Source organism: Ambystoma mexicanum, chromosome 7p (assembly GCF_040938575.1).
Source record: "Ambystoma mexicanum isolate Mex_15411 chromosome 7p, UKY_AmexF1_1, whole genome shotgun sequence".
In the NCBI taxonomy this organism is placed as follows: Eukaryota; Metazoa; Chordata; class Amphibia; order Caudata; family Ambystomatidae; genus Ambystoma; species Ambystoma mexicanum.
The window spans coordinates 645,902,874-646,177,890 of NC_090939.1; the positions used below are offsets into that span (position 1 = coordinate 645,902,874).

Consider the following 275,017-nt stretch of genomic DNA (forward strand, 5'->3'; position numbering starts at 1 on the left):
CAGGTAATCCGCCGCGGGCTGCAGAGATTTCGGGCTCACGCTGCAAAAAGCGTAGAGTGGCTGTAAATAGGCTTATGGCCTACCTTGAATCAGGCAAGGCTGGAGTAGCATGTTGGGCTGCTTGCTGCTCCTGTAGTAGGTGGAGGGAGCTCCTGCTCCTCCTGGCTGAGGGATACAAGTGTATCTTCTGGAGTGCTCACAGTTGGGCATAAACCATCAGGCTGTTTTTTTTTTGTCTGAGGGGTTGAATTATTTCATTAGAGCTAGTGTGTCTAGTGTTCTGATAGTCCATTTGTGAAGGAAGCAAGCTTCTGTCGCTGAGTGTCTGTGACCTAGGACTGCTGAGTCTTGTTTGGAGCCCTCCATTAATGTGGGTCGAGTTGTGAGGTGTAACCATCCCACTCAGTGTCTGGTAAAGGACTTTTGAGTGATCGTGGCCTTATGTACCAGACTGATTCGGAATCCTCTAGTCTGTGATACTTTGTGTTGCACTTAATGATAATTAAGAACACTGATTAGGGAATAATAATGGTCACAGTATATGTATGGGATATTATGAAATAGATGACATTGAGTGTAAACAAGAATTACACGATGTTTATACATTTGTTTTTACAGACCTAATGCAAGTATGGTTAGTAAGGTTGATGCCTGGAGGGATTTTGGTCCACACCTTTTGCTAATTTGCAGTTTAGTATTATCTGCTAATACTGGTATTTTAAACATAGGAACCCCAAAGTATGATAAAATATAGGGACCTCATAATGATGAACAGTACCAAGAGTGGTTGAATGTAGGCAGAAACAGGACCCTGATAGAAAACATACTATTGCTTGTCTGGTAACTAATTTAGGAGGCATCTATGCTATAACACACAGATTATACATTTAAGGCAATCTTTAGTTTGCTATTGCATGTCTTAGATGACATCGCTTACAACACTGGTGATGTTGGAGGTCAAAAGATATTTTTTATTTTTAATGAATGGATGCACATGAACTGTTAGGGGTGCGGTGTTATTGAGCAGTATCAGAGACCCAATCTTAGGGGAAATCCTTTAACAAGTTGAATAATGAGTTCTGAGCCACATAAAAGGGAAATATAGTGCAGTGAGTTGTGTGACTGTTTTATATTTTATATGTCAGTATGTTTATTGGAATTTGTGTGTAGCCGATATAGCCCACATTGTACCCTTTTTGCAAAAGAGAATAATATTGTTTTCATTAACTTTTTTCAATTAATATTCCTCATCTGTTGACAGGTTGATTTACTTTGTGGGTTGGGTTTGTCATGAGTCAGATTTATTGGAGAAGGAGAGAGCACTAATTAGGCTCTTCTGTGATAACAGATGGTTTAAAACTGGCAACATAACATGAGAATGAATATACGAGGCCTGATACAGCAAACATCCTTGCAAGCTTTATAAAGACAGTGAAAAAGACTAAATGGGCAGCAATACAACAAGTTTCCCCTATCCAATGAGGATCAGGCAAAACACAAGCGGGGCAGGTGTAGATTGGCCACATATTGACAAAGGGTAAATCACGGCCAGGGATAGTGTATTATCTTCTCACGTTCTGCTGAACAGCTAGAGCCCGATAGTTGAGGTCTGATCTCCACTCAAAACAAAGCTTCCACGGATGAAACATTGGCACAGGTTCAAGTACATACATTCCTCCTATGAAGAAAAGCAGGTCGGTTTTGAAATGAAGAGCAGTCATTTGGTAGTGGCCTCATCTGGCAATGAACAATTAGAGACTGGTTTCAAGCAAAGGCAGTATTGGAGACTAAACTTTGAAATAAGAGACAGGGCTAGAAACAAATGAGGATTAAGTGGGGGCAGAAACATATTTTGCCATTTAATTTTAATGTCTATTTGATATGATGACATGTTTTAGATGTTTTTCCCAGATACTCACTGACCATGGGATGAAAGGAAATCCAGTGTTTCATGGCACAATGATTCATCTATAAGTAAGGTAAATAACTTAACTTTAATACCATAACATTTGATTTAAATGTAATATATGTTTAATTGTATTGGTAATATATGTTTATTTTACCTTTCTGTTATGATTTCTTCTGTTTGTAGACTTTAAGGTTTGGTTGGTTTAACCTTAACTCTTAACTCTTTTGTAAATTATTTTTTTCCAATAATTTCCTGTATGTTTTTAAGGTTATGGAATTGTTTGTAAAAATGTTTTTAAGTACTACTTCATTTTATTATTATATATTGAATTGAAATATATAAATATGATGTTTGTTATCATTGTGTTATTTGGATGTAGATGTGGACCATTTAAAACATTATATTTGTGAAAATTAAAATGTTCTTGTGACAGCCTCCACATCACACCTTAAAGCCCCATGTACCTCCAATGTTGATAGGAACCTTTGAAAAAGTATCTAATCCAAAATGCCAAGATTTTAAATAAAGGTCAAAATCATTGGAAACTAACTGAGAGAAGTACACATTCAATAGAAGCGAGTAAACATTGTGGTGCCCACCTCTCCGGTATTTTTTCAAGATTTTAAATAAAGAAATTCCAATGACACTTCATTTATGTATAATAGCTTTTAGAGAAATACCAATTAAAGGTTTCTTAAGTTATAATATGAATACTTTTATGTACTTGTTCAATTTATGAAAATTGCTAGAAATTAAGGAATTAGGCTTTCATGGTATTAATATTAAAATAATATATGTTGTGAACTTGTATGTAAAATGTTTTAAAGTATTATTTTATTTTGAAAAGTATTATACTATAACATATTGAGTTGAAATATATGAAATTTAGTTGTATTTGTGTTTTTTTGATGTGGTTGTATAAAAATGAAATTATTTATATGTGTGAAAATGGAAATATAATTTCTGACGGACTCCACATCACCCCTTAAAGAGGTCCCCAACCTCCAATTTGAATAAGAACCTTTGCAAAGAAAAAGAGTCCAATTGAAAATACAAAATTAAAAATTTTAAAAATTCCAATTACACTTTATTTATGTATAATAGCTTTGAGAAAAATACCAATTATTATTATTATTGTTATTAAAAAATATACATTTGTTTGACTTTTATTTTGTTTTATTTATGTTGGTACTTTTACATGTTTTCAATTAGTAAAAACTTGTTAATAGTGTTAATATGTTTGGTATAGCATGAAGCAAAATTGAAAATTATATTATGTTTTGTGGACATATTTAATACTAATCGATTGATTATTAAATTGGTAGAAAATATATTTGTGTTGTGTTTTTATGGCTGGATTTAAAATTAGTTTTTCAAGATGCAATGTTCTTTTAATTTGAAAATATACAAATATTTTATTGCACTACATTTTTTATTGTTTATATACTCACATTGCAGTGTAATACATTAATTATTAAATAGAAACATCCCATATTTATAAATACACACGAAAATACAAATTAACATTTTTAATTAATGACTTTAATGTATATTATTTTACAAAAAAAGATCTTGTTTAATAAATATCCACTTTTTAATTTTTGCAGACAACTAGCTGCATTTGATTCTCCTACTGCAATTATTTTCCACATTTTAAGCAGCCTAAAAAAGAACAAGTATGCTCTGGATCAATACTTGGTCAATTTAGAAGTTACACACAATCACCAACTTGCTGTGTTTTAGGAACCTTAGAAGGTAGAGGTTAATATCCTTTTTCTACAGTTAAAGATTCGATATTTTTTTTTCAGTATATTGTTTTTTAGTTGTACTAACTATTGATGTTTTTCAGTAGTTTGATTTTTATAAACATTTCTAAAAAATATCTGCTCATGGTTATTTCGCATATGTGCTAACATTGCTGAATTTTCTAAATTATATTTTTGAGGGTTAGCCTTTTTTTATTTTGATTTCTAGATGGTGGACATTACTTCTGTTACATTTTACACATCATCTGGTGCATGAGTTTCAAAGTAGTCCCAAATCCAAGATCTTTTTTTGCTAAATGGAATTGTTCCAGAGGTAGTTATATTTTTAGGATGTTGCTATTTGTTTTTGCTAGTGCTAGCGCTTGAAATGCTTTGACTACTGTCAGTACTACAAACATTTGGTTTGTTCAGTTGTTGAACTTTGTGATCTATAGGTTAAAGAGTAGTAGAATATTTAAATTATCTTTTTTTGTGGGCCACGCTAGTTTTCGTTTTTTAAAACACTACTACTTAAATGTAATGGGGTATTTAGTTGCTTTTCTGGTGATATTATAGGATTTGCTATTGGGACATTAATTGTTTTACTTTTAGTTATATCAGAGGTTTTATTTTTAGAAATAGAAGTAGTGAAAGTGCGACAATGTAGGTTTTCGTGGGTTCAAGGAAAGTACTTTGCACCATTGAAATAGTACTAGCAGTACTAGTAGTATTCATTGGGAATGTACTTGTGTTATTTGTGGACTTTGAACTCTTGGTGAGGTATATTTTGTTTTTTGTGTGCCCTTTCAATTATTAAAGCAGTTCGACAACTAGTAATAGGCATTTATATAGGTGAAGTGTGTACTGTAGGAATACTTTGAATTTATTTTGAGTTGTTTTTACTAATTGGAATTTGTTAACTTTAAGTATCTCACATGGGTAATTTAATTCATATGGTGTGGTACAGGTAGCCTCAGTGGCAGAATTGAGAGTGCATGACTATTTTCTGTGGTTTCCTTTAGATTTTTTAAAGTACCTTTGGATACAGATAGTAACATGTCAATGGTGCTATAAATGTTGTTGTTTGTATTGTAAACTGTTCTTTTAAAAATACATTTCTGAATCCTTCATCTGAGATATTACCAATACTTTGTATACTAGTAATGGCCGGAATGGGAATGTTTGTTTGAACATCCTGTTGGCTAGTTATATGAATGCTTGTATCCTGTTTGTTTTGTTTGTGTTCTTTTTTTGAGGAATGTTTGCAGTGTATCTCTTTATGTTTAATATTTTATTTTGGTTTGTGGCTTTCTTTTCATGCTGTGTTGTGTTGCTGCAATAAAATAACAATGTACAAATAAATTAGTGCAAGCTATTTCTTTAAATCATGTTTACATTTTTAGGTTTAAAATACGTGTTGTGTTGTTTGAGAAAAAGTTACATTTTGTGCATGTTTCTATGTGTTTTTATAATAAATTATACTTGCAAGATTTATGATGTTTGTGTTTTTTCTCTCTTCTTTTTCTCTTCTTTGAATGTTAATATTTCACCTGCACAAAAAAGACATGTTAAAATATTCAATGTTGTACTGGTGTTATGTATGGCACGCCAGTGCCTACAGTAATTTGGACATTTTGAATATTGTGCTATTAACAGTACAATGGTGGCTTTGTACGTATTAACATTCATTTAGTATTAGAAACATGTGAATGTTGTGTACACATTTATTGAAGCTATGCAGCCTAAGAAGTGTATTGACACATCCAAATGTTTACTGTACACACCTTTATGTTATAATTATAAGGAGATTACATGCTACTGCTTACATTTGTGTTCACATTTTTTTGTTGTATTTATAGTATGATAGCACCTACATTAGTATTTATCTTTGCAATCATCTCTTAATGTTAAAAGACATTTTACAAAGTAAAATGTTGTACTACATTCACCTATATGTTTTAATTTTGAGGACATGTAATGCTACTGCTTACATTTGTATTAACATTTTGCACATATTGATATGTATGGTATGCTATTTACATATTAGGTATAGTCCTATTAATAGTAAGCTAGTAGCTAGCTGCATTTCTTTAATTACTTTTTAGTAGCATTGTATGTACCTTTCTCATCTTCTATTAATGTTGATGTTTCACCTATCAGAAAGACGACATGTTACAATATGTTTTATTATGTACACCTGTATGTTTTACTTGTGAGGATATTCAATGCTACTGCTTACATTAATAGTAATATTTTCTATATATTGGTATGTATACTATGCTAGTGTCTTGAGTGATATTTATATGTTAGGTATAGTTCTATTAATGATATGCCAGTAGCTGCCTGCGTATTATTATTTATTACATAGTGCTATTCATAATACGCTATCAGCTACATTTATATTGACATTTGGTATGTCGGTTTATTATTAGTACGCAATTGGCTACATTGGTATGGATAATATTAGATGCTGCTGCTTACATTTGTATTAATATTTTGTATATAGTAGCATATGCCTACATTTAGTATATTGTGCTATTAGCAGTAAGTGGCTACATTCATATTACTTGTTACTGCTTACATCTGTATTCATATGTTCTATCTAGTAACATTTAAAGAGTGATAGTGCCTACATGTGTATTAACATTTTGTATATTGTGCTCTTATCTGTACGCAAGTGGGTATATTTGTATGGCTGACATTACATGTTACTGCTAAGATTTGTATTAATATTGTCTATCTTGGAATATTTATAGTATGGTAGTGTCTACATTTGTATTCCCATTTAGTGTATAATGCTGTTAAGATTAAAATCCTTAGAAATAGCATGAACACCTGCCCCATTGATACTGACAGTGTACCAGAAACAACTGTCAATCTGACCATGGCAGTGCCATGCCCTAAATTTGCTTTCTCTCCTGTAGGAACTGATCAAATCAGTGGTCTTCTGGGGAAACTGAAACCCACTAACCTGAAATATGATCCGATCCCAGCCTATCCGCCAAAGCAGCATGCTGCTGCCCTTAGCACGGCTATACAAATAATGGTTAATGCTGCATTATCTCTCGGCTCTGTTCCCCAAGACCTGAAGACATCCTACCTCATGCCTCTGTTAAGAAAATGGACACTGGCTCATAACGTTGTATCCAACTATCGCTCAATAGCCAGCCTGTCATGCTGGACCTGTCGGCTGCCTTTGACACAGTCAACTTTGAGATACTCCTTGCCAGACTGTCCTCGTAGCGCGGTCTTGGATGAAGCTCTAAGATGGTTTGTATCTTTCTTGACCAACTGTACTAAGCAGGTGAACATGGAGGCATATTTATCCAATGCCATCCCTGTGGAATGTGGGGTGCCACAGGGGTCCTCATTGTCACCAGTGTTGTTTAATATCTACATCTGCAATTTGTTGAACATCTTCTCTGAGTTTGGTCTGTCGTACCATTCACACGCTGAGGACACACAGATCTGCGTAAGACTCAAGCAACCTCTGGAAGCAATAGAACGCGTCTTGGCATGCTCAATAAAATCATAGATTGGATGCTGGCAAATAAACTTCAGTTAAATCCCTCAAAGACAGAGGTCATTGTACTTGGCCCCAAGAGACAGGTAAAAATACTATGCGGTGCACTCTCTGCCCCTCACTGTTTGGTGTCCTTACCAAATCTTCGGATACAGTGAGGAACTTGGACTGCATCTGGCAGTTGAATATAGACTGTAACTCCCTGATTAGCCAGACAGTCAAATCTATATATTATCAATTCAGACTTATTAAACCTGTCATAGCACTAATTGCTGAGAAGGATCACTCAATGGTAATAGGTGTACTCACCAATGTTGAGGTTTAACTGTTGCAACGCTCTTCTTATGAGGGCTGTGATATTTCAAATCAAAAGTCTACAAGTTGCGTAAAACTCTGCTGTTAGATTAATTTTCTCATTACCTAGAAAGACAGCTATCTCAAAATATTGGAGGAATCTCCATTGGCTTCCAGTTCAGTAGAGAATTCTGTTTAAAGTATTTTGTCTGGTTTTCAAATGCATCCATGGGCTGGCACGATTGGAAAAAGCCAGGTGTACTGTCCTCAATGACAACTTCGCTCTAAGGACCAGTACCTTCTGCAAGTCCCATGGACAAGAATAACTACTTGGGGTGGCAGGCGGTTCTCCTCTTTTAACCCACGGTTCTGGAACTCTCTCCCATTGGAACTCCGGGAGATCAACTCATTGACTCTTTTCAGGAAACAATTAAAAACACATCTCTTTCTGTAAAATGTTTCAATCACCTGACAGGTCTACGAGTGCAGTGCTGTATCCACTGAATCAGTTATTACATCAGCACCTAGGTGCAGTCAATGCCTGGTCCCTTCGGGGTATGCGCCATACAAATACCTACATCAATCAAATACTTCGATAGTGCTTACATTTGTATTGACATCTTGTATAAAGTGCTACCATCAGTACACAAGTGGCTAAATTCGAATTGTTCACATTAGATGCCACTGATTACATTTGTATTAACATTTTCTATCTAGTACTATTTATAGAATGGTAGTGCCTATATTTGTATTGTACGTTATTAGATGGTGATATGAATTCTATGCTTGTGCCTTATTTTCATATTGTATTATGAAATATGTAAGTAAAAGTGTATGATTTTTATTGACAATGTTCATTTTTAAACAATACTTTCATTCAGTAGTAAAAGCTGAATTTGCAAATAATTAATTACTAATTGCCTCCATTGAAGGCTCGAAAAGAGTGGTTGTTGACATTGTCAAATATGCTACAATGAGATAGTTATACATCATTTTAAAGTATGCAATTATAAAACTACAAGTTTTACATTATTTAAAAAGTATTATGTTTGTAAAGGATACTTACTTTGCATCCACACTGGTGACTGTCTTCAATTGTAGTGATCTATCTTCTTAACAGGCGTGGTAGAATAAGTTGCAGGTTTGGGTGAAATGCAACGTTCATCTGTTGTAATTGAAGTACGGTGGAATGCTTCTGTATGTTGATTTGTTGATGTACATTACACAGGCGCAGTTGGTTATTTGCACATGCTGTTTGTTCAAGAAAGTATTGTGTTTTTATTGACGAATTTCACTTTGTATTTTTCCAAAAATGGAAGTCCAGGTAAGTTTGTAAGCAAAAGTGTTCTGTCTGTATAATGTGTATTTGGTCATGTCCGTTTGCAAAAGTTTGACACGTTAATATTTGTGAACATCTGCAATTTAAGTGTATTTTGCATTATGCATGCGTCCATATTTATCATATTGCTGCATTATGAAAGTCACATGGTGGTAAGTTTAGGTCCTCTTCATTGTATTTTGAAGTATTGCGCTTCTTTCGTTGTTTAGTCCTCCAGCTGCTGGTGGTGGTGGTGGTGGTGGCAGCTCTTGGGGAGGAGAGATGGCAATAGCTGATGTTAAAGGGACGCTATGGTTATGAGTAAAACCAAAACCCCCCAGAAATGTGGCAGTTATGGTAAGCTAAACAACCATAACTCACGCCACCACTGTGCACTGCTAAGATTAACACCCAGGACATGAAAGAAGGCATCACAAATGTCATTGATGACATGACATATTAAATTAATTGTAATAAACAGTCCCTACAAGGGGTTGCATTTATAATGCTTGTATTAAGATGTTTCGGGTGATTGGGAGATGTATCATTAACTACCTAATGTATTAAAGAATGTACTCATGTAAAGAGAACATTATATTTGAGTGTTGTTGTTAATGGAGGAACCTAATCATACATACATATGGGCAATGGTTGCAGGATGTACCAGAGAAGTACAATATTTTTAATCTGGTAATTTCCGATAGTAAAATAATAAATGCTACCTTATGAGTTATTAGTAATGTTAAACATAGAATAAATAGGTATCAATTGAAAACTTACCACACACTTGTGTTTGTAGAACAAATACATATAAAAACCCACAATGCATGCAAATTAGAGGCACATACAGGGAAACTAAAGTAAGGAAGAAAGAAACAGCAGCAGAAAAAAATTACAATAACATTACAGTTAATCATCATGTACACAAATTAATTGTGTGTTTGAGGCCTGCTTATTGCCCAATGTATGTGCACTATGAGCACAGATTAAACTCTAAGGAAAGTACTTTAAGAAATATGAATAGGTTAATGTGTAGATATATAGCACCTTTTACATTTTGGAAATTCTCATTGTCAGTAAAAACAAAACAACTAGCCTAATCATGTCAGTAAACAGAAAAAAGTGGACCTAATATGTGATGTCATCAGCAATGAATTTGGCTGATGTTTTGCAGACATCTTTGTACGCATGAATCCCCCCAACTCCCCAAACCTGGAAATGTTGAGAAAGATTCATTAAAAATAAAAAAGTTTGTTAGAAAACAAAAAAAAGTTTTGTCCTAGTCCCCATTCATTTTCGGATAGACAAAAAAGATACATTTTTGACAGACCGCACAGCGAAAACAGCTGGATGGAATTGGACAAAGTCCTAAACAACGAAGTGCTGACTCGCGATCCTTTTGGGGTCTGTGGTTATGGCGTCAAGTATTTATTTAAATATTTGACAGAGAAGGATTGCCACCTTTCTCCAAACAATTTGTGATACCTTTCCATGGTACATTGCAGCAGACAGGCTTTTCAGGAAATCTTTTTTTTTTCATTGCGAGAGATAACTATGGTTATAGCTGCAACTACCCAAAAACAAAAAGGCAGCAGAACGTCATTTTGAGGAGGAAAAACTGTGAAATGGCATCAGGCTAGAGACGGGGGGTGGGAGGAGAGGTCTCCATGCGAAATCTGGGAGTTGGAGGTGGACTAAGGACCAAGTTAAGAGCACAAACGATTTCCCGTAGCCACGGTTATACAGAAGGATAACCGCAGCTACATAAGAAAACACAAGCGGGAATGAAAGTGCGTCACATGGAAACGAGTATTGGGGGGAGGGAGGAGGCCTTGAGGTCAGTCGGGTGAGCAGGCACATATTGGGGGTGATTTGGCGAGTGCCTGGGAGGGCAGGGAAGGATTGTTTTCATTGTTTTTCCCGATAACTGCAGGTAACAACTACAAATGACCACGGCGATCTGTATTACATTGTGATTATATCCGCTGTTATGGGAAAAAAGCAAAAAGAAACAAATATTTGTACAGCTACAGTGAGGTAGGGGTTGTAAAATCCCTTCCCATGCCCAAAAGCCTCCCCTCCTTCCCATCGGGCCGCCGTCGTAGAAATAGAAAAGGGACTTTAAAAATAATAATAGTAACTATTAGCACCCCGAATGGAACCCCAGGCTGTGAGTAGCTATCATGCTTTTGTCGGGGGGTGGGGGAGGTTTACAGGGCTGGTAACAACCTTGAGCACTCGCCGAGGCCCTTGCTTTGCTTAGGGTGCCTAAGCTCGAGGCTAGCGGGTCATTAACAGCCATGTACACCCCTTGACACAGGGTGACTGCTACATTATGAATCCCTTATTATAGTGCACATTTTTCATTTTATTTTTTGGGAACATTTTTGTTTTATATTTATCAATTGCTTGGATGCTAATATTTATTCTTTGGGTTCCCAAGACAAGCGAACCAGGAAGAGTGCATATGGGAAAAAGTAACTTGCCCGTGGACAATGGTCACTTTTTCCGACAAATACTTCCCCTCGAAATATTAATTCTGACAATTACAAAAATGTGGGGTTTGGCACTGAGTAGGCTCATCGGATGGTAAAATAGATTTACTTGGCCCTCCGAAATTGAGAACCAGAGATAAAGTATGTCAGTGGATTTCATATGTGACCACTGCATGATTTCATCGCAATGACCCATGTGTTCATAGTGACTGTGTCAATAGGATGGCGATCAAAAGTATGGTGGATGAGGTTGGAGGTGCTGGTCAGAGACAGAACGGGTAAAGATGAACCATTGAGGTGCAAATGTGTCCATGCTTATGTACCCCCTGGCTCAAAGGAGCCCTCCCCCTGCGAGGGTGGGGGTTGCTGATGCTTCGAGTTAAGTGTCAATTGAGAAAAGTAAAACGAGAAAAGCAAAAACAAGCATTCAGGATTATAATTTAACGTATGTAATAATTGTATACATCAGTATGGGGGGTGGGGAGGGTGGGTGGGGGGGAAAGGGTGTGTGTGTGTGTGTGTGTGTGTGTGTGTGTGTGTGTGTGTATGTGTGTGTGTGTGTGTGTGTGTGTGTGTGTGTGTGTGTGTGTGTGTGTGTGTGTGTGTGTGTGTGTGTGTGTGTGTGTGTGTGTGAATGATGCATGGGCGGGTGCTGGATACACGTGTGAAGGAGTGGGTGTATGGGTGCATCAGTGAATGGTTTGTGAATGGACGAGTGAATGAGGGAGTAAATGTTGTATGGATGAGTGGTGGTGTGTGTTTGTGCCAGGCTGCTGATTTGGGCACAGGAGGACACCAGCAAAATAAAAGATACCCAGTAAAACAATGATGCTGTGACTCCATAATGTTTTACTGCTCATCTTGAATAAAGCAAGCATGATAAGTGTTATTACATGGCTAGACTGTCATTTTGGTGCAGCCAGTCTAGCCATTTTATGTTGTGGAATTACATTATTACTGGACATCTCTGATAAAGTAGACATAATAAGTGTTGAAGCAGGCATTATACGTGTTACTAAGTGGCTAGCCTGGCATTTTTGTGCAGCCTAGCTGTTCTTTACTGTGGCATGACCATTTTGACTGGGCATCTCTAATAAGGCAAGCAAGATAAGTGTTATTATGTGGCTAGACTGTCATTGTCGTGCAGCCAGTCTTGCCATTTCTTACTGTGGCATGACATTTTTTTAAAGGGCTTCTTTGATAAAGCAGACATAATACGTGGTATTAACTGGCTAGATTGGCATTTTGGTGCAGCCATTCTAGCTATTTCTGTAGCATGACATTTTGTACTGAACATCTATGATCAAACAAGCATTATGTGTTATTACATGGCTAAATTGCTATTTGGGTTCAGCCAGTGTGGCCATTTTTTACTGAGCATCTATGATAAAGCAAGCATGATTTGATATTACGTGGCTAGACTTGTATTTCGGTGCGGCCAGTTTGGACATGTACTCATACTGTGGGATGGCATTTTTAATGCCAACTGGAAAATGTTCTTACATGGGGGTACAACCATATATTAGCAGAACCAGTGTGGACATGTTTTCCTAAACTATTATTACTGGCATTATGTGAAAATCAAACAGGAGTGTGTTCTTATATAGGAGTACTGGCATGTATTGGTGCAGCCAGCGTAAAAGTGTTTTTATATTGGCATATATTGTGGGCAAAGGCATAATGAAAATACATTGGGAAATGCTCATGTGAATTGTTGGTGACTTACAGCATTGGATTTTTCATAAATTATCCTACAAAACCAATTGGAAACTGTATGGCTTTTTACACAATGTTCAACTTCAAGTGTGCCTAAAGTGTGCTCTAAAATGCACAATTTTAACCCATCATACAAAAAGGACATCCCTGAGTTCAGTTGTTTGGTTTGGCTCCCTCCCTATGCTCGGTGGCTCCAGCATAATGGTCCAATGGTGGCTGAAGCTCACAGAGGACCATTGGGTCTTCTGGGTATCAAGACAAATGTTGGGGCAGAGAAACCACATGCACAAGTATGGTCTTAGTTTGAATACACCAACCACACAATCAGCATCAGCCATACATTAAAAAAGAATTCAGACACAGTGTAAGGAAGGACAACATTGAAAAACACATCAACTTTGCTCAACTCACGCCTACAAAATTGCTGCTGATGTAATAGAGTTTTACTAGCATTCACTCATTCTAAATAAGGGAGCATAAAACTAGCTATGAAGACCCTCTCTGATATGCATCTTCAAGAGTACTGTCGGAGAGCTAATGCTTTCTCTTTTGATACCTAGAAAGACTGAATTAGTATGCTTCCCTGCCATTAATGTGTATTGTGTAGATTTTGCTTGAATTGTGCTTGTCCTGAGAAAACCTTACACTACCGTGCCTGCTCAGTTCATATCAGAAAGAACTAACTAAATTAATGCACATATTGGCAGGCAAAAAATGATTGTATAATGTGGACCTTAATTAAAAGTGACCCCCCTTATTTATTTGTGCATTTGCAATACTGGCGGCAAACATGTGCCTTATCCATATTGTTATCAAATGCCATTGCAATCTATTTCATTTGTAAAGGGTAGTCAATGTGAACTGTATTTACCTCCGTTAGATATCATTGTAAGTCTGGTTCAAAAAGAACACCGTGTAATATAATATCAATACCAGTTAAGTGTGTTACTGTGTATCCCCAGAGATATGAAAGAGTAAACGATTGGAAACAACAGGTTGCTGGTATCGTGAAGTGTGTTCATTTGATTACAATTAAACCTCTTTTATCTAAACGCGATATTGCAATATTCTGCACACCAGTAATTTCGAGATTTCAAATCATTATGCTTTTTTGTTCATTAAATGTGACAGTAAACAACAGTTTACGTTGCATGTTGTAGCAAGCAAAGACACACCACATACTAGCAAACAAGTCTCAAGGGCTAATGGTTATGTTGGCAATGGTGAAACAATGCCACTGTAAATACCACCGTTTTTTAAAGTATGAAATGTTTAAACTGGGAGTTTTACACCCAGATAAATAGCTATTCTCATCACTCCTCCATGCCTCTAACAGCATAGGCGGTAACAATGAAAATATATGGGAGCCAATTTTCTAAAAATATGTAATTTGGCAGCAGAGAGCTGTTACGTTTGCTCAGAAACGTAAACGGCTCCCCACCACCAAATGTTTGTCATTTGCACTGAGGGGTGCAAATGTAAAGGGCAAAAGGTGTATACGGCGACTTTGTCCTTCCTTCACATTTGCACTTCCCAGTGCAGCATTTACTTTTCATTGTGAGCACTGCTTGCCATGCTTGCAAGGCAAGAGGCACTCACAGTTACAATGAAATCCCCCCCAACATGTGAATTTCAATTGTGAACACTGCTGGCCATGCGCTTGGTAAGCAGTGTTCACAAATGCAATTAAAACCTGCCTGACATCGGTGTCCAGTCAAAGTATCGAAATAAAAGGATCGAATGACCGTTTTTCGAATCCAAAAGGATCGGGAAAAAAAGGGTTGAATGCTTATTTATTTATTTATTTATATATTTTGTTAGTTTTGTATGTAAAAAAAAGTTTGTTTAAAAGAGAAAACAGGGGTTTGGGTGGAACCCCCCACCCCCATAAAAATCTTTAAAAAATAAATAAATAAAAAATTCGACCCTTTTTTTCGATCCTTTTGGCGTTGTAAAAAAGGCATTCGATCCTTTTGTTTTCGAATATTTGACCTAGAACCCCTGACATCCATGCTGGGGATGCTTTAATTGTAATTGTACATGCTCCCTGCAGTGTATGATGGATCCCTATGGGGTCCACCTTCTTTATGCTGGTGTATGAAGAAAGCAGACAACATGGGAATCTCCAGCATTTGAGCCAGCACGAAAATCCGTGCCAGTGCAGGTGCTGGATCATTTGTATGGCCGAAAGGAAGGGAGTAGAGGAAACGCGAGTTGCGTGCAGCCCCTCCTCTTTGCCATACAAATCCTGGAAAATGAAAAATGGCGTGAATGCAAGATATGAAAGCATTACTGAAGGCTTTTGCACCTTGCATTATTGTTACGGCAATATTGAGCATGCGCCCCATGGTGTTTTAAATACCTCCTGCTTTAAAATAACACCTAATGAGAAGTTGGAATTAGTGGTGGGCAAAATGGGTCAATTTCAACGGACAACATTTCAAACTGAAATCCCTGAAATGTTGCTTTGTGCCACTGTTCCGCTACGTGCCCATTGCTGATACATTGTGAAAGAAAAGACAGAGCAGAGCCATGACAAACACAGCTTGCGAAATTCCATCCAACACACGCAATAACGCCATAAATCGATTTTTGTCACAGTGCTTCTCCTTCATCACAATCCTTGTATGTCACAGACATCCTTCATCACAGTCCATCTTCTTCAGCACAGTCCTTCTCCTTTGTCAAAATTCTTTGTTACGGCCCTTCTTCTTCATCACAGCCCTTCATCATCAGTCCTTCTTCCATGTTACATATTTCTCCTTTTCATTCGTCCTTACCCTTGTCTCAGTCCTTCATGACAGGAATTCTTTGTCACATTCCATTATCAGAGTACTTCTGCATCACACACCCTTTTCCTCACAGTCCCTCATCTCAATCTTTTTTATTTATCACAGTACATCTTCATCACAGTCTTTTATCACAATCCTTTTTTCTTATGTTCCTTTGTCACTGCCCTATTTCCTCACAGTCCTTCGCCAGTTCTTCTCCTTCTGCATATTCCTTCATCACAGACCTTCTGTCTCATCACAATCCTTCTCATTGGTCAAAGCTTTTTTCTTTCATCATAGTCTTTTGTCACTGTCCTTCTCCTTCATGACAGTCTTTCTCCTTCACCAAAACCAATAATCACAGTCCTTCTTTTACACTGACTGAGACTTTTACCTTCTTCATCATATATTGTCTACTTAATTACAGTCCTTCTTCTTCATAACATTCTGTCTCCTTCATCACTGTCCTTCCCCTATGTCACAGACATCCCTTATAACAGTCCTTCTCCTTTGTCATAACCATTTGCCATAGCTCTTCTCCTTCATCACCGTCATCATCACTGTCATTTATCACAGTCATTTGCCTTCATTGGAGTCCTTCCCCTGTGTCACAGTCCTTCATGACAGGAATTCTTGTTACATCCTATCATCAACTTCCTTCTGTATCACAGCCAATGTTTCCTTACAGTCCTTCATCACTGTCCTCTTCCTTTCCACAGTCATTCACCTCCTTCACTGTCCTCTTCTTTCATCACAAGCCTTCCCTCATCACAATCCTCATTTATCTAGCTGACTTCTTCATCACAGTCGTTTGCCACAGTCCTTCTTTCTTACGCTCCTTTGTCAGAGCCCTTCTTTCTCACAGTCCTTCATTCCCATTCTTCTCCCAGCACAATGCTTCTGTCACATCACAATCTTTCTTTTTTGTCTCTTAATTGAAGTCTGTCATCTATGACCTTCTCCTTCATCACAGTTCTTCTCCTTCATCAAAGTCCTTTTCCTATGTCACATTCCTTCTCCTTTATGCCACAATTCTTTGTCACAGCCCATCTCCTTCCTCGGAGCCCTTCATTACAGTCCTTCTCCTTGGTCATCACAGTCCTCCATCATAGTCATTTTCCTTCATTGGAGTCCTTCTCCTACACCACAGTCCTCCTCCCTCACCAGACCTTCTCTTTCATCTATGTCTTTTGTCAGAACCCTTCTCCTTCACCTCTGTCTTTTGTCAAAGTCATTCTCCTTTGCCCCAGACCTTCCACGTGGTTCTCCTTTGACAGTCCTTCTCTGTCATCCTTATCTTTCTCCTTTGTCCTAGCCCCTCACCTTTGGTAAAGAACCTCTTCTTTTGACACAGCTCTTTTTAACAGGCCTTCTCCTTCATCATCAAAGTCCTACTCTTTCATCATCATAGTCTTTACTCCCTCACTGTCATTTCCTTCATTGCAGTCCTCGACCACAGTCCTCTTCCCTCACCAGACCTTCTCGTTCATCTCTGTCTTTTGTCAGAAACCTTCTCCTTCATCTCTGTCCTTTGTCAAAGTCCTTCTCCTTTGTCATCACAGACACTCTTATTACCTTACATCTCTTCTCCTTCATAAACGTTCTTCTTCATCACAGTTCTCCTTTTTCAGAATCATTTTCCTTTATCACAATCATTCTCACTTGTTACAGTATTTCTGCTTTCAGTCTTGCCTCACTGTCCTCCTCCATCATCACATTTCTTCATCACAGCCCTTCTCCTTCATCACAGTCCTTCTCCTTCGTTACAATCCTTTTCCTTCTTTGCAGCCCTTCTCGTTTGTCACAATCCTTCTAACTGCACCACAGTCCTATTCGCTCATCCGAAGTTCTCCTTCATAACAGTGCTTTGTCAGGGTCCTTCTCTTTTGCCACAGACCTTCCTCATTTGACAGTCCTTCTGTTTCATTCTAATTCTTCTCCTAGTCCCTCATCCGCATCATAGCCCCTCTTCTTTTGTCACAGTTCTTTTTTGCAGTCCTTCTTCTTCATTAAAGTCCTACTCCTTTATTGGCACAGTGCTTACTCCCCCACAGTCCTTCTCCTTCATTGTCAAAATCCTTCTCCTATGTCATCACAGTCATTCTCCTTAACTCACGGTTCTTCTCCTTCCTTCATAACATCTTTCTTCAGCGAAGGCCGTCTCCTTCATCACTGTCCTCCTTCATAACAGTCTTTCAGTTTCGTTGCAGTCCTTTGTCACTTTCCTCCATCATCATGGTCCTTTGACAAAGTCCTTCTCTATCATCACAGACCTTCTCCTTCATCATCCTAATCCTTCTTTGTCACTGTCCTTCTCTTTTGTCAAAATCCTTCTCCTTCATTCCAGTCCTTTGTCACAGTACTTCTCCTTCATCACAGTCTCCTCCTCTGTCTATGTCCTTCACCTTCATCATAATTCCTCCTCCTTAGTCTCAGTCCTTGTCTATGTGACTATCTTTCTCCTTTATCAGTCCTTCATCTGTTGTTTTCCTTTGTAACAGTCCATCCATCTCCTTTATCACTGTCCTTCTCCTTCATCAATCCTTTGTCACAGTTCATCTCCTTCCCCACAGGCGCTCTCCTTCAAAACAATCCTACCTCACAGTCCTTCTCCATCATCACAGCCCATCCCCTTTGTTTAAGTCCTTCTCCCTTATCACACTCCTTCATTAGTCCTTCTCCTTCATTGCAGTCCATTGTCATGATTCTTCACCTTTATCACAGTCCTTCATCACAGTCCTTTTCCATCATCACAGTGTTTCTCATTTGCCACAGCCCTTCTGCTTCATCAAAGTCCTCTGCAGTTCTTCTCCTTCACCGTTCCTGCTCCTTCATTTTAGTCCCTCACCTTCATGCCAGTCCTTCTCTTGTGTCATAATGCTTCAATTCTGCCTAATTCTGTCAAATGCAGCATAGACCCTCATCTATTGCCACAGGCCTTTTCCGTTGTGACGGTAATGCTAATGATGTGTTATTTATATAGCGGTTTCGCCAAAGTTCCTCAAATAGGACATATTTACATACAATATCAACCAACAGGAGTTGTTACTCATTTGTCGACATTGGAAGGAGAAAAGGCTGAGTTGACCTTGCCGGGATTTAAACCTGGGACCTGCAGCTCACACACAGATCTCAGCAGCGAGTGCTCATCTTGCTTAGCTGTTTTACCAGCTCATTCTTCTTTGCCAGTCTTTTATCATAGGCCTTCAACTTCATCACAGTCCTTCCTCTATGTGAGTTCCTTCTCACAATTCATCTTCTTCATCACAGCCTTTTTCCTTTGCCACAGTCCTTCCTATTCTTTACAGTCCATATCCTTTGTAATAGGGCTTCATCCTAATCAGACTGTTTCAGGCCCAGCCACTCAAGACAGTCACAGCCATCTATCACTTCAGCTATATTTTCTTCTTTTCCCCTCCATGTGTTCTTCGTTGTCATTCTCTGTCTCTGTCTCTGCCTCTGTCTGTCTCTCTCTCTCTCTCTCTCTCTCTCTCTCTCTCTCTTTCTCTCTCTTTCTCTCTTTGTCGGTGTCTCACTTTATTTCTTGTCTGCTATTGTACTCTCACAGAAGTGTGTAGGACCTATTGGAGTGGAGATGGCACAAGAGCAGGCTCAAAAGAATTAAAGACTGCGTAGAGAGCTTCTAAGTGAAACAATGATAAAAGCACAACACCTGATGTAATGTACGAACGTTTGCCCTGTTATGCTGAAACAGTTCCCCCAAGCCTGCATATGGATCTGCTTGTGGTATTTTAGCATTATGCAAACCGGGGCCTTGCTTGGTTGCATGGTTCAAGGTATGCATGAAACGTAAACTCTATAATACATCATGAAACCTGCAGGCATGTACTCAGTGGAGCAGCTCCTTCAGGTGCCCAGAGATCCATGGTACCACATCATGAATGCTCCTCAAATATTTTGAAGATGGAAATGGGCACACTGCCTTCGCTCTGTCGGACTTCCTTCCATCAATTATTACTAGCCTGTTTGCACGCATTTTGATATCCTCTTTGTATGATCATGAACTGTGAACCTCTCAGTTCAGCAGAATCCCAATGAAAGTTATCAAGCAGTACAGGCCTTCATACTCATAGTCTCATATATCATGTATGCCTGTATTCTATTTTGGAGTGGTACATTCCTACTGGTCGGCTCTGTACCACGGGGCTGTTAGGGCTTACATCCTTCTGTTGGACATTGTGTATGGTTTTGAGTAACTGAGACTTGCAGGTGTGTTTGAACATTTTTGATGATGCCCTGTCCTGGGCCTGTTGAAGCAGGCTGTGTAAGGGGAAAGCGTTGGACCTCAGCTGCTGTTGCTGATTTAAAATGTTAGGTGCATTTAATGAGCCAGCAGAGACGAACAGCTCACATAATTATGGTCAGGGGATGGTAGGCCATTCAGCTTGCATGTTGGACTTGTTCTTTATGGTGCCAACACAAATGTATACCTCTAAAAGTAAAATGCAAGCAACTGCAAAAGCCAAACCTACTGACTTTTCCAAAGCTTGTCATAATACATTTAATTTAACGTAGTTTATATTTTGTGCAGTTTTTACTCACTAGACGGTCCATCCTCAGGAAAAATAGAGCAGTTAGCAGTATTTCAGGTTTCTCTTTCGCTGTTATTCTGTGGGTAGACGGTGCCACTCCCCCACTGTATGTTTCTTCCGAACGTTCATTACCTATTCCTATGAACCCTGTGTGTGACCAGGGTGTTACACCAGCCTCTACTGCAAAAGCTACCACACAACTATTGCTACAAACAGAATCAACGCCCCTATGTGCACCTGTGCTACTGTGGCAAATAGAAAAAGAACATTGTCACTGCATACCGATGGATAACCTGTCATTGTTCATTTATAGGTAACCCGTGATTGTTCATTGGTATGAGCCTCTCTAAGTGGTCCACCATGTTGTTTCACATACCCCTGGAGGGCTTAGTTGGAAGTCATGATTTTGCAGACAAAGAGCCTCATCACGAGTTGGGCGGTAACGCCGGCGTTATTAGTGCCGGTGTTAATAGCCCTACCGCCAAACCCCCCGGCGCTAATAGCACCGGATCATGGGTTTGGCGTAACAGGTATTGCCCATTCCCCACTGAGCCCATTCGGGAATTCCCCATTCCCCATTGGGCTCAATGGGGAATTTTCACGCTCTTACCGCTGGCGGTTTTCCCTCCAGGGGTAAGAGCGCAAAATTTCGGCGGATTTCCCGCCAGCTCAGAGCTGGGGTGAAATCTGCCAAACACTTGATTTGGCGGACCCTTAAATGCAGCGGTAATAGCGCTACCGCCACATTTGTGGGTTACCGTCAAACTCGTGATGAGGCCCAAAGAGTCAAGTACAGAATTTAAGACCACTAATTAATGTTCATCTTCGCTGAGATTATTGCAAGTGAGTGCTACAGAAATGCCCTGTTACTGGGAGCCTCAATTAAGGAGCTAGCTAAATGCCAAGTCATGCAAAACGATGCAGTTCGCATCATAAAAAAGAAAAAACAAAGGGACCATATATCAGATGGTAGGAGGGATCTCCACTGGCTTAGAATAGAGGACAGAGTCAGGTTCAAAGCACTGACGATTGTCCATAGATGCCTCTTTGGAAAGGCGCCAGCCTACTTCAAAAAGCACTTCCCCTGGTATGCCCCCCAAAGAGGCTTAAGATCAGCAGATAAGGGCCTTCTAAACATCCTCCGAAGCCAAACGGGCAACGGGAAGGGGCAAATCTTTCCCGTTCAAGGCAACTAAATATTGGAACAAGCTCCCTGTTAACTTAAGACATCAAGAAAACTACTCCACTTTCAGAAAAGCCTTGAAAACCTGACTTTTCCAATAATTGAGTCATCTGGTTCTTTAGCCCAGCGCAGTCCTACACCAAGTAAACTACTGAGAGTTATAAACTGCAAGTGGTTCTCTTTGCACTCCGCCGCGCCCTGATGCCTGCGGGCTTTCGGCGCGTAACAAGCATAAAGTAAAGTAAAGTAAAATAAAAGTGGGGAGTTGGTTCAAGGCTCGACTCTCAGCTGGACAATTGATAGAAAGTTTGTATCTTGCTTTAGACTCTTGTGTTTTGATCCAGTCATTCCATTGGATTATTTTCTTGATCAAAGTAGGATTGGACTTCATGAGTTCTAATGAACATCCAAGGGCTTCCAACCATTCAATACATTTAGATTTCCAGGAACATGATCTTCTACAATAGTCTTAGGATAGAAATCCATCCATTTCCACAATCTTTACGAAGCTATATGAATGCTATTACTCTCAATATAATTCCCAACCTTTTACAAAAGTGACACCCTCTTACTAAATAACATTCCACAGTCTAGCACCTACCTATTGACTCAGCAAAGCACAATAACACAAGTATGCTAGAACCAAAGGAGTGAATGAATATACATACAGGGGCAGAAGAGCAATTCTAACCAGGGTCGAACTGGGGCATCAAATTGTGGTGGGCAAAAGGAAAAAGTGGCCCAGAGTTAAAAATGGCAATTCATTCCTTTTGTAACAGACTCTTTGAATAGTACCCAACGGGGAGTTTTTGGATAAAATGAAATACAAATTGTGAAATGTAAAGAATAGTTATTCAGCAACAATGGTCAAAACGACTAGCTACATTGTCAAGTAAATCATCAAAGTGGCCCACATTGGACAAAAAAGTGTCCCACTTTGACCAAACAAACGGGCCCACACTAGCATTTTGGGTTTTTTGTTTCGAGCATTGCACTATTGCCTTATAAGCCAGTCTGAGCCTGGTAATGACAGAGAAAGTGTAAAGCTGGACCCAGCACAGCAACTGCATTATAATAGGAAGCTAATTGTGCAGCTGTAATAGCACAACCCTACTTCTTGGTATCTCAGTTGGAAAGGGTATTCTTGCATCCTGTGACCCAGAACCTAGCATAGGAGCTTTTTAGTTAGGGATCGCTCTGCATCTCAAAGCGATATTTTTGGCAAAACAAAATCCACACATGTAATTGAAGCTATAGGAGTACTTGTTTGACATTGTATTGTCCAAAAGATCTCTAAAGTGATAAGTGGCCATCCTGGCTGCATGGGAAGGTCAGCAAAAAAACTCAATGAATGAATGTACAGACCCGAAATTTGACAATCTGAGTAGTAGAGTGGGATCCCTTTCATCAAGAGTTTCAAGTGACAGGTGGACCATCCCGTTTACCATGCCCCTGAAATCCTACACATTTAATTGCACCCCTATAAATGTAATGCCTCACAAAAATGTATATACGTTTTATCTAAACCCGATAAGAACCCCGCTGTAGTGTATATAATATTTGATAGAGATGTATTCTAACCCCTACCCATTTCATTGAACTCAAATAAATTTGATAACCCCCCAAAAATGTTATATACATTTTATATGAATTTCACATACATTTGTTAAGAACTCCAATTAATTTTCTATAAAATGTGATATAGATTTACCCCTATAAATGTGAGTAAACCCCAATAAATGTGACAACATCAACATTATTTATATAAATATTATATAAAATTGATAAGAACGCCAATGGATGTTATATGAAAATACAACTTTGATAGCACCCTACAGTTTGAATGGATCTGTGTGCTAAAAAGGCATATGTCTATGGGTGGTTCTAAGGCTATTATGCTATTCGGGATGGGTTATCACAATACAGATATAAAAGCTGTTATTGTAGGCCTCAGAAACATGTGTGGTTCTCAGACTGATCAGGGCTATCCTGTGTGGTGTCAAGGAAACTGTAATTATGAACAGTAACAGTTACGACAAGGAAAAAACAGCCCCCAGAAGCCACAGCGATCCCTATGATAGTTATTTACCTTATTGCCTTAGGAGAAGATACAACAGTCATGATGCAATGGACGACTCACAGTCAGCCGACTTTCATTGCCACTGTCATGGGGCGGTCTGTTGGAGATGTCATTCAAAATGAGCAGGCGAGTGCAGCTGAAGATATGCCTAAATTTCAAATCACTAACAGTGCTGGCACAGTGGTTCTCAAACAGCCTATGAGGCTATAGACCGCACTATCATGTTTAGATATGCAACATGGTGAAATGGAGTCTGAAGTCAATGGATACAAGTCTATGATCATACATAATGATGGAGTTGAGGTGGGGAAGAGTGACCCTGACCCCCTCAACATTTGGGGAATGCAGAAAGACATGGATTGTTGATATATATCGGATGTCGTGCCAGCCAGTGCGTATATTTTTAAAGCAAACGTTTGAACCTTTCTAGGGGTGTGAAACCTAACCTGGAGTTAAAACCATGTGTTTCTGTTTTTGTCTACAGCATCTAGCTGATAAAATGGATGGCAATGAGGAGAGCCAAGCTATACCAGACACTGTCAATATTTACTTTGTTTGCTGCTCAAATCAAATTTAAAACCAGGGAATCTCAATAATAGACTGTCTAAGCAATGTATGTCGAAAATGGAGACCAATAGTGTTAAGGACGATGCAGTCACAACAGTTGAGACATCGGCTGATATCCTAGCCAATAAGGGCTTAACACCCATAGTAGTGAAAACGTGTTTAAAACAACAATTTCACAAATGGTGCACCATCATAAAATTGCTGATCTGCTGCAGGAGGCTCATGGATGTTTGCAAATATCCAATACAGATAAAATGTTGCATAAACTAATCTATACTTTGAGCCTTAAACATCTTGTAAAAACAATGCTTGTCTAAAACGTTTTGAGCTATACAAGTGGTGTATAAGCCCCTTTTGAATAAGAAGCAGTTTAGACGGGGTGTCCGATGTGTGTTAGAAGTATAATTGAGAAAAATGTTCACAAGTAGGGGATAAGATATATTTAAGCCATTACAACAGAGATATGTGCATGGTGTCTTGTAAATTGACCTATGAAGATTGGAAATGTAGCTAATGTATATGTATTTATGCTTATTTGCAGGAAATAAAAAAATAACACATGTTGGGAAGCTGCCAATTTAATATGAAACCCACCAGTGGATGTGTACAGCAATTAATGTTGGCTTTAAGAGCTTCTAGGCAGTATATCCCCAATGTTGTTGTGTTGTCTGCAATCACAACCGTCGGCATACAAACGTCAATGTAACAATGTTCTATTTATTGCAAACATATGTTTCGACAGTTGCCACTCTACAATGGACATCTACTGGCAAAATCGCTACAAAGGCGGTTTCGCCGATTTAAGGCTGCATGTGGATTTTTCACTGAAGCTGGCTGTGCATGACATGCAACATCATTTCCTAACCATTATATGACATTGGCTGTTTGATATGGAGCTTTAGGAATTTCCATCAGCCATCGCTATACTGTTTATGTGTGCTTATCGACGCAGGGAACGGTAGAGTGTCTATGAAGCAATTGAGCATGCTATAAAATTTGTAGCCCGATTAATAACTGTACAGCAACAAACAACCTCAGATATTTAATGTGAATACAAATCCAATGGTGTAAATGCCAATAAAAATCTGTTTTTTGAAAAATGTTATTGTGTCATTATGTCAAACGGCTATGGGGTGAACATGTCCCATGTAAAGCTGTCCAAAATATATTACGATGAAGCAGTGTTGGTAGTTATGGAGGTGTTGAGGGATTGTATCGTAAATTGAGAACTGATGGTGAAAATGTGTCAAGGAGCGCTGTCAAGAAGTGGCTTTCAGATCAGGAGTCCTATGCGCTTCACCAGACGGTCCAAAAATGTTTTCAATGATGAATGACCGTGGTATCTGATATTGATCAACAAAGGCAGTCTGATTTTATGGATATGAGCCAGTTCCAGATAGACAATGATGGCTTCTGATATAGTGTAGCCATCATCGATGTCCTGTCAAAATACGCCTATGATGAGGCTTTAAAAGACAAGTCGGTACCCAGTGTAGTGGTGGCTTTTAAACGCATATTTAACAGCAGGCAAGCGCCAGCTAAACTGCATACAGATGCCGGTAAGGAGTTTCTAAATAAACTACTACAGATCATTGTAAAACAACATGGGTGCACCATTTCATAACACACTCCAAAGTTAAAGCCTCTATTGTAGATAATTTTATACAAACATTTAAAACATGGATCTAGCATTTCTTCATAGTTTAAAACACCTCTAGATATGTGGACATGTTACCCACATTTATAAATGTGTATAACAATATACATCATAGATCTATTCAAACCAACTCTGTAGCTGTAACACCCAGAATTCCTTGGAGGTCGGGAAAAACCTGTATGTCAAAAAAAGTTTTGAAAAGGTGGCAAGAACTCCCCTTAAAAAGGGTGATCAGGTGTGGATGTTGAAGCATAGGGGCATGAGCAGAACTACACCGATTCGATCTTTAACATAGATGGAGTGGCTCTCAAGGAAGGTCTTTATGTATACAGACTAAGCGATTTTTTAGGGGAAGCTGGAAAAGGTGTTTTTTATAGGGAGGGGATCCAAAAAGTCAGCAAAGACAAACACAGAGTTTATAGAATAGAAAAAGTCATAACTAATAAAGGATGAGGCGCTAGGAAACAATATCTAGTGAAATGAATGGGGTGGCCTGTGAAATTCAACAGTTGGGTGGACGGCAGATCTCTAAAGGCCACAGGTGTATAGAGGGAAAGCCATGGAGCCTACACTTTTTTTACATTGTGCTCCCCAGCAATGCCTCAGCAGATACAATGCCAGAGAACAACATATCGAACTTTACTGTGAAGCTGGCCAAACCCATACATCTGCATGGGCAGTGGACTTGGCACTCACAGGAGTTCAATAAGTCCTTTCGTGGGATACTTTAGGCAGCAAAGAGGCAACATTTATAAAAAAACTAACAAACCCTCTGAGGCTTTCGCCACAACGGTTTGCAGAAGGGTACTACCTAAATGTAGAGTTTCTTGTCAGAGTCATCAATAAAAGCATATCAACCATACCAGAGTTTGGTGGCATGGTATTACATCTAGACACACACCAGAGAAAAGTTTTTCCTCGAGGGGCCGGGCACGTCTATCAGGTTTTTAACAACAGGGAGACTGCGTTAACACAGGGAATCGTGCAACATGTTGGAAGAAGAAAACCATGGGACAATACCTGAGCTGATATTAATGGGGGTTTTACAGTTTACTGATTTACAGCAATATAGTGGAGTATCTAAGGGTGGGGGAAAGCTATGCACCATTACTTAGAACCGTGGAGATCATAGGTAGCAACAACAATATTGTGAACATTAAATACAGCAAACACAATTAAGTCCTTGTGTGAAAAAAACATTTGGACACCATCAACATTCAGATAAGAGACGATCAAGGGCTGTTTACATAATTTAAATCCAGAAAAATCGGGCTGTGGTTGCACTTCTGACAACTGCGCTAAAAGACTAATAAAACAATGTTACAATGGCCGTGGTGAAGAACTATGGTGGCCACAGGCTTTATATAGAATATTACAGGACCCAGGCTGGCTACGGAGATCAGCCATACATTAGTGCGAGCCCTGTAATGTATGGAGCGGGGCTTCGCAGTATCTTTAGAAGTCCCTTTAGATGTTCAATACCATTCTTACGGTGCAGCTTTGAATTAGCTAAACCATACGTGAAAATCTCTGACACCAGAATTGCAAAAGACATCATGGGAAGTGTGCCGACAGCAGTTGCCAACCATCCCACCAAACAGAAAATGGAGGAGCAGGACATTTCAGGCTTCATTTATGAACCTCTTGGGAGTGTTAAGAAGAAGAGGTCCACATCACATTTATGCAGCCCTCCAAAACCCATCGAGAAAAGAAGCTCAACGCAGATATCAAAAATAGAAGAAGCGTGTAGCCCTAAAACACACAAGGGCGGTGATAGCTTCCAAAGAGCAAGGACCTTCTTACCTGGTTCCTCCGGGGAGTGTGTGAAACTGGGGCTTGATCTCTTCAGCACTGACCTAACCCAGCATCGAGAACAGTTATTTCATGGAGGTGTCACCCCTGGCAGTGCTATTGCCTCTAGCCCCCGCAGAATTATGTGTATCAGTGTCGACCAACATGTGTCTGGATTTGAACGGCATATTACTGCATCTAACTTATAAAATCAGAAAGTTGCTGGCTCACGAATGGCTACGATCGCATACCCCATAGTCACAATGTTCAGCCAGGTGGACCTAACACTGGGCAATCAAATGACAACAAAAAGTGACAATATGTATGCCTATTGGGCCTATATAGAGAGCATATTAAATGATGGCCCAGATGCCTTGGAAAATCAGCTATCGGCTGGTCTCTTTCACCAAGACACTGCAGGGCCTTTGAATGCCACTACTCTGGATTTCCTTGAATGTCAAATGTGTTGTTACAATGTATTGCTTGCCTTAACATCCCAGCAACTAATGCCTTTTCCTTGAATTTCAAGGGTTTTGTTTTGTTATTCCATAGATGTTTTCCACATATGGCCAGTGGCCACAGCCTACAGCCATGCCCACTGTATATTTTTGAACACTACCAGACCACTAGCCATGGCCTTCGGCTATGGCCAGTAGGCACAGCATACAGTGATTCCCACTGTCCATTTTAAAACACTACCAGACCACCGTTGTGCACAGTCACTCTATATTTTAAAACACTTGCACCCCATCACTCAAAGACTTTCATCTATCACAAACTGATTTCGACTTGTTTTGTCATTGGTATTGTTAGGTATAAAAGATTGTAGGCTTTGAGAACTCACAACATTTTCTTAGGCAATATGCAGTGAGATGAAATTATTTGTCGAGTTTCACACACTTTTGTTAAGCAGCGTGATACAAGCCCTTTGTTTTATGACCGGTCTCTTGGTGACTTTTGTGATACATTGCACAACCCCAACTAACTGCATTTAATCAGCATGGAAAAGCTAAAAGAATGACCAGCTGCAAGAATATGCCCACGTTTTTCGGCCACCATTGTAAAAAGCAAAAGCTGGCACCCATGAATATACACACATTAATTGAACATATTACTTAAAGTGAAATATACAATGGTAGTTCAATTGACCTTCTGCTAAGAAGAAAGTGTGCAAGACAAAATAGCATTGGACTTTAAATAAAGAAATGAACACCAGAAAAATAACCTGTGAGAGGAAATGTTCCAATAACTATGCTGGCAAAATAAAAGAAGGTGCTCACCTTTTAAACCCAGCAATCTGTTGTGAAATATTCCCTGGAAAACAAAATCCCAAATCAATTTTTTTTTTGTGGTCATATGGGTAAATATCTGCACTGGGAACATGACAACCTGAGTAAAATCCTGGTAGTCGAATACTTGAGCAAGCTCGCCAACCTCATAAAAACAGAAGGTGTTGCGTCCGCTCTCTGAAAACAGTTACGCTGTCCGTCCTCTACTTTTTCCCTACAAAGCAGCCTCAATCAAGGGAAAATAACTGCACCAGTGTCCAGGATTGCAACCTCTCTTGCCACATCCTTGACAAATGAACATGACTTACTTACCCTCTCATCATTTCCCCTCATCACCTCCATGTCTGGCTTTCAACAATACTTTGCTTTATGAAGATAACTTGAAAAGTGCACATGCCATAGTTTCACTTAAATATATAAATCCTTATTGAACTATGCTAGCCAAAAAGTGTACAATTGTGGAATTATTCCCCCCATCTTGACTGGGAGACTACAAATGCCAGAATGTAATTCTGCAAAAGGCAACAAAGGGTCTGTCAGCGCAAAATGTTCAAGGACTGCCAGTAGAACGGTTTAAAAAAATAAATGTGGATCCAATGTATTATGAGATATATAAAACTAAGAAAACATATGCATTTGGGAATGTGGACTGTATCCCATCTATGCAGTAACCAGGACCGACCCAGTTTAGGTTCAAAGCAAGGAAGTGGCTGGCCCCCTTAGGCCATGTTTCTCTTGTAATTTGGGCACATTTAATAGGCAGCGTGGCCTGAGGTGGGATGGCCCCTTCCGGTCCCGGTTACTGCATGGATGGGAGAGCCACTGAAGCTGTAAAAATATCTTTTAAAAAAATTATGTATATAACATTGCACGCTTGGAGATCTCACAATATTTTTAGGCACTGCACAGTGAGATTACATTATCTGCAGAGGATCACACTCTTTGGTTAAGCAGTATGCTACAGGCTCCTTGTTTTATGGCCAGTCTCTTGGTGACTGTTGTGATGCATCACATTACCCCAACTAATCGCATTTAAGCAGCACAGAAAAGGGGAAAATTACCGGCTGCAAGAATAACATATGCCCAGGTACTTTTGCCCCATAGCAAAAATTGAAAGATGGCACCCATGAATATATGCACAGTAAATATACATTTAATTTATTTTAATTGGTTATTTTTAACACCCTTAATACCAGAGGTTTCTCAGTGCAGACCCAGGGATCGAACCTGTATTGCCTCACATTGTCTTGCTTCCAAGGCGAGCACGTTGCCTCTGAGCTATCCCCTGAGACTATCCTGAAATATGCACAGTAAATGTACATGTATCTTAAAGTAAAATATACAAATGTAGTTCAATTGACCTTCTACTTAGAAGAAAGTGTCCAAGCCAAACAGAATTGGACTTATAAAAAAGTAACAAACAACTGAAAAATAACCTGAGAGGAAATGTTTAAATAAATATGCTGGCAAAATATAAAAGGTGCTCATCTTTTAAACCCAGCAATCTTACATGGAATATACTCTGGAAAACAAAATCCCAATACGAAGCAGATGCTCGCAGTCTTGTCGGTAAGCGTCTGCACTGGCAACATGATAAACTGAGTAAAATGCTGATAGCCAAATACTTGACCATCCTTGCCAACCTCACAAAAACCCATGGGTTGTGTCCGCCCTATTTAAAAAAGATGTCCAACCATGTGTCCTTTACTTGTGCCCTGAAAAGCAGCCTCAATCAAGGGAAAATAACCGCACCAGTGTCCAGAATTGCAAGCTCTCTTGCCACATCATGGGCAACTACTCAAGATTTACTTGCCCTCTTATCATTTCCCCTCCTCGCCCCCATGTCTGGCTTTCAACAATACTCTGCTTTTTAAAGATAACTTGAATAGCACACATACCATAGTGTCATTCAAAAATATAAATCCTTATAGAACTATGTTAGGCAAAAAGTGTACAATTGTGGCATTAGCCGCCCATCTTGACTGGGTTGACTACAAATACCAGAACGCAATTCAGCATGAGCCCAAAGAATTGTCTCTGAGTGGAAACCTTTCAAGGACTAACATGCCGTGTGTTTACTTAGTGTTTTATGAGCTATTTAAAACTAAGAAAAGACACAACATCCGGGACTATGGACTGTCGCCCATCCATTCAGTAACTGAGACACACCCTGCTTTGCTTCAAAGTGATAAAGGGGCTGTACCCATCAGGCCATGAGGGGGCTTGCCCCTTCCTCACTTTGAAGCTAACTAGGGTTGGTCCCAGTCATTGCATGGATGGGAGAGTTGGATGGTTATTGTGACACTGGCCATGATTCTTCACCCCTGATGTCACTGTAGCTGTCAAAAATATCTATTTTATTTCTATAGGTGTGGGTACAGAAATAGTCATTTTATGCATGAACTACAGATAACCATGGTTTTCTGTAGTTTTATAGCCACGAATATTGTGAAAAAACAGCCAGATAAAAAATATTTCTTGTCCCCCTGACCCTCACCAAGTGCCCTCCTCATCTGTGCCAGCTCCCCCCACTCCCCAGATGGCCTCCTCACTTCCCCTGCCCTCTCCCTTTCGTCCCAGAGCACACGCTGTTTCTGTGACGCAGTTTGCTTTCAGATGTTGGCTATTCACGTCTATAGCCGAGGTTACAGAAAAACTTTGTGTTGCAAACTCAGTCCCTAGACCCCCTCCAACCCCTATATTTCACTTGGAGCCCTTTAGCCCCCACCTCGAGACATACGGCATTTGCATGTTTTTTTTACCTGAAAATTGCTTTTTTCCTGCGTTTTATTTTCTGATATACTCGGCTATAGCCGCAGCTATCTCTCACATCGAGGGAAAAACAAGATGGTGGTTGTTTCATTTCTAAAAACATCCAGTTTTGGCAATTTGCCAAAGATATAGGTATCTATTTTTGAGAAGATGGCACCCCCTTTTTACCATCAAATATTTAAAAAACAATTGCACAGAATAACCCCAAACCACAAAAAGTCCTCTTTTAAACGCTTCGTGCCCAAGTTGTTTTAGACCTGGTCTGAAACCGACCAGCGGACGGGCAAAAAATTGACTTTGTTTGTCTATGGGAAAATGAATGGGCCTCGACTTTTTTTTAATTGTCTTCTTAATAACTTTTTCATTTGTTAACAAATCTTTACAAAACTTTGCAGTTCAGAAGGGCATACACATCCCTAACGGACTTCATGTTTCCAGCTAAATATGTCACACATGTCAAAAGTTATTAACAATAGAATGCTTTGATGTTCCAATTGGAGTCGGACTCACCCTAACTTTAGGGTGTGACCGCTGCCCTATTATATACATATATATATATATATATTCACTGAAATAACATTGTTAAAGGGTTGTTATGGTTAAGTTGCACTAATAAAAACTATGAAATTGAATAAAAATATTTGTTAAAGGGAAGAGTTAGGGTTACAAGTAAAACCAAAAAAATACAGAAATTCGCCAGTTATGTTAAGCTAAGCAACCATAACTCACGCCACCAACATGCCCTGCTAAGACTAACACCCATTGCATCAAAGATGACATCACAAATGTCATCAGTGATGTCATCAATAACATCACATATAACCACAGCGTCCCTTTAACAACGTTTTTTTATTCCATTTTACAGGTTTTTGTTAGTGCAACTTAACCATAACTTCCCTTTTACAACATTTTTGAGTCAATTTCATAGGTTTTAATTAGTGCAACTTAACCATAACGTCCCCTTAACAACATTTTTTCAGTGAATTTCATGGGTTTTTACCAGTGTACGCTAATTTCCTACAATTTACTTACCCCAATATAGCAACATCTTTGTCCAATTTACAAAGTTTCACCTTAAAATCCTGCCATTTTCCAACTTCTACCATCATTTTTAACACTTCTATACACCTTTTGAAACTTTTTCTACTGTTTTTGAGGTTTTTTTCGACGTTCGCAAACTTTGACATCATCACAGACTTTTCAGACAGTGTCACGTGATCACACGCTTGTCCGCGGCATGATGACGTGTCCGCAAATGTGTCTGCACTTCTCGAATAGTGCATTGCTTCGCGAACAGTTTGGAACTGCATTTTCATTTGATTTAGCAACTTTGAAGCTAAAATGTACCCTTGCACAGCTCCTACACCTATTCTTACTCATTATCCATTAACAATCTACCACACAGCAGATACTTGGACGAATATTAGCAAAACTGCTATGTATCTTAAAAAGGGCATCAGCTATTGCCATCCCTCCTCGCCAAGAGCCACCAGCTGGAGGACCTACGCAACAAAAAAAGTGCAGTACTTTAAAAGGCAATGAAGAGGACCAAGAAGATGAAGTAGAGGAAGTGCCTACCTCTAGCACCAGAGAGAATTATGGGTGTGGCAGTTCTTTACCACGGTTGGGAATGTACCAAAGGTTAAAGCTACCAAATTGAAATGCACTGAGTGCAACTTTGTACCCAGTCATGGACTACCTGGACAGTACTCCCACGGGATCAACTCAATGCACCACCACATCAAATCCAAACACTGCAATGCTCTCAGAAAGTGTGTTCCTTTCTTGGCAAGTATTAGGCTGCCTTCCTCCACATTGTCTTCCTCAACCAATACTCTACCCACACAGCCTACTTCTGTGGGACAGAAAATCCCACCAGCTACCTTGCAAGTGATAAAAGAGGCTGTGGATCCATATCTTTCGAAGACAACAGTACTCTGTATATACTGCAACACACCACTCTGCAGGGGGGAGCAAGTTCACATGCAAACTCTTCCCCTGTTCACCTGCCCCTCCATATTTGTGGTTGGTGAATCTTCCCTCATTTCCCTCCCCAACTTACTTCATGACCTCTCCTGCAAAAACATAACAAAACAAAAAAAACACCAAAAAAGCTACCTTTATGAACCACCTTTCGCAAAATAGAACTAATAAAAATAATCTTATAAACTCCATCTACTTTACATTTCTCAGTAAAGTAGATAGACTCAATAAGATTCTCCAACATTACCATTACCATTTTGTGTTATACTAATGGGAATAATGCACAATTGTATACTGGAGAAAAATATAAAAGGATAGAAACTATTTTCTGTCCCAAATACCTTTCTCTAGCCTACAATAAGGGCCATAATCAATGGACCTTTATAACTCTCCACAATCTCCACAGTGCCCTTCCCAGGCATTGGTTCATTAAAAGACCAGGATGGCACGTGCCCAACATTGCACAGGACAGCCCTTATACCCTTTTTAATTTTATATTTGTAACATTCCCTCAATGCCCTCTTTCAAACAGTCACCCATCCATCCACCAATCACTTCCAAAAACTGTACATATAACCCTATGACCATATTAAGCTTCCACACACCAACTGCCACTTAACAATCTTCTACAAATGTTTAGCATCTTCATTTCCCTTACTTATACAAACATATTGTACAAAGTGTTCCTACAAATGCACATATGCATTGTGCAGTGAGAAAAGTACATATATAGAAGGAGCAGTACGGATGGGCAAGTGTTCATGAGAACCAAGGAGGGAAATGCCAAGGGATGCCAAGGTGCGACACCACTGGCTAACTACTGGAGCAGATGAGTCCCAAGGATGGGATGCATCTTAGCCATAACAACCCTTTAACAATGATTTTTTCAGTCAATTTAATAGGTTTTTATAAGTGAAAATGTTTCCTTGTGTTACATCACTGTATATAAGTTATTAATAATTCCTCTCTTCATATATATGAAAGAACTATAAACCTCCTTTAAGAAACATATTTTTTGAAACACATACTGTCTGTCATTATCAGCAGCATATGCTGGGGATGCAAATCATCGTTCAATTGCCTATGGCATAAGGCTCAACCATGACCCCAGTCGAGCCAAACCACCCCTATCATACGCTTCAGTGTCCACTATACCCCAATAATCGAACCAATGGCCTGTGTTCTTGCAGCCTTGGCCAGTCGCCAAATCCATGGGGCATGAGCTTCGGCCATGCTGCATTCCCCAATAAGCCAATCAGAGTACACATTTGCATTTGCCGAGGGCCAGACCCACTACCCAGTCATTTTTGGTTGTTTTAAAAAAAACAACAGGACGGATTTACACCAAAATTTAAAAAGCATGTTTTCGAGGACAAAACCGCTGCTCCTGCCGCAAATTTGGTCAAAATGCATCCAGCCATTTGGGCAATAGGAATGAGCAAATTGTTTTTTGCCATTGCGTCTATGGGAAAAACCACAACTGTTGGGACCCCCTCATAACGCTGCAAGTGATAATAGACAAATGGGAACAAAATGCTGACTTAACAATTTCACTGGTCCTCTAACAATTCCAAAATGGCATGGGTATCCTATTTCAATCTACGCCATTACTCGCAGTCCAGTCCTAGTAGCCTCTGTGGGCCAGCTTGTGTTGCACCAGTAGCCAGTGGCGCAACACAGAAAATGGGGACCTTCCTGAGGGCCCCACAAAAGGCCCTCTGCCCAGCTCTTAAAATAGCCCTGGTCAAGCCACAGATTACCGGGCTGTCCTGGTCCACCACTCATGCAGAATGCACATGATGATCATATTGCTGCTAGGGCACGCAGGGCACTGAGCTAGGTGAACGATGCAAGTGTGTTTTTAATCAAACCTTATATCTTACACCTATAATATGAACAAGGGCAAAAGCACCTGGCCATGGTCCCCAAATGTACCTGCTTAAACTGTATGTAGCCAGTGATATCATTATGCACATGCCAGTGGAGGGGGCACTGGAATAGTAAAAGACAAAACTGTAGTGATGGCAGGTGGACATTCTTAGTGGAGGGACATGAAAATCTCCCATGAATTAGTGCAAGTGACCAAACACAGTGAGATATGCCTTTGTAATGTGGACGTTTCAGGGGTTTCCCATCTGAGACATTTTTTTAAATGATCTGTAGCAATGGCACATTTTACAGAACAATCCTTTAGAAAATGGGGTAAAGCCAACACATTTAAAATAGATTCCTCTAGTGTAAATCATGTACAAATATACAGTAAATTCCAAGTCACCAACAGTACACGAAAGAATTTTGCAACATTTTCCCTATGCCTGTGTCCACAACATATGCCATATTTTCAATTGTAAGTCACTTACATGCAACTGTACCCAGGATACATGCCAGTATTGCCACTGTGTATGACTTAATGGAGCCATGGCCACACAATATGCAATTATGGTGACTGTATATCACGATCATGAAGATGCAAGCACAATCTATGCCAGTTATGGTAATTGTCGATCACTTTCATAAAGCCATGGCATGAGGGTCCGAATGTATACGAGTATGGCAACTTTAAATCACTTTCATGGAACTGTGGCCACAAGTTATGCTAGTATAGTCACTAGTATAGGCAGGAGTGGCAGAGAGTGGTCTGCCTGTGGTCAAGTGTGGAGCAGTGCTGCAGATCCAGTGTTTGTTGCTACTACTTTTGGCGGACCGAGAAGGAAGCAGAGCTTTATAAACTGCTATTCTGCACAGAGTGTGGCACGAGAGTGGCAGAGAGTGGTCTGCCTGTGGTCAGCCGAGGTCATGAGGCGCGAGATACGGGAATTACTTTTGGCCTGGGCCTCAAACTGCAGCCAGCAGCCTGAACTAGCGTTTCTACCAACGGTTGAGTGCAGTGAGTGCAGCTTTATATTATTATACTTTCATTCAGCAGCACCCACATCCAGCGGTTCTTATCTCGTCATTTCATTTCTGTACAGCTATAGGCCCATCCCCTCCCAGTGTAGCTGCCCTCAGCTGAGTAGAAGGTGCGTGTAACGCACACTGTAACCATTATAGCCCACGTGGGAGATAGGGAGACGGAGGACGACTGAGACCAATCTGAGACATGGTGAGAGCCGATTGGACTATTGCTCTGCTTAAAGACCCATATCTTAAAGCCAGAATTCTGAAATACCTGAGAAGAGGAACTACAAGAGTACTAAACCCTCCCACCGCCAAAATTGATCAGGGGATGCATACGGTAGGGAATGAAAGGGAAGAAAGCTTTCCTGCACCATCAGCCCCACGACACCAATCCAATTCACCCGTCGTTGAAACTACGAAAATTACCAGATATTTCAAAGCAACAGAAAAGAGCACCCCTGCAGTGGAAGATGTGTTAATTGTATCTGATCAGGCATACAAGTGGAAACCGGAAATGCTTCCACTTAAATAGATAGTAACAATTATTTGTTAAATATATGCGCCTCATTCTGAGGTCGGCGGTAACCCGCTGGTGCCACCAGTGGGTTGCTGCCAACCCGGAAGCACCGAATCTGCCACCTGACTTCCCGGTGCCACCGGGACATTACAAGTCCCGGCAGAGCGGGAAGTCAGGCGGCAGATTCGGTAACTCCCCATTCCCGTGGATTCCCGTACGACTCCATGAGAGTGAGGAGACAGAAGCAACAGCACTAATGCTTATGGTGACAGTGCTTCCATGGCGACTGTGCCCACCGGGGCTGATGCGCCTAGCAGGGTCAGACCTGACGGGTGATACAACCCCTCCAAGCAGACTCGTAGTGTGGTGGTCCGGAAACAAGGGTGCTGGTAAGCTTACTGGCACTCTTGTTTCTGGACCGCCACACTCGGAATGAGGCCCAATGTCTCTCGCTTCAGGCCGAAGTGTCTCAACTGCCTAGCACTAATAGCCCCAACTCCTTAGTGGGTCGGAATGTGTATAATACCAACATAAGGGATGATGTGGCAAGGACGTTTCCCAGTGAAAGGCTTTCAGGCTCATCACGTGTAACAGGGCTAATTGAAGATTCTATTCATGAAGCGGGGAGTTGGAGCCTCCATGTGGAGAGCCAGAGGATCCAACCAAGTTCAGTTCACCTAAAGTGAATAATGACCCCAATTTGCAAAATGAGGCCATTAACTTTGCTCTAAAAATCTTACTGAAACTATCTAATTTAATTTCTAGTGAAACTCAACGACAAACATCCATGTTAAAACAGATGTCGCTGAGATCAAATTCCAACCCGGTAGGTGTTTAAATCAGGAATGGTGGAAAAATGAAAGCAGGGCCAAATTTACCCGAACCAGATATATTGGTAGAATAACCCTCAACTGTTGGAGAATGATGATCCAATGTAGTCAACTCTGGTTGAGAATTCTGGAAGGCCATAGGAACCAGGGAGGGATTACAAATTACCCTAACTATGATTCCATCTTCCCTGATGGCTTGGAGGCTCCTGATAGCAGAATTATTTGGGTCAATACAAGACCCATCGGATCCCACGGGTAGAAATACCCCATCACAAGATGCAGAAACAGAACATTAGCAGAAGTAGGCTCGTAGCGGGGGGTGGGATAAGGGATGCAGTGAGCGCGATTTGAAAATGTACAATTGAAAAGTTCTTGTATACACTGCAAGTTTGGTTTGTATTGTTGGTTTAAATATTCAATACAATTTTCAAAAAAATAAAAACTATGATTCCATCTTGTCTAGAAGAAAAGAAGGAAAAGACAGAAGGAACACAAGGAAACAGATTAAAAACAGACCAATAAAAAATCCAATACAAAATCCTGGCACAAAGGATTTGCTAGAGCAACTGTCGAAAGTTGTCCCAGGTTGAAAGAAGGCATGCAAGACAGCGGCCAGAAGACAGAAAAGAACCCCAAATAGAATGGGTAATTTAAAATCCTGGTTAATGACCTGTGAGGGGGTAACAAACCCCAGAAGACCGTTTGCGAGAAGGTGGTGGACGGATCCCCAAGGTGATATCTCTTGATCAGAACAGATGAAGGAGGACTCTAACAATTGTTTAACTGAGGATTGTTCTAAGGTGGTAAAACTTAATTTGAAGGAAAAGAAACCTTGCTTATCCTCACTATATTTACTATCCCCCGTCTATTTTAGGATGGTCAAGCCCCTATAAATTGGTGTACCTTAGTAGTACTATTTAATCAGTTACCATCTTTGCGAGTTATACAAAGTAGTGATTTGGAACATGTTGAACAGTTGGACAGTTAAAACTCTGCTATAAGAAGAGTCCACTGCTTGGACATAGAAATGGTTACACTGATTAGAAGTAATGCTGTAGCACTCTTAAAATGGGGCTACAATATTAATCAAGTGCCAGATTCAAGGGAGAGACAAGTAGTAAGGAATACAACTGTGGGCACCACTGAATCTAGGGTCAAACACTCAGGCAAATCCACAGTGCCCTTGGTAAAGAGGCCAGTAATAACACCAGTAGATGATCTAATGGCAAGATCGTATTGGGAGTGGCTCTTGTTTTTCCTACCTGTTTCCAATAAGTGTACCTAAGAGGGTAGTGAGAATTTCCTCTTGCAACACGCAAGGTCATACCCATATGTTTGCAGAAGGGGGGTGATTTAACACACTGCATGATTCAGATATAATATTGATACAATAATAACGGTTGATGGGTAATGTGTTGTTTGATGGCTATATATGCTTTAACAACCGTGCCAGAAGAGGAAATAGGGGTCGCCCATTTGGGGGGTTGTTGACTCTATGCTCTAATACTCCAGAGACAAGATAAATCATCCCATTGTAAGGCAACCCCTAATCTTTCGATGGTTGAGGTTATTTTATGTGATGGATATTGTATGCTGGTAACAAGTCTCAAGTACTCCTGTACCATGTTGCGCCCAGTTAACCACGGGTTCGGTGCGCCCTACACATAAATAAATAAACAAACAAACAATATATATGATCCACATGGGGGTAATAGCACCAACGATCTGCAGCTGTCAATATATGAAACCATTTGCTCATATACGAACCACTGCCAAGATTTTGATTTGTTTATTGCAGGTGATTTTAACTCCCCTTGTATTGAGTGCTGTGTAACAGAAAAAGGTGCAGTTCCACACCCCTCGGCACGAAAAAAGGCATGCGAGAGCAATGCACACCGCCTGCCTAAGGTCTGAATTTTTCTTTGATCTGGAGGTACAGAGGATCAATGGTGCCACTAATGGTGATGTACCCGCTGCCATGACATGGAAAAATGGGGGAAAACAATCTACCATTAACTACTTATTTGGAAGTAACACCTTTTGGAGTAAGGTGGAAGAGATGTCAGTGGTATTTAATGACTTTAGCAACCATACCATTTTAAATATCAAAGTAGTTTTGCAACAGGTTGGGAGGGTAGACCAAGATACGGCAGGGAAAATTAATTTGAACAATGGGCATAACCAAGTCCGCTCATCAGCTAGAAATTTGGAGGCAATTACGGTGTGCATGGGCCAGCTCGACAAGGTTTATGAAAACTCACCTGTCCCAACGAAATAATAAATTCGATTAGCTCAATTACTACATGATTCCTGTCGAGGGGTCACAGTTTGGGGAGAAAATTGGAGCGTAAACATCCCCACCCATATGACAAAGGTATTACCCAGACAAGACGGTCTGTGAGACAACGATACTGTATATTTCACCAAATACAATTTCATCTAATCCAAAATCTTCAAATGAGACAAGACATTAGGAAAGTGAGACAAAATGCCACAGACAACCAGAACATGCATGTTGCAGTAAGGAAGCTAAAGAACAAATTCCACAATTGGTTGAAGTGGTATCACTTGTCCTTTTGTAATGCTGCCTGGAGAACCTTATTTGAGACGATTAGAAAGAGTGATACGAAACAGATGTGGCATATATTTAACAGCATAGGAAAAGAGAAGTCCATGGCTATGGCCAACCCTATTGCCACTAAAGTTTAGGAAACATACCTGGGAGTTAACTTCAGTGCAATAACATCTTCCAGTCTGAATCACCATCCCATGATCAACCAGAGTTTTGATAGGGAGAGCTTGGTAGCTATTATTAAGAAATTTAAGAAATCTAGAGCTCCTGTGCCAGATGGGATCTCAAACATGGTGATGGGAGAAAACCATGAGCTCTGGGCAAATATATTCCTGACTCTCTTAAATCAGATCATGGGGACTGGTTGCATTCCTGATTCATGACAACAATCCAATTTCATCCCAATATTTAAGTGTGGCAAAACAGATGATCCATCTAACTACAGAACTGTATAATTATTTGACGGTTCCAGTAACATTTTTGCAACATGATTCTCCAAAATATCCAGTCCTAAGCTGTTTTCATATGGGATTTAGGAAGGGACTTTCCTCCAATTACAATATTTCTTTTGTTAATTCCCTGATTCGCCAGGCAAAATACAAATCGGCCCTGCCACTCTACACTCTATTTGTGAATTTTGCATCTGCATTTGATACTATCAATCATGCCAGGTTATGGGATAAATTAACCAATTTAAATATGTCCACTATCCTCCTCTATGCTTGTCATTTGCTGTATGAGGATAATATAGCCCGTTTTACAGCATGGGTGAATTATCAGCCCCTATAGCGATCAGTAAGGGAGTAAAGCAGGGGTGCATTTTGGCCACTGCTTCATTTAACCTCTTTATATCAGATATAGGAGAAAGTTTACTGAGAATTCATAATTTTCCCCCCAAGTTTAGTGCATCTAAAATCCTGTACCTGATTTACGCAGATAATCTGGCCATATTCATTACCATATATGTTGGAATTTGTAGAAGTGCAAGAGCAGTGATGTGATATGCAAGGGAAAATAATCTGGTGACCAATATGGAGAAATCTAAATGTATGCGCATTGGGAAGGTTATGAAAGATAAATCAAGAATTGTGATCCTGGGTGGTGTTATGAATAAAGTATGTAGTTATGGTTACTCAGGCTATGAGTCCCATTCCAAGGAATTATTGGTCTTTAAGAAACGACACTCTATGGCTGTAATGACCATGATGTCCACAAGGACATTTGTTAGTACTGATGCAGAGTACAGCCTGATTAGTATCACTCGGAATAGAATGAAATTACTGAGTTGTAAAAGTCCAACCCACAAAAGTCCGGCCCCATTTATTCGCATATGTATATGTGGGGGGGTAAAGTTAATAGAAAATGTATAGGTGTAAGGTGGGGTGGCTATATATATATATGCGAAAAAATGAGGGGGACAAAAACTGACTTTTGGTGGTCGGCCCTTTCGACTCAGTAATTTCACACAGATCCTTGTCACTCTATATCATCAGAAATTGAAGACTAGCATTGCTTACGCCCTGCAGTGTTCTTAGTAAGGTTATGAAAAGTGGGCCAATATCTTCCAAGGACACATTTGGCGTCACATGTTTGGTCTCATGAATGTGACCCCAATTCAAGCCATTAGAGTTGAACTTGGCTTAACCTCGTTTAGCACGATTGTGAAAATAAATAGAGGTCATCTGTTCATTAAAATAATGTGTGCAGATACGTAGTTGGTGCTCTTGTTGCTCAAGGGTGAATTGTTAAAGGAGGCCTGCCGAGCATAAACAGAATTCTGAACTTGCAATGAGAATTTCTTTCAGAAATTGAATAGGTGCCCTGCCTGGTCTGAAGGTTTGGGTGTCCTTCTTGGATCATTTAAAAAGAAAGCTTTGGAGTGGGACTGGACTCGGAACCATGACTATTCTGGACTCAGAACCATGACTATATAGGGAGGTTGTCACCATTGCGTTCCTTCCCTAAACTATACTTCCCCTATAGAAAAGCCCAGAAATATACGCACCAGTTCCCAAGCCTGTCATTGAGACACACTTTTGTGTTAATGCGAGTAAATAAACTACTGGTGATGGAAGTCAAGTGTGCATGGATGCACTTACCTCTTGAACAGCAGATATGTGGTGAACAGGGTACAATCGAATCATTAAGACACATGCTCACTTCCTGCAATTTTATGGTAAAGCATTATATCAGATACTGTCTGCATTTTGCAGATGGTCTAGCTGACCTACGAAATGAACCGTTTTGGCTAAACAGCCTTTCCGGGTGCAGATTGACTAGATCAATTGCCCTGATAAAGGTATGGCAGCCATTTGTTTATGAAATTACAAAGGCGTGTGGACCCTGTACCTGATTTTGATATGTATTGATAGTACAGAGTTTTGACCTCGATTTAAAAAACAATATGTTTCTTTTTCTTGTATGGATTTTATACATTTGTTTTAATAATATTGAAATGTATTATTATTTATTTCATGTATGTATATAATTGGGGTGTTTTATTTATTTTTGGAATAGTTCATAATGCCCTGAAACACAATAAAAATTATTTTAAAGTATAGTCACTAAAAACCACTCATGAAGCAGCTGCCTCAATCTATGCAAGAAATGGACACTGTATATCACTTTCATGAAGTGCAGCCAAAGTCTTTGTCACTAATGACGACTGTTAATCACTTTCTCATAAAACTGAGGCCACATTCAATGTTGTTTATTTCACTATAAATACTTTCATGAAGCTGCGACCGCAAACTGGATCAGTGGAGGTTATTGTATATCACTTCCACACCCACCCCATCTCTGCCACTCAGCAGTCTATTAATGCCCTAAACAGCCAACACCTTTGCAGGCCTTCTAGATCACTAATTGTGTCAACACCAAGAATGAGCATTTCAAGGTCATATTCAAGTTTATGGCTAAGCACCTCATTCATCATTTCAGTTACCTATCTCCATATGTTCTGGGCTGTAGCTTTGCTGTTCACAGCCCTAGCGGATATCATGCTTGCATAAGCCTCTTTTCCATATTATCTCCAGTGTCCAGTACAGTTCATGGATGTCTTTTAATACTTCTGCAACAGTTGGGCCACATATCAGACTCCATGTATTCTCCAAGGGCTTGTGCTCATTCCGCCAGAATGTGGTTTTGAGCATAACTCAATTATGTTAGACAGTAGAGTGCTCCCCCTCTACTTCCCTTCTGGTGTACCAGGTATCCTTTCTAGTGCCTCACACAGACTAAACAACCGACTGTATGTGAGCCCCATGCCTATTGCCTCTCGCAGTGTTTTAAATGATATCCACCTTCCTCTGACCAGAATATTCAATATCCACCTGATCCTGTTAAGGTTCTAAATCAGCCAGAATATTGGCATCCTGTTGGCCTTCACTGCAGAGTTTTGCCAGATTGAGGACTCTCAAAAGACACTTGGACCTTGCCCCATTATTTTGCTGGCACCCACTAGCATTCCTATCGATTTGTGTCACCCGGTGGATACTCTGCTTCTTCCTCTCAGTTGTTGACAGCAGGGCCATCAGTTCCAGTGTGGTCAGTTCATTACATTTGCTGCTTGCCCATTCATTTTGAATTAATACACAATGTAGTATACAGGTGCACTCCAATGTATATAAAGAAAACTGCTCAATTATATATATAGTAAGTCAGAGGGTGCAGGGGAGAAAATAGCAGTCCTGGCACTGGGCCATAGGCTAACAGAATAAAGGAAACTGGTATCCACAATCTGTTGAACACTTGCATCCCATGCACTCCTTGTTTGAATGTATAACAATCTATTTTTATGGGTCTCTACTTTTTTGTAGATATTCAATCACACACATTATTTTGTAAAACAAATTATTAGAAAACCAATTTTTCAAAAAGAAATCTTTTGTAACAATCAATAATCTACATATAAACCACAAACAATGTAATGAAATCTAATAAATCCAATAAATCTGTGCTATATGCATTTCAGGACCAATGTCCCTTCCCCACAAGCTCAATTTAGCCACATGTAGTGTCCTTCAGCCTCTACAGCATTCAACTGAATCTAGTAAAGAATGATAGAGAGAACAGCTTTTTCAGTATGCTCAATTGTTGCACTTGTGCACACTCATAACAGTTTTAATCATGTAATTCTGCCTGTCATGGCCCATCATTCATCATTCACCGGGTGTGGGTCCAGAGATTTGTATACTAGTAGCTGGTATTGACGTGTCAACCTTCTTAGTGAAATGCCATAAACTAAATTTGGTGATACACCCTTCTTAGTGTACCTAAGAGAGTAAAGATATCCCTTGTCAAGGTGAATGCTGGTGAGGACCTATACTTTTCTGACTGAGTGAATGAGAGACCCCACCAGCACTCACCTCTGTAGCACGTATCTCTGACATGTAGCACCTATCGGTTTATGGCGGATTGCAGACCAGAGAACTTTCACGAGCTGCCATAAACCGCTAGTTCATGGCATTTCACTAAGAAGGTTGACACGTCAATACCAGCTACTAGGATACAAATCTCTGGATCCACACCAGGTGAAAGATGAATGATGGGCATGACAGCCAGAATTAAATGGAGAAAATATTGTTTGCAGGGAACCTGGTTGGTATAAATTAGCATTGATAACCCACACACTGGGAAAACTGTTTTCGACTGCCGCTGCAGAGATAGAGATAGATACATTTCCTTTTGTTGTCAGCCAGTTGGACACTCAGGTCATTGAGGACACTGTTGTTTTGACCTCTGATGGTGTAGATAAGAATTAACCTACAGGTGTAACTCATGGTTTTGCTAAACTTGGTAAAAATGGTAATATGTATTTTGAAGGTCAAAAACAGAGTGTGGTTGAGAGAGGGGATTGCTATGAAGATAAGTCTCAAGGGTGTACTAAAACCCTTCTGTGTAATGAGTGTCCTGAGGGGTACCTGTCGCATTGGGACCTTCAACCAGGAAAGGGACGGGAAGCAAATAGTAGTCTCTTCAACCTATGGTAAAAGTAGTAAACTAATACCCTATAACAAGTCATGTTCACACCAACATCGACTATTGGTGGAGAGTCTTTTTCTGGAATATAGGTTTATATTGAAAAGGTTAAACATTTTGGCTTTATTTGCAGCAGTCCCTAATCCTCCAGTAATATCTACTCGAGATGTTGATAGAGTGGCATTTATTGATCCCTATAGAATAGATCTGGTTACCCTGGACATAGGCTCCAAAATTGTTTATGACACTATACTCAAAGAGTGTTTCCCCCTTAGACAGTTAGGTTATGATATTACTGCGTATAAATCTATGAGTGACTGTGAGAAAATGAGTAAAGTTGGGTCATCTTTGATGAATGAGGTCAAGTACATTATGGTCTCTGTTAAAGAGGTAGGCCGTGGCAATACAGAAGTACATATGGTGCATGGGGTAAATTCTGCAAAACCCGATCTGGATGACTGGTCATGGCTTGTGGGTGCATTGCATGTCTCTGGCAAAATGAGAACCAAGCCAATGCAGTATAGTCTTTAGTAATATTGATTCTCTGAGAATGGTGTCATGGAACACCTGTGGAAATGTTCATCTTTTTATGCACTTATTTAAAAAAGCACAAGATAATTTTGCTCCAAGACACATGGCTGACTCAGCACCCTTCCCTGGATGGTTACTCTATTACTTTTCAATCTGCCTTAAAAGGTAATCGGGGGGAGATGCGCAAAATGGCCGCCGGGGCAGGGAGACGCGCGTAAAGCTCTCTCCTCCCGGGCCGCCACTAAGAAGCACCAAAAATATGCCCAGATGATCCACGGAACAAGAGAAAGGGCCCCACCTCCCTCGTAACCTCCGGCGCAGGTAGCTGAAGGACTCCGATCCGCGGAACCGATCAGAATTAGGTATCAGAGCAGAGATGCAGAGAAGCGGACCGCCTCTCCCCCACCGAAGAACGTAGGGAGTGTATGCCGGAGGTGGAATGGAGCGGGCGAGTGGGGAAACGGCCGCTCCCATTCGCATACACAGAGGAGCACGGCGGCAGCACTCGGGAGAAGTGGTGGACCTCCGCCCCTCCTCCCCTTAACCTCGGCAGCTAACGGATCTCCAGGCAGAGACTCCGGCGGTGAGGGTGTCATCCCTCCACCCCCCTGCCCTGAGCAGCTCACCGATGTGGGGAAAGAGGAACAGATGCCCGCGGCCCCAGGGTGAAACCTGAAGCGAGGCCCAGACTGGGAGGGAGGACGGTGGCAGACGCCGGGAAGCACAAAAGGTGACACCTCCTCCCTTGCAGCATGCCGCATACCTCCCCCCTCCAGAACAGACACCAGGGGCTGGGAAGCCGAGCCTCCACCCAGCAACCCAGCACCTCGGCGCAGGAGCAGGGTGAAGGGGGCCAAGAAGTGAGGTCCCCCCATACAAACCTCACTGGGGAGTCAAGGAAAGTGACAGCTCACCCACGAAAGCAGGAGGAGAGAAACAACCGGGACAGCAGGTGCTGCTGCTAAAGGACATTTCAAAACAGAGCATCCGCCCTCAGTCTTAAACCCTCCCCCCACCCCACGCCACCTATCGGAGGGTATGTAGTGAAGGGCAGAGATGCGACGAGACTCCCCCCGGCTCCACTATAGATAGCACCACAAGCACAAGGAGAACATGTCAAAGGCAAAGGGGAAGGGGACCTCGTCCCAATCGAACTCCCAGACCACCAAGCAGGATGCCAACCTAATACAAATGTGGTCAACAGACACCCCAGTACAATCTAGAGGAAGGGCACAGGAAGATCAACCAGGTGAAAGCAACCCCCCCGTCTCCCACCAACAGCTGCCCTCAAGGGATGAAATGCATGATGGTTCATGGAACTTCAGGAGAAGTTCATGTCAACAGTACAAGATCAGTTTGCCACGATTAGGAATGACATGAAGCAGGTGGTCCACGAGCTGAAGCTGCTTGTGGCCAAACCGGAGGAGCGAACTGACACACTTGAGAGAATACTCCAAAATACAGAAGAAGAAGCACAACAAATCAGCGAGACGCAGGAACACCTAGTGAGGCTAACCCACAATCTAGAGATACAATGTGAGGACTTGGAGAGCCGCTCACGAAGATCCAACATTCGCATTAGAAATAAGACGGAATCGGTACTTGACAAGGACCTCAAAGTGGCAGTAGGGCAGGTGTTCAGAGACATCCTTGAGGCACAAGAGACAGACGAAATTGGGATTGACAGAGTGCATAGGGTGGGCCCGAAGAGAACTGGAGCACCAGGGGAGAGACCACGAGACGTGCTAGTGGCCCTCTCCTCATACCCACAAAAAGAACAAATCCTGAAGAGGGCGAGAGGAATGGACCACATAAGAATAAATGGGGAGGACATCCAGCTGTACCAGGATCTGCCCTTGTACCGCTACAAAAAAGAAGAGAGATGGCCCCATAGGTCAAGGAATTGCGGGCTAGGCAAATTCGCTACAATTGGACGTTCCCACTTTGGGTTGCTGTTCACATGGGAGGGCAAACAAAAAAGAGCGACCACCTGGGAGGAAGGCCTCAAAATGATGGGGGTACAAGCAGACGGAGCAGAGAAAAGAGACATTAAAGCTAGGGGTGAGCGCCAAAGAAGACAGAGGGGATGGGAAATGGTGCAGCAAAGAAAGAAGAATACTGGCAAAGAGAATCGCAAGACATCCCTGGTGGAGTAATGTGGGTAAGGACAGCCCTAGTCATTCTGCGGGAACAGAGAGGTGTGAGCAAATAACAGCATCCGGAGAAACATCATAACGGCGGTCTGGGGCAAGCCCCCCAGAATTGGAGCCTGGTAAGGACAGTTGCAAATGCGGGATTTAGGATCCCCCGCAAAGTTCATCCCGGGTCCAAGGAGGGCAGGGGGCGATAGGCGCAACGCCCTAGCATCCTTAGGAACCCGAGCCCTACTCGGGATAAAAATGTTTGGTTCAAACTTCAATGTTCGGGAGGGAGTTATCATGATTGGAGGGATGTGGGGGGGCCCAGAAGACGGAAAGGAACACGAGAATGGGGAACACATGACAAGGGCTAGATGACATGTGGAATCTTCGAATTCTAACATACAACCTAAGGAGCCTTAATTCCCGGTGAAGAGGAAAAAGCTAGAGAGCATGCTTAAGAGAGACAAGGCGGACGTTCTGCTACTCTAAGAGACACATATAAGAGCCCAGGATATACAGAAAGGGATACAAGATCTGGGCCCAGTCCAACGCAACAGACAAGAGAGCCGGGGTGTTGCTAGTGCTAAAAGAAGGAGGGGACTCCCTGCTCATAGACAAACTCATAGACAAGAACGGGAGGTTTGCATTTGTTAACACCATGATAGAGGGATGCCGCCTCACCTTGGCCTCAATCTATGCTCCCAACGCGGGCAAGATGGCTTTCTGTGGGACACACTGGGGAAGCTTGAGGTTTTTGAAAAACGAGAGGTGATACTGGGGGGAGACCTTAACCTGGCATGGCACCCACAAACAGATAGAAGCAAGGGTGGATACTAAGGCCAAGGGGCACCATCCAAGCATCTCAGGCAAAAGATGGAAGAACTGGCTCTATGCGACGTATGGAGGGAACTGAAGAGGGACCAGAGGGGGTACATGTACTTCTCGCATGTACACAACACTATATCGAGAATTTACTATTTCTGGGTATCAGTGGGACTTGTGGGCAAAATACAGGGAATGGAAATCGGGTCAATCTCATTGTCGGCCCACGCTCCGCTATGGATGGGGGTGAAAACCCTGGGAAAGTGTGGAGGGCTTTGGCGGTGGAGGCTCCCCCAGGACCTTCTTCAGGACCCTGTAGTGGGAGAGACGATAAGGGATATGGTAATCGAATATTTTGCCCAAAACAACACAGGAGACGTCCCACAGGGAACGGTCTAGGAGGTTTTCAAGGCAGTGATCCGTGGAAAACTGATAGCTCTGAAGGTCTCCAGGGATAAACAGAGGTACAGTTGGGAGAGAGAACTGGAAAGTAAAATAGCAGACACCCAGGAGAAACTTCTGACACACCCCACCCGTAGCTTACAAAAGGCACTGAGACACACACAAGAGCAACTAGAATTGCTTTGCACCAAAAAGCTGAGAGATCACTTTTATATCTCAAACAACGCTACTATATTAGGACCAACAAGGCCGATAGATACTTAGCTCGACAACTCTGCGAAAAACAGAAGGCAATGACGATTAACAACATCCAAAACTCACACGGTGAGATATTAACGCGCACCCATGACATGGGAGAGGCATTTAGGGAGTTCTATCAAATGCTGTGTACCACGGAATTTCCGGATAGTAGTGCCCAAGACGCGTACTTACAGTCCCTCCCCATCCCACAAATAACCGAAGAAGATAGAGCTGCACTTGAGAGCCCGATAGGGGAAGAGGAAGTGAAAAAGGCAATAGTAGACCTCCCAAACAACAAGGCTCCCGGCCCAGATGGCTTTACAGCCCCATTTTATAAAAAATATGCGGACATTTTAGCCCCATTCCTAACCAGACTCCTAAATTCATTTAAAGAAAGCGGGAATGTGACCCAGAAAATGAATGAAGCAAAGGTACTAGTCTTCCATAAAACAGGAAAAGACCCCTCAAACACTGCTTCCTACCGCCCCATAGCCCTGATAGATTTGGGCTCCAAGATCTACACAAAAATCCTGGCAGCAAGATTGGCCCCACTCCTGCCCAACCTGATTAACCTAGACCAATCAGGTTTTATACTGGATTGACAAACGCACGATAACCTTAGACGGCTTATACACCTAGTGGAAAAGACGGGCATCACTTACACTCCAGCATTTCTACTTTCAGTAGACGCCGAGAAAGCATTCGACCGGGAGGAGTGGTCACTTCTTTTCAAAACGCTAAAACGTATGGGATTTGGGGATCAATATATAGCCATGATTAGAGCCAACTATAACACTCCATCAATTAGGATAGCCATCAACGGGGAGGTCTCAGAAAGTATAGACATCTCAAGGGGTACTAAACAGGGATGCCCACTTTCCCCCCTCCCATATGGCATTTTTCTGGAACCATTCCTAATTAAAATCAGAGAATCCATACACATTAAGGGGATAGAAATGGCAGGCAGACAACACAAAGTGATAGCATACGCAGATGACATGCTGATTGCCCTAGAAGACCCGGGGAGGACACTGGCGGCAATAGTTAGAGAGCTAGAGTCATTCAGGGCTATCTCTGGCCTTAAAATAAATAAGAGAAAATCGGAGATATTGATCCTGGCAGGCGAACGAGAGGAGGTAGAAAGGGAAGCAGCAGCATTAGACCTCAAAGTAGCAGAAAAGGTGATCAAGCACCTTAGAATAACACTGACACACAGGGTAGGGCAACTTTACAAAGGCAACTATCCCCCACTCCTAGAACACATAAGAAGGGATCTGGAGCACTGGAACCCCCTGACGGTCTCATGGTGGGGCAGAATACAGTCAGTTAAGATGAACATCCTCCCTAGGCTATTATACTACTTCCAGGCACTCCCAATCAAGGTTCCCAGATCGTTATTCAAGGCGCTTTCAAAGGCAATCTCGTCTTACATCTGGAAAAGGAAGCCCCCGAGGGTCGCTAGGGCGGTCCTCACAGCACCTACTCGAATGGGTGGATGGCCTCCCCACTTTCAAAAATACTTCGAGGTGGCGCAACTAAGGGTACTGCGGGAATTGCTGGGAGAAGACCCACAAATAATCTGGGTGACACTGGACAGGGCAGTAGCCAGATCCCCTTTGAGGGAACTCCTGTGGAAAGCAAAACAACAAAGGCACCCCAACCTCCACATCAGCGTAGTCACGAGGAACACTCTGGAGGCCTGGGATGATCAAACGCGAAGGGGTGTCATGACCACGGTGGAAGCCCCCTTCAGACCCATTTGTCGGAACCCCCAATTCCCGCCAGGTATGGAGCGGGGGGCATGCGAGAAATGGGAAGCCGCAGGGTGTACACAAATTGGGGAAATGTACCAGGACAAAGAAATCAGAACGTTCGAGGCCTGTAAATCCCTAATGAACCTCACAGAGGGAGAGAGATATAAGTAAGACCAGCTCAAGCACTGGCTGGCAACACCAGAAATCAAAAGGGCGGCAACAAGAGACCTCACTCTGTTCGAACAATATGTTATAACCAACTCGGGGACTAGGAAGCTAGTCTCGACACTATACACCTTTATAAACTCCCAAGAAGCGGAAGTTAAGTGGGCTTACATGGTCAAGTGGGGGAAGACACTGGGGAGGATATCCCAAAACATCAATGGTTGGACCTGTGGATAAACTTTCCAAAACTGACCCGATCTGCTCAAACAAGGGAGATATGGGTAAAAGTAGTAACTCAATGGCATTACATGCCTGAGAGACTTCACACAATGTACCCTCAATCATCTAACCTATGCTGGAGAGGTTGCACCGAGGTGGGAACGTGGAAACACATATGGTGGGAATGCAAGGGGATCAAGGGCTTTTGGTCTGTGGTAAAGACTGAGATGGGAAAAATGTTTCCAGAAGCAGAACAGTTGGGGGAAAAGGTGTGGCTATGATGAATGATAGACAAGGCAGCCAGGAAATACACAAAGTCACATTGGAGGAGCTTCATGGGACTGGTTATAGCGGCATGGGCAGCAATAGCCCAAAATTGGAAAAAGCGGAACCCTCCACTGGTCTACACTTGGCTCCAGAAGGTCTGGTCACAAACGGCAATGGAAAAGTTAACGCATACAATTCAAAGGACGGGAGGAGCTTTCACAAAGGAATGGGGATCGGTCCAAGACTATTTGCAGTCAGACTATATGGAACAACGATGCCCCCATAAAATAAAAATAACAGATATTTTCAGTGCATAAGACTTACCCATACAGAAAGACTGCAAGAAGTTCTTCCGGGGATGGGAGAGGGGAAGTTGGGGGGGGACATTGTTTAATTCCAAGTTTTATGTTTGTATTCGAAAACAATAAATACAATTTTCAACAAATAAAAAAAGGTAATCGGGGCACTCCCTCCTGTGGTTTAATGATTCTGATCACAGAGTCCAACACGTCTGGAACTCGCCCAAAATCTTCAAACCAGTGAAGCAACTGGGATTCTACGCGCCCCTGCGCTCGGTGCAGGATGGAGAGCTCATCTTTACAAACAATAAGGTGAGACAACAAAAGGGGAATATCGGGGTGCTTATAGGGAACGAATTAAACAAGTGCTTCCTTGCATCCACTGGGTGGCTAATTCCCTTCCTCCTGCTTTTAGGAAACTACTTTTACGAATCAAGCAGACAAAGCTAGGAAGGCCGGTCCAGTCAGCCGTCTCTGCACTACAAATAATGCTGGTGGAGACCTTAGCAGTTCAGTTCCGATCGACGCCCCCGTGGGAATCAGGTGAGCGATACACCAGCACACTTTCCGTACTGGCTCACTTCAAGTCTGATAGTAGGAGCACTGAACAACCGGCACGCCTGACCTGCCTGAGTTCAGGCTCCTACCGACAGGTTATTCACTGAAGCACTCGCACTGTTACTTACGGTCCCGGTACTTCAGGGTTCCCATTCCCATGGAGTCCCATAGGACTTAGCTTACCGTACCGCCTCCACCTGTGATATCCCGGTAGCACCAGGATGTCAGGCAGTGGTAACGGTAATACAGGGTTACCGGCAACATCGTAAAGAGGCCCATTGGGGATATTCTGAGTCAGCCAACATGGAATAGTGGGAAAAGCGTATCAGTGTTGGATTATATCTTTGTTGACCATTTCCTGTATAACTGTTGTAAGATTAGGAAGTTTGGAAAAACAACGTGGACTGATCATTATATGTTGGAGGGAGTATTTGATGTTGAGGTCAGAAGGGGGATGGATAGTAGGCCTACTAATTTGAGCATCAATCCTGGTAACAAAATGGTATCCTGGAATGTAGTATCTGTTAATCGGTTTAATAAGAGCATGGCAACTATTCTGCAGGAAGCCATGTATGACTGGAAGCTGATGACTTTCAATTGAGATAATTATGAGAACTTTGTGACGGATACCTTAAATGAGGCCTTCGTGAAGAAGAAATGGATAGTTCAGAAATCAGGGGTGGTTAAAAAACATACTCATGTCTAATAGCGTAATGTAGTAGAAAAGAAAAGGGAGCTGAGGTCCACAATAAGACAAATGTATAAGTTTGACCAAGAACTAGACAGTAGAATATGTCAAATTAAAAAAGCAAAACAAAGCTATACAAATTGGCTGAAACAATGATGGACATGTCTGATACAAATAAATACTGAATTTATGTTACAAATACTTAGAAATAAGAACACTGTCAGCTTTTGGAGTATAATTAATGCGTTGGGTTGCAGTCAGGCTAACAGGCGAAATAATTCAACAGCAGAGGCAGATAGGTTAATACATTTTGAAAATGTGTACTCAAATGAAACTGACTTATCCCCACCCATTGGTAAGACCTTGGAATACTGTTCTGATTGTTGGAAATTAGAGCCCGACCAGGAAGTTACCCAAAATATTATTATGCAGGTGAGCAACTCGAGGGCCCCCAGCCAGAACAGACTGTCCAACAGTCTATTTAAGGGTGACCAGTTGTCTGGTCAAATATAATAACTACATTGTTTAAGCAAATTGTTAGCACGGAGTGCTTCTCCTACTACTGGTGTACTTCATTTTTGTGTACTCGTCTTTAAACGGGGTGTGAAAACAGACCCAAACAACTATCGCCTGATTATCATCCTGGATGCTGATAGTAAGGTCTTTGCATCCATACTGTTAATTCATTTTAAGAGGTGGGCAGAGAGTGCGGGTAGGTTTAAAACAACACAAATTGGTTTCAGAAAACAACATGGTACAAATTTAAACGGATTTGTCTTTATGTGTTTGCAGGAGTTGGCATGGACAAAGAAATATGACTATGTTATGTTATGTTGATTTATACCGGGCACTGATACCACCCAAGGGCAGTCTCCAGGTGCTCAAGTGGCTCTGCAAGAGAAGGGGGCTGGGAGTGTTAGTGATGATAGGATGATAGGATAGGTTCTGAACCTGGAGGAACTGGTGTCAGTGAGCTTTGTTTTGCACATGGGAGTTGGTTCGGGAGGCCCTGTGTGTTGTAACCATAAGTGTGCATTGGATGTGTGCTAAGATTTGTGTTGGTGTGTCTGTTGTGTGATGTTAAGGTGGATTGTGGTTGTGCGTACTGGTTAGATGTATCGATAAGGAGCTAGTTTAATGTGGCTTCCATGTCTTCGGCCTTCCACTTGGTTAACCAAATTGATTTATAGACAAAGTTGAATAAATGGGGAATCCGTCGGCCTCTTCAGACTAATTACAGGCTTACATGAGCATTCCAAAATACAGGTTAGACTTAACAATGAGGGATCTTCCTCCATGAAAATTGACACAAGAACGGGGTTGAGGCAGGGTTGCATATTGGCTCCCTGCCTCTTTAACTTGTATGTTTCAGATATTGAAGAGTATGTAAATCCACTGGCATTCGTCCCTGCGAAATTGGGCACCCATGACTTTATTTGTCCTGCCTATGCAGACAATCTTTTATTATTCAATTGCACTCCTGTTGGGTTGCAAAGGCCGATTACTGCATTTTCTGCCTATTCTAAAACTAACTTGTTAAAAATAAACATAGGTAAAACAAAAATTATGCATTTTACCTCCAGGAATAACATTTCTGCTTTTAGATGGGAGTTTGAGAAAGATAAGTTGGAAAGGGTTAATATTATTTACCTCGGCTTCCCTATTATCACTAAGCCTCGGAAAGCGCATATTAGTGAATATTTGAGACATAATGCAGTGGGGTCTGGCAGGTCAAATGTGCCGGATCAATGCTAAATATGGAGAGTTTTCTTATTTCTATGCTAGAATTCTACGAAAGTAAAGTGATTCCCAAGCTAATCTATGGGACTGAAGTATTGAAAATCTGGGTCTTGGATAGCTTTCAAAAACTAGAAAGCATAATATGGCATCGGTGTTGCCCGTACCAAATACAGTTCTGATAGCCGCAATTAGGTATGAACTTGGGCTTCAATCCCTACAAGTGAGAGCAAAGGCAAGATATTTACTGCTCTATTATAACATGCTTAAACCCTTGGAAAATACTTTATGAGGAATTGGAAGGTATAATAAGTGCAAAAAAGAAAAAAGGTTATGAATGCGTTCTGTGATATCTGCAATAACATGCGGCAGAAATAGGAATGAGTCTTAGTGAAGTGGTTGCTAATCCTTACAAAGTTAAACTGGTATTATACCAAATTGATTGGTGCAGAACCTTAGATACATTTCACAGTTATGAGTCTAGGGCCTCATTACGGGTCCGGCGGTAGCCGTGCCGGTAAAACCGGCAGGTAGCCACCGGACCCGTAATGAATTACCAGTGACTTCCCGGTGCCACCAGGCTATTCCATGTCCGGTGGCCAGGAAGTCATGTGCCAGTAATTTTGTTAGTCAGCATTCCCCTTTAGGTCCCATAGGACTGTATGGGAATGGAGACACAGGAGCACCGACACCATTAACAACAGTGCCGGTGCTCCCGTGAGAACTCTGCGAGCGGGTGCCGTCCCTCCCGACAGGTCTGACTTTGGCGGGCGGGACGGCACCCGCCCACAGAGTTGTACTGTGCCGGTCTGGTAACAACGGTGCTGGTAGGGTTACCGGCACTGTTGTTACCAGACCGGCACAGTTATAATGAGGCCCTATGTCTCATCCATCCCGTGAACATAAATAACTATGAATTGTTGCACCCTATTTGAATATATTCCCTAGCCTGTATGCATGTACTGAATTCCTAATATTTATATCCCACTAGGGACATCTTAAGTAGAATTAACTTGATTGCCCAGGATCAGTAATTTTGTCGATTCTGTAAAGATATTAATGAGGTACTCTGAAACATCTGTTGATCTTTGGCACATCACTGAAAGCTCTCTGCACTTTAAAGTTGAAAGATTGTGTCTATAGTTTCAATTTTATAGATTGTGAGAAATTATGGTTGCATTGTCTTGCTAATCACCCAACTTCAGTTGCCCTCGGTGTTATAGCATTTTTGAATAGCCTAATGCTGGGTGACTGTCAGGTCTGATAGACTGAATAATTGTTTTTAATTGTGATTACCTTTCTAGTTTTAACTTTATATGTAGGGATTTATGATATATGTAATCTGTTTAGGAATAATGAAGTCGATAAATCATTTTTACAATGTGGAATTTTCTTTTTTTCTTTTGTATTGTATGTTTATGGAATTTGTGATATAGTGTGGAAATATGAATTGTGTTTTACATTGTCAAAGGTTGAAATTCGTTTTCACCGAATACAATTAAAAGAAATATGTAATGCAAGCTTTTTTGATTGGGCTTGATGGCACTTGGGAGAAAAATGTTCAGAGTCACTGGATTTGAAGGAGCTTTCTTTATATATCAGCTAAGGAGACTTTTGTTACTGAGGTGGAAAAGACCCTTTCTTCGAGAAATGAAAGAGTTTGCTACTCTGCAGGTCTTGTTTGCCCAAGAAGACATCACGTCACCCATTATTGCCAAGCATGTGACGTTCTTGGAAAGGGTACAAAAAGCATCATCTTTACATCTAGATGAATTCTACCAATGGAATTCTTACCATTCAGGTAAAGGGGCTGACTATATGTTAGGGCAGAATGAAGGTCTTCAGCAGCAGAAAACATGCGTTCTCCAGAGTGCCACCTGAGTTTGAGAACTCTGGGCAGGCATACACAGAGACTAAAGTAAACATTGCAGTACCCATTCAAACATAAATTTACAAATGTGCATACATCAAGAGCAAACAGCCTCACCCAGAGCAGTTTGGCACTTTACAAATGACCTAGTAATATACCATTTGATGAATCCTAACATTTAAAAGGAGACTTTACTGAGTCAGACAACTTTAAAAGGGTTTTAATTTTGTATGAAGACATTTTTTTTAAATTCACTTTTTTGGTAGTGAAATTAAAGTACAACAATGATTGTATCAGTTGAATTAATTTTATTCGTGAATTTCTTCATCTATCTTTCAGGAGTGTGGATGATACTCTTTGCTGCTATTTTTCATGCATTTTCTGGACACAAAGTTGTTCAAAGACATCTTACTTGAAGCACTGACAGTTTACACTTTTCGAATGTAATTCTTTATTGGATATTAGCCTGTCAAAAGGAAATATTTGTGTACTCTATGTTTAACTGTGCCCAATTCCAGCTCTCAGTATTCATAGACTTTGTTAATGATTCCAGTTTAGATAGATTGTAAGTAAACATATCTCATGTGGATATCGTGAAAGGCCACTACAATTACAGCCCATTTAGATGAGAGTTAGACATACCATGTAGGAGTAGAATACCCCTACTGTTGACGACTTTTCAGATTATGGATTTCTTACAGTTTGTTCACAACAGGCACCTCTGAATGTATTAATTTCACACACTACCATATCTTTGGAATTTCATATTCTACCTACTAACATTAAAATGACTGTTTTTCGTGGCAATGAGTTTACATTAAAATCAATTCATGTCACTCTAGGCCCAATTGCCCCCTCTCTACCTTCATTTCCGGTCTTGTGACAACACTATAACCAATTAAATGTCTCCAGTTTGTCAGCACTACAGGGGATTACTTAGCAAATACAGTAAGAACATGAATCACTTTAAATGAGCCCAACTCAGAGGAAATGTTTATTATCAGCACATATATCCATTCCTCCTATAGAAGACAGCTCTGGCAACAACGTCATTGGAGTAGTCACCCGCAAATGTGCCACTGTCCACGTTCTCGTAGCTCCAAACACTTCCAGGTCCAGCGTTGTAGGCAGCCGTCCCACCTGGAAGGAAAACAAAGCATCACAATCAAGGAGAGGTGTTGCACTGAAAGGAACTCATGGAAACAATGTAAAGCTTCAATTGCTAATGTTGCAAATTTCTCATCCAAGAATTTGATGATTACTTTTCTTTCTGATCCAAAATTCAATGGTTTTGAACCCGTTTGAGATACTGTGAAGGCTTGTTTAAAAGCTATTAAATAACTATTAGAAATTACAGATATTTTCAACCACCATGTTCATTAAGTTGGTTTACACCATTCCTTGGCATGTCCCATCCAGCAAACATGCAGAATTCCCCACAATGTTACCTCTTGTGACATATATAATGTAGGACATACTGGCTGATGTCAAAACAGGGTTTAACACACATGCAGAATAACTAATTTGCACCTCAGATGCAATGGGCAAGTATGCATCAATCCTTCATGCCTCAAAACAATGTGTCACATTATTCAAATCTGGATGAATCTTGGAGAACACATTTGCTAATGTCTCATAAATTGATTGAAATGATAAACTGGCCCATAAGTAACTTATCCTTGATAATTTGCACATTTGTATCATTCAGAAAGGAAAGACAACCATTTCTATGTTAATAAGCAGAAGCTTGGCTGTCAGGGTGTTGTGTGAAGTGGGACCAATTTTTCAATGAAGTATTGTGTGGTGGGTGATGGTCCTCTATGGGCTATGGACAATGTTTATGTGTAATGTGTTGCTGCAGTTATTGCATGCAAGTATTCTGGGAGAGAATGGTTGTTACAGGGGAATGGTTTCAATGGTATTAGGATGGGTTGTTGCCTAGTTCTGAAGATGTCCAGTGTGATGATCTTCTTTATGTCATGGACTATGTCGTTGCATACCATGTTGCAGCTACTACTGAGTGCATGTGTAGTAGAATAATATGCAATATGCTTGCCACAGAATATGGAGCAATTGCTGACATTGGCTGTTTCCTAGTTGCCTGGTGTCATGCATTATGGTCCGCAACGGGTCAAGGACTGTGTTTCTGGGTACGGTATCCCTCTGGCAGTTGTGTGCATAATTTGGCAGGCTGATTGTTTTAGAGACACTAGCCCACATTAAGAATATAGAGATGCCTCAGAGAGTTGGAGGGTGGGGAAGGCCCATTGAAGAGAGCGTCATCATAAGCGCTGTCACTGGTAGGTTTCTAATGCAGAGTCGGATAGCATGAGAAGACAACATTTCAAACATAGCTGTTAGCTTCTGGGGAGGACAAGGGAAGAGCCAACCCTTTTGTGCGATCCTGAAAACAAGCTGAGTTTATATGCAGTGGGTGTGCTTTGGCAGAGAATCTCAAAGGTTAGAGATCTTTAGAGAGAAGGACAACCCTTGCAGGGGTGCCACAATGAAAGAGGTTGCCGCAAAGCAGACAGAGCCTTTTGGCCAATATGTTTAGCCAGTGTGAATTCAGGGCCATTGCAGTGGTGCAGGACCTTAACTCGAGCCATGGTTGTATTGCTTCTGTGACTCCTGTCCTTGAACAGATGAGGCAGGCCGTAACATTGGGAGGAAGAGGTGGCGGTGCCAGAGAGGAGATTGTGAAGGTTCAATTGGTACCTGCAGTATCCACTCTGGTGGAGTCAGGTTACCGCAGCAGAGAGGAACTGCGAGACCATGGGATTGAGTGCTGTAGATCAACGCTGTAAGTCTACTTTGCTTTAATCAAGGGGCATTGAGGCAATTGATGCAGTTGATAGAACAGTAGTTGATAGAATGTTGGAGATCATGCTTGGTCAAACAGAGTTTCACCTAGTTGATGCAAAATATTAGCTAGAATATTTGAATCCCTTACCTGCAGTGTGTGCTTACAACACGGCAGATGCATTCATCATGTCTATTCCTGTGGCATCAGGAGGATCCTAGGTTGGAATGTGAAGTTGTAGCATGATGTTTACTTACCATCCCTATGCCTCATGTACAGAGAACTGTCTCTGCTGGGAGAGTTAGGCAAAGGTCAATAAGGATCCCTTCTCTTGACCTGGACCCTGGATGGGTATGAATTCAGTAGGAGGAGAGAGTAAAGAAGCCTATTTAGGTGATGTGAACCTGTTCTGTTTACAGTGGCAGGTCTATTATTCCTGTTCACTTCCTGTCAAAAATGACTTTATGATTTTCTACACACGTATGAGGGAGCAGAAGTTGGTAATTTACCACAGCCCTCCCAACAGAAATAGCTTAATGAGTTCTAGGTCACTTACGCAGCAGTAGTAGTGTGACTAAGCCATGACAGGATTAGTTTGTGTTACCATTGGTCTGTATTAGTTAGTATTGCCCAAAACAAAATTTCTGTGACACAGAGGACACCCACATTTTACTGAACGAGGTGACATCCAGCAAATAGTACTGTAGTAAAAGGCTCATCGATTGAAATGATACGAATTGAAGAAGCATACCTTAGACAGCATTGTAGTGTATCAATTTGTTCTCTGGGCAGATGGTGAAACCACGCAAGTGTTGTTTGATGATAGTGGCTGTCCAACAAGTGATGGGGTGGTTGTTGTATGGTGTGACAGAGGCAGAGGGTTTTGTTCCAGCAGTGTTTCCGTCTGAGGTAAGACAATTGGCATTTGTCTTGTCTCTGGGATTAAAAAGGGGGCCTAAGCATCTGTGTTGTCCTTTGTCTGGGCACATTTATGATAGTAGATTGCATTGTTCTGGTTTGGTTAGCCTGGAGAGGTGAGGGTTTCTATGGCAATGTTGTAAGTAGATTTCTGCTGATGTGCTGAATTAGTGGTTGGATTGGTTGTCAATGTTTTGTGTTGGATTAATAGCTTTCCTGAAGTGAAAGCGCTCCTCTAAGAAGCAGGTGTTGATGTTATGTTATGTTGTGTTTCTGGGTTTTATACCATGCTGTGCTGCCATATGTAAGATCTCCAGGTGCCCAGGCAGTTCTGTGAGCGATGGTGGGTTAGGTTAGAGGAGAGAATGAGAAAATGCTAAATAGCTTTACTATTGTGTTGATGTCTTCAGTCTGGAAGAACCCTTACCTCTGCAGGTGGTCACTTTCTAGGTGTTCTGTGTTGAGAGCATAAGGACATGCATGTCCAGGGTAGAGCCTGGTTTACCCATGGCACTATGATGCATTGGCCTGGAATGTAGTATGTGAATTGGTTGCAGAGGTGTAAGGTTCTGTTGTTTGATGTATGTTGTTAGGGATATCTAATCGCTATGTGCAAGTGGCTTAGTTGGTCTGTCTATAATGCGTTTGCATAGATGTTGAGTATGTGAGTGTGAGGAGGCATCCGTAGGCCACTTTAAAGTTCCATCCAATGTGTTTCTGGCGATGTCTCAATGCAGTACACAATGAATGATATCTCGGCAGTGAGGTAAGTTACTTGTGAGGAGACACCCTCAGGTACCCTGGTGTTAGCTGTTATCTGTGGTAGGTACTGGACCCGGGCGAGCTTGTGGGGGAACACAGGGAGAAGTGGAAAACAAAGTGGGCATTCAGAAGCGGGTACCAAGTTGAAACCAAGTAGACCATGCATGGGAATAATTCTCTGGGCAGAAATGGGGCAGAATTACTTTGGGACAACATGGAGCAAATCAAAAGAAGCCACAAATTACAGTGGGGCACCAGGGCCAAGATCACAGTATGGTGGCAGTACCTGACTAATTTGCATATGGCTGGACCTCTTTTGCAATGGTGCAGATGGGCTAAAATACTGTGATGTGGAAGGTTGCCCAGAGCATTGCCAGTGGTTCAAATGTATTCAAAATCTTCCACCCATCACTTTTTTGGTTATAGTTTGTCTCCCTGTGTGAGAGAGGGTATGCCCAGACGTGGGTCCCTTGCTTGCTGCGCGATAGGGAACCAAGCTGCACCTCACTTAGGAGGCCCAACAAGACCGAAACATGCCTGGGGTTGCTTGTGTTTCCATACAGAGGGGATCTGGCCTAGCAGTTCTGGGTGGGCTGCACCCCTTTTGCAATGGCGCAGACGGGCTAAAAAGCGGTGGTGTGGAAGGTTGCCCAGAGAACTGCCAGTGGTTCAGATGGGTTATAGGTCAAATGGTCGAATCTAAAAGGTCGACAGGTCAAATGGTCGACACCAAAGGGTCGACAGGTCAAATGATGGAATTTTTTTTTTGTTTTTTCACTTTTTTTTTTTTTGTTGGGAGGGATCCCCCCACAACCTTTTTTTTGCTAAAACCCACTTTTTTTCCTAAACAAAATCCAAAATAAAAATATATAATATAAAAAAATGTGATCATTTGACCTGTCGACCAAATTGAGTCGACCATTTGACCTGTCGACCTTTTACATTCGACCATTTGACTAGACACCGTTCAGATGTATTCAAAATCTTCCACCCATCACTTTTTTGGTTATAGCAAAACAAAAGAAGCCACAAATTACAGTGGGACACCAGGGCCAAAATCACAGTATAGCAGAAAATTCTATAGGACAACAGAAGGCAGAGTTACACCAAAAAGCTAAATCTTACTATGGCACACATTGCACCAGGGAGCACATCACAGTATGGCACAAGTTATGGTGAGACACTAGGGGGCAGAATCCCCCCATGAAACCACAGAGCAATATCACAGTTTAGCATAAAGTACACTGGGACAAGTGGGGGCAAAAACAGTATAGACTAATTGTGATGGGGCACCAGGGTGTAGAATTACTGTCTGACAACAAAGAGTAAAATCAGAGAATAGCAAAAATTACATGCGGGAAACCAGGGGCCGGAACTACTGTGAGTGACCAAGGAGAAAACAATAAAGCATAATTTACAGTGGGACAGATTCAAATTATCAGTAAAACAGAAATTATATTGGGACAACAGGGAACACAATTACTGTGGGACACCGGGGAGAAAAATCACTGTATAGACCAAAATGAGATGGTAAACCAGGGTTGTGAGCCAATCGCTATAAATCAGAAGTTATGGTAGGAAGCCAGGAGGCAGAATTACTGTGGCACATCAGAGAGAAAAAGTGCAGTATTTACTGCTGGACACATGGGAGCACAATATTAGTATAGTGCAAATGATTGTGAGACATCAGGGAGAACATCAGAGTAGGGTACACATTACAGTGGGATATTACAAAGCAGAATTACAGTATAACATGAATAACACTGTAACACCATGGCCGCAATTATTGTAAGATATCTCTTGATCATGGAGTAGTCTCGGTCTGGCCCAGAAAGCGTCAGGAAAAGGCAGGAGTGACATAGTGAACAAGCAAACAGCCATTGACCTTTGCCCCTTTCTAGCTGCCCGGACAAGGGTGCACTTCTGCCCTTGGGATGTAGTGCTCTGAGTAGGTCACAAGGCACTGAGGTAGATATGGACCTCCAGAGTCACTGGGGATGCCGGTGATAGGTAGGAGGGGCCTTGAGTGCAGGTGAGATGGAAGGTGGTGTGAAAGTATGCCAAATATTTTAAAATGCCAAGCTGGGGCCTGCTTTAACTGCTCATCTGCTAAATGAGAGCTTTGGAGGTGTCTGCATGGAGGTAAATAAAGAAGCCTCAGACTCCAATCAGGTCACATGACCCTTTGGTCCAATCAGAGCATTTAGAGTTGCCATGAATTCTCTAGACGATAGTGCGTCTTGACTGCAGATAGGAGGGGTATAGATGGAAAATTCCAGCAAATGTTTAAGAGGCCTGCTTTTTCTTTCCACTTGCTCTCTTATGTGAATGGAGAGTGCACAGGTCATCTGCAGAGAGGGAGAATGAAGTGGCCTCAGACTTGGAAGTGTGTCTTTTGATGTTAAGGTCCAATCGGCCTCTATAGTTGGGGATATGTGGTGCTAGCTAATGAGAAGTGGGGAAGTAGAAGCCCCTGCAGATCCCAGTAGAAGAAGGGATGTGGTGGGGAGGAAAAGGGGGCATGAGCACTATTTGTGATCTGTTGGAGAGGAAGGAGGAAATCCAATGCAAGGCAGGTTCCAGAACATCCAATTTATGTAGTATAGTGGTGGGGGTGGAGGGGTGGGGGTGGGGGTGGAGTGGTGGGGGTGGGTCTACGTTATCAACAGCTGCAGAGAAATTGTGAAGGGTGTGAGCAAATGTTCCTTTTGAGCTGCTTGGTGTTTGAGATCATCCCAGATGGACACCAAGGCAGATTCGGTTTCTCTGTGAGGTCTAAACCCAATTTGAGCATAAACCTTGATGTCGCATGATTCCATGAAGTGCCACAGTTAGTAGTATGTGGCTGTGTTAGCCTGGATGGCTATAAAGCAGCTCTTGGTCATTGGTTTGCAGCTGTGAACTTTAAGTGGATCAGGGGTTATTTTTCACATAGGAAAATGTGAAGGGTTTAAGATTGAGATGACAGGTCTGCTGCACGGTTCATTGAAACTATTTCCTCAAATAGTGTGGGAGTTAGGAGAGTGGCTAGCTGCTAAGAAGGGCAGGTGTGCTCTTGTCTCAGCTACCCTATGACATCCCTGTTAGGCACCTACTCATGCACACCTGCAGGCAGCCTAGGGAGATCACAAGACTCAGAGCACACCCACTGCCTCAAGATGCTTGCTGAACAAGGTGCCAAAAATGTATTCAGCAGGTTCTCTCTTAGAGGCAATAGTGGAACTCCAATGGGTTCACTTGCCCACAAGCTCCACACGGAAGAGGAGAGATCCATAGGCACCCCCAGTGAAGCTGGAGGAGAGGGGAGAGAGAACAGTGTTTCACTGTAACCATGCATGAGCTGACCACAAGTGAGAAGCAACATTAAAGGGTGCAGGAAGAACCTATGGAGTTACCCCGCTCTAGTGAGCCCTGAGACAAACATCGGGACAGTGAAGGCTCCAGTGAACCATACACCCAGCAGGTTGGACCATGGGAGCTGGGAGTGGCGTGAGGAACTGAGTGCTTTAAGGTCCCCCACCTTCATGCCTGCCTCTGTTTTGCATCCCAATCGGTCAAGGGAGAGGGCCTGGGATAGGCATGACCATCACAGAAGGGATAGATGACAGTAGTGAACCCTTTGTACTCCCAGTGATTCCTGCCCCCACCCAAGACCCGGGTGCTGGCATCCCATCCTCCCCTGTCAACTTTGTGCTAAGTCCCCAAAAAAACAATCGGGTCTGGCTGCAGAATGGGACATACCACAGGGAAAACAAAAATAACAAGGCCTCAGCGGAACAAATATCTCAGAGCTTAACTGGAAGCGAGTGACACTGCAACAGGCTCTAATGGAAGGGGCAAGATAGGCATGCCAAACCAAAAAAGGGCTCAGCTTTTTGAGGGCTTGGGAATGTACTAAGGACAGGTGCAGGGGGGGAGGGGTGGGAGGGGGTGTTGGGATAGTGTATCAAGACCAAATCCTAGGGTGAGGGTGCAATAACAATATATTTTCAACGCAAAGTATATAACTGGAAAGCTAGTGTAAAAACAGACAGAATGAAATTAAAATGATGTTGATCCGAATATAGTAATAGAGTTGAACAGTGCTTTATAATAAAGTAAAGTCAATGCCTTCCCCTCTTAGCTTCATTTGGGCCCCCCCATTCGTGACCTCTTATCCAGGGTGCATCAGTTCCAACCATGGTACGAAGCGGGACTCAAAAGAGCAGGACAGATGTGGGAAAAGGGTACATACATTACATACAAGGAAGCCCGGGAACCCTTACAAGGCGACAAGGTTACCCCTATGTTATACTTACAGCTACGAAGTGTCCTAAGTGATGTTAAGTGGGGCACCTCATTAAAGCACCCCCTCACCCCATTTGAGCAGATATTAAGTACCCCCCAGACGACGAAGGGTCTCATTGCACGTATGTACAAAGCCCTGCTCATGAGAGGGCACCTGAAACGTCCCCAGTCCGAAATCAAGTGGGAGACAGAGCTGGGCCTTGTGGATCAGCCGGAGATCTGGGAAGCCGTCCACAGGGCAGTGTGGGTGTCATCTATTTCCATATAATATAAAATGCACAATGCACATCTGCTGGTTAGGTGGCACTACACTCCCCAAAGGCTATCTTAAATGTTCCCCGGCACATCTCCCCTTTGCTGGAGAGGTTGTGGCGTTATAAGTGATTACTGGCACCAATGGTAGGACTGTCAAAAATTACAGACGTATTGGAAAGAAGTCCTGGGGTGGATCCAAGCCATAGACGGGATACCCAGAAACTTAACCCCAGTTATGGTCCTGTTTGGAGTCGAATCAGATGAAGAAGATTCCTACGTTACTCTCACACACATGCCCCGCAACTTGCTGCTAGCGGCAAGGGTCTGTTTAACGATAAAGTGGAAATCCCTCTCCCTTCCCACAAAGAGGGAATGGCTGACTAAAGCGCACGCCATCTATGAAATGGAAAGCCTCACAGCAGCAGTCCAAGAGTCTAAAAAAACATAAATATGATATGGTTGCCCTTCCTAGAATTTTACTCGGCATACTGGGATACTGTAAGACCAACTGATTACGCTCACTAATGTGAATAACAAAGAGAGTCATGAAAAATTGCCCCAGACAGTCCACTGGCCCACATTTGTGAGTTGAAAATTGTGATAAAATGATCCAATTTCTTTTTGCTTAAACATTCAATCTGAACGGTGCAGAGTGAAGCACCTATTGTTCTGTTCGACTGTTCCTCTGTTATTGTTCGCTCGAAGTTGTACTATGCGAGGGAGGGGGGAGGGAAGGGAGGGGGAGGGGGTCAAAGGACAAGTGACAGCCAATTATACACGAATCTGTTATCCTTTTTTCTTTTCTTTGTCTCGTTATTTCATGATTACCTTTGGTCATCACTTGCAATTAATCAGAAATGTGGAATTAACATGTACTGAGTGTCACTTGTTGGGAAAAAAATCAATAAAGATACAATTTTAAAAAAAAGCCACATATACCAGGGGCACAACTAGGGCAGAATCAGCTATCTTCCAGGAGCCAGGAAGTCTGAAAAACCTCATTGTTAAGTATTAGTGCACAACAAGTGGCAGGAAGAATGATTTGCAAACCAAGTATTCCATTTGAGCTGGCAAACAAGCAGCACAGAGCAAAGGCAGGGACCAAGGAGGCTTATTGGCTCCAAAGAATGTTGGCGCTCTGAGCAGAGTAGAGTTTAGTCATTATCCATTGAAACCCCTTGCTGTCCATATAGTTCAATGTACATTTAAAGCACATCATTTATCATCATTCTTCTAAAGTGAAAACACAGCTATTACTGCTCACATAAATGGTCCCTTGTCACCTGCCCTGAAGGCAGGCCTTGCGTGACGGAAGTTCCAGACTCTGTGTGGCAGACGTACTGTGTGTACCACCTGTATTTCACAGGGGGCTACATAGATGTAATAGAATAAGAAGAGAAATTGTCCACCAGGACCGTAAAATCAAATGAGGCACCTAATCCAGACGAGTATACTAGAACATTTACAAACACTTTACCCAGTTGATCCATAAACTGGTGAATCTATTTAATTCCTTCACAAAATTGGGAAACATTGAAAATTATGTTAATAGTTAAAATGGGCAAAGATCCAGCAGACTATACATACTCTAGAACCATCACTCTTTTTAATTTAGATGTGGGAATGTGTACCAAAATACTGCACTCGAGCCTTAGGGGTTGCATGACAAAATTGGTCAACCCTGACCAGTGTGGATTTTTTCAAGGTCACCAACCCTTCGACAGTATCAGACGGGTAGCTGATATAATTGGGAAATGATGGAGGAAGATAATGGCAGTTATTCTTGTATTACTTACTGCCAAAAAGTCCCTTGATCGTGTCAAATAGGGTTCACAGAAAAAGGCTTTGGCAATGGAATTATCACTATGTTCAAGACCTGCTGTCAAATGTCAAGCCAGGCTGGAAGTGAACAGTCTCAATCCCCCCTATTGCCTTAACCAGAGGTATCAAGCATGGTTGCCCCTTGTACACCCCTTCTCTTTCCACATTCGTTTGGAACTCTTAGCATCTAGGGTCAAGCACAATGAGATTATGGGTACACCTTTTGCAAGGCAACAACACAAATGAGCCGCTTTACAGAGGATATCCTGCTCCCCCATGACATCGACTTCACTATCTACCACTTTTATTACATGGAGTAGTTCAGAACCAGGGCGTTCCCGGGTTTACCATAAAGGTAATAAAATCAGATATGCTAAACTTCACATTAGGGATCTCTCGGTTCAAGTCAAGTGGGTCACCCCATTTATTGGGTCAATGTCAAGCTCACCTGCGATCGGGATTCCATTTACGAGGCAACTTTTCCACCCTTTTAACTCAAATACAGGTAGAGTTAAGTCATTTGACTCAAATCAATTAACATTTAAACACATGCTGTTGCCTAGATGTATTGTGGTAGGCCAAAGAAGCCATAACATTAATATTCTCCTCAGACTACCTTATTACTTTCAAGTGCTCCCACTCGGGTGCATAGATCTTTATATTCGCAACTCGATAATATAAATTTCCATTTTGTTTTGGGTCGAAAAAACAAAGACTCTCAAACAACTAGCAAAGGCAGGAGATACAAGTAGAGCATTTCCTTCCCTGCTTTTTGGATTCACTGTGATGCTGCACAGATTGGAATCATCTTTGAAGGATCAAGAGCCGGTAAAACAGAGAACATCTGAGTAGCTGCGGCTCATGCAATGGTCCAACCTCGCCTTAAGAGCATCTATGGCGAGATAAGGCACACAGGCCCAGGAACCCGAGCACATGGCAGTAATGGCCAAAGCCTGGGATCATTTATCATCCATGTACTGTTTTATCTCAATTAATTCACTGTTCACATCAATGAATTGCAAACCTGCTTTCACACCAGCACTATGGGGACACACATTTGATCAATGTAAACAGAAAGGCAGTAGGGAGATATGAGGCAAGTTCTATGTAGTAAAGCCTATGACTTTCATGTAATATAAGAGCAACGTTTATCTCTCTGAACCATACCACCTGTCTTATATGACTCTAAAACCATCGGTGATAAACCGTGCAATCGAGGCGGCTGTAAAAGGAGACTTCAGTGATTTCAAGAAAATCTCACAATCGCACTCAGGAACTTTACATCTAAAAGCCCAATTGTATAAATTTTTGAAGGGGTTGGAAAAGCAGCATTTTGGAGGGTTTTACCATGGAGAAAACAACTCTAGACGAATATCACTCAAAACACGGTCCTAGTGTTATGGAGGGATGCACTCAAATTCACTAAATCTGTGCTCTATAGAGAAGCTTTGGATCATGATGATATTAGGCTGGCATTTAACTGCTACCAAGTAACATGTCATGTTTTCTGAGAGGCAGTGGTCAAAACATGATGCACTTCACGTATCACTTCGCATATGCCAATCTTGCCCATTCTTGGCAAAATATTGGAAAGAAATGCTTAACACATTGAGGATGAGTAGTTGTTTTCCTGCCCCGAATGACCTGGTGATAATGGTTCGGGACTCAGATATAAGACTTTGGACAATAGGCCTCATGCAGAGTTTAAGATTGTGACCACATGGGTACTATACCGTGACCGGTTTTTTATGCATGGTAGAGGGAAAGAGTCACCACCACACATGACGTGGATTTAGAAATTGTGGTAGATGTTGGTGGTTGAAGGCATACATATGGGATACTGTTTTGGAAAGGGTTTGGGGGGGCTTTCCTTTCTGATTTCTTATGACAGTTTAATTTGTCGATGATTGCTGCTATTTCCTTACTTTTCGTGTATTTGCACTTTTCTGTATATTTTAGGTATATGATAATGCTATGTTAACCAGATACACAAGGAATGAGTATTTTTTTTTCTGTAACAATATGTTTCAAATACCAATAAAAAGTTTTTTTAAAAAAAGAGTATGGCAGCTGTGGGACACAAATCGCTAATTGGTCTACTTCTTTCTGAAACCTTTTGTCAACCGGCCAAGAAGCAGGCTCCCCCAACCGTCAGCGCTAACATGATGATACAGAACTTGAACCCTGTCGTAGCTCTCTACCCTCAATGGTTTTATGGCTATTCGACGGTCAACAAATATCGGGAAAATCTAGACTGTATCCATTCAAGGTAGACGTATCATCTGTAAAAGGTGCCGTCCATGGTGCATCATCATGTAACTGATGAAGATTGTCTGTGAGTCCATAACATATTACCTACGTCAGGGATAGACTACCTGTTGCTCTCCAGATGTTTTGGCCTACAAACCGCATCAGCCCGAACCAGTATTGCTATTGGTGAGGGATCATGGGAGTCGCAGTCCAGAACATTCAAAGAGCTACAGCTTGCCCTCCGCCAAACTAGATCTCTACATACCTTTGAGGTGTTGATTCATGGTCCAAGATGGGAACTTCTTCCGGATTTCTCCAATCATGTAAATTAGAATATCAGTTGCCTGGGTCAGGTGCTCCTCACTGTCCCAGTCTCCAACGATAGTGTGCCAATTTTTATCAACCTAGAGTTTCAGACAAAAAACAACAATGCTGCTCAACAAAAAATGGAATTACCCTAGAGCAACATTTTAGTCAAGTTGATATACATAGATATCCTTGCTATCAAATTATGTCACACAAAAATTGGCTAAGCTAGCTCTGTTTACATGCTTTTTACTTTGTGCTTTGGTGAGGCAATGAGTGAGGCAATGAGTTAGCTTTTTTGTAACCTTAAGGGGAAAGGCAAAAATGGATGCTTGCTGTAGATGGCAAACAGTCATGCCTGCTCTCTGTGCTCAGAAGGATTCCATTATCGGAATTAGATTTAGTACATTTTTAAAACAATGGAAATACACATGTTGCGGAATTGAACTCTAGAAATCTCAATAAATCGGTATACATACATTCCAATTCCCAGATCCTTTTCGCAATGCAAAACTTTCCTCTGATGAAATATGTCCTTTCTGCATACTGATTTAAAGTGGCAACAAAAATTGGTAGTTCGCACTTTGCATTATTTGCATATGAATTAATAACATAGTTTTGTTCGAATTAATTGTGAATATTACTAACAAGCGTCCCGCTGAGAAAGTTCACGGTGTGCCTCTTTTGCAGGTGATCAAATGGATCATTTGGGTGTGGAAGTATTTTCTGAAAATAGCATCGCCTCTTTTTACTGAGCACGCTCATTATGATTACCTAGGTATGGATCTCCTGCATGTCACGGGGAGGATCCAATTTTTTAAATGGTTGAAATCCTGAATATAGTTTATTTCAGAAAAACTGCATGCTGTATTTTTTAAATGCTGCATGTCCGCAGGTGTTTTTCCGCCCTAGTTGTGCTAAATGCATATTAGTACCGAGCAATCTGATTGGCCCTCATCAGGTCCTTACCCAGGTGACAAAGACTTACCTGATGAGTGACGTGCGCACTGGACCGCGCAGTTCCTTTTCTTTCTCCCGTCAGGCTGCCATGGAAAGGGAGAAGGGACTATTTGCAGTCCCTTCTCCCTGTTCCATGGTGACCATTTTGTTTGTTTACTTTTTTTCATTTATTGTAATGGCCGCCATAGAAAGGGCGAAAGGGACCATGTGTAGTCCCTTCTCCCTGACAGCCATTTCTTTTTCTTTTTTTCTCAAGTCGAGAAACGGTTGCACCGATGTTTCTCGAATCGAGAAAAATTGCTATTAATACCCTGGTACGACGTACCAGGGTACTAATAGCAATAGAACCTTCGGAAGGGGGGCATTACCAGTTGGGTAATGCTCCAGGGCTATGCTAAAGCCCTCCCTTAGCTCGGGCTTCTAACTATTGCCCCTGCAAGGGTTCTATTGCTTAAATGGGTTACAACCTGTAGCAACAGTGAAGAATGCAAGGAACAGCACAATATCCACAAAACCACCCCCAAAGTGTTAGATTTGGATTGCAATATGTTGTAAAAGAGCTGGCACATTTCCCTGTATACTGGTGGCAAACATCAAGACACTACTCTTGGGGTATTGTGCAGATTCTCTGAATGCTTACAACATAGCTCCTCTCTGTATTGCCTTTTTAAGCACTGTATCAAGTAACTGGTTCTGCAACAGCACCCTTGTGCCTCAGGATTCAGGCACTTTACAAATGTAAAAAATAAATAATGTGTGTATGCAGGGCTAGGGCTCAGGCAAAGGGGCATTGAAGCATGGATGTTTTCTTCCAAGTTTCACTAGTACCTTTCGGCAAAGGCAACGTGATGAATGTTATTACATAAAGGAGGGTTTGGGGTGATGGATTTATTGCACAACGGGGCAGACACACTGCACATTTTCTTTTTGTGGCATGGCATGTTTTACTCACATAAGGGGCAAGGCCAGTATGATGTGTATTTTGACATGGAGAGGGTGGGGCACTTGTGCAGTAAGCAAGTAAATGTTTTCTTATGGATATTGCATGTTTTAATAGTGTTAAGGGCAAAGCCAACATGATGAGTGTTTCTGACATGTTGAGGGGAGGTATTTGTGCCGCCAAACAATGAAACGGTTCCTTACTGTAGCATTGCATGTTTTACTGGCGTTGAGGGCCAAGTCAACATGAAGAGTAGTCTTGTTTTTCTTCCTTTGTTAGGAGATTGTTACACACAAAGTTGGCAGATACATTTGGGTGTCAGGACTCAGCAGCCACGCACACCCCCTTGTTTCTATGTTAGGTAAATGATTTAAGGTTTGATTAAAACACACACCTACATCTTTCACCTAGTACAGTGTGCGGTGTGATATGATATGATATTGCATTTATAACGCGTCTATACACAAGTGTTTCAAGGCACGACGAGGCAAGGGAGGGGAGACATAGGGAGGACAAAAAACGATCTTACTAGGCCTAGTGACATTGAGATTGCGCAAGTGCAGGGGAGGGGGAGGGGAAAAGTATTTGGGGGTGGAGTATGGGTAAGTGCAGGGCATTGGATCAACAGCAAGTAGTGCAGCCAACAGGTGGCTAGTGCAAGTGATACAAGTGCAGACAGCAAGTATCTAATAAGTGCAGTAAAGGGGACTGTAGGGTTACAGATACAGACCACAAGTGCAAGGGATGCCAGGTGACAGTGCAGGTGTGCAACTGGACGAATTGTTGAATTTAGTGGTATGGTTAACACCCTGAAGAAGGAGATTCGCTCCAAAATGCATTGGCATTAAAACAACCATACGAAAAACCAAATAAGTCTGCTTCTTGCTTGAAGATATCTAGCGGTTCATAAGCTATAAATCAAGAATTGTGTTTGAAATAACTTTTAGAATTTCATTTGAACATCAACCATTGCATCCATATATAAAGTTTAAGTTTGATAAAAACTTTGAGTAAATTTGCACAAATTTGCACCATAATTAATGAGAAAGCTCCACGAGAGCTCTCGGGGAGAGCGCCAGACTTAGTTGGATGAGTCCATCCAACTTTTTTTTTGCATGGGTTACAGATACAGCCCACAAGTGCAAGGGATGCCACGTGGCAGTGCAGGTGTGCAACTGGATGGGCAGGGACCTGGACCCAAATTCAGCGGTTTACGTGCTTCTGGCTTCTCTGAAGCTAGACTGATGATCATGCAGACAACCAACAGATTCAGTGTGAAGATTAAGCTGGGAGATGGCCAGATTTTCCGAGAGTTTTCCTAGGAAAGGAGTAATGGAGATCGGGCGATAGTTAGCCGGACAGGAAGGGGCAGCTGAGTGTTTCTTAAGAAGAGGGTGCACAAGAGAGTGCTTCATGGGGAAGAGAAGGTTCCAGTGGTGAAAGAGTGGTTGCAAAAGTCGGCCAAGGCTGGAGCGAGGGTGTCAATGTGGTCATTGATGGTTTTGGATGAACAGGGAAGAAACTGTCTTGACAAGACTTTCATAGATCAGACTTGTCTAGAAACCTCATCAGGGGTAAAAAGAGGAAAGGCAAAGAAGGGAGGAGGAGAGGTGGCCGCAGGGAGGCCAGAGGTAGAGGGGAAAGTAGAGGGAGAAGGACGGGAGGGTGGACAGGATGTCCTGGGTTTTAGAGATAGATGAAATGAGAAGCCAAGGCTGTGCAGATGGCCTGGGAGGGGAAAGAAGAGGTAGAGACTGCAGCAGGATTGGCCAGCTCCTTGCAGATTTTAAAGAGTTCGGCCGAGTTGTTAGGTGCTGCAGAGACGCAAGCTTGGATGTAGGCTCTATTCTTAGTGTGAACAGAGAGTCTGTATTGCCTTTGGAGCAGGAAGCAGGCCAGTTTGTCAGAGGATGCACAGGATGGCAGCCATTTCCTCTCAGCCACCCTGCACTTGCGTTTAAGGGTGACAAGGTCTGAGTCGTACCAAGAGTTGCACTTGGCTTTGGCCTTGGCCTTCAAACGGATCTTCATGACAGGGACAAGTACATCAAGAGTGGCAGAGATAGAAGAAAGAAAAGGTTGGAAAGGGATGTGTCAGGGTGTGAGTCGAGTCAGCCATAGGTGTAGGAGGGGGAGAGAGAGTGGCAACGAAAGCCTCAACTGGTACACGCTTCATGGGTTGGATGACTGAGAAGGTGGGTGGCAGTGTAGGGGTTGGCTCGGCCTGAGGGGTAGAGAGAGAGAGAGGAGAGGAGAGGAGAGGAGAGGAGAGGAGAGGAGAGGAGAGGAGAGGAGAGGAGAGGAGAGGAGAGGAGAGGAGAGGAGAGGAGAGGAGAAAGTGGTCACTCCAGGAGAGAGGAGTGGCGAGAGGATTAGAGAGGGGGAGGTCTGAGGAGATCAGAACATCCAGGGCGTGCCCTGCAGAGTGAGTCAGGCCAGAAGGGAGAAAAGAGAGAGAGAATCGCAGAGGTTGCGAGTCCAGGAGAGGGACAGGAAGCATCCAGGTAAATTTTGAGGTCTCTGAGGTGGAGGAGTTGAGTGGTCGAGGCCAGGAGAGATCAAGAGAGGTCCACCCTCTCCGAGAGGAAGGAGGTTACCTGACCAGGTAGCAGGTATATAGAGCGGCCAGGAGAGAGAGCCTGCAGACCAGGCATTCAAAGGAGGAGTAGGAATGCATAGGAATGATAGAGGCAGGGATCCACTCTGGGAAGGTCAAAGGCTACACCCCCACTGGGGCGGTTGGGTCTGGGCGCACAGAGGATCTTGCAACCATCAGGGAGGAGTGTGCCTCTGCAGCAGCATGATCATAATGCGCATTGCATATGACTGTGGTCCAGGCCAGCCCAGAGTGTAGCACGGCCCATGCTTTGTTGTCAAGCTTAGGAGCGGACGCTCAGGATGGCTCGCAGGGGACCCCCTCAGTATGTATTACGCCACTGTATGAGACTTACATGAATAACATTAAAATAATGGTTAATTCTATTTGAATTTATTTGGAATACAATATATTACTGCAAATTAACAAGGGGGGTCCTGGGTGTCCCTCTGTCAGACATTAGTCCTGGTTAAGAGACACTTACCCAGAGTCTTTAGCTCACTATCTTTCACAGAGCAGAAATATCCCAAACATTTTTGTCCTGGGGCAGTCCAGCACCGAAATGCTAGGCAATTCTCCTCTGAACAAGAGTACCAACAGCAACCCCAGACACGTGTTTCCGTCTGGTTGGGCCTCATCAGTAGGGTGGAGCTGTGCCTCTCTAAGAATAGTGAGCAAGGGGTCCACGTCTGGATTCCCCTAGTAACTTAGGGTGAGACCCTAAGTTACTTAAATATGCAAATTAACAAGGGGGGTCCTGGGAGTCCCTCTGCCAGACATTAGTCCTGGTTAAGAGACACTTACCCAGAGTCTTTAGCTCACTATCTTTCACAGAGAAGAATTATCCCAAACATATCAGTCTTTGTGTCATGATCTCTGCTTCCAAGAGGTCAGGACTTACCCAACTCCCTTGGAAGCAGACCCATAACCCAGGTTCCGAGTGCCAACCAGTCCCAATTGGGACCTTTTGGACCCTGTCCTGGCGCCAGTGGCACCAGGCTCATAAATATGCCCAGTCCCAGCGCTGGAAGCGCCGGGCTCATAATGCTTGGGTGGACTTACCTGCAGCAGACCATGCTGCTTACTTAACTGCCAGTTGAGCCTCTAATCCTCTTCTGTTTGGGACTACTTTTCCTGTTGGGTGGGGAAGGAGCCACTCCCTAGGTTCAGAACACTGGAACTCTTCTGGAAAGCAGGAACTCTTTTCTTACCTAGGCGAGGCTGTGGAAGGAGACACCTAAGCACTACAGGAGGCTATTTAAACCACACCCGATGGATGAATCTTGCTTTGCGTTATTCTGCATCCTCTGCAGCAGAACGCTCATCGTGTCTTCTGCATCTGATCCTGGGCCTAAGGGAAAAAGGCTTACCATCCTGAATCCAGTCTTCAGAAACACCTATAAAGACAAGAAAGAACAGGTTAGCATTACGGTCTTCAGTGACAGCGCTTCTCTTACCTGGTCCATCGGCTGTCACCAAGCCTCGCGCTGCATTCCGGCATCTGAAAGACAAAGGCTTACCTACTCTTCACGTGCTCCGGAGGTCTTCGCACTACATTCCGGCATCTGAAAGACAAAAGCTTACCAACTCTGCGCACGCTCCGGAGGCCTTCGGCGCTGCATCCCGCATCTGAAAGACAAAAGAAGGTGCGTTTAAAGACATTGGGTAACTTTATTACTCACGTGCCAGTACTCCTTCCCACGCCGAACCCAGTGGGTATTCCGGCACCCTTCAGCAGCCCCGAACTTGTACCTGCAAGATAAAAGGACAGTTAGTGCGCATCGTGAAGCAGGCAACAAGTGCTTACTTACGTGCTTCCAGGCGCTTCTTTTCCTCACACGGGTTCCATCCTCAACTCACTTCAGCCCGTCATCCGCCATCGCCGGAACCCTGCAAAACAAGAGACATCATTACAAAAGACTTTTAAAGACATTTGAAATACTCGGAACTTACCGTTCGTGCAGTAAACGACGGACAGCAGTCCTCTGAGGTCAAGAGGCCTGCACCCTTATCCAGTGAAGAAACTGGTTACGGCACCCTGCCCCGAGGCAGATGGAGAGCTCGGCGTTCACTTACCTAAGGTGAGAGCGTTAACCTTTGGGGTTCTACAGGAGAAGAGAAGGGGAAGAAGAGAGAGACACCCAATAACCCCAGTTCATTGATCCCATATTTTCTATCTGCAGACATCTTACTCTTCGAGTCAGACATACAGTGCACAGAGGTCCAGCCCAAAGAGCCAACCGTGTGTTACACATCACCTTTGAAGATACGGTATTCGCCCAGTCAAGACCGGCGCCTCTGCGGGAATCAGGTGAGCGTTACAGAACGCAAAGCCTACCGCAAAACTCCCGCCCAGGCGCTATGGAAACCTCGGATACCGACCAGCTAGCCCAGTTACTTGGGGAACTAAGAGCAGAAGTGCATGCAGCCCGTCAGGAAACGAACGCTCTAAGAAGGGAACTGATTATTTCCAAGGAGCGAACAGACGATCTCGCTAGACAATTGCTACAGTCACAAGCCGGACAGACCCCATTACCCGCATCAGGGGCAAATCTTCCTTCAACATCCTCTATGAATCCAGTGCAAATCAACCTACCTGGGAATGTACCTCTGGCTCCGCCCGAACGAATTTCTGGTGACCCAAAGAGGTTTGCAGTATTTATTAATCAGTGCCGGTTGCATTTCTTATGCCGGCCAGCAGCCTTTCCAACTGATCAAGCTAAAGTAGCTTTCGTGCTTTCGTACCTTAGTGACAATGCGGCAGACTGGTCGATCCCTCTAGATAATCAAGATGATCCGGTTCTCCATGATTTTCTAGCTTTTCAGCTCAGTATGGAAAAACTGTTCGCAAGACATTCACAGGGGCAGGCCTTGGACAATGAGCTTCTTTCGTTGCGACAGGGTAATCAAGACCTTTTGGCTTATATTGCGTCTTTCAACAGACTGATAGTGGAAACTCAATGGCCTGAGGACAAAAGGATTACGCTGTTTTATAGAGGTCTACGTGGAGAGCTCAAAGATGTGTTAGCCCAAGTAGTGAATCCCCCGCAAGACTGTTCGGACTATATAGACTTAGTCGTTCAAATAGATCACAGACTGCAGAACAGGAAGGCCGATCATTCCAATTTTGATGCTCGAGTATTTTCCAAACCACCAACTCCTTCCAAAGGAGTAGACTCCGGGGAACCCATGCAAATAGGGGGCCTGAAAGGACCACTAACACAAAAGGAGCGGGAAAGGAGAAAACAGTTGCAATTATGCCTCTACTGCGGAAACTCAGGGCACTTTCTTCGAGACTGTCCGGTGAAACCAGCCAAGAAGGCAGTAGGAGCTGCAGTTACCAAGGTCACAAACTCTGAGCAGGGAAACGACCTCGCCCGACAAGAATAGAGGTCCTCTTGCCGAGCGTTAAAACCAGTTCCGTGACCTCGCATTTCGTGATACCTATGGTCCTCATTAACCCTGATCATCCGGATCGATTACATGCGATTGAAGCTTACGTCGACCGCGGTGCCATCGGCAATTATGTGGATCATGAAATGGTTTTGAGGATGAATCTAACTCTTTGTCCCAAGGCTGTAAAGGACGTCATTACTACGGTGGATGGTACGGAGATAGCCTCCGGACCAGTAACGCATACCACTCAAGAAGTGACGCTAGTAAGTCAAGATGGACACCATGAGAAGATCGTGTTCGATGTGATCAAGGCCCCTCAGTTCAAGATTATTCTAGGAATACCTTGGTTAGAGAAACACAATCCTCAGATCGATTGGCGAGCAAGAACGGTTCAGTTTCCAGAATGTGTCTCTACTTGTCACCCTCCACCTGGTGTTGCACTGGCAGCAATTTCTTCGGAGACTCCCCAGTTACCTCCCGAATACCTAGAATTCCAAGATGTTTTCCGGAAGGATCAGGCTAACTCTCTGCCTCCTCATAGGTCTTATGACTGCCAGATAGACCTGATACCTGGATCTACTCCTCCTTGTAGTAGAATTTATGCCCTCACCGAGCCTGAGAACCTTCACCTCCGACAATACCTGGATCAATATCTAGCGAATGGGTTTATTCGTCCTTCCAAGTCCCCTGCTTCTTCAGCTTTGTTCTTCGTTCCAAAAAAAGAAGGGAACCTTAGAACTTGTATAGATTATCGTGCCCTGAACCAGATCACCGTTAAGAATAGATATCCGTTACCTTTGATCCCTGAACTCCTGGACCAAGTCAGAAAAGCATGCATATATACAAAGCTGGATCTTAGAGGAGCCTACCACTTGGTACGAGTAAAAGAGGGCGATGAATGGAAGACGGCCTTCCGCACCAAGTATGGGCTATTTGAATATCAGGTCATGCCCTTCGGACTTTGCAATGCCCCGGCCGCCTTTCAATATTTTATGAACGATGTCCTCAGAGAGCTCATAGATGTGTGTGTTGTTGTTTACATTGACGACATCCTCGTTTATTCTTCATCGGAATCTGAACATCGGAAACACGTGAAAATGGTCCTCGAGAGATTGCGTCAACACAAACTTTTCGCCAAGTTGGAAAAATGTGTTTTCAACGTGACTGAAGTTGAGTTCTTGGGAATCACATTATCACCTAGCGGAGTGCGTATGGATTCAAAGAAGGTCGATGCAATTCTCAAATGGCCATCACCATCCTCCGTAAAAGGTGTTCAAAGCATGTTAGGCTTCGCTAACTTTTACCGCAGGTTTATCCCCGAATTCTCTCGGATAGTCCAGCCCATCACCGCCTTGTTAAAGAAAAACAAACGTATTGAATGGTCTACCGAGGCGGAGCAAGCTTTCCAGAATTTGAAGGCTAAATTTATCTCTGCACCAATTGTAAAACATCCTCCCCCCGAACTCCCCTACATCGTTGAAACTGATACTTCGAGCCTTGCCATGGGGGCAGTTCTATCACAAAAGGACCCAGTAACCAATCAGTTGCATCCCGTGGCATTTTGGTCCCGCAAATTCTCGCCTCCTGAAATCAATTACGCTATTACTGATAAGGAACTTCTGGCTATCAAGTCTGCCTTTAAGGCTTGGCGGCATTATCTTCTGGGGGCCTGACACACCGTTACTGTGATTACGGATCACCGAAACCTGCAATATTTGAAAACCGCAAAAGCCCAATCCTCTAGACAACTCCGTTGGGCACTATTCTTTGCCGAGTTTGACTTCATAATTACCTATCGACCTGGTACAAAAAACGGTAAAGCTGATGCCCTTTCTCGGATGGGAGTGGAAGAACACTTGATCAACCCTAAACCTGTACCTATCATTCCCGAACAAAGAATTCTGGGTGTAATCGCCACACAATCCATGGAGGAAGTTAAGGATAAAGTCAGGCAACTTGTAACTCCAGCAGACATACAGAATTGCATCTGCAGGGAAAGGACTTTGCAGTGAAGGACAACTTATTGTATTTCCAAGAACGATTATACCTGCCCAGCACCGATTTACAGAAAAGGGTAATCTCTTGTTATCACGATTCCTTAATGGAAGGACATCCCGGTATGGCCAAAACCTCAGAAAAGATCAAGCGCTACTTCTGGTGGCCGTCCTGGAAAAAAGATATCAGAGACTTTATAATGTCCTGTGGAGTATGCGCCCAAAACAAGAATCAAAAGGAAAAACCAGCCGGCCTCTTACGCCCTATTGACATCCCACCTCGCCCTTGGCATACGCTTTCTATGGACTTCATCACCGATCTACCTCCATGCTCCGGATACAATACGATCCTAGTAATCGTGGACTTATTCTCCAAGATGGCGCATTTCATTCCACTCAAAGGCTTGCCAACAGCAACAACTCTGGCCCGAGAATTTCTCGAAAACATCGTCCGACTGCACGGTTTTCCTTCAGTTCTAATTTCGGATCGAGGTAGTCAATTCATTTCTCATTTTTGGCGAAGTTGCTGTCGGTCGGCTCAAATTGATGTGAGACTATCGACCAGTCACCACCCTCAAACCGACGGACAAACCGAGAGGACCAATCAAACTCTGGAACAGTATTTACGCTGCATGCTGCAACAAACTGAAAACTCTTGGAAAGGTATCCTTTGGATAGCCGAATATGCCTACAATAACTTTGTCCACTCGGGAACTGGGAAAACCCCGTTTTTTCTTCTATACGGCAGTCACCCTCGAACCTCGGAGTTGGATCCACTCCAAGATCTTGGAACACCAGCAGTAGACTACCTGCATTCTACAATCACCCAAGCCTTTAAGGAAGCCGTTTCTCACCTTCAAAGGGCTAAGGAACAATACAAGAAAGGAGCACATCAACATCGGAAGGAAGCCCCCCAATATCAAGTAGGAGATCAAGTCTGGTTATCCACCAAATATCTACCTCTAAAAGGATCACGCACATTCAACCCAAGATACCTTGGTCCCTATTCCATCACTACCATAGTAAACCCAGTAGCGGTCAAGTTGGACTTGCCCCCTCACATGAAGATACATCCGGTCTTCCACGTCTCTCTATTGAAACCCGTGCAACCTCAAACCCGACTAACTAAATCTCCAAAACCTATCCTAGTTGATGGAGAACTCGAGTTTGAAGTCAAAAGCATCCTGGACTCCAAGATCTCCAAATCTAAACTATTTTACCTAATTGACTGGAAAGGCTACGGCCCCCAAGAAAGATCCTGGGAACCTGCAGAATATGTCCACGCTCCTCGTCTAATCAAAAGATTCCATCGAACATTTCCTGACAAACCCAAACCCCCGGAGAAGCCCGGTTTGGGAGGGGCCTTGAGGGGGGGTGCTGTCATGATCTCTGCTTCCAAGAGGTCAGGACTTACCCAACTCCCTTGGAAGTAGACCCATAACCCAGGTTCCGAGTGCCAACCAGTCCCAATTGGGACCTTTTGGACCCTGTCCTGGCGCCAGTGGCACCAGGCTCATAAATATGCCCAGTCCCAGCGCTGGAAGCGCCGGGCTCATAATGCTTGGGTGGACTTACCTGCAGCAGACCATGCTGCTTACTTAACTGCCAGTTGAGCCTCTAATCCTCTTCTGTTTGGGACAACTTTTCCTGTTGGGTGGGGCAGGAGCCACTCCCTAGGTTCAGAACACTGGAACTCTTCTGGAAAGCAGGAACTCTTTTCTTACCTAGGCGAGGCTGTGGAAGGAGAAACCTAAGCACTACAGGAGGCTATTTAAACCACACCCGATGGATGAATCTTGCTTTGCGTTATTCTGCATCCTCTGCAGCAGAACGCTCACTGTGTCTTCTGCATCTGATCCTGGGCCTAAGGGAAAAAGGCTTACCATCCTGAATCCAGTCTTCAGCAACACCTATAAAGACAAGAAAGAACAGGTTAGCATTACGGTCTTCAGTGACAGCGCTTCTCTTACCTGGTCCATCGGCTGTCACCAACACCTCGCGCTGCATTCCGGCATCTGAAAGACAAAGGCTTACCTACTCTTCACGTGCTCCGGAGGTCTTCGCACTACATTCCGGCATCTGAAAGACAAAAGCTTACCAACTCTGCGCACGCTCCGGAGGCCTTCGGCGCTGCATCCCGCATCTGAAAGACAAAAGACGGTGCGTTTAAAGACATTGGGTAACTTTATTACTCACGTGCCAGTACTCCTTCCCACGCCGAACCCAGTGGGTATTCCGGCACCCTTCAGCAGCCCCGAACTTGTACCTGCAAGATAAAAGGACAGTTAGTGCGCATCGTGAAGCAGGCAACAAGCGCTTATTTACGTGCTTCCAGGCGCTTCTTTTCCTCACACGGGTTCCATCCTCAACTCACTTCAGCCCGTCATCCGCCATCGCCGGAACCCTGCAAAACAAGAGACATCATTACAAAAGTCTTTTAAAGACATTGGAAATACTCGGAACTTACCGTTCGTGCAGTAAACGACGGACAGCAGTCCTCTGAGGTCAAGAGGCCTGCACCCTTATCCAGTGAAGAAACTGGTTCTGGCACCCTGCCCCGAGGCAGATGGAGAGCTCGGCGTTCACTTACCTAAGGTGAGAGCGTTAACCTTTGGGGTTCTACAGGAGAAGAGAAGGGGAAGAAGAGAGAGACACCCAATAACCCCAGTTCATTGATCCCATATTTTCTATCTGCAGACATCTTACTCTTCGAGTCAGACATACAGTGCACAGAGGTCCAGCCCAAAGAGCCAACCGTGTGTTACACATCACCTTTGAAGATACGATATTCGCCCAGTCAAGACCGGCGCCTCTGCGGGAATCAGGTGAGCGTTACACTTTGTCCTGCCCTGGGGCAGGCCAGCACCGAAATGCTAGGCAATTCTCCTCTGAACAAGAGTACCAACAGCAACCCCAGACACGTGTTTCCGTCTGGTTGGACCTCATCATTAGGGTGGAGCTGTGCCTCTCTAAGAAAAGTGAGCAAGGGGTCCACGTCTGGATTCCCCTAGTAACTTAGGGTGAGACACAAAGTTACTTAAATATGCACATTAACGACTCCCAGGACCCCCCTTGTTAATTTGCATACAATATGTTACTGACAAATGAACAGCTACGCTCAAATATTCCAACATTTATTAAATTTCCTGTGCCCAAATATAGTTGATGTCGTAATTGACTTAAGTGAGTTGGGCAATTGACAAACCCATAAACTATAGGATTGAGATGTTTCTAATCGAGGACCACTAGATGGCGCTGTCACACTAGCAAATTACGAATATGAGACAGCGACTTTACGGATAAGCTCGACGTGACATATACTTAATATGATAACCATGATGTATGCACAAAATAGTTATTGAACAGCGGCTCAGCAAGGGCGAAACTGAATGTATTCATTTATCATCGATTTATATTAGGTCATAAGACACTTACAGACACTTCAAGGCTGTTTGTTATTTTTTCCTTCATTTGTAGCAGAGGTACAAGGGACGTCAGAACAACAGCATTCGATCAATTTATTATCTTCGGGCCATCTTTCCTTTGCTAATCATGTAAAGTGCACAGCAGTTCATAATATAGGAGTACATGGTGGGGTAATTTGTAATCCTTGTATCTCCCCCAAATACCTTCAAAAACCTCTTTGGGATTCGGGAGGGTAGCTCAAGGTCAACGTGCTCGCCTTGGAGCAACACAGGTTCGATCCTCTGGTCCTGTTGAATTCCGACAGCGTTCGGAACCAGGAATCATGAGCAATTACAGCATAGACAATGAGACTAATCAATGAGATGCGGGAGCAGAGTCGGTGCTTCTGAACTCCTTTATTAATGCCATACAGACTCTTCGTAGAGTGTCATCATGACTTTCTTGTGAGGTACCGAAGATGAGAATATCGTCGCTATAGTTCAGGCAGTGAGGGATGTGTTTGACTATTTGATGTATTTTGTTCTGGAAAGTTTCGGCAGCTGACGACATTCCAAAGCTTAACCTCTTGTATCTGAAAAGTCCCAGATGAGTTGAGAATGTGGTGATGTACCTGGATGAAGGATGGAGTTCAAGTTGATGATAACCTTTGTTTAGGTCAATTAGGGGGGGCGTGGCTAACCGCCATGTAGGAAGGACGTGTTCGGCGCAGCTCCGCTCGATACGATTATGGATCCGCCACCAACTACCGCTTAAACTTGACTGCAGCCACTTGAAAACAGAATATAGGTCGTGTGAAGGAGTGTTCCGCCTGTTGACGAAGTTTGGGAGCCTCACGACCCTCTGAGGGCCCGCACCATCGAAAAGAAACGGAACGTCGTACGAGGACAGAAAATGGCGGCCATGATGATGCCCAGCCTGACGCTGTAGCGGAGCCCTGTGACCGACCGGGAGGAACCCGCAAGGGGCCAGCCTTTATGGGACTCGATCTGAAGTGGCAGAGATTGCCTAAGCTGAGACTGGTGCTCCTGTGTCCCGAAGAAGAGCAGCGAGGAGACGGAGGGGGGAGCGCCTGATGCGGCCTTAACTACACCCTCACCGGGCCCTGCTGAGCGGCCCACTGGCGTAGCCCGGCGGGCGGCCGACGCACAACCCCCCCCCCACGAAGTATCCCCAGCACGGCGCCATCGGACACAGACTGTGTAGTGCCTGCCGAGGCCTGACGGACCACGAAGATAGGACATGACCACTAAGGGCGCCCGAAGCAGACACCGCCAAACTACCATGGAGTCCTTCGCGGCCGCTGGAGCGATCGGACCCGCGGAGGCTTCTGCCCCTGTGGAGGTGCCGGGCGCCGCGAGACCCGAGCCAGCTAACTCCCAACTGCTAGAGGCCATCAAGACACTCCAGAAAACCATGGAGGACAAGATTGATGCGGTTGCGATCGACCTGAATTTACTGAGGCAGGATGTGCGCTCTATCACCGGCAGAACGGACGCTCTCGAGATCCAAGTCCGAGACAATACCGATGCCAAAACTCAACTTTTAAAGGATGTAGACATTTTGGCGCAGAAAGTGAAGAACCTAGAGGACAGGGCTGAGGAGGCCGAAGGAAGGGCCCGCAGAAACAATATCAGAATTATCGGCCTGCCCGAGGGCATCGAGGGCAACGACCCTACCAACTACGTCGAGAACCTGCTCATACAGGAAATTGGGGCCGGGAAACTGTCGCAGGGCTTCACTATTGAAAGAGCCCATCGCTCCTTAGCCAGGAGGCCCCCACCGGGGACCCCACCAAGACCCATAATAGCCAAAGTCCTCAACTATAGGGACAGGGAATCCATTTTGGCCTTCACCAGGATGGGCGGATCCATACAGAGGGACGTCGCAAAGATAGCAATCTACCCTGACTACACCCTGCAGGTTCAAAGGAGCAGGGCCCAGTTCCACCACACCAAGGCGAGACTCAAGGAAGCAGGCCTGCGCTATCTACTCCTCTACCCGGCTAGACTCAAGGTCCTGCGCAACAACAAGGCCCACCTATTTGATAACCCAGCAGAGGCCTGCGAATGGATGGACAGAGAACAGATCCCGGACATCGAACGGAAGCAGCGCGGGCCCTAGCCGCCCGCAACAAAGGAACTTCTCCACTCATTGACTGCAGTCGCCGATCGTATATTCACATGACAATAGTCGTTGCGACACTGATGGAACCGGAGCCGCGCCGGTCGTGGCGCACCTCCTGACAACACCTTCGGAGGCAGCCCCTTTCCTAACCCCAGGATACTTTGGGTGAGTTCACCCGCCCGTAGGGCACCGGAAGACCCTGGTCTGATGGGGCAGAAACGGGGATGTCAGAGCAAGGGCAACCTCGCTAGACGTGTTATGTTTGAAGTTGTGTTTTTTGTTAAGTTAGACGTTGTTGTTTGTGGGGGTTCGAACCCCAAGTTGGGATCGCAGTTTGAATTGGACACAAACCTGACCGGGACCAAGCGCAGCGGAATTGCAACCAGGACGACCAAGTTCGTCAAACCCCTCAACCTCACGCTTCCCACAGCCGCACGACCACACACAGACCATGGCTGAGAGGATTAGAGTCATGTCCTGGAACGTCAGGGGGCTAAACAGCTATATCAAACAGCGCCGCATCCACGCCTACATGAAACGCCACAGGGTCGGAATCGCCCTCCTTCAAGAGACCCACTTATGTGGCCCTAAGCTTGCAGCGTTGGCCAAGGTCTGGCGGGGCACCCTAGTGGGCTCCCCCTACTCCCCCTACGCCAGAGGCGTCTTGATATGGATCGCCCCCTCTGTCCCAGTCAAGCTGATCCACACCAAAACGGACAATGAAGGTAGGATGGCCCTGGCATCATGATTCGGGACGTCCGCCTGATTTGCACCTATGCCCCGAATCATGATGCCACTGTTTTCTTTCGCTCGCTGTACGCTCGGCTGACCCCGAGTAATGAATGCATAACGATATGGGGAGGTGACAACAACTGTACCCTGAACCCTCGCATAGACAGGTCGGATGGTAAACATGGGGACCCCTCCCCACCCGCCAAGATATTGAACGCCCTCACGCAGCAATATGCCCTGAAAGACCTGTGGAGAGTGCAAAACCCCGAAACCAGAGGCTACTCCTTTTACTCCCCCCCACATAAGGTCCATACCAGGATAGACTGCCTGTTCATTAGCGAAGAGCACGTGGCGGGATTTGAGGACACGCAGTACCTAGCCAGGGTACTTTCAGACCACTCCCCTTTGATGACCCCCCATCCCCACGTGGAAATTGAGAAGCGAAGCGCTGTTGGACAAAGCCTTCAGCGAACAAATCAGGGAGGGTTCCACACATTACTGGCAGACCAACATTGATAGCGTCAGATACTTAGGCACAGCCTGGGAAGCCTACAAGGTGGTAACTAGGGGGGAAATGATAGCCGCGGCTGGAGGGGCCCTAAAATCCGTCACGTCCCTGTTAGCGCACGCTGAGACTGAACTCCAAGATCTCGAAGCCACCCCGTCCCCTGATCCCGCCCACCTGCAAAAGATGATTGATCTTAAACAAACATGCCTAACACACTGGGAGACGCTGGGGAAGTTGAGCTATACAAAATTCACGGAGAGGAATCATGTCCTGGGCGATAAACCCGGGAAGCTTCTTGCATGGCTTTATAAACGAGAAACCCCCAGATACCCCATTTGCTCCATTCGTAACACAGACGGCCTGACCCTCCACACGCAAGTGGGTATCAACGCAGCGTTCAAACAATATTACCAAACCCTGTACTCCGATCCAGCCCCGCCCCCTGACCACGCGATCGAAGACGCCCTAGACGCCATCTGGCTCCCACGCCTGGAGGACCACTTGGCAGATCCCCTCGGAGCCCCCGTCACCCCCGACGAGGTCACAGCCACCATTAGGTCATTGCCCTCGGGTAAAACGCCGGGACCGGACGGTCTCCCGAGCGAATTTTATAAGGCCTATGAGGACATACTGGCCCCCCTGTTGTCCAAAGTATATAACGAGGCGTATGACATAGGCCACCTCCCCGACACCATGATTGAAGCCACCATCATCCCCCTACTTAAGCCCGACAAGGACAGCTCTGACTGCGGCTCATACCGCCCACTATCCATGTTGAATGTAGACAACAAAATCCTCACCGCATTACTGGCCAGAAGGCTTCGTGCAGCCGTCCCGTACCTCATACACCAGGATCAGACGGGCTACATGCAGGGTCGCTCTATGTCCGAGAACCTGCGAAGGCTGCACCACGTGATACACAGCACAAACGGCATGCCCGGTAAATATGCAGTTGTGTCCCTCGACGCCTCTAAGGCCTTTGATTCGGTCCGATGGACATGGCTTTATGCCACCTTAGCAAAGATGGGGATCGGAACGGCTTTTTTGAACTGGGTAAAACTCATTTACACCAACCCCACCGCCAGAGTGCGTACCAACAACACCTTTTCTGAAAAATGGAGCCTGGCCAGGGGCACTCGGCAAGGGTGCCCCCTATCCCCTCTACTTTACATCTTAGCGATTGAACCAGTGGCAGCATACCTTAGGCAGGAATACGGTGACGGGGGAATAACGATAAATGGTGTGAACCACCTTGTCTCCATGTATGCGGATGACATGCTCCTCTACCTGAGGGATCCCGAACATCTTCTCCCCTACATCCTGGAAACCCTAGACGGGTTCCACAGATGTACAGGGGTCCAGATTAACCATAGCAAGTCTTGCTTATTCCCCCTGGCTGCACTTAGTGGAACCAAGGAAGAACACCTCCCCCCTCTGGCCCTTAAATGGGAACCCACTACGTTCAAATATCTGGGCGTCGTGATCCACCGGGACCCTGAGACCGAACATGTTCTGAACACGGGCAGGGCTAAGGAGGGACTGGCTAAATCAATCGACCTATGGTGCAAATTGCCCCTTTCGATGGCTGGTAGGGCGGGACTCCTTAAAATGGTAGCACTCCCCCGTCTCCTACACTTCTTCACCAACGTCCCCTACAACATCCCCCAGCGTTTTTTCAAAGACCTGGCCATGCTATGTAGGAAACTCTTATGGCGGGAGGGGAGGCACAGAGTTGCCCTAGACATTACTCAAAGACCGTACGAGAGGGGTGGCCTGAACACCCCTAACTTTGAGCTCTACTACATAGCGGCCCAGCTTAAGCACGTGATCCAGTGGATGGCTGATGATGCCATGACGGATACACGCCTATTGCAGCCCCCCGACGCACCATGGCTGCTCAGGGACCTCCTCTGGATCGGACCAATGCCCAAAACGCTGGACGCGCACCTCATCCGCCTAGGCACTCAAATTTGGAGTCGGGCCTGCAAGTTGGTCAAGCTGTCCGACCCCTACTCCCCACAGATCCCTATAGCCGCCATCATGTTCACTAGGCCGGAAGACCGGAAGGCGATCCGGAACATATGGGAACCCTCCGGCGTCGCCACTCTGGGCGATCTGGTGGACGACCAGGGCATCCACACATTTCCCGAGCTGCACGAATTGACTGGGGTCCCACTGGGTCAGTTCCTCCTATACGGGGCGGTGCTGGACAGACTTAGGAGGCGATGGCCGGATGCAGAATCCCAATGCGCCGGACATGAGGCCATAGAGAACCTGATAGGTGTGGCAGAAGGGGGACACGAAACCTCTAGGCTTTATGAGATCCTAATTGACAACACCACACATAGCGAACTCACATGCAAGAGCAAATGGGAGGCCGAGCTGAACACACTATTCGGTGACACGGAGTGGGAAACAATAACACACTATCACAAAAAGGTTTCTAGGAATGCCCGATTCCAACTTATCCAATTTTACATCATCCATAGGGCCTACCTTACCCCAGCTGTCATCTCGAGATTCAATGGCGCTGGTGTGGTGCGGTGCCCCAAGTGCCAAGAACCTGCGGCCTCCCTGACCCACATGTTCTGGGCCTGCCCGAACATACGAACCTTCTGGTCGCAAATTCAGACCAAGGTAGCAGAGGAGGACATAACGCTAGACGTGCAATCCCCCAAGGCATGTCTATTGGGCTCGTACCCACGAGGGAAAAAAAACAAACCTCTCAACAGGCTCAAAGACTTGATGTACATCCTCACAAAAAGGCGCATCGCAATGGCCTGGAAGTGTCCCAGGGCCCCTAAACTTGTAACATGGTGGGAGGACCTTCGCAGATGGACTGTGGCTGAAACCGGGGCCTGGGAGCTGGCGCAAAGACAGCAAAAAATAAATGACTCGGAGGACCTCCTGCAGTGGATTGCCCTCACAACGGCCCTGTTCAGCCCTAAGGAAGCCAGCACCTCAGGCGAGGACCCGGACAGCCCGGGCTCACCCTAATGCCAGCAGCAGACTGCGTGACCCCGGTCCGGGTTCACTTGGGGAGGGAGGGAATGGGAAATTATTGTGGATATTTAATTGATTGTCGTGTTGATGATACTGGTTGTATGTTTTCTTGGAAAAAACAATAAAAATATATTTAAAAAAAAAAAACCTTTGTTTAGGTCAAGCTTCGAGAAGATTGTGGCTCCATGTAGAAGGTGCATCATGTCTGTCATGCGTGGTGCTAAGTGTCGTTCCCTTTCAATGGCCACATTTGGGGCACGCATGTCTACATAGAAGCGTATGCTCGACGTGCTGTCTTTCTTTGGTACGGGTACTATTGGCGAGACCCATGGCGTTGGGCCAGACGCTGGCTCGATGATGTCCTGTTGTAGCAGCAAATGTATTTCATCTTCCACTTGTCGTTGTATATTGAGGGGAATGCCCCGATAGATTTGAGCTATGGGGGGTGTGTCTGGGTTGATGTGTAGCTTGATTTGTCTGTCTTTTAGATGGCCTAGCCCTTTGAATAAAGATGGGAACATCTTTTGAATCATGTCTTTCGCGCTGGAGGTGTAGGCAGACATGATTTGGTACATGATGCTGATTAGTCCCATTTGTATGGCCTTACGGAAACTTAGAATGCTTCCTCCGGGTACCTCTCCTTTGATTACATACATTTGCACTTTCTGGCTTTGTTCTTTGTATTGGCACTTAGCGGTAAACATCCCTTTGCAGTTTAGCGGTTTATTGGACCCATAAGGGTATATCAATGTGTCAGCCTTCCGTAATTCTTTCTTTGTTTCGAGAGCTTTGTATACTATGTCACTTATAACATTGACTGTGGCACCTGTATCAATCAGGAATTCCAGACTTTGCCCATTCAGTTGAAGCAACAGCGTCGGACTGTATTCTGCCGCTGTTTCGTTGCCAAAGGCGTGCACATATGCTTGTTTTCTCTCCCCGCTGGATGATGATGATCTGGCCATTCTTCTTTCTTGCGGTGAATCATCCAGGTATCTGATGCTTTGTCTTGATTTGCGGTGTGGGGAGTTGTGTCGGCTCATGCGATGACTGGAGGTGCCCCTCCTTTCTTCCCGCCGCCGGGCAGATGGCAGGTGTTCCCTGGACGAGCTGGGTGAGCACCTCCTGCTGGGCGCGGTGAAATGACTCGAGTGTTTGCGTGGGTTTTCCCGCCTTGAGTTTCGGCCATCTTGTTTCCAGGACTCTCTGTTGGTTTCTGCACTTCGGAAGAAATGTATGTTTTTGCACACGGATTGGAAGTGGTTTACTCCCAGCATCTGTCGCAATGATGGCCTATCGCAGGGCATGGTCCTACGTGAGGAAATCGGAATCCACATCGGTAGCATTTTTTTTATCTGAAGTGTCAGCAGGAGTGTGGATGGGGCATACTGTTGCTGTTTTGGCGTTCTGTGTAATGGTAATATTTCCGAGCGACTCAGTTTGTAGCGTTAGTGCTGCATCAGCCCTCGCTATTTGAAGGATTTCTTCCAGTATCCTGCTTTTTTGTAACAGCTTTTGTGAAATTCAGGGGACCCACATCCTGCAATAGCTTGTGATTTAAGAGCTTTGTCAGTGGAATATTTGTCGAAATCACAGTACTTGGCTCTTTTTCTTAGTCTCATGACAAAATTGTCCATGCTTTCTTCTTTGTCCTGCGTAGTTGTGTGAAAGACACGCCTCTCGTAATCGACATTCCGCAGTGGTGCAAAATATGTGTTCAATGAGTCAATTATACCTTGAAATGAGTCTATGTTGGAATCAGTCATTTCAAAAACGATATCACGTACCGTGGGGCCCAGAGAATGAAGCAGATACCTCTCAGGCGGCGTTCCTCTCTGACTCCAGAGGCGTCAATGTAGATATGTAGTTCTTTTAGCCATCGAGCCCACCTGGGTGCCAAACTATTTGTGTCCGTCATGTCAAAATGAGGCACTGCTTGCAGTTGTAGCAACTCTGAGGAGCCTTCCTCTCTGCTGCTTGCCGATCTGGGGGTGGAACTCGCTTGGGGGCTTTGGAGGCAGCTGTCCGTGTTGTCTTCTGACATGATGGCAGGCACGAGTGATGTGCTTTTCATGCTACGTGCTCTAGCCAATTTTACCTTGTAATTTCACGTGGCCAGGGCTGTTTAAATAGACTTTATGAATTTGAGGGCCCACGTGACTCGTGTGCGCGTTTGTGTCCTGGGCTGTAGTTACCTCCGTGCCGGCGTCTTGAATGAAGGGTGTGCAGGCGAGCGGGAGCTGTCGCCTTTCAGTAGCTCGCATGCGCAATGTCACGGTGGTTAGACAGCAGTTTCCTCCGTGGTGGTGCCTTGATTGGTGTATGCGCAGGAGAGCGGGAGCAGTCTCTCCACCGCCGCCTGAGCGCAGAATGACACAGTAAGTAGGAAGCGGCAATGACCTCTTGGGCCTGCGGCCACGGTCTGCGCGCTGTGCTGCAGCTTCGGTCGGGTGGGTTCAACCGGGTTGGGTGACCCAGTCAGAATGTCCTCGTCACCATTGTTGAATTCCGACAGCGTTCGGAACCAGGAATCATGAGCAATTACAGCATAGACAATGAGACTAATCAATGAGACGCGGGAGCGGAGTCGGTGCTTCTGAACTCCTTTATTAACAGCCGAAAACTGGCACACGAGGCGGTAACCCCGCCTCTTCCCCCCGGCGTGGGGCGCAGCCCACTACAAATATGCAACTATAGAAATGGGACTTAATTCCCAAACAAACAATGTCATTGACATAGAAAAGGGGACGCAACAGGTCCGCGCTTAGAAACCTCTGGGCATTAAGCGCGTTATAAATAACCTATCATATCATTCCTCAGTTTCCAAATAATTTCAACACGTGATGGTAATTTAGTCATATCTATTTGCCATGTTTTGGACGTTGTTTTGATTACCACAGTCTCAGTATTGGTTGCTGGGGAAAAGTGGTACTTGGATGTGAGTGTGCTTGCAAGGAGCTAGAGTGACACTAGTAGAGTAGGGGGTAAATGAGAAAATGATTGGGAGCATGAAGGGGGACTGTGGGAGAAGGTTTGGGGGCTTTGTAGTGTAGCAGTAGTTTGGAGAGGAGGTGAGTAGCGGTCGTGTGGAGAAGAGAGTAGTAGTTTTAGTGTGCAGAGAGGAGAGTAGTAGTAGTATTGATGAGAGGAGATTAGTAAAAGTACAGGGATGCAACAGTGGTAGTGGTGTGGAGAGACAAGAGCAGTAGTAGTGTGGAGAGGGGAGAGTAGTAGTAGCCAGGTGAAGGGAGAGTATTGGTAAAAAGGTTATGTGAGTAGGAGTAAGGAGATAACATCAGAGGAACAGAAGGGAAGAGGTAGAGACCAAGGAGAGTGAAAGAAAGAAGGGGAGGGGAGTAGAACGAGAGAAAGGATGGAACATCAGGTCGAGGAGTACCAGGGCATGAAAGGAAAATACCAAGTGGGACATGCATGTCTGAAAGGCAGCTGTTCTTGTATTAATTTGTACTGTGGGACCTAGCTTAAGATTCTCCTTGATTGTTCCCAGAGGGAGACAGATGGAAAGGATGTTTGCCATCACAAAGAGGCAGGCCAAAGTATTGACAGTAGGGGGTTACCAATCTCCAGAAACCATCCTGAGTTTGAGCGGGCCTGGGCTTAAGGAGATAATCGCCTGCACTAGAAGGGAGAGAAGGATGGCCCTTAGTGAGCCCCTTTTCAAGTTATTTATAAAACACTTGAACTGTCTTCGAGAGATGGTGTGTTCTTGAGGCAATCTATGCCGTTGGGCAAGATGAAGCCTTCGGACTTGAAGATGTAGATAAAGTGGTGAGTCCCCCTGTTGAACTTTAGATATGATGTTATTGGCTCAGCAGATTTGTCTCATCCAAGACAAAACTGAGTTACGGGAAAGCCGCAATTGGTCGACTCCCATGATCCCTCTGAATCATCCATAAGGCTGTCTGGGACAGGGGACCACACTATCTGCAACTCTCTATTACTAAATATTCGCCCTCTAGAACTCTGCACTCCTCTGGCACCAACTTTATGTGTAAAGCGTTTGGCTAAACAGAGGGCAGTAGGTTGATCGGTTTCGTCAGCTGGCTCCCTTCTTTGGAACAGACACCCCCTCTTTGTCTTGAGCAGGACTTTCTTAAATTCTGAAATCTCCGCAAGACTTTCCTCTTTACCTCCTCCTTCCTTACTTCTCTCCTATGCTAATCTCACAGCTGCTTGTTTGGTGTCCAGGGCCCTTATGCATCCTCAGGGCCCTGGCCTCCCACACCGAATCGCCGCCCGGGTTCTGTATACACTCAGACTTGTCTCGGCACACCCTCCATCATGGAGGCTCACACTTACCAGACCTTGCACTTCAACTGTTGCTCAACAACGAACACCCCAGCAACTACCCCCATTCCTCCTCCCTTCTGTACTTGCACGTTCTGAACACTCACAAGGCATAGTAGGTTTGTCCTTTTCCCTCCCCACTCTATTTAATATTTGGTGGTATTTGAATGTTTCTCACCCACATGTTCCCTCCTGGTTGTCCTGTGGACGCTTTGAAACAGAATGTATTTGCTGTATAAGCGCCTAACAAGCCAACAATAAATAAATAAATCCTTTTGGGTGTCAATCGCGGCCAGGAAGACTGATTTCTGACTCTGGTTAACCAGGAATTTGCTGTGGAGCAACTGTCGGAACAGTGCCAAAGAGCATGCAACTGCCTCTGGAATGAAGATAATGATGATGACGTGCCTTCAGAAACTTAGTGGTGGGGAAAATGATATATGGGTTACCTGTGGGTTACCTGTGATCCCCTATTACAGTTATTGACAATTAACAGCAAGACCAGCCTGGCACAGACTGACAGGGAATGGTGGCAAATACTGAATGGCAAGAACTCTGGCTTCAGTAACACATTCCAGGAAAATCAAAGTGAATGCAGAAAGGAATACTGGACTCCAGAAAGAAGAAACATGACACTTGAATAGAAATCGACACACCTTTTAGGGACGGGTTCACACAAAATAGCACAAGGGATAACGCTGGTCACATTTTTCACTTCTACTTTACAGTGCAATGTCTATTTTACAACACACAATGAACACTCTGGGTTTTTTCAATAGGGTTGGGGTCAGTGACTGGCTCGATCACCTGCTGTTGCAGGAGTTTGTCTATCTCCTCCTCCACTTGCTGCTGTATATTGATGGGTATGCCCCGTAGTGTTGGGCCACTGGACGAATCTCGGGGTTGATGTGCAGTTGTATCTTCCTGTGTTTCAGTTTTCTCTGTCCTTTGATCAAATTCGGGAACGCTGCCTCTACGTCTTGCGGAATGGCAAAGTACTTGTGGGCCATTAGCTGGTATAAGATGTGTACCAGCCCCATGTCAACCGCCATCCTGAAACTGAGTATGCAGCTGCTGTTGACGTCCGTCTTTAGTACATGTAGCAGGATCTTCACTGTGTGAGTCTTCTGGGTGGTCCAGGGTGTTATGATGCCCTTGCATGGTAGGGGCGTGGTCGACCCATACGGGTAAATGTCAACTGTCAACTTCCTGAGGTTCGGAGGTAGGCCGAAGGCGTTGTAGGCCTCTTCACTAATTATATTAACAGTTGCCCCTGTGCCAATGAGAAGCTCTAGCAGGGTATCATTTACGTGAAGTGTGAGGACTGGGGTGTGTTGAGTGGCTGTACTATTGTTGAAAGTGAAGCAACGACTTGACCTAGTGTTTAGGGTCATTAATTGCCTGCAATGCACTGCCTTGCTATTAAGATTATCTTCAAAACTCTAGCCATCACCCACAAAAGCCTTTCGAACACTGCCCCTAAGTACCACTCGCAAAAGTTCAAAAAAGCGATTTCAACAAGACCCACCCGCTAATCCCACACCTTCTGTCTTCTCACCCCTATCTTTAGACTGAAGTGATCGAGGGGGGGGGACTTCCCTGTCATTGCCTCAAAGAACTGGAATGTGCTACCACCGGATCTAAGAGCGGAACAATCATACTGGGTCTTTCCGCAAACAACTTAAGAGTCTGCTGTACGCCTAATACGTGTCCCTTGCTGGACTGAGGTTCTAACTTCCCTGTTATTTCCTGTACAATGTTTCGCATGCTGGTAACTCATGTAACAGCGCCTTGATGCCTCTGGGTTTAGTGCGCTTTAGAAAAGCAAAAATAAACAAATAAATAAATAAATAAAGGCGATTTACACACAGTCCAAAAAACTGGGGTGGTAATGGACTTTTTTGAGGGTAAACTGCCCTTGCACATGTTGTGCGAGCCAATTTACCTTAAAAGAAATCTACAAAGATAGCTGCTGCTGGAAATAGTAAAGGGAGCTTGCAGGCAAGTACCTCTACTATTGCAAAGAGCCACTGACATGTTTTGTTACGGGACTGCAAAGTCAAACCTGGCAGTGAGCCAAACAAAATCTCTCTCTATCATGGCAGTAATACCCACAGATTGCAAATATGGATGAGGACATTTCAGTCAGTGTAACCTCATAGTCTGAGGTGCATGTGACTGGCAATCTGCTAAAGAATCCCCTTTTGGGCAGAGGTCAGAAGTACTTGGAGAGGCAACACTTAGCCATTGCTTTGGCTATGGATCTGCAGTGTGGGGTAGTGCATTTAAATGACATCTGTACACACCCACCATGCAAGCTCCTCCAAAATTAATCTCTTCTCTCATTTATGAAACCAAAAAAGCATCGTTTACAACAGTTTCAATAAAGTGCATCATGTTCTTTACAGTTTATTCATAAGTTTTGGTTTTGGACTTGGCTTTTTGTGTAGTAAAACTATGACGCAGTGTTCTTTAAAAATCAAATCTAAAATTGTTTTGATTTGGTTTCCTTTTTATTATGACTTGGATACTGTAAAGGTGTGGAAGGAGGAGACTGGCACAGAGGTGGCATGCTTTTGGGCAAAGACTTTCATTTATTGTCAAAAAGAAGAAGAAAACCTGCCAACCCAACCCTAAATCTAAGAGGTGGTTCCCTGCCTCAAAAAAATACTAAGGAGCTGTCAGAATATCCAAAACTAAAAAGTGCACTGTCCCATGCTATCCCTTACACCTATAACCAAACTAAAGTGAACTTTTCTCTTCTGGGTCCAGAAGAATGACTCCCTTCTTCTAGACGGGTATAGTTCACAAAGTCAGGGGAATGTCTCCCTTCCCCTGGTCTTTCTCAGGCTGGTATTTGTAGTTCCAGAAGGTAAGGGGGATCTCTCCCTTCCCCTGGCCTCTCTTAGGCTGGTTTTCACAGTTCCACAAAGTAAGGGGGAATGTCTCCCTTCGCCTGACCTTTCTCAGGCTTGTTTTCACAGTTCCATAAAGTAGGGGGAATGTCTCCCATGCCCTGTCCTTTCTCAGGCCGTTGATGTGTAAATACAGTGGTCCAGTTAGGCAGATCTGGTATACTTCCCTGCAAGATACTGCCACAAAGAATATATATGCCTGAGGAACTGCTCTGCAGTCACTGCAAGGTTCTTGACCCTGTATTTCTTCAACTGGTTATCCTCCAGTATCCCTGGTACACTGCCAGATATACCGGTTGTCCACTCGAGGGTCCTTGACCCCGTTACAATGGCTTCTTGTTCTCGGGTCCCAGACCCCTTCACAAAGGCTTTTCGTTCTCGGGTCCCAGACCCGTCACATTGGCTTTTAGGCCTTTCTCATAATATTCACAATGCAAGGGCGAATGTTTACCTTGCCCTGGCCTCTCTCTACTGTTTGCACAGTTTATCAACATCAGGGGGTATGCCCCCCTTCCCCTTGCTTAGCTCTATAATTCACACAGTTCTGTGGGTGAGGGTCCCAGAGCCAGATATTTCTCTTCTTTTGACCAGTGTTGTGAGGGACTCTCACTCTCTCTTCCCACTGATTATTCCTCCCATCTTGTCCCTGCCGGCACTCGTGTGCCTGCTGTTACCTCTGTGAATATTGTGGCACACCTCCGGTCTTCCACTGGATTTAGATCGGGTGTGTCTCTGGGTCGGTGTATCTTTCTGTTGCCCTCTGGACTTCGCTGTGCCATTGCAGGTCACCAGCTTCTAAGAACTTGGGGGCTGTCGTGAACCAGCCGTTCCGCCTCCAACCGGGCATGTCAGCATTTTGCACAGCAGGGCCCTTCTCTCTCGGGCTGAACGGTCGGTTCAGCAGCACGTCCAACGGCTCTGTTGACAGATGTGCTGCTGTCTCTTCCATTTTAGGTTTCCCCGCAGCTTCATGTTCGCCCCTGAGTTCTCTTTCATTCACCGTTCTCCTCAGTCTGCTCCATCTGCTTCCTAGAGCTCTGCCCACCAGCGACCTCTCTCCAGTAGACTGTCTTGTCAGTGCTTCTACCAACGGGTACCTCTTTGGGAGACAGCTACACACGTTTTCTTCTTCCTTGAACCTGCTGCAGCTGTTCTGCCTCCATTACCGAGGTTTGAGTTTCCCGGACTCTCTGCTTGGTTCAGTCCTTCCTTGATTTTTATGTTGTCATACTGAACACTCCTTCATGGAAGGCTAGAGAGTTGTTCCCAGTTCTCCTTGTGCCAGTGCTTGACTCCCATGCAATCTTCCTGCTCTTCTTCGTCACAGTATTTAGTGGTGAAGTCCTGGTTAGGTCAGCACTACTCTTCCTTGTCTCAGTGACTGCTGCACAACCCAGATGACAAACATACAGGGCAGAGTGTGACAAGGGGGCAGATAATATGGAATGTGGGGGTGTATCAAAGGTGTGAGTGGGGCTGAAATACTGCGTTCTCCTGTGTGGCCTCCTGTATCCCAGAGGGGGAATCCTTCCCCCATGAGATCCTCCTGCAGAGTACCAACCCCAAGGGGACAATCAGGTACCAGCCTCACCTCCCTGGCCTCATGAGACGGGTCTCCCCCTCAGGGAAAAGGGATGACAACGCAGGATTCTCACACTACCCTCAAAGGGATACAAATATTTGAGGGACATTTTGAAAAACATGCAAATAGTAGCTCTACTTAATTCTATCTCGGCAAAGATCAAATGCAATAGAAGAATCCCAATATTAATGTGACTAAAGCAATACCTGCATTAAACCCCATGCATTTCCACCGTCACCCCATCCATTGATGAGCCCTGTTCCTGCACGCGTCTCCCGAGAAATTATGCCAGCGATCAACGCTGGGTCCACGCAAAGCTTCCGGCCAACGTTGTGAATCTTGGTTTTATATTTCTCCATATGCACCAAGTCTGTATTGGACATTGTTTCTGATGCTCGAACACCTGCAGGGTAGGTAAATGAGTAATAAGAGAAATGTATGTTATTTTAGGACAATATTATATGTGCATTTTCCAACAAATCCTGACCAAAAAATCTACTCGTAACATATTTGATCTGCAATAATGGGACTAGATAAGCAACAACAGGAGGCAGATGAGATTTCAAAACAACTAAAACAGAAAGCAAGTAAGATCACATGAGGGGACAAACCCTGAAGCTTTGCTTGAGAAGCTCTGACCCTTCATAACCAAGTCACTCAACAAAGTTGGCCACCTTATCCTGATTGGTCAAAATGACCAACAAATGGTTACAAATGAGAGGAACTGTCTAGAATATGGAATATTTCCACCAGCAACGAAGATAAGCCGTAGTGCAAAATACTCATGATATGGAACACAGCCATCAAAAGAGCAGGGTACCCTTTCTAGGAAAGAAAACAAGCCATCAGACAAAATAATTAGTCAAGATTGTGTTCAAGAAGACAAACCTACAATATTCCTAGTGGATTCTCCCTCTACTTCAACCAAACCAAACCAATGACTAGAACTTAGCAGGGCACTGGAACTCTTCCACCTGGACTACTGTAAACCAGTATATGTGGGAGTCCTGTAGAAAGAAATCCTAAATCTTCAAAGAATACAAAATCACCCATCCATACTCTGCTTGAACTTCAGAAAAACAAACCGCATGAGTACGACCTTGAAAGTTCCCCACTCGGTTCCATTGAAGAAAATAACTCAACCCAGTGCCTTTGCTGAGAATGGACAGGACTTTCTGCATAAACCGTGTCACTGCTGAGAATACAAAGCCACATTCTGCAGGCAAGCAAGACACAACAGTCCATCCAATAAAAATTCAATTGCTAGAAATATGAGCATGGAAGAAAAACAATTAGGGTTAACTGATCTCTCCTTTGGAACACATTGGTCTCCCATATCAGGTCCTTGAGTAACTTCTCGGATTTCAAAAAAACACTGAAAACCAATCTTATTAAGGAGGCATTTACTTACTGAGTTGACTGTATACAGAACCACCATAACCTCTGGCAAAATGGGTCTTTGTCCTGCATACAGAAGATACATTACCACCAACATTGTCCTCTGCATTGAAAAACATGTTAAAGGACAATTGGCCTGGAGGGTCACTATTTGATTCCATTAGATTTGTTAGGCATCCTTTAGTGACATGCCTGTGCTCTATAAAACAACTTCAACAAATAAGAATATAAATAATAAAAATAGAGAACTACTGCAATACATTTCTGTGTTTTTTTCAATTTGAAAGTAGCAATCTATTATGTCTATCTCAACCGTAACCCCTTGAAGACCGAATTTGTCCTCACCGGTCCCCTGCTAAACAACAACTCATCCGACAATGGCTCAATGGTATGCGCCTATAAAGATTTTATCCACAACTCTCAGATTCAGCCAAATCCTTACGCATCACCATAGCCAACAGCCTGTCTGTCCATTTACACAAAGCCAAGAAGGCCCAACTGGTGGTCACCACATTTACACTCTTTGCAAAAACCAACCCTTTAGCCTGCTGCAGAACCTCTGGACCATAGCGCAGGCCCTTTTGCTCTCGATGGGGGAAAAACCCTCCTGATAAGGCTTACAGCTGCTCACTTTGCACCACTAAAAGCATTCCACCACGCTGCAACACGCCTTATTATGGTTGCACAGAAATGTTCCTGAATATCCCCGTCCTATAAGAACTACATTGGTTTCCTCTTCAGGTCAGGATACTGTTCAAGACTGCATGTAGCATCTACACAGTAGTCAGAAGTAGCACACAATTGTACCTGGCAGCTTAGCTTCACACTCCTCATGCAGCAAATAGACCGTTCGGCTCCAATCACGACTCACCTGCAATCCTTTTCTTGTAATGCAGTCACCGTTTAGAACTCAATCCCAGTATTGGCTCAGAATGCACACACAATTCCCCAATTTGGCAACTCTCTCAAAACGTGGATATTTCAACAACACCTGAACAAGGACTAATCCCAATGGATGCATAGACTGACGCACAGACCACAATTCACAGTACTGCACTACAGTTAAAAGACAACAGCCCAAATGCTGGCTACCCACACCCTGAACAGCGCTCTGCTGCTCTCGAGCTTTATCCTCTCTTTAAACAATAAAATAAATAAAAATAAGATGAACAGCCTCACATCCTGACCATGCTTCCCCACATGTCCATCCTTCTACACAAGAGGAATCTTTCCATTATGTAAAACCCATGATGCGAATGAGGTGGATAAATTAGCCAGCAAGATCAAGGTCTTCAGCCATTTGGCAAAAACGTGTCCACCGTCATGTATCAAGTAATTGTTCAAAGCTCTTCTATCGAACATTATGAAACTCAATAACCCTTCCATAGTGTGTAGTCTTAACCCCCATGAGCCTGCAGTTAACACACACTTTGAAAGAGCCAACTACTAAGACCTATTATGTTCTGCAAAATACTACACAGAGAAGCAAGCAGGCCACTAGAGGACTAGAACTTCATACTCTTCTACAGGACTACCAGTCGCCTTTGAAACCTGAAGCAAGAGGCTCAAGCATCTTTGATGCAGCTGAAATGTGCATATGGAATACATATGGTTTATCCCAGAAATCTCACCTACAGGTTGTGGTGAGCCAAAAAGCAGGCAGAGAAGCACTCTATTGGCTCTCCATGGCAGACAGGGTCACATTCAAAGTCATGTGTACTATGTATACGGCTTTCAAGAGGAAGGACCCATCACATCTCCAGAAGCTCTGACAAATCCCCACGATTCATCAACTGGCAACCTTAAATCAATCAACAGGATGTAATTGTGCCAACCAAAACCAAAAAAAGCGAGAATATGATGGAGCAAATCCCTCAGCCTGCAGGGACCAAAGCTCTGGGAAGTGCTCAGTCCACATTGGACAGAACAACCAAATCACATGTTCTCCCGAACATTCTTCAAACCAAGCAAACAAGACGTTCACTGTTTATCCAAAACTAAGAAATCATTGTTTGAATAAAGCCAGGTGGAGGCCCCACCTCTTCCTCTGAATGGACTCACACTTCCCAAACCACTAATCACCTGCTAATGACTACCCTCACTGAAACCTATGACCCTACTATTGCTCATGTGTTGTATTCCTCATCTATCACACAAGGGCATCTCTGATTTAATGACTGCTGACGTTCAATCCCACCCCACAATTCTGGGGACAAGAAACAAAACCGTCTAATTTAGAAATCAATATTTTGTTTTATTAAAGTAAGATCAATGCAAAGGTGATCCCTAAGCTTTATGGAGGGGTACTCACTACAATACTACAAAATTTCAAGCAGCTTGTCTTCAGAAACGAAAACAACCTGCCTATATACATCTCACTGTAGCTCACACACAACCATCAATGTATATAGTCAATTAAATATATGTATTAAGGTCTGAATAACAAAACGCCTTCTAATTTCTCTTCTGCCACTTGTCAGTTAATATATCAACACGTCCTTTGCATCAAAACATTGCCAGATTACACATAAATTGCATTTGCAAATGATACATAGAGACTTGCGTGACCCAATATTACCAAAAAGTGCTGTTATAAGAGAACTGTTCATGTGTCACATTTCCAATGTAAATATGGTACTGTAGGCTGTTAGTATTTGTGTGCAATTACATTTGCATCACAATTCTGCAGGTTTTGGTTTATGGATGCAGTGTTATCGATTCAGAACACAGGGAATTTCGAATCACCCACCCAACTTGCACAAATGTTTTTTAAAGATTTTAGTATGAGTATAAGTGACCCTCCCTTTTCTCCTCACAAATAAAGTCCCACAGTGCAGTTTCAAGAATGAAGGGTACATGGGATTCACATGATCATCCTTTTCTATGCGAGTAGACATGCACAATTAAACTGTCCCCCTTTTCCTTATCCCTATTAAATAGCTTACCAGAACAAAAATGATCAAGCAAATCATCATTAGACTATGGTATGGGTGTCTTCATATCACAACTTAATATTATCTATTTCTGTGAAAGCACTTTGGGTACAAGTTAAGGAGATTATTATTTACAAAGACTTGCGCTTAGCCTGCACAGATGCTCTATCTGTATCACTACACACATACCTCAGAAATGTATTCTGGGTTGGACTGAAATTACATCTCAAATTGACTTTAACTTCCCATTTAAAATCAATGTATTTTGGTAACACCTTCCTAGACCAGGCCCCTTTTGAACTTAAGCAGAAGAATAGTTGTAGAGCACACATGTAATGTCTTATGGGGAATTCTCATGCTCCCTTTGAGATGGTCTTTAAAGCCCCAGAGCCAGCACAGACCCTCTAAGATTAGAAATCTCCCAGTCAGTAAGGCACCTTCAGATCTGCTGCCATGAAGTTAGGACTGCCTCTGATTACTTTTATGCAGGTTCCCTTGTTGACAGGACTCATTTCCCCCAGTGTTCATTGGATGTTCATTCTTCTATATGTCTTTAATATGAGCAATGGTGTATGCTGTTTCACTCCTACACTTTTAAATACAAAATTGTTTGAATTACATATTTCAAGGTAGAAACCAGACATGTTAATAAAACATGTCACTCTATAATCCTCTGGCCCACACGCATGTCTAGATATGTGGGAGGAATGTGTAGCATATTTATTTGTAATGTTATGAACATTGATAGTTTTCTTAACTTATCCTCAGCATAGACAATTTGGATTGATTATATAGAGGAGATCCCCACGCTAACAACACACTCTTCAGTGTGTCTCTAATTCATATGGTTACAAAACTATGAGCAGAAATGGTTTCTGTACATAAAATGTAATGGTGAGTAATGGATGCATTTAAACCTGGCAAATAGAACTTGTGCTTCAGCACAATGACACGTGAGCGAGTTTTGATAATTGCTTCATGCAATGATTGATTGAAGTGAGATGACAGGTCCTGTTTGGTCTTATGAAGTAGTGACAGCAGATGGTTGGCATAATTGCGAGGCACAGTCCAAAGGCACCGTTTTAATAGAAGAAATACCTTTTGAGGGTTAGCAATAAAAAACAAACAGTCTTCAGCTAGCAAATGCTAATAATCTCCACTGACACTGAAAATCTCAAGTTACTGGTATGTGAATTTATTTGTTTTAGAATTCTCTTAAAAGTTGTTCCCAAGGGTGGGGGCTTGTTGGCTCTGTGGTGAAACTTTGGTCAACTGAATTCAGCACTAGTTGGGCTGAGATGGAGAGCAAGTGCTATTCAAGTCATTACAAAAATAAAACATTGCCTTTCCCTTCATTTAAAGTATAAGATATGATTTAAACTCCACCATATTGTTATAACTTTGTACGATGAGTCAAAAGGGGCTGGAGAAAGAAATAAAATGCTACAGTAAAGAAAACTTTCAATAGAGTGATCTTCCCTCTTGGCTTGCCTTCATGTAATAAGCGTGCCATTTAGAATATTTATCAACATCCTGTCACTTGACATTTGCCATTTTGAAATGGATGTCTCTGTAGCACCATGTGTTTCCTCTTACTAGCTTGATCATATTTCCAACCTACTCTGGCCAATTCGCACTTTTAGAGATGGAGTTCCATTTTCACCTAGTGCTTTCTGCATCTACTGTTTTTACTTTACATTAGTTAAAATCAGGCTTTGAGTGAAATTTGCTCAAAGGACAATATGGTTCGTGGAATTGTTTAATTTGTAGTAAAATCCACACCATGTGTCAGGTGTGTCTCTTAGGTGGGCAGGTCACACAGGTGCTCCCTATTTGTAGAAATGGAAACATAATACATAAGGGAAAGGCATTATACCGGTACCTCTCACTTCGATTAAACACTGTCTACATTTTCCTTTCGTATTCTCCTAGAAATTGTCTCTGCATTACTTTGTATGGAAGATCCCTTTAGTGTTCAAACAGTGCCATGCTTGCCCTGTTTGAAACAAAATTAATAAATGCATATTTATTGGAAAATGTGTATTGTAGGTATTGAACAGGGCAATGAGTGCTTTGCGCAGAAACACTGCACATGGTAACGAAAACAGAACACAGTTCAATCCCTAAGAAGGGTGTTTCACAGGGGATAATACTTGTAGGTAGGTAAACATCCAGGTTGTGGAGGGGAGCAAAAATAACAATGAGGTCATATATTAGGGATTGCACAGACTCATGAAATAAATAATGCATTTCATGACCATATGGTCACATCAAAGTTTACAGTACAATAAATTAATAAAACAATGAAGAAAGGCACGAGAGCAAGTTGGGGAAGCAGTGTGGTTTGTTTGGGCAGGGCCCCCTTGCAGTGAGAGAAGATGGAGTTTAAGGGCAGATTATGAAAGCAGGGATAAAGGTAGTATTTTTTATATCAGGGAGGGTATTACAGTTATGAATTGCAAGGAGAGAAAAATAGCACTAGCGAGAGGTGGCACAGAGGAGGGGACTGTGAGTTTCAGCATGGCACTGGAGCATAGAATGCAAAGTGAGAAGTAATGGGAGATTAAGTGAGGAAGTATGGAGCTGAGGCCATGCATAGATTTAAAGGCAAGAAGTTTTTGTATTTGTTTATTTGTAACGCACACCATCCAGCCCGGGGGCATCAGGGTGCAGGAAGTAGGAATTTAAAGAGTGGAAGGTGATATATGGACACCAAACCGGCATGGAGTGATGGGCCTACTTGGTAGAGGAGTAGAGATATGAGAGGAGATGTCAGAGACAAAGGTAGGAAAGGACAAGATGATCTTGTGTCATCAGCAAATAGGTGGTAGGAGATGCTAATAGAGGAGATTAATTTTCCCAATGAAGAGGTCCAGAGAGAGTATTGCAAATAACACAGAAGAGTTAATGTACAAAGTGTAAATAATTAAATTGACAATGAATAGAAGGAGTTTTAGTGTGGTTGCAAATTGTGTACTCCCATTTAAATTCCTGGTAGATAAGTATGGCAAATCATCTTGAATGAAAATATTTTACTACATGTTAGAGGCCTGCTCTAAGAGTAGTATAACAACGTGTTCTTAGGTGTGTTCATTCATAGTTTACATAGTATATGAAGTTAAAAAGTCACTTGTCATAAGTAGTGAGATCAATCGATTACCACCACCCCCAGACTCTCAAACCTCTGCACAACAGAGGTTGCCACGTACCTAAGAGAGCCCCTTTCTTGAGCTACACCACCCTTAACATCCTGAGCACTCTCATCATCCTCCTATACAGAACCACATCCCATCAAATCATGCCCACTAACACCTCCACTCCTAAATCTGCCACCACTAACTGTGCTCTCCAAACACACACCCTTTTTCACAACAAAACCTGTTCCAAAAGTGCATTCATATATTACAAGACAGGCCTGACTCGGCTCCATTGCCTTAGACATCACCATCTGCCTTGTCCCACGCCCTTCCTCCCCAAACAACCAGCATTTCTGATCACACATCAACCCCTTGTCAAAACTCGACCTATACTAGGCTGCACCCGCTGCACATGCCTATCTTCAAGAACCACACACACTGTCTGCCAAACTAGATCCACCACTGCTGCCAAAAGAAACTCTAGACTCACAGGACGCACCCATCTCCAGCACCACCCGCTCAATAACCTTCACCCCCCTCGCTATCTCAATACCATTATGGCACCCAAAATCCATGAAACCCAGGAAAATACTGTCACCACTCATCAACAAACTATGACCCCAAACGAAACCTCCCCCAACCAGGCCAACAGCAAAGCAACCATCACCCAAGCTCATCTGATCCAACCCCCTATCACTACCAACATTAGACAGACCCTACTAAGAGCCTTACTAAATGTCAGATCCCTTGGAGCACATGCAATCGAGATACACAACTGCATATTAGAGTTCAAACTTGACTTCCTGGTGCTTACTGACCGTCCCCATTGACTACACCCTCCTCAGAGCAGACCGTTCTGACACCACAGGTGGTGGAGTGGCCATCCTCCACAAAACCTCACTACATTTTAGAGAATGTAAAATGGAAGCACTCAGTGGCTACGAAACCTTCCCCCTTAAATTAGCAGTTAACCATCAAGAAACCATCAACTTCCTAATAATCTACAGAACACCCAGCGCTCCAAGTAAGCCAGACTTAGACCTACCACTACTAATCACAACACTACTTAAACCCAAAACAAAATACATCCTCCTAGGAGACTTCAACTTAGGCTATGATGACCCTGCAGACACCAAAGCTGCAGCCTGCCAAAAGGCATTCCAGGAGATGCAATTCTGCCAAATAGTGAACACCCCTACTCATTCAAAAGGCAGAATCCTCGACTGGATACTCACCCTTAATACTACAGTAACCACAACAGACGTCCTCCAATTACAATGGACCGACAACTGCCTAATTAAATTCAAAATAAAGCTAGACACTGACCACAAAACTACTATTTGCAAACCACTACCCATCCAGGTCAGAAATGTGCGTAAGCTCACCCCGGAAAACTTAAACCCAGTTCTCAACAAATTACTCAACTCCAAACCACTGGATAGAACTAGTTCAGAAAGCATTGCAAAGCATTACCACCATTGTCTAAAATCAGCGGTTGATTAAGTAGCCCCCCTCAAAACCAAAGTGCCCAAAACTAAATGCAGCACCCCCTAGTTCAACAATGAATTTATAGAACTTAGAAGAGAAAAAAGAGCGTTAGAACACCTAACCAGGAAAAACAATTCCCCAGAACTTCTAACCAAACTACAACAATTATCTAAAGCCTACAAACACAGTGTACTCTCTTATAAAGTGGAATTTCTCAATGACTGCATAGCCGCCGCAGCCTCTAGCACCAAAGAACTATTCACCATCATCAGAGAACTAGAATCACCCATTCTCCCCATCAGCCCTATAGTTCCTAGCAAAGCCTGGTGTACCACCATTCAGGATGCCCTATCCTCCAAAGTGACCACACTCCAAAACAAAATAGCCTCTCAAAAGAAACTACTAGATCTTACTACCACGCCTCCCCGCCCTTTGACTATTACCACCAGTTCTGACATACCTGAATTCCACTTCACACAAGTCACCACTGATCAGGTCCTCAAAACAATAGCGTCACTCAAGCCCTCTAATTGCAAAGGTGATAGCACCCCAGCTTAAGTAATCAAAGCCTGTGCTACCATACTAGCACCCACCATTACCAAGTTTGTGAATTAATCCTTCAATTCCAGCGAAATACCAGTTTACATGAAAGCAGCTTGGGTCACACCACTACTCAAAAAACCCTCACTAGACCCTACAATCCCCACCAACTATAGGCCAATAACAATAGTACCTTTCCTCCTCACAATCATCGACAAAATAGCCTATACCCAAGAACAATCCGATCTTGAACATAATCACCTACTAGGGGAAAGACAATCAGGCTTTCGCCCCAACCACAGTACAGAGACTGCCCGACTGGACCTAAAAAACCAGATGGATGCTATTAGGGACTCTGGCAAACTGTGCATCGTACTACTCCTAGATCTGTCAGCGGTGTTTGACTTGGTCGACCGTGACAAACTATGCCAAACCTTATCCACCAACTTCCACTTCTCACTAAAGGCCACCGCATGGATAAAATCCTTCCTCTCCGATCGCACTTCAAGAGTTTCCCTAGGGGAATAGGGGTAGTTGCAGCAGACCCCATCCCGGTACCACTAGGTGTACCACAAGGTTCTTGCCTCTCTCCTACCCTCTACAACGCCTACACTAAGTTACTTTTCGCAGCACTAGATGCCATGCGAGTAATCTACACAAACTTTGCTGACGACACACAGGTCCTTATTCCCATCACAGGCAACTTGGATCAAGACACGGCCACCATCAACACTATATACTCTCACATCCAAAACTGGATGGCATATAACAGCCTCTGTCTTAATGGAGATAAAACTGAGATTCTCATAGTTGGCTCCCCAAACAGACTCAGCAAACTCCACCCAGACTACACCTCCATAGGAATTGATGGCACACCCATCAACATATATCCCATAAAGTCAAAACACTAGGAGTACACCTTTATTCTAATCTCATCATGAACAGCCACATCAGCGCCCTCACCTCTTCAACGGCCTATACTGCTAAACTCATCACACTAAGCAGGCCTCTCCTATCATCTGTCAATTGCTTGACACTTTCTAGAGCCCTCATCCTAACAAAAATAGAATACTGCAACATCTTACTGCTAGGTACCTAAACATCTTTTAACTAAACTCCAACTCCTACAAAACAAAGCCCTCAGAGCAGCTTTGGGCAATAAGAGAAGAGAACACATCACACAACACAGAAGAGATGAACACTGGCTCCCAGTTCAGGCTAGAATCCTCCATAAAACACTCACCACCACCCACAAATGTCTATCTGACACTGCTCCTACCTACCTCAACAGATGCATTTCACGCAAAGCATCACTTAGATCTCTCAGATCCAATGCTAATACCCAGCTGCACATCCCCCGCTTCACTACCACAAGAGCAGGCAATGCCAGCTTTGCCATTGCAGCCCCCCGCATCTGGAACTCTCTTCCACCCCATCTGTCCAATGAAACCTCGCTACCAAAGTTAAACAAAACAACTAAAAACCTGGTTGTTCAACAAGTACTAAAACACCTTCACAAGCGTCTCCCTCCAAGCCTGTAACCTCCTAGTATCACTAGATCACTGCTACGCCATATGATAGCCTATATGTATATATGACTGTTTTGTTTCAACAAATTAAAATGTATGTAACATTGATATGAAAACGAAGACATATGTAAATTATGCCGTGATACCCAAGGGTTTGGGCATATAACCAAATGCAATAAATAAATAAATAAATAAATAAATAAATAAATAAATGCAATCTTTTTGGAGTGATTTTTCTTTTCACTAGTAGTCTTGTTCAATTTGGAAACTGTTTTTGACATAGGTAAACACTGTCAGGTGGACGTATTGGTTTGTTCATGTTATGTTTCTTTTTTTTTATAAAACTTCATTGATTGCAGTTACAACCTGGCCAATATAACTTTAAACTGAGAGATTTTGAATCCTGGTGCATTTTTCTTGGAAAGACATGAGTGTGAAATGAATGTGTATAGATTCTCCAATGATGAACTATTTTATTTTAATTGGGGACCTTCGTAGGGCTCTCTAGGTCAAACTTTGCTCACTGTCAGAGCTAACAAAGAAACATACAAGAGAGGAGCCCCGGTTGTCAGGCATTTGTGCCATTGTAGTATTCTGATAAAAGCACTGGCACAGCAGTAGCCATTTTGAAGGCGGAAGTGAAGCTGTATATGTTGGGGAGATAATTGCAGAATGAAGCTTTTAAGTGCTTGTTTGATTCCCTGCTACTTAAAAGGTGTATGTGTTGTTTCACTTTTCTGCTACATTACATTGTTACTGTTATATTTGTTGTGTTTACTGCACATACTCCGAGATCAGAAGGGTACACTCCTCGGTGACTGATATTAATGCATCCCTGCCATTTTCTATGTGCATGGAACACCCTCCCTTTTTGTATGACTCAGAGCTGGCCCTTGAATGTGCCATCAATGAGGTATTTTGGATATTGGCATAGGTCAAATTGTTATATCCTTTGCAAGATTCCACAACACCAATGTGGTTAAAAGTGTTTAAAAAAAAAGAAGTGCTGCAGCAAACATGAATCGATAACAAGGGATAAACATCGAGATTAATGTATCTCAATTCCATTTTCTATGTACATGGAATGCCCTGCATGTTTGTTCATATCACTCAGAGCTGAGCACTGAGCGTGCCATCAGAAAAGGCTGCTGATTTGAACACAAGTTAAACATAGATAATTGCAAGGATGCAACTATCATAACTCTAGTTCGCTGCCATTGCAGGGGGAGAATCAAGCCGAGCATTGTATGCACTGCTTTGGACCAAATGGAGACTCAGGGCCTCCAGGTAAGTTACCTCCTTTATTAACTATGAACAGAGCGGGGGACAGAGGTGGCCAGCATCTACAGTGAAAGCGTTATACTGCCTGCTCTCCAACTATCATCGTCAGAACGTTTGATGTTCATGCAGATCTCACACTCAGGAGGACATGCCTGACCGATCGATGCTATACATCCCACATTTCCATTCGATGCAACTTTAAAGAAGACAGTTCTTTAATACAGTACATAATCTTTGTATCTCATTGGTGGACCCCTCCACACAGACCTTGTTCTTCCTCTGGACTGAGTTCTCCATTCTGAATCATCATTATCGTGTACATCCCCAGCACACAGTTCCTCAACCTGTTTCTCGTCACTAACTTGGATGGTAATCTGTTAAATTACTTCTTGCTCTTCCAATAGATCCTAACAAGGGCCACTCATTCTGTGCTCATCCACAGCCTTTCTCCCCTGACATATAGTAATCCGGTTCATATTCCATCTATCTCCATTTTCTAAATGGCCACACCTTCCCTTGCATTCCCTCACCATTTTGGGACTGGAAAATCTTGACAATTGCTTCACTACTTTTCCAGGCAACTTGACTCATACCCAATCACCTCCTTGTATACCAAGCATTCTTACTCCTCATCTGTTGTCTGTATACGTTTTCTGCTGACCTTGTTTTTCTCATACTCTAACTTGCAAATCTCTCTGCATATCCTCATTCCACTTGTATTGTCTACCTTCATCTCTCACCCATCCCAGACATTGACTATTGCATGGCAACCTCCCACAAATTAGCTGGAAAGTGGTCACATCAGTCACACTGTGGGGCATGGTATGATAAGAGGGAATAAACTTCCCCAACTCCCTCTGGAAATTCCACTTATTCTGCAAACACATCTGTACGAGCTCTTTCAGTCTCCTATTGAATCTTTCAATTATTCTGTTGCATTGCAGATGATATAAGAAAATACATAAATGTATGATGTTCTCTGAAAAATGCCACCATTTCTCTTGATTTAAATTGCGCTCCATTGTCCGACATCATTTTCTCTGGTGCTCCTGCATTAGCAAATACTTTTTCTGAGAACGTTATTATGCTCATGCTATGCACCTCTCTCAAGGGTTGTTCAACTAGCCACTTAGAGTAATAATCCATTATGCTCAGCAAATACCGACAATCTTCAGGTAGCACTAGGAATGGCCCTACTATGTCTATAGCAATTTTCTTCCATGCACTTACTGGTATGTCAACCAGAATCATAAGACTCATCCATGTTCTCAATGCCTTGCCACTATTTTGGCAAGGGACACATAATTTCACTACGTTCTCTATTACGGAATCCATACTGGGCCAACGGAAATTCGCTCTTATTTTCCTTGTCATAGCCGTTATACCTAAAAGCCCTTCATGCGCAGCTCTAATCAATCTTGTTCTTAATAACCTTGGAGGAATCACCACCTCACCTCTTATTACACATACACCTTGAATGCCAAGTTCGTCCTAAATCTTCCACATGGAACTCAATTCTCCTCCCAATCCTCTTTCATGTGGCCATCCATTAATTCAATACTCCATTACTCGCGTTAACTCCACGTCCTTCTTTCCTGCCACACACCATTCATTATATTATTATTAATCGTTATAAAGCGCAACATGCCCACATGCCTCAGTGCACAGCGGGAGCAAAAAGTCAGGTATGGGGAACACTGATGAGACACAAGGAAATCACAAAAAAGGTCTGATAAGAACCAAACAAAGGTCCCAAGAGTATCTGAGGTCAGCCCACGAGGACGACATTCCAGGACTCGGGCAGACCCAGATTAATCATTAGTATTAAACAAAAGAGTCTTCAAAGATTTCTTAAAGTGGATGAGGTCTGAGCAGTTGCGAAGTTCACTAGGAATAACATTCCACAACTCTCTTGAAATCGCTTTTTCTCCCAGCCATCCAATTTCTGTACTTATGTGATCCTCGCTCTCTATCGAAACAACTTCACATTCAGAATAACTGATATAATATGTTCCACTCATTGATAGCCTTCACAAGCAATCCACCTGTATATTTTCTCTACCAGGTATGTACCTCATTTTAAACTTGTACCCTTGTAGATTAGTTACTAGACTTTGCGATGTTGCTGTTAAATTCTTCCCTCCACCTAGTGTCAAAACATGATTCAACGGCTTGTGGTAAAGTTTTATCGTAAATTACATTCCCCACAAGAACATTTAGAAATGCTCCACTGCCAAGAGCCTCTTTCTCTTTCAGAGAATACTTCAGTTCACTTCCTGTTAGAGTCTTAGATGCATGATCCACTAGTCTCAACTGACCCTTACCCTTGTGTGAAAAAGTGGCTCCCAACCCATAACTGCTTGCATCCACTGCTAACACACAAACCTTTAATTGGTAATGCTACTTTCCCTAAAACCTTTTTCTTCTATTTTTGTCCATTCAAATGCATTACCTTTTCTTAGTAACCTCTCTTTTATTTGCAAGTAATTCCACAAATCTCGAAAAAAATGTGGTCATCCCAAGAAATGATCTTAACTGTTCTACATTTACAGGAGCTTGTGCTCCCTGAAAAGTGTCTAAGTGATTTTGTTTGGGTTTTGTGCCCTCTCCCGAGATGCTGTGTCCCAAATACTCGACCTCCTTCACTCCGAACATACATTGCTCCACTTTTAAAGTATTCTTGCTATACTTCCTTCAGAATTCTGTCAGGTTCTTCCTTGTTTTTCCCATAGATTAATATATCATTTTGGAATGCCACCACTCCATCTATACTCTGAACAAATTATGCGTAATTCTCTGGCACACAGAGCAGGCACTTGCCAGACAAAATGGCATCCACCTAAACTGAAACAACCCATTTGGTGTTATAAAAGCTGTCAGTTGTTTTGAATTCTGATGAAGTCTTACTTGATGATATGCACTTGTCATATCCAAAGTGTTAAATATCTTTGCTTCACCTAACATGTTTTGAAAATTCAGCAATGGGTGACAATCAGCCACCACAAATTAATTCACATTCCTTAAATGTACACACATTCTTATCTTGGCATCTGAGTTTTTTGTCGAAACAACGGAGGAAACCCATTCCACACTCTATAGATTAAAAAAACTAATTCTTCACTCTCTCATGTAATAGTTGATCCAATTCCCTTCAAACTGTAATTGGTACCTTGTGCACCTTGCTTCTCACCAGTACTACTCTATCTTTCAGTATTATCTCATACCCAAATCTACCAAACACACCCAACTCTTTCCTATACAATTTGGGATAACCATTGATTACTTCTTGTGTTACTTGATCTCCTACAGACAGCACCTTTTCTTCCTCTCCAGGCTATAATTTCATATTCAATTCACCCTGCTGAATCCATCCCAGTATAGGTGCTACCTTACTTGCCACGGACAGGTTAGCCTTTTCTGCCTCTGTATTCTATATCACAAAACACATACCCTAAAATATCATCCTTTCCACCTCCATATTCCCTGGGTTGAATATCAGGCTTGTACATTTTGCATTCCCCAAATACATCTCTAAAGTCCTCTAAACCTAATATGGTGTACTTAGAACACAAATCTGACATTACTCTCTTCTTGAGTCCATTAAAATGCACAGTGCACAATGGACTATCCCTCTCATCCAATTCTAGTCCTTCGTTGAACATAAAAACAAAATCTGCTGCACTGTCATCCCTCCAGTCCATGTTGCTTTCTATATAATGTGCTCTGCTCTTATTCCTCACATAGCGCATCTGTGAAAAATGTCCCCTTACTTCACAATTTGAACATTTTTTTTTTACTTCTGGACAATCTGGTCTTCCTTGCCACATCTGAAACAATGTCTCTTGTCACTTCTAGGCTGATGCATGCATCACCCTTATATTTCTCTTCTTCCTCTTTGCATTTCCTTTTTAACTGACCCATGAATTTCACCTTTTTTTCTCCTTCAAGTTCCTTGATGCTTCATTCTGATGCTTCAATACTCCTAGTAGTCTCAATTTGCGAACGTAAATCCAATCCGTAGTCTTTCTCGTATCTTCTTGTAAAATGCAATGATTAGTACCCGATCTCGCAACACATGGTCAGGTGTTGTCTTTCCAAAATCGGATTTAACCACCAGACTTCTTAGTGCTCCCATGTAATCAACAATGCCCTCTGCTGGTATTTGTTTCCTGGAATAGAAATTGAATCGTTCCAATGCAATATTTGTCTTTTCCCCAAATCTCTCCTCCAATCATGTCATCTATATCATGAATATCATGAATAGATCTTTGTCTTCCTCATCATGGCCTGGAAGAAGATATTTCATAAGACTTGCCGCCTCCACCGCTATGGCAGTCTTCAATAATGACAACTTTTTAGATGCCCTCAATTCTTCGCCATCTTCTGCATCTAAGTACGCCTCGAATAGTTCTCTCCATAACTCCCATTTCATGCTAGGGTTTCCTGGAGAGGATACAAATGGAACTTGTGGTTGCACTGACAAACTGAAATGTTTCCTTACACACACACTCTATTCTCATTTTCCTCCTCCATATTGTATTTCAAGTACTCCTGGTATCCTTAAATATCTGTCTCCTTTTTCCTTTCTTTTCCTTTATTTCTCCTTTAATTTCCTGTCAATTTAAGCATGTATTCTTTAAACGTTTAACTCAACTGCTACGCCCTCACTTCCTTCTGCCCTACTCTCTCCCCACAAAATGCTACTTAGCAACCTTCTTTCAGATAATCCTGGCTCACAGGCCCCATGGGGTTAATCTTCTTTTATCGCTTTTCATGTTAATTTCAACTCCTTGTGGGGGCAGAGTTTCAACACGCCTGAAGTACAGCTCCATTTCCTCCTCCGGTGTGTTGCCACGTGTTGTAATGAAGACTCATGGCCTACAGGTAAGTTAACTCCTTTAATAAGTACGAACAGGAGCGGGGGAGAGAGGCTGCCGGCATCTACAGTGAAGCCGTTGTACTGCCTGCTCTCCAACCATGATCCTCAGAACATTCGACATTGCCGCAGGTCTCATGAGCAGGGGGACCCCGTGAACGATTAATGCTACGCGACTATCATAATTCTGGGTTGCTGTCACTGCAGTGGATGGATCAGGCAGAGCATTGTATTTAGGGTCGCCGCCTGCCTGGATTTCGTTTGGACCGACCATATTTTTCAAGCTCTGTCCAGTTAACTGGTTTACAGACAATAAATCCAGATTGTATAGGTCTCTTGGGACAGCAGTCTGAGTTTCAAGACTCAGAAGCCAGGGATGTTGTGGGTCAGACAGAGCTGAATGGGCTTCCTGCAGTGTACCCTGGAGCTGTGGTTTACAGCTCCATTGTCGGATAAAGGGTGGCCAGTAGGCCGGAATGAATGGAAAATGGGTCAGTGGTGCAAGTTCGCCTTCAGTGGCCCTTTCATGTGCAAAATAGCAACTCTTCTTGCAAAGTGCTAATGTTGGGGCTATTACTTTTGATGGCCCACATTAATTTCAAAAGGCAAGTCCAGATGACAGGTCTCCCACGCTATTTAGTTTATTTGTGAAAGAATATGTCAATTGTTCATTTATAGGAGTGTACAAGCCTGCCTGCTTGTTTGAAAGCACACAACATCACTATTTTTTAAAAATCCACATTTTAGTTGCACTTTTGCAAAACTGTTTGCTGTATGCCCGTTTTGACAAACGAAATAAGCAAGCAACGTTGATTAAAAATACGACCAATGCACATCAGACTTCCGACACCTTCTTGTTGCAGCGTCACATGAGAATTGGGCATCCAGGCCTGGCTCCTTTTTTCCATTCCATCACTTACAGCCCTGCAGTGAGGAATGAAAGGCAAAACCACGAATACCAGAATGCAAAGAAACACCCAGCACTGGATGAACCACTCAGACCTGACTGACATGGCGTGAGGGAATAAACATCTCTGCTTCACAACGACCATTTAGAGTAAGGAAGCAGTGCTGGGAAAGAAGCTGACTAGTGGTCAGTGTTTACTTTTCAGCCAATGCCACTTTGATTTGCAGTAATTTGGGAAAAGCTAAACTGCAAGCCCCAGAGTGCAAGCCACTGTTGATGGAACAGGCAGAGCTGCATAGGAGATGTCAGACATGTTATGGGACTGCCTCTCAATACTTAAAGCTTCTTTCAATGCAGTCACCTCTCTGTGGGGTCTATCACGCTAAGCACTTTCTGGTGCGAGTTACATCATTCATGACCTCCAGGCTCACACCAGCCTTCAAGCCTGTTAATTGCAGATTTGCATTTGCTTTGGGAAATGTGAACTTCAGTTTTGTGTAAGGGAGCACGTTTTCTATAGTATTGCTGTGTGATATGCTTACCAAGTACAAAAAAAAGTTATAAAGTGGGGATTTAATAACAGGGCTTTTTCTGTGTACGACTAGGAGGAACAGGGACAAGTCATTCTCAAGTCAGTGCACACGGCTGAGCCCCTTACTTCACCTCACAACATGAATACAATTCTGGTGGAAAACATTATCTGGCAGGACTTCATGACCAGCCATGTTGGTAGGGATTGGGAAGAGTCTGCTTAATGTTATATGTGCCTAAAGCAGCTTTGACACTTTCTTGCTCCCAAACAAATTAATTTGGTTGGTGAGCATTGGCAATATGTTCTTAAACACATTCAACAGACCATTTTGTTATTGGTGTGAGCTTTATAAAAATGGTCGAAGAAATCACTTGCACCTTTTCTCTCTGTGCATTTCTTTTGGAATGTTCGCTTGGTGGGTTAACATACCCACTGAGTTGATTTATGTGATCCATGCAGCCAGATCTGTGCTGCAGCTTCTTAACCCACTGAGCTACTGTTAGGATTTACTGACTTTCAAAGCTCATAAAACAGCTTCTAGGGCTGATCTTACAGCTGCTTTTAAAACCAATAACATTTTTGAGAAAGTAAATGAACAGTGTCAGCTATTGCTCTCGCAAGAGAGACAAGTGGCTTAATGCACATCTTGGTCACATCTGAAAAGATTGATACAGACTTGCTTATCCTCAGGGATTGTCCCAAAGACTCAGAGTTTGAGACTTTCTCCGGAGATGGAGGGATACCGTCCAGATTTCTGGTGCTCACAGCCATCTCAGTAGGGACGCGGGAGTAAAACTATAAGGCTTGGATCCCCAACCGGGAATCAAACCTATGCAATGCACAGTGTCGTCACCTCAATGAGATGAATGATCGAATCTCACACGTACAATAAGTGGTGGACTGGATTCAAATCCTAGATTCATCTTTTAACTAAAGTGTGTGATCCTGGGCAAATCAGTTCATCCTTCTGTGGCTTATCTGTGGCACATCTAATGTGAACTACATAATCTACATTTTGCATCAAATAGACGAAGATTGAATATATATATATATATATATATATATATATATATATATATATATATATATAGTTCCCTAGTTAAAATTAATGAAAAGTGATGATTATTCATAACATTTGTTACATTTTCTAGATAGTTAAAAAGGTTGGCATGAGTGAGTGTGTACCCACCCTTTTTTAAGACAATGACAGACTTTCGAATAGCCTGGAGGGGTGATAGGCCTGCAATGCCAATAGCAGAAATATCAGTTGTTTATTTCAAAAGGAGGCAGATCTGGCTTGACATTACTGGATACATTTTTTTCAGTTTTACATAATTATTATTTATTTTAACAATGTAGATTGCTTTTTTAAAATAAATATAGGTCTGTTGAGAAATTAACTGCAAGCATGATTTTTTCTGTCCCCTTGATATTGTACTAAAGTTGTTCAATCTATGAAATGTGAGTATTAAGGGAGCGGGTCTTCTAAAATGTGGGTGGAGCTTCAAGTCTGGGTTTTACATCTAACAAAGGTGGCAATCCTAATTGTATGCACTGTTTTGGACCAAATTTAACCCAAAAGACTCAGTTTGCCTGACCTAAAACGGGTGACATTGTGCTTTGGTCCAATCCTAGGGGATTTGTGTTCTTATCTCTGACTTCCGAGCCATTAGTTTATTCCAATAGCAGGACACCCGTATGTGCTTGGTTTTCTTCTGTATGGGGTTGTGTTATTAGAACTCGTCTAATATGTTATTAAAACTACTAAGTGTGTTCCAGGTAACAACATTATTCTGAGATGACCCATGACCGCAAAGATTATCTAGTGTCCTACTTCTGTGTCTATGACTGTTTCTAGACCAACTCGATGTGCTACTTCAGCCACACGCTCAGGTCAGCCGAATGTGACCAAATGTAGGACTGGCTGCACATTCACAAGGTGATTGATAACGATGTGCTCGGAACGTCCCATGCAAGTTTAGGCCGATATTCTGTTGGCAATCTCCATAATTTGAGTGTCTGAGTCGAGAGTACTAATTGCTGACAACAAAAGTGTGACAAAGTGAGTTGTGAAACATTATCTACTTGGAAGTGCCTTCTCTCCTCAAGGTAAGCATCAAGTTGTGACATGTTTCTTTCCTCATATAAAGAGTCATTAAATTAGTACAAAACAGGACAGACTTCCAAAGAGCCAAGCCCTAGAATGATCCTGCAGGGATGTGGCGTCCTGGAATGCCTTGCTGTCACCAAAAGGATTAGTAATGTTGGCCTTACTGGCAAAAGACGTACCGGTAAAAAAAGCATTGTATAATGAAACCCTATTCTTCCAGTTGGTGAGTCACACGTCTTCTCCAGGCGTTCACTAGGCATGTGCTACATTCATATAGTACACTGCATGGGTCATCCTGTCACACCCCGAGACACCATAGACATATACAGAGTGGATCGGTCAAAGACATCTTCAATTCACAATCGCGACACTTCTTGAACCCGGTCTTCGGGGTAGTTGGTGTCGACGAAGAAGACATGCGCCGTATTTCTCAAAGCGATAGCATTCGCGGAAAAACGGAACTGAAGCCAACGGGCACGGCGCATGTTATATGTACCTTTGATCACATCATCCTTGAGACGGAGGCCCTTGTATAATGAAACCCTAGTTTTCCAGTCTGAGTCACACTTCGTCTCCAGGCGTTCACTAGGCATGTGCTACATCCATATAGTGCACTGCATTGGTCATCCTGTCACACTGGAAAAAACTGGAAAAAACCATCCCCCAGCCTTGCCTTCACATAGATGACAGACTGTCATTCTTACTGTAAGGCTTTGCCTTAGACATATGATTCAGTCTGCCTCTGTTGTGGGAGACCTCCCTTTACATATGAAAGTGATAAACTGCTATTATTGAGGGTGCATAGCTTTTCCAGGCAACTACTTTTCCAGATTGACTTTATCGTGGGTCAAAAGCTTACCCTTGCAGTCACATAACACCCTGGTATTGTTGCTGTTAATGGCACATATTTTAAGATAGCTGAAATTAAGCTTGCCCTTTTGTGTTTGAAGGTTCTCTCCTGCAGCTATAATACAGTCTGTCATTGTAGGGGCGAGCATTTTTTCTTAGAGTTGAGAACCACACACTGCCACAATTGTGGTTATTTACTCATAGGCAATGGACTTCCATCATAGCCTGTGCTGAGATTCTACATGCGAACAGGTAACTGATTGAAATTATTCTATACAAAACATCGGACTTAAGTTAAAAATGTTTTTTTTAAACGATTAAAAAAACTATTTAAAAAGACTTATGTGATCGCACAGAGCAGTCTTTCTAAATCAGACTGTCACGCCCCTGCCACACACGAGTGCGCGCAAGGGCTGACAGGCACATCAGGACCCGGAAGCACCATCGGGGGAGAATGGGCAAGTGTTTGTGTGTTGCTTGTTCGTGTTTGTGTGCATTTTCATTTACAGGGGAGTCTTGGGTGGGGAGGGAGGTGGCGGGGGCTGAGGGAGGAGGGCTCAGGTGCAGTGGTGTAACACAAGATCTGGGGCCACTCCTGTGAGCCATGCTGAGGGGGACCCCCCCCCACCCAACTCGGCAACAAATCACAAGTCGCGCCACGCTCTGGGCGACCTAGATTACCATGCTTGCGCAGTACGCACAAACGTGTTGCTGAAGGGGTATGCCACACATTGCACTAGGAGAAAGATATAAATGTGTGTTTTAATGCAATATACAGCACACTTTCTGAGAAAAATTGGCTAAAAAGCCACAGTGCTTGCTATGTAGGATAACACCAATCCAATACATGCAAGACACCAACAGTACACATGAACATGAATGCTTTGCTATTAAAAATGCCATGCCACAATGAAAACATGTCCAACTGGCTGCACATAGTAGACCAGTGTAGACACATAACAACATTACAGTAAAGCATGCAAGGCCACATTAAGACATACCTAGACTGGTTGCACCAAAATGCCAGTCGAAGCAATAAGACTCATCAAGAAGAAAGCACACATTCAAGCCTGTGTCTCTGCAGCCTCTAACAACCTGGCCAAACTCTTTAAAATCTGAAAGGAGCTGCCCAATCCTGTTGCAGTCTCTACCTCTCCTGTTCCCTCAACAGGCTCACCTCCTTCCTCTTGGACTGCCCCTTCCTGGTGTCATCTTCAACTCCACTCTCTCTTTCTCTCATCACATCTGGGACGTCGAAAAGATGTCTCACTATCAGCTGCACCTCCTCAAAGGGACTCTTCCTTTTCTCACTTTCCCCCAGAAGCTCACTATCTCCACTGCTCTGGTTCTCTCTAGGCTGGACTACTGCAACAGCCACTTCTTCAATATGCCTTCCTCTACTCTCCACCCTCTGCAACTAATCCAGAAAAGGACTGCGAGACATATCCTTGGCCTCAAGCCTAGGGACTGTATCTCTCCAGCCATGAAATCTCTCCACTGGCTCCTGGTGGCTGCAAAGATCAAGTTGAAGACCCTTTGCATTGTCCACAATGCTTTGTGGGGCTGCCATCTGCACTACATCCAATGCTCTTTTCCAAAGTATCTTCCTTCTTGAGCCCTAAGGGTCAGATGCTTTTCCAGGATGAGAGAGGAGGGGTTGATCCCATTCCCCTGCAGGTGCATCCCTCTGGAATGGCCTCCCTGCCCCTCCCAAACTTGAGCTGAACCACCTGAAGTTCCGGAAGCAGCTCAAAATGTTCCTCTTCTCCTCTGCTTTCTCTCTCTCCCTCCCCTGCTGACCTACCTGACCTACCTGTCTGCTGTACCAACTGGTTGCTTGGCTACCCTCAGTCTCACTGAGTCCAGGCTCTTTCTTGATCAGTCACTCTTGCACTGCCTCCGGGCCTACCATGCAGTTAGGGGCTATAACTGAAACCCTACAGTCCCTTGTTCTCCTTGCACTACCCAGAGCCACGCTGCCTGGCTGCACTTACTCAGAGCATTTCTGCCCTGTTTTCCCCTCCCCTCTCCCTTGCACTTCCCCCCTCCCTTTCCCCTTGCACTTCTCGCACTTGTACAGTCTGAATGACACAAGGCTTAGTAAGATCATTTGTCTTGTCCTCCCTCTGTTTTCCTTCCCTTGTCTTGTCATGCCTAAAAACACTTGTGTACATGTGTGTTATATATGACTTATCATATCATATAATTTGATCACAGATGCCCAGAAAAATATACAGTGCCGCAGTAAGAAACGGCTAGACTGGCAGAACCCAAATGATAGTCTAGCCATGTAATAACACTTACCAGGACTGATTTATCAGAAATGCCCAGTTAAAAAAAAGTCATACCAAAATGAGGAATGACTAGACTGGCTGCACCAAAATGCCTCTCTAGCCACTAATACCACATATTATGCCTGCTTAGCATGGACATGGACAAACATTATGATTTATTGCACAATCCCATCCCCTCCTCACACATCTCCTCTCCCTCCCATCCCCTACCCAAATCTCCAAAATAAGCTCATTGGCCCAAAATTACTTCCACGTCCCTCTTCCTTCTCCCAGTGCTTATGTATGAGGCTCCTTGCCTCATTGGGAAGCACTGGGATTAGGAAGAGTGGGACAGGAGTAATGAAGATTACAGGTAGCTAAGTCAGGCATTACCTTCATGTACCTCTACCTCATCCCAGTACTTGTGTATGAGGCATACTGCCACATACACAAGTACTGCCTCATACACAAGTACTGGGATGAGGAAGAATAGGGCTAGGAGCAATGAAGATTACAATAAGTAATCAAGGCATCAAACACAAGTAGTGGTGCAACACCATTGAGCTGACTGGGCTTCAGCACTCCTCCCCCCTGAAATTGTGGGCTATGTTGACTTGACCTGGATGACCTACTGAGCAGTTGCTGGACAGAAAAGGACACAGATGTTAAACGGCACCTGGGTTTAGCTGTTAACAAGGGCCCGGCCCAGCAATTACTAATGTACAACATTTCACTGTTAGTACCTGCATTCAAATGCCACATTTTTTAAGCAATTGAAATTGTGATGTGGGTTTAGTACTTGCATGCCAGGGGAGTGATTGGAAGGGTAGAAAGGGAACAGCAGACCAGTCATTCTCACAGCAGTCCATACGTGGGTGCTTTCAGACTTAAAGGAGTGAGTTAACTGCTTGTAACATTGAAGCTGCACTAGAATAGTGTCATTAAAATGCATAAAGAAGTTAGATGGCCCCACACAGATAAGTTTGCTCTTCCCCACCACACGCCTCTCCCAACATTTGAAGGGTTAGCCCCCCTGAAATGTAGGTTTTGTTGCGCTCCTGATCACAAGCACACACACCATTCACCATATATACACACGAACACCCAGCCATCCATATATTTAAGTGTGCACTCTTTCACCATACAGGTACCCCCAGGCAGCCACCCATACATTTAAGGGTGCACCCTTTCACCATACAGGCACACCAAGGCAGGCACCCGTAAATATAAGTGTCCAACCTTTCACCATACAGGTACACACACCCAGGCACCTACCCATACATTTAATTGTGCACCCTTTCACCATACAGGCACACCCAGGCAGCCACCCATACATTTAAGTGTGCATCCTTTCACCGTACACGCACACCCAGCCACCCATACAGTTGTGTGCACCCTTTCACCATACACTCACACAGTCAGCTGTACATTTAAGTGTGGATGCTTTCACCATACAGGAACACCCAGGCAGCCACCCATACATTTATGTGTGCATCCTTTCACTGAACACGCACACACGTGTACCCATCCACCCATACATTTGTGTACACCCTTTCACCATACGCTCACACACGCACACATCATGGGATTGAGGGGAGCCATAATACTTCAAAAATAAATTGTTTCTTTTTGAAGTCACTCTGACATCATAAAGAAATTATATCCGTTAAGGACTGAACCATAACGGAAATTATTTCTTTATGAAAGCAGAGTGACTTCAAAAATAAACTAATTATTTTTGAAGCCATTGGGCTTCCCCAACCGCATGACATGGAGAACTCCAGCCTAGGGTCTTCATGTCATGGGGTGGGGGTAGCTCCTAGACTTCAAAAAGAAAGTTTCTTTTTGTATTCATTGTGCCTTCATAAAGACATTATTTCTGTTACAGAAATCATTTCTTTATAAATGCAGAGTGAATTCAAAAAGAAAATGTAAAAAAGAAAGAAAATCGAAAAAAGAAAATGTTTTCTTTTTTTTTTTTTACTCACAGTGGGGCCCCCTCCCAGAACATGTGGTTGCAGGGCCCCCCGCACTGCAGGGGCTGTGGGGGGCCCAGTTATGCCAGTGCTCGGGTGGTGAAACCCCCGATTTCGATCATATTCTGCAAGAGAGGGTTTGGGTGGGGGGAGAAGCAATGTCTTTTTTTTGCTTTTTGTAGGCCACCTAAAATCGGCTGTAAAAAAAACTGTCTTTTTGTTAGGCGACCTACACAAATTGAAAAAATGACAGAACCAAACAGTCAGTGCTGGAAATTGACAAAATCTACTGGGGGACGCTACCCTCCTCCACTTTGTGGGAGGGGGCGGATTGTCAGTGGCACTGGTGAAATTGGGGCTGGAATTTGTCAGTGCTATGGGCGGGACTGGGGAGGGGGAAGCTAAGCTGGCTGCTTTGCATAAAAACAAAGTGTATTTTGGGAACATAATTCATGAAACATGTCTGTGCTAGTAATGCACACATTCATTCCTTCTTAGCCTGCAATGCACAGTTGATATGGGGCTCACTTCCTCTGTCAGAATAGTCACCCTGACAATGTGAAAATGTGTGCAAAGCATGAGGCACCTATACAGCTTTGGGCGGTTTCATTGTTTAAGCTTGGGCTGTTGAGCAAAGGATGCCTTTCAGAGGCAATTTGTGAAGTTGTTGCATATGGCAGTGCAACTACATGCATAGAAATGCTGTGTTACAATGCGTGCGGCAAAAGAGACTTACGTCAGTCAGGGTCAGAGAGGGTCCTCAACTTGGCCACGTGTCTACACAGAACGCCACTCTGACAAGACAATCTTTGCTGGAGCGCAGCTCCGTCTTGTTCCGTCCCAATGCCTCCCCTGCATAAAATAATGCGTATTCTCATACAGCACTTCATGCCAGATTCCCTGCTTCTGAGAGCTGCAACAACAAGTGCTTTAATGGTGCTCTAAGTATGTACCTCGGAAAAGTGAAGGGTTGAGTCAGCCCGCAACAGGGTTCAAACATTTCTCAGCACGTGCTGCCTGATAGGTGGGCATTTAAAATGTGAGATAGCAACCCTGACATTCGCATATAGATGGATCGTAGACCACCAATATTGCAAAGTAGGGGCTTCTTATTATAGATGGAAGACAGACTGCAAGGACTGGGGCCTCTGCTGTACAGGCAGATGTTGTGCAGATGTTGTTGCTGAGGTTGTTCTTCTCAAAGATAGATGATGAGCAGCCATTATTTAGAATGAGATGATGTTGCTTGTTTTACACACATGGAAGGCTGCCATGGATCTAAGGGGACTGCCACACTACAGGGAAAACTATTTGTGGCGTTATTGTGGATGTCGCCCACCATAAATCAATATCAAGATAACCAAGAGGGACATGTCACAGTATTTTAAAAGAAAACTCCTAAGATAAGCTACCCCTTGCCCTCGGGAAGGACTGAGCTATCCCTGTGCAGGGTCTGCCCGGGGGGTCGGTGTTGTGCTGCCTATCTAAAAAGGGGCAGAAAGAGGTTTGTCCCTCTGCTAAACTACACCTAGTAAAAAGCAGTTCCCTTAATGCTGCATATTGCAATGGTTGGACATAATGTTAGATCAAATGTAAGTAGGTTCTAGCACTGTTCATTGCTGACCACTCACCTCTACTCCAAATGCCACCCCTAATTGGAGGGAGACCCTGCAGAGGGAAGGCTCAGTCCTTCCTGAGGGCAAGCGTTACCTTATGTTAGGAGTTTTCTTTTAAAAGGGATGTAATGAAGACGCTTCTCCTGACCAAGAAATAACATATTTTAAAGGTTGAATTGGCACAGGCATAAGGTTTGTGGGCTGCAAAGCCGCAGCACTGCTTCAACAATATCAGAGACACATTTGGGCTATGATCTTAAGGGCCATTATGCAGAATGTTCAAAAAAAGAGCTAACAGTTACAATATAACACAGACAGGAATTTCTATGTAGTGATACTTACTTCTGTGCTGGCTCCAGTCTGAGGGGTTGCAAAGTAAGTACAACTGTGCTTGGGGAAAGGTCCGAAGTGGGGAAAGGTCCAACAGGAATGAAAGGTAAGTTTAAGGGAAGCCTTGGGTCCCTTAATGGGTTGCATCACAACGTGGCGGCATCACATTCTCACACACGTCACCTTCTGTTCCACACACAGCATGTTACATCTGAAACAAATGTGCAATTTTGGGGGTGTAGACTTTTAAAATGCCAGCTGGATGTAAAAGTACAGGGCTTGAACATATGGGGTGTCCATTTTCCAACACAGTGTCCGCTCACGGTCATTCGCCTGTATTTAGAATTTAAAGGCGCACATGTGACAGGGTGCATTTAAAACCTACTTGATTTGTAAACACATCTTGAATGCATGAACTGAGCATTTAGACATTTTAAAGTTTTAATTGGTATAGACCTAAGATCTGTGGGCTGCAACACTAGGCTTCTACGAAAAACAGAAAACGTTTACTGTGTGTGACTGTTTATAACTAAAGGTAGATGGCACAAGTCATCATTGTGGCAGATATTACTTGCTACAGCTTGTTGTTTTTTGCAGGGGAAGGGTCTTCCGCATTCAGGTAGGTAACATGCTGCAATTGTTGTCATTGAGAGGCTACTCTTCAGATAAGTAACATAGAGCCAATATGGATGTCAGGGTCTTTCCGTTCTTAGGCCTTGTGACATTCGGATCCTGCAAGTGCAGAATAATGAGTGCTGGTGGGGAGGGGGGTGCCGGTCTGCACAAAACACAGTGCTAAAATGCGAAGGGAAAAGGGTGAAGAGGCAAGGTGAAGTGCTAAGGGGAGGCCAGAGGGCAAGTGCAAGGGAATTCAAGTAAGGTAAGGGAAAGGGGGGCGGACTGGGAGGGGGAGCCTGGAGCCCTGTAGTACTCAGTGGGAGCCAAGCAGCCAGTCACTGATGCAAAAGAAGTTGTTAGCAGGGGAGAGGGAAAGTGAAGGAGGAGAAAAGGAGGGTCTTCCGGAACTTAAGGAAATCTGCGGAAGCCTGAGAGGGGCAGGGAGACCATTCCAGAGGGAGGATCCTGCAGAGGAGAGAGATCTACCCCCCACTCTTTGCTTAGAGAAGCGTCTGGTTTGCAGGATAGTTGGAGCTAGCAGGCCAAAGGGCTGTAGCAGGGAGGTATTTAGAGAGAGAGAGTTGGATGTTGTGGGGACCCAAGCCCCATAAAGCATTATGGATGATGCAGAGGTGATCCTAGCAGCAACTGGGAGCCACTGGAGAGAAATTAGGGCTGGAGAGATGCCGTCCCTGGGCTTGAGGCCAAGGATAAGTCTTGCAGTCCTATTGTGGATTAGGTGGAGGGGCCGAAGGGAGGATGAAGGAAGATTGAGGAAGAGGCTGTTGCAGTAGTCAAGCATAGAGAGGACCAGAGCTCTGAAGACGTTGAGCTTCTGAGGGAAGGTGAGCAAAGGAAGAATACCTCTGAGGAGGTGCAGCTGATAGTGGGCCTTCTTGACAAAGTCTGCGATGTGAGGAGAGAAGGGAAGAGAGGAATCAGAGATAACACCAAGGATTTTTGTCTTACAAGAGGGTGAGGGGAGGGGACCCATAGAGGGGGGCCAGAGGGAGGAGGGAAGGAGAAAGCTGGGGTCCCAATCAAAAGGATCTCAGTCTTACTGGTGGCAGAGACCATTGGCAGCGCACCATGACTGACCATGCAGTCAGACAGTCCGGGATGAGAGAGGAGGCAGAGGAGGGAAGCTTTAAGGAGAGCTACATGTCGTCTGCGTAACACTGGAGGTGAGGAGAGAAGGAAGAGATCAAGTGGGCCAAAGGGGCAAGGCAAATGTTGAAAAGCCACAGCAAGAGTATAGAGCCTTGAGGGTTGCCGCAAGTGGAGAATGTGATAGGGAAGAGAAAAGGGCCCAGTTGGAGGGTCATTTGGAGAGGAAGGAGGTTAATTTAGTAGAGCAACTGGAGCTGTGTGAGTTTGGGAGAGATTTGATAACACTGCTTTTAAAAGTACATTTTGTTAGCCCGCCCTCTGTGCTTGGTGCATTGATATGCAATTCAGGTAATGTGGCATTAGATTGTTAGGGTTCTTTTTGTTCTTTTTCTAAAGACTACCCTTCAACAACAAAATAAAGAAAATCTACTTGTACAAAGCCAGAGATCAGTTGACTTTGCCAATGCTTGTTTGATCTGTATGCAAATGTAGAGTAACACAGCAATGGCAAACATGAAATGGTAGTCCGTGTCAATTCACCACTCTAGATTTTCCATACTGAAATTGCTGGAGCAGACTTTGAAACTGATGTTTTTCAGGTTATGCAGATGGTTCACTCACACCCATTAAGTGAAATGATTTCCTGTGGCCACTGACCAATCAGCACCAGGGATAACCCCCCCCACCCCCCCGCCTACCTCAGTGGGGGCACAGTATGTACTGCACTGTTCTGAAACACAATCCTAAATTACTTTTTGGTTATTTATGGCTTGATGAGTGATGGGACAGAAATGTTTTTAGGGGGTTGCGGTTAGACCCTTGGCGCTTGTTGTGGTGATGGGTGGAGAGGAGGGACTGAGATTTGTGCTTTCACGTTTGACCACATTTCTCATTAGACCGCCTGTGACTGGCCAAATTAACATTATTTTTAGAGTCTTGTTTTTGTAACGAGCTGAGCATGTACGTTGGCACAAACATGACCAGTGGCACTTTGGCCTGGATATGGCCAGAAGACAGTTTAATTGGACACTAGCCATGTCCAGCAGCCATGGCCATTAGGTACTTTATCCGGGATGTGCCCTTCAGCCATGCTCTGTGCCACCCCAGCCACACAGAGTGGCTACAGACCATGCTCAGTGCCAATTTTGCTTCTGCCTCCCTAAAGCGCACAGCGTGGCCACATTAATTATTAGTCAGGGGAAACCAGGTCTGTGGATTGTTAACAATCCTTGGAAAAATGTCTGCCCGCCATCCAACAAATAGGTTTTGTACAATGAAGACAGTAAGATCCTCTCCTTATCACGCCTCTTTATGATTCCCACCGCTACCTTTCCAGCCCCACGGTGGCCATCATGTTGACATGGGCCCTCTATTCACCTTTAGCCAGCCCTGCATTCACCATGAGTCCTCTCCAGTCAGGAGATCTCTGACGGTGCACACCTCATTACATAATCTATTCCTCACTTGCCTTTCGTCTTAAAAGGGGGAAGGTTTCATGTATGTTTACATGCTATGGAGCTCGTTTAAGTTCAGTAATGTTTTAGCTTGGATTGCGATTGCTGGGAAACACTTCTCTTTTTGCTATAATGATTCACTGGAGAATATGCTTCTGACACCGGGTAGAAGTTGGTAATGTGGCACAGGAGCACACATTATGGATCTGTTATGAACAAGATAGGCATCGGTCTCTTTTTGGATTACCCACCTCCTTGGGCAGTTGGGATTGGGTGATCAGCAACCTCTTCGCGAAAAAAAGAGGTAACTCTTTGTTTGACTGCTATATCTCAAAAAGCCCTTGAACTGCTTTGGAGTCTTATCTGGATTTTATGGATCCCGTCAGTGGCAAAAACCTTATTCTTAGGTTTTCTTTAGGAAATGTAACTTTGTTGTGTTTTGTGGCCAGATGTTCCTTGGGTCATTCAAATGGTGCTCCCAGTGTTAGTGGATAAAGGAAGACAAAATCAATGTTTTTGTCCATTTGGCCAGTTTTACCGAGATTAAGAAAAGCTGATTAATTGGAGTAGAGTACACGTGCTGAATGGAGTACTTTCTTTATGTACTTTAATTGAAAGCATATCTGTGGTCGTTGCTGTAGTAAACTATACAGAAATAGCATGGAAGAGGCCCCATAATTCATTTTAATGCCTTCTCTATGCCTATTGTCATGATTTTACCTTATGAAGCAGGCATGTTCTATGAATTTGTTCGTAATTTTTTTGCTCTGATGAGGACTCTTTTCACCCTATGGTCCATATGATGATTGGTGTACTAATGGATTTAATGGTTAAATATGGCTTTGTACCTGTTTGTTATTGCTTTTTTTAAATATTGCTTGTATATATATATATATATATATATATATCAATGAAAAAACGTTGTTAAAGCGACGTTATGGTTAAATTGCACTACCAAAAACCTATGAAATTCAATGGGAAAACGTTGTTACAGGGACGCTATGGTTACAGGTAAAACCGGAAAGAAATCAAAATTTGACAGTTATGGTAAGCTAAGCAACCATAACTCATGCCACCAGCGTGCACTCCAGGGACTAACACCCATGACATCAAAGATGCCATCACAAATTCATTAATGACATTACTGATGACATCCCATGTGCATTTAGTTTTAAAAGGAAGCCTCCACAAGGGATTGTTATTGTAATGGTGGCAGAAAACTATCAAAGATTATTGGAAGAACTATCATGAGAGAAGTAGGTCATGGAGGAATGCATTGCTATACACACCATTGTATTAGACACTTCTTCACTGTACTTGAAGGAACGCATGTGCAAACGTAGCCATTGTCTGCACCATGCCTCATTGAAGTGTAACCTTCAAAATCTTTCCATGTTACATAGTGAAATCTTGAATGCATTTGTTTTAGAGTGTTAGGTACTGTGAAACATGTAAGAAGTAGCTACCATTGTCTTTATAACTACATAATTGCACTACTGCACAGAAACCATAAAGACACCACAATGCATACAAACATGATCATATACAAGGGAATTAAAGTAAGCTAAAAGGGAGCAGTACTTCTAGAAACTGTTCATAACATAACTGATTATCTTCATGCACAGAACCGAGTGCTGTGTTTTACGCTTTCCTCTTCCCCTATATGTATATGTATCATATCATGTGAGTGAACCGTAAGGAAAGTAGTGTAAGAACATATGAGAAGGATGCCAGACACAAATATAGAACCTTTTGAATTGTTTGTTCCTGACTGTTAGTGAAGAAAATCACCTGCCCTACTTATGGTAGTGAACAAAACAGAGGGAGCCACACATGTGATGTCATCAGTGATGTCATGAATGAGATTTGTGATGGCATCTTTGATGTCATGGGTGTTATTCTTAGCAGTGCACACTGGTGGCACGAGTTATGGTTGCTTAGCTTACCATAACTGTCGAATTTCGGGGGGTTTTCGGTTTTACCAGTAACAGCTTCCTGCTCTTTCTTCCCGGCTCTTCGGGGTTCGCCCGAGGTCTGGTGAGACTTCCGCATCACGTGAGATCCCAACAGAATGATGTCAATCTTGCAGAAAAACATTGCAGCATTGTACAAAAATATAGACATGCTTCCATTGCTGATACATCTCCCGCCCTATCGCAGGGAACAAACTGCATTAGAACAGGTGCATAGTCTTGTTAGTGGTATGGATAATACAAAGGATTTGTGGTTTTTATACAGATTTTTCTTTTCCTGTATTCCGCGCATTCTTAAAGTCAGGTTTTCAATGCATCTTGTAAATGCTGCAACAAAATACCATTGCCAATGTTCGAAAAAGACATGCCATTGTCATGGAAGAAAACTGCATTTATACACCCAATTATGTCGTTGTTGCAGAAGAACATTCCAGCTCTGCTCAAAAAAGTAGCAATTTTTCCATTAATGGTACACCTTTCGCCCTCTGGGTGGGAAGAAACTCCATTCCAACAGGCTGGCATTCTTCTTGACGGTATAGATGAGAAAAGAATTTTCGCAGTGGGAAAGAAACGCCTCACTTCTGTCAACAATCTCTTCAGTTGATGCACCACATATGAAGAAGAGGCGCGACCCACATGCTGAGCTCCATAGTGTAGCACGACAACAAGAAAAGGCCCGAAAGTGACCACTTCTTTGCAAAGGTCTATGACAATGCCGAAATTGCAGACATCGACAGCGCACCCCAATGCCTCCACTCCTTCCAACCCGAAATTGCCATCCAAGTCTTTTTCCTCGGCATACCCCAGCAAATCTACCACAAAGCCATCGCCCAGTAACAGCACTCTGTGTCTCTCCATTTCTACCAGTCTGAGTGCACGAAGTACAGTAGCAATTTGTTACTGCCCCTTCCAGTGAGGTGGAACCTAAGAAGCTAATTGGATAATTCCGACAGGCACATTCCCATTGCCCAGCATGCTTACAAGGGCACAATGTGGCACGTGCGCTTTCCGAACTAGCGCAAGGACGGCCCCCCAGTGAAGCAGGAGGAGTCCTTCTTCCTATTGGTGCTCTTTCCTGTCATGTACACCCTGAACACCTGATTGGTCAAATGCCATAATCCCATTTCCATTGTCCACCATGGTGAGAAGGGCAGAATGTGACACGTGTCTTCCCCCAAGTAGCCCCAGTAAAGCAGGAGGAGTCCCTCTTTTCTGCAGCACTACCTAATTGGCTTATGCGTTAGTAGGCACACACGCATCCACCAATTGCATCAAAGCCGCCATCATCCAACACTGTCACTCCTGTACAACACTTCAAATGTACCGTTACACATTTACAGTACAAGTGTCGTGCCATTCCAAAGCACGTCCACTACAAAGTTGTGTAAAAATATGTACGCTTTCTTCATCCGCATATATCCACATGGCCACCTAGGATGTGGCACGTGTAATCCTAAAAGTACTGCACAATTCGCAACCTTTTCGTGGTAGTGAGGGTGCAGGGGGGTGGGTGGGGTATGTAATATGAACCTCACAATGGGATTGGATCTTCCGTTGTAGATGTATAAAGGTTTGTTTTTATTTATTTTTTGTTTTTGACAGGTGTGCAAGCAACTTTTTTAGTTTTTCCTCTTTATATGCATTTTTGTTTGCCTCTCCTCACTTTTTTACCACATTCTGATCAATGTTTCTTGCACAGTGTAAAAGAAAATGGCATGTTGCCAATGGCGCTCAAATAAATGCCATTTCTGTGGAACCACTGCATATTGTGCAACCTCATAACCTCATAATGGGTGGAGAACATGCCAACAGTCTGCATAAAATCACGCATAATGCTGTTTATAACACTCCTTCCGACCTCTGGCTGGGAACGAATTACACCGTCATGGGCCCATACTCCTCTTGGTGTTATGCATGAGAAAACGACCTTAGCAGTAGAAAAAATCTGCGTCACTACATTCAGCAACCTCTTCAGGTGGCGGATTAAACATCCACACGATATATAACCCAAATATACTTCCATAGAGCATGACAAAAAAGTCAACGATTGTGACGGAGGCCACATACCTGCAAAGTTGAACCATTACGCCAAAACTGCAGTCACCCTGACAGCCCTAGAAAATGTCCACTCCTTCCAACCCTAAATTACCAGCAACGCCTCTTTGCACACAACACCTGTGCAGAAGGCGCACAAAGGTGTCACCGACGATAAGCACTGTGCGTCTCTCCATCTCCACCAACCTCACGAGACAGTATTGGGACGATTTGGTACCGCCCCTTCCTGGCAACTACACCCTAAACACCTAATTGCCTATTTCCCAGAATTCCATTTCCATTTCCACCATGCTCATAATGGCAGAATGTGGCACGTGTGCTTTCCCATCTACAGTTAGGGCCACGGGCCAGTAACGCACACACAATACTTCTTCCCTTTGCACAAGCATTTTTGCTCCACTACCCCATTGGGTGCTGGAATATTTTCAAACACGCATGCAGCAATCACATACAAAACCTCTGCATAGCACACTATCATTTCTGCACACCACTCCATATTTACTGTTACACACTCTCAGTACACGTCCTGTTTCATTCCAAAGCCCCTCCACCAGAAACCTGTGCTAAAGAATGCACAATTGCAGCATCCACAATTATCCATAGGCGCACCCACCACACATTTGGCCATGCACAAAACAGTGCAGCACTTTCCACACCCATGACAACACTATGGACCCATGCATACCACCATTTTGCCACCTAACATAATGCACCAACATAACATACGTAGCGCCACTTCTACCCAACTCCCCCACACCAAATAACACCCATTCACGGAAAAGTGTCCCCATTAGCAGAATCCACAAACATACCACAGCCCGCACCACCCCTACCCACTGCCAATCACAAAGTATTGTGTCACTGGCAACCTATTCACAACAGCTGCACAACATTGGGCCTACTTCAATAAATGTGCACACATCACAGTAACCAAGCACATGTAAGCTGCACTTCAACCATACCCTCTTCTATACTTACATTACATAAACACTACACCCTGTGGCCACACTACACAACTTCGCACTGCACCATCTCCTACCGTACATGCACCCAAGAGTCCAATCCTTCAACACACCCACTGCAAAGAAATCTACACACAGCACAGTAACCAAGCACATGTAAGCGTCACTTCAACCATACCCTCTTCCATACTCACATTACATAAACACTGCACCCTGTGGCCACACTACACAACTTCTCAGTACACCATCTTCTGCCGTACACCAAATACTGTACCATGGTGTAACTATCACCACAACCATGGAACGCACAATACACCCTTTGGAACTCACTTGTGCTGCTGTATCATGTGTACAATGTGCTCCACACACATTCTCCAAACATCACCACCTTGTGCCAAATGTACTGTCAAACCTGCAAGCCTGCAGTGGGTGTGCTTCTTGCACACATTCCCCGCACCGTAACTCTACCAATCATGTCAGCATTTGTCCACATACCACTATGCACATATGCACCACTGGCATCAGCTCTCCTACCCAACGTCCACACCGCAATGCATATGCACAGCGTTAAATGCAACAGTCAAGATAATGTACTCACATTACACTGTCTCCGGCACCCCTACGCCCTTTCATTCACATACTATTGTCTTACCCACTTCCACTCAGAAAGTATTGTGTCACTGCCAACCTAACCACAAACTACTCACAACATTGCCCATACTGCAAGCAGTCTGCACATAGCACACTATCCAAGCACATATAAGCTGCCCTTCAACCATACCCTCTACCATATTGACAGGATGCAGAGTCAACAATATATTAGTGCTGTCATTCTGCTCAACGCCTAAGCTCTTGAGTGCATGGCTTCCGGCCGACAGCCTTCGGCCATGCACCCAATGGTCTAGGCCTTGCACACACCCACCCACCATAATGCCACCATACATGTCACCATGTCACCAACTAACACAATCCACATACACAACACTCCCACCAGCACTCCTACCAAACCTCCACAGCACCATTCTTCAGCTATCCAGTACTAAATTGCACCATTTACCATATTGTAAAAATAAAACACTGTCTCCGGCACCCCTATGCCCTTTCATTCACATACTATTGTCTTACCCACTTCCACTCAGAAAGTATTGCGTCACTGCCAACCTAACCACAAACTACTCACAACATTGCCCATTCTGCAAGCAGTCTGCACATAGCACACTATCCAAGCACATATAAGCTGCCATTCAACCATACCCTCTACCATACTGACAGGATGCAGAGTCAACAATACATTAGTGCCGTCATTCTGCTCAACGCCTAGGCTCTTGAGTGCATGGCTTCCGGCCTACGGCCTTCGGCCTTGCACCCAATGGTCTAGGCCTTGCACACACCCACCCCAACATAATGCCACCATACATGTCACCATGTCACCAACTAACACAATCCACATACACAACACTCCCACCAGCACTCCTACCCAACCTCCACACCGCCATTCTTTGGCTATCCAGTACTAAATTGCACCATTTACCATATTGTAAAAATAAAACACTGTTGTCTGCACCCCTGCGCACTGTCATTCACATACTATGGATGTACCAACTTCCATTCACTAACTATTGTGTCACTGCCAACCTACCGACATACCTTTTGCAACAGTAAACCTACTCCAAACAATCTGCACACACCACACTATGCATGCACCCACCTCTACCAGACACAGAGTCTGACATGCATTGCTACGGTGGGTGAGCTCAAGCCCTAGGCTCTTCAGTGCATGGTCGCCGGCCTACGGCCTTCGGCCATGCACCCAATAGTATAATCATTCAAGAGACCCACCCATACATCATGCACCCATTCATGCCATCATGTGCCCAACTACCGCTATCGATCCACATAGCACAGGCATCTGCGCTCCCACCCAGCCTATGCCATGTGCAATTCACTCCCCGTCTGAAATTCACGTGCACCCCTCACCACGGAAAGTGGTTGCTGCAAACACGTCACTGCACAAGCTATCGGGACGTTACGACTGCTGTCTACAATCAATACACAAATTGATGCAATATGTACTAATACTGCAGCCACTCCTCCGTCTTCTTCCCCCTATTTACATATGTCACATTAACCACTTCTCACTCCCACACCCTTTCCCTCCCTTTCCCTCCCTTCTTGCGGCCAACACATGGCGTCCGGTATATTTTGCAGATCCTTCCACCTGTACACTGTCCTCCGATACACCAATGGTGACGTTTCCCATAAACTTTGACGCACAGCGCGCTTCTCTCCAGCCAACCACAGGCCGCGTCCAAGGTTCAGCGACATCACAGGGTGCCGCAGGCCAATGAGACTTCGGTCTGCGGAGCGAACAGGGAAATGGGTCCGTGGAGCGGACCCAGATATCACACATTTTTTGAGACATGCATTTCAGTAATTTGCAACAAATGTACTGGTCGGATTTCCACCAAACACAGAAAAGCACCTGCTGCAGATTTGGTGAAAATCCATCCAGCCGTTCGGGCTGTAGCCGTGCGCAAACTTTTTCTCCATTCAGTCTACAGCCCTTGCACTTACCCATATATGTATCCACCAAACTGCCCCAGCCTACCTCTCTCAAAAGATACAGCTTACTGCTTCCAAAAGACCGACCAGAAGGCCCTTCACAAACTTGGTGTCAGTACCCAAAATCAAGAGAGTGAGAGCAGGAGGTGCTAGCGTTCCCTACCTTGCAGCCATGCAATGGAATGCCCTGCCTCCACCCCTACGAACGGAAAACTCTTATATGGCATTCCGAAAGCAGTGAAAACGCTGCTCTTCACCCGATCACCACATCCTCCACATCCAGTAATCTTGTTACATATACCGGTAGGATAATCAGCCTGTTTACCTAGAATGTATAAATGTATACATCCAACCTATGCTGTTGTCCATTTCCCATGTAACTAAGTTCCTCACAAGTAACAGCGCCTCTATGCCCAAGGGCTGTTTGCGTGCAATACAAATGTTAAATATATATATATATATAGAGCTGCACTCTCCACAATCCCATACTCGCCCAAATTTTTGCAAAAAAAGGGGGGTTTGGAGTCCACACCAACGTTTTCTCGTTTTTCTTTTTTTCTTCCTTTATTAGTTTACACAGGGGAAAAAATGCATCGCATTTCAAAAACAATGGAAATTCGTTTCCAAAAATAGAAAATGACCCCAGAGTGGGTCCTCCCAAGTGCAACACTCCTCCTAATTCGAGGCGTTAACGCGTTTCGCGGCTGACTCGCCGCTTGCTCACAACTATACATATATTGCAGTCACTGATTTACATATATTTGATGGATGTGACCGTACTATGTGTTTTGTTTTTTTTTTGTTGCTTTGACGAAAAGCTCTGAAATACATTCAGTTGCTGTACCTGGACATGTCCAACAGAACTTTGAGAGAGAAGACCTGGTAAACAGCTTGGCACCAGCATGGCCGAATCATTCCACACTTCTCAGCATCCGTTCCTAAATTAGTGTTTCTGCTATTGCAGGGCCCTAAGCACCCTGGGGCCCTATATGCCCATTGGTTCCGTGCACCTATCTTCCAAGTTGAGTTGAGCAGTTTCATGCGGTTGCTCGATTCCTCCAGTCAGCATTGTATTTATGGTCACTTGTCCATGTATAAAGGTTTCCTGTATACCTCCAGAGGCCAACGTAATGGCAACGATGTGTCAGCTTAGGCTGTGTTTGGTAAGTATGGGACCAGTGGATTTTGATTGTGAGGACCACTGCCGCTGTATGACATGTGCTGATGGGCAAGGAGGGGCATGTACCTGTGCATTAGTACAAAAACAAATGCATCACCTCTGCATTTCAAAATAGGCCTTAAGTGCAGTACATTTATTCCATTGCATAATAGCACACATATCAAGTTTGTTACTTTTATCTTGTTCAATATTTTGTGTTAATCATGATATCAAAGAAATACAGAACAATCCATAAAGTATATAAGAAAGCATCAATTGTAGAGTCAGTCTCTGTCCATCACAATAAATACGACATCTTGAGTCTTAGACATCAGGGACGACCTAAAATAATTGGTATGGGGATATAATTGAAAGGAACTAAATTGCATTACTCCATTGTCACAAATTAACAAAATGTTTGCTCTAATGCCCTGTTTTTGGAGCCAGTTGTATGTAGTGGCAGCATGCAAGGTCTCTGCCTGGTAATAGAGCTACTACAAAGCAGCATCCCTTTCTCAACCCATGGTGATAAATGAAGCAACAGAATGCCAGCTCTGGACTGTCAGAGTCACCGCTGGAAAACCGTCCCTTTGACTTGGTTCAGAAGATGATCTCCATCAAACCTTCCCCTTACTCATAAGATAAATTGCTCCTCCACAACAGCCTGGCTACCTTTCAAGTCCCACCTATATCTCAACTAACGTGCCAAAGCTTTGAGAAAGTGGTGAAGTTAGCACGAAACACATGTCAGAAATATAAAACTAAACACTCTGTTGATCCAGTGAATTAATATGCTTGGTACTACATTAGAACCTAGGCCAGGAATTTGCATATTATTCAATGTGTCAATACAGAAAGTATCCACTTATATGAATATGATGGCCATAGAACCAATATCTAGCATCTTGGGAGAAATCAAGGGAGACTTGGTCAGAAGATTTAGGCCTGGAGATAACTGCTAAAGAATGGAATCATTTGTTCAGGGTTGGGTCTACTCTAAAGCTAAGATGGATACATGTTTGAGGCTAATACGGCAAAAAATTATACGACGCCTCTATTGGACCCTCTGAGAATGCAAAAATATAACTTATTTGATAATGATTTATGTTGGGGGTGTGGACATGATAGAGGAACTCTACTACATCAGATATGGAGCTGGTCATGAGTACGTGCATTTTGGAAGGAGGTTTTGGATAGAGTAGATATGATTCTAAATATAACATTCCCTAGATAACCTGCACAAGTGATTTTAATATCAAATAATGGAAGGTGTAAGATTGCGAGAGATTATGGTGAATAGATAGATAAGGCTCCAGTTGGAAAAGCCCACTATAGAGAATTCGCTGGGAGAGAAATGCGAGTCCTATCTAATTATGAAAAAGGGTCAATGTCAAATAGGGATTGTGAAGATGTATACCTCATGCTATGGAGTCTGTTTAACAGTCTATATGAATGATCTGCTTTTCTCTATGTTGTGGCAGGTTTATTTGATGTTCTCATTGTATAAGTGAATGCTTTAGTGTAGATATGTAATTGATGTTGATACTCATATGTACTGGATGGATAATCTATTATAAATAAAAAAATTAAAACAAAAAAAAGAAATTTGGTCTGATATCATTAAAAAATTGTCTGCGCAAACACTTTTTATAGGCTCTTTTCCTTCAACAAAGCATTTAATTCTCAGCCCATTGCGTTACTGGTGGCGGTAAGATGCCAGCTCGGGTCTATTGGCTTCACGTATAAGCACTGCAGTGAAATTTGCATTAAGCAGTTCTGGAATTTATACATCACACAAAAGTTATGGAATGCTGATCTGGGATTTTATGAAGTTGATAACAAAAGGACACATCTCACCACTGGTGCTTACCACAGTAGTCTAACCGATCACCGGAGGCAGTGTAGCATGAAGCACCAGTGGTGTCAATCGCTCCGATATCTCCATAGCATCCACATGCACTTAACGGATCTGGTACAAAGAAAAGAGAGATTACCTGTTAGGTGGAACTATGCAGGACTATATTTTTTCACTGACACATGAATGCTACCTCTCTTTGACAATATTGCTGTCACTTTAGTACATTGTACAGTACTGGTGCAGGTTAACCATAAAAATATTAATGGCGAAAGGTTAATGCTTTTGAAAATCCGACAGGTATGGATCATTGAAAAGAGCATTGGTGATCTATCCACACCTCACATTTTTGAGTGCAACAATGAGGAATATACAATAGGTGTATCTACTTTTCAGCATGCTTTAGTGTATAGGCTCACATGGTTTGCCTTCTTTCGCCCCATGGCATCAAACAAATGTCATAACTTATACAAATTGAAACAAAGGTAATTATACAAACATCAAAAAGGTCTCCAAGTGTTCCTATTTCTGAAATGTATGATTATAAAAAAGGTGTTCGTTCTATTAATCAGTTCCATGTCCTGGGGTCCAAAAGTCTTATGCACTGTTTAGTATTTGCACCCAAAACATTGTGTCTTCGTTCACAAAGGCCTACCTTAACTATATATCTGCATATATTCAGCAAAAACCGTTGTTAAAGAGACGTTATGGTTACAAGTAAAATTGAAAAACCTGAGAAATTCGCCAGTTATGGTAAGCTATGCAACCATAACTCATGGCGCCACCATGCACTGCTAAGACTTACACCCAGAACATCAAAGATGTCATCAATAATGACATCACTGCTGACATCACATATGCCACCAATTCTGCTGAAAAGTCTCTACAAAGGGTTTTGTTCAGAATGTTGCTAGCAACGTATGAAGAGTGATTGGGAGACCTTTCATGAACTACTGCATGTATCACAAAACACATGGCAGCCCTTCTACCCTATTTACCTTCATCTCTGTAACACTCCCTGATTGGCAACTTTTGAACAGTCACAAATCCACCGATCAATCACATCCAGGATCTCTACATATAACCCTGTTATTCAGTTCAATAATTCCGATGTATCTTTCATCTCTGAGAGAGTGCATTTGTTCTGCAATTCAGAACCTGCTCTATCACAAACTACTGTTCACACTCTTACAGATTTCTATTTGCAGATTCAAGAAGATCTACATCAACTAAGAAAATGCTACATGTATTCTTTCATTTTCAAAGTATTTTTTCACCACCTATATAAATATGATATATATAAGCATCTCCCTAAGGATATGCTATTTTTTAACCACTGCTATCAGATGCCATGTATTGCCAACATTTTCCACCTGCTCACATCAATTGGCAGTTCATTATACCGTACAAGTGTTCAGAAGGTGCACTTTTCTTAACTTTACAGAATTAGAAAAATGTTAGTGCTGCTCACACATCAATGCATTGTGCACTGTAAGTGTTTTTCTAATATGCTATTAAAAATAGTCATGCATAAAATGCAGCGGGTTTGCCTACATATAAGGCTACACTATTTTACAGTCATTGCTGCCAGATTACATGTAGTGCCAACATATTGTACCTGTTCACACCAAGTGCCAGTTGGCAGTATTGTAGAAATCTTTTGCAAATGCATTTTTCTTACTTGTAAAAAAGGTACAAATGGTGGGGCCCTAATGTACCTATGCATTTTCTACTTCAAATAAGTGCTACTAAAAAGATACATTTTTAAAAGAACTGCATTTTTCCTTGCATATAAATGTCTGTTTTCCAACCATTGCAATACAATGCCTTATAATACCACCATTCTCCACCTTCTCACATCAACTGACACTTAATACTACCATACCAGTGTTTAGCAAGTGTATTCCCCTTTCCTTTAGAGAAATGTCAAAAGTTTGGTGCTGCTGATGCAATGTAAACTGTATGTTTTTCACTAAAATACTTGTAAAAATAGGCATTCCTGAAACACATAAGCTTTCCCTACACATAAAGGTACTGGCCCTCATTACAAGTTATGCCGGTAGCCATGCCGCAATTTGCGGCATGGCTGCCGGCAAAACCGCATCCGTGTCCGTGTCCTCGGAATGAGGACTTACCGGACCATTCCGAGTCTGGATGGCCTGGTAATTCCTCACTCGAGGACACGGACACGGTTCTTCCCCATTCCCATTTCAGCCCCCATAGGGCTGAATGGGGATGGGAGAGGGAGTAAAAAACGGGCCATTATGAGATGGCCGGTTGTTTGCTCCCTCTTCCCCTCGCGGGACCCGGTATGCACGCCTGGTTTTCCCAGGCGTGCTTAACGTGTCCCGCGAGGGGAACTTGTAATGTGGCGGAACGGGTTAAACGGCGTCGCAGCCTTTTACGGCGCCGTTTGATCCGTTCCGCCAGGGTCATAATGAGGCCCACTGTGTTTTAAAGCCAGTGCTACAACATTCGATATAGTGGCACCACATTATACCTCATTACTACAAGTGCCATTTAAAACAGTTGCTGAAATATTTGGCACATGCATGTTCCTTACTTCAGAAACACAGGGAGATGGTGCAAGTCCTAATGCACCTATGCATCCCTTGCCTTTCAATACGTTGCTGCTCAAAAGAGGCAATCCTAAAGGCAACACTTTTCTGTACATTTGAAGGATTAGTGCTTTCCAACCAGTGATATGTGATACCATATAGTGACAACATAGTTTATATACTTCAGTACCTCACACATAACAGAACTTTATTCACTCCTTTTTCCAATGACTGCTCCTACCATAATAAATGACTAGCTGTGGTACTAAAACTATTTGAACAATTACACATATACCAACTAACTTTCTTTTACAATTACAGCAAAAAGATTGACAAAAACAGCTACCGAACAAAGAAAACTCTTTCATGTGCTACAAAGTACATCAATATTTCATGGATGTCTCTCTAATTGAAATAACGTACTTTAACTATTTATTAGCCCATAGCATTCTTTTCCACTCAACAGTATTGTATGTCACTCTTACTCATTCCATTGCAGCAGTCACACTATTTCCAATCGCATCTCAAAATTCTTCCTTATTCAATATACCACCAGTCACTTATTGACTGCAAAGACCTAATCTCATCCATTGCTGAAATCAAATACAAGAACTTTCACACTCATTGCATTCCAAACTACTAACACATATTACCACACATACACCCTCCTCCTCACCCCTTTACAATTACACCCAGACAGCCGTCATATCTCTACAGTAAATCACACCATTATAGCAACTGCTGTGTTTCTCATCACAGCACAATATTCCCCTTTATTCAATAACACTACCACTCCCTTATTCACTAACACCGCTACTGTGCAACACTTAGTACTAAAACACGTTATCACCCATTCCCCATCGCAAACACATACTTATTCCACACAACACTTCCCAATTTCAATGTCATATCTACCCAAACCAACCCCACCTAAACAACCTCTCACTCTTACAACCTTCCCAACCACACCTATCATCTCACTACACAGACAGCAGTCTTTCTCAACCCTCTACCATGACACGCACACATCCATCATCTCAATAAAACACGCATAAATGTTACACAACTTTAAAACACACACTTTCTTTTTTTTCCAAAAGATACAAAAGAATGCCTACTAAAAAGCAACTCTTAGAACACAAAGATAAGATTGGGCAGGTAAAAAGAAAGATAAGCCATATTATCACCTGCCACTAAAACAAATCATAGAAAACATTCAAACAGAAGAGCTAGTAACCTTGCTCAAGCGAACTACACCAGTCAGCACTAAAAACAAGTAAGCCCCCTCTTTCAAAAACTAAAACTAAAAAAATATAGCAATGTTAATGTAGCCACAGTAAAACATTCTAAACAGTACATTTTGCAGATTTATTTCCAGTGTAGAGTTCTTAGCAATCTCATAAAAAATCTGAGAAGTCACGTTCTGCACTTAAAAACGACCACAGAAAACTGATTCTTTAAGCTCTGATTGACAGCGCATTTAAACTAAATAGAACGCTTTCATATTGATTTTAAACAGAATGAAACCACTAATTAAATTAATCAGTAAACTACAAAGGCTACCTGTAAACATGTGCAATGTCAATTTAGATACCTTTTCCAACTTCTGTGCAGGTGAATGGTTTCACACCAGAAGCACAGAGCCATACTTCAATGAAGAGGCTTACAAACAAGAACACACAAACCCAATTGCCGTAGACAGTATTGCGTGAGGCTAGGAAGTGCTAGCAGACACCATTGTGGTAAAAGAAACCCTAATAAAAAAAAATCTTCCTCAACAAACTTTCAACCAAATGTTCCTGTTGTCCAAACAAGTTGTCTAATGTACAAATGGTTGTGCACATCAATATGTAATGTGCGCCAACAGTAGTTCAAATATTTACAACAATTCCTCAATCACTATGTTAAACTAAAAGCTAAAAGTAGAATTAAATCTTTACAAACCATGGACTCCGGCCACACTGGACTAGAAGGAAATCCATTAGCCTGAATTTCAGGAACTGCTTGTAAAAGCACCTACCATCACATCAAAATGTTCACACACAACATTCTGCTATTCAAAACCTTGTCCATAGATTGTACTATGCAAAATGTCCTGCTCTAGAACTCCAAAAATGAAATATGATATGATATATTATAATGTGGCATTTATAATGCACCTGTACACAAGTGTTTCTATTCGCGACAAGACAAGGAGGTGGAAACTGAGGGAGGACAAAATAACAATCTTACTAGGCCTTGTGTCATTCAGATCACGCAAGTGAGGGGAAGATGGAAGAGGAAAAGTGCCAAGGGGGAGGTAAAGGGAGAAGTGCAGTTAACTCTCAAGTGCAGAGAGAAGGGACTTTAGGGTTCCAGTGTGTGCAGTAGTCAGGTGCATCAGCAGGGGAGAGGAAGAGAGAAAGCAGAAGTGAAAAGGAAGGTCTTGAGTTTCTTGTGGAATCGTAGGTGGTTCTGCTCAATTTTGAGAGAGGGAGGGAGGCACACTCCAGAGACAGGCCCCAGCAAAAAATAACACTCTCTTAAATGGAACAGCTGAATAACTCCTTCCACAAATAAATATTTTGGTACTAAAGTTGAACTCCTTACAAACGCATACAAGAATGAAATTGCAAACTTTCAGAACACATTTGCTGAAATACCAGATAAAGTATGTGTTTGTTGTCGCAGAACTTTTTATAAAAAGAGTACAAAAATAGTTGACAATGAGGAATCTCAATGGTTTCAATTAGCTTTATATCTAACATCAGAAAATAAATACAAAATAACTGACCACTCAATAGTTTGCACATACTGCACTACAGAGCTTGACAATAACCAAATTCCATCATGGGCTATCACTAATAAGAGCATCATAATTCAAACATTACACCCATTCAAGCTATATTATACGTCTTGAACCCAAAACTGCCAAATTCCCTCCATCCGAGTTTCTGAAATGCATTTGTGGCAAAGTAAAATATTTGCCATTAGATCTTAATGAAAATGTAGAGACTCTAGGAGTAGACCAACCAATACATCAGTCTGTGATCGTACTAATTAATGGTGTATCAACAAAAGAAAAAAAAATTGCCAACAACTAATTGACTTAAACAAAGATAGAGAAGCCCGAGAATATCTTAAACAAAACAATGAATACTGATAGATTTAACATAGAAGAAAACGTAAACAAAAGCACCCAAATAATTGAGGATGCACCACAAACTGGCCAATTTAAACATGTGGATCCTGTTACTGCAGCCAACATGTATGACCAGAATACAATGCACCCACTACATTTCAAAAGCACCATTGAAGATGCATTAAAAACATATCAAATGTGTCATGCCAAAGGATCTCTAATGAGCATAGGGGAGAAAAGTGTACAAGCACGCTGTTTTCCTCTACTCTTTCCTACAGGAAAACGAAGAAGATATGATGAAATAGCTACACAAATTAGTGCATCAGAAAATTGTTCTTTACAAATGTATTCTGAAGACCCAAGATTCATACAAAATGTAGAATACATTTTCCAACTCTTGTTTAAAAGCAAACTAGCAGCTCTATGTTACGGAGTTGCACACACACTAAAAGAAGGCTCTCATTTCTTAAACAAGTCAGCTACACAACTCCTTCAAAAGAAGAAATACAAAAAATAAGCTTTGCAGTAATGTATCGCAAAATTCTCTTGGCAAACATGCATGGTAAACCAGAATACTGATTCTGGCATCAAGCTGATATATGTTGTATGCTAAGGATCCTAGGCCGGCCCATATGTTTTATTACTTTAAGTTGTGCATAATATGCATGGGATGACTTGCATGACTTCCTATGCACCCCAAACTAAAATAAAGAGGGAATAAAAATCCAGGAGAACAAATGATTTAAAAATACATTGCCTTACAAAAACACATGGTGACCTACGTACACACATCCTATGCTTGCAAAAACATAAGTGTGGCAAATACTGCCAACATCGATATAAAAACAAAGGTAAATACTACACCAAATGTCGCTTTAGCTTCCCTAGACCAGTTTGCGCCAAAGGACAAGTAAATAGTTAGGCACAGTGTAAAAGGCAAACACCCTAAAAACACATACAACATTGAAAGAGATGAGGCATTCAAGTACCTCTTGTGGAATGCAAACATAGGCATTCAATACATTGCAGACAATTTGAATGCAGTTACAAGATATGTCAGAGCCTATCTGACCCAAGCTGCGAAGACTGAGCTAAAAGAGCTTTGGGATTACATTTCATCTGAAAAAAGCCTGTCACAAAAATTGTACAGCTTTGGTATCAAAATTCTTTCACATAGAGAATATGATCCTATGAAGCTGCAGAACATTTAACAGGTAAAGCCTTATATGGGAAATCTGAAAACATTCCCTGGCTAAACCTTGGTCCAGCTTCAACATGGAAAAGGGTGCTAAAATCCCATCAAGAAATAGAAACCATAGCCACAAATGATCCCAACAGCCAGGATATTTTAAAAACCAATTTAATTAACACATACTATCCAAACAGAAGTACTGCTTTGGAAAGCATGTGCCTGTATGACATAGCCCAGAACTACTCCTACAAAAATAATGTTATGCCAGATGAGACAACTGGCAAATAATCAGTCTCAACTTTTGAAAGGAGCCTAGTAAAACTGACCAAGCCGGCCTAATTAATGATGTAAAGTTATCCTTTACATTTCTACAGGATAGAGAACTTTATTTCATGGCCCTACTGCAACTATTCAAATCTTGAAGAAAAGAGGAAACTCTGTTAGATGACCATGACACATTTGAAGCTGCATTCAAGGCAAATGAAAGCAGTATAACAAATGTCAATTTCCAAGAGTTGGACAATGAATGCCATCAAGAGGAAGACTTTGAAACTCTACTAGATAAAGACACTCCTGAAGGCAGTCAATCTTCTCTTAAGGAGGCCAAGAACCACTTGGAGAAACACGCATTCAACATGAAGCAAAAATAGCCATGACCGGGGTTGAGAACACCATGTATCAATCATACGGGAAGTTAAGAACCACTTGGAAAACCACTCATTCAACATGAAGCAGAAATAGCCATTGCCGAGGTTGAAAACACCATATATCAATCTAAACAATGTGAAGAAGATTTGTCAGTTCTCAAATCACAGATAAATCATGAACAGCTCACCATTTACCTAGAAATCACTAAAGAAATTGAACCTTACTAAAACATGAAAGTAAAACTTGTAGTTGTAAAAATGATAAACCTCTGCTCTTGTATGTAGTTGGTGAAGCTGGTTCTGGCAAAACCTTCCTAATTAAAATAATCAGGAAATGTGTAGAAGAGTTAACAGCTAACAACCTTTCAGTGGTTGTAACAGCCCCCAACATAGGAGGAGTAACGTTACACTGACTACTTCACCTCCCAGTAGAACATCAAAACAAACTAGAATACTACAAATTGTAGGCAGAGGCTGCAGCTGAAGTACCCAGAATTCTGCAACAAATGAAAGTCCTCCTGGTTGATGCAGTGAGCATGGTGTCCAACCTGATGCTCGCTTTAATTCATCTAGGAACTCAGGAAGTCCTTAACACTAACTACAAAGAACTGTTTGGAGAAAAACCCGCTATTGTTTTCAGAGACCTTCTACAGTTAACACCAGTGAAAAGCCAACCCCTGTTCAAAACATTAGGACATAAAGAATGCCATAATACACTCAGCAACATTGGGAACGTACATCTTTGATGGCATTTCGCAAAAGAGAACTAACTCAAAACATGTGTCAGTGTGCAGATCAGACCTATGCTAACATTTTAAAAGCATTAGACCTGGTCTGCTTACTGAAGATTCAGAATCCACCTGAAAAACTATACTTATCCATGAGATGTATGGACAAAAGACATCTACCCCCGATGTCATGGAACAAGTAACTCAGCAAAATCTAAAATGCATGTGCTTAATGCCAACCCTTGCAAGCTGTATCCAATTCAATGATACAATGTTAAATAAAAAAATGCAACTCATAGTGCCTATCAGCTCCACAGACAAACTAGAAGTGCATGGCATGACACTCCCTATGTGTCAACAAGCAACAGCATGACTACATAGCTTAGGAAAATGCATTTCCAACAAAGCTGGATTAAAAAAACTGTTAAATCTGTGTCTAATCTGCAGAGTAATACTGAAACATAACTTTGATGTAGAACAAGTTTTACGCAATCGAGCAATTGGTACAGTTGTTCGCTTACAAACATATGCATACAAGAACAATATTCAGTTTGTCATCATCCTCTTTGACAAACTTGCAGATGTTAAAAAATAGGCTGCAAAACAGCACTTTTCCTTCTTTTGAAACACGTGTATCTACTGTGAGAAACCCAAGGGAATTCTCACTCCTACTCCCCTTGGATCCTCTGAGCAGGTGGCCTGGGAAAGGCCATCGCTCTTGGATCCTGACCCTGGGGGTGGGAAAGAGAGGGAGGATCACCTGGGTGGAGGGTCCTTGAGAACTGGGAGTGGGGAACCCTTGGGCGAGACATGTATCCCCCGTTTCCCATTGATGACAAACCTGAAGCAGCTGAGTGTCAGATGAGTGTGAAGTGGGAGCGGGAGCTCTGTGGTGCAGAGGCGAGGAAAAGGAAGAAGACCAGATGAGGGGTTGTCCTTCATTCCATTTAAAGGACTGTTCATTTTCTTGTGATGCTACAAGAACACAAGAGTGTCTGAGGGGCAGCAAAAGACCCCCTGGAAGGAAACTGCCATGTTTGTGGACTGCGCATAATATAGAAGAGGACTTCAAAGTGAGCCAGTGAATTTTTCAGAGCGAGAAACCTGGTATTACTCTAACCGGGGGTTTCATGAAGTGAACCTCTATTGTCAATGAGGCCCGAGACTGGTACAATGTAGCAGAGTGGTCACGTGTCTTATTAAAGGAACAAACATGTTCTCAAAAGTCTCAGAACGTTATGAATCCTTCCTTTTTTAACTAATTAAGTTTGTTGAACTGGTCGCAAGCCTTAAAGGAACGTTTTCGAAAGTCATCAACAAAGGAATGAAAGTATTGAAAAACAATGCATATTGAATACTGGACTAAAGGAACATTTAAAGGAACTGAATAAAATATTTAATACCTGTTAGGAACCGCTGTTTATATCGTTTTCCTACCTACTACTCCAGTGCGCACCGCCTTCCCTGGCAAGTGCGATCACAGCGCCGGCCAACTCGGCAAACTTGTCCTTCCTCCATTAACTGATTGCAATCTCGCGATGAGCATGACATGCTCAGACCATTTCACATTCACTTCCTCCTTCTGACTCATGCGCACATGACGGCATAGGGTCCTTTCCTCATAAAACACCAACGGTCACATGATTCAATGTACAACCCAGCAAGACTAATTAAAGCATTATGAAACGCAGTACTCGTGTACTCACAATGGTTCCGGAAACCTGTGGACCCAGGACCTTGCATTGTAAAGTATCTTTCATGATTACTTTTCAGTTACTTAGGTATTTAGTTAGTTCCTTCATTTCAAGACATTGTTATATGAATTTCTATTTTGAGAAACTGGCACCTTTTCTTCAGAGCTCTTCATTACAAATTGCCAGGTATTGTTCTTTCCTCTATTCTTTTGTATTACCTGCTACACTACTACCTTTACTGCTATCCTTGTATTTACCCCTTTGCATTGTCCCCTTCTGCAGCTCCTGTCTCCCAAACTCCCCACCAAGATACCAATAGGAGGTATGTCACATAGCACTTCCACCAGGGGGAAGCCACTACATTGTGTAGTAGAAAACCTAGCAGTGGATTGTGTCCCTACTGGTGGACAGTGTACTTGTTCATGCTCCAGAGAGACCCTCGGCTCACCGTGATCCTTGACAATACTGAACTCAAAGGGAAGTTTGACATTAAAAAAGACCAATGAAACGCTGAATGCTGAATGCATGTAGCACACCAACTGAACTCAGAAGTGAATGCATATTGAATACCGAACTAAAAGTGAAATTTAACATTGAAGTAAAACAGTTAAACGCTGAATACTGGATGCATGTTGCACAACGAACAAACATATCTTGAAGCTGAATATAACTAAGCAACAATAGTAGTCTGCGCCACATTGTAATAGAACTGTGAATATTATTCTGTGCCCCATTTTAATAGAAATGTGAATATTAGCCTGCGTCACACTGAGAGAGAACTGTAAATATTAGTCTGCGCCACATTGTAATCGAACTGTGACTATTAGCCTATTCCACATTGAAATAGAACTGTGAATATTAGCCTGCGTCGCACTCGGAGAGAACTGTGAATATTAGTCTGCGCCACATTCTAATAGAACTGTGAATATTAGCCGGCGCCGCATTAGATAGATCAGTGAATATTAGCCTGCGTCATACTCAGAGAGAACTGTGAATATTAGCATGCGCCAGATTGAAATAGAACTGTGAATATTAGCCTATGCCACACTGAGATAGAACTGTCAATACTAGCCTATGCCATGCTGAGGTAGAACTATGAATATCGATCTAATTACATCATCAACACAACATGCTTGAAAAAAACCTTTCTCACTGTGAAACCTAGGCCCCTCTTCCACTATACAGGACTCTCAAATCTAGGTATATACTCATATCTGCCTATTATATTGTAAAACCTATTGTATTGTGAAACCTAAGCCTTGTTCCTACTATACAGGACTCTCAAAGCTAGGCGTGTCTCCCATACCCAACTGTACTGTGAAACCTAGGCCTCTCTCCCTCTGGACAGGACTCTCAATTCTAGATGTGTTCCCCAGTACCCAAATTGTATCGGAAACTGAGGCCTCTCTCCTACCAAACAGGGTTCTCAAATCTAGGTGTATCCACCCTATCTGCAAACTATACTGTAGTGTGAACACTAGGCCTCTCTCCCACTATACAGGACTCTCTAACCTATGTGTGCCTCCCATACCCATATGGGACTGGAAAACCTAGTCCTCTCACGTGCCATACGGGGTTCTCTGAAACTTTGGCCATTTCTGCCTACTATATTGTGAAACCAACTGTATTTGAAACCTAGACCTCTCTCCCATTGAACAGGACCCTCAATCCTACTATACAGGGTTAACCAATCTAGGTGTATCCATCTCTTTCTGCCTATTACATTGAGTAAGCTAGTGTATTGTAAAACCTAAGCCATATATGGCCATATCACTCGCCCTCACTGCTCAGACTCTCGCACCAGACAGACCACGAATAATGAGACCATGCCGCCTGCACTGCAGCCGAACAACATCTAAGCATACGGTACGTATACCTCACACCACGTCTGTGGACACAGGCCATAGGCTCGGCCAAGCATCCATGCACTGTAGAATGCAGGTATGGCTATGCTCATCCGTTCTAGCAGCGCATATAGCTCTCCGCACTGTAACGCCTGACGTACCTCAAGACCTCTGCCACTAGCATACATCGACTACCAATAAAAAGAAATTTGGTACAGCTGGCCACACATCGACCCTTTTTCAACAATAGCACTCTATCGCAAATCACCGACAGTGCCCACCCATGTGCCTGACCTATTTTGGGCTGCTTAGTCGAGCCTAGCCAGCCACCTAATTCCTAGACCGGCAAAAATGCACACATGCATCTATCTCCTAATCTAAAACTCTTAGAACCTCCAGCATATTCACTACGGTCACCGAGGGCGTTCCAACCACAAAGCACATTGAGGCCTTGCAAATGGGGAAATCGCACTATATAAATAAAGATATACAATACAATACTACTAGCTTATGGGCCTTGTTATGTTGGTTGTTAGATTTGCACTATACACCCCAACTCCCAAGGTGCCTTTTAAGCAGTAAATAATCCACCACTACCTATACTTGATCAATCGGGTCGTCTGGGTTTGCCGTCACCAAATGCAGTAGACACCTGACAACATGTCAGGCGATTGTGTACTTGGCAGCTCAGTCTCACCACAGAAGCGCCTCTTCTATCCTCAGTTTATCTTCATGAGTTCCTTTTTCTCTAGTCAAGAACGAGCGTGCATTGAGCGCTTTTAACGTTCTTAAAACATTTGATATATATTTTATTTGAATAAGCTTATGAAAATTGTATTAAAGTACAGAACGATGCTGCTTTTTGGTGCTTGCAGTCATCAACTGTGTGCTGAACTAAAATAATATGCAAATGATAATGCAGTCAGGCTTTGTTCGGGCTCTTGTTATAGGTCTGCCCACGCTGCGGACCACAACCTTCCTGTGATTCTCTGTTATTTCAAAGCCCAGTTGTGTAATACATGCCCACAGGCAAACCCTTTCAACTTAAGAAAACAGGAACTATATTCTAATTGTGGGGTTGTTTTCTCGATGTCTTAAGTACGACGATTTTTCGAATTATTATGCGAGTTACCTTTCTTTCACTCTGCCTACCCAGTCACAGCAAACCCTCACACACTTGTTCAACTAAGCGGATCAGAATGGTGCACGTTCAATAAAATCAAGTTAACACCTTCTCGGGGGAACTCTTTGAGCTCACTTTAATCAAACATTGCACTTCCTGCCAGTGTTGTTTCAAAGCATTCTGAGAGTTAAATACTTAACTGGAGTTGTAAACTCACTACTGGTGTAATAAAAATGTTTTACACATCTGCCTTATGAGCACTCTGTGTGCCCTTCACTGACGTCCTAGTAAAAACAAGCATTGGCAAAAACAACCGTTTTGTCAAAGGCCCAAACTGCTGGGATTGCCAATGCTTGTTTTGTTGGGAAGTGGAAGGAGTAAAGCTTGGGGAAGGGACACCCAGGTGAACCAGAGACATTGGCCTCCTTACAAGTTTGGTGGTAGCCTTGCCGGTAAAATTGGCAGGCTGCTGCCAAACTTGCAATTTTTTCTGGCGCCTGCAAATGGGCAATTACCGGGTCATTACGGCATTGCCGGACCCCGTAATTGCCCATTTGGGGGCGCCGGAAAAAAGAGATTTCGGATGCTCCAGCACCGTTTGTAACTGTGCCGGTGCATGCGAACATGCTTTACTCGCGGGTGCCTTTCTGCCCGCCAGGTCTGACCTGGCGGCAGAAAGGCATCCGTTAGCACAACTCGTAGTTTGCCGGTCCGGGAACTACAGTACCGACATGCTTACCGCTACTGCAGTTCCTGGACCGGCAAACTTTTATGAGGCCCAATTGTGAACTTAATTCGCTGCAAGAGCCCTACGTGGAAGGTTCTGAGGGCAACCCTTTTTGTCTTGAACTAACTTTTTGAAACTGGCAGAACTAGACCTGATGGTAAGGCCAACTAAAACCAGTTTTGGCTTACATTTTTCTTTAAGAAGACCCCAGAGCACATGTTGTCTAAGAGTGAGGGCAAGCATAGGTTTTGACACAGACTTTGATTTTGGACTTACGGACTCCAGTCGAGGGAACAACCCCTTTAGAGTTAGGGCCAGTTAGGTAATACACCAACCCAAGAAAGTTTGACAATAAAGGTTTTCAAACTGTTGCTTTTGAGTTTTTGGTGTCCCTCGATACCATGCATGTCTCACACTGGCCAGAGTCTTTGGTCATGGCCACTATACGTGTTTTTTGGGCCCTCTAGTCAGGGCCTTATGCCATGCCCACTGTATATTGTAAAACACTACCAGGTCACAAACCATGGTCTTCAACCATTAAAACACAACCAAGCCACTAGCGTGACCTTCGGCCATGTCCACTGTACATGTTCCACTAGGTGGCTACGGCTTTTGGCCAGGGCCACCTTACGTACCTTTCAGGCACACTAGCCAGGGCCTTCGGCCCTGACCACTATATATTTTAAAACACTACCGAGCCACTAGCCATGGCTTACTAGCTATGACCACGAAAGACAACACATGTGGTTAAAGTGCCCATGCCCACCTGGGACTGGCTTTGTGGTAAAGTTATTCGAATTTGGGAAAGGTTTGAAACGGAAGAAAAATTTGCTCGTGGTAATATGGTCATAGGGTTCTCTTTTCGCCTTCTGCAGGTTGCCATGGAAAGCGAAGAGGGGCCATGTATGGAACCCCGCCTTCCCTTTCCATGGTGGTCATATTGGAAAAGGATTTTCCTTCCTACACCGGGACGCCGCAGGCATCCCGGTGTAGGAAGAAAAATCCTTTTTTTAGCACCCCGGGTTCCCGCTTTCGGAACCTGGGCTGCTAATGGCCTTCATCCCACATTACAGGGACTGGAATGGAGGGATAATGGTCCGGATACGTTGTTATCCACCCTCGCTTAGCTTGGGCTGATAACTTGCCTGATAACTGATTAACAATAACACTCCAATACAATGATTTTAGATGAGTACATTCTTTAATAGATTAAGTAGTTCATGATAGGTCTCCCGATCACCCCTGACATCTTGTTACCACCAATATAAACAAACTCCTTGTAGGGACTTTTCAGCAAAATGTATTTCACATGTGATGTCATCAGTGATGTCATCAATGACATTTGTGATGTCATCTTTGATGTCCTGGGTGTTTGTCTTAGCAGTGCACGGTGGTGGCGCGAGTTATGGTTGCTTAGCTTAGCATAACCAGCAAATTTCTATGGGGTTTCGGTTTTACTTGTGACCATAACGCCCCTTTCAATTAAAGTTTTTTCATTGAATTTCATAGGTTGTTATTAGTGCAACTTAACCATAACGTCCCTTTAACAAAGTTTTTCATTGAATATATATATATATATATATATGTACACATTCCCTCAGCGTATATTTAGAATATGTTAGCCTTTAAACCAAACATAAATCCCAATAATCCATTCTATTGGATGGTGCCCATCTAGAGTACTTCCCTGTGCCGTACAAGGGTATAAATACCCACTCCCATGCCAGTTAAATCCCATGCACAAGGACAGTCCTGCACCGAAATGCCAGGCCCATATAGAGAAAAATCCACATCTGGATTACTCTTGGAAAAGTAGGGAGGAAACCCAAGCATTTTAACATTTGCCTAAAGTGTGACTAATAGTGAGCAAATCCTAACGACATGTTCTGTGGGATACTGTCTAGTCATTAAAGTCTACAAGAATATTTTAGTTCCCAGTACAATGCAATATGAGAAACATCTGTTTGCATATCCAGCCCACAAAGACAGACCAGCACTGAACTACCTGGCAATTGTCCTAGTATCCATTACAATTTATGTTTCCAGCAAAAATGTAGTTAGTGAAAATATTGTGGAGAAAATAACTCTTAGAGCAAACATTTTGGTTAAGATTAAGGAAAGGGTTAGGGTCAGGGTGGATGTGGGAGGGCTGGTAATAGTAGGGTTTGGTTAGTGCTTAGGGTATATTAAGCATCAGGGTAAGTGTTAGGATAGGCGTTATGTAAGGCAGGGGCTAATAGAGTTATGGTTTGGGTAACTGTCAAAGAAAGGCATATGAAGGTTGAATATGGCTGGTGATGTTGCATAGGACAGGGGTTAAGATAACCCTAGGGTTTAGGGAATCATACGGTTTAGGGTAAGTGTTAGAGTTGTGGTTAGAGTAAAGCTACAACTAGGATTAGAGAAAGAGTTTGGGTTAAGGTAAGGGCTATGGACTTTGTGGCAAACTGGTGATGGGGTTGCAGTTAGGTCTTCTGTTCGTTTTCTATTTATTTGATGAGTCACATACAAATAAAATGCTTTACCGTTAGACAAGAATCCAGCGTAGAACAAGGGCTACAATTACAGTTATGGCAAGTGTTGTTAGGAATGTAACTAAGGGGATTGCGGATGTTTCATTGGAGGTTTGGGTCATTGAACCTTGCCCTTTTGTGTATTTAAAAATAGCTTTTTTGTCGAACTTATTATGGGCAACATTTCCATTAGATGAGGTCACTTTTTAAAATTACTTTTCCACATGACTATATTTTCCTAGGGACATTTTCACATAGATCCATTCTCTTCTGGACAAGAATATTGACAGCAACTGCATAATAATCTTGTGATGGTGTTCTGTATGAAAGCACACAGTGACCTAATAAGGCTTAGGCGCACTGTGCACTTTTCATGTGTATGAAGTGCTGTTACAAGCTCTATGTTGTATTTTACTTACTTCGAAAAATTACTTTGTGCTTTTTTTAATTTTTCCTATTTTTTAAGGGTGTTTCTTCCCCTTTCACTCTCCCACCTCTGCCGCACCTCTGCCACTCCCCCTACAACCCTACCCCCTAATACATACATAAGTAATTACTTTCCCACTAAGTTGTTTTATCACAGTAAAGTACAATTAAGTATTTTACTTCGGCAAAACAACGATATGCGATTCATGGTTAGTTGGTTCACACTTGACAAACCCCCTTCAGAGGTGACCTTTCTACAGGCCTAGCATGTAGATGTGAGTTCCACATAGACTTTACCCAATGGCCAGGAATGAAACCTTGTACGTTTTCCATGAGAATATCCTAACTTATAGGGAAACAGCTCTTTACTAGGATCCACAGACTAGTGGACCTAGTGTTGCAGTGACGCCCCACAACCCCGGCCCCCAGCCCCCGCGGCTAGGTTGAATTGCATCCTACTGCAATGTTAACTCTGAAATGTTTTATTGTGATGGGTTTGTGTATAGGTAAACCTCACCCTTTGGTTATTATTACACTTAATGTAAATGGGGTGTGTGTGTGTGTGTGTGTGTTACAACATGTGATGAAGGGCCGGTAACAAGACACAACACCATAAATTTGTATGGCAGAAGAGTGTTAAGTGCCCTCCCCAATATTGTACAAGATGGGCTCTTCTTGGGTCCAAAAGTGGACTCTCGTGATTCACACAAAGTCTTGGGATTTCAACATAAAAGTCTCTGGGTCTGGTTGTGAGTTTGGCGGTAGTGGTAAAATATTCAGTATTTACTATTCCTGGATGTTTCATCACTCCGCCAATATTTGAGTTTCATTTTTCCAAACTCTTATTTCAGTCCGGCTTTTGTGTGGATGTAATTACTGCCATACATTAGCTGTACTGAAAACAGTAATTACCACATTCAGTAATTACTGAACCCCATGGAGTCTTCTGGGAACTCAAAATGGGGATTAGCGTAAAGGTCTGCATTACTTGGAATTATGCAGACATATGCGGGCAGAGCACCCGGTAATTGTTGCATGCATTAACAGCAAATGTGTTTGACACTTTTACTGGACGTAATTTCACCAAACTCAAAATCAGGCCAAGATGTGTTCAAACATAGGAGTTTAGATTCAAGCAAGTGCTCCTTCTGGAAATGCACGCCATTTGCTTCTCTTCCACGCATCCCGGGAAGTTCCTTCTCCTGGATCTCGTGGTGCTACATGCGCCTGCACATTTGACCAAGGCAGCAGCAAGAGATAGGGTTGGCTGAGGTGAATGTCACCTTCAGAGCTTCCACAAAAAGGCTGACTAGCTGAGGTTTTTCTGTAATATGAACAAAATGTCCTGTCTCCCCATCTTGAGGATCTGATTTGAGTCCCCAACAAGTGTATCCCCCTTGATGAGGCACAACTCCTCTCATGCCTAGTGGGACCTTTCCTGCACATCCTATCCTCGCTTCTCTCTTTTTCATTTCCACCTCCTATGTGCTCCATTATGTGCTTGTACCTCCACCACACCTCCACTCACACTCAGCCTTATGGATTGTCTGATGCTCTCCCACTCTCCTCTGTTCTTCTCCAACCTCTTCTCTTAGACTTGTGCTTAATTTTGTCCTCGCTTCACCACCACTCTCTCTTTCCTGCACCCATCCCAGGGTCACCCTTTTTGGTCTTAGAGGTTGCCGTGCGGCTCTCTACTACCTTGGTCCTCAAGGGGCCAGCTGTGCCCAGATCTCAAACTCCTTCCTGAATGCACTCCCCCTCCCTACCTCCTCAACTATCTCCACAAACTCCTCTTCACTCATGTTATCTTCCTGCTCTTTCCACCTGATGTTCCTCATCTCACCCTCACCACTCCTTTCACTCCTCTCTCCTTTACTGTTCTTCCACCTCTCCTCATCAGCACTCCTTAGAACTTACTGCTCACCTTTACTGGCCCTTTTCTTCTTCTCTGCATCACTTCACTCTCCTCTCATTTACTCAACTTCCTCCTTACCACATCCTTAGTCTTCATTGCCTGCAACCTCTTCTCCTACCCCCTGGCCACATCTCTCCCCGCCTTCAGCTTCTGCAGCTCTATTGCATTTTTTGTATTTGTATTTATTTCTACAGCACTGAACGCCTAAGCGCTTCACATAGGTCAAAACAGTACAATAGGATATGCCAGTAAAATCATTTAGCAAGAAAATGTTCTTTTAATCGAGTTTTAAACGGAAAGAATTAAGTCAGAGATCGAATCGAAAGAGGGAGAGCATTCCGGTGCTTAGGGGCGAAAAGGGAGAAAGAGCGGGAATGAGATGAGGTGCAGGGAGGAAGGGGGACAACCACAAGAAAGAGAAACTGGAAGTGAAGGGGCCGAGAAGGATAGTAAAAGGAGACTAAGGAAGAGAGATAGAGGGGGGGGCAAGACCATAGAGACATTCAAATACTAAACAGAGAAATGAAAAAAGAAGTTGGGCTTTAAAGGTCAGCGTCCAAAGAGAATGACAAACAGAGGAAAAAGAATGATAAGGAGAAAAAGTGCAAAGAATGCAGATCAAAGGATGATAAATAGAGAGGAGTGGAGCAAGATGGTAGGCAGGAAGACCTAGTAATACGCAAGAACAATAGAATAATCCTTAGAAGACTAAGGACAAAATGATTCTTTTGGAAGCATGAGATGTTAAGCACGTTTGGGATTTATGGATATTGAAAAGTTGAAATCGGCGAGAGATAGAAAAAATATGAGATGAGAATAAAAAGGAGGAGTTAGAAATAACTCCAAGATTACAAGCCGAGGTACAGATAGGGAGTAAAGAAGGGGGAAAAGAGACAGAAGATGGAGGAAGAGTGGGAGGAATGGTGAAAGCGGGAAAGAAAAGCACTTCCATTTTTGATGGATTAAGGTGTAAATAGTGAGAAGACATCCAAGAGTGGATAGCTAGCAGACGGGCTGAGAGGAATGAATGATTAGAGTGGGAGGAAGACGAAAAGGAAAGAAAGCTCTGTGAATCATCCATGGAGGTGATAAGAAAAGCCAAAGGAAGTAATGATGGAAACAATAGGGGAAAAAAGAGAGAGAACAGAAGAGCACTGAGGACCTTGGGGCACACCATAAGAAAGAGGGAGGACATCAGAGGAAAGACCAGCCCAAGCGATAAAGAAGGTGCAGTTAGTGAGATAAGATTGAAACCAGTCCAATACAGAGCCCTGTAGACCAAGATAAGAAAGATGAGAGAGTAGAATAGAGTGGTCACCAGTATTAAAAGCCTCAGACAGATCAAGGAGTACCAAGAGAGATGATTGTTTAGCATAGCATGAAGAGAGGAGAGACTCAGAGTCTGCCAACAGAGCAGTCTTGGTAGAATGACGGGGACGAAACTCAAATTGAACAAGAGGAAGAAGAGAGTGTTTATCGACAAAGGAGGAGATTGGGGAATAGATGACATGTTCCCATAGTTTAGATAGGAATGGCAAAAGAGAAATGGGGCAAAAATTAGAGGGAAGAGATGGATCAAGAGTGAATTTTTTAAGGATGGAAAGGAGTGAAGCATGCTTAACCGAAGCAAAAAAGGTAGCAGAGGAGAGTGACAAATTGAAGAGGGCAGTAAGGTAGGGAAGAAAGAAAGAGCAAACAGGTGGGTTTAAAGAAGAAGGTAGAGGGTAACCGGGGGGCAGCAAGTGGGATGAGCCTTAGGAAGGAAGGTGGAGATATCATAATTAGAAAGTTGACAAAAAGTGGTCATCACTTCGGCAAAAGAAGAAGGTGGAGGTGGGAAAAACGGTTCTTTGTCACTTTTCCGCTTTTTGAAGGGCACATATATAAAGAACGATTTATTTTGGTCAATTTTGTAAGGGCCTCAAAAAGCTGGAAAAGCACATGGCAGGGGTTTTTTGTTTGTTTTTTAGATTCTGGGTTTTCCAAACCCGATCCCCGCTTTCCTCCTTGGCACCTTGCTCCTCCACCCCCATCACATACACACTAACACACAAACACTTTTGTTCCCCCCACCCTTCCCCTTCACAAACATGCATTTTCTCACACTTAAAAGCACATAGAGACAAACACTCACCTGGAATGCTGCCAGTCCTTTTCTGTGTCTTGCCGTGCCTGTCAGCCCCTGCGTGAACTTGTGTGCATCGCAGGGGCTAACAGTCCGATATAGAAAGACCGATCTGTGTGGTCACAGAGCAGTCTTTCTAAATCCATCTTTTTTGTGTCGATCTTTCTAAAACAATTTTTACCTAGTACCGGAAAAACAGATGAAGTGTTGTGGAAGATGAAATTGAAGACCGCAGAAGGGACATTTTTGATGACTTATAGCTAGCAAAGTCTGGGGCTGAGAGTGAACTAATAGAAGCAGGATCCGGGGGCAAGAAACAAGAATGTGTCTAAGATTTAGAAAAATATGCTGGGATGAGAAGAAAGAGAATCAAAGGGAGTGTTAAAATACTGTTGTTAAGCATAGAGAGTTAGGGAGTTGTAGGTTGAATGAAGAGTAGACATGGAATCCAGGCAGTTCTTGACTTAAGCCAACGTCGCTCAGCACGCCAAAGAAGTCGATGAGCTGAACAGCAAGAAGGAGTCATCTAGGGCTGTGAGTGATGGTTTACGGGAAGGACAACTAAGGATAAAGGAGATCAAGGGTGTTCATCAGGCAAGTGGGCAGAAGAAGTGAAACTGTGTAAACTGACAATGAAGCAAATGCATCAAGAGAAGGAAGAAGAGAAGTGAGGGCAGAAGAGAAAGAGGAGATACTTTTTAAAACATTTTTTATTTAAGGTCGATCATATTAGTTATACATTTTGACAACCTTTGACCACCATAGTCTCCATGATAAAAACAGAAAAAGCATATATCGAGTAAAGAGAAATAAAAGAAAGAATGAATGAATGAGTCAGGAGAGAAACGAATCGTCTGACTTTGTACACCATGTGCAGACCAAGGGAAGGCCACTTTCCTAGTTCTTCCTTTGCTCTTCAAGTTGCTTTTTCATCACTATTAAAAATGTAACCAAAGTCAAAGTTATAGATGTCTTCTCTACTGCTACCAGAATTTTCCACCAAACATCTCTTGTTCTCTGACCGTATTTGGTGATCACCTCCTGCATTAATTTTCTTTTTTGTTGGTCCAGGGTTTTGCAGTCCATTACGAGATGTTCAGTAGATTCCTGTGAATCTTCAGCCTTGCACAATCGACATATTAGTGAATTGCCCTTAGTGAGGTGAGACCGAGTTCCATCCTTACCGCCTGGATCGGAGTGCTTGCGGGTATGTTCAATGCCCTTTTCCAAAAGGCACCTTCTATTTTTGCCCAATTGCCAGGGTTGAAGTTAAAGTAACCTTCCGCTCCATAGGTTAGAATAGCCGACACTTTGGAGCGGTAACATTTAATCAATGGAAGCATCAAGTAGCCACCATACTTTTTCAGTAAGATCTTTGCTTGGTCTGCCAGAGTCCGTGCTTTCCTTATAAGACTCTCCTGCCTCCGTGTTTCGATGGTACTGGTTTTTAGACAGACTCCCAAATAGGTAATAGAGGCCACCGCTGGGATCTTTGTTCCCTTCATGTTCCAAGCGTAATATTTTTATTTCCCTTGCCGGCGTCCTAATGGTAGGACAAATGATTTTATTGGGTTGATGATTAGGCCATTTTTTTCAATGTATGACTGTAAGGCAACCAATTGTCTCTGTAACCCAATCGGGGTTTGATCAATAAACACCACGTCATCAGCATATAACAATCTCCCTATTTCCATATTGGCTATTTTTGGAGGAAAGCAAATAATTTCATTGAACGCAGAGTCGATGTCCGAGATGAAGTGTTTGAATAGGTCGGGGGCCAAAGTGCACCCCTGCTTCAGACCCATATTTGTTGTAATTGCTTTGGTTAATAGCCCCGCTGCATTCAGTCTAACTTTGATCAATGTCTCGCTGTGCAGATCTTTAATTGGGGTCAACAGCGAGTGCGGGCAGCTCCACTGATGTAGCTTGGGCCAAAGTAACTGGCGGCTCACCAGGTCAACTGCCTGCGTTAAATCTATAAAAACGATATACAATTTCTTGGCACTGCTGTTTTCAATACAGGCTTTTAACACATGTATTAGGAAGATGTTAATACTTGTGCCCATACCCTTTTCAAAGCCGGACTGCCAGACGTCAATGTGTCCCGAGGTGATGGCCCATCTTCCCAAAGGCTTCTATATTAAGGAGGCAAAGATTTTCCCGGGACATCTATCATGGCAATAGGGCGATAGTTAATGGGGTCTGCTCTTGCTCCCTTCTTGTGGATTTGGATGATGATTATGTATTTGAACAGTATTGACAGGAAAATCGCCCATTGGTCTATGTCTTGTTTTAAAATGATGTTACTCAAACCATCTGGGCACGGAGCTCTTGAGTTGGAGGATTTGAAAATGATTTCCGCGATTGCATCTGGAGCAGATTCAATCATATCCCATTGCTCATTTGTTGGTACACTGCAGTGCGTTCTGTCCAGGTTGATCTCAAAGAATGATCTGAAGTGATTCTCCCAGGTTGCTGCTGGGATTGGATTTAGAATTGCAGCTTCCTATGGGGAATCCTGTTGATTTATCACTCTCCACATTTCAGATGTGTTCTTTGTGCTGAGCAAGGTTAACATTTTCTCTGCATCATTCCTCATGATTACTTTTTTATAACGATTTAGCCAGTTATGGTTATGTTGTCCTATCTTTTTACGCTGGATATCTGCTATCAGCGGACTGACCTTTTTTTAAGGAATCAATGTTTTTCCTCATATTCTTTTTCTCTTTGGCAACCGTTGCGTCATAGGCATGCCGATGTTAAATCCCTTCTTTGGTGCATCTCCCTAATTTAACCTCGAACAGGTTAAATAGGCCCAGATAGTTTATGGGTCTTAATTCTTCATTAGATTGGGCACAATTGATCGCGTTTCTCAGTTGGTCAATTAGCACTGGGATTTTTTCCGGGGCGATTTTGACTCCCGCTGGTTACTTCTACATCCATGTGGTATGAGGTCCCCTGATTATAGTGAACAGGAATCAACTTCGTAGACAGTAAGTTGTGGTCACTTTCCTCCGTATGAACCAACCTCAATCTGTTTGCGTCGTCCACCATCTCTCCAGAGATGCATATATAATTAAGCACCTTACCCCCACTTCTTCCCTTTCTTGTAATCTTTGCCAGGACATCCCCAACGGTGTTCCCGTTCAACACTACAACGTCTAGGGATTCAATAGTTTCTTTCCACAGGATCCCTCTTTTTTCCGCTGCTGTAATTTTTATCAGCTGATGTAAAATTGGAGATCCAAAGTTATCCACACAGACTGCATTCAGGTCCCCACTGATCACATACCAGGGATCTTTCCATTTAAGCCTACATTTTTCTATCCAATTTGCCACTTGAGTTGGGAAATTCATACTTGCTATACTTGCCGGATTCCAAAACAAGTTAAGCACAATTAGAAATTTTCCTTCTTTGTGAGTTTTCCAGTTTATTTTTCCCACCAATATTTGTATTAGTGGTGTCAGTAACAGCTCTTCAAGTACCGTAAATTGGAGTTAATTCTGAATCAATATAAGTAGACCTGACAAAGGCCCGCTTTTTTCTCCTTTGATCGCTGGGTTAAGATGCGACGAATAGCCTTCTATCAATTGCAGTGATCTTAACCATGTTTCCTGCAGACAGAATATATCATGTTCTTCAATCTTGTCACCCCTGGTGGTTAACAGGGGCATGAAGCCCCTAGTGTTCCAACTGGCCACAGTAAGGGGTTGCGAGTCAATACTCTGTTGAATCTATGGCTTTTTTATCTTGTCTGCAACCATATTCATCAACCAATATGCACTTTTTTCCGGATCCGTGTACTCTTCCCCTCTTTTCTTCTTTTCTTGAGGTCGTCCTTTCTGGGTCATTTCTCCTATTATAGGGGGACCGTCTTTTGCTGTGCCTGCGATCCCGATTATCCTCTCTCTGCAGGGTTTGTGGTTTTTGATCTTGCCGTCTACTTGGCGATCTTTCTTGTCGATACCTTTCCGGGGTCCTCCCTTGGTTTTCACCACCCCTTCTTGATGTCTCGGATCTCCAATCATCTTTTCGTCGTAACTGCGGCACTTTCGATGGTTTAAGTATAATTTTTTGCTCAGTCAGATCAAACCCTAGCGGTCTTAATAGGGGTGTTCCTTGTTTCAACAATTGCGTTATGAGTGGAGTAGTAGGGTATATAATTACCCTATCTGTCCGCTCATCATCCAAAAACTCCACTATTGCCAGGTCGTCAGATGTCAGGGGTCTTAGGGACGGAAAATGATGTAATAATCTTAAAACATTTGCTCTTTTGAGAATGAATCTGTCTGATTCCCTGGTCATTCTTTCTAAGAGTAGTCCATCTTGATAACCCTATAGTCTATTTGCCTCTGATCCTCCTTGATTTTTCTCCAATTCTCGGTCCTGGGAGTTCGATCTTCCCTCTCTTCCAGCAAAAGAACGAGGGAGTTTCAGAGGTGATAATTTGTAGGGTCTAACATCTTTATTCTGGTTATCTTGTACAGCTGAAACAAAGAGGTGATGGCTGGAAGGTTTAGAATTAATCTTAACCACTGGCAACGCTCTGGGCAACCCTCCAGACCACCATTCTTCGCCTGCCAAGCCATTACAGAAGGGAAAGACCATATGCAAATCAGGCTTGGCCCCACCCCAAAAGGGGCAGTCCAGCCCGAACTGCTAGGCCACATCCCCTCTGCACGAGACCACAAGCATCCCCAAACATGTTTCGCCCTTGTTGGGGCTCATCAGTGAGGAGTAGCTTGGGTCTCTAGGCCCAGCAGGCACGGGACCCACGTCTGGGCATACCCGTCCCACTCGGGGTGACATAGCAAAAACAAAGAGGTGATGGCTGGAAGGTTTAGAATTAATCTTAACCACTGGCAACGCTCTGGGCAACCCTCCAGACCACCATTCTTCGCCTGCCAAGCCATTACAGAAGGGAAAGACCATATGCAAATCAGGCTTGGCCCCACCCCAAAAGGGGCAGTCCAGCCCGAACTGCTAGGCCACATCCCCTCTGCACGAGACCACAAGCATCCCCAAACATGTTTCGCCCTTGTTGGGGCTCATCAGTGAGGAGTAGCTTGGGTCTCTAGGCCCAGCAGGCACGGGACCCACGTCTGGGCATACCCGTCCCACTCGGGGTGACATAGCAAAAACAAAGAGGTGATGGCTGGAAGGTTTAGAATTAATCTTAACCACTGGCAACGCTCTGGGCAACCCTCCAGACCACCATTCTTCGCCTGCCAAGCCATTACAGAAGGGAAAGACCATATGCAAATCAGGCTTGGCCCCACCCCAAAGGGGCAGTCCAGCCCGAACTGCTAGGCCACATCCCCTCTGCACGAGACCACAAGCATCCCCAAACATGTTTCGCCCTTGTTGGGGCTCATCAGTGAGGAGTAGCTTGGGTCTCTAGGCCCAGCAGGCACGGGACCCACGTCTGGGCATACCCGTCCCACTCGGGGTGACATAGCAAAAACAAAGAGGTGATGGCTGGAAGGTTTAGAATTAATCTTAACCACTGGCAACGCTCTGGGCAACCCTCCAGACCACCATTCTTCGCCTGCCAAGCCATTACAGAAGGGAAAGACCATATGCAAATCAGGCTTGGCCCCACCCCAAAAGGGGCAGTCCAGCCCGAACTGCTAGGCCACATCCCCTCTGCACGAGACCACAAGCATCCCCAAACATGTTTCGCCCTTGTTGGGGCTCATCAGTGAGGAGTAGCTTGGGTCTCTAGGCCCAGCAGGCACGGGACCCACGTCTGGGCATACCCGTCCCACTCGGGGTGACATAGCAAAAACAAAGAGGTGATGGCTGGAAGGTTTAGAATTAATCTTAACCACTGGCAACGCTCTGGGCAACCCTCCAGACCACCATTCTTCGCCTGCCAAGCCATTACAGAAGGGAAAGACCATATGCAAATCAGGCTTGGCCCCACCCCAAAAGGGGCAGTCCAGCCCGAACTGCTAGGCCACATCCCCTCTGCACGAGACCACAAGCATCCCCAAACATGTTTCGCCCTTGTTGGGGCTCATCAGTGAGGAGTAGCTTGGGTCTCTAGGCCCAGCAGGCACGGGACCCACGTCTGGGCATACCCGTCCCACTCGGGGTGACATAGCAAAAACAAAGAGGTGATGGCTGGAAGGTTTAGAATTAATCTTAACCACTGGCAACGCTCTGGGCAACCCTCCAGACCACCATTCTTCGCCTGCCAAGCCATTACAGAAGGGAAAGACCATATGCAAATCAGGCTTGGCCCCACCCCAAAAGGGGCAGTCCAGCCCGAACTGCTAGGCCACATCCCCTCTGCACGAGACCACAAGCATCCCCAAACATGTTTCGCCCTTGTTGGGGCTCATCAGTGAGGAGTAGCTTGGGTCTCTAGGCCCAGCAGGCACGGGACCCACGTCTGGGCATACCCGTCCCACTCGGGGTGACATAGCAAAAACAAAGAGGTGATGGCTGGAAGGTTTAGAATTAATCTTAACCACTGGCAACGCTCTGGGCAACCCTCCAGACCACCATTCTTCGCCTGCCAAGCCATTACAGAAGGGAAAGACCATATGCAAATCAGGCTTGGCCCCACCCCAAAGGGGCAGTCCAGCCCGAACTGCTAGGCCACATCCCCTCTGCACGAGACCACAAGCATCCCCAAACATGTTTCGCCCTTGTTGGGGCTCATCAGTGAGGAGTAGCTTGGGTCTCTAGGCCCAGCAGGCACGGGACCCACGTCTGGGCATACCCGTCCCACTCGGGGTGACATAGCAAAAACAAAGAGGTGATGGCTGGAAGGTTTAGAATTAATCTTAACCACTGGCAACGCTCTGGGCAACCCTCCAGACCACCATTCTTCGCCTGCCAAGCCATTACAGAAGGGAAAGACCATATGCAAATCAGGCTTGGCCCCACCCCAAAGGGGCAGTCCAGCCCGAACTGCTAGGCCACATCCCCTCTGCACGAGACCACAAGCATCCCCAAACATGTTTCGCCCTTGTTGGGGCTCATCAGTGAGGAGTAGCTTGGGTCTCTAGGCCCAGCAGGCACGGGACCCACGTCTGGGCATACCCGTCCCACTCGGGGTGACATAGCAAAAACAAAGAGGTGATGGCTGGAAGGTTTAGAATTAATCTTAACCACTGGCAACGCTCTGGGCAACCCTCCAGACCACCATTCTTCGCCTGCCAAGCCATTACAGAAGGGAAAGACCATATGCAAATCAGGCTTGGCCCCACCCCAAAAGGGGCAGTCCAGCCCGAACTGCTAGGCCACATCCCCTCTGCACGAGACCACAAGCATCCCCAAACATGTTTCGCCCTTGTTGGGGCTCATCAGTGAGGAGTAGCTTGGGTCTCTAGGCCCAGCAGGCACGGGACCCACGTCTGGGCATACCCGTCCCACTCGGGGTGACATAGCAAAAACAAAGAGGTGATGGCTGGAAGGTTTAGAATTAATCTTAACCACTGGCAACGCTCTGGGCAACCCTCCAGACCACCATTCTTCGCCTGCCAAGCCATTACAGAAGGGAAAGACCATATGCAAATCAGGCTTGGCCCCACCCCAAAGGGGCAGTCCAGCCCAAACTGCTAGGCCACATCCCCTCTGCACGAGACCACAAGCATCCCCAAACATGTTTCGCCCTTGTTGGGGCTCATCAGTGAGGAGTAGCTTGGGTCTCTAGGCCCAGCAGGCACGGGACCCACGTCTGGGCATACCCGTCCCACTCGGGGTGACATAGCAAAAACAAAGAGGTGATGGCTGGAAGGTTTAGAATTAATCTTAACCACTGGCAACGCTCTGGGCAACCCTCCAGACCACCATTCTTCGCCTGCCAAGCCATTACAGAAGGGAAAGACCATATGCAAATCAGGCTTGGCCCCACCCCAAGGAGGGTTGCCCAGAGCGTTGCCAGTGGTTAAGATTAAGTCTAAACCTTCCAGCCATCACCTCTTTGTTTTTGCTATGTCACCCCGAGTGGGACGGGTATGCCCAGACGTGGGTCCCGTGCCTGCTGGGCCTAGAGACCCAAGCTACTCCTCACTGATGAGCCCCAACAAGGGCGAAACATGTTTGGGGATGCTTGTGGTCTCGGGCAGAAGGGATGTGGCCTAGCAGTTCGGGCTGGACTGCCCCTTTTGGGGTGGGGCCAAGCCTGATTTGCATATGGTTTTTCCCTTCTGTAATGGCTTGGCAGGCGAAGAACGGTGGTCTGGAGGGTTGCCCAGAGCGTTGCCAGTGGTTAAGATTAAGTCTAAACCTTCCAGCCATCACCTCTTTGTTTTTGCTATGTCACCCCGAGTGGGACGGGTATGCCCAGACGTGGGTCCCGTGCCTGCTGGGCCTAGAGACCCAAGCTACTCCTCACTGATGAGCCCCAACAAGGGCGAAACATGTTTGGGGATGCTTGTGGTCTCGTGCAGAAGGGATGTGGCCTAGCAGTTCGGGCTGGACTGCCCCTTTTGGGGTGGGGCCAAGCCTGATTTGCATATGGTTTTTCCCTTCTGTAATGGCTTGGCAGGCGAAGAACGGTGGTCTGGAGGGTTGCCCAGAGCATTGCCAGTGGTTAAGATTAAGTCTAAACCTTCCAGCCATCACCTCTTTGTTTTTGCTATGTCACCCCGAGTGGGACGGGTATGCCCAGACGTGGGTCCCGTGCCTGCTGGGCCTAGAGACCCAAGCTACTCCTCACTGATGAGCCCCAACAAGGGCGAAACATGTTTGGGGATGCTTGTGGTCTCGTGCAGAAGGGATGTGGCCTAGCAGTTCGGGCTGGACTGCCCCTTTTGGGGTGGGGCCAAGCCTGATTTGCATATGGTTTTTCCCTTCTGTAATGGCTTGGCAGGCGAAGAACGGTGGTCTGGAGGGTTGCCCAGAGCATTGCCAGTGGTTAAGATTAAGTCTAAACCTTCCAGCCATCACCTCTTTGTTTTTGCTATATCTTGTACAGCTGAACATTCACTCGAATTTGCCATAGGCGGATTGGGAATGTCTAAAGGGTCCTTGTCCTTTATTAATTCAGCTGGATTTGTTGTTCTTCCCATTTTTGTGGTAACATCTTGCTGAGAAGTCCCCACTAACAGCTGGCTTTTTGGTTTCTCTATTTGCAGACATATTGGTTCTTTGGGGACCTCAGACTCCTCTGATGAGTCGTCCCTATTGGTTTTTTCTGATGTTTCATCCACGATATTTTCTTCGTCCCTCTCTGACTCATCATCCGTGGCGTAGTCTGAAATCGAGTAGGTTGTCATGTTCATTAAATCTATTTCTGGAGTTCTGTCTTCCTCTATAGTTTCACTCCCGTTTTCTTTGCTGACTTGCACACCATCTTGGTGTAGATTTGGAGCTTGAATTTCCAGCTGCAGGAGTTTTCTGATTTTTTCTGGAAAGAATATAGTTTTGGTGGTTGGTACTGTTATGTTGTTTATACATTTTTTGACCACCATCCCTCTCTGCTTAGCCAGGATCTTCTGATTTTTTGATTTAGGGATTGCCTGCAATTTCTTGTTTTCCCTTTGAGGCAGGGGCCCCTTTTCACTTGTAGCAGATTTTGGTGGCCCCCTTTCTTTCTGGTGAGTTGCCCATTGACTCCCCTGATTTTTCATAAAGATTTGGCATACTTGTTTCGACAAGGTATGTGAGGGAACCAAGTTCTTCCCTTGGACTGGTTGCTTCTCGAGCGCTATAATGGCATCTGGTGCATTTTTTGCATTGATGTTTTTTTCCCCAGTCGTATTTGCTATACGCTCTTGGGTTGGATCTTTTGGCTCTAATCTCATCTCTTGATGGTATCACAGTTGGTTGGTTAGAGCTACAAGCTTCTATTCCTCCAGACCCCTCTCTCATGGGGGGGCTAGTTTCTTTCTTCAAATGGGTCATTAGATCCCTCAATTATTTTTTCGTTGTAGATGTTTATTTCCAAGGGATCAAAGGTTCTTGACATCCGACACATTTCCTTCACCTTAATTAAGGGATCTAGGATTGTCTGAAGTAAGCCGGTGACATTTGCCATGCTTGAATCCATGGGCCTCATTACACGGATGGTGGTAACCATGGCGCTATTAGCGCCATGGTTGCCGCCGGTATTTTACCGATTCCGCCTTGGTGAATGGGGGAATTACCGCCCCATTCCAAGGTGGGCAGTAATTCCCCATTCACCAAGGCCCTTCCCCATTCCCATTTGAGCCCCCATAGGGCTGAATGAGAATGGGGAAGGAGCAAATAACGGTACCGCTATTAGCGGTACCGTTATTTGCCCTGAAGTCCCTTAGCGGGTCCCTTCCTTAACGTGTGGTCTGGCCACACGTTAAGGACGGGACCCGCTGAGGGACCTCGTAGTATGGCGCTAAGGGATTACCGGCAACGGTGCGCTTACCAGTGCCGGTAATCCCTTAGCGCCATCCATGTAATGAGGCCCCATGTCTTTTTGTATTGCAGTTATAAAGGCTTCCACGAAAATCATTTTCAATGTCAGTATGGCCAGCATTGTCATTTGGTCCTTCAGTTGGTCCCCTACCTGTTCATACATCTTCATGAAAGGTGCCATGATAGCTGTTAATGTCCTTATTGTTGATGCCTCAGTGCCTTTTTCTGTTTTTTCAAGATTATCCCTCTTCTCGTTCACATCTGTCTTATCTTGAGTTGTTTGGCATTCAACTTCAACTCCCACTTTGTTGGATTTGTGCGGTTTTGCGAGTTCCGATTTTTCCCCTAGGCAATTCTCCTTTGTGCCCACCTTATTCAAAGACGTAGACTTATTTGATTTTTGGGGGTAAGGATTGCTCGTACCCGCATTGACCTCGTCCCCTTTAGCTGGGAATGACAGATGTTGGGTTGGAGGCTGCTTGGGGTTGTACATCACGTATCACTCTCCAGTGTTGATGCAGATTCCAGCAAGAGTTGATTGTGAATCTCTAATCCCAAATTCCCTCTGAATTGTACCATCCCCTGTCTAGAGGACATCAGCTCCGGGTAAAAAAAGTATTTCCTGACAGTAAGATCGAATTTGGACAGACCTCTTGGCTTCCATATATTTCTTTCAGGATGTTGGTAGGGCGGTGCTGCGTGGTTCCTGATAGGGGTAGGTCGGATCTTTGTTTTTGGAAACAGATTGACAACAAGGATCAGTTGCCAGGACCCCCGTATTGAATACAGATGGTACACACTGGCCAACCCCAGCCCCTGCCGTCTGGTTTTCCCCTCTGAGATGTAAGTCAATGGGGCTCAGTATTTCCTTCTGAGGGATTACCGTATCGATGACACCCGCCCCCTCACTAACTAGTGGTGCGGTTAGATTACCCGCTTCAACCAGTGGTGCTTCAGATGGATTAGTTGTCATCGGTGCAATCGGGGGGAATTTGGGACGGCTAATGATAGTTCTTGAGGAAGCGTTGCCGTTTTCCCCCCACTATCTTCAATGACCTCATTAGTAGGGGACTCTTGGTTCACAGGTTTTGGTTAGACCGATTCAACTATTTCAAATTCAACTGGAGCCAGCTCCCCAGCTGGTTCAATAGTCATACATTCTGCCGTGTGGCAAGCCGTACTCGCTACGACTACCACGTTCACAGTGTTTATAGGGCATGGTAGGGATTTGCTCTTCTCACTCACTCCATCCGCCACTTCCATGGCGCTGCTGTATTTTCCAGAGGGTCTCACACAGGTGTCTCTCGTGTTGAACAAGCTTTCCCGCTTCAGAGGTTTCCAGGTAGCTCCTCGTCGTTAGTTAGTTAATTCCTTTGGTATGCCAGATGAAAAATAAGGTGTTGCGAGGGCTAGACAGCAGCGGCAAATACTGTCACCGGGTCACTCTTCACCAAACTCCTCGAGCCGAACACTCCGCCAAACACTCCGCCATGCTCTGCTTGTGACGAGTGTTTTGTGCTGCAGGCTCCTCCTCCTCAGGCTCAATGGACAGAGCCAACAGACTGCAGGAATTGCAAAAATAAACGTAGTGGCCACTCTCGGCCAAACATTTACAAAGACATGTTTTAGAGTAACTTGTGAAACTACTCGCCCCAACATTGAAATGAGCGTTTACTAAAAAATAAAGTATAACTGTAAGCTTAGTGGCATATGGGCCAGTAGGTAAAGTCAATAAGCTTGCGCAAGTACTGAGCGAAGATGTCAGTGTCTAGAAGAGGAGATACTGAATGTTCCAAGGTCTCGATGGAGTAGGTCCATGTGAAAAGGAGGAGATGAAGGGGCACAGTGAGGGAGAGGAAAAGAAAAAGATAAAAGAAAATGGTCAGAGAAAGAGGTAGAGCAGAGACTAAAGAGAGAACATGGGTTGTTGAAAAAATTTGATCCAAAGAGGAGCCAGAGATATGCGAGGGGGGCGTGGTAATTTGCGACATGCTGTAAGATTCAAGAATTGGAACTAAGGGAACAGAAGCATGGGTAGAAGTGAGGTGAAGTTTAAAATCACCTACAAGAAATAAATGATGGTCAAAAGGCCAAAGGCAGGAAAGGAGTGAGTCAAGACCATCACAAAAGGAGGTGCCAGGACCGGGAGGGTGGTAAATCACCAGAAAAACAAAGGGGGATGGAGAAGAATAAGTAGTCTTGTGGTATTTGAAGGACAGAAGAATAGGTAAGTACAAGCTTGGCAGAAGAGACGATGAGAAACAGAAGATAGGATGCCAACACCTCCACTGTGGCCAGAAGAGCAGGGGGTGGGAGGAAAAAAGTGTGGTGCGAAAGCAGCAGGAATTACAGTACTCTGAATCTTCCCCTGCTCTTCTCCACTTTGGCTTGTGGACATCTCTGCTGATTAAAGCCAGCATCTGCATGCGTTTTTTTTCCAAAGTCCATAGTTAGAGATGTCTCATCTTTTCTGGAATGGGAAATGGGACATCTGCTTCCCGGGGTTATAGGCTCAGTCTGTTATAGCCTGAAACAGACGCTCTCACAGAACTGGGCAATAGCATCTCTTCTGCTTATCTGTAGAGGTTGGTCTGAGAAATTCAACAATAATACAACCAGGCTCCCAAGCTGTCCAAGGGATAACATGTGCAGGTAATTTTAATTGGGGTCCAAACTTGGTGAGTAGAGATCGGGCCAGGATTCAACAGCATCTGTGCAGAATCTCCACATGCACGTCCCTCTCAAACAGAACTCTTACTTGTCCAGGATCAAGTAAGTGCAGAAAATATTTCATAGGCTGTTTCATGTCAGAAGGAGGAGGCGGACAAGGGAGTGGCATCTTACTTGCATTTCATTAAAATAAAGAAGCAAAAAGGCCTACCTTTCCCTATAACTAAATGGTTTGCCCTACCTAACAGAACTCTAAGGTGCTCATCGTAAAGGTGGTTGTCCAAAGTATCAACTCTGTCCCCTGTCCAGAACTATCCTAATCTGACCCTACCATGACTCAAAAAGGATTTGGCAAATAGAAAAGGGGCCCAGGAGAATTACTCCATGCCCCGGGCCAGATTTACACAGTCTTAGTGGATAGCCTTCTTATAATATCTTGCAACAGTTCTGATCAACCCCTGTAGCTCCTATTAGGGGCCTTTCCAATCTCTCTCAAATGTCCAAGGATTCTTCTGTGTAAGTGTCTCTTTCTCAAAATAGGACTCTGTCTCCCAGTATGATGCCTTATCTCTTTGTCTTGGATTCACAACGTGGCTTTCATGAACACTGTAAATGAGGGAGATTGCTCTCAATTGATTCTTCTCTTCTGATATATTTCTTAGTCGCACTGGGACTAGAGAGATTAGTCCTGATTGACTGTTCAGTTAGGGTATGCTTCTTGCAATCACTGTGACGAGAAAGATTACTCCTGCTTGGCTCTTCACTTATGATATTTTTCTTATGTTCAGTGTGATGAGGGAGATTACTCCCGCTTGACTCTTCACTTATGATATGTTTCTTATGTTCACTGCGACGAGGGAGATTGCTCCAGAGTGACTCTTCACTTATGATATACTTCTTGTGTTTACTGTGACGAGGGAGATTACTCCCAAGTAACTCTTCACTTATGATATAGCTTTCTTGAACCCCCGGACCCCACCCGGGTCTCACGCGGCTCCCGTTACCTTGTTTCTGGTGGGGAAACGTCACTGGTTCTTCCCAGGGCCTCCGGCTGCCTGCTTTTCACTCAACGCTGGGTTCTCCTTCGACTGCGCGGCTCTGCAGCGGCCTGGGTCTGACGGTTCTGGTGAAGTTGTCGGACCACATGGTCCACCTTCTAGAGGTCACACCAATGCCTGGGCTTCCCCAGTTGTTGAGTGAGTTGGCCTCCTGCCAGCTCACAGAGTGCTTCCTCTGTTGCTTTCTGCTTCTTGTCGTCCTCTCCTCTGAGGACCACATTCTCCCCATGACTGTCAATTTCCCAGGTTTTAATTTACCAGGCTCTGCTGGCTTAATGCCGGCTTCCTCCTCTAGCAAGTCCTTTCTCTATGTTTATCCTCTGTGACTGGTTCCTCTCTAGCAGAGAGTCATAGACCTTCCTTTGTTTCTGTGATATATTCGTTCTACTTCTTGAAGCCAACTCACCCCAGTACTATTGAGTATAAACACATTGTCACTCTTTATGTTTCTTTTAACTCCTCTTCTTCATCTCAGTAATTTCAGATCTTAATTGAGTAAAAGGAGAGACACTACAATAACAGACAGTAGTCTTTTAAGGTTGGACTTTTCGTTAACTGAAGTATTTAGAGCCTCATAGCAAAGAGGATTAGGGAGTTCCTTCAAGAAGGGAGTCTCTCCCTTTGGAGGTCCCTCTTACCACCATCCCTAAGGGGAATACTGCACAGCTGGCTCACCTCCTAGGCCTCACAGGGAAGGGCTCCTCTGTGAGGAGAATTGACAATATCCTGTGAATTGTCACAAGGCATTACATCTGGGGATGGATAGGTAGGTTTTTGGGATTCCCATCAGTTTCTTTCTCAGGTTGACCCCACAGACCTTATAGCCTGTGTTTGCCTCATCTCTGGTTGACTAGTAGGCAGTTTGGTTGTTGCTGATTCCTGGAATGCCATAGATTTCTGAGCCCTGGGAGGAGGTCTTCAAAAAGGGCAGTCAACATCTTGAATCTCATTCCAGAATGTTCTCTATGCTGGCTGGGTGGCAAATGTTGTTGATTCTCCTTGTCAGATCTGCTACTGGAAGGCCCTTTCTGTCTGAAGTTTGTTTTGTGTTGCTTCTGTTTTTACCAGGTTAGTTTGTAAGTTGGGAGCTCTTTTGGGGTGTGTTGGAGGAGCTGGAAAAAAGTTACATCTGAATGTCTGGTTGTTGCATGGGTGTGGGCTGCACTTCCCACTGCTACAATGGATATTAAATAGGCGAAGAAATGCAGGTTTACCATAACTGTCATCTTTGTGGATGCAGGTGTGGGGTAACCTTCCTTCATCAAATTCCCTTGAGTCTCTCAGAGTTTGTTTGAGTGCTTAGATCTTCCCCATAGTCTTCCTGGTCCCAAATATGTAAATGTGCTACTCTACTGGGGCTGTTGGCAGTATCTGGGTTACCCTGGTCAAGGACTTGTTCCCTGGAATACCTCTTGGTTTTGGGGACTCCTTTTGGTTTTCCCCCATGGTCTCATGTCGAGCACAAAGTGGAATTCCTGGATCTGGTCTAAGCTTTCCCTTTGACCAAAGGGGAAATTCAGGGAGTCATAGTTCTTGACTACTGGCCTTTCAGAAATGGCCTCTGAAACTTGGCTTGGAGATATTTCTGGTCCAGGGTACCTGGGCTGGTCATTTCTAGGTCCATGTGACAATGACCGCAAAGTAATTTCATCACAAGTCCCTGAAATTCCATTCACACAGACAAATACACAGGTTGTGGGCCAATCTGAGAGGCTTGAATAAGTGGGGTCACCCCTGGACTAAAGGGATGTCCTTCATTCCCCTTGTTCCATTAACACAAACTGTTGATTTAACCTACCTTGTTTTTGTATATGAAACTTTAGTAATGTGAGCACGAAAAGACAGTTCTACCTTGGGAACAATTTAAACTGGCTTTGTGCATGTCCCTGTGAAAGGTTCCCCCTACTTTCCCCTTGAATTATGTAACCACACAATGGTGCGATTGTAGACCTAAAGAACAACTTGGTCTCTGAAATGGCTGTAGAGGGGAGGTCTGTAGATGAAGAGGAAGCTTAATGTAACTGTGGGAGACATGGAGCAGGTCAGACTAAATGATCACAGTCTGGGATGATGTCAATGGAGGGTGCTGAGCCCACGTGTCCCTGTGCGCTAGAGAAATACCACCTCCTCTCCTATTGTGGTGATTAGGACAGATGATCTTGAAGCCTGATGGATAATGAGGACTGATCATATGAGAGCTGTTCCTGTGATGAAGAGTATGTCTATCTGCTTTTAGGAGAGAAGGTCAATAATGTCCTAGGAGTGCTTGGAGAGAAAACCAGCATTGATCAGGAGGCATCTTCTGCCTGTCATTTCTAGTGGGTTTGGCTGCTTGGTCCAGTGAAGTTGGGTTGTTCAGGGTTGGTTTAGCTTGTTGCCTAGGGCTACACAATAAGGCTTTCCGATTCAAAGAGGCTTAGCAGGTTCATGTAACATGTATTGTTTCTTGCAGGTCCCACCTTATGATTGGTTGAAAATCTGTTGGGGTAAATGCAGGCAAGGATGTGAGGTCATTGGTGAGTCCTGTTTCTTGATTCAATGTTAGGTCATAGTAATGTAGTTTAGCTGGATGTTAGAGTGGGTATCTGGAGATGACAGCTGTAAATGGTCTCTTGGGGTGGGGTACTGGGAAGCCTGTAGAGTCTTGAGATGCCTGATCAGAAGGGGTAGTGAGGGCTGCTTCCAGTTCTCTCCTTGTTCTTCCTTGCTTTCTGATGCTGCTATCTTTGCGGTTTCTAGCATCTTTTCATTCTTTAGTTGTTGACAATCAGGAGGCGGGGGCAATGGTGTAGGGAGAGATGGGAGGGGTGATATTTACCTTTACATTTTCTTGGGGCATGCATTTGTGGTGGGCTCTTTTAAGGATTTTCTTAAGGATGGTTAGCTGGGAAATTATGGAACTGTTCCGAGCTTGTTATAAGCCAATTGGCTTGAAAACTATACAGATGGGATCAATGTCCAGGAGTCAGGCTATGGAAAGGGTTCCTTCTGTGTATCTGGGTATGCGACTATGGAAATAAAGATTCCAGAATGTATGAGGAATGGTTTGTGCCTGGTACTCTACCTGTTAGGGGCCTATTTTTAGTGAGATAGCATTGATTACGACTGAATACGTATAATACGGGTGTTGATTTAACTTGGTGCTAGTTGTTTCAGTAGATATGGTGGGTCGAACCAGTTATGAGTTGGCGGTGTAGTTGAAATACCACAAGCCACATACCTATTATAGGGATATTACAGTGAGTTAAGGTATGTAGGTGATTGGTATGCAAAGTCTGTATGTATTTGGTGCGTAAGCAAAACTAAAAGTAAACTAGTTAAATTCTAGGTAAATAGGTTCACAACATAAGTGAGACTACAGGGTAGTTTTACAACCTAAGGGAATAATCCCCGTAAACACACAAATATTCCTTAAGTTGAATATTGTAGATTCATTTGACTCCGGAACTGGGCTAGTCAATGGTACAAATCACTTTGTGTACATCTTTCTTATTAAACCATGTACCATTCCTATAAGGAGAAGACGATAAATTGGTCTTTGTCAATGCATATAGTAATGTTTCTAACAGCATTCAAAAGGTCATACATCGGAATTGGAAAATATTAGAAATAGGCAAACATCCCTTAACAAGACCACTGATAGCCTTTAAAAGGAGTAAAAATATTCGAGATCAAATCATGAGGAACAACATAGTGCAGAAACCAGCCTAACAACAAATCCTAACTGAAAGCACAGGCATGACTAAAACTGCAGGACATGTCCCTTGCGGACAATGCTCCAGCTGCCCCCAAACTAAGAGAACGACTGAAATCGACCTGGGCTTACAAAAACCATGGATCCAACGTACATTGACGAATTGTAATTCATCAATGGTGATATACGCGATCTGGTGCCCCTCTTGCAAACTATATGTGGGCAAAACAGAGAGGAAAATTAGAACTAGAACCACTGAGCACAAATTTGCATAAGAAATCGAGTACAAGGAGCGTTGTTGGTAGATCATTTTATTGAATACATTCATAAAGCAGAAGAATTACGATGGACCTTAATATATCAAATAACATCAGGAGAAGACCTCAATATGAAGAAAAAAAGATTCCTTGCAAAGGAAAGTGAATTGATTTATCTAACCAAAAGTGCCGTAAATGGGTTAAACGAACGTACAGAAGAAGCATGATGAAAAATGGTATGTGTTTGATGCCCAGAGATCGATGCACTAGTAAGAGTGGCATTGTGTAGACAATATGGACAAACATGTGAGAGGGGATGTTGTTCCTAATGACTCATGCACTCTCATGTATATACTCACTAGCATCTAGGAGGTAGAGATAGCAGGTATAGCTGTAATTGACGTGCACCAGATGTGAGGTTTGTAACTCTGGCAAATAATATAATACAGCTAAGCATTTTATAGAACCCATAGATGGGATAATAGAGCTATACCGTGCTCGACATTAGGTGTTTAGAGTAAGACAATTGAATCAGAAAGGAAGTAACTAATACGTAATATAGTACACTCCCCATATTTTGATAGCGTTTGACTCACATACAGGTGAACCATAAGAGGCGAAATGAGTATGAACCGCCGCAACAATGTGGATAAGTATGGCAATATTAAATGCGAATATGTATGAGAATATATATTTTGAAGGGTGCACAAGAAATACTACGTTGGAAGTATGAGACTACAGCGCCCAGAAGTACGAGCAGTAAGCAAGACACTAGAGTAAAGGACCCAGGTATGACACGTGGATTTAACTGGAGGTTTCCTTGGCAACCAAATGAATGCCAGGAAGACACCAAGACATCGGTATTGAGATAAGCGGGTTTTCCAGTATTTTGCAGAACAAAGGTTAGCACTATTTCAATATGTGCAGCGTGCGTGTATATAAGCTATTGTGGTAGGAGAACGCTATGTTTACTCGTGCCGACTCTCACAGGTATTTTTTCATAGATAAATAAACGCGCAAGTGGATGATGCAGAGTGGAGACAGCCATCATACCCATTGTGTAAAGAGAGAGAGCTAGTCCGACATAAGGTAAGCAAATTAATATTGAAAGAGGCATTAGAATGAGTAATGCTCGAGTGACCGTGTGGGAGTATAGTACGTTGGTTTTGATCTATTCTTCCTGTTATAGGGTGGAAGCCAAAAGAGGAGAAGGAAACAACACGCGTAATTCGCACGTTCATAGAATCAGCGGTGTGATTTAACTCAAGGAGGCAAGATACTGTACGTTTTGAAGCAAGTAAGCTGATGCCTGAATTATTTTCACCCGTTGCGAGTATGTGCAACGATAGCTAGTTCAGACAGTCAGCTGACACAGGGTAGTTACCCTGTGATCTTATAGAACGTGGGACAACAGTACAGGAAAATATATTTTCGAGAGTAAGCTAGGAACAACGTTGAGTTTAAAGACACCATGCTAGGTATAAGATGACGTTAGTACATCTATTAGACCGTTCTCCCACATGCATGAATATAATTAGATTGAGTGATGCACTATGTGGTAGAATCGTAAGGAATGCTGCACTAAGATAAGATTGAGTTTAGATAATAGAACACTCAAATGCAAATATTTTCTATTCGTACTATAGAGGGTGCAGACAATAGAGAACCTTTAACAAGCTACAGCGACAAATATAAATACTCAGTGAGAAGAGAGACCCGAGAAAGAAAGCCACGTTTATCTCACAGCTGAAACTTGTTAGTCGGGTAAGTGGGAAGGGGAGTCAAGGTGCTGAGTTGTATCACAATAGTTGAGATTCAGACTCTTTAAGTAATTGTATAAAATGTGGAGATTAAATACCACGTAAATGAGGGAATTTATCCCCCATTCTGTTTATATTGTAGATCTACATTTGGAAATTCGGTGATGGGAGCTAGAAATTGAGCTACAAGAATAATGAGAATTCTACAGCCCCTTTAAGAAGAAAAGGCATTTTGACATTGGGTATGCGATAGTTTAGATTGCAAACTTGTTAGTGAAAAGTGGAAACAAATATTAGTGTACCCCTGAAGAAACTCCAGGATAACTGATCTTAAAGTGTGTGAATGAGGAGCGAAACATGTTGGGTGATGAATGAAGATTGAGAGAGAATGATGACTTTTAGAATTGTGAATAGTTATTTTAATGAGAAACTAGAAAATACTAGCAAACAAGGCGAATATCTGAAGCACATGAATGTTTGTAGAATCCACAATTTATCGTACAATTAAGGTTGAAGCTTGATTGTCATCTGTTTTTAAGTAAAACTTGTATAACTTTGAATAAAATATTTTTGTAAAATAAAAGTAGAATGGTACATGGTTTAATAAGAATGATGTACACAAAGTGATTTGCACCATTGACTAGCCCAGTCCCGGAGCCAAATGGATCTACAATATTCAACCTAAGGAATATTTGTGTGTTTAGGTCTAGGTAAACATGCAGCAGTAATAAGTCTGCGGTTGTTGTGGAGGCACAGACACTGATTCAACCTCCCTAATTACTAGGGATGCAGGCTATAGGATGGAGCTATGCAGTAGTTAAGCAGGTGTAGAGGTGATGTAATCTATCATGCAGGTGTTATGATCAAAGCACTACAAGAAAAGTTCCTAACGTGTTTAGTATTCAGGTAAGTAAAAAGAATGAAAACTGTCTGTGCGTTAGCTAATCATGTATTGTTATTAAGTTAAACAGTTGTTATTGACACCTGTATAAATACAATCAAGTTAATCACAACATTGAGTCCAGCACGCATTAGTGGTCAAATAAAATGAATGGGCGTCATTACAATTCCGGCGGTAGCCGTGCCGGTAAAAACGGCAGGCTGCCGCCGAAGTTGTACATTTGTCTGGCGCCTGGCAATGGGGAATCACTGGGGCATTACAGCCCCAGTGGTCCCTGATGCCAGGCGACGGGAAAAATTACTCCTCATTACTCCCCATTCCCATTGAGTCCCATAGGACTTAATGGGAATGGGGAGGACGGTTGCACGGGCACTGTGTGCAACAGTGCCGGTGCATCCGTCAAAGTCTGCGGGCGGGTCTGTTCCATCCGCCAGGTCAGACATGGCGGGCGGGAGGGCATCTGACCGCAGAACTCAGAGTGTGCCAGTCCCGTAACAACAGTGCCAGTACCTTACTGACACCGTTGTTACTGGACTGGCACATTTGTAATGAGGCCCAATGTATATGCTAGATATGCATGGTTGTAGTTTAAAAGCCATAAAAGTGTGGGGTCAACCAATGTCTCAATCTTTCTCTGTGTTGTGTGTATTTGCACACCAACAGACTCTACGCAGCTATGTGTTTGGTACGCCGGCACATGCAAAATAAAGAAATTCAGCTATGTGTTAGGTATGCAGTTAGCAGTATGGTGAAATTGTCGTGATAACTAACTCAATAATTAGCTGCGTATGTGTTGGTTATGCATGCAGCAATTTAGTTAGCCGTGCAGATGTAATGGAAGGTAAACACAGATTCAGTCTAGACAATTGCTAGCCATGCAGTCTAATACTGAGCCGAAGCAATTTCTCAATATATCATGTATGCATTTCAGAATGCTGTGTATGAGTTAATAGAATGTAGCATGCATATCTCACTATATAATATACACAGGTTGGTATTCAATGTACATTATATGCATTTCAATATATAATGTTTGCATTTCAATACATTGTATAAACATCTCAGTATACAATTCATATATTTCAGTATATACAGTGTAATCTGTCAATATAAAATGTATGCATCTCAATATACAGTTAATTCATCTCAATGTAGAATTAATGTATCTTAGTGTACAGTGTATGTGTTTCTATATAAAATGCATGCATCTTAAAATACAGTAGAAACCGTTCTGTATAAAATGTATGTATCTCAGTGTACAGTGTGTGTATCTAAGTATATAATATGTGCATATCAATGTATAATACATACATTTCAGAATATAATGTACACATTTTAGTATGCAGAATATACATTTATGAACCTTGAATTATGTCTCAAATGACCCGCAATGGAAGCTTCAGGCTCCGCTCGTCCTATAGAAGCTCCTGCTGTTTGTTCCCCTAGAACCTAAGGGTTGTGTTGCTCCTGCAGATGCTCATCTCATTTACAGTTTGTAGGGCCACCCTGTGACTGTCACATGCCCAAGTGCAAGGGACTTCATCACAAGTGGTATTTTTGTATTTCTGTCTGGTTAGGTTAAGGATATTGTATATAGTTTATGGATGATGGTGTGTTAAACAGAATAAACTCAAACTTGACTTTTCAAAACATGTTTGGCACCAAATACCCCGTTCTGTGCCCTTCTCTGAGATAAGGGGATGTATGCTATTTTGAGGAGCAGCAACATGGACAACCTTGAATTTCCAAGGCTGCAGAAACTGATTACAACATTGACTATTCACGTGTGACTCTGAGATAGCACTTGATAAACGAAAACCCCAGTAGCCTCACTTCAGGTTGGCTGGAAAGGTAGGGTGCAAAGCATCCAGTACCTAAACCGCTGGCATCTCTGCTTACAGTACTGTAGGGATGTCGTTTGAGAATTGGTAGAACCTCTTCTACCATAGCACTGTACACTTCTCTGTTGGCAGAAGTAGACCCTCTCTTAGCCAGGCAGAGCTCCTGTAAGGCCACCTAAATACGTAGGGACCCTCTGAGACAAAAGCAAATAATAGCAGTATTTTTGCTTTGTCATTTGTTGCTCGTTTGTTGCCCTCACTACTAAATTTAAGAGACACTTCTGCCTGTATACAGTAAAGTGGCTGTAGAAATGGTGCAGCTTTTGCTACTCACCCTCTTTTTCTTGCTGCAGAACGCCCTTTAATTCTAATGCCAGTGGCATTGTTGTGGATGCCACTGCAGCACTGAAGAATGGAGAGCAGGAAGCTGTGGTGCAGAAGAGAAGAGGAGAGGAGCCACCTCACACCCATCTCCTGCTCCATGAACTATTCCAGCTATGCCAATGCCCCCTTAGGCCAACGTATCTCCCTCGCCAACTTTTTGCTCTCCCTAGGCTTCTGTCATCGAATGAACAACCTCACACACATCAAAGGACGCACGCTTGACTGGATAGTCAGCCTCAATTGCAATATTACCATACAAAATAACTATGCATGCCCGTGGTCCGACCGCCATATAATCACCTTTGCCATCCAGGCAACAAAACCCCTCAAACCTCTTGGCCAGCGATTATCACCCTCCATGGCCCGTAACTCAAAAAAACCTACCAAAGAAAACATTCTTCCCTTCCTGGACCCACTCACATTGGAATCCACTTGCACATCAGATCCTCCAGTGTTAGCTCAGCTCTACATCAACACACTTACTGATGCAGTTAATACCAATGCCCCACTTACCCACAAGAGAGCCAGACCCTCCACGCACGTTAACGCCTGGTACTCCCAAGAGCTCAACGACCTCAGGTCCAAGAAAAGAACAGCAGAAACATGCTGGAAAAACTCCCCCACAGACACCCTCAAACAGGAATTTAACACCCTGGCTAAACAATACAAACAGGCCATCACCGTAGCCAAAGCCTCCATGCAAGCTATTCGCCATCCTCACAGAATTAGAATCTCCAATCCCTCAAGCCTCATCTGAGAACAAAGACCTCGCCTGGTGCACCAATATACAAAACACCATGTTGCAAAAAATTGAAATGCTACCGAAGAAAATAGCCATCAAACAAACCCATACAAAACTCATTCCACAAAACACCACTTATAACCTAAGTATCATTAGTGAGACATCTGGCACCCCTCAGTTCACATTTAAGAATATAACCACCGTAGACACATTGAACATCCTGAAAAGCCTTAAGCCTTCACGATGCAAAGGAGACGTGTGCCCAATCCCACTGATCAAAGACTGCGTGAAAGTATTGGCTCCGTTCGTCACTACTTTCATCAATGCCTCATTTTCAACAGGGGTATTCCCATCCCTGTTGAAAGAACCTTGGGTCCTACCGCTAGTAAAAAAACCTTTCCTAGACCCTGTCATCCCAAATAACTATAGACCCATAACTACCGTCCCATTCCTCCACAAAATTTTGGACAGATCGGCCTATATCCAGATACAACGCCATCTAGAATTTAAAAAAAACCTAGATGTCAGACAATCAAGATTACGCCCGGGCCACGGCCCGAGTCAGCACAATTGGATCTGAAAAATCAAATGGATGACATTAGAGACAAGGGCTCTGCTTCTCCTCTTAGACCAGCCTTCGACTTGGTTGATCACAGCATCTTATGTCACCATCTCACCTCTGCAGCCGCCTTCTCATACAAAGCAGCAGCATGGATCACCTCCTTACTGGAAGGGCGCGTAATGAAGGTATTCACAGACAAGCTAGCGCAGCACCCGCTCCCATCAACTGTGGAGTACCCCAAGGCTCTTGTGTCTCTCCCACCTTGTATAATATCTTTACTAAGCCTCTCTTTGACCTCCTAGACACTCAGGGCATCATCTACACTAACTATGCAGATGATACACAAATCCTCCTCCCACTATCAGGTATCTACACTCTACACGTGGCCATGCTAAACACCACATACACTACCATGCAGGCATGGATGTGAACCCACGGCCTTTGCCTTATCGATGAAAAGACTATACTACTTCTGGTCGGTCCACTCTATGTCCTAAACAAACTGAACGCAGAATACACTGCATTCAATATAGACGGCACTATGATCACAGTATCACCGGATGTGAAGAACTTTGGGGTTTACCTAGACGCTAACGTCTCCCTCTCCCATCAAGTCAATGCCATATCCTCATCTGCAGCATATGCCACTTAACTTCTCATTGCAGCCAGACGATATCTATCTAAAGATAACTGCCTAACCATAGCACGAGCAGGTGCTAAACTGGACTATTGCAATGTCCTTTTCGCAGGCACATCCTCTCACAACATACAGAAGCTCCAGACAATTCAAAATAATGCCCTGTGAGCGGCATTTAACTTACCTAAACATCACCATATATCTGAGGTCAGGAAAGCAGCACACTGGCTTCCGATACGTCAAAGAATCCTCTTCAAGACACTCAACATTACCTGCAGGTGTATATCTAAAGTGGCCCCACGATACCTAGCTCAAAATATTGTTCCCCATCAAACCGGTAGGCCCACTAGGACTCCCTACACCCATAGATTGGTCCAACCCAAATTCAAACGGACCAGAGCAGGGGGAGCAAGCTTTCCCGTCATTGCTGCAAAACAGTGGAACGCCCGCCCTCATCCCCTAAGGGCCGAAAACTCTTACTGGGCCTGTTGAAAAGCCCTAAAAACCTGAACTATTTAACTATAGCCTGAACTATTTTACTACAGACATCACCACCCACGCCAGCAGTTTTGACATGCCAACTGTACTGTCTCAGCAGTTTATGGATACCACTGCCATATCTGTACCATTATGCTTAAACACTACTCGTTGTACCTGTCAATACCTATGTACCACTGTCTGATCTTGCTCTAAGAACTTTCCTAGCCAATGGGCCTCGTGCAACTGGATTTTAGAGCCCTGATGCCCGAGGGCTTGTGTGTGCTGTATAAATGCAAACAAATAAATAAAATTAAAAAGTATCTGTTTGGGCCAAGTGTCACTAGCCTTCACCAGAGGGTCAGGCTGCATGTGCAGCCTACTCTGTATACTGTCTGAAGCTCCAGGTTCTAATATTCTGGAAGGAATCTAGGCAAGGCATTGGTTGGCAGGGGGTGAAAAAGCTGGCCTGAAGAAGGCTTGAAGTAGGTCTGGAGAATGATTGGTGCAGGTCAAATGCCACCCACAATCCACCAGTTTGCAAATACAGTTATGAGTTGGTGTTCCAACACTATCAATGCCAAACATAGGATCTGCACATCATTATACTGAGGGGACTTCTGTTCCAGGCCTTTTGGCAGGCATTTCCACCTGGAATGTTTGCCATTTGTACCATGGCAAAACAAAAGAGGTAATGGCTGGAAGGTTAAGAATTAGTCTTAACCTCCAGCATTGCTGTGGGAAACCCTCCAGACCATCCTTCTTTGCCTGCCAGGCTCCCCCATCCCTTGAGACTTCCTAAAACATGACGGCTACATTTTCAAAGACGCATCATAGGCTAGATGTTCCTCAGCCCGATTGATAATTTCACGCAGTAAACCACTTGAGAAACACTCATGAGAAGTTCATACACTCCTTGAATTCAATATGGCCACACTAAGAGGCTTCCAGCACAATAAATGGATCGGCAAATCTGTGGGCACTTTACAAGAGATTAAGGGGCTCATTATGGGGGTCATTACGAGCAACCCAGTCTGGGAAAAATGACGGTAAAACGGCCGGTAATACCGGATCCGGCATTTTTCCCAGACCGGCATACTCCGAGTTTGCCGATAGGGACACTGAACTCCCAGCAGGCCTGACCTGCCGGGAGTTCAGGCCCCTACAGGCAAAGAAAAACCCCTATCACCGGCACTGTTACTACCGGTGCTGGTGATAGGGGCAAGCCCATTCCATAGAGTCCTATGGGACTCTATGGAATGGGAACTTACTGCCGTTGCCGGCACCCATAATATCCCGTTAACACTGGGATATCGGGTGCCGGTAACGGTAAGGTGAGTTTTCCAGTACCAGTGCTACCGGCGAGTTACCGGCAAACTCGTAATGAGGGCCTATGAGTTGGCCGTTGTGGAAATAACATGCTGGTATTAACATATAACGGCATGTTACTGCACCGGCCAAGTACGAGTTAGCCGATGATGTGGACTCTATGGGAATAGGGAGTTACAAAATCCAGCACCTGATTTCCCACGCCGCCAGAGCCTGTAATGCCCTGGTGGCACCGTGAAGTCAAGCGCCGGATTCCGTGTTATGGGTTTGGCGGCAACCCGCTGGTCGCACCAGTGTGTTACCGCCAACCTCGTAATGAGGCCCACTGTGTTGAATCCCAACCTGTAGCATCCTCAGAGATAATCCTGCTCTTGAGTGCCTTTCACCCTACATGTAAAGCCGGAGACTACCATGCAGCAATGACTGGGCCACGCATTGTGAGATTCTAAAAAACTGCACTCAGAGAATGGGGTAGTCCCATTCACTTTGGGAAAATCTTTTCTCCCTCATACCCCCATATAAAGAGCCAGCTTTTGACCTCCCTGTGCCAAAAAAGGGGTGGACTGGCCTGGATGGAATTCTGGAGATTTCCTGGTGAACCTCTGCACCAATAGCCTCTTTTGAGTGGAATGCAGTAATGAATTTGTTACAAAGCTTCCAGCATATGTTAATATGGGGCACCTTTGAAAAACATTTTCAGGGCAACTTTAGGTATCCAGACCAGCCATGGTGGCCAATAATTATCGCCTTCTAGCAGATCTTCCTTGGCCATCCAAAATATTGGAAAAAAGTATCTTGTTACAGCTCCATGCATCTGTGGACAAATAGGAGATATTGGATATATTCCACTCAGGTTTCCATCCCATCCGTGGAGTAGGGACAGCACTAGAGCCACAGTGGGGTCATATTCTGGCCTAGGATGTCGCCCTTTCTCTGCTGATTATACTCGACCTTTCAGATGCGTTCAATACTGTGGATCATGAGCTACTTTTGTCTGGTTTAATCTCTGTTGCACATGTTACGAAACCAGCTTTGTGATGTTTTCAAACATTTTACATTTATTGAAGGCAGAGGATTAAACTGGGAAATATGTTTCCACCTCCATTTTGTTCAATCGATTATTATTATTATTGTATTTATTGAGCGCAGACCTAGCTTCGAGAAGCAACACAGCTCTTTACATGGATATACAACAGTACAGATGCATAACGGAGCGCTTTTCAGAGGTTACAACAGAACAGAGATACATCGGGGGTAGGATACGGAGGGGCACAGAGGAGGGGTAAAGCTGTACAGGGTGGCAGGGAGGAGAGGTGCGGACGGCGTCTATAGAATCAGGTGGCATGGGAGGCAACATGATGGACTACTTGTTGTGGTATGCCCCAGGGGTCACCCTTGTCACCATGCTTTTAAAACTCAATTGTATGCTTGTTGTTGAACAGCCTAAAAACCAAAGACTGCGTCACCATACATATGCTAGGTGGTATGCAGATGTATCTATGTGTTTGTGACCCTCAGCTTTTCTGTGGTGTCAAACTACTCTCCAATGTAGCAGAATGGATACAAAATGCAATGCGTCAAAAGCAGAGGCAATACTTTCGGCCCTCGTCACCTCCTTGAGAGCAAAATGCTGTTCCACCACACCCTTGGTTGTTTGGCAGCATAGGCCCATGTTACATAATAGGGCAGCATTGAAGAGTGCTTCTTCCCCCAAAATAAAATCACGCAAGAGTTGATGGCCCACTAGTTAACTCCTAATTGGACTATGTGAATCCCCTCTATGTTGGACTACTGGACTACCAGCTCCAATGGTTTTAGGTAGCCCAAAATGTGACGGTGCATCTTGCTTCTGGTCTACAAAAAAGGAAGCAAGTCCTTTCCTCTCCACTCTCCACTGGCCCTTCACTAGCTCCCAGTTCATTTTAAAGCGGTGATCAAACTCCTCCTTACTTTTAAGTGGGGCCATAGTTTCTGTATCTTTCCTTCAAAACAAGATGTTTCCATATTCGACTTCTGGATATCTTCGAACTGCAAGTCAGCAGCTCCTGATAGTGCCACAATCTTTATATGGCCTGGGAGATTGTAGATTTGCCCTATAAACTGACCCGACTCCACTCAATGGAGTGCCTTTCTCCTTGAAATTGAGGGTTAAACCAATTTCCAACCTTTCGCAAGTCACCAAAACGTTTCTTTTTCACTGAGCCCGTTCTCTGTTTATTGCCAGCGAGAAGCAGCTTTTTCGCACATAGATACATTTATGAATACAGTTTTGTTGGTTACAAATCATATAGACATCAAACTATCCTTATGCTAAAGAAAACCGTGCAAAAACAAGTCGGTGTAAATGTGCCCTCTTTGTGTATTAGCATGCTTCAGTACAAAAGTACAAAAGTTCATCTCGCACTGAACTTTCTGTTGAAACGACTACTGGGCACATTTGTTAAAACTAAAGGCTGAAGGCTGCCTTTGCTGCACTCTAGTTCCCATGCATCACTACACAGATGAGTCCCGAAGTCTGTTCAGCTATTCTGGGCTGCCACCCCTGCTAGAGGCCCACAGTTTGACCGTTCTGGAGGTGACGGAAAAGTTGGACGAGGTGCCCGGATAACATGGGCAGGATCCTCCTCCCTCCCCCCTGTGTACGGGGGAGGGTTGTGGCAAGCGCGCCAAACGCAGGCAAAAGTCCGCGAAGGGCAACAAAAGAAGGGGGCGTGCCTATCGGCATATAATCTGGCGGGCCTCCTGCTGCAGAAGTTTCCAGTCTGGAGCAGAAGGATGCCCACCGCACCGGAGGACTTGTTTCCATTTTCCACCCGCCCACCCTACATAAGGAACAGCGGTATGGCAAAGCCTGGCCGTTGATGTCGCAAACGGCGAGGAAGTGTTTTGGTGACCAATGGCAAGATACAGACACCGAATGAGCCGTAGGAAAGCCGGAAGGGTCTTCGCTCTTCTCGGGACCAGCGCCTTTTGGGGGTCTAAGCGGCGGGGGCGTCTGATGGTCGCAATGAGAGCTCAGCTTCCCCGACTAAAGAGCACCCCCCTTGCCCAGGAGACCTGCAAGGGCAGGCGGGGCTCAGACACAAAGGGTTGGGGGAGCTGGGCCTACTGTGGACTTCATTCAGAAAACGGGGAAGCAGGTTTTGGACAGGGAGCAGTCGCTGCACCTTCGAACTATGTTCACAAAGTTGTTTGCAGTGTTTTGAATTTATTATGTTGTGAAAATAAATATGCGGCCTTTTTATTCCACAAAGAAGACATGTCTCATTCTGCACCTTACTGAGTGGGTTATGAAAGGGGCAAAGAGAATGAGCAAATATGATGGTACAAAGATGGACAAATGCCCAGGTTATCTCCCTGAGCGTGGCCAAGTGGAGCTGTTGGGGAGGCAGCAAAAGCACACCTGTGGCCTTTGGTATGCCTTCTCAAGTCCCATCTCTCTCGCCACTGTATAGAAATAATTTCCCCTAACCTATGGGCCACAAGTCTCAATCATTGTCAAGAGAAGATAACTAGGCACAACGTGGTATGAGCAGCACTCACCAATGAAGGCTGTTACAAGCACAGTCATCAAAACGGCAGCCATGTTGATGTGTTTCATCCCGTCAGCCCTACACAGATTATAAATAGAAAGATCAAATGCGTTAACACAATGCGTACCATTTTACATATAAACTAGTGGCCACACGCGTTACTCATTGGCAACGAAAACATAGCAGGAGAGAAGCATGATTTAGGTAGTCACTCGCGCTCGACCTTCATGTCTGTATCCACTGAATGACCAATCAGTGGGCTTTATTGCCTACAGGTTTTGCGCTTTTTACATAAAACTGCAAGTGCTGGATGGGGACATGGTGCCATCTGGTAAGCTTGTCTAGCAATCACAGATCAAGGCAGCCGGGCGGGATACTGCAGAGGCGCGAGGATGCATAGCTCATTGGCAGCCAGGGCGGGGACTCCATTTCTAGCACCAAGCAATAGGATACCTGGGGGGAAGATGGGCTGCTCTGAAGGGCTCCGCAGTGATACATTGTGGGTTGGAGAAAGGGAGACACATTCTAGGATTACTCCCAGGGGTCCAGTCCTAAAGAAAAGGGGGGGGGGCATTAACATACCAATTAAATGTGCATATCAAGGTGCCCTCTGGAAACAAGTGGGAGGACTCTGTCCACCCACGTGTACCCTCGACTTGAGCCCTGATTACTCTGGCACTATAAGCCGGTAAAAATGTCACTCAGAAAATGAATCATACCCTCTGCTTCAAATAAAAACCTGAGGCTGGAGGTAGCGTTCTTTATAACGACTGGCAGGCAATGGGCGACTTGCAGAGGCGTTGCTTGGGGGCGTGGGAGGGTGACTAAGGGGGCTCTAGCCCCTGGTCTTTCCCGGATAGAATCTCAGGAGCTACAACCAAAAGGCCAGCCAGCCCCCAGTCCCGACAATTCCGACATTAGCATAGCCGTGGGTCTTTTCCAGACCTAGCAACACCTCTGGGCGACTGAACATATAAGTGATGCAAGCTTGTTGTCAGCAGAGCTTTGGACCGACCTCAGCCACCTGTGCTGGCTCCCTCTTCAGCCGCCTGCACCGATACCACAGTGAGAAGACTTATATACCCCCACCTGTTATCACGAGGCCGTTTCCCCCTGAGAGGCTGAGCAGCTGGCGTGCCGCATTCATCATGACACACCTGACAGGAAAGGTAAACACGACTGATGCCAAAGGTGTATTTTTAGTGGTGGTGCTCCTACAAAACATTAAAGATGTCGGGCCACTAACAAGCTGCTTGCTATGGCGCACACCAAAAATATTCCCACGCTTCGCATCAAAAACACAAAATCAAAAGTATGAGTTAATGAAAAAGAAAGAAATAGGGCCAGATGTGTTCTAACTTTTCAATTTGTGATGAGGCACAGATGGTTGTGTAGCAGCTAAGTTAAAATCCTGGCAACTCAGTGGGATTACTCCATAGGCAAAAGAGGAAGGGAGCCTAAAGTCTAACTTGAAAATATTCCAATTCGAAAAAACATCTAACCTCAAGTTGTTAGGATAGCTCAATTGGTCAAGTGCCTGCTGTTGTTCTGGGAGTAACATGCAAGTTGGAAAGTGTGGTGGGATGGCGGGCCTTTAATTGTTTGGCTGCTCATGAAATGAGTAACAGATTTAAATTACACTATTTCTGTAAGTACCTTGAGAGCACCTAAAGTGCACAGCAAACAAGGCCAGTTTCGTCAGCAGCAACCAGGACAAGTGAAGGGATTTTCTATTTAAATGGGCACAAACAGGAGAGCGTGATCTACCTGACAGTCAATGTAGTGTTATAAACTAAGCAGGATTCCCAGGGACATTGATCATTATCCCATTATTCTGTCACTTTTGATGTATGCAATGAGAAGGGGAGAACAATTTCATCCAAACCCCATAAGCACCCACATTTTTTTTGCGAGATTCGCCAAACTCCCCTAATTTTGAAGTCATAGGGGTTTATGTTCGAGTTCTCTGTAGTTTGACGGTGGGGACGCGTTTCATTTACACTGTAATGTAAGCTAGTCCTTGACGATACATTTTGGCTGTTTGGCCATTTGCACTGAGGGCTGCAAATGTAAGGGCCCATAGGCAGTGTACAAGCATGTACGTCGCATTTTGCCCTTCAGTTGTGAGTGATTATACTCTGCCTGGCATGCAGGGAAGCATTTACTTTTGATTGTGAGTGCCGGTTGCCATGCACGCATGGCAAACAGCATTCATATATATTTTTTTTTTACATTTAGTTTGCAAAAGAAAAAACAAACTTTTTAGTCATTCATTACGACTTCCAACTCATACATATCATGTCATCTCAATTCATTTAATTTCATCTGTTTGCATAATCCATTGTTCTTCAAGTCTCAATAAGGATCATCAAGCCTGTGGTGTCATTTTTTTTCTCTTCTTTCTCTTGTTATAGAGAGTGTGGTAGGATCATGTCCATGAAATTCACTACAGCACAAGTTGAGTGTTCGTCCCTGAAATTGGGTAGCTCCACCAATCTTCCATATTCCCGTTTTTTTGAGCGAATCTCCCAAGGTGAAGTGAACGCTGAGCCGTTATTTTGTGGCATTCAATTATGAGATGTTTGCTTGTTTCGACAACTGTCACACAAAAGCGACATTTGTCACTGCAAGTCCCCGGGTCTTTTCTTCTCCATAGAACCTCATTGGTGGTATAGAGGTTTAGTCGTAATCTTAGGAACTGGTTCCGATGGTATCGGGAAGGAAATTTGGTGAGGTACCTCGGTGGTTCACCCACTTTGTGACTCGAGGTTCCTAAATCAATTGCCGATGATAATTGGATGCGTTTTTCTATATTTATTATCCAATACCAATTCCTAAATTTGACTTTAGCCACTTGCGGAATTTGCAAGACCAGAGACAAACTTATGTGAGCAGCTTTTAGAATCGCCAGTAATTTCTCCTTCTCCTCCCAGGTGTTTAATAGGAACGCTGATGGATCCAAGCTTTTTTCGTGCAGTATTTGATACGGTTTCACTGGGGGTGTTAGGCGCATTTTGCGTAGCGCTCTTATTGATTTCCACAATACCATGGAGTGTAAAGAGTCCAGACCAAGTTCATGTCTTATTGCAACCATGGGCGTACTTTGTGGAAGTTTCAATATTTTTTGCCAAAAGAGCCCCTCCAAGGTGGGCCAAATTTTTGCGTCAATGTTCCAACCTGCTTCGCTTCCAAAACAGATTGCAGGCGCAACTTTTTGTAGATAAAATGTTAATATTGGTTGAAAGGTGAAGAGCCCATCATTTGCGTGCAATTTTGCTCCTTGTTGTGCAAAAGTTTTAATTCGAGCTGTTATATCATTTGTCCAGCTCCATTCTCTTATTGAGATGTTGAAGGAAATTCCTAAGTAGCGGATTGCTTCTACTTTGGCCAAACACTCATCTTGCACCATCCACCTGAAACAATTTTTCTTGTTGCCTGGTTTTGTGCCTATTGCAATGACTTGGGATTTATTTCTAGTTGATTCACGACTAGGTAGACATGCAATGCCGCCAGTAATCGTTGGAGTCCAATTTCCGTTGAATCAAGTAGTACTACGTCATCTGCATAGATCACATGGCTTAGGGGCTTGTCATTAATTTTAAGTGGAAAGGCCTTTATTTTTTCAAACGCCGCTGGAAGGTCGGAAATAAAGAGTTTGAATAGCAGAGCGGCCAGGGGGAAAACCTGTTTCACACCCTTGGATGTTTTTATTTTATCAGACAAGGCACCTTCAGCATTTAAACGCACTCTGATGTTGGTGTTGGCATAAAGTGCCATCAGTGGGTATAGTAAGTCCAGGGGGCACCCCCAGTTTGTGAGTTTTTTCCACAGGAGCTCACGATTGATACTGTCGAACGCCTGTTTCAGGTCGACGAACGCAAGAAAAAGTCTTTTTTGCGTCGTAAGGTTTCCAGTTTCACCATGTTTAACAGTAGCAGGTTGAGCTCCACTCCAACACCTTTCGTAAAGCCTGTTTGTCTTTCATCAATTATATTAGCTCTGTTGGCCCAGTTTGCGATTTTCTTCTGGAGAAAGGAGGCAAATATTTTCCCCGTGGTATCCAATAGGGCTATCGGGCGGTAATTTATTGGGTCTTCGCGATTCCCTTTTTTAAAGATTGGCACTACGACCGCACTTTGCCAGGAATCTGGGATTTTTGATGATGCTGCTATTTGATCGAATAAGACCTTGCTGAATTTTGCCTAGTTTTCCTTGTTAGCTTTTAGCATCGAGTTCGAAATGCCGTCGGGCCCTGCTGCTCTCGAGATCTTTAGGTGTTGAATTGCATTTTCGATATCTTCCAAGGGTTCAGTTACTGACCACTCACAAGGTGCAGTTGTTACTATTGGAGTGTTTACTGCGTTTTGGATATTAAAGACATTGGTGTAGTGCTTTACCCACTCTGATTCACTTACACCATTTGATAGCGCAAATGCCTGGGTTAAATGGTCGTAGTTAATAATTTGCCAGATGTTTCGGCTGTCATTCTGAATTATTAGTTGTAACATATGTTCAGCTTGTGTTTGTAGCCGTGTCCTATTAAACGACTTTAACCAGTTTCGGTAATCAAGACGTCTCTTAGTCATCAAAAAATGTTGATTTATTCCACCAGCTCACTTTAACAGTCTCAGATCCTTTTTTAGGGATTTCTTCCCCTCATTTAGAACTGGGTTGAAAGGGTGTTTGCTCTTTGGTATTTTCAAATTGTGCTTGTGAGCACATGAGGTAAATTGCATCAACAAGGATGTATAGTTGACTTCCAAGTCTCTCATGTTCATACGAGTAAAATCAGTTGTCACGTCGATAATTTGATTCAAATTTATTCGCAGCCTATTTTGTGCCTGGTTTATGCTTAAAGGCTTTTTATATTTCAATTGATTTGTATTTTGTGCATCCCAGTGAAGAATTAAAGCGTTGTGATCGCTTTTTGTTGAGTGCATTATGGATAACTCTACAATATAGGTATGTAGATTTTCTGATACCCATATGTAGTCAAGAGTTTTTTTTGAGTCTCCACAATGCCAAGTGTCTCCCGCTGGGATATCGCCTTTAGTGCATCCATTTAGCATCACACAATGGCGTTGGGTTAGTTCGTATTCCCACTTGGTCCCTCGGTCAGCTGTTTCGGTTGGCACTTTGGTCCTATCCTGGATGTTACATACTTTTGCATCATCGAACCAAGAATAGTTCAAGTCGCCACATATTAGGATAAACGGGTCGTCAAAGGCATCTAGGCAGTCATCAATTTGCGAGGTAATGGCAGATAAATAGGCAGAAATCGTTATCATTGCCGGATTCCAATAGGTGTTTATGATCAGCATGTGTTGTTTGGTTTTATTGACTTTGCTGTCGGTTTTCCGCTCCACGATAAGTGCCTGCACAAAAAGATTAGGGTTTGAGGTACTTATGACATCCCATACTGCTGATTGTCAATCATGGTTACTAAGCCGGAGAAAGGGCGGCCAAATACGTTTTTCCCGGCCGTGTTTAGAAAAATGGAGTAAACATCACTCTGGGGTGTGTCTCTTAACCATGTTTCTTGCAGACAGATTATTGTGCTTTTAATCTGGTTGGGGCAACTTCCGTGAAAGAGATGGGCAAAACCACGAGTGTTCCATGAAGTTAGTAATTGGGCCAAGCTTCTTGACCCTTCGTTATCCTAAGTGTTTATCCTGGCATTTTTTGCAGCGCTTGTAGGGTCAGATTGGCGTTTCAGCTCTTTCCACAAGTCAGCTCGATTCGCGATTTTGGTGTTGGCAGAGCGCTTGTTGGTAGCAGGCGAGGCTCTGTATAGTTCCACATCTTCACATATAGATAAGTCGAAGCCAAAGAATAATAAATCATCTTTGGCATCAATAAGAGGCCTTGCAAGTTTCATTGACTTCATGTGAAGAATTAGCCAATCTGATTTTGCTTCGGATTTGTATTCTACAATCGCGATATCATCGGATCTTGTGTTGCGTAATGCCGGTATGTAATGCAAAAGTCTCATTACATTTGCCCTATTAAGATTAACCTCATTCTTTTCCTCCAAGATATTTTCCAGTTCCAATCTTAACCAATTAGGGTTTACAGACTCTCGACAGGAGATTCTTTCTTTCATTTTTTGTTGTAGTTGTTTTTGCAACTGTGTAGTTGTTTGTTTCGGGTTGAAGGTTATTAAGTTTGAATCAAACGACTTCACTGATTTTCGTCTTGCCCATGGCGACTCCTCCATACCAACATGCAAGCTATTTTCTTTTAATGCAGCTAGGTTTCTGGGTGGATTCTGTGCCATACTGGGCCGTTGTTGTTTTTTTTTTTCCATCTCCAATTTGGCGTCAGCATCATGGGCTGTTTCAGGACAGTAATAAGTTGTTTTCTCATTACCTTCAAGTGCGTCCTCGTTGTCGATTGAATATGTGGATAAATCGCACAAATCGATCGAGGTGTTTGTATCGTTGGCCGTCGAAGAGGTCGAAGTATCATGTCGGGGGGAAATTCTGCCGGGGTCGGCCGGGCCGTCCGCAGACCTCCAGGCAGGGAGGCCCCAACTCCTCCCGTGTATATCCCAGATGAGATAGAGTATGAGACACACACAAGGAGCAAGGTGACTCTGCTGTTTATTAGACAAAACGGCAGGGATGGGTCAAGGAGCGTACGCGTCCGTCCTGACACACACACAATCGTGGGGCTCGCAGGCCCTTTTTACTGTATTATGACGCGCTACTTGCGTCACTTCAGAAAGTTAACAAAAAACCTATCGCCACTCTTAATTGGTTGCTCGAGTGGTAGGGTTAGTATAGCACACATATAGAGAACGATGTTAGTGGACAAAGGGTAGTCAGGTGGTATATCTGGGTTGTCCCTACAATTAGATACATGAGAATTGTTACATGAAGACTCCTGGGGATTGGTTAACATTACTGGCGTCAGTGATAAGAGCCCCATGTTCTGATTGGTGCGCCCGTGAGCTTCCCAGCCTGGGACCACCGCTGTTCCCAGCTCTCGGTGTACCTGCAAGTTGCAACAATGTTTCACTATGGGTACGTGCAGACAATGTGAGGATTTACTCATAGCTGGAAGGCTGACCGCTCCCACTGTCGCAGATGTCCATTGAGCCTTTCATGTGTATCTGCCTGTGTCCCGTAGCGAGAGATCCAGACGCCTCTTCTCTCCTGGGTTTGGCATCTCGTCAGGTTCGGCTTGGTCACGTGGGGAGGGACCGTGAAAGAGGCAGAATTCTGCACAATTAATATTGCTTTTCCACTGTGCGTCTGGTTTAATTTGCCGGTGTGACTTTAACGTTGGTGCGCGGAGTACGAGGTTGCAACATCGTGCCTTTGATGATTTGTTCTTGGAATGTGGGTTTGCAACATTGCGACCTTGGCTGATTGCTCCACCGGGCTCTTTCTGCAGGATCAGCAACCTGACTCTTGCTTTGTTAATGTCCACGGGAGCTCTTGTTTGAGGCCTACTCGGGCCTGGTGCATAAGTGGTCCGTTTGGTGCACAGGTGCTTTAGGTTATAGTAGCATATAGTTCCATGACCAGTATCGTGTCTTCATTATACCTCTCATGGTGGTAACGGGTTTCAAGAGAAGCGTGAGCAAGCTTTATAGATGAGTTCATGACGCGTCTTGCGTTATAGCACTGAGTATATTCTTTGTGTAGATTGGTGTGGGAATGTCCAGTGTGTATATTTGTACAGATGTGCTTCCCGTTGTCTAGGTCGTCATGGCATCTCTAACGACGTGTAGATTTTAGTCTAGTTGATCCGTGCCGCAGGTGTCGGCATGGCCAGTGCGGGCTGCTGGGCAGGCAGATGGACACATCCGTATGTTCCTGTACCAGGGTATCTGGTCGTCTGGTAAATGGACAAACTCTTCTCGTGGCGGGTGTCTGGGTCGTGACCCTCTAGGCCAAGCGCGAGAGGTGAAGGACGGGAGCCTGGTCTTCCATTCTCCCACTTCAGTCCCCCCTCTGGTCGACTTGTCGACCACAAACATATCCTTCTCGTTATCTCCTCTTACTCGCCATATCTTAGTTATTCCTCCGAGATGTCCATAATGGTTTACATGATCTTCAAATGACCAATACATATATTCACAGGTTCCTCCAGGAGTACAGTATACCCATCTTCCTATGTAGCTCGTGGGGTTTCTTGGGTTCTCGACCTTCACTGATGGTGGGTCTAGATGGTTGGTGATGATTTGGGTGCGCAACTTCTCCCTCTCCTGTATTATCACACCTGTATGCTGGCCGTCATCTGCTGGCATCAAGGGGTGCATTCCCACCATTTCCAGCAACTCGTCAGTAGTACGTGCCTTCCGGGCCTTCCAAAATCTAATTATGATCAGCGTAGCTCCAGCCAAAATAGTACAACCCACTATTATTTTCAGTCCATCTGACAGCCAGGATGGCATCCATGACCATAATAGTGAAAACCAGCTCTTATCCTTGCTTACACCGTTACTTTCATCCATCATTTTGGAGTGCATCTGGGCCAATTGTGAGACTGCTTCTGTCAGTGTACCATTGTCAGCATCGTTGGCAGGTATGAACGTGCAGCATGATTGTCCTATCTTTGCACAAACTCCTCCTTCCATTGCTGTGAGAAGGTCCAATACATATCTGTTCTGGAGTGCTACCATCCTTACAGCTCGCAGCTCCTCTTTTATTGCGTTAAACCCATTTACTGTAGAATTGATGGTCATCATTAGTTCCCATCTAGTTATTTGGAGCCATTTTGCGTTTGCGTAAGCCTGCAGTCCCGGGTGTATTATTGAGGAGAAGAACATTGCTGCTCTGCTGAATAGTCTGTGTTCTGGCGGTATTGATGTTAGTGCCGTTTCCGACCTTCCCCACAGGTAATTTCCTGTCAGTGGCTCTCCTTGTCTTTTTCTCCTATTTAAGACAGTATCATTGCTGTTGGTCCTGTTCCCTTGCTCCTCCCGAAGTGGTGCAGATCTCTTTTTTCTCTTATCCCCTTCACCCATTTTAGGAAAGCTCGCCACATTGACGTGCTTCTTAGGTACCACTAGTGATGGTACATTGACGTGTACCATTGTGCACACACCATTCCACAGGGGAGGCAGTGTATGGTATGCCTTTTCTCCACAGGCCCAATAATGGTCCATTATTACTGCTGTTCCCGCTCCCCCCTCAGGTAACTCCATCACACTTGCACAATTGGTGTTATATCCTACGTCCACCTCTCCTTTATGCTGGTAGCATACCTTGGGCGCAGTCAACGGTAGTATTGTTATTGGGTCTTCATCTTCTTCTACCCACGTGAGCATTGGTACATACTTGATCCACGTCGTCCAACATCGGTGATTGTGTGTCTCGATGGTTGAGATAGTTTCTTTTGTTACCATGTTGCTGCCAATCACTCCTATCTCCCAACTGTTGTCCAGATACACCTTTCCTGTTATCGTCACCAGCGGCCTCTCCCAGCATCCTTGTTTATCCGGAACTTCAGTGGCGTACCAATCACATGGTAGATACTGCAGTGTTACTTTCTTTGTTTCTCCTTTTGCAGGGCCACTTGTTATGTATTTGAATGCTTCAGCATGTAAACTGCTCTTGTGGTAACTCAAATAGGTCTTGAGGAAGTTGTTTTCATATGGGTATGAGTCTCGTGTTTTCCATGTCATGTGCACTACTGTTCCTTGAAATCTTCCTTTCGTTTGGAACAGTGCCAAGTATATTATGCACTGTGCTGTCTTTTCATCTATTTCTGTGGCAACAAATGTTCGTGAAGCACTCATGGCGTATGGTATTAATGAGCAAATGTAGCAGCTATCCTCAGTTGTCTGCTTACCAATGCGGGTCATGTGTTGGTGCCATATGTTGTTTGTGACGTGTGTTGAATCTTGTATATAATTATCAATACCTTTATTGTCTGAGTATGTGCTGCGTTTAACTCTATTTTGCTTGGGTGCAATGTTACTTCTACCACCTGACGTAACACCTGTTGCAGCAGGGGACGGGGGTATATTAGGCTTGGGTGCAGCAATAAAATTGATAGCATAGCTGTACTGCCAGACAGAGGCAGCCAAGAACCCGGTGATCATCAAAATCCCTATTATTTTTATTACATATGCTAATCTCACCGGCATTTTGCTCTTACCTTGCTGCAGTCCTGGCAGCGTATTCTTGCGACGTTAAAGTTGCCCGCCTAAAAATTCTCAAAATGCTTGTTATTAAATGTTAGTTTTGTTTCCTTTAAGCTCTCCCTATCAAATAGTCATTCAGTGCCCAGGCGAAGAGCTGCTCCCACGCTACTCTAAGTGATCGGTCTCTTAGGACCGGCAAGTATGGGCGGAGGTGGGGCATGGAATATTCTATGGCCAGGAGGAATGCTGTGTAGTAGACACGTACCCTTCTCCTTTTTAGGTATGTTGGCCTTTTTATTTCGTATACAAATTGGTGTGACAATTCTTCTGGGTAGTTATCGTCTGGGAGTACCATCTACGCCTGGACAGTGAACTTGTTAGTTAGCTCTTTTCTTAACAATACAATAATACGCAGTTCCTGTATGTGCGAGAGAAAAAGAGAACATTCACGTGTTTACATGTGTATTTGTGCAGGCAATGTCTTTCAGTTTAAGTTATAACTGTACTTGGGAGTCAATGGGCGGGGGGTTTGGGCTCAGATGGCGGAAGTATTTTTACTCTTTGAACGTGTGACCATGGGGTGGGCAGTATGGGGATCACCCCTTTCTTCGTCAGTTATTGTCTCCGGGTAGCTGGGTAGTGACACGGTAAGGGAACAATTGGGTCGTTGTCTCTGGTAGAACTTCCTTCCGCTGTCGGGGATGTTGTTGCTGTTCTTCCAATGGACCTGTCGTTGGCGCTGGGGCGGGTCTGCAGTTTGTAGATCTTTACATCATGTAGGTGGTTCCAGGCACGCTTGTCCTTTAGTTTTACTGCTCTTGTTGATACGTCCTCTACCAGATGGGGGCCAGTGAACCTCTTATCGTTCCATTTTCTATTGAAATTGAGAAGTAGCACGTGGTCACCTTTGGCAAGTTTGCACAAGTTCTCCTTTTCCAATTCTGTACTGGCGCCTTCTTCTTGATTTCTGGTAGACCCGCCCCGTGTGCGCTCGAGCTGTTGAGACACAAACACAACACTAGTAATCAAAGAAGACACATATTGATACATTTCATCACCTAACACGCTCGCTGAACTTTCGTGGTCAGTGAATGCCCTTGACGTTGGCGTTAGGGGAAGGCGCATTTGACGTCCAGTAACCACCTCGTGAGGGGTGAGGTGGTGGTCGGACCCTGGCCTATTCCTCAATTCAAATAGGGCTAATGGAAGGCAATACAACCAACTTTTCTTTGTTGTTTGTTGTATTTTTGCAATTGCCTCCTTCAATAAGCCATTCAGGCGTTCACATATACCGTTAGCCTGTGGGTGGTATGCACATGCAAATTTGTGTTTTATGCTCAGCAGGGATGTGATATGCTGGAACATTTCGTTTGCGAAATGCGGGCCATTGTCTGATCTTAACACCTCGCACACTCCTCACCTGGGGAAGACCTCCCTTACTAGGAATTTGGCTGCTCTAAATGCATCTGGGTGTGAACAGGGCCCTGCTTCAATCCACCTAGAAAATGGGCATACTACTACAATCATATACCTATTACCTTGACATATGTTGATCATATCAACATAGTCAATGTGAAGGTGCCGAAAAGGTCCTTCTGGCCGGGGTATGGTACCTCTTATCACTTTTAGGGTATGACCGGCCGTAAACTGTTGACATGTGAGACAATTGCTGATAAAATTTGACACATGAGAATTTAACTCGGGACAGAACCAATCTTCTCTAATTCGTGCTGCAATTATTTCCTTGCCTGTATGGGCTGGGTGATGTAATTGGCTCAGGGCGGTATTTAAAAGTGCCAACGGTATTACAACTTTTCCAGTGCCACCCTGGCGCCATAGTGCGTCGGTTGGTGACATTGTACATCCTCTTTTTACCCATATTTCTTTTTCGGCCATTGGTGCAGCCGCTTGTAGCTCCATAATCTGTGTGGCTGGGAGATGGGTGTACCCTTCTCTTATTAACATCTCCCTAGCCATTCCCCTCCCTCTCCCTCTCTGTGAGTCTGTGGGGTTCCATATCTCACCAAAGTATGCAGCATATTTCGCATGTGCGTCTGCTGCTGCATTCCCTTTTGAGACGTGGTCTTCACCATTGGTGTGTGCGGTGCATTTGACTAGGGCTAGTTCTTGGGGGTCGTTTATTACTTCAATTAGTTCAGCCAACAAAAGGGCATGTTGCACTGGAGTGCCATCAGCTCTCCTAAACCCTCTTCTTCTCCATTTTGATAGCCCTGAGTGGACAGTGGATGTAACATATGCACTGTCGGAATATATGGTTACTCGTTTGTCAAAACTTTCCTTCAATGCCAATATTAGTGCAACTAGTTCCGCGGCTTGAGCAGAGTAATGCTGTGGTAATTGTACACATTTAATAGCCACACACACCGGCGCCTCCATCATTTTTACTACTGCTGCCCCAGTCCTCCGTATCCCATCTCCTTGATCAATAGTTGATGACCCATCAATAAACAAAAGCTCACCTCCCTCTAGTGCGTTTTCTTCAACTTTTCTAGTACATGAGTACATTTCAGTTATTTGGGTGCAGTCGTGGGCGTAATCTCCCTCCTCAATTACTTCTGCTAGGAACCTTGCAGGGTTAACCGTGCTACATCTAACAATTGCTAGTTCAGCTCTAGACAAAATGATCTCATAACCTGATGCCCTCTGTGTCGTTAGTGTGGACTTGGGTTTATTCAATATTGCAAATAGTGCATGTTCCACAAACAGTGTAGTTGGACACCCCATGGTTATTGCTGATGCTTTTTCCACTGCAAAAGCAGCTGCAGCGAGACCTTGTTCGCAAGGGAAGTGGCCTAACATCACAGGGTCTAAGTGACCGCTGTAAAATGCTACTGGTTTATAGCCCATGCTCGTTTTTTGGGCCAATACTGCTTTCATCACTGCTGAGTCGCAATGTGAAAATATAAAAAATCGTCGCTCATATAGTCTGGGGATGCCAGTACTGGAGCAGTTGATATCGCGTCTTTCAATTCGTCAAAGGCCTCCCTCATTTCCATAGTCCACCCCAACTTTTTCTCCCCTTTATTGGCTTCCCTCAAACCCTCAAGCAGGGGTCCTATGTACGAACTGTAATCAAATACCCATGCTCTACAGTAGTTGCACAGCCCCAGAAATTGCTGCAGTTCTCTCACAGTCTGCGGCATAGGAGTGCTTGAAATGGCCTGTGCTCTTTGTGGTGCAATCTTTCTTCCATGTTGGGAAATCAGTTGGCCAATGTAAAGCACCTGTTCCTGACAGTATTGTATCTTTTCCATGTCTACCTTGTACCCCTTTTCAGCCAATATCGTCAACATGTTTAAGGAGTCCTCTCTACATTTACTTTCGTTTGTACTGCAAATTATTATGTCATCCACATACTGTAACACTGTGCTTTCCACCTCAACGTTACCCAAATCCATCTGTATTACTCTATTGAAAATTGAGGGTGATTCACAATACCCCTGTGGTAATCTGGTATGTTTCCACTTTGTATTTCGGTAAGTGAAGCTTGTCAAATCTTGTGAGTCTGGGTGTAATGGTATTGAGAAAAAAGCATTTTTAAGGTCAATCACTGTAAATCGTGATGCTTCTGCTGGAATGCCACACAATATTGTGGCCGGGTTTGCTGTTACTGGATACTCTGCTTCTACTATGTTGTTCAAGGGCCTGAGGTCCTGTATGAAGCGCCAAGACCCCCCTTTAGCCTTGCGCACCGGGTACACAGCCGTGTTACATGGTGATTCTGAGGGGACCAATATGCCATTGTTTATAAGGGCCGTTATGGTTTCATATATGCCCTCATCTGCCTCTTTTGACAATGGGTACTGTTTCACTCTTGGTAGTATGGCACCTTTTTTCAATTTTATCCTTACACCCCCTATGCTTTTTATGCATCCCACGTCATAAGGGCTAATAGTCCATAATGATTTGGGCACCTTTGACATATCCTCCTTAAAGAATGGGACTGGGGTGCATGCGGGTGCCTCAAGTGCCATTGCAATTTTCTGTGCTACTTGTTTGTGAGCCACTCTTAGCCATATTACTACACTCATCATGAACACCATTTCACCTTCCTCCTTTTCTTCTGAGAACAGCTCCTCATCTGACACCTGGGTCAGCCTACATCCTTCTGCTAGTGCTATCACTGCCCTCCATGCTCTCCCTTCTTTATCTTGGGCGTGCACAGCAACATAATCGGCTGTTGCAATAATGCTCTCGATGTCCATTACAAACACCTTTCCTTCTGGTTCATTAACAGGTGTTTCTGGTCGGAACAGATAGGCTGCTGGCCTCCTCCATATTTTCCCTTCTATCCCTGGCATCCATGCAAATGCCATGTCTGTGCCATACTGGAATAGCTCGCCATCTACTGGCTCCGCCCTAATCGCTGTCTGTCCACAGTATGCTTGCATAATCTGTCGTGCTGCGAGCATGTTAATCCCTGGAGTAGAGCAAATTATGCCATCCTCTGTAAAGGAGATCGTCATATTCAACCTGTTCATTATGTCCCTCCCCAGTATATTTACTGGTGAGGCACTATAATATAAAAGTGGAACCGACAGATCATAATCTCCAATAGATAAGGGAACGTTATCAGTAAAGGGAACCAACCCTTTAACCCCAGAAAATCCTTGGGTGTTCATGGCTTCGCCTGACATCTTAAATTTACCTTCCCTTATGCAAGACCGGGTTGCCCCGGTGTCAACAAGGAATGATAATTTTTTGTCACCTATCGTTACCTCTATGCGTGGCTCCTCCGCACTATTAGGTGTTACTGACAGGATGGGACACACCAAGGCCGTCTGTGGGCTGTCCTATTGAGGGTACAATGATTGGCCATTCCCTGTGTAAGGGTTGTGTCCCAACACCGTCACCCTACCCAATTGCGTTTGTTGAGTTTGGGGTGGTTGTGTTAGCGCTACTTGTTGTTGTGGCAGTGGCTGTTGTTGTGTTATTTGTTGTTGTGGGTCACTTCCTTGTTGTAACGTCTGCTGTTGCTGTATGCCCTGCTGTTCTTGTGAGGTCCTAGGTTGTGCTTGTTCATTCCATGCTGGTGTTCCTGGCCTGACCCTACACGTACGTGACATGTGTCCTAATAGTCCGCAACTCCAACACACGGGCGGTTCCCTGCTTTGCCATGGGAAGCTCCCTGTGTTGTCCTGGTATACTGGTTGCCCTGTGGGGTAGGAATTTCTAAGTCCCCCCACCTGCTGTTGGGTATTATATCCATATCCTCTCCCTCTCATAAATCCTCCTCTCCCCCTGTTATAACTATAATACCCAGCTCCTTGCATTGGGTACCCTCCTCCCATGTTTGGTGCGTGTAATTGCAGTGGCGGCACTTGCTGTATTACACTTTGTGGAGGTGCTATTTGAGCGGGATCTTGTGCAGCCACTACTTGTGTGGGGCTTTGGGCCATTGGTGTGGGCGTAGTTATTAGTGCCCCTTCCATTGTGTATTTAGTAAGTTTTTTCTGTACTAGTTTGGCCTCTTCTGTTTTCCTGTCCTCTTCCTTTTGTTTCATTTTTCCTTGCCATGTCCTGCAGTGATGTACTATAGTCAGTTGTATTTCTGGCCATGGTTTTGCTTCCATTCCCACTACTTTCTTTAGTTGTTTCTGAACTCCGTCTGGGAGCCCTTGTACTAGTATATGATAAAATATGGCTGGTGTTTTGTCCCATTGTTCTCTAGTTTCCATGCGCCACTTCTCTTGGATATCCTGGATATAATCAACAGGATCCTCATTCTCACGCATCTTACGGGAAGTAATTGCTCCTATGTCTGATGTGTCTGGGTACTGTACTCTCAGTGCCTGCCATAGCGCATGTCTGCAGTTTGCAAATGGTGCCCCATCATGCGATGTGTTCGTTATTGTTACCCCATGGAATCCCGCTCTCTTCCAAATGTCATCCGCTCTATCCCCTAATATTGATATTAACAGGCCCTTCACATCTCCTACTGCTAGTTTCTGTCCTGCGGTGTGTTTTTCCATTTCATATATCCACTTACCCGCACCTCCACTTAGTGATGGGAGCCTACATTTTATATTTTCTTTATCCGTATGCTTCCAAGGTACATACTGTGGTCTAACCCCTCCTCTCTCCAACAGTGGCATTAAATTGTGTCTTGTGTCCCCCTTTACGTTCCATAATATCGAGTCCTCACACCCCTCCTCTTCTTCCGTTTCCTTTACCTCTTCAAGTTCGTCCTTATTACCCCTGCTCCTACCTCCTTCTCCGTCCTTTCCCCTTTTTTCGTCATTTCCTGTGTTTAATGTGGGCATGTTTATTTGTCTGTCTTGCCTGCGACTAGGGAGGTCTCTAAGCCGACATGCATAGGGAGTCAGTTCGTCCATGAAGGGCGCGAGCTTTATTGTGCGCAGTGAGCGTGCGGCGGTTGAGCATGTAGGGTGCGATGGGGGAGGGCGTGATGGAGATGGGGATGGTGTGGTTTCATGGGTTTGTTTGTCCACTAGTTTTTGCACCCCCTCCTCACTTCTCTCCAGCTCCTCCCTTCTCCTACTTATCCATGGCGAGTCTATGTTCGTTCGAGTGAGGTATAGCTTATCTAAGCTTTCCCTTTCACTCTTCCTCCCCTCTCTACTCCTTCTTCCTCCTCACTGCAAAAATCAGTCATAAATGGTATCCCCCACTCTGCCTTTTTCCCTTTTATTGTTACTGTTTCTAAGTCTATTAGGTCCATTTCTCCTCTTCCTTTGTTACCAACTGCTCCCCCTAGTGCTGATGTTGTTGCTACTTCTCTACTTCTATATACATCCCCCCATTTTTCACTCTCCCTACTCCTTCCTTCTCTTTCCCCTTCACTTCTCTCCTCCATCTCCCTACTATTTTCCTCCCTTTTCCTTTTTAATTCCTCCATCACTTCGTTGCTCATCTGTTCCAATATTCTTTCATCCTCTTTCTTCCTTTCCCATTTCACCCTTTCTCTTTCTACTATACTTTCTATTACTTTCCCCTCTTCATATTTCTTAGCTGTCTCTGATAGTACCCTCCTCCTCCATATTGCCATTTCCTTTTCCTTTTCTTCTTCTTCCTTCTTCTTTTCTCTCAGCACTACTCTTGACACCCTGTCTGCTGCTGCTTTTACCCTTTCAACTTCTCTCCTTTGCTCCTCATTTCGTTCCCTTAATTTTTCCAATTCGTCCTTAGCTTCTTTCCTTTTCCTCACTCTCTCTCTTTCCTCCCTCTCAAGCTGTTTGATCAATTCATTCTGCTCATCCCTTAGCTTTGCTAATCTTTCTTCCAAAATCTCTTCCTTTTGTCGTAATAGCTCCTCCCCCCTCATCTCACTCTCTCTTGCACTATCCTCGTCTGTTCTCTTTACTACCTCCCTCTCTTCTCCAGTTAGTGAACCTCGTAATTTTAATAATATCTGTGCAGCTACCCACTCATCATTTCCTATCTCTACAGTCTGCTCTTCTCCAATCCTCCCCTCCCCCACTGTCATCTTCCTACGAGCCACATATGGTGGAGGGCTGTATGCCGGGTTCGAGTATCCTTCAGCCGCCCTTAACTGTCCTTCTATTTCTCCTAATTCTCTTAAAGGGTACAACCCTCCTCCCTCTGTTTTCACTCCCGGTGTTATGGGTATCTCATTGCTCGGTTCCTTTTTTATGTCGTCTGATTTATCAATCTTTTCTCCTCCCTCTCCTCCGTTCCCCGTATTCTTTGTGCTTTCACACCCCTTTTCCCCATCCGTTCCTTCTTTCTTAATCTCCTTTTCTTCCGGTGTTTCCCCCATAGTGAACATTCCATTTGGTCCTGGTCGGGACCCCTGGAACATCCTCCATAAGTTAAACACCTCCACATGGTTTGCCAACTTCTTCCCCTTGTATGTATTGTGCAGATGGTTTAGCAGTGAATGTTGGGCATATGGATCGAAACTACCATTAGGCGGCCATGGTGTTAACATTTTGTTGTCCATCCCCTGGGTCCACTCTATGCTGTACTTAATTAATTTCTCCCTATGGGGTGGCAGTGTGGTACATATGTGTTGTAGTGGGGTAGTGAGGGTGTTCCCCCACCCTCCCGACCCTGTCCCGTATGACATAGTGGCGCTCCCCTTGTTACCCTTCCCTTCACTAGCAGTTTACAATATACAACCTTATATTGTTTACCTGGCCCCGCAAGTGTGGGGACTTACGACAATCCTTTGACAGAATATGCAGTCAAAATTATTAAAAAACATAAAAAACAAAAATATATATGTGTATGATTTTATATTGTATATTCCTTCCCCTACGGCCCCCTGCGGCCGAAGCGCACGCAGCCCCCTGCGGCTGCGTACCCCTTACGACGCTCTTATACAGTCATCCTGTTTCCCCGTTCTCCTCCCCCTTTTACACTTGCCGTGGCCGGCGTTCTCCGTGCGCAGCCACGCCCCTCTCCCCTTCTCCTTTTCCGATCCACTCGTCTATCGTTTATCTCCGTATCCGCTCCCTTATCATGTTTCTCTTCCCCACCACTCTCAAAACCAAAGTTCCTTGTGCTCGCGATATCCTATTAAATCCCTACTGGTGACGTCACCGATCTCTTCGAGCTACTGGTACATTCTTATTATGTTTTTTAAGTTCAAAAGACACTTGCAATCTACCCCCGCTAACCCTACAGCTGTCTTCCTGTCTCTCCTGGAACAAGGTAATCAAATCAATAATATAATCGGACTGTGCACGCTGCGTCGCCTCGCGTGTGATACGCCCCTCAACAGGAGGGCTTAACCAGCCAATTATCTTCTGTATTGGGCAACTAGGCAACTAGCTACCGCCTACAGGGAAACGTCATCTACCTATCGAGGTTCTTGCTCGAACAATAGGGATCCTCGTCTACTCATTGATCAATAAATGCCAAATCGTAGGAAACCACACACACCCACCCTCACACGTAGTCGCGACTTAGGCCAATCAGTGTCTTACGAGCGGCCGCACGTGATGTTTTCGTGCCCCGCCCCCCTCTTTCGCGTAACGTAGCCGACTGCTCTCGCACTCGTTTCGCTACCATTCATTCTATTGGCAACACTAAGTTGTTAGACCTTCGCCGCGCATCTGTACAACACCTCCCTCCTCCCTTATTTACTTCCTCCCCCTCCCTCACAATTTCGCATTGCTTGTTGTGCGTGTCATGCTCACCAAGTTCTCTCGATGCAGGGCCGCTCGACTGCGTGCACCCCTCCAAGCGGCTCGCCACCTCCCCTCGTCTGGACCACGTCTGGACACTCGCCGACCGCGGGCGGGATACTTCTCAACCGGCTCCCGAGGGCCAATATCCGGATTGCGCTGTCCGGTCTTCTCGCAGCTCCGCGATGGTCCTGTAGTCCTCAGAAGGGGGCAACGGCAGAGGGGGCCGCACCGCCGGGCCTCCTCGCTACGGGAGTGCCTGGAAAAAGTAAAAAAATAAAAAGTCGATCTTAAACAGATCTCAGCAGTGCCTCCAACTTGTCGGGGGGAAATTCTGCCGGGGTCGGCCGGGCCGTCCGCAGACCTCCAGGCAGGGAGGCCCCAACTCCTCCCGTGTATATCCCAGATGAGATAGAGTATGAGACACACACAAGGAGCAAGGTGACTCTGCTGTTTATTAGACAAAACGGCAGGAATGGGTCAAGGAGCGTACGCGTCCGTCCTGACACACACACAATCGTGGGGCTCGCAGGCCCTTTTTACTGTATTATGACGCGCTACTTGCGTCACTTCAGAAAGTTAACAAAAAACCTATCGCCACTCTTAATAGGTTGCTCGAGTGGTAGGGTTAGTATAGCACACATATAGAGAACAATGTTAGTGGACAAAGGGTAGTCAGGTGGTATATCTGGGTTGTCCCTACAATTAGATACATGAGAATTGTTACATGAAGACTCCTGGGGATTGGTTAACATTACTGGCGTCAGTGATAAGAGCCCCATGTTCTGATTGGTGCGCCCGTGAGCTTCCCAGCCTGGGGCCACCGCTGTTCCCAGCTCTCGGTGTACCTACAAGTTGCAACAATGTTTCACTATGGGTACGTGCAGACAATGTGAGGATTTACTCATAGCTGGAAGGCTGACCGCTCCCACTGTCGCAGATGTCCATTGAGCCTTTCATGTGTATCTGCCTGTGTCCCGTAGCGAGAGATCCAGACGCCTCTTCTCTCCTGGGTTTGGCATCTCGTCAGGTTCGGCTTGGTCACGTGGGGAGGGACCGTGAAAGAGGCAGAATTCTGCACAATTAATATTGCTTTTCCACTGTGCGTCTGGTTTAATTTGCCGGTGTGACTTTAACGTTGGTGCGCGGAGTACAAGGTTGCAACATCGTGCCTTTGATGTTTTGTTCTTGGAATGTGGGTTTGCAACATTGCGACCTTGGCTGGTTGCTCCACCGGGCTCTTTCTGCAGGATCAGCAACCTGACTCTTGCTTTGTTAATGTCCACGGGAGCTCTTGTTTGAGGCCTACTCGGGCCTGGTGCATAAGTGGTCCGTTTGGTGCACAGGTGCTTTAGGTTATAGTAGCATATAGTTCCATGACCAGTATCGTGTCTTCATTATACCTCTCATGGTGGTAACGGGTTTCAAGAGAAGCGTGAGCAAGCTTTATAGATGAGTTCATGACGCGTCTTGCGTTATAGCACTGAGTATATTCTTCGTGTAGATTGGTGTGGGAATGTCCAGTGTGTATATTTGTACAGATGTGCTTCCCGTTGTCTAGGTCGTCATGGCATCTCTAACGACGTGTAGATTTTAGTCTAGTTGATCCGTGCCGCAGGTGTCGGCATGGCCAGTGCGGGCTGCTGGGCAGGCAGATGGACACATCCGTATGTTCCTGTACCAGGGTATCTGGTCGTCTGGTAAATGGACAAACTCTTCTCGTGGCGGGTGTCTGGGTCGTGACCCTCTAGGCCAAGCGCGAGAGGTGAAGGACGGGAGCCTGGTCTTCCATTCTCCCACTTCAATCACGTCCTTGTTTTGCCAGCACATGCGTGTTTTTTACTGCTATATGATCAAAATTAAATCCAGCGTTCAACTTTTCCTTGACATGCGCCACCACAGTGATTTTCACTGCATCTTGGCGAGGAGGGGTAGTCAGGTTTCTAATGAACTTCTTTGCCTCATTTGACCGTGGTCTTTTTGGTGGAGGACCTTTAGATGTAGTTTTTCCTGCTTTAGTTCATTTTTTTTTCAGCAAGGCAGGGTTTACAGTTTTTGCTGTGATTGATTTTGCTGAGCCGGAAAAAATCCCAAAGGAAACTTTTGGTTCCGCTAACGTTGGCTGCCCTTTGGGATCTTGGTAAGCCACTGGCTCTAAAAGTTCCAGTGGCTTATTATTTTGTAAAGGTAGAGGCTCGCCGGTTGGTCGCTGCGGGATCAACAAATCATTTGCGGCTGGCAGTAGCAGTTCGCTCACCATGCCTCTGCCTTCCTTTGGTTGAGAAGTTTCTTTGTCACCTTTTTTTTTCTTATTATTTCCCCTGTTACTGGGATTTGTGGATTTACTGGCGTCAATTTGAATTTCGGCCTCTGCTGACAAAACTGTGTTTATACGCGCATTTTGGAAGGTGCTTCCTTGAGGCGATCTGGGCGCCTCTGTGCCCGACCGTTGGCAAGTACATTTATTAGCGGGAGATCTGCCACGTGGTTGTACTGCCACATTGTGCCTGATCCACTTTGTGCACTCTACTATTGCCTCGCTCAGGTCAACTTTTTCATATGCTTCCCTTTTCGTTATTTCATTTAAACGAGAGTGCCATTCGTGGGAAGCAGCAGCTTCTAAATCGAGGCGGTGTGCTAGGTGTTCGTTGAATTTTTCCAGTTCAATCAACTTGCTGTTAGTTGAGCAAAGCAAGGAGTTTTGGTCATGTAAAGAGTCATTCAATGCCTCGTATAATTTCATGAATGGCATTAAGGCAATGGAGGTGGCAGCCAGAACGTTGTTATGAATTTGTAATCCCGCGGCAATGGAAATGTTTCCTTTTGCTTCAGTTGACTCTCCCAGGTGTTCAGCCTCCCGGTAATTACGTGCTCCTGAATCGGCTGAATCTTTTCCAATCAGCATATTTGGGTCGTCTCTGTTGCCGGACAAACCATCTTCGCAGGTTATATGACCTGCAACTTGGCTAGCATCAGTTGTATCTAGGTTTATTAGCCGAGCAACAGGAACTGAGTCTTTTCGCAACCGTGCATTATTTCCAAGAAGGGACGCATCCTTGATTGCGGTGCTTGTTTTCCGTTGTTTATCTGATTTTCCTTCGTGTTTGTTTGCGTAGCTTTCATTTAAGCGTTCGCGCATCAGGACAAAGTCTGCTTTTAGGCGTTCAGCCAAACGAGCTTCCCTCGCCACCACATCATAGGACGTGGTGCTGTTTGCAAACTCTGCTGTGCATGCTTTGATTAACGGCTGCGCACCATCCTTTCCTTTTTTGTCCGTTCCCGCCTCATGTTTTAAGTTTACTGGGGCCTTGACAATTTTTGAAGCTGGCCTGTTATTTTCACTTGCTTCGTGGTTTCTTAGCGACGTCTTGCATAACGGGGGGACACTGGTTCTCGTCCCTGGTCCCAGCTCGTCAATGGACATTTTTTCTTTGAGCAACGTTGATTTTTGTTGTTGCAAATCTGCAGTCCTTTGTGCCAGGAGCCGACAGGCCGTTATTTGTGTATTATCTGTCGGTGAGCGCATGGCCAATAAGTCAGCATCGGTTATGTCAAAATCGAAGGTGACATCCGAGGCGTCAAGATAAACTGACGGGAGTCGCGAGCTGGGAAGCAACTGATTGTCCGTTATTGAGATGACATCCGTGGTGCTCTTATTTAACTCTGGGGGAAGGTTCGTTGAGCTAGAGGAGAACATTTTGTAACTGTCTTTTAGAGGTATAACTTCCTCACCCTCGTTGACCATGATATTTTCATTCGTGGTTACGATTGGCGTTTCAGGCATTACGCCTGCGGGTGAGTTTAAGGTGGTGGCTTCCTCTGGACGTGCGCCGACCACTGGTCCCACAGCTCCCACGGGTCCCGCAGTCTCCGCACCTGGCGGCATGTTGGATTGCGATTCACGCAATGGAGCGCAATCCGATGCTAAGCCCGGGGCTGGGACCGGAACCGGTACCGGAGTCAAAGCCGGCGCTGGTGCGACTAACATTTCTGCCGACTTAAGGCTGCGGCAATTTACGGAGGCAGTTACAGTACAGTTTTGAATGCTTACCTTCGCGTTTGATGCCTTCGATTGTTGCCGCTTTAGCTGTTGTTGTCTGTTTCGTGTATGCGGCCCGCCGTCAGTCGGCACCACGTCTAGATCACTAGATGAGTGCGGATCCATCCGACACTTTCTAGGCGCTTTCTGGGGCGGACTGGGGGAGACTGAACTCGACACCGAACTCCGCGCCGTGCTCCGCGCTGGAAGTCTGGTTTTAAAGTTCTTCAAAATTAAAGTGCTAGTGTCCCGAAATCAGTCGTGCAGCTCCTCTCAGCAGCAGAAAGCAGAACGGCCTCACAGTAACACAGTCTGGGGGAGACTGAACTCGACACCGAACTCCGCGCATTACATTTAAACGCTCTCCGACATGCTTGTCGATTATGTCAGCAACATTTTAGTCAGTCCATTTAGGGGTTAGGCCAGGGCCATCTTAAGCACTTTTGTGGCACTGGGCAAACCAAAGCAATTAAGTTATCAAGAATATCTGAGATGCCCACCCTCCCCACCGCAATCACATCCCATAAATTGATATGCTGCCTCACAGCATTAAAATAGGGATGTTTACTCCCTTTAAGTCCCCTTACCCTCTTCCTTCTTGCTTTAATCAGACTGATAATGTTGGCTTTCAAATGCTACTTGTTTATCAGTCTAGGAAGAGGTTACTTCTGTTCTAGCAAAGATACAGGAGACTTTATATCAATAGAATCCAGGAAGGTATACAGCCTATAGTATTAAGGCAGGACTGTATGTAAAAGGTACATGTAATCCAGAATAAACAGAGATCTCACATTTGCTGCCTCACAGAATGCAAATGTGCTCAAGCATGGATACAGCAGACCAATTGGTAGGAAGGAGAAAGCTACACGTACCAAAGCATGGATACTGGGTGTAGATTAGAAGCTACCAGGAAGGTGTCTGTATCCAGACAGACTGAGATTATAAGTGGGACATAGTTTTTAAATAGTGTTGCCATTACAGATCAAAGGGACAGGTTCCTGTGGTGTGCAATATATCAATGCTCACTATTATAGTGGAAGCAACACTATAGCCAGTGAAATCATGAGTGAGGCTGTTTTGAAGATCATACCCTGAGAAGGAAATCCCTTCTGTCTACCACCCCTTCCACTAAAATAGCCTACATAAGAAGAAAGATCAAGTAATGAGCTAAACGATGCCACCAGCATGCAGGGAGGCAAACTTCACAGAAGACAGTACACTAATGTACGAGATATAAGATGATTGATAGGATCACTGCATTGTCTGCTGGCAAAGCCAGGATACAATCATGAATGTTTTGGTTCCAAATTCTGATACTTATTCATCTCTTGGACTAACAGTTTGTGCTCATCATTGGAGGCGATTGCCTAGGTTTTACAACACCCCATCTGAGCACACCAATTTCTAGACCTTCACCATAAGGATGACATGTTCGTTTTTATAGCAACCCCTATCTGGTGCAGGTATATTGCTGATTATAGCACCTGTTGTGCTGCAAGACCAAGTACATATGCAGGCAGGTTTATAGCACATTTCTGTAAGCCTTACAGAAATGTGCTATTCTAATCTTGCATAGTAACACATATCACTGCAATGAGTGCTTAACACACTGAGCTAACTCCTGAACCATTGTGGCACTTAATTTACCAGTATGCATTTCAAGCGTGGCTATTGCACATGATCAACATAATTCCCACAGAAAGGAAAGAATGCTACAGGAGTTGTGCTGCAAGGAACACGTAAACTATATATACCATAGTGAACACAGAAAGCATTACATGATGAATTGATTGAGGTAAAATATACTTTCCAAAACAGACAGGCAATAGGTTTAGAGCCTCAGCACCATTCAATACAATATCCTTGTGTGTGCTATTTAAGTCTGGTGAACAAAGGAATGTTACTTCTTTAGATCAGGCAGCCTTGTGGGGCCCCCTCCAAGGTGGGGGCCCTGGGCAAGTGCCCCTTTTGCCCTCCCATAAAAACGTCCCTGCGTTAGGCCCAGGATGCTTTGAGAATGTGTAGCTAGCATCAGTGAGTTATGTGTAGTTTATTTATGTGAAGAGGAATGCAGACAATGTTGTATTGGGAAGAGGCAACTGAAGTGCCTCTCAGTGTGTGTATATACAGAGTAGGGTAGAGGTTTGTTGTGTATTAACTTGGGAGCTATGGGGCATGTAAGCAAGATTGTCGCCATTTTAGGTTTCATATTTCATATTAGAAGTTGCAGCCTTTAGGGGGTTAGGGGAATTAGGCCATATCCTCAAGCTTCTATTTGGATTGTTTGTGGTAGAGAATATATTCCCCTTCTCCCAGTGAAGGCTTAAACAGCCATAAAAAAGAGTATGTTAGTAGAAGAAGTAATTCAGAAAGCTGAATTAGCCTTTGCGACAGACAAAACCATATTGAATATCAAAGAAAAATTAGAAACTATTGAAAAACAAGTGAATGAGTTCATCAAAATAACAACAACTAAAAAAAATGGAAAAATTGGCTAAGGATATCAAGAATTTCTCCAAGGAGCTAGCATATCCCTATTAGAGCCCTGACTATCAAGGACCACAATATTGGAAGGACCAAGACAATAGCACTATGTGTGCAGCCACCAGAACTAAGCGAGTGACTTTCTCTGTCACGTCTTCAGATGACAGAGATAGTAGCCAAAGGGGCCAAAGAGGCTACCAGTACAACCCTAGACAGAGAAATAGAGGGCGTGCGAGGGGAGGCAGGAGAGGATTCCAGAATTTCTTCCCCTTTTCCCCCCCGTACGGCTATCCCCAAGGGTTTAATATTCAAGGTCAAGGTTTGCCTTTTCCTCCCCAGGAACTCCCTTTTCCACCTCAGCACGTAGGACCACGCCTTTACAAATTGTGTTCGAAACAAGAAGAAAGTCTTACAGAAGATAAGTTCACCTTCTTCAGTATTTAATCTCTCAAATAGAACACTTTCTTTAGAAGAAATTTCACTTTTGGAAAAGGGCTTCTCCTTTATCCCTATGAAGAACCCAAGCCAGATGGAGACAGAAATAGAATTACGAGCCTTCTTGCGTAAAGTTAGACTTAAAGATTTCTTTGTTGCTAATGAAACGAATAGTCAAATGACACGGGCTAACACCCCATTTAAACCAGCTTCCTCCTTTATCCCCACTTTGAATATGATTTCAAAAGAGACAGCAACCTTTGAAAAAGCCGTATTACGGGATTTTGGGGCCATCTATGAAAAGAAAAATGGTGAACAAAACACAGAACATAGTTTCAATTTCTCCAAAACAGATTGGAAATGCCTGCAGTCTTTAAGAAATGACAGATCTGTGGTAATTAATAAGGCCGACAAGGGAGTAGGAATAGTTATTTGGGATGCACATAAGTATGATGAAGAAATTATGAGGCAATTAAACAATACTGATATATATGTCAAACTACAAGGTGATCCTACTGAGTCCATTTTGAAGGACATAAGAGAATTATGCAATACAGCTCTAGAAAAGGGTATCCTAAACAAAAAAGAATTTGTGTTCTTAACTCCTAACAAGACGAGGACTCCTTTAATATATATTTTGCCAAAAATACATAAGAGTACAACTAATCCCCCTGGAAGGGGATCGTATCCCTTTGTGGGTCTATTTTAGAACCTATTGGTCAATATCTGGACTTTTTTATGAAGACTTTGGCCAGATTAACATCTACTTACTTAGCGGATTCCACCGATGTGATCAGAGCTGTGGGACTATTACCTATTAACGTGGATAGTGACCTTTTGATCACTCTTGATGTTGAGTCTCTATATTCCAACATTCCGCAATTAGATTCATTAAGAGTCATTAAGAAATGCTTAGAGAAAAGGGCAGACAAAGATACAGTACCTAGTGACTTCTTAGTTGAGCTTTCAGAGATTGCGTTGACAAAAAATTTCTTTCGCTTTAAGAATTTGCATTTTATGCAGATTAAAGGTACTGCGATGGGGGCAGCATTTGCCCCTAATTATGCAACATTACATATGTGGGCCTTCGAAGAGTGTAACATTTTGGCAGACCACAATCCTTTCACAAAAGCGTTGAAATTCTACAAAAGATACATTGACGACATCCTTATAATATGGGATCGAAAAGAAGGCGATCATCTTACCTTCTTTAAGTGGATAAATGAGTTAAATCCTAACCTGAAATTCACAATACAGTCAAATAACAAGTAGATCCCATTTTTGGAACTACTGATTAAAGAAGCCAATGGTGTTCTATTGGTGGATTTATATAGGAAAGAGTCAGATAGGAACACCATCCTCCATCATGAAAGTTTCCATTCACAGGCGCTTAAATCCAATATCCCATATGGTCAGTTTCATAGAGCCCGCCGAAACTGTTCCCAATTAGAGGACTTTGGAAAACAATCTAATATTATTGAAAACAGATTAAAGGAGAGAGGATATCCATCTAAACTACTTAGAAACTCCAAAAAAAAGATAATGAACAAAGACCATCAAATGACCGACTTGTATGTGCATTAACATTCAACACACATCAAAATAATATAAAAAAGATTATAGCCAAACCTTGGCATTTGCTTCAACTAAATCTACCTACCCTAGCCAAATCTATGTTTGCCTTTAAGAAAGGAAAGAATTTAAAAAAATTGGATCTGCAATTACAGGAGAAACAACCATTAATTACTACTCTTTGGGGTATGCCAGTAGTTCTAGGCCATTACCCCTGTGTGGGATGTTGCAATTGTAACCTCACCACATCTTGTAAAAACATCACTATCAATAAGAGGACCTGGGCCCTGAGGGATCACACTACGTGCAATAGCAGTAACGTTATCTATGCTATTGTATGCCCCTGCGGTAAAACATACATAGGTAAGACATTGCGGCCAGTGAAATTAAGGATCACTGAACATAGATCAAAACTAAGGAATAAACAGCTTAATGCTCCGCTTGTGGCACATTTCCTAGAATTTAATCATAACCCTGATACCCTAAAATGGTGGGCCATTGAGAAAGTAAGAGGCACACTGCGAAGAGGCTTTCGCAAAGGGAACAATGGTGGATCTACCATACCAAAAGTTACACTGACGGGCTTAATTCGCAGGAGGAATGGAGTTAATATATCGGCTATGGTTACAGTCCTGTCTTTAGTAATGCTGTGAAATATCATGAACCGGTTTTGGCGGTCCTGTTCTCTAATGATACAATAGACATTCAGACGTATGGACACATCCGCTTTTTTGCCTTTTGACGCCAGGCAAGTCCTTCTTATATAGTGACGATTAAGAGGAGCTGCTCTCTCTCTTTAGGCAACAACTGTTAGCCCCTTTCTCTCTTTCTTAGGCAACAGTAGTTAGCCCTTATATACCCATTTCTTTTTCTTTATTATCTTTATTTCTTTTTCCCATTTAATGAAACGTTGTTGGCTCTGTGCAGCACGCTGGGAGTAAGGCGGCTTTCCCACAGGGGGCCGGGGGAGTGTTTTTTTCAAACGTAAGACTCTTTCCATAAGATTCTTTAAGATTTATTTATTTATTTTTTCTATCGTAAGGTTTCCACTCTGGTTGAGGATTACCACGAGCTGGGCTGCTTTATTCAGTTTTTTTCATCCAATATATTTTCGTTTTTCACAACAAAAAAAATGTAATACATTTATTTCCTTTTCCTAATATACATTAATGATTATACTTTTTATTTTTTGACTAACTTGGGTTGTCCTTATCATTTAGCCTTTATCGTATTCCATCTTTATGCATTAGAGAGCGTTTTTGCTAAATTCATCCTGAAGAAATAGTCCATTTTTTGTTTCTATGAGTGTACCCTGAGCTTGGGTTATACTGAGGCAATGCTAAATTCATCTTGAAGAAATAGTCCATTTTTTGTTTCTATGAGTGTACCCTGAGCTTTAATTTAATTAAAAAAAGGTTAATTTTGTTTAACCGTTATACAATTTAAAAAAAATGCTGTTTCATATTTCTTGCTGACTTTTTATCCAAGTCCCTAGGATTCTACTCGTAATGCAAGCTCTATGCAAAGTATCTTTCTTTCTGCACTCTCTCCATGTTCTTTCATTCCTGCCTTACAATGTTACAACTATCTGTCACTCAGTCTATAAGCAGTATTGCTGCCTCCCTACGTAAAGAAGAGAGGTCAATAATGCCTGGCATGTCACTGACTCTGTCTCAACGCAACTGGCCTCTCATAGGCACCGCCCTGTTGTATTCCCTCCAATTTTCCCCATAGGCCAGTCCACCTCAGTGTAGACGCACATTAAGTATATCTGGTTTGCAAACGTGGTCAAGCCGTGGGGGCTTCAGGGCAGAACTGTTGTGCACCAGTGCAGCTGTGGGTTGTCCAAAAACAAGTATTGTGTGGTAAAGTTACAGGACACATGGTGTGTGCTGATTTCTTGGGGATCCCAACATCCAGAAGAGGGTGGTATCAAGGGGCTTCATAGTTTCCATTCAGCAACAGCATGGCGCTATATAGGATATTAGGCCCTGATTGATGGAATTAATTGCACGTGAAATAGGGACTTTGTACGCCAAACCGCATGCAAAACCCCTTTCATCGATTCATGGAATCAGCTGTGAAAGATTTACCAGGGACTTGAGTGGACTTCACGCAGGCCCGGCACGTCTCTGCCAGTGGACCATCGCCTTGCCCAAGGCTCCTCACAGAGTGTGTGCCGGGCCTAAGCAGTGGCCAAAATAGGAGGCGTAACATGCAGAATGAGGAAGAAAACAGAAAAATGTGGGCGTGGTGAGGGACAGTCCATGGCTAAGCAAGCGTATACCCATTCCTACGCAAACCCAAACAAATTCATGGCTCGGGAATAGGTATGCGCAAACCCTGTGATCCATCCGCCATATGATAGCAGGCATAAACTTCGACGTGCATAGGAACCAATGCGTATAAACCACGCAATGCACACCAAACTAACGTCTACTGCCACGATGAACCCAGCAATAGCAGGAGCTATCATGCACGGACCCCGCAGGAGGAGGAGGATGCCCAGGGCCCAGATATTCACAACATGAGCATGCTGTTTGGGATGCCGGATGACCAGGTATATGCTAGGCACAGGTTTCCTCCCATGTAATCCTAGACCAGGGAGTGGGAAGATGGCTTAACATCACCCACCATCTGCTCCCAGGCCCTAAGCCCCCTAGAAAAAGTGCTGACTGCACTACATTTTATAGCAACTGGGTCCTTCCAGCTGACCACCGCAATAGTTGGTGGGATATCACAGGCCACCCAATCCCACTGTCTAAAGCAGGTACTGTCATTCATAACAGCACATGCATGTGTGCGCAGGCACATATATATGCCCCGAAACACTGTAGGAAAGTCAGGCAGTGATCCAAGAACTGTATTCAGTAACACACTTTCCCTGTGTAGTAGGTGCAATTGACTGGGCACATGTTGCGCTACGGCCCCCTCGATGACAGAGCACATCTACTGGAATTGAAAGCACTGGCACTCTATTAATGTGCAGGTGATGGGTAATGCCAATGGAATCATTATGGTAGTGTATGCCAATTTTCCGGGCAAAACACCTGATAACTACATTGTCCGCTAGTCACCATTACCTCGGGCCCTGGCATCTGGAAAGCATGGCAACGCATGGCTCACCGGTGAGTATGAACGGTCATGCACATGCATGCACATGACACACTGAACAACAGTCCCTGACAATAAATGACAATGACAACCATGTACACATATACAGGGGACAGTACCTACCCGCTGTCAACATCCACAATGACATCAATCTGGAATCCCACAACATCAGCTGAAGTGAGATACAATACAGCACATGTAGCCACTAGGGGCATAGTGGAGCGCATATTCGGAGTGCTGAAATCATGGTTCCGCTCCCTTGACCACTGGGTGGGGTGTTGCTATATGCACCGCCAGTAGTATGTTGAATCATAGCGGCTGTATGTGTACTGTACAATGTTTTTTTAAAAGAAGGTGTTGAGAGGCACAACTTTTGTAATCTGAGTATATCCTGATTAATTTACTACAAGTTTAGTCATTCAGTGTCAATTTTATGGTTCATAGGAACCTTATAGTTTCAGGTGCAGGAAAGTATAGAGTCTCTAGGCTACAAGAGACGCAAAAGAAACAATGCTAGAAAGGTAAGCCCTTTGTTGCCAAAGGGGAAACTTTCCTGCACTCCTCTAGGAACTGCATCCTAATTTTTTGTCAAACTGTCACCAATTCAAATGTTCAATAGCACATTTTTTTAGACTAAAAGCGGCATCCGCTTTTATCATTCAAATAACATTAATTGGGCCTCATTACACGGTAGGCGGTAGGGGGTTAACGGGCCGCTAGAGCTGACGGCCCGTTAACCTCCTACCACCTCATTACAAGGTCTCCTCGTGGGACCCGCTAAAACCAGGCGTCCTTAGCGGGTCCCGCGAGCAGACCAGGATACAGACAACGGGCCCGTCATTAACGGGCCAGTTGTTTGCATCCTCCCCATTCCCATTGAGCTCTATGGGGGCTCAAATGGGAATGGGGATGTACCGGGTCTGGGTTCCCTGAATGGGGAAATACTGGGCCCTCCAAGGTCGGAATGGCCTGGTATTTCCCCATTCAGGGAACCCGGACCCGGTACCCGGTAGGGGGGTAGCCATGCCGCAAATAGCAGCATGGCTACTTCCATTGTCGTAATAAGTGTGATGCTGGAAATGCATCGGAGGGACAGGGCCTCCGTATACTTGTCCTTTAATGCCTTTTTATCGTGTGTTCTGTCGTATTTTCCACGCATGAGTTCATAGGGGACTCCTGGTGGTGCAGCTCTCTCTCTTTTGGTTTGGCGAACGGACCCGTGGGATACCCTTATGGCACCCATGGGTGGGGGTACAAACCTGTGCCCCTAGTGTATGTTTTTGGGCACCTGTGGGTGGCCCGCAGAGCAGGGTATGGGCTGGTGGCAGCTCCATGCTGAATTTGACAGGTGCGCTGAGTATCCTCCATTTTGGGATACCCCAGCCCTGCCATTGGAATCAGTTGATTCCTGATGGAAAACAAGATGGCCCCTGTGGCCTCTTGCTTTCTATTACCTATTACCTTGTTTTCCCAAAGTCCTGGGAAGCCCTGACTCTGTCCCTTCCCCCTGACTGGCTGTTAGGTGGAAGTTCCATATATGGTGTTGTTGTGAAGTCCAGTCCAGACTGACTGGAGCCTTCCCAGTGACTGTATGTTGTGGTTACGCCCTGTGGGTGGGACCTGGGTGAATGGAGTGTGTGACCAATATGCACTTCTTGTTGTGGCTGTCTGGTTTCTGGGATGAGAGACAAAGACTGAGACAGCCCTGCCCGAAACTGGCCTGAATGCAGTGTGTAGTGTTGAATGGCTGTATAATTGTCCCAATCCACATTCCTTGTTGTGAGCGTCTGAGAGGGAGGAGGATGGCCTGAATGCACTGTGTGCCTGATTGGCTGACTGACTGCATGAATGTCCTTCTGTATGATTGGCTGCTGAGAGTGACCCAGCAGTGTGGATGAGAGACAAGATAGTATATCTGGGGACCTCTCACCACTGGAAATTGTTCAGAAGCGTTCAGAAGCTGTGTCTACACTTGAAGAGTAACTGGAACTGCTGATCCTCGACGCCCAGCTGGAAGACGAAGATTTGCTGTTGCATTTGCTTCGACCTGATCTGAAAGCTGCCAAACTCGTCAAGGACTGATCCGAAAGAGGACCTGGTAAGGCGCCCTCTTCCCGTGCTCCGAGGGACCATCGAGCACCGCTAACCTTCGCCGAAGCTCCCTGGAAGTCAGACACTCGAAAGGCTGCCGACCCGAGACGGGACCGCTGAGGAGAACGAAGCAAAGCACCCGGACTTCATCGCTCTCGAAGTCCATTGCCGCCGACCAGGGTTCGCAGGTTTGTGTAACCGCTGGAGGCCCGTCGAAGTTGTGTTGCCTAGCCGTGGGGACCGCTTGACGCCATGCCGCCGACGACCGGAGCCGCCCGCTCCTTTGCCTAAGAACATTTGAATCCAAGGGCTCCCTTGTCCGCAACGTCGACCGCTTTGTCCCGCCGGAGAAAGTCGAGGACGACCAACGCGCCGAGGAGAATCCGCCGGTGGGTTTCCCGCCACCTGAAGGCCACAAAGACTTCGACGACTCGACGCCCTTGCTGGGCCACAGTTCTTCTGAAACTCTTTGCGATCCTGAACAATCCATCGCCGAGGTGCCCCGCTCACCTCATCCTCGCAGGACGTCGCTGACGAGCACCGCCTGGATCGACATCGGGGTCTCAGCACCCTTGAACTTCTCATCGCCGCCGTCGACACCAAGTTCACCATCTTCGATGCCTCTCGACTTCTGTGGCTCCTGCTTTAAAGGGAGTCACTCAAGAAGGATCCTTCGACGCGTCTTCGAAGAACTCTACTCCACCAGGTACATTGGGGGGGTAAAATCTTAATAGGAGGAAAGAAGGCTATTGAACAATATATGGGCTGGGCTTGTACTATATATCTTTATTTTACAGGTTGCCCAGGTGGGGGGATCTCCACACAGAACTGTGCCTAGTGGTAGGGGCCAGAAATCTGCCTATTGTTTCAACCATCTTGCGTTCCTTCCTATCTCTATTGCTGGTTTCCTCGTTATTGATCTGTGTGACATTTTAACCGTACAGTTGATGCACTTCAATGAGATTTGATAACATTGGTGGTACCACTTAGAATTGTATATATTTATCATTGTTGATTTCCGAGTACAAAGTGCGTTATTGTGATCGTGTACATACCTTTGAATATTAATTATATAAAGACTGTGTTTTCAGTAATACAGTGTGTGGACATTCCTTTGTGGGGGTTCGGGGACTACACTGTACTTAAGAACCTGCCCGCATCACCTCCCGAGAAGCTAGGCCTTGATTGCTCGTCCATTGCTACCGTAATAGAGAATCTTGGCTGGGGTCTTCTGTGCCTCTCCTCTACCATATAGAGAGCAAATGTATAGACACCCCCCTCCAGTCTTTACACTGGTGGCAGCGGTGGGATGCTTATGGATTTAAGAATCAGTGTATAACCCTACCACTTACAAAATATCTGCACTTTATTAAATTAAGGTTTGGTTGTTTACAAAATAACTGCATTACAAGCAATGGAGTCTATTGCAAATGGTAAATTGACTAGGATGAGCTTAGAGGCTCTCCAGAGTGCTTGTAAAGCCAGGGAGTTAGACTTTGTGGATAAGTCTAGGGCTGAGCTGATAGCTGCCCTGGTGGACTACCAGACCGATGGTGAAACTCTTGATGAGGGGGAGAATGCAACCAATGAGGACTCTGCCCCTGAGGGTTCTACTGAATCTGTTTCTGGGAATGCCACCATTCCTGCTGCCTCGGTTCCGAACCCCAGCAATTCCTTGGAGCTTGAGTTATTGAGGATGAAATTGGCCTTTGAATATCGCAAGTTGGAAATAGATACTGAGCTTAAGCAGGAGGAGTTGGCTCAACAAGTGGAGCTCAAGAATAGGGATCTTGAACTCAAAAATAAGGACCTTGAACTCAAAAATAAGGACACTGAATGTCAGAGAATCCAGCTAGAGAAAGCTAGAGTGGAGACTTCAGCGAAACCCAGTGAGAGTGTCAGGTCCCCAGCCACCAAGTTTATGAAAGATTTGGTTGGTGTGTTTGTGGAAGGTTCTGATATCCTCCAATGGATTGAAGTGTTTGAAATGGCTTGTGCAATTCATGATGTTGACAAAAGAGATTGGGCTAAGTGTTTGTTAAGCAGAGTGCCTCAGACTGGGTATGACTGTATTCTGAAGCTGAGTGTGGAAGAAAGGAGTCTGTATGAGTGTATGAAGTCTGCTTTAATTGCCAAGTTTGGCAAGACACCTACCCAATACCTTAAAAGGTTCAGGGATTTTAAGAAAAGAGAGAATGTGTCTTGGGTTAACTGGGTGAGTGCTGCGCACATGAACATGATGGGGTGGATTGATGGTTACAAGGTGAAAACTTTTGTTGAATTGGCCCACCTGTTGTTTTTTTAGCATTTTTCTGAAGCATGTTCACCGGAGCTGCGTCAGTATGTTGCTGACCAGAACATTTTGGATCCCTTTAAGCTGGCTAGGCTGGCTGACAAGTGGGTCTCCCACCGGGTGTCCCCTAAGGACTCCAGTGGGAAGGACAAAGACAAAGAAAAGGGGGGCTCTCAGAAAGCTGAGGAGTCCCAAAAGCGGTCAAAGTCGGGTAAACCTAAACCCTCCTCTCCGAAGACCCAAAACTCTAGTGGGGATAAGTCATCTGTGGGTGGGAATAAAAGTAGTGGTCCACCTGCTACAAAGCAGGCTCCAGTGGTTCCAGTACTGTACCCCGCACTCCCGGCACTTGTTGGGATTGTGGGGCTCTGGATCACAAGAGGGGTGACTCCAAGTGTAAAGGTAAGGCACTTGGAGTACAGGCTGTCAGCCTGACCTACCCGTACCCTATGTCTGAGGTGGAGGCCACTGTCCTCCCCTCCTCTACAGGGATCACATTTGGTGCTCCTGTAGAGATTTCCTTAGTGTTCCTTGGGGCCTGGGACCAGTACGCGGAAGTACTGGCGACTATCCCACAGAACACCCATAGATTTTTGAGAAGTGTCCTCTTGAATGGCCAGCCTTCTACTGGTTTGAGAGACACTGGGGCGAGCATGACAGTGGTGGACAGGACCCTGCTCAAGCCAGAGGACTATGTAGGCGCTCCTCTGAGAACCAACAGGTTAGCTGGTGGTCCTCCCAAATTATCGCCTGTAGCCTTAGTCACACTCGTAATTGGAGACAAGACAGCAAAGCTTCCTGTCCTGGTTCAGGACAATGTCCCTGCTAACATTCTGTTAGGTAATGATCTAGTCGAGTTGGGATTGAACTCGGATGGTCTTCCCATGACTGCTGCTGCGGTCTCTAGGTCACAGGTGACCCCTGGTCTGACTGTGAGTCAGGTACCCGAGCCAAAGGCGCAGCCTAAGGCAAGACGAAGGAAGAGCAAGAAGGCCACCTCTGTGGAGGGAGCTCCTTCTCTTCCTGCTGTTCCTACAGCACCCATTGGGATCCATGCTCCGGATGGGCTGGGTCCAGTGGTAAACCCCGTCTCAACTCCTGTGGGAGAAGAGCCAGAAGACTCTCCTGTGGGAGAGGTTCTCAACCCCGGAGGATCATCCCGATCTTCAATGCTTGTTAGCTGAAGGGGGACCCTCCCGGGCAGACTTCTGCAAAGGACAGAGAGAGTGCCACTCTCTCGAGGGTCTGAGGAAACAGGCCCTATCCCAGGCACAAGGAGAAGTGCCTAGGACATTCCGGATTTATTGGGAGGGTGAACTCCTTGTTAGTGAGCCCACTAAGCCTGAACCTGGTGCCCTCAAGAGGTTGGTGGTACCCCAGGATTACAGGACCTTCCTACTGCAGTTGGCGCATGAGGTGCACTTAGCTGGTCATATTGGTACCAAGAAGACTAAGCAGAGGCTCTCTGCCCATTTTTACTGGCCTCGGATGGGAGTAGAAGTGGATTCCCCCTGCAGGACCTGCCCAACTTGTCAGTTGTCTGGCAAGACTGGAGGCAGTGTCATTGCCCCACTGCAGCCATTGCCAGTGGTTGGCACACCATTTGAGAGGGTGGGCATCGACATTGTCGGTCCCCTGGACCCTCCCACTTCAGGTGGACATCGGTTCATCCTGGTTTTGGTAGATCATGCCACCAGGTACCCTGAGGCTATACCCCTTCGGACTGTAACTGCCAAGGTGGTTGCCAGGGCTCTCCTGGGCATTTTCACCCATGTTGGATTCCCCAAGGAGGTTGTCTCTGACAGAGGATCCAACTTCATGTCTAGTTACATGAAGACCATGTGGAAAGAGTGTGGACTAACCTATAAATTCTCCACCTCTTACCACCCCAGACTAATGGTCTGGTTGAGAGATTTAATAAAACTCTCAAGGGCATGATAGGTGCTTTGGAAGAGGCCCTAAGGAGGAAATGGGATCTCCTCCTGCCATGCCTGCTGTTTCCTTACAGAGAGGTACCTCAAGAGGGTGTTGGTTTCAGCCCCTTTGAGCTACTCTTTGGACATTCCGTGAGGGGGCCCCTTGCCTTGATCAGAGAAGGTTTGGAAGCCACCCCTCCAGGTCCCGCCATGCAAGTGGGGGACTATGTGTTAGGGCTCAGACGGAGGATGACACAGATGATGGGTCAGGCAACAGCGAATCTCAAGGCCAGCCAGTAATTGAACAAATACTGGCATGACCTTAAAGCATCGCAAGTGGATTGGACTCCGGGACAGGAGGTCCTCGTGATGGAGCCTACCAAGCCTCTGGCATTGGCAGATAAATGGACTGGACCCTTCAGGATAATCTCCAAGATGGGCGAGGTCAATTATCTAGTTGACATGGGAATCCCAGGGGTAGCCCCTCAGGTATTCCATGTTAATCGGCTCAAGCCTTTCCACAGGCGAGCAGAAGTCTCATGTCTCTTGCTAGCTTCAGAGCAAGAAGAGGATGAGAGTGAGCCCCTTCCTGATTTGCTGTATAGCAACCCTCAAGATGGCTCAGTGGAGGGGGTGCATCTCTCTCCAGATTTGACAACAGAGCAGCAGAGGGCCTGCAGGACTTTGCTCCAGCAGTATGCCTCTCTGTTTTCGCTGACGCCAGGCCTTACACCGTGGTGTAAGCACGAGATTGACACTAGTGACAGCGTGCCTGTCAAAAGCAGGCGCTACCGTATGTCAGACACTGTTAAGAACCACATCCAGGCTGAGGTCGCCAAGATGTTGGATCTGGGTGTTATTGAACCCTCAACCAGTCCCTGGTCCAGTCCCGTGGTCCTTGTCCCCAAGGCAAGTTCCCAGGCAGGTACCAAGGATTGGAGGTTCTGTGTGGACTACCGAGGAGTCAATGCCGTCACCAAAACTGACGCGCACCCATTGCCCCGGGCTGATGAGCTCGTGGACACCATAGGTGCTGCCAAATTTGTGAGCACCTTTGACCTCACCTCAGGCTATTGGCAAATAGCTCTGACGGACCATGCCAAGGAAAAGACGGCGCTCTCAATACCAGAGGGACTCTACCAGTTTAGGGTCATGCCTTTTGGGTTGAAAAATGCCCCTGCCACCTTCCAGAGATTGGTCAATCATGCTCTCAGTGGGCTGGAAGCCTTCTGTGTGGCTTATTTAGACGACATTGCCGTCTACAGTTCCACTTGGGAAGAGTATTTGACACATCTGGGTAAGGTGTTGCAGGCCTTGAAAAGGGCTAACCTCACTATCAAGGCCAATAAGTGGCAGATAGCTCAGGGGAAAGTCACATATCTTGGTCATGAGCTAGGAGGGGGTCAAATCTAACCTCTCCCCAGTAAGGTACAGGATGTACAGGACTGGGAGACTCCCACTATTCAAACCCAGGTGAGAGCCTTTTTGGGCCTCACTGGGTATTATCACAATTTCATGGTGGACTATGGAACCATAGCTGCACCACTGACAGCTCTGACTTCACCCAAACAACCTAGGAAGGTTAATTGGATGGAAGACTGTCAGAGGGCCTTTGATGGCTTGAAAGAAAGTCTGTGTAGGGCGCCTGTGTTGTGTGCGCCTGACTACAGCCGACCCTTTATCGTCCAGACGGATGCCTGCGACACCGGAATTGGAGCTGTCTTGTCCCAGTTAGATGACAAAGGGAGGGAACATCCTATCATCTTCATCAGTAGACAACTCAAGGTTAGAGAACTTAGGTGGGCTACTGTTGAGAAGGAGTGTTTCAGTATAGTTTGGAGCCTTAGGCGTTTTAGGCCCTACCTTACGGGGTCTACCTTCAAGGTCCAAACAGATCATAAACCCCTGAAGTGGCTTATGCAGATGAAGGGTGAAAACCCGAAACTGCTCAGGTGGTCCATTAGCCTGCAAGGGCTAGACTTCACCATAGAGCACAGACCAGGGAAGAGTCACGATAATGCAGATGGCCTTACCAGAAGGTATGTTGACCGTCTGGATGAGGGTGTCTATCCCGTGGGAGATTAGGGACCCTCCACCTCAGTCTTGGGGGGGCGACTGTGATGCTGCAAATGCATCGGAGGGACAGGGCCTCCGTATCCTTGTCCTTTACTGCCTTTTTATCGTGTGTTCTGTCGTATTTTCCGCGCAGGAGTTCATGTGGGACTCCTGGCGGTGCAGCTCTCTCTCTTTTGGTTTGGTGAACGGACCCGTGGGATACCCGTATGGCACCCATATGTGGGGGTACAACCCTGTGTCCCTAGTGTATGTTTTTGGGCACCTGTGGTTGGCCCGCAGAGCAGGGTATGGGCTGGTGGCAGCTCCATGCTGAATTTGACAGGTGCGCTGAGTATCCTCCATTTTGGGATACCCCGGCCCTGCCATTGGAATCAGTTGATTCCTGATGGAAAACAAGATGGCCCCTGTGGCCTCTTGCTTTCTATTACCTATTACCTTGTTTTCCCAAAGTCCTGGGAAGCCCTGACTCTGTCCCTTCCCTTGACTGGCTGTTGGGTGGAAGTTCCATATATGGTGTTGTTGTGAAGTCCAGTCCAGACTGACTGGAGCCTTCCCAGTGGCTGTATGTTGTGGTTACGCCCTGTGGGTGGGTCCTGGGTGAATGGAGTGTGTGACCAATATGCACTTCTTGTTGTGCCTGTCTGGTTTCTGGGATGAGAGACAAAGACTGAGACAGCCCTGCCCAAAACTGGCCTGAATGCAGTGTGTAGTGTTGAATGGCTGGGTACTTGTCCCAATCCACATTCCTTGTTGTTAGTGTCTGAGAGGGAGGAGGATGGCCTGAATGCACTGTGTGCCTGATTGGCTGACTAACTGCATGAATGCCCTTCTGTATGATTGGCTGCTGAGAGTGACCCAGCAGTGTGGATGAGAGACAAGATAGTATATCTGGGGACCTCTCACCACTGGAAATTGTTCAGAAGCGTTCAGAAGCTGTGTCTACACTTGAAGAGTAACTGGAACTGCTGATCCTCGACGCCCAGCTGGAAGACGAAGACTTGCTGTTGCATTTGCTTCGACCTGATCTGAAAGCTGCCTAACTCATGAAGGACTGATCCGAGAGAGGACCTGGTAAGGCACCCTCTTCCCGTGCTCAGAAGGACCATCGAGCACCGCTAACCTTCGCCGAAGCTCCCTGGAAGTCAGACCCTCGAAAGGCTGCCGACCCGAGACGGGACCGCTGAGGAGAACGAAGCAAAGCACCCGGACTTCGCCGCTGTCGAAGTCCATTACCGTCTACCAGGGTTCACAGGTTTGTGTAACCGGTGGAGGCCCGTTGAAGTTGTGTTGCCCAGCCGTGGGGCCGCTTGACGCTGTGCCTCCGACGACCGGAGCCGCCCGCTCCTTTGCCTAAGAACATTTGAATCCAATGACTCCCTTGTCCGCAATGTCAACCGCTTTGTCCCGCTGGAGAAAGTCGAGGACGACCAACGCGCCGATTAGAATCCGCCGGTGGGTTTCCCACCACCTTAAGGCCACAAAGACTTCGACGACTCAACGCCCTTGCTGGGCCGCAGTTCTTCTGAAACTCTTTGCGGTCCTGAACAATCCATCGCTGAGGTGCCCCGCAGACTTCATCCTCGCAGGACGTCGCTGACGAGTACCTTCTGGATAAACATTGGGGTCTCAGCATCCTTGAACTTCTCATCGCCGCCGTCGATGCCAAGTTCACCATCTTCGACGCCTCTCGACGATCCGTGGCTCCTGCTTTAAAGGGAGTCACTCAAGAAGGATCCTTCGACGCGTCTTCAAAGAACTCTACTCCACCAGGTACATTGGGGGGGTAAAACCTTAATAGGAGGAAACAAGGCTATTGAACAATATATGGACTGGGCTTGTGCTATATATCTTTATTTTACAGGTTGCTCAGGTGGGGGGATCTCCACACAGAACTGTGCCTAGTGGTAGGGGCCAGAAATATGCCTATTGTTTCAACCATCTTGCGTTCCTGCCTATCTCTATTGCTAGTTTCCTCGTTATTGATCTGTGTGACATTTTAACCGTACAGTTGATGCACTTTAATGAGATTTGATAACATTGGTTTAGAACCACTTTAGAATTGTATATATTTATCATTGTTGATTTCCGAGTACAAAGTGCGTTATTGTGATTGTGTACATACCTTTAAATATTAATTATATAAAGACTGTGTTTTCAGTAATACAGTGTGTGGACATTCCTTTGTGGGGGTTCGGGGACTACACTGTACTTAAGAACCAGCCCGCATCACCTCCCGAGAAGATAGGCCTTGATTGCTCGTCCATTGCTACCGTAATAGAGAATCTTGGCTGGGGTCTTCTGTGCCTCTCCTCTACCATATAGAGAGCAGAAGTACAGACACCCCCCTCCAGTCTTTACAATAAGGCCCATTGTTTCTATGGATACAGAAAAAAAGTTCGACTTACATCTGAGTTTAAGGGTACAAGAATTTAATAACAAAAAGGCTGGGGCATAAAATAAATGTCCCCAATGTTTCAATCGACAGTTACATTCAAGTGTAATACAAAACCAACCAAGAACTATTTACACTTTCTTCTTAGTGAACAGTAACCAATTTTTTTGAATTGGTGTGTGGCAAGTATCGACATTACATCCAACAATCAGTGTCCGTTAGGATGATGTCTCGTTTGATGGAACTCTTCGTGGTATCTTGCCCATAGAATTCTTTAATAATGATTTTGCTAGTAAGTCCAAATAAACTCAAAGTGTTATCTCGTAACTAATGCCAACGCGTTTCGAACTTAGGAGTTCATCTTCAGGGCCTTCGTTATCTGTTCCCAATCTAAATGTTCATCCTGTAAATGTAACAGGTGTGATATGATTTGTTAGGCATCAAATTAAATTAACCTTTGTGCATGAATTCTACTAATGTGTGCAGATATCTGTATAGACAGTACCATGGGTATTTTTAAAACCATCAACAAACAAAATGTATCAGGACTTTCATTCAAAATTGTGCTATTAATGACATCTATCAAAATCTTAACGTATAGTTGAAGAATAACGTGTACTCACCCCCAAAGGGGAGAGTGTCTTCAACACACGGGTGCGCATTGTATGTAGGGTGGAGGTCCACAGGAAAAGCATGTCTCTCTGTGGATTAGAAGTCAGTGCTCGTATTAATGGGATTTCCACGGTTCAGCTAAACTCAAGGCTATTCTTAGATTCTAAAATGGACCACGGTACTGAAATGTCCATTCCTGGTCCATAACCCGCCCGTTGGGTGCAGTATATTTTGAGTGATGTGCCCAGTTTAAAATTTGCATATATGCGTTTAGAAGGGGAATTGCTAAAGGCTGCCGACTGTTATCACACAGGAACCCATATATGTGTGAATGCTCAGTATATTCACTACTTTCCTATTCTCGCTAAGTGTAATTCGAACTCAAGGGATTCGCGTACCATGCGCGTGCATAGTGTAAACGGGGGGTTGCCTGTTTGGTCGGTGCCTCTGGACGTGCCCCTCAGTGTCTTGCACTGCCGCAAAGTGATTGAGTATCTGTTGTCAAGGCGATTTGGCGCATGCACGTGTCTTATAAGAGCAGTCTCCATCTTGGTGTAAACAGCTCCATCATGTATACGTTGTCATGGAGGCTGTTAGGCGAAGCTTCCTGAATAGTATTCTCATTAGGATAAAATATGTAAGAGTATTAACTACAATATCCTGTGTGTTCTGAACTCCACAGGGTACCGGTCCAAATGATGGGTTGGTATCATGCTGTTACGCAGATATTCTGTGCTTGTTGATAATCTACTGGGAGATTCTGAAACTGTACAATGTTGCCACATGGCATGGCGTACCAGTGGAAATGCATGTGGGACACAGCCTGCACCCACAGCAACCATCCTTGCCCTTGTTTGGACAAAGGGCACATGGAGAGGCTGCATGCACCCAGCTGGTACAATCATACTTCCCATAAAAACCTGACCCTGTGGAGCACACACAGTGGGGTCACATCCCAGGTACCATTCAATGATGAGTTGGGGCCCATCCTCCATGGCCATAACAACACCCTGACAATGTGTCTCTGGGAGAACCAAATTGTGTGCATCCATTAGACATAAAACAACATGCACAAACAGAAACCCAGATAAGGCTTGTAAGTGGGTGTATTCCACTCCAGCTTTGTGAAGTTGGGAGCAAAATGATTTTGGAGGCTTAAAAAATGTCAGTACAAAACACAAATTTGAGAAATACATAAACAAGTAAAATTATGTTGGAACAGAAAAAAAGCATCAACTTGGGAACTTTCAATTCGTAGCACCTAGTCATTCATGGCCATCAAAAGCTACATGTTTACTTATTGCAATCAGCCAGTCACAATACTATAGTACAGATGTGGGACGACGTGCACTACAGGCCAAAACCTATACATCTAGCTGTGAGTGTGAAAGCAGGTGTGCAAGATTCCACATGTCTCATACATACTGTGAATAGGGAGCATGTGAACTCCATATTTAAATTTGTACAGAGAATGAGCCAATTTGCAAGTGATAAAAAGTGGCAGATATGCCACTAATCTGTATGGCTGTGCACAAATCAATAACACAGTCATATCAACTTGAACCAACAGCGTCCATGTAGTACACCCAAAAGCACACAGCGCACACAACAAAGTCCCCGACCAACTGTTCTGTACATAGACACCAAACTACACACATGAGACCGCAAGTAGGAAGGCACAGTACAAAATTGAAGCAATCAAGAAAGACATGTGAGGATTGCACTGGACCCACTATGCATGTTCCACCCCATCAAACAGGTTGAGTGGCCAACCCATTCCCTGACAGCAACTATGCCCACAATACACAGTCACATCAAAGCAGTCAAGCAGATTCCGAAAAATGCAAGTGCACTGCAAGAAATATGGACATCTCACCTCACACCTTATCCCTTGTGAGCCTGCTCCAGCCGGACCTTGGAATACATGGATGTCCCCCTCTGTAGGCCTGGAAACCACCAAACCATGATGCTGTGTCCTGTACACGCACACAACAGCAACCTCCCCTACAATCCCAGCAACCATATTCCTCTACACGATGCCTCTGTAGAGAAATACATTACAATGTAATGGCAGGCAACACATACATGCACCCAATTACACAGCAAGAAAGAGACAAGCAGACATGAGAAAGGAATCATCAATCAATTGTCGTGTATTTAGAACACGCACCATCACCGAAGGCATCATGGCGCGATAGGATACCAGAAGAGAGACATTAGGTTACGCAAACAGATGCTGCAAAACAGTCCTACGATCAATGTGGTCATAGAAGGACTGGACCAAGCTTGTTTTTTAGCATCTCGACGCGATAAGCAAAACTCGAAGGCTCTAGAACCACATTTCAAGGCCTTACGATGCACCGTTTCTGAGATATTTGCACCACAACGCACTGCAAAACACAGCACCATGCCAGTGTGAGGCAACATAAGGGGAGGGTGCACAGTAGGTCCACGTATGCTGCAGCATGCTAACTTCCCCTTCCACGTCTGGTCCGGGATATATAAGCCAGCCACACACGCCCATTCTCAGTTCAGTTTACTTGAGGGTGGAAAAACTGATGAGAGCATTTCTATGCCTGTCTACGGAACCCGTGCAGACTAAGGGTACTTTTTGATAGTCGCTGATATTTGTCACAGTCGCTCATTACCAGAGTGTCCCATCATAGTCACTCATAATCACTAATTTCCCTTACACCAACACCCCATTCCTGTCCCAGTCCTTCATTACCTCGGCATCCCCGTTCTCATAACAGTCCCTCATAACTACTGAAACCCACCACCGTCCCCAATTACACTTACCATGGCATCCCCATCCTCGTTATAGTTCCTCATTATCCGGCATACCCTATCCTCATCATAGTCCCTCTTTACCCCCACACCTTCCATCCTGGTCACATTGCCTCATTACCACAGCATCACATTGTCTCATTACTGCTATCCAACATCCCTCATTCTAATCACAGGCCCTCATTTCCCCATCAACGCCCATTCTCGTCACAGACCCTCATTACACCTGCATCCATATTCCTTGTCACATTCCCTCATAACCACCACCACCCTCCTCATTATCAAAGCATCCCATCACAGTCCCTCAATACCCTTAAGCCGCCATTCATTTCCCATTCTCCTCAGCCCCTCAAAATGACTGCATCCCTCTTTCTTGACACAGTCCATCTGGTCAGAATCACTCATTTCCCTAACTCCAGCATCCTCCATCTACCTCAGAGTCCCTCAGTACCCTGATATCCCCAATCCTCATCATAGTCCCTCATTACCCCACACATCCCGTCCTCACCACAGTCCGTCATCACCACTGCATCCCTCACCCATGTCACAGTCCCCCATTACCACTGCATCAAATCACAGTCCTACATTAGACTTACGCCTACATATCCTCTTTACAGTCTATTACCCTAAACATACTCCATCCTTATCACGGTCCACCATTTCCACAGCATCATGTCACAGACATTCATTACCCTTAACTGGCATCTCCCATCTTCGTCACAATCCCCCTTTACCCAGGCATCCCGAATCCTCATGACCATCCCTCATTGTACCTGCATTCCCCATCCTCATCATAGGCCCTCATTACCGCCACATTCCCCATCCTTGTCACAGTTCCTCATTATAACTGCATCCTGCCACAGTCCCTCATTACGCTTACCCCGGGAGCCCCCCATCCTTTTCACAGTCTGTAATTATCATGGAATCCTTGTCACAGTTCCTCCGCCCAGTACCCCCATCTTCATGGCATTCCCTCATTAATCCACATCCGCCATCCTCATCTCAGGCTCTCATTACGGCTGCATCCCTAATATTTGTCACATTCCCTCATTTCCACAGCTTCAGAACAGTCATTAATTTCCCTTAAACCAACACCCCCCATTCTTTTCACAGTCCCTCATTACCTCAGAATCCCCCTCCTCGTAACAGTCCCTCATAACCACCACAACCCATCACAGTCCCCAATTACACTTACAACGGCATCCCCATCCTCGTCATAGTCCCTCATTAACCAGCATAGCCTATCCTCGCCATAGTCCCTATTTACCGCCACACCTTCTATTCTAGTCACATTGGGCCTCATTATAAGTGTTACGGTAAGGCAAAAACGGCGCCGGTAGTGCTACCGGCGCCATTGTTACCTCACCACAACATTACGAGTCTGCTCGCAGGTGCCGCTCTGGATGCCTGGTCAGACCACACGTGCAGAGCGGCACCCGCTATCAGACCAGGATGGTAGCAACGGTCCTGTTATTAACGGGACCGTTGTTACCATCCTCCCCATTCCCATTGAGCCCTATATGGGCTCAAATGGGGATGTACCAGGTCCGGGTCCCGCGAATGGGAATTACCGGTCCCGCAATGGTCGGAAAGGCCTGGCAATTCCCATTTTTCTGGACTCGGACCCGAGTTTGGGGGTAGCCATGCCGGCAAAAACGGCATGGCTACTTCCAAACTCGTAATGAGGCCCATTGTCTCATTACCACAGCATCCCATCACAGGGTCTCATCACGAGATGGGCAGTGGCCCTTAAATGCGGCGGTAACGCTATTACCGCTGCATTTAAGGGTTTGCCCAATCACAAGTCTGGCAGCATGCTAATTTAACACCCATTTTCAGGCGCAATTAGCGCTGCGCTATTAGCGTGCGCTAATTGTGCCATAAAAGCCCCATTGGGTTCAGTGGACCCAATGGGGAATACCCATTACTGCCCAACCCTTGATCCAGCGATAATAGCGCCGGACCGGTTGGCAGTAATGCTATTACCCGGGGGCGGTATCCCGACAGTAATACTGCTGGGATAATGCCCAACTCGTGATGAAGCCCACAGTCCATCATTAACCCTAAACAACATCCCTCATCCTCATCACAGGCCCTCATTACTCCATCAACAGCCATCCTCGTCAGAAGCCCTCATTACACCTACATCCCAATTCCTATTCATATTCCCTCATGACCACCACCACCCTCATCCTTGTCACAGTTCCTCTTTGCCAAAGCATCCCGTCACAGTTCCTTAATACCATTAACCCAGCATTTCCCATTCGTCTCAGTCCCTCAAAATGACTGCATCCCTCTTCCTTGAGACAGTTCCTCATTACCACAGTATATCTGCAAAGTACCTCATTACTTATTATCCAGTACACAACGTCTTCATCACATTCCCTCATTACCTTTGCATATCAAATCCTTGTCACTGGCCCTCATTATCACTGAATCTCATCACAGTCACTCATTTCCCTTAACCTAGCATCCTCCATCCTCCTCAGTCTCTCATTAACCTGATAATCCCAATCGTCATCATGGTGCCTCATGCCCAACATCCCCATCCTCATCGCAGTCCTTCATTACCACTGCACCCCTCACCCATGTCGCCGTTCCCCATTACCTCTGCATCCAATTACAGTGCCTCATTAGACTTACACCTACATGCCCATCCTCATTACATTGTCATATTAGCCCACACAAACTCTGTCCTCATCACAGTTGCCCATTACCACAGCACCCTTTCACTGTCCCTCATTACCCTTACCTGGCATTCTTCACCCTAATCACATTTGCTTATTACCCAGGCATCCCCAATCCTCTGCACAGTCCCTCATTATACCTGCATCTCCCAACCTCAACACAGTCCCTCATACCCCCAGAATTCCCCATGTTTGTCACAGTCTCTCATTGAAACTGCATCCTTCATCCATGCCAGCCCCACATTACCATCCACTGTATACCACCACAGTCCCTCATTTACCTTAAACAAGCATCGCCCATACTCATCACAGTCCCTCATTAATGCGCCATCCCCCATTCTTGCCTCAATCCCTCATTAACTCTTCATCTGCCATCCTCATAATAGCCCTTTACCACAACATCCCCATCCTCCTCACAGTCCCTAATTACCATTGAATCCTGTCACAGTCTCTCATTACCCTTACCCCAACATCTCCATCCTTATCACAGTCCCTCATTAACCCAGCAATCCCCATCCTCATCACAGTCCCTCTTTACCCTGTATTCCCATCACATAATTTCATTACCCTAGTATTCCCCATTTTCATCACAGTCCCCATTACTACTGCAGGCCTCTTTCTTCTCACAGTCCCTCATTACGTAGCATCCCATCACAATCCCTCATTACCCTTAACCCAGCATCCCCATCCTTGTCACAGTTCATCATTACCCTTGCACCCCACATACTCAACATAGTCCCTCCCTCGTCCTTGTCACAGTCCCTCATTCCCCATACCCTGACATCCCATCCTCGTCAGTCCTTCATTACCCCTCATCTATTCAGTCCCTCACTATCACCACATTTCATCAGTCCTCCATTAGCCTTACCCAGACCCCCCCATGCTCATCACAGTCCATTTTCCCTGCATCCCCCAACCTTGTCAAATTTCCTCATTACCACTGCATCCCTTACCATTGTCACAGTCTCTCAATATCACATTCTGTCATAGTCCCTCATTACCATTACATTCCCCACCCGTATCACAGTCCTTCATCATCCTGTCATTCCACATCCTTGTCACAATATTTTGTTAGCCCTGTATTCCACATTCTTGATACAATCCCTTGTTACCACCACATCCCATCAAAGTTACTCATTGGCCTTACCCCCTCATCAACCATTCTTGTCAAAATACCTCAATATCCCACCACCCCCTACAATCATCGCATTCCCTTATTACCGCCACATTCCATATCTTGTCACAGTCCTAATTACCACTGCATTGCTCATCCATGCCATCCATACCACTTCATAGTGTTACAGTCTCATAACCCTTAGCCTAGCACTCTGCATCCACGTCACAGCCGCTTATTACTCTGGAATTCTCCATCTAAGTCACAGTCCCTCATGACACTTAACCTGGAATTGCTCATGCCTCTTCCAGTCCCTCATTCCCCCTCAAAAACATCTGTCATTTTTTATGTCAGTGGCCAAATACATAAAAGAAGGACAAAGTATGTTTCGGCAGGACAGAATAGGGGGAAGAGGCGGGAGGTTTCCCTTATTTTAAAATCTTATCTAGATATATGGGAGACTAATTGTCTAACCATTGTTGGGACAGAATCAAAATTGAGGAAAATAAGGCTTAACGCAGAAACCACTATTAACCTTCTACTGCTTTACAGGCCGCCGGCTACGGCAACAGATTTTCCTTTAGTTCTTACCAACTTCCTTCTACCCCTCCTTAAACCTAAGACTACATTCTTGATTTTAGGGGATTATAATCTTTAGTCTGGTCATGAGTCTGATGCCATGGCCAAGGATTTGGAGACTGCTTTGGATAATTTGGGTTTTGAGCAGAAGTTCCATGAACCCACCCATTGCAAAGGCCACACTCTTGATTGGGTAGTTACACAATATCTCTACTAATGATTTTCAAGTTCCTGCCTGTCCGTGTTCAGGCCATTGTCGTTGTTCATTTCACTGTTCAGAATGAATTCCCTATAAAATTGAGAGGCTTCTGTACCCAAGAGTCGCTGATTAGAAATATGAAAAATTTGACACTAGAGCATATTGAACCTCTTCCGAGGATCTGTCAACACGTTGGCTCCTTTGAAGATATTTTTTAAAGAAACACAACCTAATAATGCTTGGTTTTCCTTAGAGCTCAAGAAACCTAAAGCCTCTAAACTCAAACACTTTTATGCTTGGAAATCTAGCCAGACCCCACAGCTTCTGGCAGCATACAAAGTGGCAGCCAATGAGTACAAATTAGCTGTCATTTACACTAAATAAAATACCTTTGACCGCAGAATCCAGAATTCACAGTCTGAAGTGAAGGAGCTCTTTAATATTTTAAAAGAGCAGGAAACCCCACACATTCAGGATACTGGCACTGTGAAACAAGATGATGCCTGGTGCTCATCTATTCAAGAAGCCATGCAAGGCAAACTTAATAATATCAAGGCAGACATTGTCCTTAAAAGGGGGAATCAAGTTAATCAGGTGGAAGTTAGGACTTCCGCTGACCATCCGGATAGTGCTCCTATATAGCATTTTAGATTCTCTTCCATAACTGTGTCAGAACTAGCCAACATTATTGATCATCTGAAATCCACCAAGTGTCAAGGTGATCCTTGCTCAGCGATGATCATTAGGTCTTGCTCATCTATTCTGCTAGACTGTATATGCACATTTGTTAATGCTTCTTTTGCGGAAAGCACAGTGCCACTACGGATAAAGAAGGCCTGGATATGAAATGATATGGGGCCTCATTACACGGAATGCGGTAAGGGTTTACTGGTACCGGTAAGGGCACCAGTGTCATGATGCCTACCCCCGGAGCACCAGGCCAGGCCCAGCACCCCCGGAAGCAGGCATCATGCCCTCGGGTAAAAGCCCAGCGGCCCCTTATAGGGGCTCTTTGGACTCAGTCCTGGTGCCTTTGGCACCAGGCTCATGTTGGACATCAGTCCTGGCGCCATAGGCGCCAGGCTCATAAAGGGAGGTGTTTTGTGCACTTACCTGATGCAGACCATGCTGCACGCTTCAGGCCTCCCTGAGACCTGAAAGGGACTATTTTTTCATAGGGACTATTTTTTCACTCGGGCGTGGCCAGGGAAGGATACATACCTAGTTGGGGAAGGATACATTCCTGGGACTTCTTTGGGGGCTATTTAAGCCACGCCCAGACAGCAGCTCATGCTTCGCGTTGTTCTGCTTCCTGCAGCTTAATGCTCACCGTGTCTGCTCCTGCTCCTGGACTCCAGCCACGCCCGCCTCGAACCTGGAAGACCTGCAAGGAAGGAAGAGAAGAGAAAGGTGAAAACCAAGGACTATTTCAAACTTCTTACCTGCATCCGGAATCTTCTCGCCAGCATCCCTGAAGAAAGACTTCCATTTAAAAGCATGCGTTGCTCGCTGCAGCGCCACGCTTCACTCACCTGTCCTCGAGACATCTCCCGGCTCCATCGCGGCTGTCAGCATCGGACGCCACATCTCTGCACCTAGGGGAGAGAGGAAGAAACAAAAGGTGAGCAGAAGGAACACAGAAGGAAAGCCTGATTAACAGCCATAATACTTACCGGCTTTTCTTCCACATTTCGGGTCGGCACCGCCCCGTTGGCAGGTACCGTACCCCGGCCCCTATGGGGAAAGGACAAGAGACATTTCTGGGGAATGATAAGGACATTTAGAGGGATCGCCCTCATCACTACTCACCTCGGCAGTTTAACCCCTCGACGCATCGCCTTCATTCTGCACCTGAAATAAAAGACAGATCACAGGTTAGAAAGACAACATAAAGGGGCCTCACTTGAACTTTGAACTTTCATACTTACGGCGCATCGCTCAGGAAAGTCAAGTGGATTTTGCCAGCGCCATTCTGAAAACCAGTGAAGTAACTGGACGAACACGCGCCCCTGCACCAGAAGCAGGATGGAGAGTTCATCCTTCCAAACCATAAGGTGAGCTTAAACCGGGGTTTGGAGGAAGTTAGAGAGGAACGAAGGTGGAAGGGGGAAAGGGGGAGCTAGCACACTATTCTGCAGACTGTTAATCCCTTTTCTAATCTGTAGAAGGATATTCCTACGGGCCAGGCAAGCACGATTTGGAGGTCTTGTCCAATCGGTGTTCCGGGTCCTGCGCATCACGCTAGAAGAGGCCACAGCAATCCAGACTAGACCAGCGCCCCCGTGGGAACCAGGTGAGCGTTACAACCGGTACCGGTAAACCCTTACAGCCTTACTACGAGGTCCCTTTGCGGGACCCGACCTCAACGGCTGGTTTTACCAGCTGTTAAGGAACGGGCCAGCAAAGGGACCTTGGTGCAAATTACGGTACCGCAATTTGCGGTACCATAATTAGCTCCTTCCCCATTCCCATTGTGCCCTATGGGGGCAAAAATGGGAATGAGGAAGTGCCTTGGTGAATGGGGAATTACCACCCCCGCTCACCTTGGAGTAGGGAGGTAATTCCGCCATCCACCAAGGCGGACAGGGTAAAATACCGGCGGCAACCATGGCGCTAATAGCGCCATGGTTACCACATACCGTGTAATGAGGCCCATGGTATTTATAACGCACCTATACACAAGTGTTTCAAGGCGTGACGAGGCAAGTTAGGGGGAACAGAGGGAAGACAAAGACAACAATTTTACTAGGTCAGGTGTCATTGAGATCGCACAAGTGCAAGGGAAGGGGTAAAGTGCGGAGGGAGAGGGCAGTGCAGTACATAAGATCAATAGTAATAAATAAATAAAACAATAGGTAAAAAGTGCGGCCAGCTTGTGGCAAGTGTATGGGTAAGTGCAGACATCAAGTGTCAAGAGCTATTGGGGACTGTAGGGATACAGAAACAGCCCCCAAACAAGTGCAGGGGTTACCCGGAAGGCAGTACAGGGGTACAGCTGGTGGGGGAGGGTGCCCGGACCTGAGATCAGGGACCTGGGATAACTCCCATCCTCAGAAAACTAGGATTATGTCCTACATTACCCTCAAACTATGGGCCAATTACCAACACGCCCTTTTTGTTGAAGATTTTGGACTGGGTGCCCTATATTCAAATATCTGCCTACCTCAATAAATACCCTATCCTCAACAAACAGCAGTCAGGGTTTAGCCAAGGCTATGGAACAGAGACTGCTCTATTGGAGATTAAGTCCAGACTTTTAGACTGTATGGATAATGGTAAACCGTCTCTCCTAATGTTGGTGGATTTGTCTGTGGCCTTCGACCTGGTGGATCACTCCACCTTGATCACCAGGTTGAAGGACGTTGCTAACTTCTCGGGTGAAGTGGCCCTTTGGATCTCTGTGTTCCTTAACAATTGGGAGTGTCGAGTCTATTGTGGAGAAGCAAAAGCCTCCCCGATTGTTCTTGAATATGGCGGTCCCCATGGGGCCTATATTTCACCATGCTTATGCAATATTTTCACGGTCCCCTTCTTTGCCCTTTTAGAACAGAATGGTGTAGCCTTTACGAATTACGCTGATGACACCCAGTACGCCATCCCATTGACTGGTTTGCATGAGGAAGATGAATTCCTTCTCAATAAAGTATACAATCTCATCCAAAAATGGATGATGCAGAATGGTCTTGCTCTGGATAGAGACAAGACAGAACTGATTGTAATTGGCACTCCTAACATGGTAAGGAAGCTAGGACCGTCCTACGAGAATTTTCTTATTGGAGATACTAAAATGTATACACAAAAGAAGGTTAAGATGCTTAGTATTTTCCTTCACCAGTATTTGAACATGAAGGCGCATGTTAGTAGCTTGGATTCTTCCTCGGCATACTACATTAAACTTTTAGTCCATCTCCACCCATTCATCACGCAAACTAGTGCTGAGACTATTGCAAGGGCCATAGTGGGTGCCAATATTGACTATTGTTGCAGCCTGTTGCATGGCATTACTAAGTTGGACTGCAACTGATTGCAGGTGATACAAAACAGTGTGGTTCGAGTAGTCACTGGTCTCGCTTTGAGAGACCATGTATCGGAGGCCAGACAAAGTCTGCACTGGCTTCCAGTAGAATGGAGAATATTGTATCGCCTTCTGTTAATAACACAGAAATGTTATTTGGGTAAAATGCCCTCCTATTTACAGGATCTTCTCAAAGAGAAAACTAATAGTAGACTCCTCGGACATAATAATGCTGATCAGCTAGTCATCCCTAGATGTAACACCAGTAAGGCTATGAAGGGAGCGTTTCAGAATGCAGCTCCAAGAGCATGGAAGGTTCTTCCGCTCAATCTCAAGTACTGATTACCACTGAGATTTTCAGGAAAAAACTAAAAACTCTGCTATTTGTCTAATTACTCATCGCCTGGTCTTTCCTCGCACAATGCTCTTGGTTCATGATTTCTTTGTTTCAGGTTGTTAGTCTCTGTTGATTCATGTGTGCCCTTAAGCCTACAGGTACATGGATGCGCGTTATAAATTAATAAAGTAAAGGCAATTCTGTCTGGGCAAAGAAATGCATGTAGCTGCCTATTGTAGAACTGAAGACCTCTCATGGTCAATATGTGTAATGTGTAATAATAAAAAGAACTACAACAGGCATTCCACATCCTCCTCAAATTCCCTCCTTACCCAAGCATAAGCCATACTTGCTGCAGTCCTTCATTACACAAACATGGCTAATTTCCACTGCTTCCTCCACACTCCCTCATTCCCTTACCCCCGAATCCCCCATTATCATCACAGTCTGACATTACTCCATCATTCCCCATTCCATCACAGAATCTCATTAACCCCATCCCCCTTACCAGTGCATCCCAACTCATCACCATAGTACCTCATTACTATTACCACACATACTTCATCCTTGTTACAGTCTCTCAGTACCCCCTCATCCTCATAGCAGTCACTTATTATCCCATATCCCTCATTGTAGTCCCTGAAAACCCTGCACCCGTCATCCTCATTGCTGATTGCCCCTGTATCTGTCATGAATCCAGATCCTGAAGCCACGCAGAGCGGAAAACAGGGGATTGAAATAAGTCCAAAACCTGCATTGGAAGTCACTAATATGTCTTTCTCATGGTCCAGCCTAATGCAATTGCATTGCTGCAAGCTATTCCAAGATGACCACCAGCTTGCTAATAGAAGACACCACCAATATGGCCGCTAAGGGAGTGACTTTATGTTTAGTATAATGCACAGTACAGTTGATGGTGGAACCAGAGCTATATAAACCACAATCTGGGTCATACTCAAGATAAAAGTCATCCATGCTATAATCAGACCCATCTTGACCTACGTCTCTACAGCCTGGAGTGGATGCCATGCACGACATCGCAGCATTCTCCAAAGGGTCCAAAACAAGACACTACGAATTACAGCAGGTGCTCCTCCCACCCCCCAACCCCCAAGACAAGGACAGTAGATCTCCATCGCGACCTGGGTATGGAAATGCCAGTCAAACATCTCCTAAAACTGAACAAAACATTCTATGAAGATTTGAATCAGAAAGAAGAACCCCTGATCAGGAATCCTGCTGGTATCACCACAACCCCATTTGACTACTACCGAGGGCCAGTTGCAGCATTGAACTTGTGAACTACTGCATCCCCACTATGAAGAGACGTAAAGCAGACCAAGATGTATTCCTAAATGCGACTTAAAACTTCAACCAGCTACATTGGAGTAATCAGGCAAAAGCCTTGGCATCCAAAAAACATGCTGCCAATAGAAGAAGTCATACTAATGCTTCGGGTTAATCTGCAAGCATCACAAGCACAAGCATCACAAGCTGCCGTCGTTATCCTGATCTTCACCAAGTCCGTATGTGCAGACCGACAAGCAGTAAATGCACACCCCGCGCTAAGTGACTTCATTAACAGGGCCTGTTAAGTTGATCCGAGAAGCGCCACGCTTCATTCCCAGAGCATTTCCTTAGCGGCTTTCAGGACGCAGCTGAGAAGCGCCACGCTCCATTCTCACAGCATTGCCCGCGCAGCTTTCAGGACACCTCTGAGAAGTGTCACGCTTCATCCCTAAATACAGAGGCTTTCCTAGGGTGGCTGGGGGGGAGCGGGCTGAGGGAGCTATAGCCCCTGGTCTTTTGGTTGTAGCCCCTTATAGAATCTCAGGAGCTACAGCCAAAAGGCTATCTAGCCCCCAGTCCCGACAGTGCCGACATCAGCGTAGCCCCGGGTCTTTTCCAGACCTAGCAACACCCCGCTACACACAGCATTGCCAGCACGGCTTCCAGAACCGAGGCAAGTCATATTACCGGAGCACAACTAACTTCTTACACACTACCCGGCCATATTGCAGGATCCATGAAGACAACGTGGTCCTAATTCGGAACGCTCATTGGACCGCAATGTGAAATACTTACCTCAAACAATGCTGCAAAACGCTGCTACATAATTCTGAAGTATTTCCAGGATGATCTGCAAGTAAGAGAGGAGCAGATTACAAAAGTCATTTCCACAAGAAAGAGGAAGGAATTGCACAAGGGATATTTAGCATCAGTTAAAGAACTGCAATAGGAACATAAGGAACTGTAAAATGATTAACAACACATATACACCAAATATAGAATACTACAGCCGGACTGGGTCTTCGCCCAGTGAAGTAACTGAAAGCGCCTATCCTTAACTGCCTACTACAGGTTGTTTGCATGGAAACAACAATCCAGGGTGTCATTCCATGCACATCAACCAAGAAGGACCCCCAACCACATCATAAAACACCCTACCTCTTTTGGCACAGATCTGTGCGAGCACCATCGAGCACCGCACCCACTTGTGTCAATGAGAGGTGTGGACATTTCTGCCTGTACTTGCAGCTGAGTCATCAACCATCCCTGCAAGACACGAGGCAAGGGTTACAGAATCTCTATTCTTCACAGTCCTTCATTTCTCCCCGAAAAAACAATTTCGTCACAGTCCCTCATTACCCTCACTACCCTGCTGCACATCACAGGCCTGCATTACAAATGTATCCCTCCTCCTCATCACAGACCCTCAGTTCCTCATAATTCCTGCAACTCTCATCCTCTTCATAGCCCCTCATCACTCCAGCATTTGACATCCTTGTCACAGTCCCTCATTACCCTTGCATCCATAATATTCATCAAAGGCCCTCATTACCACTCCATCCTCATCACAGTCACCCATTATCCCTATAATCTTCATGCTCATAACAGTCTCTCATTACTCCAGCAAGCCTCTTCCTCATCACAGTTTCTTATTACCCCTGCATTCCTATGTGCGATCACATTCCTCATTACATCTGCCCCTTCTCCCTTATCCTCATCACAGTCCCTCACTTTGCCTGCAACACTTATACTAGGCCCAGTCCCTCATTAACCCCACAGCCCTCATCTTCTCCACAATCTTTCATTACCCTCTCAATCTTCTTCCTCATCATTTTCCCTCCTTACTCCTGCAACCCTCAATTTCATTACAGTTCGCCATTTCCCCCAAACTCTCATTCTCTTCACAACTCCTCATTACCCCCACAACCATCATCCCCATCACAGTCCATCAATATACAGCACGTGTATCAAGCATCCAATTAAGTGTGAAGAAATTGAGCACACCTGTTAAGTGAAAAAATATATTATCCTCAGTCTAAATCTAACAGACTGTCTGGGCAACCCAAGCCCACCTTGTATCGTGAAGGAATGTGCTGAATCGCTAACTACTGTAATTCCTTGCATTATCAAGACATCTTTTTAGACCCTCCAGGATATTGCGGCATGAAATGGCAAATTTTGCGGCATGAAATGGCAAATATTGCGGCACAAACCTTTATTTTGTGCAGCATTTTTTTTGGCCATTTTGTATTAACAGGAAGGTATAAGATTGCCACATTGCAGGAAAGAGGCAGAGTGCAAGGCTACAAGAGAGCCAGGGTGTCATTATTATGTATCTTTTGTATTCATTTGATAGGAAGAGTCCCAGATGTCTGTGGCTTAGCAGAACAGTGTTTGTTTTGGCTGCATTTCTGGTTCAATGTTCATGTCTATTTAATAGTATTAACTAAATTGATCATTATTGGTTGGAATGCTGAAAATATTCCCCTCCTATGTTCTCCAATCCCCAAACACCCACACAGCTCTCTCACAAACACACATCTCACCAACTCCCCATCACAACTTGCATTCCTGAACCTTTCACTCTGTCATACACATACTCACTTGTTATGTCGCACTGCCGACACAATTTGCACTCCCCAGCCCCTGACACACTCCAAATCATACTCCCAACTCACACCTTACGCTCTCCAATTCCTCCTGCAGTATACAGTCCTTCATTCCTTTGTGCTGCTTCTGCATCTTGCATCCTTTCTCCCATTCTATCACACTCTTCCCTCGTCCTTTTCCCCAATCTGCAGCTCACTGCCTCTTTCCGGGAAACCGCTTCCTCTCTGCTTTCTGACCCAATGCTCCCCCTCAGCAAATGCTCCCTCTACTTTATGTACCTCTACTTTATGTATCTCCGCTCGCTCTCAGATTTCTGGCCCTCTGCATCCTCTGCACCGCTTCCTCCTCTGACCCCACTGTTCTCGCTCTGCTTTCTTGCCTATCACTTCACATCTCACCCATCACTCCCCCTCTCTCTCCTTTCCCAAATAGTGTGACCAATTTTTAAAAAATTAAAAAATTGGATTTGACCCAGATCCTCAAAAACTGGGGTATTTAAAAATAGAGCCGAGGATATGCTATTTTTAGATAACCCATTTTTGGAAAGGAGCAGGTCACCTTATTCTCAAAAGTGACCTGCGCATTTCCACGGGGCTGAGCTGTGGCGCAAATTGTACGCTGGCCAGTTGCCTTGAATAGAAGTGTTCTGCTGACAATATTCTGCAGGCTCCCAGCACATTTCACTGTGACTGGCCCTTGAGGGGCCTGCCACTGTAAAATGCAACCCATAAAACGCATGTCTATCCTGTTTGAGGAACAGAAATGCAAGTGACACAGCAGTGGTGCATACCTTAAAAAAAAACATGAGAAAAAGCATGACAGCGTCAGGAAAGACCCCTGTCATGCAGTGGCACCCCAACCCTCCCATGCTCGTAGGGCTGCTTACAATTGCTGCACATTTAAAAGTGCATCTTCCTTGGAAATCTGGGATGCTCTTTAAATTGGCAGAAAGGCCCCTGATTTGTGCAAGGAGGTGAAAAACACCATCTTTGTGGATTGGGCTGCTCTTTTTCTGGCGCAAGTGATGAGATGTGTTTGTGTCAAAAATGTTTTGAGAACGTGGGCCTCTGAGTAACTGTCGGTTTTGCAGGTGTTTTTGCGGGATCGCAAAATTACCATAAGCAGGAGGGTAAGTCTTTTAGAGAATCTACTGTTCCAGACTGTCTGAAACACTCATGGATCTCTGCCATACTCATGAAGCCTTCTTTGGATGAGGCAGAATTAGCAAATTATAGATCTATCACTAGTTCACCCTTTCTTTTGAAGGTTTGGAACATGGTAGCTACAATCCAATTTCAAGGACATCTGGAGACTAGACAATTACTCTGAAATAGACAGCCAGGCTTCCGTCCATATCGAAGCACCAAAATAGCCTTGCTTGATATAAAAGACACCTTTTAAAAATCACTGATGAAGGTGATACTGGCTTACTAATGCTGCTGGTCTTGTCCGCTGTTTTTGACATTTGGACCATACTGTCCAACTAAATCACTTGAAAGAGGTGGCTGCAGCATCAGACAAGGCATGTCTTTGCTTTGAAGCTTTTCTTAGGAATAGAACATCTAGAGGAAAGGTCAAGGAGTTTTACTCCAACTCAGATGTTTTGGCCTGTGGCGTGACCCAGGGTTCATGCATTTCACCTTAGTTGTTCAAATGATTTGTGAAACCATTGCATGATCTACTAGAGGAAGAGGGTGTAGCGTTTCAAAATTATGTTGATGACACACAGATTGTGTTTCAATGAAAAGGAACTTTCAGGACAACCTGAACTTTATTCACTCCACCTTCTGCGAAATATCAAGATGGATGCCATCTAACTGGCTTGGTCTATACCAAGCAAAATCAGAACTATTGATGGTTCCTCCAGCATCCATGTAATGTGAGGAAATGCCATTTCTTCAGGAAATCACTCTCTCTGACTGCTTCATTTGGGTTTTGGAGAAGCGAAATCACTGTGCATGGCCGTGGATGCTTCTCTCTCTATCAGAGGCTATAGTAGTAGTATTGCAAGCTCAACTAACTATCATTTAATGATTCTGAGACAGTAAGACCCCTTCTATCGGAAGCACATTGTGCTGTCGTAGCCAGAGCAATAATTGGAACAAGAATCTCGGGGGGATAGCTCAGGGGTAATGTGCTCGCCTTGGAAGCAAGACGACACGGAGCAACAGAGGTTCGATCCCAGGGTCCTTGCTTAGAAACCTCTGGGAATTAAGCACATTATAAATAACCCATCATAACTGATCACTGCAATAGATTATATGTCGGCTGGACGAAACAAGATATTCAGCGCTGCAAATGTTACAAAACTGTAACATGCTTGGTAAAAAAGGGCCCTTAATGGCAACATATTACCCCCACACTTAAAAGACTTCACGTACTCTGAGTTAATGCTAGGATTAACTTTAAGACACTCATGCTCATAAATAAGATTATATACAGCTCGGCCCCTTCATATCTGAAGGAACGTTTTAGGTTTCATGTACCCTTGAGACCACTCAGATCCACTAAAACTCAACTCCAATATACCGGAAAAGAAGATTCTATGGCAGACGAAGCACTGTACTTGGGTCTAGACTTTAGAATAGTCTGCCATTGAAAATCAGAGAAATCCCAGACCTTTTTCATTTAAAGGTAAAAACATTCTTGGTTGAAAGGGGGTTGGGATACCATCTATCGTCTCTGCTTTTGATTAGGACTTCAAGGTAAACCGAGTGCAGATAAACCCTTCTGGTTAGTTGTGCCTTTGAGACTAAATAGAAATAAAAATCATCCTTCTTTTCTGTTTCCCCTAAAGCTATTAATCTTAGATATGATCTAGCTTTCTTTCCTAAAGTTGTGTTTTCTTTTCATCTTTCACCGGAAATCGTCATCCATCACTTCCAGGGGCCTTCTCTGTGGAAGAAGAGGAGCAGCATGACAGGGCTGGATGTGAGGCAAGTTCTCTGGACACATTTCAGAACAAAAGTATTTCAGAATTTCCAACAGTTTGTTGGGGACATTTGGGGCTTCAGGCCAAGGGGGAAAAGTCTTCTAAAATTCCCATCAGCAGGTGGTTGAGGGACAGGATATCGCTGGCTTATCCTCTTGTGCCGATGGGCCTTTAATCACCTTAATCCAAACAGGCCCACCACTCAAAAACAAAGTGCACGTTTGTACATAAAGCAAGTTTATTGTACAATCGTCTGGGGGGGCAGCTAGATGTCTCTCTTGAGCCAAATTAACCTAAGCATCAACGAACCACATAACTTAACACCTTATATACAAAGTTAAAAACATTCCCACATATTTTATTACAGTCCACACCCCACACATGTGATTGGACAAAACCTCTTCAAAGAAATCCTATCTCTGTTAATTTCCTTCATTCTCATTGTTAGCCGTGTCCTCTAGTTCCACCCTGAGAAAACAATTGAGTATGGGACGCCATGGCCCTGGGCCCCACTTTACCCCATATTTATTGCAGGCCAAAGCAAATGACCAGGTCCCTCTGCAAGACTTCAGTGCACCCTGGGAGAGTACATCTGTTCCCTGCGGAAGTACTAAGCCATAAACCTGTGTCCTGTTCGACGGCTGACCCTCTGCTGGATTACTAATTTCTTTGTCAACCCCCAAGCCTGCAAAACCAGAATTTAGAATTTCCCCACTCACCTGAAATTCCTTGCACATGCTACTAGCTGCAAAGTCTGAAGGAATTCATAAAAAGCCCCCTACATGCAGATTTATATAATCTGGACAGGCCTCTTCTTCGCACGTGCATTAAAAGCGTCCCTGTCTTTCAGTTTCTATGTACTTCATAGCACCCCATATGTGAATCGCGTCCATATTTCATTTGACAGTTTCAGCATTTCATCTTTCTGCACCCTGTGAAGGCATCATGAAGTAGACACAGACAACTGAATAAAGTTTTGGCTATAAACTTTTATTAACTCAGAGAGGGTTGGGAAAAGGTCTAAGTTGCCCTATGCTAAGGTGGGAATTCCCTTACCTAAATAAAACTAATGATAGTCTGTGTCAGGTAATTCAAAGCAAATGTCTGTCTGTGTCCAAAACCTATACTTAACCTCAGATCTAATTGTATACAATGTGTAGGGATGTCAGCCTCAAAATGAGAAGTGTTCAATTAAAGTTTCAGAGCTTCTTCCAGCTCTTGGTTGGAAAAGGTGGTTTCCCTTCCCTACGGCTCAAGATAGTTCATGATACAAAAAAGCGGGGTTTCCTTCTCCAAGCTTTGAAGTCTCTCAACTTTCCAAAACAACACAATTCCTTGTGATACTTCCCAGCTCTTCTGGGTTGGTTAACTCCAACCAATCACAGAAACTTCAGTTCCTTAATTTCAGTTCACACACATTTTCCTTTATTCAATCACAAGCTTGTGGGTGACTTAAGTGGCTTTTCCTTAGATGGGTGTACTTGGTTTAGGCGTAGTTGTCGGCCCACCAGGTCCACCCATTACAGGTCAAGCAACCAACACGCCTTCCTTGTGTCTGCTTCATAGGCTCCTTGCCAAGGTTTCAGATTCACAGTGATGCTTGATTTATTCTCCTTTCACACCCTCTTGATGCTTTATCACTGCTTGTATTGCCACCATTCACTTGTTTAGTAGATTTTGCTTGCAAAGACCAACATAAGCTTCCCAATACACTCTCCTGCTAGGAAACTCATTTACTGTTACAGTTCTGTTGACCAAAGTGTATTACTCCTGCATACAGGTTTTCTTTTCACAGCCATTCATTTCTTTCAGTAATACTTAATAATATCTGATTGACTTTTGGCATTGCTTGTGTGACTCTTGGCAATGCTTGCTTGGCTCTTGGCAATGCTTGTTTGCCTCTTGACAATGTTCATTTATCTCTATGCTTATTCAACTCTTTCTTCATTCAATTTAATGGCTTCTTTATATTTGCCTCTTTATCAGTTCTCGGTCCCCTTTCCTCAGACGTTTTATGTATTCAAGTTTTCTTAGCTTCCTTTGTGCAATTGACACACCCCGGGGTCCCCCTGCCTTCTGGGCAGACTCACCGGTTTCCAGTTGCGTGTCTGTCGGCTCTGGTACAGTGCTGGAAATCCTCCTTCGGTTCTTGCTGCTTCGCAACATCTTTCCACGGGTTCGGGTTCCCTTCCCGAAGGGCTTCACCCTCCTTCCTTCCTTGGAGCACTGGTAAGCACTGTCCTCGCTGGTCTGTAGCTGCGAACACCCGGAGAGCTTCTCTCAGCTCCCGGCATCTCTGAAGCATTCCACAATGCTGGTTCCGCTTCAGCCGGCTTACTAGAAAGTCACGACCTGGCTTCTCTCCGGTTCCAGCTCCTCCACTGTTGCAGCTTCTCTGGGTCTCTGCTTCTTGTCCTGGTCCCACCATGTTCCAAAGAGGAAGGAGTCTTCTTCTTGCCACCGCATCTCCATTTTAAAGTTCACAGCATCAATTAAGGTTTTAGAAAGACTAGACCGCTCCTTGTCGAACAAACAGTCTTTCTTCGGTGTTTGATACCTCTTCCTCATCCCAGTACCAAAGCGATATCTGTGTGTGTAAGAGTCAATAAAGAGTGGAGGTATGGCTCTGGTTTGTCTCCTCCTCGTCCCAGTACCTGACTGGTGTTTACTGGGAAATGATTTACTGGAAAGATAGGGAAGGGACTGGTAATAACCCACAAAGGCCTGGGGGATGTTGGACTCGTTAGACAAGAGACATGGGGGATACTGTGACTCACTCAAGGATGCCTCAATCCCACTCCCCAAGACTCCTCCACCCAGGTGATCCTCCCTCACATATCCACCCCCAGGGTGAGGATCCAATAGCGATGGCCTTTCCCTGACCACCTGGGAGGAGGATATATTCGGGAAAGAAGTGAGGATGCCCTCAGATTCCTCACAGCACGTGCAAATCTATCACCTTTAACCAAAAAGGAACACTAAAGTAACATATCCCATCCACAATTAACTACACTGGATACATATGAAATTGCCACATCGCGCTCACTTCGCCGCACCCACAGTCATAAATATGGCGCTGGCAACATAAACCCCTCTTGATCGTGGAGACCTTTCCTGACCACCCCAATACTCTTCAGGAGAAACAGTGCCTCTTTAGTATTCAGGGCAGATCTAATAGGGGCTAGCAGCATCCTTGCTGTAAGGAAAGGGGCATCCTTACAGGACATATGTAGGATGTCCACATGGGCTTCCCCCTTGAACTTCATGCAACACTATTGGCCGCAGTTGCCTGGTCATGTTGACTTGTCCTTTCCAGTGGCAGTCTCGGAGGCAGCCATTCTTGAACATTGATTAAGTAAAATTGTCAAGGGGTGTGCAGACAGCTTTGGCTGTATTGTCGGTTTTAGGGGCTGGGTAAATGATATGATATGATAGTTTATTTATATAGCGTCTATACACAATGTGTTTCAAAGTGCTTCTAGGCAAGGGAGGGAACAAGGGAAAATACAATGACATTCTTGCAGGCCATGAACAGTAAGGATGTGAAATTAACTATCGTACTCGGCCTGCAAGTGCTAAGACATATATAAGAAAGGGAGGGGGAGAGTGGGAAGGAAATGGAAACAGACAGGTGACTACCGTACTAGGCCTGACGACATTTCTGGTAGAGCCAGAGAAAAACAAGAGGTGAGGGAGAGGGGCGTGCCTACATGGCCACGGTGTAAGACGTGGATCCGATGCACTCCTGCTCATCCTTCTGTGATCCTGTAGCAGAAAGACACTCGGAGTCAGCAGAGAAATATATGATTGTAACCGCAGAAGCATGAAGGCAAGCAGCACAACACGATTGAATTATGTGGTGCGTAGCAACGCCGGTGTTGGAACGCGAGCCGAAGAAGATCGCGGGGTCTGAGATGCAGAGACAAACAAGATTGCGGCTGGCGTGAAACAAAGGACCAGATCGCGAGGCAGAGATTCTGAAAGGAGAAGAGCGGACAACAGCCCGATAGGAGCGGACTATGCACAGCGTGTACTTGGGGATTGGACTAAATAAAATCGGAAGACGGCACTGTATCTAGTGGCCCAGCACAAGAGTGGAATCAGAGGCTTATCACCGCTTTTGGAACTGGAGTTGGTCCAAAAGGCAAGGAAGTTAAAGACGTCACACCGGGATCAGACGTGGTGTGTACTGCAGTGGAATCAGGACAGAGTGCCACGGAAGGGATGAGAAGCCGCAAAGAGTCACTTTGGGGAAAGGCTGGACAGTGATATTGTGGACGCGGCTCCCAGTATAATAATGGAGCTGGCAGGGGCACGGACCAGTGGGAGGGCGCAACATAAACACAACAGACAACATTGCTGTAGAAGGCAATACTGTAACAAGTATTGGAAGGCAGCGATCGGGCTGCAGATAGTGGAACCGACATGATACAAACACTGGCATTGAGCAAAAGGAGGGGGACCGCACAACACGCTTAAAGGACTGTATTCACAGGTGCTCGGCGAGCTGGGGAGAAGTCTCAAGTTGGCTGAGAGGCATGGACACGAAGCGCTGTAATAATATCCATGGAAGTGAAGAGGTGTCAGTTTAAGCTTGCAGCAGGAGAATCAGTGGTGTAGGCAAGGCTCGTACGAATGGAGCAGGACGGTACATGGCACTGAACATTGTAATGCAATAGAGATTATGCACTGCAGTCTTGCATCATAGAAACAATACAGACAGTGCAACAGTGAGCAGCAATAAAGCACAGATGCAAGTGAATAGAATGGTGCCAGCAGAGGATTGTGCAGACGGGAATGGCCCACAGTAAGGACAGAGTGGTTAAGGTACAGTCCTGGTACAGCTGCCACAGTGCAAGCACCGCAGATTGTTAAACAAGGAGAGCGTGACTGCACTAGCCTGGCTGTGCCCATGGTGCCCCGACCACTTTTGAGATCGGCAAAGATCATAACAGCAAGTGACAAACATTGAGGGCTGGGCATATGCAAGACAAGCATAGCAAGGGAGTGCCGGCTGGACAGTTCGTACTGTACCAGTAAGATCGAAACAAAAAGTACCCAGGGACATTATTGAAGCGGTATACCGGAGAAGACAGTGAGTACTGTGTCATCAGAGGCACACCGGCGAGCAGGACATTCGGATGCCTGATTTATGACAGCGGCTCCTTGAACGGGAGCACAAGGGCACCCTGTGCTTATTCAAGGGCGTAATAAGGGCGCATCAGGGGCAGGTTGGCAAAGGGCATGAGAGGCCAGTTCAACACAGGGGCGCACAGATGAGAAGCCCATAAGGGGAAGCTAAGACCAGTGTTTTGAGACACCTGAGGCACAATAAGGCGAAAGAGCAATAGAGCGTGCACCACGCAGACAGTGACCCTCTGGTAGACAAGTTGCAGATCAAGGCTGGGCGCCGTGAGGCACCAGGATATTGTGCATTGGCCCACCCCGAGCAGAGAGACCACTCCCAGGTCCAATATGGCCTCCAAATTGACCAAAACGAAGAGGAAGCAGTCAACGAGGGAGGAGTTCACTAAATCACCACAAGCAGCAGAGTTTGGCAAGACTAAAGGGCAGCACACACAGAGCGAAGTAGCCTCAACAAGGAACGATCAGCAGATACTTGAGGCAATCGCGGACTTGAAGGCATCATGGGAAGCTAAGCTCGACGATGCAATGGCTGCACTAAAGACCGCGTTGGATTTCAAGATAGATGCAGTAAAGGTGGACGTCAATCTGCTACGGCAGGATGTGAGGACACTGGCGGAACGCACAAGTCGTTAAGAGATGGAGGTGAAGACAAATACGGCCACCTGTACGGCGAACACCACTGAAGTACATACACTGCGTCAGCAAGTGCGTAAATTAGAGAAAAGGGTAGAAGAAGCGCAAGGGTGTTGCACGGAGAAACAACATACGAATTGTGGGGCTCCTGGAGGGGGAAGAAGGATCGGACCCGACCAACTATGTTGAGACCATGCTACTACAGGAAATCAAAGGGGGTTCCCTCACCCAAGGGTTGACAGTGGAGAGAGCGCACAGAGCCCTGGTTAGGAGGCCACCACCTGGAGTCCCCACCTCCCCCGTGCCTGGTCATTGCCAGGATACTGAATTACAAGGACAGAGAGAAGATCCTGGAGCACTTTCGAAAAGTGGGAACAATAAACAGAGTGTCAGCAACCATCACGGCGTACCCGGATTGCACCTTCCTGGTACAGAGACGGCGACTGAACTATGGGGCGATCAAGAGGAGGTTGCGCGAAGCAGGCTACAGATACATGTTGATGTACCCAGCGAAGCTTAAGGTGTTTCACAAGAATAGGGCCCTTTTTTTGAGACTCCGGAGGATGCGGCAGAGTGGTTGGACGCACAGAACTGTCCAGGGGGAGCAGATGACCAAACGGAGAGTGGACCGGATAAGTGATTCTGTACTTTCCTGAGCTATTATGTTGTATAAGAAATAGACTTTGAGACTTGACTATAGCATAAGTTTATAACATATCCAGGAGAGACGCTATGAATAGAGATGTAATTGGAGTGGCAGACTGTAAGCTCAATGCAAGAGGCACACGTGCGGAGTAATATAAACAGTACCAGGAGACACGCTATCACCCACCTTAGGTAGTTTAGTAGAGATACTGGTAGTACGGTATCCTCTTGCTGAGCTCCGAGTAGCAGTTACACCGGGAAAGGGCTAGATGCGGGATAGCCTGAAATCCAGGGATGGAGCTGTGCAACAGGTGGGAGGGGCGGGGAGGGGAGTTGGGATAGTTCGAGCAGTGGAGAGGGATGGGGTTTGGGGAGTTAAAGGGAGGAGGTGGGAGGGAGTTTGGGGGGACAAGGGGAAGGGTGTTGGGGTTGTTCGTTTGAGGGAAGGGAGGGAGTTAAGGGTGTTGAAGGGGGGTGTTGAGAACAGCTAGAGGGCAAGCCTACAACTATAAATCACTGCGTATGGAGTGAAGATAAAGGGGGGGGGTGAGTTATGGATGAGATGGGTGACCTCAAGATAGTGACCTAGAATGTCAGGGAGCACAATAATTATTTGAAGAGGAATAAGGTCATGATGTATCTGAAGAGACAGATAATCGATATTGCTCAGCTACAAGAAACTCACCTGACCAAAGGAAAACAGGAGATGGTGGGGAGAAAATGGAGAGGGACCACCATAGGAGCAACTTATTCGGCATATGCCAGAGAGGTAGTTACGTGGATAGTGCCACATGTCCCTTTTACGCTATTACAGTCTACCATAGTGCCCGATGGAAAGATGGTGCTAATAAGAGGGCTAGTAGAAAACAGGGAGCTGAGCATCATCAACATGTATGCCCCAAACTACTAGCTATTTCAGAACTCTATACAGTAAGATCAGCCCGTATATCGGAGGGGCAGTTATTTGGGAGGGGACTTTAATTGCACGCTGGATCCTAGGGTTGACAGATCAGATGAGAAGATGGAGAGGCCCACCCCAGTAGCTAAAGCTCTGAAGACCCTATTAAGTGATTTCCGATTAGTGGACATATGGAAGATGCACCACCCCCAGGACAAGGAATACTCCCACTACTCTGCCCCACAAAACCTGCACACTCGTTTAGATTACATATTTGCTGCACCGGAGTTGACGAGAGAACTAGTGAAGTCGGAATGCAAAGCGAGGGTCCTCCCAAACCACTTGCCACTGATTATAACATGGCAATACCTGCCTCCTAGAGTATGTATCCCGACATGGAGACTTAAGGCCGAGGCCTTGAAAGACACAGTGTTCAGGGAGGACCTGAGGAAGGAAATAAGGGAATATTTTTAACACAACACTGGGAGCGTAGAATCAGCTGGCACACTATGGGAGGCATTTAAGGTGGTAGTGAGGGGGGCAGCAATATCCAAATCTAAAGGTCTACAAAGTGGAATAACGTATGAGTTACACAAAGCAGAAAGGAAATTAGAGACAATAAAGTGTAAGGGTGGACATTGCCCAGAGGAGGCTGGAACTATACAGCAATTACAAGACTGCAGGGAGTGCTGGGAGAGATTTTGCAACCTGAACTACAAAAAATATGTTGAAAGGCAGCACGGGGAGGGAGATAAACCGGGCAGAATTTTAGCCTGGTTGTACAAGAACGAGACCCCCAGACAAACAATTAAAGCGGTGCAGGGGAGGGAGGGGCAGACACTCGATACCCAGGAAGTGTGAACAAAGGCTTTTTAGGGTACTACCAGCGACTGTATATGGATGTTGCCGAGGGACAGGAGATTGATTTGATGGAAACATTGAGGGATATTGACCTTCCCAAACTGGAGGCAGCGGAGAGGGAGTACTTGGAGGTCCCAATTACGCTAGAAGAATTAGAAGCAGTGATCAAGCTCCTACCTACTAGTAAAGCCCCAGGGGCAGATGGACTCCCTAGCGAGTTCTATAAAACCTATACGGCGGAGTTGCTCCCCCCGTTACTAACAATGTTAAATGAGGTGCTGGATAAGGAGACGCTGCTGGAGTCACTAAGGGAGGCAATCATCATCCCGCTCCTTAAACCTAATAAACCAAGCATGGACTGCGGGTCATACAGACCACTATCCATGCTCAATCAAGACAGTAAAATACTCTGCGCAGAAGCATATCTGACAACCTTAGAAGGCTCCATCATGTTGTAGAACAGACGGAAAGGGACTCCCAGGAGGTTGCAATAATTTCATTAGATGCAGTGAAAGCCTTCGACTCAGTTAAATGGCCTTGGTTGGTGGCAGCCATGAAGGAGTATGGGGTTGGGCCCACATACTTGAAGTGGGTCCAGCTGCTGTACAGTAAACCACTGGCTCGAGTCAGGATGGCAGCGACCATCTTAGAACAATGGCAACTTAGTAGAGCTACTAGACAGGGATGCCCATGGTTCCTCGTGCTGTTTATCTTAGCACTGGAACCCCTGGCGATATACTTGAGGCAGCAATATGGAGAAGTGGGTCAGCACGAAGGGAGAGCAGCATCTGATATCGATGTATGCGGATAATATGCTGCTATATTTTAGTTACCCCGAAGAGAACCTACAGTGTATTCTGGAGGTGATGGAGCGATATGCGGTGCTGTCTGGTATCACAGTGAACCCCAAGAATCGTGCATATTTCCCCTTGATATATATAAAGGGATACCACGGGAGAAACTACCGGTATTACAAATATAATGGGAAACCGAGACTTTTAGATACTTGGGGATAGATGTACACCACATGGTCGAGGTTGAAAACAGACAAAACACAGAGAAGGCGGTGGTTAAAATGGAAAATAACATGAGGTTCTGGGCCAAGCTCCCTCTGACCATGATGGGGAGAGTGGCGCTGTTAAAGATGGTGGTGGTACTACGAGTTTCTGTAGGGGGTTCATATGGCACAATTCCAGGAATAGAATAGCGTTATGGAAACTGCAGAACGCATACAAACAGGGGGGCATTAAATTGCCCGACTTTGAGATTTACAATTTGGCCAGCCAAATACAGTATGTGGCAAGGTGGTTATCAGAAGACTCCACACCGGAGTCCAGATTGGTGAAGGCTGAATGTGCCCTGTTCTTTCTGAATGAATGGATATGGCTGCCAGCAACGAAACAAAGGGACAAGAATGTTGGATTTGGGTAGGAAAATCTGGCGGAGGGCCTGCCGGGTCATGGAGAACCCGTTCCTGTGTTCACCACAGATGCCACTAGTGGCACTGGAAGGTGTGGACGAGCAAATGAGGAAGATAGTCAGAAGGCATTGGGAATCGGTTGGCATTGCAACTCTGTGGGATGTGTGGGAAGGTGGGAAGGTGGTGGAGTTTGACACATTGGTGGGAGACACCGGTTTGCACAGGGGACAATATATTACTTATACTAGGCTGGTGCGGATGATAAAAGACACATGGTCGGAAACAGTGTTGGTTAAACAGCCTGATACGGCCATAGAAAAGTTTTATGATGTGTCGGACGGAGGCCATGAGGTCTCCCGAATATATGAACTGTTGATGCCGAAGGTGGGGAAGGAGGTGATTCAGGTGAGGTGGGACTGGGAGGAGGAAGCCTGAGAACCGATGGGTGATGTGCTGTGGGTGAGGGTACATGGATACCACAAAAAAGTGTCAAGGAACGTGAGATTGCAACAAATCCAGTTATATGTTACACATAGAGCGTATATAACCCCTAAGAAGATAGCGAAATTTAAAAACACGGGTACACAAACATGCCCTAAATGTGGAGAAGTGAATGAGGGACTGGTGCATATGTTCTGGGCATGCCCAGAAATAAGGAGATTCTGGGGAGAGATAGCCCACTTCTTGGCGGAGAGAGAGATAAATCTGGATGTGGAATCTATGTGGACGTCCATGGTAGGGGTTTCCCCAGGCCGCGCAAATTGAAGCACATAAGTAAACTTAAGTATTTGTCTTACATTCTAGCGAAGCGCAGAATAGCTATGAGCTGGAAGGCAAGCAATAGGCCGAAAGCAGAAGCTTGGTGGCATGATCTTCAGAAATGGGCGGATGCGTAAATGGTGGTGTGGAGGTAGAGGTGGGGAGGAAGAAGCAGAGACGTTGACAGCCTGGAGGCACTTAGTAGCTGCTCTGTCTGGGTCTGGCCCGGCAAGCCTGGAGGACAATGGTTTTTCAAAGGGATCAGATGGAGGGGCGTCCTCAGAGATGGTGGTGGGAGGCGGTGATGTGGAGTAGGCTTGGGATAGGGGAGGGGGGGTGGAAACGAAACTAAACTGCACATGAAAATTGGAATGTACACCTGTTGTGTATTGTAAGGTTTTCACATTGGAAATAATAAAAATTATTTTAAATTGTTTTTTTTAAAAAAAGGTGAGGGAGAGGGTTGAAGAAAGGGAGGGCAGGAACTAAACAAGCTACTATCGTACTAGGCCTGATGACATTTCATATAGTGCTGGAGGGGGGGGGACAAATAAGGGGGTTGGGCAGAGGGCCGGCAGCCCGGGGATCAGAGCTTAAGGTGCTTGGGGGGCCAGGGGGAGCATGCAGGAAGGGTGCCACCCAGACAGCTGCCTCTGAGCTCGCTGCCGGTAAAAGTTAAGCATTTACTTGTTTTAAAGAAAGAAATGCATATTGCAAACCCAGCCTCTGACATGCTCTGGAGACATACACCCTCCGACACCCCCACCCCCTCCTTATGCAGCTGATGCTCTTGGTGTTGACAGTGGCAATTTATAAGTGATGGCTCATTTAACAAGCCATTGGTTTTACACCACAGTGATAAGTACAGAACATGGGTCATTTTTATTCTGAAGGCCAGCACAAAGCATCAGTTAGCTGACCAAATCTATGCATTCTTCCAAGCGAATTAATGTGCCACACAGAAAAGGTTTTAAACTATGTTCTTTATTTTCATGTCTTTTTATTTGACACACCAGACCTTTTTTGTATATTACTTTTTAGTTACATGTGGCGCATGCCTGAGAAGGTTGACTGGAATTTTCTTGCCTAAGTGGTCTTGTGGCTGCTTTGGGACATGGACTAAATAAATCCCCTCAGTATCAAAGAACTTTTAATTTTCTTAACACGACAACCACTGCCAGATGGCTCCTCAATGTGACTTGGAACCTTGATTAGGCTGCAAGGTCCAATGTGTCAGCTTGCAGACAGTAGTCCGTGGCAAATCAATGCAATCATATGTGTGCAGCAATGATTTGTACCCTACCCAAGTCACCACCCTGTTTGTTAAGGCATCTATGTGCTGCTCGTCTATGCTCCTCTATGTAATAGCACATATGACTCTTTTTCTATGATGTGTCCCATGTCCATACAATAGCACACTAGACTTTTTTGTGTATGTAGCTCCAATGAGTGTGCCATACCGTCCCCACACTCAAACACATAAAGCAATCAAAGAAGTTGCCTCAAATTGTGCATCCACTCAGCCAAACTCCCTTTCTACACCGCCACACCATGATTTTCACTAGCTGCGGATCAGCACTAGTATGAGATGCCAGCTCTGTTAAAGAACGCATGTCGCCTCTCATTTTTGCAGAAATAACCCCTGAGGCCAGCACACCGGTCAGGGGGTAGTGGCTGAGGAACTGTGGACCTTATACCACGTATCAGAAGCTGGTTTTGTTGAAAGCAATTAATCTGATTATTACTGGTCAGGCTAACGTTTGTAAGAAGTACAATCCTTTCTGTACATTTGTCCCTCTTTATTGGGTGTCGCTTGCAGGGTATCTGTTCCTGTGTAAAGAAATAATTCCCTGGAGATGTGTCTGTACTGGAGACTGGCCATGCTCAGACTGAGACCGAGCCCCCCTCATCTAAAATGCTCCAGAAACAAGAAGCAAAAGGGCCCTTATACCCCATTTGAGTGGCTAATGTTGCAGCAGCTGTTTTATCCTCAAATTCCTAAAGTTAAGATGTCTAAAAGAGTATGTATGGTTCATGGTTACACACATTTTAATGTTAGGCTGAGCGTTGTGAACAGTGATGTAAGCACCAAGCCATGTGTCTGTTATGTATTTACTGATTCACACATACAACCCTTTTATCATAGACTTGTGTATATAGAGATCTCTGATCATTACTACTTACTTGAAATGGTCAGCGATTCATTCAAAGTAGATAGAAACACTTGTTTGTGCTATGTATCACCTTTCCCTCTCTCTGAGAGAGTACAAAAGACTGTCCATCTTGGAATGACAACCTTCTATCAGAAAATAATTAATATGGTTAGTCTAGTGTTACCCTTGCAAAATACAGGTGAGGTGGTTCAAACAGAACGCCTGCAACACAGGGCCAGTGGTCAGTGGGCCCTCAGACCACACCAGAGTGTATCAGTACGGGCAGTTTGAAACTGCATTCAGGCAAGGCCTTCCCCAAGAGCATATGACAGAAGAACCATTTACTTGGGCAGAAACAGCTGTGTATTCACATTAGATTTCTTCTGTAAAGTATTTGAGTTACAATGTAACAAAACCAGCTTAATTTGTTTAGCAATGATTTATTGATATTGAAGAGGGGGTTGTCGCGTGACACAGAGTTGTAGTTTGGGAGTGACATGTGCCAGACGGGATGCACATTCTAGTGTTTCGCCCAGAGCACCAACTTGGCTAGAAACTGACCTGGAGCCAGGACGATCCTGAGTCTCTGGTATTTTGGACGTGGATGTAATGCCCCTTACTTACAGGTAATCTTCATTAATCCTACTCTTCTTCATCCTATCACTTACACCCTCTTCCCTGCCCCAGACTGCAACAACCCAGCGTCTTGGGGGTTCAGGAGGATTCAGGTAAGTATGCCTCTATTTTTTTTCCGGTTTAATAGAATAAAACCTTTCACAATATGTTTGTATAAACATTCAGCCAAAATGATATATACATAAAGCACATACCATATATCTATATATGACATGAAAACATCAATACTACTAATATTACAAGGAAACAAGTCAATTAAATGAGTCAATCCCCTAAACAAGCCAATATTTCCTTTAAAAATCGACATAATTTTAAAATCAACGACAAGTTGTTTCCATATAAAAGACGATACCTTAAACTGTCATCTCCCCCATCATAATGAATTAACTACATCCTTAAAGTGCTGATATCGTGCAGTATTAAAAGCAGGACAATAACTTACAAGATGTTTTATCGACTCAACTCTTGACTCTTATTTACATCCCCTACAGATTCTACCTTCTCTCGGAATACCCATTCTGGCACCCAAAATCTCTATAGTTGGTAGCAAATTAAGTTTACATTTTAGGTATCTCCTTTCCTGACAAGGAAATCGCAGGAGGTATTTTGGTAAGCAACCCCGTTTTCTCTGAATTTTAACATATTCAACATAATGTGGAGAATGTTGCAGTGCATCGATTGTAGAACACCAGTGGTATTGCTGTAATTTAAACTTTTTAGCAAAAGAAATACTACGGTTGAACATCCCCACCAGTTTGATTCTACTTGTAAACTCTTAAAAAGAGGGAAAAATAAGGCCCTAAGACAACTTAAAATAACTTCCCTGGGAGTATTGCGTTATCGAAACAAGCATCTCCAAATCCTGAAGTCCTATAAGCAGGACCTCAGGCATGCTCGTATCCTCAACTATAATAGGGTGAATTGCAATCTTATAAAAGCTATTGCATCTCATGACACTCGAGTGATCTGGCATACAATTAGCAGTAGCGATAAATGCTTGCCACTGGTCACTCATGGTTGTATATCAGATCAAGCATGGCAAGATTACATAATAGCTAAATTTCATATGCCTTTTAAATTCGAGGCTGTCCCAGATGTACAGCTATGTTACGGTATTCTTTTGCATCCAGTGATCGTTTTAACCTCCTGTTGGAACGTTGGTTTTATTCTTCACAATCCTGCACTGCGAGCGCACACAAAGCTCTTGTAGGACTTCGAGCGTGGCCCTGAGGAGGCGGAACCGGCGCTAGTCACGTGGTCACGTGGAACATCACGTGATCTACCACAGCTACAACGCGCCCTCCCAACCACCCTTGCGGCGTTAAGCCCGGCGGTGACCAGGCCGCTAGCTGTGCGGTTGTGCGGCTGTTAGGCGCTGGTGGCACTATTCTGGCACTATTCTGGTTTGGAGACTGCGGAGGCATAATCTCTTTGATCCTTTCCGGAAATCAACATTCTACGTGCTGAGCGTTCATTAGATCGCAGGTAACTAAGTTATGTGCCATTTTAACTTTGAAGAGTCAAGCTTCTTTTACATTCCCTGCTCAAGTTTGATTCCGACTCTGAGGGACCGAAACTATGTATAATCTAACCGCAGGAATGCCATGTGTGATGGACAAAGTTATGTTTGACAATAATTCTTGCACAACACAAACTGGTGCATTAGCAAAACATTCTTTGAACACTCCGATTAACAATCTGGTACCCAAATCTTGTGACAAGCCCAAAAGCCTTACATGAACCTCAAAAAAAACCATCACTTTGACGCCAATTAAAAAAACGCCTGTTTCTAATCATGACATTCGTCATTTTTATGAGAAGATTACGAGTGTCGCTAATCACAGTGATAATTCGACTTTAATATCTAAGGCTAATGAACTTATTATTTCTCAAATGCCTACTGTTGTGTCGCAGGAAGTAGCAGTGCCATCTTGTGCTTTTAATGTTTCGAAATTAGGGATTACTATCTCTGATTCTACTATACTCACTATAGCACAGTCCCCTCAAAAAATTAAGAAATGTCCACAATCCTTCCCAGTGGTAATAGAAGAATCCTTGAACGAAGATGCAATATCTAGTCATGATGACTGTCCTGTATCTTGTAACGAAAGACCTTTGAATGATTCGATAATGGGTATAGAGAATGTTGAAATAATAGAAGTGGTGTCTGAGGAGGTCCTGTTACTAGATACATCAGTCCATGTAGATGGCCGAGAATTAGAAAGCTCGAGAGCATCAGTCCTGACAGATTATAATCTACCTGGCTCTATGGACTCAACAAGACATGGTGAGGACATATCTTTTTTACAACCAACACCGCGCCGATGTCAATCCACGAGGAAACCTCGTGAACATTCAGCCAATCCTGCTCTTATGGAGATTACTCTTGGAGCCATAAACACTACTATAGCTAGTCTGTTTAAACTGTATGAGTCCCTAGATTAAAAGATCACTAGTCTTGCCTCCAAGCTAGATCTAATTGGAAATGAGCTGAAAGTTGGCTCTCTCCCTGTTCCGAATACATCGACAATGGAAAATATCATGCAAAGATTGTCTAATTTAGAGACCTACTGCTTGTCTAACCAAACTGGTCAAACTCATGTTGGCTCAAGTATTGCGCAGAGACTCGTAGCATTAGAGTCTCTTCGCAACCTACCCATCATGACAGACTCAGTTTTGCCTTCATTTACCAATATTATTCGTCCTGTAGAGAGTGTAGAGATCAACGCAGAAAGAAAAAACGACTCTTGGATAAGTGTTGATTCTCCTGAGAGAACCACTACCCAAGATCAGTGTGGTGCTAAAACTGCCAATAGAGCTACACAAAAAAAAAATCTCACCAACCGACACTAAGCAAAAAAAAGAAAACGGCACAAAATAAAGTTCCTTTAAGAAATACGAATGCCTTACCTAAGCCTAACTCACAGCAAGAAAATGTCTCTGTAGTGAATCAGACAAACTCTGATTGCTTTATACCAGCGTCAATAGAGACACTTCGAGAACCTTTAACCAATAATGTCACTCCACACACGGGTGGACATGTGCCATTAAGATCTGTCCCCATTCCAGTTAACCATTCAGTGACACAGGACTTGACTTTGGGTTACACGCCACTGGATGATCTTCTTGAATTAGTCTCTCACGGTTCAAATATAGACATACCAGGTCAGCTCCAAAAGTCCACAGAATCCATGACACACACACACTCAAGAGTGATGGTAGTTGGTGTTGAGAAACCTTCCACTTCAACTGCCATACCACAACAAGGCCCTGACAATCGGTTGAGTACTCTTAAAGCTGCAGTTGATTCCTATCTCTTGAATAGATTGTCGGAGGTGTTGCCAGAATCAAATCCCGTCAATCTACAGTCCCTTCAACCCAAAACAGTACACTTTAGCAACGAACAGATTAATATCCCATTTAAAGATGCAAAAATGACAAACCCTAAGTTTTCCGCAGCCTCTACATTTTTTGGCTGCTCTGGGCCTAGGGCCATTCAAATTTCCAAAAACACTGGCACTCAGAAAACAGTACCAAAAGTTCATGTGAGAGATAAAAGAGACTCTAATGCTCTGAGATTTAAAACTTATCACACTTTGATTTTGAAATGCCGTGATGGTGATTTTCCTAAATATGATCTATGTCGTGCTAGTGTGCTAAATATTTTTGGTGATGTTGAGGGATTGGAAGCAATTGCTTCGAGTGACATAGACCAAACTGAATTTCTTTGCGATAGGAATCTATCTGTTGTTCGTTTATGGGTTAAATCAGGAGTAGTACGTAATTTATTATGGAATGCAAGAATGGAACTGTTTAATATGGGGTTTTTATTGGCTCAGGATCCACCCCGACAGAACCTTCATGAGCCTGATACTATAGAGACACTTACAACCCCTGCAGTAGAGCCAGTCTGTGTATGTTATTTCTGTGTCAATGAAAACAGCCATAATTCAATATCATTATCAATGCATAACACTCATTCATAACCACGAATGGGAGTCATAAGTATTGAAATTTCAATTGCCAGTTGGAATACGCGGGGCTCCTTTCACCTTCAATGGACCAAAAATGATAATTTGAATAACTATGATATCGTAGTTTTGCAGGAAACATGGATGTTACATGCTCCTATATGGGACGACCATGATCTTGTTTTACTACCAGCTGAATTCTCTGGTAAAGGAAGGCCAACTTCTGGTCTGCTAGTGGCAGTGAAATCCAGTAGAGGACTTGGAATCTCTGCATGGAAATCTCCAAATAAGTTAATTCAGCTAGTCAGAATCACCATTGGCCTAGAAACATACGCCCTGATTAATCTTTATCGAAATCCAGTGGGCATTCTTGAAGAAATATTCTACAGTACTCTGTCGAGTCTTTTTGAAATAATTGCTATAGATAAAAGAGATCTCTGGCATCTTGGTAATGGGTGATTTGAATCTCTCATGCCTTGAAACTAACAAAAAGAGTATAAATTCTGATAGTCAGAGATGGTTGTTATTCATGAATGACCTTAATCTAAGGATGGCGAATGGTGCTATTATTGGCGATATTCCTCCAATGAACACTTGGGAGAGAGGAAATTCCAAGTCCACTATTGATTATATTTTTATGAGCAATAATATTTCTATGAATGCCACCAAATTTGCTGTTGTTAAGCAGGTACAAAGTGACCACCATTTATTATCTCTTGTTTGGTCCATTGAAAACCAAATTGTGCCGACCACCAAACAATGGTATAGACAAACTCTTGTGGTTAATAATGGTAGGAATCGTTTTAGCTGGTCCTATGATAAACTTTCAGCCCTAAACACTGCTATTTTGAACAGCCATGGAACGAGCAATGTTGAATCATATGTTGATGTCTTAAATACTTTTAAGAATATTCACTTGCTGAAACATAAGACCTCTGTGATTCATACCCATGAATTTGACTTAGCACTTCATGTCTGCAAAAAGGCACATAGAAAAGAGATCAGAAGCCTCCGTAAAACTACCCATGGCTGATCAAACAAAAGCTATTAAATCAGCCAATTGTCATTATTGTAATTGGGTTCGATCAAGGAAGGCTGCTCTTTTTCAAATTGATGGTGAGACATTTTTGACAGCATGTTACAAAACAAATTCTGCCCAGGTATGGAAATTACTAAACATTTGTAAGGTTGGCTCTCAAGTGAGTTCCCAAATTAATGCTGTGACAGAAGTACAATGGATTAACCATTTCACTAAACTATATGCTGACAGCAAAATGTGCAATTACACTCACAATACGAGTATGGTTGGAAGCTGGCGTTTGAAGTGCTCCGTAGCAATAGTTGAGGACTTTATTAAAAGATCATCCTCCTCAAGGGCAGCAGGCCCTCATGGCCTCTCGAATTACATGTTTAAACAAAATGTAAATGAGTGGGCAAATATTCTCAATAATGCCTTTCAACACATCATACAAATTAAAACCATTCCTAATTCATGGCGTTCATCTATAATTGTACCAATATATAAAAAGGGTGACCCCAAAAGCTATCGGCCGATAGCATTGCTAGATGCGCCGGGGAAAATCTTTTCAAGGATGGTTTTAAGGGAATTTAATGAATGGACAGACAAAGATGGCCTCCGCGATCCTGCCAAACCGGGTTTGTCGTGGGTTTGGGGATTGCGGTAAACCTGATCACCTTGAATGCCATCAGACATCAAGCTCAAACTAAGAGATTTCCACTTTATTTCGCATTTGTGGACTTACACTCCGCATTTGATTCTGTTTCCAGACCAAAACGTATGGCTAAACTAATTCATGCTGATTGTCCTCCAACTTTGATTGACATTATTTTTTTGCTTCACTCTCAGACAAAGGTATTCATAAGATTAAATATGGAAGGGCTACTCTCAAGCGCTGTTATTACAAATAGAGGCTTAAAACAAGGATGCATTTTGGCACCAGCATTGTTTAACTTTTTTATTAATGATGTGCGATGGATTTTCACCAAGCTTGTAGCTGATGCCCCAAAATTAAATGGTGTGAAAATTAATGCTTTATGGTACGCAGACGATCTTGTTTTGGTATCAAAGACCCCAAGCGGATTAAATAATTTGTTAAATTCACTTTGTTTATATTTTCGAGACAATTAATTAGTTGTTAATAGTACCAAGACCCAAATTGTTACATATGTCCCAAAGGGCATGCGAAGAAAGAGAATGATTTGGCAAATAGAAAATACTGCTTTACAAATAGTTCCAAATTACATTTATTTAGGCCTCATTTTTGATGGCCGTCCCTCCGACCATTCGCAAATACGTAAAATTGAACAAAAGCTATCTACTGCCATATACCAAACCAGAATAGTCCTCTCCAAGTATGGCAAATTTACATTAAAGCCTGCTATTATTTACTGGAGCCAGAACATAGTTGCTACATTACTATATGGTCTCGAGACATATTGTACAATTTCAATGACTTTTCTGAATTCATTAGAAACAAAATTTTGGCGTGCTATTTTACACTTACCACAATGTACCCCAGGAGTGCTCATTCGCTACGAACTTGGGTTAATCTCACTAACTGCAATGTATAACTGGCGTCTATGTGCCTTGTTACGGAAATGTTTGCTGTATTCAAGCAATAATACCACATCAGCTATTTACTTAAAACCTCTGAAAGCTTTCCGAGACAATGGTTAAATAACATCTTTGCTGTTATGCTTCATGCTGATATTTCTCTTGAGACCCTCCTATTTAATCCAGACCGGGCTAAAAAAAAAATGTATCTGATGAATTGGATTGATACGAGGGATAGATGTCTCCAATATAAGGACTTTGATGCCTCAGTATTCAGTCCTAAGCGCTATAGAGAAATGGCTTCATATTTAAATCTAGCTCCATCAGCTGCCTCAAGATATGCCATATTGCGCTTCCGATTTAATATCTGGCCTACCCGTGAGATTAAAGCCAGAAGGAAACTGATACCTTTTGATGATAGATGGTGTCATTTTTGTAAAGATAACAGTGTTGTTGAGACACTGCAACATGTAATTATTGACTGTCCAGCACTTATAAATTTAAGGAGGACTCATTTCGCAAAACATCTTGCGTACTTTGCACAGATGAACCCTGAACATCGTTGGATAGCATTGGCCGCCACTAAATCCATGAGTATTAGTTTAGCCACCATTAATTTTTTGACAGCTTTGAAAATGGAATGAATGGCATTTTATCGATCTGCACAGTTGCGCTTTAAATCAATTTAAATCACCTTTGAAAGTGTTCTCCAAGTGTTTGTAGATTGTATTCTTGTGATTTTTTGTGATGAGTTTTTATGGAGATTTGTTGGTGTAAAAATTGAGAATCGAAAATTGTAATTGTATATGTAAAAATCACCTTTTTTCTTTTTATTTTACTCTTGTTAATGGAATGATTGATAAAATTGTAATGATTGAAAAAGTTGATTAAATTCAACTATATTCAATAAAAAATAAATTTAAAAAAAAGCTATGTTACAGTAGGATTGCCCGTTTGGAATGGTCATTGATAGACCTTAAATGGGCCATTTCAAGACTTTCCTTTTCCAAAGCTGCAGGCCCTGACGGCCTTCCGCCTTGTCTTTATAAAGCTGATCCTGAGTTTTGGGCTGGATATTTGAAAACCAAATTCGAATCCATTATCAACACCGGGAATATTCCACCGACATGGACTACTGCGAATATTGTTCCCATTTTTAAAAAGGGCAATCCTGCCCTTCCGTACAATTATAGACCAATTTCATTGATCGACACTGACGCGAAGCTATTTGCCATTCTCTTCCTTCATGGCCTTGAAAAATTCATAGAGGAAAATAATCTGTATTCGAGATATCAAATAGGCTTTAGGAAGGGAATGAGCTCTTCTTTGAATGCTGCTATTATGGCTACATGATAGATGGCACAAGAGGAAAGAACTCCCAATCTGTCTATATAGCCATGATAGACATGATGTCAGTGTTCGATAACGTAATACGAAATCTTCTGTGGAACAAAATGAGAACTATGGGAATTCCTACTGTCTTACTTTTTTGGTTTATTAAACTCCATACTAATACTTCGTATAGGATTAAAATCTCAGCTGATGGCAGAACCACGGAGCCAATTAAAACCTTGATAGGTTTTAAGCAAGGTTGTAATCTTGCGGCAACATTCTTTAATCTTTATCTTTCAGATCTTGATAAAGAATGGGAACGCAGCAATCTGTTCTCTGCAAAAGTCGGCTCCTTGCGCCTAAAATGGATGGCGTTTGCAGACGACATTGTTATTGTCGACCCTACTCCTGTGGGATTGCAAACGAAACTCATTCTATTTGAAGAATTCGCAATTGCTCATAATTTGACCCCAAACCTTGCAAAAACTATCTTAAAATTCTGTACTAAACAAAACAGTAAAGGATTTCAATGGGAGATTATGAAAACCAAAATTCCGTGCTCTACTAGTGCGATTTATTTGGGTTACAATCTCCAACCTCAAAATTCAATCAAAGTTTGGACGGAACTAATTAAAAATAAGACCCGCCCATTATTGTCCCAACTAAAGATGATTTATCGAAAATTTTGCTAATTCTCACTCATGCCAATGATAGATTTTCTGACGTTAAAAATAGAAAGTGTTATCTTAAATTCTCTTGACATCTGTCTATGTGACATGAGAAATACTTCAGATTGTATTCAGGGGTCGATGAGAAAAAGTGCAATGCAACTTCCAATGTCAGTACCAAATGCAGTGATCCTTCATGAGTTCAGGCTTGTGGCATTATCCGGACGCTGGAAACGGCGTCAATTATGTCGCTATGAAAAAATTCACTTTCCACCAAAAAATTAATTATGGGAAGATTTGCAAGAAATGTTGGACTCTACTAATTTGGCTTCTTTTTCCCGATATCAATCAAAAATGCACCACTTACTGAACTCTTTAAGTATTTCTATTGAAGATGTCCATTTGCGTCCGGCTTATGCCAAAAAGAAGCTTTTTGAACAAGATTGGCGGCTGACAATAGAGAGAATACCTACTTACAAAATGTATAGGGAGTATGGTGCATTTACTAAACCACGTACACCGCGATTTGATCATGTTGTTCTATTCCCATGCAGCCATACTAGGAAAGCTTATATATGGTATAGAATGAATGTATATCATATTAGGGAAAGAACTGCTAATTGGAGTAGTAATGGCGAGTTCAAACAAATTAAATGTTGTTTTCCTGCATGTAACGAACCCTTGGAATCCATGAAACATCTTATTCTTGAATGTCCTCATTTCAAGGCAATGCAAACTAATCACTTGATGAAATTTGTTAACATCGACTTTGAAGATTGCTTGCAATTTCTATGGGCCCGTATGATGCAAGGTATGCACAAACCCTTGGTTTTTGAATTGGTCAGCCTGTGCAAGTATATTGAAAAAGAGCTTCTTAATTCCACGACTTAGATGATCACTATAGTGTTAAATCCTTTTTTTTTATTGTAATTCGAAAGCAAATGTAAATGCAAACATTTTAATTGTTTTTTTTAAAGTTTTTATCATTTTGTAAAAGTTCTACATTTTGTAATTGAACCATAAACACATTTAAAAAAAAGAAAATGTAAACTTTACTTTATCTGGCATGGCTACAAGTTCTAATGTGTCGCTGCCAATATCCATAAGTAGCTTTAGCATGTTATCCACATACATGTTTAAGGAGGAGGTTTTATCAC

At 44.2% G+C, this 275,017-nt stretch overlaps 1 protein-coding gene across 1 annotated transcript; it reads right to left on the minus strand.

The window, feature by feature from the left end:
• Positions 1–57,407: 57,407 nt before the first annotated feature.
• Positions 57,408–191,428, minus strand: LOC138526217 (lysozyme g-like). Its single transcript, XM_069636684.1, has 5 exons — positions 191,365–191,428; positions 140,561–140,659; positions 99,229–99,425; positions 70,498–70,636; positions 57,408–58,276 (listed from the first exon to the last, which is right to left on the minus strand). The coding sequence occupies exons 1-5, from the start codon at positions 191,420–191,422 to the stop codon at positions 58,137–58,139; spliced, it is 633 nt and encodes a 210-aa protein (XP_069492785.1). The 5' UTR covers positions 191,423–191,428; the 3' UTR covers positions 57,408–58,136.
• Between the last annotated feature and the right edge of the window lie 83,589 nt (positions 191,429–275,017).

Excerpts from the sequence above, each read along its gene's own strand:
- LOC138526217 (XM_069636684.1), bottom strand. The coding sequence starts at position 191,422 with ATGAAACACATCAACATGGCTGCCGTTTTGATGACTGTGCTTGTAACA. Across the intron at positions 99,426-140,560 it reads TGATCGGTTAGACTACTGTG|GTGTTCGAGCATCAGAAACA; the intron begins GTAAGCACCAGT and ends CCTACCCTGCAG. Across the intron at positions 70,637-99,228 it reads ATGCATGGGGTTTAATGCAG|GTTGATAAAAATTGGCACAC; the intron begins GTATTGCTTTAG and ends CTGAAACTCTAG.